General features: G+C 39.4%; 2 protein-coding genes, 1 non-coding gene and 3 pseudogenes across 8 annotated transcripts; 1 reads left to right on the forward strand and 5 right to left on the reverse strand.

Annotated features, from left to right (window-relative positions):
* Window positions 1–57592: 57592 nt before the first annotated feature.
* Window positions 57593–59864, reverse strand: LOC129058300 (putative uncharacterized protein FLJ46235; annotated as a pseudogene).
* Window positions 59865–60908: 1044 nt separating this feature from the next.
* LOC134761103 (putative uncharacterized protein FLJ46235) lies at window positions 60909–64466 on the reverse strand (annotated as a pseudogene).
* On the reverse strand, window positions 63468–69658 carry LOC100935770 (putative uncharacterized protein FLJ44672; annotated as a pseudogene).
* Window positions 69659–77938: 8280 nt separating this feature from the next.
* LOC129058298 (uncharacterized) lies at window positions 77939–121765 on the reverse strand. 6 transcript variants are annotated; one of them, XR_010139384.1, is made up of 12 exons: window positions 112476–112626; window positions 112038–112191; window positions 111526–111591; window positions 107707–108218; window positions 101918–102152; window positions 99020–99084; window positions 89353–96787; window positions 87657–87754; window positions 87110–87317; window positions 86207–86271; window positions 80434–80554; window positions 77939–79687 (listed from the first exon to the last, which is right to left on the reverse strand). XR_010139384.1 is itself a non-coding variant. In XM_054551060.2 (7 exons), the coding sequence occupies exons 2-7, from the start codon at window positions 117209–117211 to the stop codon at window positions 97253–97255; spliced, it is 528 nt and encodes a 175-aa protein (XP_054407035.1). In that variant the 5' UTR covers window positions 117212–117302; window positions 121393–121765; the 3' UTR covers window positions 96794–97252. The 6 variants fall into 6 exon arrangements, 2 of the variants coding, with proteins under 2 accessions (XP_054407035.1, XP_054407036.1); XR_010139385.1 differs by lacking the exons at window positions 77939–79687; window positions 80434–80554 and adding an exon at window positions 83669–84013; XM_054551060.2 differs by lacking the exons at window positions 77939–79687; window positions 80434–80554; window positions 86207–86271; ... (4 more) ...; window positions 107707–108218; window positions 112038–112191 and adding exons at window positions 96794–97260; window positions 115986–116118; window positions 117193–117302; window positions 121393–121765 and having other exon boundaries at window positions 99020–99106; window positions 112476–112690.
* On the reverse strand, window positions 101187–101290 carry LOC112134455 (U6 spliceosomal RNA). The gene has a single exon (XR_002915881.2). It is a non-coding gene; the product is annotated as a U6 spliceosomal RNA (small nuclear RNA).
* Window positions 121506–217579, forward strand: LOC134761104 (uncharacterized). Its single transcript, XM_063722439.1, has 3 exons — window positions 121506–121708; window positions 121911–122300; window positions 215515–217579. The coding sequence occupies exons 1-3, from the start codon at window positions 121506–121508 to the stop codon at window positions 215660–215662; spliced, it is 741 nt and encodes a 246-aa protein (XP_063578509.1). The 3' UTR covers window positions 215663–217579.
* Window positions 217580–288358: the final 70779 nt, after the last annotated feature.

Raw genomic sequence — 288358 nt, forward strand, 5'->3', positions numbered from 1 at the left:
TCTGTCCTCTCGGCAGCCTCTCCAGGTGCAAAACTTCCTCAAGTCAAGGCCGGTCGTGGTGGCTCACGCCTGTAATCCCAGCACTTTGGGAGGTCGAGGCGGGCGTTTCATGAGGTCAGGAGATCGAGACCATCCCGGCTAAAATGGTGAAACCCCGTTTCTACTAAAAATACAAAAAATTAGCCGGGTGCGGTAGCGGGCGCCTGTAGTCCCAGCTACTAGGGAGGCTGAGGCAGGAGAATGGCGTGAACCCGGGAGGCGGAGCTTGCAGTGAGCCGAGATAGCGCCACTGCACTCCAGCCTGGGCAAAAGAGCGAGGCTCTTCCCCTAATTCATTTTATGAGGCCAGCATCATCCTGATACCAAAGCCTGGCAGAGACACAACAAAAAAAGAGAATTTTAGACCAATATCCTTGATGAACATTGATGCAAAAATCCTCAATAAAATACTGGCAAACAGAATCCAGCAGCACATCAAAAAGCTTATCCACCATGATCAAGTGGGCTTCATCCGTGGCATGCAAGGCTGGTTCAATATACGCAAATCAATAAATGTAATCCAGCATATAAACAGAACCGAAGTCAAAAACCACATGATTATCTCAATAGATGCAGAAAAGGCCTTTGACAAAATTCAACAACCCTTCATGCTAAAAACTCTCAATAAATTAGCTATTGATGGGTTGTATCTCAAAATAATAAGAGCTATTTATGACAAACCCACAGCCAATATCATACTGAATGGGCAAAAACTGGAAGCATTCCCTTTGAAAACTGGCACAAGACAGGGATGCCCTCTCTCACCACTTCTATTCAACATAGTTTTGGAAGTGCTGGCCAGGGCAATTAGGCAAGAGAAGGAAATCAAGGGTATTCAATTAGGAAAAGAGGAAGTCAAATTGTCCCTGTTTGCAGATGACATGATAATATATCTAGAAAACCCCATTGTCTCAGCCCAAAATCTCCTTAAGCTGATAAGCAACTTCAGCAAAGTCTCAGGATACAAAATCAATGTACAAAAATCACAAGCATTCTTATACATCAATAACAGACAAACAGAGAGCCAAATCATGAGTGAACTCCCATTCACAATTGCTTCAAAGAGAATAAAATACCTAGGAATCCAACTTACAAGGGACATGAAGGACCTCTTCAAGGAGAACTACAAACCACTGCTCAAGGAAATAAAAGAGGATACAAACAAATGGAAGAATATTCCATGCTTATGGGTAGGAAGAATCAATATCATGAAAATGGCCATCCTTCCCAAGGTAATTTACAGATTCAATGCCATCCCCATCAAGTTACCAATGACTTTCTTCACAGAATTGGAAACAACTACTTTATAGTTCATATGGAACCAAAAAAGAGCCCGCATCACCAAGTCAATCCTAAGCCAAAAGAACAAAGCTGGAGGCATCACGCTACCTGACTTCAAACTATACTACAAGGCTACAGTAACCAAAACAGCATGGTACTGGTACCAAAACAGAGATATAGATCAATGGAACAGAACAGAGCCGTCAGAAATAATGCCACATATCTACAACTATCTGATCTTTGACAAACCTGACAAAAACACGAAATGGGGAAAGGATTCCCTATTTAATAAATGGTGCTGGGAAAACTGGCTAGCCATATGTAGAAAGCTGAAACTGGATCCCTTCCTTACACCTTATACAAAAATCAATTCAAGATGGATTAAAGACTTAAATGTTAGACCTAAAACCATAAAAACCCTAGAAGAAAACCTAGGCAATACCATTCAGGACATAGGCATGGGCAAGGACTTCATGTCTAAAACACCAAAAGCAATGGCAACAAAAGCCAAAATTGACAAATGGGATCTAATTAAACTAAAGAGCTTCTGCACAGCAAAGGAAACTACCATCAGAGTGAACAGGCAACCTACAAAATGGGAGAAAATTTTCACAACCTACTCATCTGACAAAGGGCTAATATCCAGAATCTACCATGAACTCCAACAGATTTACCAGAAAAAAACAAACAACCCCATCAAAAAGTGGGCGAAGGACATGAACAGACACTTCTCAAAAGAAGACATTTATGCAGCCAAAAAACACATGAAAAAATGCTCACCATCACTGGCCATCAGAGAAATGCAAATCAAAACCACAATGAGATACCATCTCACACCAGTTAGAATGGCAATCATTAAAAAGTCAGGAAACAACAGGTGCTGGAGAGGATGTGGAGAAATGGGAACACTTTTACACTGTTGGTGGGACTGTAAACTAGTTCAACCCTTGTGGAAGTCAGTGTGGCGATTCCTCAGGGATCTAGAACTAGAAATTCCATTTGACCCAGCCATCCCATTACTGGGTATATACCCAAAGGACTATAAATCATGCTGCTATAAAGACACATGCACACGTATATTTATTGCGGCATTATTCACAATAGCAAAGACTTGGAAGCAACCCAAATGTCCAACAATGATAGACTGGATTAAGAAAATGCGGCACATATACACCATGGAATACTATGCAGCCATAAAAAATGATGAGTTCACGTCCTTTGTAGGGACATGGATGAAATTGGAAATCATCATTCTCAGTAAACTATCACAAGAACAAAAAACCAAACACCGCATATTCTCACTCATAGGTGGGAATTGAACAATGAGAACACATGGACACAGGAAGGGGAACATCACACTTTGGGGACTGTTGTGGAGTGGGGGGAGAGTGGATGGATAGCATTGGGAGATATACCTAAAGCTAGATGACGAGTTGGTGGGTGCAGCGCACCAGCATGGCACATGTATACATATGTAACTTACCTGCACGTTGCGCACATGTACCATAGAGCCTAAAGTATAATAATAAGAAGAAGAAGAAGAAAAAAAAAGAATGTATATTCTGCAGTTGTATGAAGCATGCTATAAATGTCAATTAGGTCAAAAAAAATGGAATAAACGGTGGTTTTCAAGGGCCAGGGAAAGGGGAAATGGAAAGTTGCTGATCAATGGTTATAAAATCTCAGTTATGCAAATTGAAAAATTTCTAGGCATCTGCTACCCAACATTGTTCGTATAGTGAACAACACTGTATTTTACATTTAAATTTTTGTTGAGGGTAGACCTCATGCTAATTTTCTTGCCACTATAAAATAAAAATTTTTTAAAAAGAAAAAAAAACTTCCTCAAGTCAGTCTCTCCAGGCCCAGCTCCTCCTGCCTCCCAGTGGCCTCTTTCGGCCCAGCCCAGCTCATGGCTCTCGGCGGACTTCCCAGGCCCTGGTTTTGACTTTCAGCGGCCTCTTCAGGCCCAGAACTTGACCTCCAGTCGGCCTTTGCAGGCCCGGCCTCCTGCCTCCCAAAGGCCTGCACGGGCCCGCTCTTGGCCTCACGGCAGACTCTCCATGCCCAGCTAGCTCTCGCCTCACTGCGGCCTCCCCATTCCCAAGCTCCTGCTTTTCGGCCGCTTCGGCAGGCCCAGCTCCCGCCTGCCAGTGGCCTCTTTAGGCCCAGCTCATTCCTCACAACGGCCTTTCCAGGCCCCGTTTTTCCCTTCCGGCAGCCTCTTGGCCTCTAATTTTTTTATCTTTTGTGTATAAATCCCAAAATATGAAATTTTGGAATATTTCCACCATTATATAAATATTTTGGTAGGTAACTTATTTGGAGTGAGTTTCTGCCCCAAGCCCGAATTTTTTATTTTATTTTCCTTATTATTTGGTGTTAAACAGGTTTAATGACGGTCATGGCAACTTTTTGGCACAATAAGAAATATCGCCCGTGATCAACGTGTTCTGTTCTGGGGAAGGGGGCAAAGGCAGGGTGAATCACTTTCTTAAAAAGTACAACTCAAGTTGAGAGTGCAGAGGGAATGGGGAGAAAACCCTCCCGCTGCCTGTGTCAAAGTGCAGGAGCCCCCACCCCCATACTCACCTGAGTCCAGCCCCTCTGGGGAAAGAAGGGATGCATGAACTCCCCCTGTTCCACAGGTGCCTCCCTGTGGCCCAAGGCCCTCTTCACACTCCATCTTGTAGCCCCAGCAGGAGCTATTTTCCGAAAAGTGAAAAGCTCTGAAGGTCCCACACTTCATGGTATGTACAGGGGCTCAGAGGAGGGAAACTGCCCAGCTTTCCCCTGGCACAGCTGCAGGGGTGGGGGGTGTATATAAGAGGAGCAGGCCTTGGCCAGGCATGGTGGCTCACGCCTGTAATCCCAGCACTTTGGGAGGTGGAGACAGGCGGATCACGATGTCAGGAGATCAAAATCAGCCTGGCCAAGATGGTGAAGCCCTGTCTGTACTAAAAATACAAAAATTAGCCGGATGTGGTAGCGTGCACCTGTAATCCCAGCTACCCGGAAGGCTGAGGCAGGAGAGTGGCATGAACCTGGCAGGAAGAGGTTGCCGTGAGCCAAGATTGCACCACTGCACTCCCGCCTGGGCGACAGAGCAAGACTGTGTCTCCAAAAAAAAAAAAAATTGAAGCAGGCCTTATTCCATCCCACCCAAACTGAAAGGATTAAATGGCTTTACCCGGCAGAAGATAACCATCCTGCCCTCCATTGCTACCCCCACATACTGTCCCTGTTCTCAGGGGGTACTGTGAGTCCTGGGATCTTCTTTGGGGTCACCCACCTGCCTGTGGTAGTTATGGAGGGACCCAGGTGTTGAGGCAGGGCTGGGGTGTCCCCTTCCAGCCAGGCTGTCCAGGCCCCAACTCTGGGGCAGAGGCAGTGGCAGGGCAGCCAGGGTTGCGCCAGAGCCTGAGCAGGGTGAGATGGGGTCAGGCAGGGCTGGGAGTCAGGGCAGGGGCAGCAGCAGTGGACCCGCTATGCACACATCTTCTTCTCCAAGGTTTGTGTGCAGAACATCCTGCCCATGCTGCCCCAGCAGCTTCAGTTGGCACCTGCCCTAGTCCAGCCTCTGGGACCCATGCAGTGGCTCCCAGCGGCCCTGCACCCACCACCAGCATCCATTTCATCTGCAGTTGAAGATCCGTGAGGTGCCCAGAAGATCATGTAGTCATCAATCCCACAGAGCAGCCCGCGAGGCTGAGGCTTCTCCCACTGGACCGTCCCCCAACTGGCACCACTGCTGCCCCTGCCCCTACTGTCAGCCTCACGTGACTCTCGGGCAGAGGCAGTGGTGGGGCAGCCAGGGCAGCGTCAGAGTCTGAGCCAGGTGAGGTGGGGTCAGGACCCCCGCAGGGCTGGGAGTCAGGGCAGGGGCAGAACAAACCTTGGAGGGGAAGATGTGTGCATAGTGGGCCTGGAGGGCGGCTGTGGCCTAGTGGACCGGAAGAAGCAGTGGGCCTGGAAGAGCTGCATGATCAGGGCCGGCACTGGTCCAGGGCGTGTGCAGTGAAGAGGACAGCGCCTTCTCGGTCTCCGGTTCCCTGAGCCTGCCCTCAGCTTCTCCACCTGTACAGACAAAGGGGAAGCTGTCCCCATCACACATGGCACACTTGGGGGTGTTGGGCTTTGGGCTGCAGCTGGAGCATCTTCTCATTTTGCATTTGGGCGTGGTGGGGTCCTCCAGTGTGGGATCCATGTCCGTGGTGTTCCCTCTGCCCTGACCCCCAAAGCCCAGTCAGTTTCTCCTCTTCAGGCTCTGCCCCCTGGGTGGCTCAGCCCAGCTCCTGCCTAGGAAAGCCTTAGTGTTGGGAGGGACCGCAATGACTGAGGGGCCTGGTAGCTCCAGGTCGCCCACACTTTCAGGTCTCTTGCACCAGAAGGTGGCAGGATCCATTGGGAGGAAACAGGTCGCCTTGGAAGGCGTCCCTGGGCCCCCATCCCCAGGGGTAGGGGCCGTAGGGGGCCCGCTCTGCTGCCCTGACCAGACTCCTGGGCTTGAGGGCTCCTGGGCCCAGTAAGAAGGAGGTGGGTGCCAGGGTTGAGGAGGAAGCATCCGAGTATGTGTAGGAGGAGGACGGGGTGGGACCATAGACTTTGCCAAAAACTGCAGGTGGATCGGGGGACCCTGGGGGCTCAGGATCCAGCAAGGGGCGGCAGGAGTAAAGGAGGAAAAAATGACAGGTGCAAATACCTTCCCACCAAAGCCCTTGTTGCCCTCTGGCTCCTCCCCAGAGCTGTCCCCACTCTCAGCCGGTCACCCACTCCTTGAACTTGAGATCAGTGTCAGTGGTGCTAAAGCCGTCATCAGCAATGACATCATCACCCCCTCCTCATGGATGACCATGTGTTCCTCGTCACTCGCTATGTCCTCACTGGCCATGTGCTGGGAATGAGCAGCTCAGGTGGGCAGCTGAGTTTCATGTCCTTACATTTTAGTTATACTCCTTATAAAAAGCAACTATATAGTTGAACTTTTTAAAAAATTGAATTCCACAAATCTCTGTCTTTATGAAGACATTTAGTCAATTTCCAATTATTAGGTTTATTATTTTTTTTCTCTGCTGAATTGGAAATTATAAACTCAATAGTTGTTGTATGGTTGGTTATCCCTGAATTAATTTTAAAAGTCTAGAATTAGTTAACATCTTTCTATCTATACTGAGAACCAGTGAGATGCCAGAACCCTTTAAATATAAATATCCTTCATCTGACCTACATGACATTATATCTAGTACTTAAGCACAGAAAAGAACATAAATTGGCATTGTTATTGTTTCATAAATATAACATTTGCTAAAATATATAACAGCCTCTTGGCTCATCATTTTTAGAAACTGCCTTAGCAAAATTTGATTTCGATAGATAAAACACTCTTATTTTTTACTCTAAACAAGCCTTGTAACTTACTCATTTAAAAAAAACTGCTCAGCACATAATTTAAGTATATTGTTTGAGGCTTTAAATATAATTAATACTTTAGTATGTTCTCTTTCTTTAATGAAGTACTTAATTAGCCTTAACCCATTCATCTCTCAGATAAAGTTATGATTTTTAACACTTAATCTTTCTTGAAACAAGCGTTTATACTAAATGAGTAGATAGTAAACATCAATAGCAGTGAAAATTTATGTGCATATGTGTTTGTGCGTATATCGAAGATGATGTTCCCATGTGAATGCATTTTATTTAATTTTGTAACCAAGTATTTTAACTTTGAAATTCATTTTAAACCTTTTTTTTCCCTTTTTTTCCTCTCAAGTCTTAAGATGTAACCTTGAAACAGATTGTAGAAATATTTTTTCTTAGCCTTGAGATAAAGCCTTGAAATGTACTTCGAAACTCTGCTTCCCTGTTTCCCAGCAGACAGTCCCTTGCACCATACACACTTATCTAACTGCATGCTTGTTAAGAAATTCCAGGGTCTAATTTTATAACAAGCCAGGCAAGGAGGCCCAGCTGCGGAATTCTCCCCAACAAGGAGATTGCCTCAGGACAGATAATCTACAACCCAGCCACAACCGAGATGGTCCAGCCAGCACTCCAGGTGGACGGTGACTCAAGATAGCCTTTGGAACAAGATATTCAGACCTGCACCCTGCGTTTCTCCTGCTGGTTTCCATACCAAGTCTCTCCCTTTTAAACCCCTTCTCCCAAGACTAACATTTGAAATGGTCTTTTGGAGGCAAGAACCTGACCATTTCCCAACTGCTAGCATTTGAATGAAGTTGCTTTCCTTTCACTACACTTTGCTTCTTGTATTCTGGCCCTCGAGCAGTGAGCAGCTGGACTTGCATTCAGTTACAATTCTAAAAGGTTAATTTTGACAGCTTCTTTAATAAACACGTATATACACAGTCCCTGGGATTTTAAAATAACTGTTATATTTGCCTTTTTTAACCTTTCTAATTGGATATAATTATTTATATAATTATATATACAAATCTTAGATTCAGTGTGAAAGAATACATTACTTCATTTGCAAATCCTTCTTGTATTACTTTTGTAATCTATATGTTATGTGATGGTATATAATTCCTAATTCTGAAGTGCATGGCTTTTTCACTCTGGAATACTCCATCTTTCTTACAGGTATACAGCTCATTATTATTATTATTATTATTATTATTATTAGAGATGGAGTCTCACTCTGTTGCCGAGGCTGGAGTGCAGTGGCACGATCTCGGCTCACTGCCAGCTCTCCCTCTCAGGTTCACGCCATTCTCCTGCCTCAGCCTCCCGAGTAGCTGGGACTACAGGCGCCCACCACCACGCCTGGGTAATTGTTTATATTTTTCATAGAGATGGGGTTTCACCATGTTAGCCAGGATGGTCTCGATCTCCTGACCTCGTGACTGGCCTGCCTCGGCCTCCCAAAGTGCTGGGATTACAGGTGAGAGCCAGCTCATTATTTATTTCCAAACATACTGGCTTCTGAATGGTACTTTATAATAAATGTTTGTGAAGTGAAGGATAAATAAATACATAAATTAATATTTCAAAGTCATTAAAGTCTCCAAAATTAAGAATACAGTAACTACATGTGGTTTCTATTTGAGTGCTTATTTCTGTGGTTAATAACAATTACTTTTTTATGAAAAATTGACCATATATGGATTGATTGATTGTATATATATAAATTGATATAATGCCCTAAGATCCAAGGATCAGTGATTCAGTATATTGCAAACTGCACTACATAAACATTTAAAGAATTTAGGATTATTCTGTTTAACTTGATTGAATAACTGAGTTTTTAGTATTAAATGCCTTACCTGATTCTTACCATTTGCATGCCATTCTTTCTAAAAGTTAAATTTGCTTGCCTCCCATATGCAAGTGTAGGATAGTTCTAGCCTCCAGGAAAAAAATCTAACATTTTAGCAGAAGAAATTTAAGGAGCACCTCACCAATATTAGGCAATACCCTGACTACTAATGACTCCAACTTGTGCTCATCCTGGTTACCCATTTTGCTGCTGACATTTTGTTCCTACCTTGTATTCTCTTTTAATAACCATAACCTTATCTAAGAATTGGGTTTTGAATTATTCATTGCTTTTGATAAACTCAACTCCTCTACTAAGTCTGTAGAAGACTGTCCCTGTCCGTGAACTAGGCCTATGACTGTGACACTCTCCTTAAGATGTTTAACAGAATCCGTTCCTCCTGAAACACAGTGGGGTTTGGAGTCAGACACACCTGAGACAGAATTCTAATTTAGTTTCTTTCAAAGTAATTTCTAATTTACTTTCTTTCATTAATGCAGATCCATTTATTAAATTACTTGAACTCCAGTTTTGTATAAAAGAAAGCAGTGTAAAATATTGTTTCTACAATTGCTATTAATTATAACTATAGTAGTACTGCTTATAACATGCTAGGACCTATTTTAAGCATTTTACATGTTGATAATTGCATTCTCATGACAACATTTTGAAGCAGATATTCTTAGGAATTTTTCAATCACCAAATGAGATAACCTGTGTAACTTTGCTGGAATATAGTAAACATTCAACAGTTTAATAAATGTTATTCCCTCTTACTTAAACAAATGAACTATATTTGGCAAGCATGTAAGTGTGTACATTATCAGACTTTGAACAATCAAAAATAAATAAAACATCCACTTAAAAAGCCAAGTATTTTCCCTCCTATTTTTTTCCATTTTAATCTCTAAATTTCCACCAGCATTTTTCTGACACACATGCTAATATTTCCTCATTAACAACAAAACACAAAAACTACATAAAGTAACTTTTCTTATGTTTGTTATCTTCTGTAACTCCCATCCTCACTGAATTCCCTTCTCTTTGACAGTAAAACTTCTAAAATAATTTGTATTTTATTCCAGCTGCTATCCTCTTCCATCAATTAGCTCAAGCCTTGAGTCATGACATTTCCCAGAGAGTCCACAAGAATTTCTCTCTGAAGTCATGGAAGAAACTTTAAAAGCAGTGGGTTTTTCGTTTCATTTTTCTTAATGCAAGTGTAGGATAGTTGAAGTCTCCAAATAGCGACCCTGCTTTCTTTCACTGCATGGGCTTCTATGACGCTACTCACTTTCCACCTTGTCTTGCTTCTCTGGCCGCACCTTTCCTTGGTCTTATTACTGCTTTCTCAGTGAAGCTATTCTCAAGGATTATCTTCACATTTTCTCTCTTTTCCTCCTACACTCTATCTTTCTCAGAGTTGTAACCATAATCTCTGTAATTTCTGAAACACTGTCTTCGTTTGTATGTCTCATGAGACTTTTTTCTGTTTTTAAATAAATGTTTCCCCACTCCTTTGGTTGACTGTATTTATTTATTTATCTATTTATGTATTTTGAGATAGATTCTTGTTCTGTCGCCAGGCTAGAGTGCAGTGGCGCGATCTCGGTTCACTGCAGCCTCTGCCTCCCGGGTTCCAGCAATCCTCCTGCCTCAGCCTCCTGAGTAGCTGGGATTACAGGCACCTGACACCACACCCGGCTAATTTTTGTAGTTTTAGTAGAGATGGAGTTTCACCATGTTGGCCAGGATGGACTTGATCTCCTGACCTCGTGATCTGGCCACCTTGGTCTCCCAGCATGCTGGGATTACGGGCATGAGCCACCTCGCCCGGCCTGGCTGACCCCTAAGAACCACTGCTTTCTGATTCTGACTAGATTATTCATCAGTCTCCAAAATCTCTGAACCTTTGGTTGCTTGTAATTTCTTTCTCCCATCTCTGGCCATGCAAGTAAGCCCACCTTTGGGGCACATAATTTGTGATTCACTCGGTATACATTCGCATCATTTTACCAGTCTCATCAGATTCACTGTCATGAACCTTAAGAGGTAAAACTTCTTTCCAGAGTCTCTTATAGGAAGGGATGATCATATGACACATTTCTGAAAAATGACAGAAAACTGGAAATGTGCCGGGCATAGGAGGGCAAATTTGCTCTACTAATACAGGTGTCAAACTTCCCATTTTCTTTTTCTCCCCTGCTGTCTAAATAATGTTGTAATGGCTGGAGCTTCAACATCCATCTGACAGTATGAAGAATAGAGAAAGGAAATTTAGCCCCAGCATCCTCAAGCTGGTGAACCAAAGCCAGGCACTATCTGGCTGTGAGCACTTTTCATAAGAGGAAAAATTTCAGCGAATCCCCCTATGTTTAGCTGAAATGTGTCACATGCAGATCAATGTGATCTCTAACGAGCATAGTACCCTTTAGTATCCAGCTTAAATTCTGATCATTTCCCTCCAGCCCAAAGTCATTGCTCCCTCTTAAGTTTCCTTCTTTTCGTGTAGGAAAAGATACACTGGCTTTGTCAACAGGGATCAGAATTAGGATTCTGCCACTTAGGTGCTAACCAGATTATGCAATTTATTCTCTGTTCTTCTGTACATGCTTTTAGAATGGAAAAGAAACATCTGGAAGGTTTAATGTTAAGGGATGAAGGAGAAAATGGAAAACTGCATGACATTTAAAGGAATCTTCCTAAGAAAGGCATGGAGTGAGCCATATAGACATGCTTTTCTTAGGTAACTCTGCCAGATACAAGCTGCTTAAGGGTAGGCAGCATTTCACATGTAAAGTGGGGGTAACAATAAAATTTTCTAATAATTTATATTAAGTTACTATTATTAATTGACAGTTGATTGTAAGTCTAGCACTCTCCAAGTTAAAGATATAGGGCCGGGCGTAGTGGTTCATGCCTGTAATCGGCACTTTTAGAGGCTGAGGTGGGCGGATCTCTTGAGGTCTGGGGTTTGAGACCAGACTGGTCAACAAGGTGAAATCCCATCTCTGCTAAAAATACAAAATTAGCCGGGCATGGTGGTGGGCACCTGTAATCCCAGCTACTCAGAAGGCTGAGGAAGGAGAATCACTTGAACCTGGGAGGTGAAGGTTACAGTGACCCATGATCATGCCAGTGCACTCCAGCCTGGGTAACAAGAGTGAAAATCCATCTAAAAAATTAATTTAAAAAATTTAAAAAAAAGATATAGCTTAATTCTGACAGCAATTTCATGCATTAGGAACTACTATCTTATTGTGAAGAAAAAATAAATGAGGACTCAAGATATATAATTTGTCCAAGGACACAAAGTCAGAGTGCACAGTGATAAAATTATGATCCCCGCCACTCATTTCATATGATAAAACTTATTAGGTAAATGCAAAGTATTGGGAAAGCATCATGTTTCTTGTGGCATTTTCTGCCTCCTAACTCTGAATCGCCATCCTTGTCAATCAGGCACCATGTACCGTATCTTCTTTGTTTAACAATTTATCTCTTTGAAGGCCAATGACTTCAAATTACCCTATTTTTGCATCCCCCAGGGCCTTGCACAAAAACATTCAGTAAATTTTCCTGACTAAATAAAATGCTACATTAAAAAGCCAGAAAATTGTGGTATCCTAAAAATTATAAATTTTGAAATGTTGACCATGATTTATTTCTCATATTTTTTCATTAGCATATATATGTGTGTGTATATACATATATAATTCATTAATAGATTTAAAATTTTCTTAGAAATTTAAAATTTCTTAAAAATTTCTTAGAAATTTAAAATTTTCTTAGAGACTCTTGTCACCAGTATATCCGTATTTAAAAGATATTTGTTCATGTCAAATCAATTGAACTATTTTCTATATTTTCTCAATGTTTCCTCTTGCTATAAAATATTTTTCTGGTGGTGCTATACTATATAACTGTATCATTTGACCCTTCAGAGTACAATAGCAACATTCTAATAAAAAATAAATGTAATAGAATTAAATGAATTTATTATACAGATAAGTCACAGTGATGTGGGGATGACATAAATTGATTTTTTAAGAATTTTTTTGGTTAATATTTAAAATTCTTATGTGTTTTGTTAAAGCTACTAAGTTTAATATATGCAACACAATATGGAGTAAAATGATTTTAGCCTTAAAGAGTGTGTTTTTGGCCGGGTGCGGTGGCTCACGCCTGTAATCCCAGCACTTTGGGAGGTCAAGGTGGGTGAATCACCTGAGATCGGGAGTTCAAGACCAGCCTGACCAACATGGAGAAACCCCATCTCTACTAAAAATACAAAATAAGCCAGGTGTGGTGGTGCATGCCTGTAATCCCAGCTACTTGGGAGGCTGAGGCAGGAGAATCACTTGAACCCGGGAGGTGGAGGTTGTGGTGAGCCGAGATTGCACCATTGCACTCCAGCCTGGGTAACAAGAGCGAAACTCCACCTTAAAAAAAAAAAAAAAGAGAGAAAGCGTTTTTATGTATGACTATATGCTTTTATTTAAAGATGATGTAAAATCTTTTGTATGATGGCAACATCTTCAAATTTGAAGAGTGGCTTTCTTGGAATTTAGCCTGAATCTATAAATATTTGGTATATATAAAATAATTTAAGTAAACATGTGTTTACTCAAACAGACCTAACCTTATTTCTACACTTAGAATTTGATAATCTGCTTTATTTTAATATACCTGTAATATTTCTTAATTTTGGTCACACTTTTGAACTTTGACTTCTGGTCCCTTGGCCCTCCAGTTTCTCTCTGTTTAGAGTCCTACAGAAATTCAGAATTTAAAAACATCCTTCATAATTGAGAACTAGTTGAATCCTATCAGCTTGCACTGTGGACATTTTTCAAATCTCAATTATATAAACAAAAAAAGAGGGAGTTCTTCTACTCCATCTTAGAGAAGCCTTATATAAAATCTGTCTCTTTTTCCTCTTTGTAATATATTCTGCTGCAGTACATTTTGTTTTTAAATTTCTTAGCAACCAAGATAAATATTTTTGTATCTGAATGGTTCAGTAAGTACTTCACCTGATTATCGTTCTGCTCAAAAAGGACTCAGAGATTTATAGTATAAGATAATTCAGCTCCAATAGGTGCCTACATTGTTTCCTCAGGCACAGGAAGGGAATTCAGTTCAATGCTTAAATGCCTTCTTAAAGGATTAGATGATATTAAACAAACAAACAAAAAACAAGAAAGCAAACAGAAGATACATTTGCCATGTAGACAGCGTATACATGAAATACATGTGATAGGATATTAAAAGATATGTCCCCTGTCATTTCAATTTGAACTGAGGCACAGAAATGGGAACAATTGGTGATAAATATCTTGATAATTTATTCAGGACTTGCTGAGGGATTGACCCAAGGTTGGTTCTTCAGATTTTATCCCATCATCTACCTAAAGCTTATCTACAAATACAGAAACATGTATAGACAGTATTTATTGGAAATAATTGTCGGAATGTTAAATATTTCTCCCTTACACCTCAAACTTCTTCAAATCAATTCGATCAACCACCTAGAGGTCTGCATGTAGTGAATTTGGTATGTGACTCTGACATCGACACTTTTAAAAGTAAAGCTGAGGAGAAAGATGAAAATGGCAGAGAATTAGAGACAGGAAGCAAGAAGCACTAATAAGAAGGGTAAGGAACAAGTGTGTTAGCTCTTTTCAGGGTCCAAGAGGACCCTGGTAAACAAAGAGACATGAATTATCTTGAAGGTTACACTGATGAGAGGAGTGTATAGACTCCATCAGGAGTCTTTTTGTGGTGTAAGACCAGAAGCAGGAAGTGAGAAGAGAATACAGAAGGTACATTGACCTTTTCACAAAATATTGCAGTGAGAGCTTCCCACGTGGGGGAGTTTCAGAACAACCCACAGAATAGTCCATTGGGAGACAGACATATTTGGGCATCTATCCCAGCTAAGACACCAATGCCAGATGTCAGATACACTAGTCACTTTTGAGTTGGCTTTTATTTTTAGGGAAACTCCTCTCTGAATTTGAGTACAGGAGAAATATTAAAGGACAATTATTATTAAAGAGTTGGAAAGAAAAGACAAAAGAAAGTGACCATGTGCCCCTTCTTTATGTAGGTTTCTGAAACTGAATCATGATAAAGTTGGGGTAGGGAGAGAAGCATTGAACTGAATGAAAAACTCACATTTTCCTTTAAATAACAATGAATATTTTAATGCCCCCAAATTAGACCTCAATATCTAAAATAAGCACACTTGCCACAAGGTCTGCCACAAATATTGTCCAAGCAGAAAAGGGAGATCTACTATTTTATGTTTCAAAGACAGTGGCATGAGGAAAAACTAAGTTTCATGATTTTACTTGTAGCAACTCCACTCATTCAATAAACACATATATGAAAACATGGCACAAAATAAAATTAAAATACCCTAAATAATAGTTGTTTCTTTGTCTTATCAATTAAATGTCTGCTGGAGCCATCTGGATGGTCCAGATTTGCTAGTAATCTTGAGTTAGTTTATTTACACTCTGAGGGATAAGGCTATGTTCAGTCAGATGGTGTGAAATTTCTACAGCTGGTGCAACTTTCTATGCACAGTCATGCCTGTAAAGATGTTTCATCTGAGAACATCTCAGGCAATGGCTGTCAGCCACTGTGTAGATTCCCTACCCAAAAAACCCTGTGACTAGTACACAAGGAGATCCCTTACACTGCACTTTCAGCTGTGCCCAACAGATTCCATTCCTATTTTCTTCTATTTTCTCTCATGAGTAATCTCTATTAAATATTCTCCAAGGAAACTATTCTAAGCCAATTAAAGATGGTCAAAGAATTAAATTGCATATTCCTGGATATCATGAATAATCTTCTAAGATTTTTGATGCAACATTGTTATGGTCTCATGTGAAATTTATCAATAACTTAATCACAACAGTTGTCTGTAATAGCCCTAAGAATATTTGTGTCCAATAATCACAGTGCATAACAACCACTTGGCATAGTATTACATTCATGAAGTTGAATAAATGTCCTAAGAAAAATACAAATTGGGTTGAGGAAGCACTTATAAATAATATCCAGTTCATTTTTGTTTTGACCCATGATATAGTTTGGCTGTGCTCCCACCCAAATATCATCTTGAATTGTAGTTCCCATAATCCCCATGTATGGTGGGAGGGACAAAATAGGAGGTAATTCAGTCATGGGGGTGGTTTCCCCCATGCTATTCTTGTGATAGTGAGTAAGTACTCAGGAGATCTGATGGTTTTATAAGGGGCGTCCCCCTTCACTTGGCTCTCAATTCTCACCTTCCTGGCACAATGTGAAGAACATGTTCATCCCCAGGTCTGCCATGATTGTAAGTTTCCTAAGGCTTTCCCAGACATGCAGAACTGTAAGTCAATTAAACCTCTTTCCTTTATAAATTACCCAGCCTTGGGGATGTCTTTATTAGTAGTGTGAGAACAGACTAATACAATGCACATAAATCAATTGTTTTTTACTTCAGTGAGATTCATATTCAACATTTTCCAAAGAAAACAAAAAGGAATTTTCTCAAGGGCTTAGAAAATTTACTATTTTTAAATCACTGAAATATATCACACCTATCATCTACTTCTGTGTTTTCAAATATTTGACATATTTCAGAAAAAGAAAATGGTGGTAATAAAATTCTGGTGCTATAAGCAAAATTCAACAGTGGCAAGGAAATTAGTCTCTAAGAATAAATTCAGGACACCCTTTTTCATGGTGTCCTTTGACTCAAAGTCTGTACCCTTGTGGAAACCTGTTGTTTCATCTATTTCTGGGCTACATATCCCTCTTATAGATGATGTGCAGGAATATATAAGAAGTGTGGCACTGTTTTAAGGACCACCTGGAAACAGGGGTCAAGTCTTTACCAAAAACGTGGGATGTCAACGTCTTGGTTAAAAAAAATTTCTTCTATCCACAAACTGGGGAAAAAACTTGAAAAATGAAAACTATGAGACCTTGTCATTTGAGCATTTTTACTTCTATGCTAGACAATGATTTAGCTAAAGCAAAAGTGCATAAACATCTGAAATTTATTGTTTCATCTTACAGACAGAGCTTTGAATGTACTTAAAAGGACACAGAATCACAGGGCAGTTTGTTTCTGAAGATGTGTCTAAATTGGTTTTAATTACAATATAAGAAAATAGCTAAAATTTATCAAATGCTCACTGTGGTGGTTAATACTGAGTGTCAACTTGATTAGATTGAGGGACACAAAGTATTAATCCTGGGTGTGGCTGTGTGGGTGTTGAGCAAAAGAGATTAACATTTGAGTCAGTGGCCTGGGGAAGGCAGATCCACCCTTAATCTGATGGGCACAATCTAATCAGCTTCCAGTGAATATAAAGCAATCAGAAAGACATGAAAAGATGAGATGGGTCTAGCCTCCCAGCCTACATCATCCTCCTGTGCTGGATGCTTCCTAATACTATGTGCCACGGATACTTCTCAACATTTATAAAGCAGGTTTAAGTGGTCATGTAATTGCCTGACTTTAGGTTTTCCTCTGCCTTCCTTTCTGAAATATTTACTTGATATATGGTATAATTTCCAAGACAATACTGCCACAGTTCTTAATTATATTAGGAGAAAGATATCCATAAAAATACCTAGATCTTAAGGCATATTCTAGTAAACATCTATTAAGCTATAGTAAATGTAAAGCAGAGAAGAAAAAAGTCCTGTCTAAATGCATTAAGGGAGCTACATACAGACACTTGTATCTGGGTCTGAAAAGCTGAATAGGATGTGGATTTAGACCCATGTGTACAAAATGTTTTTAGACAGAAAGATCTGATGTAAAACTGACAAGAGACAAGAAAATGCCATGCACATATAAGCAAAGGTGAATTTCCATGTGAGATATAATTGTGCACAAGGAAATCACTATGTGTTTCTGAGAAATATTGAGAGTTAAGGTGAGAAAAGTACTCTAGAGTCAGGGCTTGGTGGGCCTTAATGTCACAGTGTGCAAGTAGGACTTTAGGTTGCTTTATTTAGGGCTACTGGAGGTAACTGAGATGTTCTTAGGAAAGGTGAGTATAGCAGTGACATACCAAATGCACTGTGCTAAAGATTGTCTCATAATGGATTTTATTATACCACACATAGGACAAAAGCTACCTGGCTCTGGAAATGTTAAGAAAGGATCAAATGCTCTGTTAATTAGTGCTTACACATTTGTTAATTTTTTTAATATGCCTTGCATGATTAGGAATAAAATTATTACTTCTGTTCTAAAATCTAGATTCTCTTCACCATTTTTAAATAAATAAAACCAATAGTATAAAATCCCATATATACTTGGAAAATATATCATCTTAAATTCATTCTTCTCTTCCATCTCTATGCAATATACAGTTAGTATTTTCATCAAGCATGTATTTATATTCTCATAAACCAGAAAAGCTGTGTAGTACACTTGAATGTATTGAAATATTTTAAAGGTGACATATTTTAAGACATGTGAATAACTTTCTTGAACAATTTTAGTAACAATCTGTGTAGTTGTAGTATCCTATTAAATGACCAGTCTGTTAAAGTCTTTCTTTAAATGACACCTTGTATATGACATTTTTGTCCTATGATTTCTTAAAGATTATAGAATCTGAATGAATAATGAAAGACTATTTTTATAGATCTTTGAGAGTGAAAAACTATTTTTAAGTCTACTGACTTGCACATGTATAGGAGGCAAGAAAATATAGACAGGATTTCCCATTACCAAAGCATATAATGTGGGAAGATTTCCTATTTGTCAGATGTAAGATTCCTGTTGCTTCACTTATATCTAGAGTCCATCCAATAGCATTTACAAATGTTTAATAGCAGGAAGTACATAATTAAGGAGAATTGGCACAATGGAAATATAATTTTTTCTGGGAAGATAATATATCATGCTGAGTAAAAGTGAATGTTAATTTATCAATTAGATTGCAATCTGACAAACCAGTTGAGAGATGATTATTTGCTCTTAGGAGAAAGCCCAGAAGGTATTTGAACTTATCAGAAGGACCCAGAAGTAGGATGGATTCTTTGTGTAGGAAAACTGAAGATTGGAAAAAAAAAAAAATCAGCTATCTCAACTTTTGACTGAAGTCATCTGTTAAAAAAAAAAAAATGAACAAAAAAACAAAACAGTCTACAGCCTTGCCAAAGTAGCGAAACCCCATCTCTACTAAAAATACAAAAATTAGCCAGGCATGGTGGCGGGCACCTGTCATGCCAGCTACTTGGGAGGCTGAGGAAGGAGAATTGCTTGAACTTGGGGGGTGGAGGTTGCAGTAAGCCAAGACCACACTACTGCACTGTAGCCTGGGTGAGAAAAGTGAAACTCCATCTCAAAAACAAAACAAAACAAGTCTAAAATATCTAAAACCTTAAACCTTAAACAAAGATAAACTTTACAATGAACAATATGTTCCTTTTGAAAAAAAAATGCTGCTATGGGAGATACAATGTCACAAACACTATTATTTTTTCTATAAAATTGGATAGTTTTATAAATTATTAAAAATTCTTAATTTTATAAAAATATATCTACAAAAAATTAAAATTACAAGTATAAGGTTATTATACATTACCAAAGTGTAACTGAAGCTTCTCAAAGTTCCTGAAAGTAAGCTTGAACTTACCTTTTTTTCACTTTAAGTCTATTCTATACAAGTGTTAAGTATAATCATCTATTACATAATCATCTATTACAATAGTTAAATTAAATGTCAAATGCACTGATAACCAAACAGCTGAAAACTTTTCTAATGTTTTGAACGTCTATTGGCCTTGTACACAACTGCCTTTTGACAATTTTGGAGTTATCCACAGTGAAGGTTTAATAAAGAGTGTTGTGTACTATGAAAAAGTTGATTTTGTGCAGAAGAAGAAATATTCCCACATTATAGAATGCATTAGGTAGCCATGTAACCAAAAACCATCTATACCTCCCAAAATGATTGAAATTTTACAAAAAAGAATGCATCGGGGACAGAAGCATTTTGGTCTTGTCTAGTCATTTTTTATAGTTATTTCTCTTAATACTGTATCACGTTCAAACATTACTTCTTCAGAAGTTATAGTCATTGTAAGTTTTTACTATGGCTGTATCATGTATATATCCCCATCACACATATGTTTTCTGCTCTTCTAGGTAACTTTAATCCTTGTATAAACTTTGGGCATATAGAACATGTCTAATTGGGATTTTGGCTCCACAATTTCCTAGAATGGTTCCTCTATGGTTACTAAAATAAAGCTCCAGTGCTGACTTCCGTGAAGTCTTTCATATTAAAGTTGAAGCGATAATACAAAGTGGGGAGTAATATTGAATCTTTCATCTTCCTAGTAGATTAGATTGAAATTAGAATAGACATCCAAAAACATTGAATTTTTAGCTCTATAGATTTTGTTTTAACATAGTTTGCTCTGCGTAACATAAACCTTTTCTTGAATGCACGCTCACCTCTCTTGGATGGCTTTATTATGTTTTATCTTTCTTCCAGACTTTGTCAATATATTTAGTTTTTGACAAAGCAAAACATCTCAAAGAGGCCTTTGCTAAAATCTGGAAAGCTGCCAGAATATGTAAGGGATGAAGTAACAAAAAACTATATTATCATTCTCACAAAGTGGCTTTAAAAACACTAGTGTCATATATAAACTGACCTGGAATCCTAGTGTTCAAATATAACATATGTTTTCAGCTTTTGATATTAGGGTTGTGAACTTCATATTTGTTTTTCTCATAATGGTACTTATAAATTATGTTCATATGATATTGAAATGCTTATATTAAAAATAAATTATGCTCTATGGATTATTTTATTTTTAGGTTTCTTACCCCTTGAATAAAGTAATGTGTGTTGAACTAGCAATCTTCTAATTTAACTACACTGTAACTCAGTTAACTGCATGACCCCGCCACCACAACCAAATTAAGATAAACTAAATTATACTGCTTTAGGCTTACATGATTTAGAAATCTGGGGCAACAGATGCTCTCGGGGTGTCTTTGCAAATGTCCATCCCGTTACTCTTCACTTGATTGCATATTATTAGGCCTCCACTAATGCCAATAAAGTTTTAGAAATTCTATTTATCCCCTTTATATTGTTTGGAGGCCAATGAAGATAGATTAGCTTAAAAATCACAAATTGAGCCATCTCTGAGACTTTCAGAACTAACATAGGCATGTGGCTTTCTCCATTCATCTAATTATGGGAGAGTGAACTCAAATAATCATTATATGCACTTATATGTGTTATATTTGAACCAGAATGAAATAACTTGAATAGATCCTTAACCTTTTACAATATATGTATTTAGCATGTACAAATGATTTTTTTAAATTAAAAGACTGTTTAAGTTCTTACTGTTAGAATCACCTGTGTTCTAATATATGAAAATTCATAATTTTAAGTTACTAAAAGTGTTCATGATTAGTAGTAATCCTATGCTGGAGCACAACTAGAGCATTTTACTGTTGTTGGTGGTGTTGATACTGCTTATAGCCCCAGATGTAATTTGCCTAGTTTAAAATTGTATATTTAACTGCCTTTCAAATGTATGCTATAATTAGTCTACTTCTATGCAAATAGGGTTTCCTCCTCTGTGGATCCCAAACAAGTTCCAGAAAGGAGTGTAGAGGAAATCTGGAGTTATACTCACCTATAAAAATGAACCCGTAAAATTACATGTCAGGGGCTAGGGAGTGGCACTTCATCAATGCCTTCAGCGCTTCCCAGGAGTTCTGAGTAATGACAAATGTGCTGCTTCGAGCGTCTGGGAGTGTGTGATCTGACTTCTTCAGTCATTGCTTGCAGACAAATCAATCTGCTAGTCGGATTCTTAATAGTTGAGTTTAACCGATTATATTTATTGTGAATTGCAAATACTTTTATAAACTGATTTTAGGTTTTCTTTTTACACTTTTCCTCCCCTTCTTTGTTTGTTCTCTCCTGTTTCTTGGTTCCTACATCACTCTGCAGTGTTTAGGCTCACCTCTTGACAAAGGCTTTGCAAAGTTTACCCTGCTACTAAATTGAAGACCCAGATTACAATTTTATCTTGAGTTTTAGATTCATCTTTTTATCACAAAAATTAGTTAATACTTTGTCAAAGTGTAATTATATTTACCAATACCTTTTTATTAATTATTATTATTATTATTTTTTTTGAGATGGAGTCTCACTCTGTCACCCAGGCTGGAGTGCAGTGGTGAGATCTCAGCTCACCGCAACCTCCACCTCCCAGCTTCCAGCGATTCTCCTGCCTCTTCCTCCCAAGTAGCTGGGACTACAGGTGCCCGCCACCACACCCGGCTCATTTTTGTATTTTTAGTAGAGACGGGATTTCACTGTGTTGGCCAGGTTGGTCTCGATTTCCTGACCTCGTGATCCACCCGCCTCAGCCTCCCAAAGTGCTGGGATGACAGGTGTGAGCCGCCACCGTGCCCGACCTTTTTCCATCCATTTTTATAGATACCTCTGTTTCTTGGTTACCATGCCATTCATGGCTTCAATATCCTCTTCGTTAAGTCAAAATATTGAACAGGTCTTTCAGAAAAGGTCTTTATTGGTTTAGTCCCCTAAAGCTGCTCTGAAAATATCTTTATTTTTGGTATAATTCTGAAATATGTTAGTAGAGAACACATTTTATGTGAGTATTTTCCTTCCGTTCTATGTATATACTATATACTCTGAGATCATTTTACTGCTGAGAAATCCATTGCAATCTATTTTCATCTGTTTATGGGTAATCTTTGTTTCCTCAGAGCCTTGAAAAGCTCTTAATTTTTGATTATCTGCATTTCACACCACTGTGCCCAAGCGGACACTAAATTTCATTTAACATTCAATGTGAGGACTTAGTTATTTCCTCAAATGTTAGAAAACAAAACAAAACAAAACTCTCAGCTACTATTCCTTCAAATATTCTTTCTCTACTATTGGTTTTATTTTTGTATTCAGATAATTTTATTATTTTACTTACTATGGAATATTTCAATATATACTTTTTCTAATTGAATTTCTTCTATCTACCTATTCTTGTTTTCTGTCATTTGCTTATATTCTATAAATTCCTTTCATAAAAGATGTTTATTCTTCATTTATCACTTTGGGACTATAAACATTTTAAAATACTTTTCAGGTTGTTAAGATATTTTATTTAATTTTCTGATTATGGATGCATTTGGCTTTCATCATATTAGCTATCTTCTTGTTATGAAATGATACTTTACAGAAACATTTTAAATAATCCCCCCCTTTGTCACTCTTTTTCTAATTTATGACCACTTGTCTCCATGGTCCCTTAGTGTAGTAGTTACACAATGAATTCTTCCTAGCTACCCAAGTTCAGAATGCAAAACCAGGTCTCATATTAGCAGTTTGGTGTCCCTGCATTAGCTAACACTGGGAAATATTGGGTAATATTAGGGAAATATTGAAAAATCCAAATACCCATCCATTTACCATAGCACTTAACTACAAGCTTGGGCCAGTATTTTCCCATCTTCTATTAGCTGCATCCCCAATTAATAGCTTTCTTATTTATGTCTCCAGTCACATGTGAAAGATCGCTATACCAATCCCTCGGTTCAGATCATAAACCTTACTTCATTCCTCCAACTAACGAAGAACAATTTAGAAATTTATGTGAGCCAAATTCCCAGTCACATAATGTTGACTGCTTCAAAACCCCAGGACCCAGTAGGCCGAGGGCTTTGGCAAGGCTCATCTTACTTTTTCTGTTTGTCTTCTGTGACATATCTTGCTTATCACTTTTTATAACTTATCTATCCATGCCATGGTTTTGGAATTTGGATAGGGGAGGTTGCTCAAGGTATGACCAAAAGTAGTATGATCTTTAAAAACAGACCCAGAATTAACTCTTTTTCATATTTAAGAAATGTTGATTCATAAGGTATTCATATTTTTCCAATTTATATAACATTGTAAGCATCTAATAGCATATTTTAGTTTCTTATATGCTTCATTATGTTGCAATAGAACATAATCCTTGATTATGTTGTATGGAAATTTCAACTGATTACACTTCTTTGCAACCTTTTCAGTATAGGTCACACACATTTATTTTTGCAATTGCTAATTGCAAGGTCACTATCTGTGGTTCCCCAAAATCCCAGGAAATATCTTAGATTCTTTATTTACATATACAAACATACACATACATATGCAAACACCCTTTAGTGTTGACATCTTTTAAAATACATAATTTTCTCATCTGAAATGTTGTCATGCTTTTAACTTATTCAGATTATCTTATATTTATTTATTTTTTACATGGAGAACATCAAAATCACATAGATGGATGAATGGATGTATAGAGAAATTTGTTTCTTGAGTTACTTCAAAGTGATTAATGTAAATTATTTAGCTTTAAGCTTTTTAAATATTATGTCATTTAAGAAAAGAATGACATAATTAAATATTATGTCATTTAATAAAATATGTAATTTTATATATATTTTGTATCAGCACTAATAATATGTATTATTAACTTCCTTAATTTTTTGATTTTGAGTTTCTAAGTCACTAACGATATTAGCTGCCAAAATGATGATTTAATCTCCTTTCTAATTGCTTCAAATTTTAGTGCAGTTTTCTTGCTCTATTTTATTTGCTCCTTTCAGAAAGAAATACAATAAAAGTTGTGAGAGCAAAGGTTGTTTCTGTCAGGCCTCTGAGCCCAAGCGAAGCCATCGCATCCCCTGTGACGTGCACATATACGCCCAGATGGCCTGAGGTAACTGAAGAATCACAAAAGAAGTGAATATGCCCTGCCCCACTTTAACTGATGACATTCCACCACAAAAGAAGTGTAAATGGCCGGTCCTTGCCTTAAGTGATGACATTACCTTGTGAAAGTCCGTTTCCTGGCTCATCCTGGCTCAAAAAGCACCCCCACTGAGCACCTTGCGGCCCCCACTCCTGCCCGCCAGAGAACAAACCCCCTTTGAATGTTTTAAAAGCATTTTGGAAAGAGATCCCGTATAATGATAACTCTGCAATTGAAATACATCCTTCCATTAAAGTATTAATGTTTTACAAATTAAAAAAAAAAATTTAACCCAGGGCCTGTACAGGTCTTCTTGAATTTGTATCTACACTTTTTATGTTTTTAGCTGCAGTTTTTAATTATTAGATATCCTTATATTTTCAAAAATTTTGGCATCATAAATACTATCAATAATTTGTTTTGTAAACATCTAATGTGCTGAATGCTAATTGTTTCTGAACATATTTTGGTCACTTCAGGTTTTTAAAAATAAATAATAATATTGTATTCTTATTTCCAATTTTTATACCTCTGAATTCTTTTTATTTTCTAATTCGTTTGCCTAATAATTCAATAAAAATAAAGTTTTTATTAAAAATAGACATTAAAGTTAACTAAATGCCTTTTTTTTTAAGATGGATTCTCACTCTGTTGCCAACCTAGAGTGCAGTGGCACGATCTCGGCTCACTACACTCTCCACCTCCCGGGTTCAAGTGATTCTCCTGCCTCAGCCTCCCAAGTAGCTAGGACTACAGGCACTTGCCACTACCCCCGGCTAATTTTTGTATTTTTAATAGAGATGGGGTGTCACTATGTTGACCAGGCTGGTCTTGAACTCCTGACCTCGTGAACCTCCCACCTGGGCCTCCCAAAGTGCTGGAATTACAGGCGTGAGTCACCATGCTGGCCACTGAACGCCTTTTTCAATAATCATATAGATTTTTCCAATTTTAGTGTCATTGATCATATTGACTTATAAAATTAATTAGGATAATTTTCTTCTCTTTTTCTAACCTCCAGCACTTAAAATGGCGTAGGCTTCTTGAGTATAGAAGAAATTCAAGAATAAAATTTTCTAGCCATAGTACTTTTTATTTTTAGGATAGCTCAAAAGCTATCTTCCTACTGGAAAACTTACAGATTTAACCACTTACTGAGACAATTCTTCTAATTTATAGCCCCCTGAAATATTATTAATTGGATGCATATTTTCTTGCTGTCCTTTCTATTTGTTTTCATAATTTTTGATCAAGCAAGCATTCTGTGTTTTATTTATTGACTTCAAGGAACAGGTTTCTGAATTTATTTTCAAATTCTGCTTTCCCTCCTAGTTCATTAATTTATGTTTTTATATGTACTAAATCATTCATTCTAATTGCATAAATTTTGTTGTGTTGATATTTTTCAGATGTTTAAGTAATTCATTTATTTTATTTTTATTTAGTTCCTTTATATTATGGTTTTGTATACAATCATAGATTCCATATGTAGCATATTTTTACTGCTATTTTCTAACTAATCTGGAATTATAGTTTTAGTTTCTTCTTTTTGCTTATGTTATTTCTCAATTTGTTACATTATTTTTATACCAGAGACTAGTCTATCATTAGAAATTTGTCATAATTTACTAAGTTTCTGTGTTGAGTGTGTGTTTCTGTGTTTCACTAAGCATATGATAACATAAACAGTATATATGATATATTGTCAAGTTTGCTTGTCAATACACTTTGCTTCTTTGCTTGTATAGTACAGAGCTTGCTCACCTCTTGAATGATATTTATTAGTTATATCAGTACAATCATTCTTGCCACAATTTAATTCTTGTGTATTAGTTTTTCATAAATTAAATAAATTAGCTAAACTCAACTATTCTTCGTGTTTCTCTCACTTTTTTGCTGTATATTTATCAATTTTGTTACATATTTTAATTGTATATAATAAATTAAGATGACATTAGATAGAGACTGATATTTTTTGTTGAGGTTTTATAGGGAGAATTTCAGAGTATCGTCAAAAACTCTTCTCCCCCATTTCCACTTACTTTCCAAGAAATATATAAAATTTTGTGTTTGCATCCAAATAAAATCTACACCTATGAAAATAGTTAAAATAAAGTCATTAAAAATTCAGCAAAAGAGCAACGAATATTTTAAACCATAAATCACATATCGGGAAGTGTGAGATGTGTCTTGAATTAATGTGCACTTTTTATCATAACGGTATCCTTGAAATCTGCATCATGGAGTGATAATCAAGTCAGAGTATATCAAATTGAGTTTCTCATACTTTAGTATTTAAACTGTAAAAATGGGAGTCTAAGAAATAATTTATATTCAATTTTCTTTTTTACAGTGCTATGATTTCAAAGTTTACATGACTAATGTTAGTTTCCAACATTGTTCTGCAAAGAATAAAAGCTTTGTGCTAACTAAAGAATATTTAAAATTCACTAAACTCAAGATATACATACCAGTTTCTGGTCCCCACCCACCCACCCAATTTAAATAACTGCATCTATTGAGAAAGAATGAGACAAGAATGAAAATAAAGAGAGCACCATTTTCATATGCCAGAAACTGTGCCAGAGTTGCCCTGTTCTATATAAGAGCCAATAAGAGGTTATTTAAATTTAAGTTAATTAAAATTAAATACATTCCAAGTGGAAACTATGTGGCTAGTGGCTACTCTTTTGAATAGCATAGGTGGAGGACAATCCCAGAATCACAGAAAGTTCTTTTGGACAGCACTGAGGGCAGTTATTTTTCTTCCCAAGAATAATGAAAAATAATTTCTTTTTATTCATCATTTCAGATGGGACAACTGAAGTTCAGAAGAAAAAATAAACAGCATATTCAAGTTTAGAATATTAGTAACTGGTGAACCAACGACTTTATGTCAGTTCAGTTTGGTTTCTGAGCCTCTGCTTTTTCCACTTAATATGTAGAACTGACTGACGGAAAGAAATCCTTAACATTAGGAATAGCTCATGGAAGGCCCCTCCCTGAGCTGAACACAGCCTCAAAAATCTCACCAGAGGTAGCACTGGCACAACTTGTCCCTGGAATATTTATCCTTGTCCTTTCTATATTCCTTGTCTTACACTAGATTCTCTGAATTGTGCTGAGTTCTTACTAGTGTGTACATTTTTGAATTAAATTAACATTGCAACTCAGGTTTCTCCATTACCTCTTACCTCTAGCAAAAATTTAGCAACTGTGCCAAATAGTATATTTATATTTTATACTACCTACTGAGACAACTTCTCCAGGTGACAGAGTCTAAACATCATGTCCAAACTTAACCCTTTAAGTTCTACCAACATTGTCCTTTTCCACATTTGTGGACTGAATAACATCTCCCAAAAAGATATGCCTAAACCCTACCCTCCAGTACTTACGAATGTGAATTTATTGTTAAGAAATAATTTTTGCAGATAATTAAGGATTCTGGGATGAGATCATCTTGGATTGAAGGTGAGCAGTAAATCCAATGAGCTATGTCCTGACAAGTATAAGGAGAGGGAGGTTTGAAGCACACAGGCAACGATCAGAAAATACAGAAGTGAAGGTCAAATGGAGATGGAGGCAGAGGTTGGAGTGATGTGAGTACAGCCCAGGAACAGGAAGGATTCAGGACCACTACGAGAAGCTAGGAGGGAGGGACGGAACAGAATGTCTCTCAGAGCTTCCGGGAAGAACCAAACTGCCAGCACCTTGATTTTGGACTTCTGGCTTCCAGAACCGTGAGACGATACATTTCTGGTTTTGTAAGCCACCCAGTTAGTGTAATTTGTTTCGGCAGCTGGAGGGAACTCACAAAGCCACCATCCCTCTCAGTACAACTTCTTTTCAGTGCTTTGATCTCTTCAAAGCAGTTACTGTTTCTTCCACATCTCCCACAGATATTATCAAGAATTTCTTGTGATTAAATTCCCAATTAACACAAACAACTAAATGCAATCTGGGTGAACACCTGAAGAAAAATGTCAAAAATACGTAAATGTTAGGTTATGGGAAAATGATTTTGCCTGTTAAAATTCGGCTGATTGGCTGGGTCTAGACTCACACTACTTCCTTTTTTAAAGTTCTGAACAGGCGCTGAGGCACTAGAAGCCTAAGGAGACTGAATGACATAAGATGTATGAAAGTGTACTGTTGATCAATGCTACAGGAGGAAAATAGCTTCATCTAACTGACAAACAAAGGAGGGTTCCATTTAATGCGACATATAGGTAATGGTATGTGAATTAATTATTACCGTGCATGGTGATAAGAAAAAAAGAATATAAAAATTTACATTTAATTATTTTATATGGCCAAACCAAATTATTTTAGATGATCTTACCTTATATTTCTCTGGCATCTGCAAAACCAAAGTTTACCAATTTTCCATATCCTAAATCTTTTAATGGTTCTTGCATACAGAAACTATTTAGAAAGACTCTCACAAAGTCAAACATTGTGTTTTAAATTGCCCCAAATTCCCTAATTCTATAAAAGGTAGCTGTTTTCCTCCTAAGGTCTAGTGCTGGTAAATAGAGTTATTTACACAGGTCATATTCACCTAGGTGCTCACTAAAAATAAAAATGTGGATTGATCACCTTAAGGTCAGAATGCTGTAGGTGCAAGGCCAGGATGGAAGTGAAATCTCGACCAGGGGAAGTAAGAGGAGCAACCTCAGTAATTAATGGTAAGGGTGATCAAAGGAAGAGAAAGGGAGGACTTGACCTTTCTTCTGGTAGAGTACAGACGGTATGGGCCAGCCAGGTGTTGGCTTCAGAGCCAAGGGAGCTCCTGACCCAGACACAAGACATCTCCCTAGTAAAAGACTTTAAGACTTAAATAAAGAAAAGAACATATTGCCCAAAACTCATCTGCAAATAATTGTAATAAATAGTAGCACATCATTTCCTCGTGGGGATTGGGATAAGGGATCAAAACATATTCAGTCCCAGAAAATGAAGCAGGGGGTTTAAAAAACATAATTGTAATTTGAAAGAGCAAGCTTCTTCAGGTTTGCTAGGAAGAAAACAGTATCTTCACCCATAGAGAGGAAAATGATCAGAAGGCCTGACAGGCCTTGACCATTTAATTTACAAACTAACCTGTTATCATTTTTTTGTTTATTTTTCTTGAGATGTGGTCATCAATAACAGGTAGTAGATGCAAAGGGAACCACTTAAAATCACTTTAGCCTAATTAAAATTTATGCTAGCCCCCAGTCTCTAGGTTTCTCCAGTTAAGAAAGGTCATGTTTTCAGGGGGAAAAAAAAATACTGGAAAAAAAGAAAAAGAGAGAAAGAACAGAAAAAAGGACTAAAGTTTAACATCAAATGACATATGTGCCTAAGACTCTCCATAGTATACCGATCCATTCTTACTGAGACTTCTATTATATACATTAGAGACTTTTCACTGTTTGCTGACAAGAGAATACAGACGATCAGAATTATCACACCTTGACTGATAGGAAATTTGCTGCCGAAGGTTTGCAGCTAATTTTCTAGTCTACATTGAAAGTTTTTATTCTACCAATTTAAGCCCACAATTTAAAAACATTATTTTAAAAGCAAAAACTTCTAGAAAGAGCATTTTTTAAAGACCTGGAGAGAGTGTGGCACTGAAAGAGGAACGGTTATCTTTGATAATCTAGCCCGGGATAACCAGATTCAGGTAGGGGCCAAAATAACTGGATTTAAAACAACAAACAAGGAAAAATCTAATTCATAAGGTAATTCAATAGGGATGTGTTAAGTACCTGTAAACTTTATTTAGAGAAACAACCAAACTGGCCAGGAATGGTGGTTCACGCCTGGTAATCCCAGCACTTTGGGAGGCCGAGGCGGGTGGATCACCTGAGGTCAGGAGTTTGAGACCAGCCTGGCCAACATGGTGAAACCCCGTCTCTACTAAAATTACAAAAATTAGCTGGGTATGGTGGCAAACACCTGTAATCCCAGCTACTCGGGAGGCTGAGGCAGAAGAATAGCTTGAACCCAGGAGGCGGAGGTTGCGGTGAGCTGAAACTGCACCACTGCACTCCAGCCTGGGTGACAGAGTGAGACTTGTCTCAAAAACAAAACAAAACAAAAAAAAGCAACCAAACAAAAAGAAAATTTTCTTTTGTTTGTTTGTTTCCTGGAAACTAAAGTGATTGGAAAGAAATATTTTTAAAACTAAGTGAGAAAACAGTGACACACATTTGAATATATTTAAACATACCTAAGATATGTATTGAAGTATTGGCCTATAGTATACATTAATAAAATTTGTGTAAGTTTGTGCAAGAATTAATATACATGAATGTACATACACATGCATGTATCTATTATTTCTGCAGTGGAAATAATAGAGAAATAACTGCAGATATGTGTGACACTATTTTTTGCCTATATTTTAAAATATTATGCAGAGAGCAATGAAGTTCTTTAACTGAAGAAAGCTAAAACTTGGTTAGAATTTGAACATCAGTCCAAATAACTGGTGTTTTATTACGTCTATCTGCAAGAAAATTGATCTAAGAAAATCTTGCAACTTTACAATTAATTGGCAGCAAGTGAGTTAATGCTGATAAATCACGAAAATCTACAAACATGTTTTTATTCCTATACACTACTTTATTTTCTTCTAAAATCAGAAGTAGAGTTATAATGATAAAACATCAGCGTTGGTAATATTCTCTAAGTATTATTACAAATTCGTTGGTTTGTAAGTGAGGAAATTGGAGCTAAGAGATATGCAATAACCCACCCAAGATCACACAGCTTTTAATGAAAGCCAAATCTCAGATTAGGCAGCATTCAGTGTTATATCTATAATACTAGAATATCAGAAATAATTTTTTCAAGCAATGATTCCCCAAGAGTGAACCACAACAGTATGGAGGGTCCAATTATTCAAGAAAATGCTTACGAAAGCTGTTATCTCAATCATATTAAAAATAAAAAATATCCAAGCATACACTAATGTAATTTAACTTTTTAAAATTTTTCCTAAATAAATATTTTGGGATGTCAACAAAGATACAAACAATAGTAAAATTGTTCATTTAGCTTTCTTTCTAATGTGCACAATTTAAACAACTGAAATATCCAACCATAACAAATTGTTAAATTTAACTTTTGCTAGATCCATAGAATGAAATAACATGTGACTATGAAAATGATGTTGTAGTGAAAGGTTTAATGGCTTCAGAATTTTAATTTTAAAAAATGTTATGCAAAATGTTATGATAAATATAGCATAATCGACATACATAAAAAATATATATAATATACCACAATATCACTCACATTTATCTTATAGAATTGTTTTGTATTGTATTTTGCATTTGTAGTTTGTATTTTAATGCATTATTACACTTAAGAACTATTTCAGAAGTCAGAAAAGAAATGCTGAAATTGTGATTTCATCATAATCATATAATGGAATACTGAACAATGGTTATAATGAATGAACTAGTTCTAAATGTATGAACAAAGAAAAAATTTTAAAATCATGAAGAGCAGAAAAGCAAACTGTAAAACGATACACAGAGTGAATGTATAATGAATGGTAAAATGTGACTTCTCTTCTAAATTGATCTTTAAAATTTCATTTAATAAATATTGTAAAGACTATAGTTTTAATATTGAATATTGGTTCTGTGGGGGCAAATAATTAAAAGCCCTAATAAATACTACAATACAAATATTTTTGAGCATCTTTCTTCTGACCATGTTACTTATCCCAAATTTTTATTCCTTTTTTGTTCCCTCAACTAATTTTCTTTTTAATTTTCATGTTATTTTAATAAAAAGTATTAAACCAAAAGAGTAAGTATTCCTGTACTCCATGTTTTGTCTTTGTAGTCTTCAAAATAAACGTTCTCAGTAGTGACATGAAGGCTTCTCTCAGAGGTCGCTGATGAACAGGTTTCAGGTTTGGCACTATTTTGGTGACCTTGGTCTTACAGGTTTGGTTTACAGTATGTGTCAGTGTTGCAGATCTAATTAAATTTGAGGATGATGACTCGCACTAACATTCACAAGGAAATGAAATGTATAACCTATTATGCCGATTTACTAATTTGTAATCAAAATCAAATAGGAGCCTGGAGCTCTTGCCTGCTGCCTGCAGAAGCACCCTGAACACCTTACTTCACTAAAGAAAATGGGCAAGAGGAAACAGATTATCTGAAGGTGGCTTGGTGGCATGAATTAGAATACATTATTCTATTTATATGATACACTCCTAATGCCATCAGACCATGCAGGCCTGCAGCATCAAGTATTCAGAAAGCTAGCAACTACTTTCTTTCCCGGCGGGCACCCATGTGAGTATTACCAAACATTGCCCTTCAGATTCTGGTTCCGTTTGCATGTTTTCCATACACAATTAGAAACATTTATCTCATAGACATTGTTAAGACTGTCAGTATGATTGGAGCTGCTGCCTTGGGAATATATTCTATCCTTTTTGATAGAGATTCTTTTTCTCACAGATCTATAGATTTGGTCTCATAGTACGCATGGGGGTCTTCTTATCCATTATTTCTTGACCAGTTTTTGAAATTTGAAGAGATTTCTGAGGTGACTTGCTTATTCTTTTGCCTAGAGGCGTATGTTTTTCTTAATTGTATATAAAAACATTATTTACTAAAATGTTTTGCATATTATTCACATTTTAAACTCTTCTGCATTACAAAATGGAAAACATTTTACAAAAAAATCTGTCAATATATACTTATTTAGAACATCAGAAATAATTTTTGAATTGATATGTCAGTTGTAATTTTATAAATGATATTACATAATGAGCGAAACCACTGTCCCTTATTGTTATGGTTGTTGGTCTTCTCAAACAATTTAAAAATTAATTTTCTATAATTTCTTTGGGGTTATGAAAAGCTGATCCACACAAATAGGAACTGTTGCAAATCCTTTTCAATTTAATTCTAATCACACACTGATTCGAAATAGTAACTCACTAAAATAAAATGACCAAGCTCCAGAAACAGGAAAATGCAAAGAATCTTACCATACAATAATATTTTTAATCGAGATTTTTCCCAAATCACATTATCTGATATTTAAAAATTAAAGAGAACATTAAGCAGATAATTTTATTCATGTGCAATTCATGCTAAAGCAGATTCGAGTGTGAATTCTGTTTCAAAGGTACTTGTAACTTCAAATTTCTCTCTGTTTTTGTTATCTCAAAAGCAGCATCATTATGATAATTGTTTCATTTGTACTGTTGGTACGTGCACTCTTTTATTTAAATATATCAACAACAAAATTTTTAAGTGCTATAAGGTTTACATTTTAAAATAGACTAAACTGGAACTACCAATATTGTATAAAACAATAGTGGCTGAAATAAGACTTTCTTAAAAAATAAATTTATAAATCATTCTATGTAAATATTACTAGCATAACAATTTGGACATAAACTTTCCCAAACTCCGTAATAAGGACCTGAACACTTAAGACGACTGTTAACATTTCTTATACTTTACTATTTCGAGGTTAGTTTTCCCTCAAAATCTCTGAAAACAAATACTGAGATTTCTATGTTTTATAATTTGTTATTATCACAAAGTTTTCATTTCTTGAAATTTAATTTAATATATGTATGATAACCATTAAATTTTTGCTTTCTTTGTTCAAATTCATCACTGTGAATGTTTCAAAAGCAAAATTTTAGAAAGCATAAGGTTCACAAGTAATAAACACCATTTTGTTGAAAATGTTATTAGATTTCTTGAAGTAAACAAATTGTAAGCATTAAAAAAATCACTGACCTTTAATTATATGAAAATTAACCTTTTTTATTTTGATCCCGCAGTTACAAGTAAAATTTTGAAGAAATCACTAACAAATTTGACTCACACAAATAATTTTAGAAAAATATTTATTATGAGTGTTAATACTTTATGTGAGTTTAACACATTTTAAGTCAAAATAAAATAAAGTTGGCAATAACTGCAATATTGTCAACTCTGCTCTGAATATAAAAAGCAAAATAATTAAGTTGTATGGAAAAGTATTAATGTGAAAAGTAGGAATAAAAAACTTCACAATGATAACACAAGAGGACCTGTATTTGGGAAAAAACCTACAATAAAAATAATGACACATGCAAAATATAAATTTAATACTTTTGAAATTCAAATCTATAGGCAACACACTTAAGAACTGAAGACACTTTAGTGTATTTAATTTTATCAAAAAAACATTTATTTTGCATAAGGAATTGTTATATGCTATATGAAATTAAAATAAATCTGTAAGAAAATGAGAAAAAGAAATTATGAACATCCCATCACAAAACAAATATTTTCTGGTTGTTAACCTCTTAGACTATCTTGCACCTATTTGTTATTAAAAGAAAGATATCAGTGTACTGATTTTTATTTGATAATAAGAAGAGATCAAAGATAGATGGATCCTAATATTTATTGAGCACTTAATTTGACATTTATGTTTTAAAAATTTTTATCAATATTATAGATGCTGTTTAAATTTAGGTAAATATACTTTAAGAAAAAGGCTTAGAGATGGAAAGTAAATTGGCATGCTTATTTTTCAATAATAACTGCTTCACCTTTAAATCTATGTTCAACAAGATACTATTATCTTCTCAGAATATTATATTCTACTGATAGTACATACTAATTGATACAGAAAATTAAAACACACACACACACATATACACAAGAAAGCCAATTTATCATTTCTAGTTGACATTTTGGCTGAAATATGGGATTATTTATTCTTGCTGCTGTTAATTTTATATACAATCAAAACTTAAACCTATAAATATTTATCTTCTAAATAACAAAATTAAATCCTAAAAAGTGCATCAGCAACTTATTCTTACTTTTTATTTTATTATTTTTATATTATTTTTATTTTATTTTTATTATTTTTATTTTATTTTTAATAGACAACTATTAAAAATCAGTCTATGTAACTGCTGAAGTATTTTTAAAAAGGTAATGTGAATAAATCTTTCTGCTTAATGAATGATAGATTGAGCTATAAGATGAAAAAATATAAAGTACTGATGCAATCCATTAATACACTGATATTTGTGACTGTGATTGGTTCTCATTGAAAGTGTCCGGGTTTAAAAAATGTTAAAATAAAGTTTATTTAGAAAACTGGTGGTATAAACTGGAGGGAAGACATTCATGGAAAGGTGTCTCCTCACTTTTCTCCCTCTGTCATATAGTTGAAGCTGACATATGGACACTTTTTGTTCTCACATGCCCATGGGCACTAATTTAGTAAATTCTATAGACCCAGAGTAGAGATTGTTTTATTGTCTGTTTTGCATAATAACGTTCTAAATCTAATGTTACCAGTAAAGTTCTCTGTCACACAATAATTATCAATATTTATTACTAAAGCAAGTTCTTGAACATACTGTAATTTAAGCATGGAAAGTTGAATAAGAATCTAATATAATTTATATTCATAATAAAAGTACTAGCAAAGTGGTAATAATACTGATTTGGGGGTATATAGGAAGTAACATCAATTTAAACTTTTTGCAACACCAGTATTCAGCCTCTCAGTTTGCCAACAGTATTCTATCTGCTAGCTGCCTTTAGTTTAGGCACAAAGTTCTGATAATCATAATCAATCATATATTTCAAAACCTTTAAGATATTCATATTGGAAAACACAGTATAATTCTATTTGTTAAGGGTGCTGTGAAATAATCAAAATCATGAAACATATTCCTATCAGAATGAAAATGCTAGTTAGACAACTGTTTTATTCTAATAATATCAGGTACGTTTAGTTATGCCTCTCCAATCTCCTACCTTTGGAAAATAATAATTAGAAAGGTATGCTTATTATAATACTTAGTAAGTGTGATTCTGGTAAATAATTTTTCACGCACTTGATATCCACTTTTGATCCATCCAGCTTTTTCCATAATAAGTTCTAAATATAAGTCCTTTAAAGCATGAAAGATAGTTTTTGACCACTATAAAGAATGACTATGTTTGTCTTGTCCCATGGTTTTAATCCCTTGGTAACAATATAAACAGTTTATATAACATATTGTATTTAGAGGTTATCACAAGTTTCATGGTAATTACGTGAATAGTAGGGCAGCTTACCCAATTATATTTCTATGACTAAATATCTCTAAAGCTACATGGCAGAACTGTCCTATACAGTAACATATAGAAAATTATCTGAGGACTCTGGGGCTTCAAAAAAAATTTGGGATAATCAGTGATAAAATCTATCCCTGAATATTGTATGAGCAAAACTGTACTCATGTTAAAAATATGTTTTATGAGATATATATCATATAACATATGCCAGAAAACAATCATATTATACATATATAATTAAGCTATATTCTTGGTAGACTTTTATACAAAGAAGTGGTAATTAAAGAGAGTTAAAGGTAAAGGTGTTTGTACCCAATACAGCATTAATATATAAAAATTAAATTACAGTAATACTCAAAGTTGGAAATATGATTTGGGATAAATCTTGCATCCTCATCATTTCTGCTAAAATTTATATCCCAAGATACATTTTTCACTGCTGTACTCATCTAGAATAATTTTTTTATATTATGATTTTTTCCTTATATATAGTGCTAAAAACTTTTTCTTCTTATTAAAAACTAATGGTGCCTCCCAATAAAACACCCAAGTTTCAAACATATATGCCTCTTCTATAAATTATAAGTGAAAGTCATGCTCAGTCATACTTGACACTAAGAGAAACCAAACAGGCAGGTGACAAGACAGAAACTAAAGAATAAAAGGTTTCATCTTTTGCTTGATCGTCACTGACTGATAAACCCATGTTAACTCCCAGAAGATAACTTAATGGAGAAAAAACCGAAATCTCTGTTTCTTCATAATCTCTCAATCCCTCTATATGAGTTTCAAAAACTTAATTCAGTTGAAATATTAGGTTGGTGCAAATGTAATTGCGGTTTTATATTTAAGTCTAAACTCAGTGGCTACATTTTATGGTGCTGGAAGAAAACTACCTAATAGAGCTATATTATAGCTCTATTAGAACAATGTCCTAAGGAGATGGAATGAAAATACAAATAATGCAGAAAGTGCATTAAAATTACTGTAATAACAAGTGCAAACACTTGGTGAATGCCAAGCTTCAACTATTACCATGAGGCTTAGGTTAAATACAGATCCTCTACTTAACAGATATCTATTTTTGATCACGTTTTTAAAATGAGAATTTAAAGTTGATGATTAGACTATTTTCCAAAATTCTTCAATAGGCACATTGCCACTCCCATTACCAAGATTCCCAGTGAAAACTGATGACCCATGTGTGTATGTATATATGTATGTATGTATGTATGTATGTATGTATCCAATATTTCCCTCCACAAACTTGAACTCAACTTCAGTAGCATATTACAGGATTGTATCAGTCCAATAAACTTAACTGAAAACGCTCAGTACTGTACAAAGAGTATTTAGTGATTATATTTTTAAAGTCTCAAAATATGTAGAAATATATATGTCAAAGTTATATCAAAATTATGTCAATCTTATCAGCATTTCATTTATATTGAGTTTACAGAAAAACTTACAAGGCACCCGGTTTTCTCTGAAGATATATATCACATGAGCAATGACCATAATATACTTACGTTTAACCTATTTTACTACATTAACATTGCTTTGACCAGCTGATTTGTAAACTATCAATAAGAGTTGTATTGGAGGAATTTAACACATTTAATAGAGATGATACATTAGTAAATGTCTGGTACTCATATTTTTAAACATTTAAATATGGCATAAAACTTTCAGCATCTTACACTGAAACCCGTTTGTTCTTGCCTGTGTAAAGGGGCATAAATTTAGGATGGAATAAATTTAGAAAAATCTATAATCATTTAATCTGTGTGGCAACAGGCGGGATAAAAGTGGTTCTTTCAGAAAGGTAGTTATACTATTTTATAACACTGGGAGTTCCAAGCCTTCTTGGATATTATGCGAATGTGAAAGAAATATACTTTCAGAATGCATAAGTAAATACTTTGCTACAGATGTTATCTGAAGATTTAGAAAACAGTCACATATATTTTATAAACATGTGCCCTCAGTGTAAAGCATGTTTAATTCAAATGATTGCCAGTGCTACATTTTTCAATGGCATCGTGTCTGTCTCTAAATTCATTAAAATGTTTGCTGTATGGCTGTAACTTTTAAATTGCTAAATAATGACATTAAAGTAAGACCTAATAGGATTTTTTTCAGAGTAGTTAAGCTCAGTTCTCTGCCACGGTAAAATCTATGACAAAACACAATGAAAGGAGCAAGAGATGGGAGATGAGCAGATTAGAGTGAACAACCAGTTCTTTCCTGAAACGGTGCAACAAAGCAGGTGCCTAAGTCTTTGCCGTTCTGCCTGTGAAATGGGCAGCCCATTTGTCTCTGTTCACTTTAAAGCGATTTTTTCAGATGCATGACTGATTGCAAAGTTTTAAAATTTTTGTAGGAAGGCAGATTCTCTCCTGATGTTATTGTTAGCATAATATATCAATGTAAGGATTTTTTTAAGTGGCTTTTGAAGAATTTCATCTTTGTCTCTGAAGGTAAAATGAATGTGACCAGATCACACCAGATCTAAATTTCATGAAATTTTGGGGAAGAAGGAACATCAATTCACAAGAATGACTAAAATGTTTTATTAACTTTTTCCTTCAATTTAAGCTGCAGTAAATTATTTGAAGAAATAAGTGTATTTAGCTATCTTAACTTTGCAAAACACAAATTCAGTTGCATTTAGAATGCTAAAAAGTATTCAAAATGATGTTTGCTTACTTTCAAATGCAAGTTTTTATACTTTTAAGCTATAACGCAATAATTAGACTTTTATTATGGCAGAAGGCATTGTTTTTCACGGTGTTGTGAGTCACCACAATATATAACCAAAGGACCAGTTGACATTTCTGACATGAATGAATCATCCTCTACTCTAATATGCACAAAAACTATTTTCAAATGCTTTATGAATGAAAAAGAAGCCTAAAGAATTGAAGTTTCTACAGATATATTCCAATCATATTTCAGTAGACACAAAATTTTTTCCAAATATGACAGTAAAACCAGTGTCTCCCCTAAAGTGAGCTCCATACACATTTATTTGGCCTCTTTGTGATTACATTGGGATAAATGAGTGTTATGCAGGTTCCACTGCTGGATATGTCTACATCTCCTGCACCAAAGTGGTAACCTCTGAAAAGTAACATGAACTAATTCAGCAGGTGGCTTCAAAAGGCTCAAGCACGTTGCTTGGAAACTTACTATGACTTCTAAATTTTCGTTTCACTAAAAACTTCCTACTTCACCGTAAGACAAAAAAAAATAATAATGAACCTATAACTATTACTAAAATAGTATGGCACGGAAGATACGTTTCCCAGTAGGTGATACGTTACAAACAAGAAGGCACTGGGCAATTCATTGCAGGTTTGCACACCGCTCAGATCTTACTGATTTTGGCATTTATCTAAGAGGTTTCAGAGTCGTTCACCTAATCTAGAAATGGACATCGTATGCATAAAAGTTTTAAAGAGATTTTTAAGCGTGTCTGTTATTAAGCACATAAATATCACAAAAGGAAATCATGCCTCTCCAAACACGATTTACCAAGGATCTGGGAGCCCTTAGCATTTTCCCCCACAGCGTCTTTGCAGGCAGCTCCCGAGTTGCGCTCTCCGACGAGGCAGCCCCACTTTTTCTCCTTCTCCCAGTCACAGAGGGGACAACGTGCAGCTGCCGCCACCGGCCAGGCCGCTGTCACCGCTGCCGTCGCCGCCGCTGCTTCAAAACCATAGCTACTACTGCAAAGAAAGGGTTACTCCTCTCTTGGAGTCAAGTGGCTGCAAACTTCACCTGCTTTTCATGTACCTTCTCCTGCAAACTTGTACGTCCTTCCGTGCAGAAGGAGCAAGGAAAACCATTACCAGCATCACAGGGAACATCATAATGAAGGACACCCCCGGAAGGTAAGACCTGCGAGTTATTCCGAAATACGATCTTAATCCAGATGGGAACCACCGCTGCCAGCAGATCCTCCCCCCCACCCTCCTCTCGGTTCCCATCAGCGACCGGAGCCCACGCTGCCAGGGAGGGCGGCTGCAGCAGCCGCCGGCATGTGCGAGGTGGAGGTAAAGTTTGACAAATGATGACCACTCTGGGAAGGGGAAGAATCTAGGCAGCCAAAAATCCGCGCGGGGTGTGCTAGGGAAGAAGGCGCGCCGGAAAGCGCCACGTACCTTGCTGGGGTGCCAGGCGTGGAGGCTGAGGAGAGAGTCGGTGGAGGTGGCGGGGCGAGAGTCCAGCCCTGGCCGCGGGCTCCCTCCCGGGGCGAGCGGAGCCGCCGCCGCAGTGCCCGGGCGCAGGGCCGAGCGGCCGCCGCCTCGCCAAAGGCGCTGGCAACGCCACTCACTTGGCCGGGGGAAGTTGGGCAGCCTCCGCCGCGGCCTCGGCACCCGGCGAGAGCAACACGTTTAGTTTGGACTTTCCAGCTCCCGTCCAGGCAAATCCACACTCACGCACACGCGCGCGCGCGGACAGCCTCTCAGAGGCGCGCGAGCCGGCCCCGGTGGCTCTCTGGTCGCGTCTTGCTCTCTCCCTCGCTCTTATTGGCGCGGAGGTTATTGTTATATTTATTTATTTCCTCCTCCCGGCTCCATCCCCCCTCCCCGCGCCTCCTTCTCCGGCTTCCCCTCCTCCTCCTCCCCCCCCCGTCTGCGGGACCGGCCGCGGCGGTAGCTCCAGCTGCAGCGTGGCGGGGCTGAGCGGCGGGGCCCGGCGGGGGCGCACCGGGTGGGGGCGCGGGGCCGGGCGGGCGGGGACGGGGGCGGGGCGGGGTCGCGGGGCCGGGCGGGCGGGGACGGGGGCGGGGGCGGGGCGGGGGCGCGGGGCCGGGCGGGCGGGGACGGGGGCGGGGCCGGGCGGGCGGGGGCGGGGGCGGGGCCGGGCGGGCGGGGGCGGGGGCGGGCGGGGACGGGGTCGCGGGGCCGGGCGGGGGCGGGCGGGGGCGGGGCGGGGTCGCGGGGCCGGGCGGGCGGGGGCGGGGGCGGGGCGGGGGCGCGGGGCCGGGCGGGCGGGGGCGGGGGCGGGGTCGCGGGGCCGGGCGGGCGGGGGCGCCGGGGCTGCCTCCTTGGCTGAGGTGAGGGAATGTGGGGGAGGCGAGGGGAGGACGCTGCCGCCTGCCGCACTGTGCTGTGTCGGGGGCACCCAGCCGGGTGCTGCCGGGGAGAAGCGGGGCGAACCCCGCGCCGCAGCCGAGGAACTGCGCGAGGGGCGGCTGGCTCGGCGCGCCCGGACCCGGCTCCCTCTTCCGCCGGCCAGGCGAGAAGGCTCAGTCGCCTCCTAGCCACCGCCACCCCTCTTCCTTTCCCGCTGTCCCCGGGGCTCCCCACAGCCCCTCGGGGACGCTCGGACGCGCGCCGCCACCGTTTATCCACGGAAGACAGGGGTTTGCATTTGTGAATGGTGGTTTCAGCGCTACGCGGTTAGGCTGCCTCCACTTTCCAGCAGCCGCTGCCCCGACTCTGGGGAAAGGCGCAGCCACCGCCGGGTGGGGCGGGCTCAGGCCTCCGGGGCAATGAAGTGGGAGTCTGCGGACCACGGCCCCCGGCGCGAGTTGGGGTGCCTACGTGACCCTCCAGACCCACCTACAAGAGCCAGGGCGGCAGTGGCTCTGCTGCTACCATTCGCCCCCAAAATGAGCTCTAAAAGGGCAATTGACCGCTGTTGCCACGGTCTTTCAGTCACGGCCTACCGGGCTCCCAAACCTGCGGGAGACGCGACCTGAAAGCCGGCCGCCGTCCCCCACCCCAGTTACCCAAAGGCCGGGCTGGGAAGAGCCCGGGGCAGAGACCCGGAGACCGGTGGGCGGCTCTCTGCTGCCTGCCCCGCTTCCCAGCGGCTTCTCCAACGCCAGCCCTTCCAGGCTTCCCGTTAGGTAAACCTGTTTTGGCTTTTTTTTTTTTTTTTTTGTCCTTTGGTTTGCTATTTATTTATTTTTAGGAATTCATGATTTCAGTCACGAAAAGGGGAAAACTTAAAAGGAAGTAAGTCTACAATATCTGCATAAATACAGCCGGTTAACTAAGCAGCATCACAAAGGCTGCAATGTAAATCTCACGCCTTGGATTTGGAGGCAGGTTGGTTTCCTCAGCGTTTTGCCCGCCGAAGTCCTCACAGCCTTGGACTGCATTGTACAAGGTGTATAGATACAGGAGGATGGTGACACTGGAGTGCTTGCCCTGATCCGTCACAGTATGCTTATGTATGTAAACGGTGCTTTCCTTTCTATCCAAACCTTCCAATTTCCCTGAAATTTATTCATTAGATATGCATTTCTTAGTCTTCTGGATCTTTTCTCAGAAATCCACCGTTAGGGGTACAAATCCTACTTAAGGAGCCGGTTTTACATACTTGACATTTTCCTTGACATCCCGAGTAAGCCCCCCAGAGGTCAGACGGGGAACAGGTGAGGCCAGAAAATGGGAGAAGGTGGGAAAAAAAATGTTTATCTTTTAGGTGGAAAAACAATGTTTATCTTTTCAGCATGTTGTAGTTCTCTTGCCCCAGCATAATAATGTGTACTAGCCATTTTCAAAGAAGGGAAACAGGAAATGCCCATTGCTGGACCTGTAACTACTCCCGTACTCATGAAACACCGGCTTATTACTGAGAAAAATGGCCACTCATAATTCAAGACCTTTATTGAATGGAGGAATCTAGAGATAATATCCAAAAGGCAGTAAAGTGCCTTACTGGTCAGCTGAGTGGCGGACATGAAGATGTGCCCGTCTCTGATGACATCTGTGCCAGTGAGATAGTAAGAGTTTCACTCAAAATCTGAAAGAACCACGTGCACTTTTAAAGCCAAAGCTTTGGAAGCACATGTATTTCTCCAGAATTATTGTCCCCTGCTTCAGAGGTAGGCAGCCTCTAACATAGGGAAGTACCTATCTGATAATGATAGCTTCGATTGTGTTTTACATAGAACGTTTTCTGTATACACACACACATATACACGCACACACACACATATATGTGAATCTAACACGCATGCACACATATGCATGCACACATATATACATATGTATCTAACACACATACATACATACACACATATACAGGCACACACACATATATACATATGTGTCTAACATATATACGTACATGTATATATACACACACACACACACACACACACACACACACACACGTATTCCCCACCCCACCACCATAGTTTGAACAACTCTTAAAACAGCATACTTTTTCTAATTTTCTCTTAGGGAATGCAACTGTTCTCCTTGTCCCTCCTCCCCATTTCCCCACAGACTTGCACCCAATATGCTTCTCTTCTCCAGTGTCCAGAGGTAGCAGTGTTCACTGAGTTTTGCAATCCACATTATGATGGCTGTATTCACTCTTACTAGAGAAACACACATTTGATGCTGGGAATGATATTGACTCTAGATGCAGCAAACATCATTGTCACAGTTATTAGATGGAGAAAAGATGAAACCAGGAATTGATTTCATCATCATAGTAAAGAACTGACTATTGTATAATGTCTATTTTCTGGAAACATCATCTGTTTCAATGATTGTGTTTATGTTTGTACCTGATTCATAGAAATTTAAAAATCTGTGTAGGGTGAATTAAAATTCGAATACATAAACAGGGTGGATAGCCTGTGTCTTTGTTACGGTCACTGGATCAGAAGGAAAATGACATTAAACACAGGTAGTAAGGGATAACTGAATGTTTTCAGAGGTTATAGTCAGAAATACCAAAAATATACTATCTTTATGTAGAATATACAAATGTATAACTGCATTGAATTGATTAAATTTATTTAAAAATATGATTTCATTTCTTGGTAAAGGGATGGAAAATAAAAGGACATAGAAAGGTTCTGAAGGGGACAGAGGGATGAAAGTTGTGACTGTAAGGGAAGGAAGCTGCAATGGTGGTAGAGGAGAGGCACGATAAGAAGATAAGAAACATGGAGAGAAAGAAAAGTATGAGAATCCCTTGATTTCTGGCCGAGAACATCAGCAGTCATCAGAAAATCCCTCTTAAACCCTGCTTAATATCCTGAATTTGTGAAAATTTGCCTAAACAGTTAAGTTGCTTGTGTTACCACTGATAGAGCTACGTCATACAGGAGAGTGAAACCAAACCAGTAATTCTCACTTCCACAGTCAAGAACTTCACTTTTCCCACTTTTTCATAAAAGGCACACTGAGTCATGAATGTATATGGTACAATAATTTTAGTTCAATTTTTTAAAATTTATGAATGCACGTTGGCAAGTCACATAACTCCATCTTGTACAGAGTCCCTACTTGTAATTTGCAACCGGTGATCTATTTATTTGTGTTTGTGTGTACATATGTATGTGTATGCAGACATATTATCAACATCTAACCGAAGGCACTGCAGTGTGTACATCTAGGTTACACATATGGAAACTGAAGTTCAAAAATAAAAATAAAAAATCTGTATTATTTGTCCCTGCTGGTAAAAAATATGTAAGCATTGCAATTTTGAATACCTAAGGTTAATACTAAACCATTTGCATGTTAGAAAATGACTACCAAAAAAAAAATCATTTAAAAAGGTGTTCTTGGCTGGGCATGGTGGCTCAAGCCTGTAATCCCAGCACTTTGGGAGGCTGAGGAGGGCGAATCACGAGATCAGGAGATTGAGATCATTCTGGCTAACACAGTGAAACCCTGTCTCTACTAAAAATACAAAAAAAATTAGCTGGTCCTGGTGGCCGGCGCCTGTAGTCCCAGTTACTTGGGTTGCAGTGAGCCGAGATCACGCCACTGCAGTCCAGCCTGGGGGACAGAGTGAGACTCCATCTCAAAAACAAACAAACAAAAAACAAAAAAAAGATGTTCTTGATCTATAATGTGTTTCGTCTCTTGCTTCTCCAAATTCTTCAGCATTTATCATTATGGTGAATCTAAAAAAAAATCACTAACATAATATACTCATTTTTGATACATATTTGCACTTTATAAAACATAGATTTTCTAACTCTCCTATGTTCACTTTGCTTGTTAGAGTATACCCTCCACCACCATCCCCATCTCAGCTTTTTTTTTTTTCCGGGTGTGGTGTCAGGTGCCTGTAATCCCAGCTACTCAGGAGGCTGAGGCAGGAGGATTGCTTGAACCCGGGAGGCAGAGGCTGCAGTGAACCGAGATCACGCCACTGCACTCTAGCCTGGCGACAGAACAAGAATCTATCTCAAAATACATAAATAGATAAATAAATAAATACAGTCAACCAAAGGAGTGGGGAAACATTTATTTAAAAACAGAAAAAAGTCTCATGAGACATACAAACGAAGACAGTGTTTCAGAAATTACAGAGATTATGGTTACAACTCTGAGAAAGATAGAGTGTAGGAGGAAAAGAGAGAAAATGTGAAGATAATCCTTGAGAATAGCTTCACTGAGAAAGCAGTAATAAGACCAAGGAAAGGTGCGGCCAGAGAAGCAAGACAAGGTGGAAAGTGAGTAGCGTCATAGAAGCCCATGCAGTGAAAGAAAGCAGGGTCGCTATTTGGAGACTTCAACTATCCTACACTTGCATTAAGAAAAATGAAACGAAAAACCCACTGCTTTTAAAGTTTCTTCCATGACTTCAGAGAGAAATTCTTGTGGACTCTCTGGGAAATGTCATGACTCAAGGCTTGAGCTAATTGATGGAAGAGGATAGCAGCTGGAATAAAATACAAATTATTTTAGAAGTTTTACTGTCAAAGAGAAGGGAATTCAGTGAGGATGGGAGTTACAGAAGATAACAAACATAAGAAAAGTTACTTTATGTAGTTTTTGTGTTTTGTTGTTAATGAGGAAATATTAGCATGTGTGTCAGAAAAATGCTGGTGGAAATTTAGAGATTAAAATGGAAAAAAATAGGAGGGAAAATACTTGGCTTTTTAAGTGGATGTTTTATTTATTTTTGATTGTTCAAAGTCTGATAATGTACACACTTACATGCTTGCCAAATATAGTTCATTTGTTTAAGTAAGAGGGAATAACATTTATTAAACTGTTGAATGTTTACTATATTCCAGCAAAGTTACACAGGTTATCTCATTTGGTGATTGAAAAATTCCTAAGAATATCTGCTTCAAAATGTTGTCATGAGAATGCAATTATCAACATGTAAAATGCTTAAAATAGGTCCTAGCATGTTATAAGCAGTACTACTATAGTTATAATTAATAGCAATTGTAGAAACAATATTTTACACTGCTTTCTTTTATACAAAACTGGAGTTCAAGTAATTTAATAAATGGATCTGCATTAATGAAAGAAAGTAAATTAGAAATTACTTTGAAAGAAACTAAATTAGAATTCTGTCTCAGGTGTGTCTGACTCCAAACCCCACTGTGTTTCAGGAGGAACGGATTCTGTTAAACATCTTAAGGAGAGTGTCACAGTCATAGGCCTAGTTCACGGACAGGGACAGTCTTCTACAGACTTAGTAGAGGAGTTGAGTTTATCAAAAGCAATGAATAATTCAAAACCCAATTCTTAGATAAGGTTATGGTTATTAAAAGAGAATACAAGGTAGGAACAAAATGTCAGCAGCAAAATGGGTAACCAGGATGAGCACAAGTTGGAGTCATTAGTAGTCAGGGTATTGCCTAATATTGGTGAGGTGCTCCTTAAATTTCTTCTGCTAAAATGTTAGATTTTTTTCCTGGAGGCTAGAACTATCCTACACTTGCATATGGGAGGCAAGCAAATTTAACTTTTAGAAAGAATGGCATGCAAATGGTAAGAATCAGGTAAGGCATTTAATACTAAAAACTCAGTTATTCAATCAAGTTAAACAGAATAATCCTAAATTCTTTAAATGTTTATGTAGTGCAGTTTGCAATATACTGAATCACTGATCCTTGGATCTTAGGGCATTATATCAATTTATATATATACAATCAATCAATCCATATATGGTCAATTTTTCATAAAAAAGTAATTGTTATTAACCACAGAAATAAGCACTCAAATAGAAACCACATGTAGTTACTGTATTCTTAATTTTGGAGACTTTAATGACTTTGAAATATTAATTTATGTATTTATTTATCCTTCACTTCACAAACATTTATTATAAAGTACCATTCAGAAGCCAGTATGTTTGGAAATAAATAATGAGCTGGCTCTCACCTGTAATCCCAGCACTTTGGGAGGCCGAGGCAGGCCAGTCACGAGGTCAGGAGATCGAGACCATCCTGGCTAACATGGTGAAACCCCATCTCTATGAAAAATATAAACAATTACCCAGGCGTGGTGGTGGGCGCCTGTAGTCCCAGCTACTCGGGAGGCTGAGGCAGGAGAATGGCGTGAACCTGAGAGGGAGAGCTGGCAGTGAGCCGAGATCGTGCCACTGCACTCCAGCCTCGGCAACAGAGTGAGACTCCATCTCTAATAATAATAATAATAATAATAATAATAATGAGCTGTATACCTGTAAGAAAGATGGAGTATTCCAGAGTGAAAAAGCCATGCACTTCAGAATTAGGAATTATATACCATCACATAACATATAGATTACAAAAGTAATACAAGAAGGATTTGCAAATGAAGTAATGTATTCTTTCACACTGAATCTAAGATTTGTATATATAATTATATAAATAATTATATCCAATTAGAAAGGTTAAAAAAGGCAAATATAACAGTTATTTTAAAATCCCAGGGACTGTGTATATACGTGTTTATTAAAGAAGCTGTCAAAATTAACCTTTTAGAATTGTAACTGAATGCAAGTCCAGCTGCTCACTGCTCGAGGGCCAGAATACAAGAAGCAAAGTGTAGTGAAAGGAAAGCAACTTCATTCAAATGCTAGCAGTTGGGAAATGGTCAGGTTCTTGCCTCCAAAAGACCATTTCAAATGTTAGTCTTGGGAGAAGGGGTTTAAAAGGGAGAGACTTGGTATGGAAACCAGCAGGAGAAACGCAGGGTGCAGGTCTGAATATCTTGTTCCAAAGGCTATCTTGAGTCACCGTCCACCTGGAGTGCTGGCTGGACCATCTCGGTTGTGGCTGGGTTGTAGATTATCTGTCCTGAGGCAATCTCCTTGTTGGGGAGAATTCCGCAGCTGGGCCTCCTTGCCTGGCTTGTTATAAAATTAGACCCTGGAATTTCTTAACAAGCATGCAGTTAGATAAGTGTGTATGGTGCAAGGGACTGTCTGCTGGGAAACAGGGAAGCAGAGTTTCGAAGTACATTTCAAGGCTTTATCTCAAGGCTAAGAAAAAATATTTCTACAATCTGTTTCAAGGTTACATCTTAAGACTTGAGAGGAAAAAAAGGGAAAAAAAAGGTTTAAAATGAATTTCAAAGTTAAAATACTTGGTTACAAAATTAAATAAAATGCATTCACATGGGAACATCATCTTCGATATACGCACAAACACATATGCACATAAATTTTCACTGCTATTGATGTTTACTATCTACTCATTTAGTATAAACGCTTGTTTCAAGAAAGATTAAGTGTTAAAAATCATAACTTTATCTGAGAGATGAATGGGTTAAGGCTAATTAAGTACTTCATTAAAGAAAGAGAACATACTAAAGTATTAATTATATTTAAAGCCTCAAACAATATACTTAAATTATGTGCTGAGCAGTTTTTTTTAAATGAGTAAGTTACAAGGCTTGTTTAGAGTAAAAAATAAGAGTGTTTTATCTATCGAAATCAAATTTTGCTAAGGCAGTTTCTAAAAATGATGAGCCAAGAGGCTGTTATATATTTTAGCAAATGTTATATTTATGAAACAATAACAATGCCAATTTATGTTCTTTTCTGTGCTTAAGTACTAGATATAATGTCATGTAGGTCAGATGAAGGATATTTATATTTAAAGGGTTCTGGCATCTCACTGGTTCTCAGTATAGATAGAAAGATGTTAACTAATTCTAGACTTTTAAAATTAATTCAGGGATAACCAACCATACAACAACTATTGAGTTTATAATTTCCAATTCAGCAGAGAAAAAAAATAATAAACCTAATAATTGGAAATTGACTAAATGTCTTCATAAAGACAGAGATTTGTGGAATTCAATTTTTTAAAAAGTTCAACTATATAGTTGCTTTTTATAAGGAGTATAACTAAAATGTAAGGACATGAAACTCAGCTGCCCACCTGAGCTGCTCATTCCCAGCACATGGCCAGTGAGGACATAGCGAGTGACGAGGAACACATGGTCATCCATGAGGAGGGGGTGATGATGTCATTGCTGATGACGGCTTTAGCACCACTGACACTGATCTCAAGTTCAAGGAGTGGGTGACCGGCTGAGAGTGGGGACAGCTCTGGGGAGGAGCCAGAGGGCAACAAGGGCTTTGGTGGGAAGGTATTTGCACCTGTCATTTTTTCCTCCTTTACTCCTGCCGCCCCTTGCTGGATCCTGAGCCCCCAGGGTCCCCCGATCCACCTGCAGTTTTTGGCAAAGTCTATGGTCCCACCCCGTCCTCCTCCTACACATACTCGGATGCTTCCTCCTCAACCCTGGCACCCACCTCCTTCTTACTGGGCCCAGGAGCCCTCAAGCCCAGGAGTCTGGTCAGGGCAGCAGAGCGGGCCCCCTACGGCCCCTACCCCTGGGGATGGGGGCCCAGGGACGCCTTCCAAGGCGACCTGTTTCCTCCCAATGGATCCTGCCACCTTCTGGTGCAAGAGACCTGAAAGTGTGGGCGACCTGGAGCTACCAGGCCCCTCAGTCATTGCGGTCCCTCCCAACACTAAGGCTTTCCTAGGCAGGAGCTGGGCTGAGCCACCCAGGGGGCAGAGCCTGAAGAGGAGAAACTGACTGGGCTTTGGGGGTCAGGGCAGAGGGAACACCACGGACATGGATCCCACACTGGAGGACCCCACCACGCCCAAATGCAAAATGAGAAGATGCTCCAGCTGCAGCCCAAAGCCCAACACCCCCAAGTGTGCCATGTGTGATGGGGACAGCTTCCCCTTTGTCTGTACAGGTGGAGAAGCTGAGGGCAGGCTCAGGGAACCGGAGACCGAGAAGGCGCTGTCCTCTTCACTGCACACGCCCTGGACCAGTGCCGGCCCTGATCATGCAGCTCTTCCAGGCCCACTGCTTCTTCCGGTCCACTAGGCCACAGCCGCCCTCCAGGCCCACTATGCACACATCTTCCCCTCCAAGGTTTGTTCTGCCCCTGCCCTGACTCCCAGCCCTGCGGGGGTCCTGACCCCACCTCACCTGGCTCAGACTCTGACGCTGCCCTGGCTGCCCCACCACTGCCTCTGCCCGAGAGTCACGTGAGGCTGACAGTAGGGGCAGGGGCAGCAGTGGTGCCAGTTGGGGGACGGTCCAGTGGGAGAAGCCTCAGCCTCGCGGGCTGCTCTGTGGGATTGATGACTACATGATCTTCTGGGCACCTCACGGATCTTCAACTGCAGATGAAATGGATGCTGGTGGTGGGTGCAGGGCCGCTGGGAGCCACTGCATGGGTCCCAGAGGCTGGACTAGGGCAGGTGCCAACTGAAGCTGCTGGGGCAGCATGGGCAGGATGTTCTGCACACAAACCTTGGAGAAGAAGATGTGTGCATAGCGGGTCCACTGCTGCTGCCCCTGCCCTGACTCCCAGCCCTGCCTGACCCCATCTCACCCTGCTCAGGCTCTGGCGCAACCCTGGCTGCCCTGCCACTGCCTCTGCCCCAGAGTTGGGGCCTGGACAGCCTGGCTGGAAGGGGACACCCCAGCCCTGCCTCAACACCTGGGTCCCTCCATAACTACCACAGGCAGGTGGGTGACCCCAAAGAAGATCCCAGGACTCACAGTACCCCCTGAGAACAGGGACAGTATGTGGGGGTAGCAATGGAGGGCAGGATGGTTATCTTCTGCCGGGTAAAGCCATTTAATCCTTTCAGTTTGGGTGGGATGGAATAAGGCCTGCTTCAATTTTTTTTTTTTTTGGAGACACAGTCTTGCTCTGTCGCCCAGGCGGGAGTGCAGTGGTGCAATCTTGGCTCACGGCAACCTCTTCCTGCCAGGTTCATGCCACTCTCCTGCCTCAGCCTTCCGGGTAGCTGGGATTACAGGTGCACGCTACCACATCCGGCTAATTTTTGTATTTTTAGTACAGACAGGGCTTCACCATCTTGGCCAGGCTGATTTTGATCTCCTGACATCGTGATCCGCCTGTCTCCACCTCCCAAAGTGCTGGGATTACAGGCGTGAGCCACCATGCCTGGCCAAGGCCTGCTCCTCTTATATACACCCCCCACCCCTGCAGCTGTGCCAGGGGAAAGCTGGGCAGTTTCCCTCCTCTGAGCCCCTGTACATACCATGAAGTGTGGGACCTTCAGAGCTTTTCACTTTTCGGAAAATAGCTCCTGCTGGGGCTACAAGATGGAGTGTGAAGAGGGCCTTGGGCCACAGGGAGGCACCTGTGGAACAGGGGGAGTTCATGCATCCCTTCTTTCCCCAGAGGGGCTGGACTCAGGTGAGTATGGGGGTGGGGGCTCCTGCACTTTGACACAGGCAGCGGGAGGGTTTTCTCCCCATTCCCTCTGCACTCTCAACTTGAGTTGTACTTTTTAAGAAAGTGATTCACCCTGCCTTTGCCCCCTTCCCCAGAACAGAACACGTTGATCACGGGCGATATTTCTTATTGTGCCAAAAAGTTGCCATGACCGTCATTAAACCTGTTTAACACCAAATAATAAGGAAAATAAAATAAAAAATTCGGGCTTGGGGCAGAAACTCACTCCAAATAAGTTACCTACCAAAATATTTATATAATGGTGGAAATATTCCAAAATTTCATATTTTGGGATTTATACACAAAAGATAAAAAAATTAGAGGCCAAGAGGCTGCCGGAAGGGAAAAACGGGGCCTGGAAAGGCCGTTGTGAGGAATGAGCTGGGCCTAAAGAGGCCACTGGCAGGCGGGAGCTGGGCCTGCCGAAGCGGCCGAAAAGCAGGAGCTTGGGAATGGGGAGGCCGCAGTGAGGCGAGAGCTAGCTGGGCATGGAGAGTCTGCCGTGAGGCCAAGAGCGGGCCCGTGCAGGCCTTTGGGAGGCAGGAGGCCGGGCCTGCAAAGGCCGACTGGAGGTCAAGTTCTGGGCCTGAAGAGGCCGCTGAAAGTCAAAACCAGGGCCTGGGAAGTCCGCCGAGAGCCATGAGCTGGGCTGGGCCGAAAGAGGCCACTGGGAGGCAGGAGGAGCTGGGCCTGGAGAGACTGACTTGAGGAAGTTTTTTTTTCTTTTTAAAAAATTTTTATTTTATAGTGGCAAGAAAATTAGCATGAGGTCTACCCTCAACAAAAATTTAAATGTAAAATACAGTGTTGTTCACTATACGAACAATGTTGGGTAGCAGATGCCTAGAAATTTTTCAATTTGCATAACTGAGATTTTATAACCATTGATCAGCAACTTTCCATTTCCCCTTTCCCTGGCCCTTGAAAACCACCGTTTATTCCATTTTTTTTGACCTAATTGACATTTATAGCATGCTTCATACAACTGCAGAATATACATTCTTTTTTTTTCTTCTTCTTCTTCTTATTATTATACTTTAGGCTCTATGGTACATGTGCGCAACGTGCAGGTAAGTTACATATGTATACATGTGCCATGCTGGTGCGCTGCACCCACCAACTCGTCATCTAGCTTTAGGTATATCTCCCAATGCTATCCATCCACTCTCCCCCCACTCCACAACAGTCCCCAAAGTGTGATGTTCCCCTTCCTGTGTCCATGTGTTCTCATTGTTCAATTCCCACCTATGAGTGAGAATATGCGGTGTTTGGTTTTTTGTTCTTGTGATAGTTTACTGAGAATGATGATTTCCAATTTCATCCATGTCCCTACAAAGGACGTGAACTCATCATTTTTTATGGCTGCATAGTATTCCATGGTGTATATGTGCCGCATTTTCTTAATCCAGTCTATCATTGTTGGACATTTGGGTTGCTTCCAAGTCTTTGCTATTGTGAATAATGCCGCAATAAATATACGTGTGCATGTGTCTTTATAGCAGCATGATTTATAGTCCTTTGGGTATATACCCAGTAATGGGATGGCTGGGTCAAATGGAATTTCTAGTTCTAGATCCCTGAGGAATCGCCACACTGACTTCCACAAGGGTTGAACTAGTTTACAGTCCCACCAACAGTGTAAAAGTGTTCCCATTTCTCCACATCCTCTCCAGCACCTGTTGTTTCCTGACTTTTTAATGATTGCCATTCTAACTGGTGTGAGATGGTATCTCATTGTGGTTTTGATTTGCATTTCTCTGATGGCCAGTGATGGTGAGCATTTTTTCATGTGTTTTTTGGCTGCATAAATGTCTTCTTTTGAGAAGTGTCTGTTCATGTCCTTCGCCCACTTTTTGATGGGGTTGTTTGTTTTTTTCTGGTAAATCTGTTGGAGTTCATGGTAGATTCTGGATATTAGCCCTTTGTCAGATGAGTAGGTTGTGAAAATTTTCTCCCATTTTGTAGGTTGCCTGTTCACTCTGATGGTAGTTTCCTTTGCTGTGCAGAAGCTCTTTAGTTTAATTAGATCCCATTTGTCAATTTTGGCTTTTGTTGCCATTGCTTTTGGTGTTTTAGACATGAAGTCCTTGCCCATGCCTATGTCCTGAATGGTATTGCCTAGGTTTTCTTCTAGGGTTTTTATGGTTTTAGGTCTAACATTTAAGTCTTTAATCCATCTTGAATTGATTTTTGTATAAGGTGTAAGGAAGGGATCCAGTTTCAGCTTTCTACATATGGCTAGCCAGTTTTCCCAGCACCATTTATTAAATAGGGAATCCTTTCCCCATTTCGTGTTTTTGTCAGGTTTGTCAAAGATCAGATAGTTGTAGATATGTGGCATTATTTCTGACGGCTCTGTTCTGTTCCATTGATCTATATCTCTGTTTTGGTACCAGTACCATGCTGTTTTGGTTACTGTAGCCTTGTAGTATAGTTTGAAGTCAGGTAGCGTGATGCCTCCAGCTTTGTTCTTTTGGCTTAGGATTGACTTGGTGATGCGGGCTCTTTTTTGGTTCCATATGAACTATAAAGTAGTTGTTTCCAATTCTGTGAAGAAAGTCATTGGTAACTTGATGGGGATGGCATTGAATCTGTAAATTACCTTGGGAAGGATGGCCATTTTCATGATATTGATTCTTCCTACCCATAAGCATGGAATATTCTTCCATTTGTTTGTATCCTCTTTTATTTCCTTGAGCAGTGGTTTGTAGTTCTCCTTGAAGAGGTCCTTCATGTCCCTTGTAAGTTGGATTCCTAGGTATTTTATTCTCTTTGAAGCAATTGTGAATGGGAGTTCACTCATGATTTGGCTCTCTGTTTGTCTGTTATTGATGTATAAGAATGCTTGTGATTTTTGTACATTGATTTTGTATCCTGAGACTTTGCTGAAGTTGCTTATCAGCTTAAGGAGATTTTGGGCTGAGACAATGGGGTTTTCTAGATATATTATCATGTCATCTGCAAACAGGGACAATTTGACTTCCTCTTTTCCTAATTGAATACCCTTGATTTCCTTCTCTTGCCTAATTGCCCTGGCCAGCACTTCCAAAACTATGTTGAATAGAAGTGGTGAGAGAGGGCATCCCTGTCTTGTGCCAGTTTTCAAAGGGAATGCTTCCAGTTTTTGCCCATTCAGTATGATATTGGCTGTGGGTTTGTCATAAATAGCTCTTATTATTTTGAGATACGACCCATCAATAGCTAATTTATTGAGAGTTTTTAGCATGAAGGGTTGTTGAATTTTGTCAAAGGCCTTTTCTGCATCTATTGAGATAATCATGTGGTTTTTGACTTCGGTTCTGTTTATATGCTGGATTACATTTATTGATTTGCGTATATTGAACCAGCCTTGCATGCCACGGATGAAGCCCACTTGATCATGGTGGATAAGCTTTTTGATGTGCTGCTGGATTCTGTTTGCCAGTATTTTATTGAGGATTTTTGCATCAATGTTCATCAAGGATATTGGTCTAAAATTCTCTTTTTTTGTTGTGTCTCTGCCAGGCTTTGGTATCAGGATGATGCTGGCCTCATAAAATGAATTAGGGGAAGAGCCTCGCTCTTTTGCCCAGGCTGGAGTGCAGTGGCGCTATCTCGGCTCACTGCAAGCTCCGCCTCCCGGGTTCACGCCATTCTCCTGCCTCAGCCTCCCTAGTAGCTGGGACTACAGGCGCCCGCTACCGCACCCGGCTAATTTTTTGTATTTTTAGTAGAAACGGGGTTTCACCATTTTAGCCGGGATGGTCCCGATCTCCTGACCTCATGAAACGCCCGCCTCGACCTCCCAAAGTGCTGGGATTACAGGCGTGAGCCACCACGACCGGCCTTGACTTGAGGAAGTTTTGCACCTGGAGAGGCTGCCGAGAGGACAGAGCTGGGCCCGGGCAGGCTGACTTGCAGCTCTTCCAGGCCCACTTCCAGGCCAACTTGAGGATGACTTGGGCCTGCAGAGGCTGCCGGGAGGCCGGAGCTGGCCCTGGAGAGACCGACTCAAGGGCAGTCTGGGCCTGCAGAGGCCGCCAGGAGGAAGAGCTGGGCCTGGAGAGGCCGACTGGAGGAAGTCCAGTGCCTGGAGCGGATGCAAAGGAGCAAACGCTAGGCCGCGAAATGCCACCGTGACGTCCCAGCTTGGCGTCCGGGAGGCAGGAGCTGGGCCTGCTGAGGCCGCCCCAAGGTGGGAGCCTGGCCCGAGGAGGCCACGGCGCCAGGCAACAGGTGGGCCTGGAGGGCCCACTGTGAGGTAGAGGCCGGGCCTGTAGAGGCCAACGGCAGGCAGGAGCTGGCACCAGAGGGGCCCTCATTGAGGACGCGTTGCGCCTGGAGAGGCCGCCGGGAGGCCAGAGCTGGGCCTGGAGAGGCCGACTTCAGGACGATTTGGGCCTGCAGAGGCCGCTGGGAGGCCCAAGCTGGGCCTAGAGGAGCCCACCAACAGGACGCCGTTTGGGGCCTGGAGACGGTTTCGGAGGGCAGGAGCTGAGCCTGGCGAGGCCACCGTGAGGCCTGAGCTGGGCCTGGGGAGCTTGGCTTCAGGAAGTTGTGGGCCTACCAGGGCCGCCGGGAGCTGGGCGGGAGCTGAGTCCAAAGAGGTTGTTGGGAGGCCGGAATCGGGCCTGGAGACGCAGCCGGGAGGAAGAACTGGGCCCAGAGAGGATGCCGGGAGGCTGCAAGTGGGTCTGGAGAGGCCGACTTGAGGAGGCCCAGCCTCTGCCTCCCTCATGGTGGCCTCTGCAGGCCCAGCTGTTCCTCCTGGCTGCGTCTCCCAGCCCAGCTCCTGACTCCCAGCAAGCAAGCTCTTTTGGCTCAGCTCCTGCTGGCGTTTGTAGGCCCCGAAGTTTCTGCAGCCAAGCTCTTCAGGCCCACGTCCTGCCTCCCGGTGGCCTGTACAGGCCCAGCTCTGGCTGGAGAAGAGCCTCTGCAGGCCCCGCTGTTGCCTCCCAGGCGCCTCTCCAGACCCAGCTGTCGTCCCACGGTGGCCTCCCGGGACCAAGTCCCTGCCTGCCTCCCGGCAGCCCGTGTGCAGCCCAGCTCCTCCCTCACGGTGGCCTGTTCAGGCCCAACTCATGCCTCTGGCACCCTGCCCAGTGGTGTCAGCCCCTGCCTCACACTGGCCTCTCTCACGCTGAGAGAGGTCCTCCATCACGCTGGCCTGTTGAGGCCCAGCTCATGACTCCGGTGGCCTCTCCAGGCCCAGCCCCTGCCTCGCGGAGGCCCTCCAGAGGCCAAGCTCATGCGTCACGGCGGCCTCTCCCGGCCTGGCGTTTGCTCCCTTGCATGCGCTCCAGACCCTGCACTTCCTCCAGTCAGCCTCTCCAGGCCCAGGTCTTCCTCCCAGCGGCCTCTACAGGCCCAAGTCGTCCTCAAGTTGGCCACCCCAGGCCTGGAGAGGCCGCCGGGAGGCAGGACAGGACGACTTGACGACAGTCTGGGCCTGCAGAGGCCACGGGGAGGAAGAGCTGGGCCTGGAGAGGCCGACTGGAGGAAGTGCAGGGCCTGGAGCGCATGCAAAGGAGCAAACACCAGGCCGGGAGAGGCCGCCATGACGCATGAGCTTGGCCTCCGGAGGGCCTCGGCGAGGCAGGGGCTGGGCCTGCGGAGGCCGTCCCGAGGCGGGAGCCTGGCCCAAGGAGGCCACGGCGAGGCAAGAGATGGGCCTGGAGGGCCCACTGTTGAGGTAGAGGCTGGGCCTCTAGAAGCCGCCAGCCAACAGGCAGGGGCTGGGCCTGGAGAGGCCACCAGAGTCATGAGCTGGGCCTCAACAAGCTAGCGTGAGGGAGGACCTCTGTCAGCGTGAGAGAGGTCCTCTGAGAGGGGTCCTCTCTCACGCTGAGAGAGGTCCTTTCTCACGCTGAAAGAGGTCCTCTCTCACGCTGAGAGAGGTCCTCTGACAGGTCCTCTCTCACGCTGAGGTCCTCTTTCACACTGAGAAGTCCTACCGTGAGAGAGGACCTCTCTCAGCGTGAAAGAGGCCAGTGTGAGGCAGGGGCTCATGCCTCTGGGCAGGGTGCCAGAGGCATGAGTTGGGCCTGAACAGGCCAGCGTGAGAGAGGCCCTCTGAGAGGGGTCCTCTCTCACACTGAGAGGTCCTCTTAGAGGGGTCCTCTCTCACGCTGACAGAGGTCCTCTGAGAGGGGTCCTCTCTCACGCTGAGAGAGGTCCTCTGAGAGGGGTCCTCTCTCACGCTGAGAGAGGTCCTCTGAGAGGGGTCCTCTCTCACGCTGAGAGAGGTCCCTTCTCACGCTGAAAGAGGTCCTCTCTCACACTGAGAGGTCCTCTAACATATCCTCTCTCACACTGAGAGAGGCCAGTGTGAGGCAGGGGCCCACGCCTCTGGGCAGGGTGCCAGAGACATGAATTGGGCCTCAACAGGCCAGCGTGAGGGAGGACCTCTCTCAGCGTGAGAGACATCCTCTGAGAGGGGTCCTCTCTCAGCGTGAGAGGTCCTCTGAGAGGGCACTCTCTCACGCTGAGAGAGGTCCTCTCACAGGTCCTCTCTCACGCTGAGAGAGGTCCTCTCACAGGTCCTCTCTCACGCTGAGATCCTCTCTCACACTGAGAGAAGTCCTAGCGTGAGAGAGGCCAGTGTGAGGCAGGGGCTCACGCCTCTGGGCAGGGTGCCAAAAGCATGAGTTGGGCCTCAACAGGCCACCATGAGGGAGGAGCTGGGCCGCTCGCAGGCTGCCGGGAGGCAGGCAGGGAGTTGGCCCCGGGAGGCCGCCGTGGGTCGAGAGCCAGGCCTGGAGAGGCCCCTGGGAGGCAAGAGCGGGGCCTGCAGAGGCTGTTCTCCAGCCAGGATTGGGCCAGTTCAGGCACCAGGAGGCAGGAGGTGGGCCTGAAGAGCTTGGCTGGAGAAAGTTCGGGGCCTACAAAGGCCAGCGGAAGCTGGGCAGGAGCTGAGCCAAAAGAGCTTGCTTGCTGGGAGGCCGGAGCTGGGCCTGGAGAGGCCGACTTCAGGATGACTTGGGCCTGCAGAGGTTGCCGGGAGGCCCAAGCTGGGCCAGGAGGAGCCCACCGACCCGACGCCGTTTGGAGCCTGGAGACGCCGTCGGAGGGCAGGAGCTGAGCCTGGAGAGGCCACCGTGAGGCCTGAGCTGGGCCTGGGGAGCTTGGCTTCAGGAAGTTGTGGGCCTACCAGGGCCGCCGGGAGCTCGGCGGGAGCTGAGTCCAAAGAGGTTGTTGGGAGGCCGGAATTGGGCCTGGAGACGCAGCCGGGAGGAAGAACTGGGCCCAGAGAGGATGCCGGGAGGCTGCAAGTGGGTCTGGAGAGGCCGACTTGAGGAGGCCCAGCCTCTGCCTCCCTCATGGTGGCCTCTGCAGGCCCAGCTGTTCCTCCTGGCTGCGTCTCCCAGCCCAGCTCCTGACTCCCAGCAAGCAAGCTCTTTTGGCTCAGCTCCTGCTGGCGTTTGTAGGCCCCGAAGTTTCTGCAGCCAAGCTCTTCAGGCCCACGTCCTGCCTCCCGGTGGCCTGTACAGGCCCAGCTCTGGCTGGAGAAGAGCCTCTGCAGGCCCCGCTGTTGCCTCCCAGGGGCCTCTTCAGACCCAGCTGTCGCCCCACGGTGGCCTCCCGGGACCAAGTCCCTGCCTGCCTCCTGGCGGCCCGCGTGCAGCCCAGCTCCTCCCTCACGGTGGCCTGTTCAGGCCCAACTCATGCCTCTGGCACCCTGCCTAGAGGCGTGAGCCCCTGCCTCACACTGCCCTCTCTCACGCTGAGAGAGGTCCTCCATCACGCTGGCCTGTTGAGGCCCAGCTCATGACTCTGGTGGCCTCTCCAGGCCCAGCCCCTGCCTCGCCGAGGCCCTCCAGAGGCCAAGCTCATGCGTCACGGCGGCCTCTCCCGGCCTGGTGTTTGCTCCCTTGCATGCGCTCCAGACCCTGCACTTCCTCCAGTCGGCCTCTCCAGGCCCAGCTCTTCCTCCCAGCCGCCTCTACAGGCCCAAGTCGTCCTCAAGTTGGCCACCCCGGGCCTGCAGAGGCCGCCGGGAGGCAGCACAGGCCGACTTGATGACAGTCTGGGCCTGCAGAGGCTGCCAGGAGGCAGGACAGGCCGACTTGATGACAGTCTGGGCCTGTAGAGGCTGCCGGGAGGAAGAGCTGGGCCTGGAGAGGCCGACTGGAGGAAGTGCAGGGCCTGGAGCACTTGCAAAGGAGCAAACGCCAGGCTGGGAGAGGCCGCCGTGACGTATGAGCTTGGCCTCCGGAGGGCCTCCGCGAGGCAGGAGCTGGGCCTGCGGAGGCCGTCCCGAGGCGGGAGCCTGGCCCAAGGAGGCCACGGCGAGGCAAGAGATGGGCCTGGAGGGCCCACTGTTGAGGTAGAGGCTGGGCCTCTAGAAGCCGCCAGCCAACAGGCAGGGGCTGGGCCTGGAGAGGCCACCAGAGTCATGAGCTGGGCCTCAACAAGCTAGCGTGAGGGAGGACCTCTGTCAGCGTGAGAGAGGTCCTCTGAGAGGGGTCCTCTCTCACGCTGAGAGAGGTCCTTTCTCACGCTGAAAGAGGTCCTCTCTCACGCTGAGAGAGGTCCTCTGACAGGTCCTCTCTCACGCTGAGGTCCTCTTTCACACTGAGAAGTCCTACCGTGAGAGAGGACCTCTCTCAGCATGAAAGAGGCCAGTGTGAGGCAGGGGCTCACGCCTCTGGGCAGGGTGCCAGAGGCATGAGTTGGGCCTGAACAGGCCAGCGTGAGAGAGGCCCTCTGAGAGGGGTCCTCTCTCACACTGAGAGGTCCTCTTAGAGGGGTCCTCTCTCACGCTGAGAGAGGTCCTCTGAGAGGGGTCCTCTCTCACGCTGAGAGAGGTCCTCTGAGAGGGGTCCTCTCTCACGCTGAGAGAGGTCCTCTGAGAGGGGTCCTCTCTCACGCTGAGAGAGGTCCTCTGAGAGGGGTCCTCTCTCACGCTGAGAGAGGTCCTCTGAGAGGGGTCCTCTCTCACGCTGAGAGAGGTCCCTTCTCACGCTGAAAGAGGTCCTCTCTCACACTGAGAGGTCCTCTAACATATCCTCTCTCACACTGAGAGAGGCCAGTGTGAGGCAGGGGCTCATGCCTCTGGGCAGGGTGCCAGAGACATGAATTGGGCCTCAACAGGCCAGCGTGAGGGAGGACCTCTCTCAGCGTGAGAGAGATCCTCTGAGAGGGGTCCTCTCTCAGCGTGAGAGGTCCTCTGAGAGGGCACTCTCTCATGCTGAGAGAGGTCCTCTCACAGGTCCTCTCTCACGCTGAGATCCTCTTTCACACTGAGAGAAGTCCTAGCGTGAGAGAGGCCAGTGTGAGGCAGGGGCTCACGCCTCTGGGCAGGGTGCCAGAGGCATGAGTTGGGCCTCAACAGGCCAGCGTGAGAGAGGCCCTCTGAGAGGGGTCCTCTCTCAGACTGAGAGGTCCTCTTAGAGGGGTCCTCTCTCACGCTGAGAGAGGTCCTCTGAGAGGGGTCCTCTCTCACGCTGAGAGAGGTCCTCTGAGAGGGGTCCTCTCTCACGCTGAGAGAGGTCCCTTCTCACGCTGAAAGAGGTCCTCTCTCACACTGAGAGGTCCTCTAACATATCCTCTCTCACACTGAGAGAGGCCAGTGTGAGGCAGGGGCCCACGCCTCTGGGCAGGGTGCCAGAGACATGAATTGGGCCTCAACAGGCCAGCGTGAGGGAGGACCTCTCTCAGCGTGAGAGACATCCTCTGAGAGGGGTCCTCTCTCAGCGTGAGAGGTCCTCTGAGAGGGCACTCTCTCACGCTGAGAGAGGTCCTCTCACAGGTCCTCTCTCACGCTGAGAGAGGTCCTCTCACAGGTCCTCTCTCACGCTGAGATCCTCTCTCACACTGAGAGAAGTCCTAGCGTGAGAGAGGCCAGTGTGAGGCAGGGGCTCACGCCTCTGGGCAGGGTGCCAAAAGCATGAGTTGGGCCTCAACAGGCCACCATGAGGGAGGAGCTGGGCCGCTCGCAGGCTGCCGGGAGGCAGGCAGGGAGTTGGCCCCGGGAGGCCGCCGTGGGTCGAGAGCCAGGCCTGGAGAGGCCCCTGGGAGGCAAGAGCGGGGCCTGCAGAGGCTGTTCTCCAGCCAGGATTGGGCCAGTTCAGGCACCAGGAGGCAGGAGGTGGGCCTGAAGAGCTTGGCTGGAGAAAGTTCGGGGCCTACAAAGGCCAGCGGAAGCTGGGCAGGAGCTGAGCCAAAAGAGCTTGCTTGCTGGGAGGCCGGAGCTGGGCCTGGAGAGGCCGACTTCAGGATGACTTGGGCCTGCAGAGGTTGCCGGGAGGCCCAAGCTGGGCCAGGAGGAGCCCACCGACCCGACGCCGTTTGGAGCCTGGAGACGCCGTCGGAGGGCAGGAGCTGAGCCTGGAGAGGCCACCGTGAGGCCTGAGCTGGGCCTGGGGAGCTTGGCTTCAGGAAGTTGTGGGCCTACCAGGGCCGCCGGGAGCTCGGCGGGAGCTGAGTCCAAAGAGGTTGTTGGGAGGCCGGAATTGGGCCTGGAGACGCAGCCGGGAGGAAGAACTGGGCCCAGAGAGGATGCCGGGAGGCTGCAAGTGGGTCTGGAGAGGCCGACTTGAGGAGGCCCAGCCTCTGCCTCCCTCATGGTGGCCTCTGCAGGCCCAGCTGTTCCTCCTGGCTGCGTCTCCCAGCCCAGCTCCTGACTCCCAGCAAGCAAGCTCTTTTGGCTCAGCTCCTGCTGGCGTTTGTAGGCCCCGAAGTTTCTGCAGCCAAGCTCTTCAGGCCCACGTCCTGCCTCCCGGTGGCCTGTACAGGCCCAGCTCTGGCTGGAGAAGAGCCTCTGCAGGCCCCGCTGTTGCCTCCCAGGGGCCTCTTCAGACCCAGCTGTCGCCCCACGGCGGCCTCCCGGGACCAAGTCCCTGCCTGCCTCCTGGCAGCCCGCGTGCAACCCAGCTCCTCCCTCACGGTGGCCTGTTCAGGCCCAACTCATGCCTCTGGCACCCTGCCTAGAGGCGTGAGCCCCTGCCTCACACTGCCCTCTCTCACGCTGAGAGAGGTCCTCCATCACGCTGGCCTGTTGAGGCCCAGCTCATGACTCTGGTGGCCTCTCCAGGCCCAGCCCCTGCCTCGCCGAGGCCCTCCAGAGGCCAAGCTCATGCGTCACGGCGGCCTCTCCCGGCCTGGTGTTTGCTCCCTTGCATGCGCTCCAGACCCTGCACTTCCTCCAGTCGGCCTCTCCAGGCCCAGCTCTTCCTCCCAGCCGCCTCTACAGGCCCAAGTCGTCCTCAAGTTGGCCACCCCGGGCCTGCAGAGGCCGCCGGGAGGCAGCACAGGCCGACTTGATGACAGTCTGGGCCTGCAGAGGCTGCCAGGAGGCAGGACAGGCCGACTTGATGACAGTCTGGGCCTGTAGAGGCTGCCGGGAGGAAGAGCTGGGCCTGGAGAGGCCGACTGGAGGAAGTGCAGGGCCTGGAGCACTTGCAAAGGAGCAAACGCCAGGCTGGGAGAGGCCGCCGTGGCGTATGAGCTTGGCCTCCGGAGGGCCTCCGCGAGGCAGGAGCTGGGCCTGCGGAGGCCGTCCCGAGGCGGGAGCCTGGCCCAAGGAGGCCACGGCGAGGCAAGAGATGGGCCTGGAGGGCCCACTGTTGAGGTAGAGGCTGGGCCTCTAGAAGCCGCCAGCCAACAGGCAGGGACTGGGCCTGGAGAGGCCACCAGAGTCATGAGCTGGGCCTCAACAAGCTAGCGTGAGGGAGGACCTCTCTCAGCGTGAGAGACGCCAGTGTGAGGCAGGGGCTCACGCCTCTGGGCAGGGTGCCAGAGGCATGAGTTGCGCCTCAACAGGCCAGCGTGAGAGAGGCCCTCTGAGAGGGGTCCTCTCTCACGCTGAGAGGTCCTCTGAGAGGGGTCCTCTCTCACGCTGAGAGGTCCTCTGAGAGGGGTCCTCTCTCATGCTGAGAGAGGTCCTCTGAGAGGGGTCCTCTCTCACACTGAGAGAGGTCCCTTCTCACGCTGAAAGAGGTCCTCTCTCACGCTGAGAGGTCCTCTAACATGTCCTCTCTCACGCTGAGAGAGGTAGTCTCTCACGCTGAGAGAAGTCCTAGCGTGAGAGAGGACCTCAGCGTGAGCGAGGCCAGTGTGTGGCAGGGGCTCTCGCCTCTGGGCAGGGTGCCAGAGGCATGAATTGGGCCTCAACAGGCCAGCGTGAGGGAGGTCCTCTGAGAGGGGTCCTCTCTCACACTGAGAGAGGTCCTCTCACAGGTCCTCTCTCACGCTGAGGTCCTCTCTCACGCTGAGGTCCTCTCTCACGCTGAGAGAAGTCCTTGCGTGAGAGAGGACCTCTCTCACTGTAAGAGAGGCCAGTGTGAGGCAGGGGCTCACGCCTCTGGGCAGGGTGCCAGAGGCATGAATTGGGCCTCAACAGGCCAGTGTGAGGGAGGACCTCTCTCAGTGTGAGAGAGGTCCTCTGAGAAGAGTCCTCTCTCAGCGTGAGAGAGGTCCTCTGAGAGGGTCCTTTCTCATGCTGAGAGGGGTCCTCTCTCACCCTGAGAGAGGTCCATTCTCACGCTGAAAGAGGTCCTCTCTCACGCTGAGAGGTCCTATAACATGTCCTCTCTCACGCTGAGAGAAGTCCTAGCATGAGAGAGAACCTCAGCGTCAGAGAGGCCAGTGTGAGGCAGGGGCTCACGCCTCTAGGCAGGGTGCCAGAGGCATGAATTGGGCCTCAACAGGCCAGCGTGAGATAGGACCTCTCTCAGTGTGAGAGAGGTCCTCTGAGAGGGGTCCTCTCTCAGCGTGAGACAGGTCCTCTCTCAGCGTGAGAGAGGTCCTCTGAGAGGGTCCTCTCTCACGCTGAGAGGGGTCCTCTCACCCTGAGAGAGGTCCTCTCACAGGTCCTCTCTCACGCTGAGAGAAGTCCTAGCGTGAGAGAGGACCTCTCTCAGCGTGAGAGAGGCCAGTGTGAGGCAGGGGCTCACGCCTATGGGCAGGGTGCCAAAGGCATGAGTTGGGCCTCAACAGGCCACCATGAGGGAGGAGCTGGGCCGCTCGCAGGCTGCCGGGAGGCAGGCAGGGAGTTGGCCCCGGGAGGCTGCCGTGGGTCGAGAGCCGGGCCTGGAGAGGCCCCTGGGAGGCAAGAGCGGGGCCTGCAGAAGCTGTTCTTCAGCCAGAACTGGGCCAGTTCAGGCACCGGGAGGCAGGAGGTGGGCCTGAAGAGCTTGGCTGGAGAAAGTTCGGGGCCTACAAAGGCCAGCGGGAGCTGGGCAGGAGCTGAGCCAAAAGAGCTTGCTTGCTGGGAGGCCGGAGCTGGGCCTGAAGAGGCCGACTTCAGGACGACCTGGGCCTGCAGAGGTTGCCGGGAGGCCCAAGCTGGGCCAGGAGGAGCCCACCGACCGGACGCCGTTTGGAGCCTGGAGACGCCGTCGGAGGGCAGGAGCTGAGCCTGGAGAGGCCACCGTGAGGCCTGAGCTGGGCCTGGGGAGCTTGGCTTCAGGAAGTTGTGGGCCTACCAGGGCCACCGGGAGCTGGGCGGGAGCTGAGTCCAAAGAGTTGTTGGGAGGCCGGAGTCGGGCCTGGAGACGCAGCCGGGAGGAAGAACTGGGCCTAGAGAGGACGCCAGGAGGCCGCAAGTGGGTCTGGAGAGGCCAACTTGAGGAGGTTCTGGGCCCGCAGAGGCCGCCGGAAGGGAAAAACTGGGCCTGGAAAGGCCATTGTGAGGAATGAGCCCCATGGGCCTGAAGAGGCCACTGGCAGGCGGGAGCTGGGCCTGCCGAAGCGGCTGAGAGGCAGGAGCTTTGGACTGGGGAGGCCGCAGTGAGGCGAGGGCTAGATGGGCGTGGATAGTCTGCTGTGAGGCAGAGGCTGGGCCTGTGTAGGCCTTCGAGAGGCAGGAGGCCGGGCCTGGAGAGGCTGACTGGAGGTCAAATTCGGGCCTGCAGAGGCCGCCAAAAGTCAAAAGTGGGGCCTGGGAAGGCCACCAGGAGGCATGAGCTGGGCTGGGCTGAAAGAGGCCACTGGGAGGCAGGAGGAGCTGGGTCTGGAGAGGCTGACTCGAGGAACTTTTGCACCCGGAGAGGCCGCCAAGAGGCTGGAGCTGGGCCTGGGGAGGCCGACTTGAGGACGACCTGGGCCTGCAGAGGCCGCCGGGAAGCAGGAGCTGACCCTGGATAGGCCGACTTGACAACAGTCTGGGCCTGCAGAGGCCACTGGGAGGAAAAGCGGGGCCTGGAGAGGCCCACTTGAGGAAGTTCTGGTTCTGGAGATGCTGCCAAAAGGCAAAAGCTGGGCCAGAATGGCCACTGTGAGGCATAAGTTTGCCCTAGAGAGGCCATTGAGGTAGGAGTGGGGCCTGTAGAGGCTGCTGAAAGGCAGGAGCTTGGCCTAGGGGGTTGCGGTGAGGCACATGCTGGGCTGGGAAAATGTGCTGTGAGGCAGAGGTTGAGCCTGTAGATGCTGACGGAAGGCACGAGTTGGGTCTGGGATGGCAGACTTGAGAAAGTTCTCGGTCTAGAGAAGGTGCTGGGATGCAGGAGCTGGGCCTGGAGAGGCCACCAAGGCACGAGCTGTGCCTAAAGAGGCCAATGTTAGGCAGGAGCTGTGCCTCGAGAGGCCGACTTGAGGAAGTTTCGGGCATGGACAGCCTGTCGAGGGGCAGGAGCTGGGCCTGGACAGGTCACGGTGAGGTATGAGCTGGGCCTAATGAGATGAGTGTGAAGCAGGATCTGGGCCTGTTGAGGCTGCTGGGAGGCAGGTAGGACCTTGTTTGGGGAAGGCTTCTGTGAGGCAAAAGCTGGGCCTGGAGAGGCCATTGTCACGCAGGAGCTGGGCCTGTCCAGGCCATTGGGAGGCAAAAGGTGGGCCTGGAAAGCTTGACTTGAGGCAGTTTTGGGCCTACAAAGGCCACTAGGAGCTGGGCAGGAGCTGAGCCAAAAGAGGTTGTTCTGAGGCAGGAGTTGGACCTCCAGACACAGTCAGAAGAAAGAGCACGGCCTGTAGAGGCCACCTGGGGGCAGCAGCTGGGCCTGGAGATGCCAACGAAAGGCAGGAGCTGGGCCTTGAGAGGCCGACTTGTGGACATTTTGGCCCTGGATTTTGTGGCCTGGACTTGAGGATATTTGGGCCTCCTGCAAAGAGGCAGGAGCTGGGACTAAAGAGGCCATTGTAAGGCAGGAGCTGGGCCTGTACAGGCTGCCCGGAGTCAGAAGATGGGCCTCAAGAGGCCACTGTACAACAGGAGCTGGGTCTTGGAAGGTGGCCGTGAGGCAAAAGCTGGCCCTTGGGAGGCCAACGAGTGGCAGGAGCTGGGCCTGGTGAGGTCGACTTGAGAAAGTTCAGGGCCTGGAGAGAAGCCTGGGAGGCAGGAACTGGGTCTAAAGAGGCCATTGTAACGATGGAGCTGTGCCTGTGGAGGCTGTTGTGAGGCAGTAGCCTCATCTGCGGAGACTGCTGTGAGGTAGGGTATGGGCCTAAATAGGCCATTGTGAGTCATGAGCTTGGTCTGTAGAGGCTGACTGGAGAAAGTTCTGGGCCTGGAGAGGCTGCCGGGAGGTAGGAGCTGGGCCAAGAGATTTAAGCACATTACATGTATTAGGCACTTTATTTCCATTATTACACTGTAATATATAATAAAATAATTATAGAACTCACCATAATGTAGAATCAGTGGGCGTGTTAAGCTTGTTTTCCTGCAACTAGATGGTCCCACCTGAGCGTGATGGGAGAAAGTGACAGATCAATAGGTATTAGATTCTCATAAGGACAGCGCAACCTAGATCCCTCACATGCACGGCTCACAACAGGGTGCGTTCTCCTATGAGAATCTAATGCTGCTGCTGATCTGAGAAGGTGGAGCTCAGGCAGGAATGTGAGCAAAGGGGAGTGGCTGTAAATACAGACCAAGCTTCCCTCACTCCCTCACTTGGCACCACTCACCTCCTGCTGTGTGGCTCCTTACGGCTCCACGGCTCAGGGGTTGGGGACCCCTGCTCAAGTGCATCCAAAACGACCCTTCCCACACCAGTCTTCATAGTGGTCAAGTGCAGCAACCACTTAGCTCCCAAGGCATGTGCCTCAGCTGCCATTTTGTCACAATCAACAGTAAGTGGTAGCTTGAGTCATTGTGAGGTCACTTCCTGGAAATCACCAGCATCCCATTTCCCACTGGCAAAGAGCTCAGCACTGCCCCCTGGGAAACCAAACCTATGTCCAAATCCCATCTGTGTGGGTTTATCTCCTGGGACCCTTCCTAGCATATTAGTCAGAGTCCAATCAGGAAGCACAAACCACTCAAAAGTTTAAAGTGGTAAAATTTAATACAGAGAATTATTCATTATAACAGGTGAACAGCATAATGAGAGATTGGCTAGCACAAAGTAAAGAGAACTCTAGAGAATATAGGACTAGCCCAGGCCAGGCATGGTGGCTCATGCCTGAAATTCCAGCAATTTCAGAAGCTAATGCAGGAGGATTGCTTAAGGCCAGGAGCTAGAGACTGGTCTGGACAACACAGTGAGACCCTGTCTCTATCCAAAAAAAGAAAAAAATTAGCTGGGAGTGGTGGTACACACTTGTAGTCCCAGCTACTCAGAATGCTGAAGTTTGAGCCTGGCAGGTCAAGGCTGCAGTGAGGCATGATTATGCCACTACAGTCCAGCCTGGTGACAGAGCAAGACCCTGTCTCAAAGAACAAAACAACAACCACCATTTACAGACAGAAAAGAAATAGAGCTAATAAGCTAAGGAAAGATGTTGAAATGTGACAAGTAAAGTAATATGAGATCTTTTATCTATTTAAAATAATCAAACAAAAAATGACTTACTAAATTATAATACCCTGTGCTGGCAAAGGTGCAGTGAAATGGGCACTTTCTTATACTATAAGGGGTGTTTAAATTGTGTATAAGCCTTCCAGGGTAAAGCTTGTCAATTTTTTAAAATAATAGAGACAGGGTCTCACCATACTGCCATACTGCCTCCTCCAACTCTTGGCCTCAAGCAATCCTCCTGTCTTAGCCTCCCAAAGTGCTAAGATTATAGCTGGGAGGCACCCAAAACCTTGTCAATTTACATCAAGGGTAATGAGAACGTCCATTCACCGTGACTCACAGTAATCTTACTTCTGGGGAGACAATTCAATCTAAACAAAAGGTCATCTGTACAAACACAGTAAAAATCTGGGAGTAACTGAAGACAGAGTTGGTAAGTGAAATAAGAAACAGTTATAAGAAATTAAACTATGGTATTAATAGGTACCCGGTAAAAGGTCAGTTGATGTTAGCTGCTACTTTTTTGTCGTTTTGAGACAGGGTCTCACTCTGTCACCCAGGCTGGAGTGCAGAGGCCTGATCATGACTCACTGCAGTCTCAGCCTCCCTGGGCTCAAGTGATCCTCCCACCTCAGCCTACCAAGGAGCTGGGACTACAGGAACATGCCACCACACTAGGCTAATTCATGTATTTTTCTGTAGGGATGGTGACTCCCTTTGTTTCCAAGGCCTATCGCAAACTCTTGGCCTCAAGCCATCCTCCTGCCTCAGCCTCCCAAAGTGTTGCGATTACCAGTGGGAGCCACCACACCTGGCCAGCTGCTACTTTTATCAATATTATTATTATTCCACTCGATTAAAAATTATTATTTTCAAGGCTATGCAACAGTATGTATCCTACAGCATAATTGTAAAAACATATACAGTCGTCCCTCAGTATACAGAATTAGTTCCAGCCCCCCATCTCTGCATATACCAAAATCCATGCTTACTCACGTTTCACTGTCACCCCTCTGGAATCCACGTATAGGAAAATTCCGAATATTAGTTGGGCATAGTGGCAAGCACCTATAGTCTCAGCCACGTGGGAGGTTGAGATGGGAGGATCGCTTCAGCCTGGAAGGTTGAGGCTGCAGTCAGCTGGGATAGCACTACTACACTCCAGCCTTGGACAACAGAGGGAGACTCTGTCTCAGAAAAAAAACAAAATAAAACAGGTTAGAAATTGTAATGAGGTCTGTTGGGCAAAATTCCACATAAGCAAAGTACAAATTAATAAAGCAAATGGTGATAAATTAGTACGATTGACTTTCTGGAGTTTCTGACAATAAGAGTAAGAAAAATGCAAAACACAAAGACAGAGGGTAAAAAGAGAAATTAGGAAAGCATTCTACATGTTTAACAGGAAGACACTGGCCATGTTCGTGCAGCAGCAGTATGTCATGATATGACATACCTTGGAGAGAAGTTAACAGATGAGGAAGTTGATAAAAATCATCAGAGAAGCAAAATACTGGTAGCGACACTCAAGTAAACAACGAAATTTCCATAACTTATGTCAGCAAAATGGGAATATTGTACGGTGTGTGTTGAAGTTCGTATACAACATTGTTTATCTGCCTTTTGTTTGTTTGTAAGGAATGTATATACTAAAAGTTCTTCTTGCTGTCAAAAGAATATGTGTGAATAAGTCATTTTAACTTATTCTTCTGTTTTTCTTTGATCTTCCTGCCATCATCCCACAGCCTTACTTTAGAAATTTGTTTTTTAGAACATTGAACAAGTGCTCCTTGTGGTGGCACACACCTCTAGGATGGGAGGCAGGGGTGGAAGGGTCACTTGAGGCCATGAGTTTGACACCAGCCTGGCCAACAAAGTGAGACCCCACATCTACAAAACAATTTAAAAATTAGCCAAGTATCGTCATGTATACCTACAGTCCCAGCTACTCAGGAGGCTCAGGTAGGAGGATCCTTAGCCCAGGAGTTCAAGGCTGCAGCGAGCTGATAGCACTACTGTACTCAAGCCTGGGTGACAGGGTGAGACCCCATCTCCTAAAATAAAAATCAAAGAAAAAAAATAGTTCAAGTAGCAAGTAGTATGTGGCTTACTCTGAATATTTCTAAACTAGAAATTCTCAATCTTTTGGGATCTAACATCCCTTTACATTTTTTAACTTTATTGAAGATCTCTAAGACTATTTCTTTCTGTAGATAATTATATTAAAACTAGAAAATAAGACACAAGTTCTTAAATATTATTCATCACATATTAAAGCCATTACACGTTAATATAATACAAGATTTTAAAAATATTTAATATTCATTACATATTAATAATAAAACCATTACATGTTGATATAATACTTTCTTTTTTTCTTTCAGACAAAGTCTTGTTCTTTTGCCCAGGCTGGAGTGAAGTGGTGCAGTCTCAGCTCATTGCAACCTCCGCCCCACAGGTTCAAGCGATTCTCCTACCTCAGCCTCCCAAGTAGCTGGGATTACAGGGGCCCACTACCATGTCCAGCTAATTATTGTATTTTCTTAGTAGAGAAGGAGTTTCGCCATGTTGGCAAGGCTGGTCTTGAACTCTTGACCTCAGGTGATCCACCCGCCTGGGTCTCCCTAAGTGCTGGGATTACAGGTGTGAGCCACCGCGCCCACCCCGATTAATATATGTTTTAAAACACTGATTAGTCAGGCAACAACACCGGGCAGGGGTCTCCTCATTCCCAGTGACGCAAACCCCACTGCACGGCTGAGGGGTTGCAAGGGCTGCAGAGCCAAAAGGCTCTGACTTGAGATTTCATTATTTTACTTGTATTTTTATTTGTATTGTGAGACAGGTCCTGCTCTGTCACCCAGACTGGAGTGCAGCTGTGCACTTACAGCTCACTGCAGCCTCGACCTCCTGGGCTCAAGCCATCTTCCTGCCTCAGCTCCCCAGTAGCTGGTAGTACAGTTGAGTGCCACCATGCCTGGTTAGTTTTTTAATTTTTTTGTAGAGTGAGGGGTCTTGCTATGTTGCCCAAGCTGGCCTCAAACTCCTGACCTCAAGAGATCTGCCCACTTCAGCCTCCTGAGTAGCTGAAACTACAAGTACACATCACCACGCCTAGCTACATTTATTTAATTTTGAAAAATATTTTTGTAAAGAGCAGATCTTGCTGTGTTGTCCAGGCTGGTCTTGAACACCTGCCCTTAAAAGATACTCCCACCTCTGCTTACCAAACAGCTGGGACTACAGGCATGAGCCACTGCAATGAGCCTGAAGAGATGTCTTTAATCTAGCATCCCATACTTGGTAGGATTGGGAAAGGCAGTAGTGTTTTTTAAAATTACTTCATAATTTCAGTAACAATCAAACTCAACCTTGACCCCTGCCTTCTCTCACACCCCATATCCAGTCTGTCAGGAAATCCTGTTGACTGTCTTCGGCATGTACTAAAGATCCCCACCCAGCAACTCCCTGGCCTCCTCCCCTACCTCTCCCCTCTGACCATCTCTCAACACCACATGACCCTGGTCAGGACCACCATCATCTCCCGCCTGGATGTTGCCAAAGCTTGGCCCCCATGCTTCTACCCACATCTTCCCATAGTCTTTCTCAACTCAGCAGCCAGAGAATGCTTTTAAATCAGGAGACAGACCACGTCGTCGCTCTGCTCAGAACCCTCCCGCAGTTCCCATCTGAGTCAGAGTAAAAGCCAAAGCCCCAGCAATAACCTCCCGGGGCTTAAGTGATTTGTACTGATCCCCACCCAGCAACTCCCTGGCCCCCTCCCCTAATTCTCTCCCTCTCTCCGTCTGCTCCATGGGCCTCCTTCCAGAGCCTCAGACACACCTCAGACACTTTATTCTATTGTTTCTGCCTACAGTTCTCTTCCCTCAGCACCTTGGCCAGCTCCTTCCCCTCCTTCAAGTCTTTACTCAATTTTCACTTAGGAGGCCACCCCTGACCATTCTATTTAACATTGCCATCTGTCCCCATGCCCACCGTGCTCATTTCTTCTTTCTTTACTTTCTTCTTTTTTTCAAGATCTCACTGTCACCAAGGCTGGAGTGCAGTGGCACAATCACAGCTCACTGCAACCTCAAATTTCCAGGCTCAAGCGATCCTCCCACCTCAGCCTCCCCAGTAGCTGGGACTCCAGGTTCATGCCATCATGCCTGGCTAAATTTTTTAGTATTTTATTTTATTTTATTTTGAGACAGAGCTTCACTCTTCTTGCCCAGGCTGTAGTGTAATGGTCTGATACCGGCTCACTACAACCTCCACCTCCCAGATTCAAGTGATTCTCCTGCCTCAGCCTTCCAAGTAGCTGGGATTACAGGTGCGTGCCACCACACCCAGCTAATTTTTGTATTTTTAGTAGAGCCGGGGTTTCGCAATGTTGGCCAGGCTGGTCGCGAACTCCTGACCTCAGGTAATCTGCCCGCTTCGGCCTCCCAAAGTGCTGGAGTTACAGGCGTGAGCCACCACGCCTGGCCAATTTTTTCATTTTTTGTAGAGACAAGGTCTTACTATGTTGCCCAGACTGGTCTTGAACTCCTGGCCTCAAGTGATCCTCCTGCCTAAATTCCTAAAGTGCTGGGATTACCGGCATGAGCCATCATGCCTGGCTTCATGTTCATTTCTTCTTGCCGCTGCAACATAGTTTGCAGTTTCCTACATTTAGTGGCTTAAAACACCACAAAACTACCATCTTACGGTTCTAGGGGCCAGAAACCCAAACTAGGTCTATTAAGGCTAAAGTCAAGGTGTCAGCAGGGCTGCATTCCTTCTGGAGACCCTAAAGTGTTCCCTTGGCTTTTCCAGCTTCTAGAAGCCACCCCCATTCCTTGGATCATGGCCCCTGACTCCATCTTCAAAGCCAGAAGTGAAGCATCTTCAAATCTCCCTCTCTCACCTCTGCTTTCGTCACCACATCTCCTGCTCCAATTCTGAATCTCCTACTCTCTTTCTTTTATAAAGACCCCTGTGATTGCTGGGCATGATGGCTCCCACCCAGAATCCCAACATTTTGGGAGGTCAAGGCAGGAGGAACACTTGAGGCCCGAAGTTTGAAACTAGCATGAACAACATAGTGAGACCCCCACCTCTAGAAAAAAAATAAAAACAAATATTAGCCCGACATGGTGGTATGCGCCTGTAGTCCTAGCTACTTGAGAGGCTGAAGTGAGACAATCGATTTAGCCCAGGAGTTTGAGATCAGCCTGGACGACATAACTAAATCGCATCTCTACAAGGAAGAGGTGGGAGGATCACTTGAGCCCAGGAATTTGCGGCCAGCCTGGGCAACAAAAGAAGACCCCATCTGGCCAACACGGCCAACCTGGCCACCATGGTGAAACTCCGACTCTACAAAAATGAGCTGGGCATGGGTGACATGCATGTGTAGTCCTACCTACTTGGGAGGTTGAGATGGGAGGATCGCTTGATCTCAGAAGGCCAAAGCTATAGTGAGCTATGATCACATCACTGCACTCCAGTCTGGATGACACAGGGAGATTCTGTCTCAAAAAAAAAAAAGAAAAGAAATATATATTTCATCTCTGTCCCTGGTTCCTGGCACAGAGCTTCTAAAGCTCTTAGAAAGACCTCAGTGATAGATGTGACAAGAACATCTTTTGTTTTAATATTTGGTCTTGGTCCCAGGTTTCTAACACAAGAGCCTCTAAGAACTTTGGGATCTCCAGCATGGTAAGAATGCATTTGGGGATGTTGTTGAGATGACTGGGTGACTGCAAGCTCCTACATTTCTTCAAGAGGAGGGCTGATTACCATGCAACCACATGGTAAGAGGCTTGGAACTTTCAGCCTCATGCACTGAACTCCAGGAGGAAGAGGGGCTGGAGACTGACTTAATCACCAACAGCCAAAGATTTTATCAATCATGCTTGCATAATAAAGCCTCCATAAACACCCTGAATGGGGTTTGCAGAGCTTTCAGGGTTGCTGGACACAGGAGATGCTGGGAGGGTCGCATGTTCAACAGAGGGCATGGGAGCTCTGTGCTCCTCCGAACTTAACTTGCCCTGGGTATCTTTCTTTTTTTTTGAGACAGGATCAGGCTCTTTTGTCCAAGCTAGAGTGCAGTGGCACAATCTCAGCTTACTGTAACCTAAGCCTCCCCAGTCCCCAGCTCAAGGCATCCTCTCATCTCAGCTTCCCTAGAAGTTGGAACTCTAGGTGCACAACACCACACCGGTTATTTTTTTTTTTTTTTTTTAATTTTTTATAGAGACAGGTTTTCACCATGTTGCCCAGGCTGGTCTCAAACTCCTGAGTTTAAGCGATCCTCCCACCTTGTCCTCCCAAAGTGCTGAGATTACAGGCATGAACCACTGCATCCAGCATGCACGTCTCTTTCATTGACTGTTTCTGAGATGTATCCTTCACAATGAACCAGTAATAGGAAATGAACTGGCCAGATGTGGCGGCTCACATCTGTAATCCCAGCACTTTCAGAGGCTGAGGTGGGAGGATCACTTGAGACCAGGAATTTGTGGCCAGCCTGGCCAACACAACAAGACCCCATCTATACAAAAAATAAAAGAAACTAGCCAGATGTGGTGTTGCAGGCATGTAGTCTCAGCTACTAGGGAGGCTGAGATGGGAGAACCACTGGGGCCCAGACAATCAAGGCTGCAATGAGCTATGACTGCACCATTGCACACCAGCCTGGGCAACAAAATAAGACCCTCTCTCTCAGAAAAAAAGAAAATAAACTGTTTTTCTGAGTTCCATGAACTGTTCTAGCAAATTATTAAACCCAAGAAAACAGTTATGGGAACCCCCGATTTGTAACAGGTTGGTCAAAAGTACAGGTGACAACTTAGGACTTGCCATTGGCATCTGAAGTCAGGATGGTCTCGTGGGACTGAGGCCCTAACTTGTAGGGTCTGTGCTAACTCCAGGTAGTGTCAGAATAAAGTCATGGGACACCCAGTTAATATCCAGAGCACTGAAGAATTTGGTGTAGAAACTCCATACATACATTCAGTCACAAGTGTGTGAGTAGAGACAAACATGGGCTTTTCTGTCACCTGTCTACCGCTTAACTGCATAGGAGAGGCAATACGTGGTGCTCATGAACAAAGCAAACATTAAAGTCACACCAGACCCAACACTTGACTCAGTCTTAATATCCACGTGAGCTTGGGCAAATCATTCATTATTCCCAAGGCTTCATCACTCCATTCATCAAATAGGGATAACTGTGGCACCTACCTGTGATTCTGTGAGAATTAAAGAAATATTATGCTTGGGGTTATTGTCATCATTATACCCATTCCAAACTATTTGACAAGGACAGTGATGGATGATGACATCAAAAAATCAGAAACTGCAATGAGGTCTCTCAGGCAAAATTCCATACAAGCAAATTACTGTCTCTACAAAGCATTCCTGCCACACTTAATTCACCATTCCCTGAACAAAATATGCCATCCTCGTTGTTCAGGTCTGTACAGTGCTGGTTTCCCTTCCTGGGCAGTTTGCTCCATCCCATCCCAGCCCATTCCCCATCCTGCCACCTCCCCCTTTCCTCCCCACTCTCATACAACTCTTCCTCATCTTTCAGGACTTGGCTTCAATGTCACCTTAACTGGAAGCTTTTCTCACTCTCCAGAAGAGCTTCCCATTGCACTTGATGCATGCACTATCATTTGATCATTTTTGAGTTACAGTCCAAATCTTTTTGTACCTGAATAACATGTTGCCCAGTCAGTCTCTCTTCCTGGATTCAGAAGTCGTTCATGGTAGATCCAGCTGGAAGTGACAAAAAGACATCTTTTGACATAAAGGGATGACACAGACAGACATAAGTTCTTAAATGTCTTAAATGTTATGTGAAAATTAAACAGAATTCAAAGATTTGTGGGGAACACTTAGGAGGGAAAGTTACTGGGAACGTCATAAAGGGTTAATTTGTATTTTATTTTATTTTTTGAGACAGTCTCACTCCGTCACCTAGGCTGGAGTGCAGTGGTGCAATCAGGCTCACTGCAGCCTTGACCACCTGGGCTCAAGTAATCTCACTTAATTTTTATTTGGTTTAAGAAAGTCTTGGTTGAGGGTGGTGGCTTATGCCTGTAATCTCAGCACTTTGGGAGGCTGAGAGAGGTCTATTACTTGAGGCCAGGAGTTTGAGATCAGCCTGGGCAATATATTAAGACCCTGCCTCTACCATAAAACAGAGTGAATGTGTGGAAGACAATTTTTCCACAGACTGGGAGTGAGGGAATAATTTCAGGATGATTCAAGTGCATTACATATATTGTGCACTTTATTTCTATTATTACTACATAGTAATATATAATGAAATGATTCTACAACTCACTATAACGTAGACTCAGTGGGATCTCTGAGCTTGTTTTCCTGCAACTAGACTGTCCATCTGGGGTGATGGGAGACAGTAACAGAATATCAGGCATTAGAGTCTCTTAAGGCGTACACAACCTAGATCCCTCGCATGCACACTTCACAACAGAGTTTGTGTTCCTATGAGAATCTAATGCTGCTGCTGATCTGACAGGACATGGAGCTCAGGTGGTCATGCAAGCGATGGGAGGGGCTAGAAATACAGATGAAGTTTCCCTTCACTCACCTGCTGCTCACCTCCAGCTCTGTGGCCCTGTGGTTGGAGACCGCTGCTCAAGTGCATTCGAAAGGATCCATCCCATGCCATTCTTCAGAGTCATCTTTACTGCTGCAGTGGTCAACCTGTAGCAGCCCTAAGCTCACAGGACATATGCTTCAACTGGCATTTCACAATCAACAGTATATGGTAGCTTGAGTCATTGTGAAGTCACTTCCTGGAAATCACCAGCATCCCATATCCCATTAGCAAGGAGCTCAGCACTGCTCCTTGGATAACCAAACCTACTCCCAAATCCCATCTGTGTGTGTCTATCTCCTGGTACCCTTCCTAGCATCGACTCTGTACTTGTAGGAGTCCAATCGGGAGACACAAACCATTCAAAAGTTTAAACTAGAATGAGCAAGGTGGCTCACACCTGTAATCCCAGCACTTTAGGAGGCCAAGATGGGTGGACTGCTTTGAGCTCAGGAGTTTGAGAACAGTCTGGGAAACATGGCGAAACCTCGTCTCTACAAAAAACACAAACATCAGCTGGGTGTGGTGGCACTTACCTGTAATCCCAGCTACTCGGGAGGCTGAGGCAGGAGAATTGCTTCAGCCTGGCAGGTGGAGGCTGCAGTGAGCAGAGGTTGTGCCACTGTACTCCAGCCTGGGTGACAGTGCGAGACCCGGTATCAAAAAGAAAAAATGTATATATATGTAAATTTAATATAAAAAGTATTAATTTTGGCCAGGCACAATGGCTCATGCCTGTAATCCCAGCACTTTGGGAGGCCAAGGCACACAGATCACCTGAGGTCAGGAGTTCGAGACCAGCCTGACCAGCATGGAGCAACCCCATCTCTACTAAAAATAGAAAACTAGCCCAGGCCAGGCATGGTGGCTCATGCCTGAAATTCCAGCAATTTCAGAAGCTAATGCAGGAGGATTGCTTAAGGCCAGGAGCTAGAGACTGGTTTGGACAACACAGTGAGACCCTGTCTCTATCCAAAAAAAGAAAAAAATTAGCTGGGAGTGGTGGTGCACACTTGTAGTCCCAGCTACTCAGAATGCTGAAGTTTCAGCCTGGCAGGTCAAGGCTGCAGTGAGGCATGATTATGCCACTACAGTCCAGCCTGGTGACAGAGCAAGACCCTGTCTCAAAGAACAAAACAACAACAACCATTTACAGACAGAAAAGAAACAGAGCTAATAAGCTAAGGAAAGATGTTGAAATGTGACAAGTAAAGTAATATGAGATCTTTTATCTATTTAAAATAATCAAACAAAAAATGACTTACTAAATTATAATACCCTGTGCTGGCAAAGGTGCAGTGAAATGGGCACTTTCTTATACTATAAGGGGTGTTTAAATTGTGTATAAGCCTTCCAGGGTAAAGCTTGTCAATTTTTTAAAATAATAGAGACAGGGTCTCACCATACTGCCATACTGCCTCCTCCAACTCTTGGCCTCAAGCAATCCTCCTGTCTTAGCCTCCCAAAGTGCTAAGATTATAGCTGGGAGGCACCCAAAACCTTGTCAATTTACATCAAGGGTAATGAGAACGTCCATTCACCGTGACTCACAGTAATCTTACTTCTGGGGAGACAATTCAATCTAAACAAAAGGTCATCTGTACAAACACAGTAAAAATCTGGGAGTAACTGAAGACAGAGTTGGTAAGTGAAATAAGAAACAGTTATAAGAAATTAAACTATGGTATTAATAGGTACCTGGTAAAAGGTCAGTTGATGTTAGCTGCTACTTTTTTGTCGTTTTGAGACAGGGTCTCACTCTGTCACCCAGGCTGGAGTGCAGAGGCCTGATCATGACTCACTGCAGTCTCAGCCTCCCTGGGCTCAAGTGATCCTCCCACCTCAGCCTACCAAGGAGCTGGGACTACAGGAACATGCCACCACACTAGGCTAATTCATGTATTTTTCTGTAGGGATGGTGACTCCCTTTGTTTCCAAGGCCTATCGCAAACTCTTGGCCTCAAGCCATCCTCCTGCCTCAGCCTCCCAAAGTGTTGCGATTACCAGTGGGAGCCACCACACCTGGCCAGCTGCTACTTTTATCAATATTATTATTATTCCACTCGATTAAAAATTATTATTTTCAAGGCTATGCAACAGTATGTATCCTACAGCATAATTGTAAAAACATATACAGTCGTCCCTCAGTATACAGAATTAGTTCCAGCCCCCCATCTCTGCATATACCAAAATCCATGCTTACTCACGTTTCACTGTCACCCCTCTGGAATCCACGTATAGGAAAATTCCGAATATTAGTTGGGCATAGTGGCAAGCACCTATAGTCTCAGCCACGTGGGAGGTTGAGATGGGAGGATCGCTTCAGCCTGGAAGGTTGAGGCTGCAGTCAGCTGGGATAGCACTACTACACTCCAGCCTTGGACAACAGAGGGAGACTCTGTCTCAGAAGAAAAACAAAATAAAACAGGTTAGAAATTGTAATGAGGTCTGTTGGGCAAAATTCCATATAAGCAAAGTATAAATTAATAAAGCAAATGGTGATAAATTAGTACGACTGACTTTCTGGAGTTTCTGACAATAAGAGTAAGAAAAATGCAAAACACAAAGACAGAGGGTAAAAAGAGAAATTAGGAAAGCATTCTACATGTTTAACAGGAAGACACTGGCCATGTTCGTGCAGCAGCAGTATGTCATGATATGACATACCTTGGAGAGAAGTTAACAGATGAGGAAGTTGATAAAAATCATCAGAGAAGCAAAATACTGGTAGCGACACTCAAGTAAACAACGAAATTTCCATAACTTATGTCAGCAAAATGGGAATATTGTACGGTGTGTGTTGAAGTTCGTATACAACATTGTTTATCTGCCTTTTGTTTGTTTGTAAGGAATGTATATACTAAAAGTTCTTCTTGCTGTCAAAAGAATATGTGTGAATAAGTCATTTTAACTTATTCTTCTGTTTTTCTTTGATCTTCCTGCCATCATCCCACAGCCTTACTTTAGAAATTTGTTTTTTAGAACATTGAACAAGTGCTCCTTGTGGTGGCACACACCTCTAGGATGGGAGGCAGGGGTGGAAGGGTCACTTGAGGCCATGAGTTTGACACCAGCCTGGCCAACAAAGTGAGACCCCACGTCTACAAAACAATTTAAAAATTAGCCAAGTATCGTCATGTATACCTACAGTCCCAGCTACTCAGGAGGCTCAGGTAGGAGGATCCTTAGCCCAGGAGTTCAAGGCTGCAGCGAGCTGATAGCACTACTGTACTCAAGCCTGGGTGACAGGGTGAGACCCCATCTCCTAAAATAAAAATCAAAGAAAAAAAATAGTTCAAGTAGCAAGTAGTATGTGGCTTACTCTGAATATTTCTAAACTAGAAATTCTCAATCTTTTGGGATCTAACATCCCTTTACATTTTTTAACTTTATTGAAGATCTCTAAGACTATTTCTTTCTGTAGATAATTATATTAAAACTAGAAAATAAGACACAAGTTCTTAAATATTATTCATCACATATTAAAGCCATTACACGTTAATATAATACAAGATTTTAAAAATATTTAATATTCATTACATATTAATAATAAAACCATTACATGTTGATATAATACTTTCTTTTTTTCTTTCAGACAAAGTCTTGTTCTTTTGCCCAGGCTGGAGTGAAGTGGTGCAGTCTCAGCTCATTGCAACCTCCGCCCCACAGGTTCAAGCGATTCTCCTACCTCAGCCTCCCAAGTAGCTGGGATTACAGGGGCCCACTACCATGTCCAGCTAATTATTGTATTTTCTTAGTAGAGAAGGAGTTTCGCCATGTTGGCAAGGCTGGTCTTGAACTCTTGACCTCAGGTGATCCACCCGCCTGGGTCTCCCTAAGTGCTGGGATTACAGGTGTGAGCCACCGCGCCCACCCCGATTAATATATGTTTTAAAACACTGATTAGTCAGGCAACAACACCGGGCAGGGGTCTCCTCATTCCCAGTGACGCAAACCCCACTGCACGGCTGAGGGGTTGCAAGGGCTGCAGAGCCAAAAGGCTCTGACTTGAGATTTCATTATTTTACTTGTATTTTTATTTGTATTGTGAGACAGGTCCTGCTCTGTCACCCAGACTGGAGTGCAGCTGTGCACTTACAGCTCACTGCAGCCTCGACCTCCTGGGCTCAAGCCATCTTCCTGCCTCAGCTCCCCAGTAGCTGGTAGTACAGTTGAGTGCCACCATGCCTGGTTAGTTTTTTAATTTTTTTGTAGAGTGAGGGGTCTTGCTATGTTGCCCAAGCTGGCCTCAAACTCCTGACCTCAAGAGATCTGCCCACTTCAGCCTCCTGAGTAGCTGAAACTACAAGTACACATCACCACGCCTAGCTACATTTATTTAATTTTGAAAAATATTTTTGTAAAGAGCAGATCTTGCTGTGTTGTCCAGGCTGGTCTTGAACACCTGCCCTTAAAAGATACTCCCACCTCTGCTTACCAAACAGCTGGGACTACAGGCATGAGCCACCGCAATGAGCCTGAAGAGATGTCTTTAATCTAGCATCCCATACTTGGTAGGATTGGGAAAGGCAGTAGTGTTTTTTAAAATTACTTCATAATTTCAGTAACAATCAAACTCAACCTTGACCCCTGCCTTCTCTCACACCCCATATCCAGTCTGTCAGGAAATCCTGTTGACTGTCTTCGACATGTACTAAAGATCCCCACCCAGCAACTCCCTGGCCTCCTCCCCTACCTCTCCCCTCTGACCATCTCTCAACACCACATGACCCTGGTCAGGACCACCATCATCTCCCGCCTGGATGTTGCCAAAGCTTGGCCCCCATGCTTCTACCCACATCTTCCCATAGTCTTTCTCAACTCAGCAGCCAGAGAATGCTTTTAAATCAGGAGACAGACCACGTCGTCGCTCTGCTCAGAACCCTCCCGCAGTTCCCATCTGAGTCAGAGTAAAAGCCAAAGCCCCAGCAATAACCTCCCGGGGCTTAAGTGATTTGTACTGATCCCCACCCAGCAACTCCCTGGCCCCCTCCCCTAATTCTCTCCCTCTCTCCGTCTGCTCCATGGGCCTCCTTCCAGAGCCTCAGACACACCTCAGACACTTTATTCTATTGTTTCTGCCTACAGTTCTCTTCCCTCAGCACCTTGGCCAGCTCCTTCCCCTCCTTCAAGTCTTTACTCAATTTTCACTTAGGAGGCCACCCCTGACCATTCTATTTAACATTGCCATCTGTCCCCATGCCCACCGTGCTCATTTCTTCTATCTTTACTTTCTTCTTTTTTTCAAGATCTCACTGTCACCAAGGCTGGAGTGCAGTGGCACAATCACAGCTCACTGCAACCTCAAATTTCCAGGCTCAAGCGATCCTCCCACCTCAGCCTCCCCAGTAGCTGGGACTCCAGGTTCATGCCATCATGCCTGGCTAAATTTTTTAGTATTTTATTTTATTTTATTTTGAGACAGAGCTTCACTCTTCTTGCCCAGGCTGTAGTGTAATGGTCTGATACCGGCTCACTACAACCTCCACCTCCCAGATTCAAGTGATTCTCCTGCCTCAGCCTTCCAAGTAGCTGGGATTACAGGTGCGTGCCACCACACCCAGCTAATTTTTGTATTTTTAGTAGAGCCGGGGTTTCGCAATGTTGGCCAGGCTGGTCGCGAACTCCTGACCTCAGGTAATCTGCCCGCTTCGGCCTCCCAAAGTGCTGGAGTTACAGGCGTGAGCCACCACGCCTGGCCAATTTTTTCATTTTTTGTAGAGACAAGGTCTTACTATGTTGCCCAGACTGGTCTTGAACTCCTGGCCTCCAGTGATCCTCCTGCCTAAATTCTTAAAGTGCTGGGATTACCGGCATGAGCCATCATGCCTGGCTTCATGTTCATTTCTTCTTGCCGCTGCAACATAGTTTGCAGTTTCCTACATTTAGTGGCTTAAAACACCACAAAACTACCATCTTACGGTTCTAGGGGCCAGAAACCCAAACTAGGTCTATTAAGGCTAAAGTCAAGGTGTCAGCAGGGCTGCATTTCTTCTGGAGACTCTAAAGTGTTCCCTTGGCTTTTCCAGCTTCTAGAAGCCACCCCCATTCCTTGGATCATGGCCCCTGACTCCATCTTCAAAGCCAGAAGTGAAGCATCTTCAAATCTCCCTCTCTCACCTCTGCTTTCGTCACCACATCTCCTGCTCCAATTCTGAATCTCCTACTCTCTTTCTTTTATAAAGACCCTTGTGATTGCTGGGCATGATGGCTCCCACCCAGAATCCCAACATTTTGGGAGGTCAAGGCAGGAGGAACACTTGAGGCCCGAAGTTTGAAACTAGCATGAACAACATAGTGAGACCCCCACCTCTAGAAAAAAAATAAAAACAAATATTAGCCCGACATGGTGGTATGTGCCTGTAGTCCTAGCTACTTGAGAGGCTGAAGTGAGACAATCGATTTAGCCCAGGAGTTTGAGATCAGCCTGGACGACATAACTAAATCGCATCTCTACAAGGAAGAGGTGGGAGGATCACTTGAGCCCAGGAATTTGCGGCCAGCCTGGGCAACAAAAGAAGACCCCATCTGGCCAACACGGCCAACCTGGCCACCATGGTGAAACTCCGACTCTACAAAAATGAGCTGGGCATGGGTGACATGCATGTGTAGTCCTACCTACTTGGGAGGTTGAGATGGGAGGATCGCTTGATCTCAGAAGGCCAAAGCTATAGTGAGCTATGATCACATCACTGCACTCCAGCCTGGATGACACAGGGAGATTCTGTCTCAAAAAAAAAAAAGAAAAGAAATATATATTTCATCTCTGTCCCTGGTTCCTGGCACAGAGCTTCTAAAGCTCTTAGAAAGACCTCAGTGATAGATGTGACAAGAACATCTTTTGTTTTAATATTTGGTCTTGGTCCCAGGTTTCTAACACAAGAGCCTCTAAGAACTTTGGGATCTCCAGCATGGTAAGAATGCATTTGGGGATGTTGTTGAGATGACTGGGTGACTGCAAGCTCCTACATTTCTTCAAGAGGAGGGCTGATTACCATGCAACCACATGGTAAGAGGCTTGGAACTTTCAGCCTCATGCACTGAACTCCAGGAGGAAGAGGGGCTGGAGACTGACTTAATCACCAACAGCCAAAGATTTTATCAATCATGCTTGCATAATAAAGCCTCCATAAACACCCTGAATGGGGTTTGCAGAGCTTTCAGGGTTGCTGGACACAGGAGATGCTGGGAGGGTCGCATGTTCAACAGAGGGCATGGGAGCTCTGTGCTCCTCCGAACTTAACTTGCCCTGGGTATCTTTCTTTTTTTTTGAGACAGGATCAGGCTCTTTTGTCCAAGCTAGAGTGCAGTGGCACAATCTCAGCTTACTGTAACCTAAGCCTCCCCAGTCCCCAGCTCAAGGCATCCTCTCATCTCAGCTTCCCTAGAAGTTGGAACTCTAGGTGCACAACACCACACCGGTTATTTTTTTTTTTTTTTTAATTTTTTATAGAGACAGGTTTTCACCATGTTGCCCAGGCTGGTCTCAAACTCCTGAGTTTAAGCGATCCTCCCACCTTGTCCTCCCAAAGTGCTGAGATTACAGGCATGAACCACTGCATCCAGCATGCACGTCTCTTTCATTGACTGTTTCTGAGATGTATCCTTCACAATGAACCAGTAATAGGAAATGAACTGGCCAGATGTGGCGGCTCACATCTGTAATCCCAGCACTTTCAGAGGCTGAGGTGGGAGGATCACTTGAGACCAGGAATTTGTGGCCAGCCTGGCCAACACAACAAGACCCCATCTATACAAAAAATAAAAGAAACTAGCCAGATGTGGTGTTGCAGGCATGTAGTCTCAGCTACTAGGGAGGCTGAGATGGGAGAACCACTGGGGCCCAGACAATCAAGGCTGCAATGAGCTATGACTGCACCATTGCACACCAGCCTGGGCAACAAAATAAGACCCTCTCTCTCAGAAAAAAAGAAAATAAACTGTTTTTCTGAGTTCCATAAACTGTTCTAGCAAATTATTAAACCCAAGAAAACAGTTATGGGAACCCCCGATTTGTAACAGGTTGGTCAAAAGTACAGGTGACAACTTAGGACTTGCCATTGGCATCTGAAGTCAGGATGGTCTCGTGGGACTGAGGCCCTAACTTGTAGGGTCTGTGCTAACTCCAGGTAGTGTCAGAATAAAGTCATGGGACACCCAGTTAATATCCAGAGCACTGAAGAATTTGGTGTAGAAACTCCATACATACATTCAGTCACAAGTGTGTGAGTAGAGACAAACATGGGCTTTTCTGTCACCTGTCTACCGCTTAACTGCATAGGAGAGGCAATACGTGGTGCTCATGAACAAAGCAAACATTAAAGTCACACCAGACCCAACATTTGACTCAGTCTTAATATCCAGGTGAGCTTGGGCAAATCATTCATTATTCCCAAGGCTTCATCACTCCATTCATCAAATAGGGATAACTGTGGCACCTACCTGTGATTCTGTGAGAATTAAAGAAATATTACGCTTGGGGTTATTGTCATCATTATACCCATTCCAAACTATTTGACAAGGACAGTGATGGATGACGACATCAAAAAATCAGAAACTGCAATGAGGTCTCTCAGGCAAAATTCCATACAAGCAAATTACTGTCTCTACAAAGCATTCCTGCCACACTTAATTCACCATTCCCTGAACAAAATATGCCATCTTCGTTGTTCAGGTCTGTACAGTGCTGGTTTCCCTTCCTGGGCAGTTTGCTCCATCCCATCCCAGCCCATTCCCCATCCTGCCACCTCCCCCTTCCCTCCCCACTCTCATACAACTCTTCCTCATCTTTCAGGACTTGGCTTCAATGTCACCTTAACTGGAAGCTTTTCTCACTCTCCAGAAGAGCTTCCCATTGCACTTGATGCATGCACTATCATTTGATCATTTTTGAGTTACAGTCCAAATCTTTTTGTACCTGAATAACATGTTGCCCAGTCAGTCTCTCTTCCTGGATTCAGAAGTCGTTCATGGTAGATCCAGCTGGAAGTGACAAAAAGACATCTTTTGACATAAAGGGATGACACAGACAGACATAAGTTCTTAAATGTCTTAAATGTTATGTGAAAATTAAACAGAATTCAAAGATTTGTGGGGAACACTTAGGAGGGAAAGTTACTGGGAACGTCATAAAGGGTTAATTTGTATTTTATTTTATTTTTTGAGACAGTCTCACTCCGTCACCTAGGCTGGAGTGCAGTGGTGCAATCAGGCTCACTGCAGCCTTGACCACCTGGGCTCAAGTAATCTCACTTAATTTTTATTTGGTTTAAGAAAGTCTTGGTTGAGGGTGGTGGCTTATGCCTGTAATCTCAGCACTTTGGGAGGCTGAGAGAGGTCTATTACTTGAGGCCAGGAGTTTGAGATCAGCCTGGGCAATATATTAAGACCCTGCCTCTACCATAAAACAGAGTGAATGTGTGGAAGACAATTTTTCCACAGACTGGGAGTGAGGGAATAATTTCAGGATGATTCAAGTGCATTACATATATTGTGCACTTTATTTCTATTATTACTACATAGTAATATATAATGAAATGATTCTACAACTCACTATAACGTAGACTCAGTGGGATCTCTGAGCTTGTTTTCCTGCAACTAGACTGTCCATCTGGGGTGATGGGAGACAGTAACAGAATATCAGGCATTAGAGTCTCTTAAGGCGTACACAACCTAGATCCCTCGCATGCACACTTCACAACAGAGTTTGTGTTCCTATGAGAATCTAATGCTGCTGCTGATCTGACAGGACATGGAGCTCAGGTGGTCATGCAAGCGATGGGAGGGGCTAGAAATACAGATGAAGTTTCCCTTCACTCACCTGCTGCTCACCTCCAGCTCTGTGGCCCTGTGGTTGGAGACCGCTGCTCAAGTGCATTCGAAAGGATCCATCCCATGCCATTCTTCAGAGTCATCTTTACTGCTGCAGTGGTCAACCTGTAGCAGCCCTAAGCTCACAGGACATATGCTTCAACTGGCATTTCACAATCAACAGTATATGGTAGCTTGAGTCATTGTGAAGTCACTTCCTGGAAATCACCAGCATCCCATATCCCATTAAGCAAGGAGCTCAGCACTGCTCCTTGGATAACCAAACCTACTCCCAAATCCCATCTGTGTGTGTCTATCTCCTGGTACCCTTCCTAGCATCGACTCTGTACTTGTAGGGAGTCCAATCGGGAGACACAAACCATTCAAAAGTTTAAACTAGAATGAGCAAGGTGGCTCACACCTGTAATCCCAGCACTTTAGGAGGCCAAGATGGGTGGACTGCTTTGAGCTCAGGAGTTTGAGAACAGTCTGGGAAACATGGCGAAACCTCGTCTCTACAAAAAACACAAACATCAGCTGGGTGTGGTGGCACTTACCTGTAATCCCAGCTACTCGGGAGGCTGAGGCAGGAGAATTGCTTGAGCCTGGCAGGTGGAGGCTGCAGTGAGCAGAGGTTGTGCCACTGTACTCCAGCCTGGGTGACAGTGCGAGACCCGGTATCAAAAAGAAAAAATGTATATATATGTAAATTTAATATAAAAAGTATTAATTTTGGCCAGGCACAATGGTTCATGCCTGTAATCCCAGCACTGTGGGAGGCCAAGGCAGACAGATCACCTGAGGTCAGGAGTTCGAGACCAGCCTGACCAGCATGGAGCAACCCCATCTCTACTAAAAATACAAAATTAGCTGGGCATGGTGGCACATGCCTGTAATCCCAACTACTCGGGAGGCCGAGGCAGGAGAATCGCTTGAACCAGGCAGGTGGAGGTTGCGCTGAGCCAAGATAGCACCATTGCACTCCAGCCTGGGCAACAAGAGTGAAACTCCATCTTGAAAAAAAGAAAAGGTATTAATTTTTACAGAGGATTAGCACAATGAGGGACACACTAGCACAAAGTAAAGACAACTCTAGAGAATACAGAACTATCAGAGGCCAGGCATTGTGGCTCATGCCTGTAATCCCAGCAATTTGGGAAGCCTAGGCAGGAGGATCACTTGAGGCCAGGAGTTGGAGACCAATCAGCACAAAATAGTGAGACTCTGTGTCTACCAAAAAAAGAAACATTAGCCAGGTGTGGTGGTGGTGCACACCCATAGTTCCAGCTACTTGGGAGTCTGGGGTGGGAGAACCCCTTAAGCCTGGGAAGTCTGCACTACAATGAGCCAAGATTGTGCCACTGCACTCCAGCCTGGGTGACAGAGTGAGACTCTGTCTCAGAAAGAAAAAAGAAAAGAAAGTGTTAATCCCCCTGTGAGAATCTCCTCTTCTCCTGCCCTCTCTGGAACCTCACTTGTCAGTTCTTCCTCCCACTTTCCTGTATCTTTAACCTATCCCCCACTTTTAGCTCCTTCCCATCATCATTTAAATTACTCAAACTTCTTCTGTTTAAAAAACCTCTCCCTAAACTCAGTGAGAGGTCTCCTGCACACCCATTGAGCCATCCGCTCTCCCTGGTGCCTTCTCTACAGCAGCCTGAGCCATGTCTCTAATCCATGAATCTCATCATGTTACTCCCCCATTTACATCACTTCTCCTTGCCTCAGGGATTAAGTCCAAACTCCTTAACAGCCCCTGCTCTGCCCTGCCTTGCAAGGCAGCCTCACTGCTTGCCCCTCTCCATTTCATCTGCTGTGGAGTCCAACTGAGCCTCATCTGCCCCTTCAATGCAAACTCTTTCTCCTCTGGGAGTCTCTGAAGTGGGTGATATCCTCTGCTTATAATATGTTTCCCCTTAAACCTCTACTCTCTTCCTAGCTAGCTTTGACTCCTCTGTCACTTGTCCGCTTTGGCATCACCTCCTCATGGAAGACTTCTTTGACTCCCCAGATTCTCAGGAGCATGGCAGGTGAGGTGCTCCTCCCAAGAATGGATGGAGATTAGGGAGTGTGTGTTATTCATGCTTAATTCACCAGTGCTTAGCTGAGTACCTGGCATAAAATAGTTACTGTGGTGGCCAAAGTAATAACCCCCACCCCCACCAATTGCTCATGTCCTATGTTACACAGCACAATTACATAGAAAGGTGGAATTAAGAGTGCAGATAAAATTAATGTTGCTCGTCAGCTGACCTTAAAACAAGATTATCCTGGAGTATCTAGGAGAGCCCATGTAATTACACACATTCTTTAAAACTGGACGAGGGAGGCAGAAGGTTAAGAACCAGAGACGGTGGGCACAATGGCTCATGCCTGTAATACCAATACTTTGGGAGGCCAGGTCAGGAAAATCCCTTGAGTGTAGGAGTTCAAGGTCAGCCGTGGCAACATACTGAGGCCCCATCTCTACAAAAAAATAAAAACGAAATTCACTGAGTGTCACGATGCTTGCCTGTAGTCCCAGCTACTGGGAAGGCTGACATGGTAGGACTGCTTGAGCCTGGGAGTTTGAGGCTAAAATGAGCCATGATTGGACCACTGAACTCCATCCTGAGTGACAGGGCAAGGTCCTGTTTCGAAAGAAAAAAAGGACATTGGAATCAGGGTCCTCTCCATCCTGAGGTGCCTACAAGGCATCTCTCTCTGCAAACGAGTAAACATCACCCTCCAACTCCTTACAGAGTGGAGCAGCAGGAAAACTCCTTCACCTCATTTCTGTGCTGCTTGGGAGGCCTGGACAGCCCAATAACAAGCTCCTTGCTGATGAAGCAATCAGGAAATGGCTCGAGTTGAGCTAAGGAGAATTTGGATCCTTCTTTTGGTTCTCAATAGGCAGGGTAGGGGCCAGGCATGGTGGCTCATACCTGTAATCTTTGCCCTGTGGGGGGCCAAGGTGAGAGGATTGCTTGAGGCCAGGAGCTCAAGACCAGTCTGGGCAACATAGCAAGACCTGGGTGGCATACACCTGTGGTCCCTACTACTTGGTAGGATGAGGAGGGAGGATCAATCACTTGATCCCAGGAGTTTCAGGCTGCAGTGAGCCATGATCACACTACTGCACTTCAGCCTGGGTGACAGAGCCAGACCATGTCACAAAAAGTTAGAAAGAAAAAAAAAAGAGAGAGGGAGAGAGACTATACACAGGCACCACCACATTTGGCTAATTTTTAAATATTCTGTAGAGACAAGGTCTTGCTAGGTTGCCCAGGCTAGTCTAAAACTCCTGGCGTCAGGTTGGGCATGGTGGCTCATGCTTGTAATCCCAGCACTTTGGGAGGCTGAGGCAGGCAAATCACCTGAAGTCTGGAGTTCAAGACCAGCCTGGCCAACATGGTGAAACTCTGACTCTATCAAAAATACAAAAATTAGCTGGGCAGTAGTGGCGTGTACCTGTAGTCTCAGCTACTCGGGAGGCTGAGGCAGGAGAATCACTTGAACCTGGGAGGCGGAGGTTGCAGTGGACCCCATCACTGCACTCCACCCTGGGTGACAGAGCGAGACTCTGTCAAAAACAACAACAACAACAAAAACTCCTGGCATCAAGACATCTTCCTGTCAGCCTCCCAATGCCCTGGGATTATACTGTTTCCTATAATTGAAGACACTTGTTCTCATACTGCTTTAAGGTATAAAGGAAAAAAAAAAAAACACAGATAATGGCAAATGTTGGTGAAGGCCGGGCATGGTGGCAGCCTGTAATTCCAGAACTTAGGGAGGCTGAGGTGGGCAGATCACTTGAGACCAGGAGTATGAGATCAGCCTGGGCAACATGGTAAAATCCCATCACTACAGAAAAAAATATAAAAATTAGCCAGGCATGGTGGCGTACACCTGCAATTTTCAGCTACTCAGGAGGCTGAGATGAGAGAATCACTTGTGCCTGGGAGGTCAAGGCTGCAGTGAACTGTGATGGCATCATTGCACTGCAGCCTGAGAGACAGAGCAAGCCCCTATCTAGAAAAAAAAAAAAAAAAATGTCAGTGAAGATGTGGAGGAATTGGAACCCACATATATTACTGGTGGGAACATAAAATCGTGTAACCATTTTGTTTGGGTATTTCTTTTCTTGTCATTTTAATTGGATTTTTTAAAAATCAAGACCGGGTTTCACTATCTTGCCCAGGCTGGTCTTGAATTCATGGGCTCAAGCCATCCTCCTAGCTGAGCCTCCTGAGTAGCTGGGATTACAGGTGTGAGCCATTGCACCCAACTGGTGTAGCCACTTTAGAAAACAGTCTGGCAGTTTCTCAAAAGGCTAAATGTACAGTCATCCTATAATGCAACAATTTCACTCTTAGGCATATATCCCAGAAAAATAAAAATATACGTCCACACAAAAACTTGTACAACAATCTTCATAGCAGCATTATTCATAATGACCAATACATGGAATACATGGAAACAAGCCAAATATCCACCAACTGATGAACAGATAAACAAAATGCAGTGTGTCTCTACCATGGAATACTGCCATAGAAGGAATGAAATATTGATACACACTATGACATAAAGGAACTTTGAAAACACTGTGCTAAGAGGGAAAAAAAGCCACAAAAGATCACACATTGTACAATTCTATTTGTCCAGATTAGGCAAATCTATAGCGACAAAAAAATTAATCAATGGTTGCCTAAGGCTGGGGGCGAAGGTAGGTGGGGAGAGTAGGAGGTAGTGGCTAAGGGGTATGGATTTCTCTACAGGGTAATGAAAGCTTCTAAAAGTGACTGTGGTGATCGATGCACAGCTCTGTGAATATTCTAAAACCTATTGAATTGCAGATTTCAATAAATAAAGTGAATGGTATGTGAATCATATTTTAATAAAGCTATTATTTAAAATAATGATAATAGGGGGCTTGGCACAGGTGGTCATGCCTGCCTGTAATCCCAGCACTTTGGGAGGCTGAGGCAGGAGGATCACTTGAGGTCAGGAGTTTTGAGCCCAGTCTGAGCAACCTGGCAAGATCCCGTCTCTATGATAAAAAATGAAAACATTAGCTGGACATGGTGGCACATGTCTGTAGTCCCAGCTACTTGGGAGACTGAAGTGAGAAAACTGCTTGAGCCCAGGAGTTTGAGGCTACAGTGAACCATGATCATGTCACTGTACTGTAGCCTGAGCAACAGAGCAAGACCCTGTCTCTGAAAAGGAAAGAAAACAAATGCAGGTTTTTATCACTTTGTGAATGTAGCCAAGTTGGAGGAGAAATAGACAATAGTAAAAGAGCACTGAATAACGAGGGTGAGTGGCTGGTTAGGCTCAGTTGCTAGCTAAATGGCTTCTAAAAAATTCATTAATAAAGTTACGGCTCTGGGGACAGTCATGTAGTCAAAGAATAAATGCTAAATTCATTACAAATGCCCATGGTCCTTCTTTACATGCCTTCTAGTGAAAAATTCCTAAGTGCCTAAATAGCAAGTCTGCAATGATAGCAGCTGTTTAGTAAAGACTACAAAAAAGAAATGGAGGCCAGGCGTGGTTGCTCACATCTGTACACCTTGCATTTTGGGAGGCTGAGGCAGGCAGATTGCCTGAGGTCAGGAGCTCCAGACGAGCCTGGCCAACATGGTGAAACCCCATCTCTACTAAAAATACAAAAATTAGCTGGGTGTGGTGGCGGGCGCCTGTAATCCCAGCTACTCGGGAGGCTGAGGCAGGAGAATTGCTTGAACCCAGAAGGTGAAGGTTGCAGTGAGCCAAAATCGTACCATTGCACTCCAGCCTGGGTGACAAGAGAAAGACTCTATCTTAAAAAAAAAAAAAAAAAAAAGAAATGGCATCTTCTTCAAGAATTACATTGTGTTTCATGATAAGCTCTAATTTTGCATTTGTTCAAGTATTGATGAGATGTAGCCAATATGACAGCCAACTTGGATAAAATGCAAACAACACAATTTCATTTTCTCATTAACGAAACTGATTAGGTAGTCTAATATCAACTCTGATCTTATTAAAAACTGATCAGATTTTAAAAATTACGGAATTATGGAGCCAATAAGATGTTACAACCTGTTCCAAGGGGAACTCCAAAATCCACACATATCTGAGACCATCAAGTATGATGAAATATATTTGATTACTATATTGAAAAATAAACTGATTACAAAGCCGACAATTGGACAGGGGTCTCCTCATCCACAGCCACACAAACCTGATCATACAGCTATGTGGTTACAAGGCCTACATAGCCTAGAAGGGACTGGTCTGACTTGAGATTTCATGTGTATTTGTATTTTGAGACAGGGTCCCACTCTGTCACCCAGGATGGAGTGCAGTTGTATAATCATAGCTCACTGCAACCTTGACCAACTGGGCTCAAGAGATGCTCCTGCCTCAGCTGCCCCCATACCTGGGAATACAGGAAAGTACCACCATGTCAGGCATTTTTTTTCATTTTTGTAGAGAGAGAAGTCTTGCTATGTTGCCCAAGCTGGCCTCAAACTCCTAGAATCAAGAGATCTGCCCATCTCAGCCACATGAGTAACTGGGGCCATAGGTACATACCATCATGTCTGGCTATATTTATTTTTTTAAATTTATTTTTTTGTTGTTTTTTTAGAGAGGAGGTCTTGCTATGTTGCCCAGGCTGCTCTCAAACTCATGGCCTTCAAACATACTCCCATCTCTGCCTCTCAAACTGTTGGAACTATAGGTGTGAGCCACTGCACCTGGCCTGACTTGAGATTTCTTTTATCTAGCATCCTTTACTTGGTAGGATTGGGAAAGGCAGTAGTGTTTTTTAAAATTACTTAATAATTCAATTAGAATCAAACTCAACCTTGGCCACTGCCTTCTCTCACAGCTCACATCCAGTCTGTCAGGAAATCCTACTGACTGACTTCAACATGTATCCATGCTCTGACCATCTCTCACCACCACCGTGAACCCGGTCAGGATCACTATCATCTCCCACCGGGATGCTGCCACAGCTTGGCCCCCACGCTTCTACCCAAATCTTCCCATAGTCTTTCTCAACTTGGCAGCCAGGTCGTGCTTTTAAATCAGGAGACAGACCATGTCGCCTCTCTGCTCAGAAGCCCTCGGTGGTTCCCATTTTAGTCAGAGTAAAAGCCAAAGCCCCAGCAATAGCATCCCAGGGCTTACACGATCTGAACCAATCCCAGCCCAGTAACTCCCTGGCCTCCTTGCTGACTTTGCTCCCTCTATCTCTTTGCTCCACTGGCCTCCTTCCAGAGCCTCAGACACACCAGAGAGTTTCCTCCTTTATCCAACAGGATAAAGATCCTGTTGACTCAGCCTACAATGCTCTTCCCTCAGCACCTTGGCCAGCTCCATCACCTGCTTCAAACTTTTGCTCAATATTCACTTATGAGGCCGACCCTGACCACTCTACTTAACATTGTCATCTGTCCCCATTCCCACCATGCTCATTGCTTTCTTTCTTTTTGAAACAAGGTCTTGCTTTATTGCCCAGGCTGGAGTACACTGGTGCAATCACAGCTCACAGCAACTTCAACCTCCCAGGCTTAAACAATCCTCCCGCCTCAGCCTCCCTAGGAACTGAGACTACAGCTGCATGCCACAACACCTGGCTTTTTTTTTTTTTTTTTTTGAGATGGAGTTTTGGTCGCCCAGGCTGAAGTGTAAGGGTGCGATGTCAGCTCACTGCAATGTCTGCCTTTTGGGTTCAAGTGATTCTCTGCCTCAGCTTCCTGAGTAGCTGGGATTACAGGCACCCACCACCACACCTGGCTAATGTTTGTATTTTTAGTAGAGATGGGGTTTCACCATCTTGGCTAGGCTGGTCTTGAACTTCTGACCTTGTGATCCACCCTCCTCGGCCTCCCAAAGTGCTGGGATTACAAATGTGAGCCACTGAGCCTGGCCTTTTAAAAAAATTTTTTTTAGACATGAGGTCTCATTATGTTGCCCAGGCTGGTCTTAAGCTCCTGGGCTTAAGCGATCCTCCTACCTCAGCCTCCTAAAATTCTGGGATTACAGGCGTCAGCAACTGTAACATGAGGTCCCAGCTTCACGTTCATTTTTGGTTGTTGCTACAACAAAGTACCCTACATTTAGTGGCTTCAAACACCACAAATCTACCATCTTACAGTTCTGGGGGCCAGAAGTCCAACTAGGTCTATTAAGGCTAAAGTCAAGGTGTCAGAGGGGCTGCATTCCTTCTGGGGGAGGCTCTAGACAGAATGTGCTCCTTTGCCTTTTCCAGCTTCTAGAAGCCACCCCCATTCCTTGACTTACCTCGTGACTCCATATTCAAGGCCAGAAGTACAGCATCTTCAAATCTCCCTCTCTGACCTCTTCTTCCATTACCACATCACTTTCTCTAATTCTGACTCTCCTACCTCCTTCTCTTATAAAGATCCTTGTGATTGGTAGGTATGGGGGCTCCCATCTGTAATCCCAACATTTTGGGAGGCCAAAGAGGAAGGATTGCTTGAGGCCAAGAGTTAGAGATCAGCCTGGGGAAAATAGGAAGACCCTGTCTTTACAAAATTAAAATTAAAATCAGCTGGACATGGTGATGCACGCCTGTAGTTCCAGTTACTGGAGAGGCTAACGTGGGAGGATTGCTTTAGCCTAGGAGGTCAAGGCTGCAGTGAGCTATGATCACATCACTGCACTCCAGCCTCAGTGGCAGAGTGAGACTCTGTCTCAAATATAAGAAAAGAAATATACATTTGGTCTCTGCCCCTGGTTCCTGGCACAGAGCTTCCAAAGCTCTTAAAAAGCCCTTTGTGACAGAGGTAATAGCAGCATTTTCTGTTTTGATATTTAGTCTTAGTCCCAGGTTCCTGACACAAGGGCCTCTAAGGTCTTTCAGATCTGCAGCATGGTAAGAATGCATGTGGGATGCTGTTGAGCTAACACGGTGGCTGCAAGCTCCTAGACTGCTTCAGGAGGAGGGCTAGCTGCCAGAGAAAGCAACCGCATTTTTTTTTAAATGGAGTTTGGCTCTTGTAGCCCAAGCTGGAGTGCAATGGCACAATCTCAGCTCACTGCAACCTCCACCTCCCGGGTTCAAGCAATTCTCCTGCCTCGGCCTCCCGAGTAGCTGGAATTATAGGGATGTGCCACAACTTCTAGCTAATTGTTGTTATTTTTAGTAGAAACGGGGTTTCACCATGTTGGTCAGGCTGGTCTCAAACTCCTGACCTCAAGTGGTCCATGTGCCTCAGCCTTCCAAACTGCTAGCATTACAGGAGTGAGCCACCGCACCTGACCCCAACCACATTTTTTGAGGCTTGGAACTTTCAGCCTCACCTGCTGAACTCCAGGAGGCAAAAGGAACTGGAAATTGACTTAACTACCAATGGCCAACGATTTTATCAAACATGCCTCCATAAAAACCCAAACAGCAGGGTTTGGAGAGCTTCTGTGTTGCTAAACACAAGGAGGTCCTGGGAGGGTAGTGTGCCCAACAGAGAGCATGGAAGCTCTGTGCCCCTCCCCACTTACCTTGTCCTGTGCATCTCTTTCATTGGCTGTTCCTGAGATGGAGCCATTACATTGGGCCAGTAATAGAAAATAAGGTGGCCAGATGCGCTGGCTCATGCCTGTAATCCCAGCACTTTGGGAGGCAGAGGTGGGTGGAATCACCTGAGCCTAGGAATTTGAGACCAGCCTGGGCAACATAAGAAGACCCCATCTATACAAAAAATAAAAGAAATTAGCCAGATGTGGTGGTGGGAACCCTATAATTCCAGCTATGTGAGAGGCTGAAGCAGGAGAATCACTTGAGCCCTGGAGGTTGAGGCTTCAATGAGCTATGATTGCACCACTGCACACCAGCCTGGACAACAGAGCGAGGCCCTGTCTCTTAAAAAGAAAAGAAAAAAACCTGTTTTTCTAAGTTCTGTGAGTTGTCCTAGTAAATAATTAAACTCAAGAAGAAGGTCATGGGAAACCCTGATTTCTAACTGGTTGGTCAAAATACAGGTGACAACCTAGGACTTGCAACTGGCATCTGAAGTGAGGGTGGTCTTGTGGGACTGAGCCCCTAACCTGTGGGTTCTGCGCTAACTCTAGGTAGTGTCAGAATGCAATTGCGGGATATGCGGTTGGTATCCAGAGAGTTGGAGAATCGGTGTAGAAACTCTGCACATACATTTGGTCAGAAGTCTGTGAGTAGAGAGAAACGTGTTGTGGGAAGTCAGGGACCCCGAATGGAGGGACCTGCTGAAGCCACGGATGAAGAACATAAATTGTGAAGATTTCATGGACATTTATTAGTTCCCCAAATTAATAATTCTATAATTTCTTACGCCTGTCTTTACTGCAATCTCTGAAGATAAATTGTGAAGATTTCATGGACACTTATCACTTCCCCAATCAATACCCTTGTGATTTCCTATGCCTGTCTTTACTTTAATCTCTTAATCCGGTCATCTTCGTAAGCTGAGGATGAATGTCCCCGCAGGACCCTGTGATAATTGCATAAACTGCACAAGTTGTTTAAACAATATGAAACCTGGGCACCTTGAAAAAAGAACAGGATAACAGCAATTTCAGGGAACAAGGGAGATAACCTTAAACTCTGGCTGCCTGTGGGCCGGGTGGAACAGAGCCATATTTCTCTTCTTTCAAAAGCAAATAGGAGAAATATTGCTGAATTCTTTTTCTCAGGAAAGAACATCCCTGAGAAAGAGAATGCATCCCTAAGGGGAGGCCTCCGAAATGGCCGCTTTGGGGACGGCTGTCTTTTACAGTCATAGATAAGGGATGAAATAAGCCCCGGGCTCGTGTGGCGCTCCCAGACTTATCAAGACGAGGAAATTCCCACCTAATAAATTTTGGTCAGATGGGTTGTCTGCTCTCAAACCCTTTCTCCTGATAAGATGTTATCAATGACAATGCGTGCCCGAAACTTGATTAGCAATTTTAATTTTGCCCCGGTCCTGTGGTCCTGTGATCTTGCCCTGCCTCCATTTGCCTTGTGATATTTTATTACCTTGTGAAGCATGTGATCTCTGTGACCCAAACCCTATTCGTACACTCCCTCCCCTTTTGAAAATCACTAATAAAAACTTGTTGGTTTTGCGGCTTGGGGGGCATGACGGAACCTGCCGACATGTGATGTCTCCCCTGGACACCCAGCTTTAAAATTTCTCTCTTTTGTACTCTTTCCCTTTATTTCTCAGACCGGCTGACACTCAGGGAAAATAGAAAAGAACCTACATGAAATATCAGGGGTGAATTTCCCCCGATATCACACAGGCTCTTCTCTCACCTGTCTACCTGCTTAACTGCATAGGAGAGGCAATGGATGGTGCTCATGAACAAGGCAAGCATTAAAGTCAGACCAGACTAACATTTGACTCAGTCTTAATATTCAGGTGAGCTTGGGCAAATCGCTCATTAACCCCAAGTCTTCATCATTTTGTGCACATAATGGGGATAACTGTGGCACCCACCTGTTTTTGTGAGAATCAATGAAATATTATGCTTGATGTTATTGTGATCATGATACTATCTGACAAGGGCAGTGATGCATGATAACATCAAAAAATTAGAAACTGTAATGAGGTCTCTTGGGCAAAATTCCATACAAGCAAATGACCGTCTCTCCAAAGCATTCCTGCCACACTTAATTCACCATTCCCTGAACAAAATGTGCCATCTTCATTGTTCAGGTCTGTATAGTGCTGGTTTCCCTGCCTGGGCAGCTCACTCCATCCCATCCCAGCCCAATCCCCATCCCTCCACCTCCCCCTTCCCTCCCCTCCCTACTCTCATACAACTCTTCCTCATCTTACAGGACTTGGCTTCAATGTCACCTTAACTGGAAGCTTCTCTCCCTCTCCAGAAGAGCTTCCCATTGCACTTGATGCATGCACTATTATTTGATCATTTTTGAGTTACAGTCCAAGTCTTTTTGTACCTGAATAACATGTTGCCCAGTCAGTCTCTCTTCCTGGATTCAGAAGTCTTTCATGGTAGGTCCAGCTAGAAGTGACAAAAAGACATTCTAAAAAAAAAAAAAAAAAAAAGAGGGATGACACAGACAGACATCAGCACTTAAAAGTTTTAAATGGTATGTGGAAAACAAAATTTAAGGGCTTCTAGGAGAAACGTAGGAGGGAAGGTGTTACTGGGAAATATGATAGAAGATTAATTTTTATTTTATTTTATTTTTAGAGAAAGGGTCTTGCTCTATCACCTAGGCTGGACTGCAGTGGTGAAATCACAGTTAACTGCAGCCTCAACCTCCAGGGCTTGAGCAATATTCCCATCTAATTTTTATTTTGTTTAAGAAATGCAGTCTTGCTCTTAGCAAAGCTAAAGTGCAATGGTGTGATCATAGCTTACTGCAGCCTCAACCTTCTAGACTCAAGTGATCCTCCAGTCTTAGCCTCCCCAGTAGCTGGGACTACAGGTGTGCACTGCAACGTGTAGCTCATTTTTTTTTTTTTTAATTTTTAGTAGAGACAAAGTGTCGCTATGTTGACCAGGTTGGTGGTGATCTCCCACACTCAGGCAGTTCTCTCACCTCAGCCTTCCAAAGTGCTTGGATTACAGGTATGAGCTGCCACACCCGGCTGAGGGGGTTAATTTTTAATTATATAAAGAGCTCAAAGCAAATATTAGAAGGAGCCTAAATGCCTCCAGCAGTTGACTGGTACTGGTAAATTGTGATACACCCATATAATAAAATATTATGCAACCATGAAAAGGATTAAGATAGATCAATAGCTATTGGCACAACTGTCCACGAAATATGAAAATGTGAAGTGATGTTCAATCACCATGTACGTATCTTGAAGGATATGGCCCATTTTCTCAATAGCAATTATTTCCTGAGATAAGATTATGGGTCTAAAGAGTGAAGGAAATTTTTCACTTATTTAAAAGTATTTACTATTTTTCTAATTTAATAAAAGATTAAACAGATCATTGAATTAGTAAAAGACAAAGTAACTCTATAAAGAAATGGAAAAGACACAGATACCCCAGGCATGGTGGCTCATGCTTATAATACCAGTACTTTGGGAGGGGGTGGTGGGGGGATTGCTTGAGGCCAGGAGTTCCAGACCAGCCTAAGAAACAAAGCAAGACCTCGTCTCTAGTAAAAATAAAAAAATAAAAATAATTGGCCAGGCATAGTGGCATGTACCTATAGTCCCAACTACTGAGGTGGAAGGATCACCTGAGCCTAGGAGGTCAAGGCTGCAGTGAGTTGAGACTGTGCCACTACACTCAGGCCTAGGAGACAGAGCGAGACTTCATCTCAAAAAAAAAAGGACAATAAAGAAATAAAGCTAATAAGCTAACATAAGGAAAGATAAAATATGTGACAAATAGGCTGGGCGCATGGCTCACAGCTGTAATCAAGCACTTTGGGAGGCCGAGGCAGGTAGATCACGAGGTCAGGAGTTCGAGACCAGCCTGATCAACATGGTGAAACCCCGTTTCTACTAAAAATACAAAAATTAGCTGGGCATGGTGGCATGTGCCTGTAATCCCAGCTACTCAGGAGGCTGAGGCAGGAGAATCACTTGAACCTGGGAGGCAGAGGTTGCAGTGAGCCGAGATCACACCACTGCACTCCAGCCTGGTTGACAGAGCGAGACTGCGTCTCAAAAAAAAAAAAAAAATGGGTGACAAAGTAAAACTAATAATATGAGGTCTTTCATTTATCACACAGAAAATAACTTGTTAAATTATAATACCTGTGTGGGCGAAGGTGCAGTGAAATGGCCATTTTCTTGCAGTATTAGTGGTGTTTAAAATGTATATAAGCCTTCCAGGATAAAGCTTGGAAATTTTTTTTAAATCATACAGACAGTGACTCATTATACTGCCTCCTCCAACTCCTGGCCTCAAGCAATCCTCCCACCTCAGCCTCCCAAAGTGCTGGAATTACAGGCTGACAGCCACCATGCCTGAAAGCTTTGCAATTTACATCAAGGGTAATAAGAATGCTCATGCCCTGTGACTCACACTAATCTCACTTCTGGAAATTTCATCTTTGGATATAATTCAACTTAAACAGAAGGTCGTATGCACAAACACAGTGAAAATCTGGGAGTAATTTTTTTCTTTTTTTAAAAAATATGGAATGCTTCACAAATTTGCATGTCATTCTTTCACAGAGGCCATGCCAATCTCTCTATTGTTCCAACTTAAGTATGTGTGCTACTGAGGCAAGCATGAGTAATTTAAGATAGAGTGGTTAAGTGAAATAAGGAAGAATTATGGAGAATTTAAAAATCTATGCTATTTATAGGCACCTAGTAACAGCTCAGTAAATATTAGCTGCTATTATTATTTTTATGGTAATTTCACTCAATTAAAAATTGTCATTAAAAATTACCATTGTCATGGAACATAATGTCTCCTACAGTATAATTGTAAAAACAGATACAATTAGTCCCTTGGTATATGGGGGGATTAGTTCCAGCTCTCCCATTTCTGTGTATACCAAAATCCACGCATACTCAAGTTTTCGAAGTCAGTCCTGTGGAATCCACATATAACACAAATGGGAAAATTAGTGAGGTGTGGTGACAAGCACCTGTAGTCCCAGCTACTTGTGAGGCTGAGGCAGGAGGATTGCTTGAGCCCAGGAGGTTGAGGCTGCAGTGAGCCGTAATTGCACCGCCGCACTCCAGTCTGGGCAACAGAGTGAGACAGAAGGTTGACTTTTTAATAGAATTTTTCTGTTCACTTGAAGATATGGTCAGGATTGTGGCATATGAAAATTCTTCATAAAATAACTATCTAATTCAATTAATGCTGGAATTGGGAACAGCAGAAGTGTCATCTCAGAGCTACTCACAATGAAAGGTGATGTCTGGGGCTCAGGTGTGTTGAGGTCCCCATGCCTGGACTATGGGTGCTGAGTGGGATTTACTTGTCCATCATTTTCTATATTCCAGCACTGGGAAACTAGGGTTTATCCATCTTGATAAGATGTCATTTAAATTCCACTTCACAAGAACCACAAATGGAAGAAAGGTCATGAAACCACAGGACAGTACTTGTTCTCAAGGGAATCTTCAGCTTAGGTGGTTCTGTAAAAGAGAAATTACATTGTTGAAAAATCGTTGCAGGTCAGGTGAGGTGGCTCATACCTATAATCCCAGCCCACTGGGAGACTAAGGCAGGAGGATCCCGTGAGGCCAGGAGTTCAAGACCAGCCTGAGCAACACGGTGAAACCTCATCTCTACAAAAAATTAGAAAATGAACTGGGTGCGGTAAAACATTCGTATAGTCCCAGCTACTCTGGAGGCTGAAATAGGAGGATCGCTTGAGCCCAGGAAGTGGAAGCTGCAGTGAGCTCTGATCTCACCACTGCACTCCAGCCTGGGTGACAGAGTGAGACCCTGTCTCAAGACAGACACACAAACACACACACACACACACCCCCCCCCCTAATCTCAGTCTGCCCAGCCTTGACTAATCAAAAGGGCCTTCTGGGTTACAGAAGACGTATGCTCTTTTGTAGGACAGGGAGAAACCAGCAAGCTTGTTCACAGACTTTTCCTCATCCTCTGCTTAGTTTTCCAAGAACCCTCACAGTGGAAATGGAGTCTCTGGGAAAACGACCTAAATCTTTGGGTTACCAGGGGAGAAATATGCCTCCTTTGTCAATTAATAAATGGAACACCTGCCTTAAAATCCAGGGAGTTCTGCTAGAATGAATCACTCCCTAAGACCCTGCCCTATGCATGGAACATGAAAAACTGAAGTTTAACTGGGCACGGTGGATCACACCTGTAATCCCAACACTTTGGGAGGCTGAGGCAGGCGGATCACCTGAGGTCAAAAGTTCTAGACCAGCCTGGCCGACATGGTGAAACCCCATCTCTACTAAAAATACAAAAATTAGTTGAGCATAGTGGTGGACGCCTGTAATCCCAGCTACTCGGGAGGCTGAGGCAGGAAAATCGCTTGACCCTGGAAGGCGGAGGTTGCAGTTACTTCTAGAAGAATTTCCATTAGCCCTTTGAAATCCTTCAACATTCATGAAGGCCAAAGAGTTTTCACCTGATTTAATCTGATGGGTATGTGACCAAAGTCTTTCAAGGGAATACAGACTCCCAAACCGTTCAGCTGGGAAGTGAGGAGAGAATTTATTACTCAAAATCAAAGGGAAATGAAAAGAGGCCAACATAGAATTGTCATTATTCTTTCTTGGCGGGGAATGGATTCCAGAGTCATTCTGTGACCTTTACATGACCTCCTTATTAGCATCTAAAAGCTTCCAGTGTAGGACGCAGCCAGCTAGGTTCTCTTCTAATGTAATAAAATTTGCTTCAGCAAACCTTATGCAGAGCCATCTCCAGGCTCCAGAAATAATAGGCTATAAATTACTGGATCTCCCATTTGATACAATGAAGTATAAGCACGGTCCTGAATGACTCCTCTACATACTACTCTGGGTGGCTTGAAGTGAATTTGATACAAGAACTGGAGCGAGCGCAAAGCAGAGCTAGATCTAGGATTAATGTGCTTGGGCCCAGCTCTTCACTACTCACCTATGAGTCCAGTTCCAGAACCCAAGCAGAGGGTGGGGAAACAAGGCTCCTGACTTTTTTCCTTAATGTCTGCATCTCTTTCACATTTCTTATCTCCTTGCAAAGAAACTAAACAGGCTCAACTGAAATAACTAAATGATTAAACCCTATACAGAGAATCTCCAAAGACTGACAAAACATCATTCAAGACTGTTACACACACAACCTTGAGGATGACTTGATGTACCAATACCATATTTGGGATCATTCCAAATTCCCATCAAGGATCTGCCTATATCAACACAGGAGCCAAGGACCAACCATTCAAATGGGCCCTGCTGCCAAGCCTTTTTTTTTTTTTTTTTTTTTTTTTTACAATGCCATCACTTCATGTTGTTCCATTTAACAAAACTGCAGCCCTTCATCTATCCTTAACTCCCTTGGCCAATGGTACAGAGCCAGAGTATGCTACTCCCTAGCAGGAAATCAACAGGATGACCTACTAAATACCATTCAGAAGATGCTAAGACCCATGAATTGCAACAAGAAAGAAAAGACGGAGAATTAGTCAGATAGGTACATGCTGTGCCAAAAATGCACTACAGCCCCCACCCAATTCTGCCTAATCCTAGCTGGGCTGACACCAACCTGATGAGACAGGCCTATAAGATCTCAAACTAAAACAGAAACTCCTGAACTGGGTTCTTTCGAACCCAGGAAGCAGCAGTAAATCATTAAAGAACAGATAAGTTCTTAAGGTGAGGGAGAGTTTCAGATAAATGGAATGCTGGTAGAACACAGGGCCCAAAGGAGCAAAAGTTAACCTAAGCCCAGGTAGAACCTTGTTTACTAGAGTATTAGGCATGGGTTGGGGCAACGATTCTAACCAGAGAAACTGGCTTCAGTGAGGGCAAGTTGGCAATCCAAGGTATAGCATGCATAGGGCTGGCAAAATTCAGGGTGACTGAAGCAAAAGCTTCAGAACCAGAAAGACCACATCTGGGGGTAGAGCATAAAACTCTCAAGAGATGAATCTTTGTAAGAGTGAGGCAGAACTATATAGCAGTTTTAGGAGACCTGTTGGTGCCCAGCAAGAGCTCCAAACGGGCTATATGCAGGGATGCAGGCTGTAGTCTCAGGAGAGGAGGTTCACAAAAGTCATTCAGTCCAAGACCTCAAACTGTGTTCTCTACTAAAAGGAATCAAGGTTCCCTAGAGAAATGGCTGACTCCATGTATGGTGCAGTATATTGATCCTGGAACATCTTTTTTGCCAGAAAGCAAGGAAGCCATCAAAGTCCAACAGGATCACATCAAAAAGACATGAAAGTCAACTTGAAGAGATAATTATTAACCTAGATGAGACAATGTAAGCATCCAAAACAATAAAGACTGCAATGGCCTGAAATACATCAAATGCAAACAATAATCTATGAGTTTATAATGGTATTCAGAAAAAAAACTACTGGTCATTAGAGGGAAGGTTACTAGGTCACTAACTCACTACTCTGAAAAGTGACTTAAGATGAGAGGTAGGGTGGAGAATTAGCCATTTATTCAGTTTTTCCTGTACAAACATAAATTTTTAGGGAGATTGAAGCAGATGAAACAAATCTGGAAAAATGGAGGTAACTGCTTAATCTGCGGGTTGGGTGCATGGAGGTTCAACATATTTCTTTTGTGTGTATTTGAACCCCCTACAAAAAAAGCACATGATAGAATGTGAGCCAAGCAGCTTAGGGTTTAGGCAAGGCTTCTGCCTACAAGAGACACTAGGATATGAGGGGTAGTTTTAGCCCTGATGGGCTGAGCCAACTGGAGGTATATACAGAGGTGCTAAATTGCAGCCGTATCATGTTGCCCAGCACTTGATCAAATCCTAGATCCTAGGTCTCCTTGGTAGCATGCTTCCTAGGTAGTGGATCTGAGGCTATCTATAGAACTTCCTTTGCAGTCATAATTCGCTCAGAAACTACAAAAGTGCTTGCTCTTGAAAATGGAGTCTGTCTTTGTCCATTTCATGCTTCTATAAAAGAATACCACAGACTGCATAATTTATAAAAAGGAAAAAAGGAAGGAAGGAGGGAAGGAGGGAAGGAAAGGAAGGAAGAGAAGGAAGGAAAGGAAGGAAGGGAAAGAGGGAAAGAGGGAAGGAGGAAGGGAGGGAAGGAGGGAGGGAGAGAGAGAGGGAGGGAGGGGAAGGGAAAAAAAGGGAGGAGAAGGGAAAGGAGGAAGAAAAGGAAAGGAAAGGAAAGGAATAAATTTTATTTCTTAACAGTTCTGGATGTTAGGAAGTCCAAGGTTGAGAGGCCTGCATCTGGTAAGGGTCTTCTTGCTGCACCATCCCACTACAGAAGGCAGAAGGAAAAGAGAGTGCAAGAAAGCAAGAGGGTAAAAGGGGCTGAATTCTGTTTTATAATGCACCCACTCTGTGATTACTAATCTATTACCACATTAACAACATTAACTCATTCATAAAGGCTATTTTATTAGGCCCCACACCCCAACTGCTGCATTGAGGATTGAGTTTCCAGCACATAAACTTTGGGGGACACATTTAAACCATAGCAGAGCACTTAATTCAACCAAGAGGAGCTGGGAAAATCAAAGGCATGAGAAAGACAGAGAAAGCTAGCAGACAGAAATGCACAGGTTAAGGGAAAAAGTCACAATGAATCCTGTAGTGCAGGCTACTTTATCAAAAGCACCTAAAAAAGATCTCATTAACTCCCCCAGCTCACCTCCAACCACATCTAAAGAGCCACACACAGCACCACCAAAGACAGCACAATGAGAACAGCATTTTCCTCAACAGACAAGCTGGGAGTATCTAGACACCTGACCTCTATAGCTCCGGAACAGCCCTAAAACAGCTCCTCCCTAACCACCACTCAAGTCACCAGCTTGGAAAGTATTCAGAAAACCCAAATCCTGACACAACACTATGAAACAACTTAAAACAGCAAAGAACAACCCATTTAAACAGCAATGCCAGCTGCTGGGAAAAAAAGGAACAATAAGTAGAGGAGAAACAGACCTCTTGTGGTCCACCAAGACCCAGTCTCTCAGCTCCAGCACTTTCAAATGCAGAATCCATACCCCTCTGGGGCCTGTGGAGCTCCACAAGGCATGTCGTCCTCAAAGATAAATGAGCAGGCAAGCTGGCTAGAAAACCACTAAGGGTATTATTCTTTAAAGAATCTTTATAGGGCCAAAGAGGAATGGGTCTTAACTGGCTATGTGAACTCCCCACAGATTCTGAGGATGATGTCAGTATCCCTTTCCAGATGTGTTTAACACTTTGCAGTCACTTGTATTCCTGCCACCGAGTGCCAGTGCTTTGCTAATTTGAACTGATTCCAGCTCACGCTGACCCCAGCTCCCTGGATGTTACCATTAGCCAAGACTGTCACCCATACTGTACCCTTTCAAAGAGTCCTAAAAACAGCTCTTCACCTACTCTTCCAAGACAAGTAAAAATGTCTGCCAAAGAAATGGGGAAAAAAGATTCAGAGAGTGAAAACAATTAACATACTAACAAGAGAGCAAAAAGCAAAGGGGGAGGAGAAACTAGGAAAATCATATATGGGCTCACATCTATTTCCAAAGCTGGGCTAATGTCCTTTTGCTTGTGTCTGAATAAGGCACCAATTTTAAGCTGCTAATGAAAAAAAAGAAAAAGAGAAAGAAGCAGGCCCAGGCCGGGCGTGGTGGCTCATGCCTGTAATCCCAGCACTTTGGGAGGCCGAGGCGGGTGGATCACCCAAGGTCAGGAGTTCTAGACCAGCCTGGTCAACATGGTGAAACACCATCTCTACTACAAATACAAAAACTTAGCCAGGCATGGTGGCGCATGCCTGTAAATCCAGCTACTCAGGAGGCTGAGGCAGGAGAATTGCTTGAACCGGGAAGGCAGAGAATGTGGTGACCTGAGATCACGCCATTGCCCTCAAGCCAGGGCAATGAGAACAAAATTCGGTAAAAACAAAACAAACAAAACCACCATAAAATAACTCAGACTTAATTAAATACAACCCTAGTGGTGAATGACTAAAGATGGATTACTCATAACAGAGATAATAGTCCAATAAGAATCTAAGAATCTGACCTTTAAATAACAGAAAAATCCTTTCCTTCGAAAGTAATATCCTCTCAAGGCCAGGAATTCCATTAGTAGAAAGCCTTTCTAAAAAACAAAATTCCTGGCCAGGCATGGGTTCACATCTGTCATCTCAGCACTCTGGGAGGCCGAGGCGGGAAGATCACTTGATGTCAGGAGTTTGAGACTGGCCTGGCCAACATGGTGAAACTCCATCTCCACTAAAAATACAAAAATTAGCCTGGTGTGGTGGTGGGCACCTGTAATCCCAGCGACTTGGGAGGCTAAGGCAGGAGAATTTCTTGAACCCAGGAGGCAGAGGTTGCAGTGACCAGCAAGGTTGCGCCATTGCACCCCAGCCTGGGCGTTAAGAGTGAAAACTCCATCTCAAACAAAAAAAAAAAAAAAAAAAAAAAAAAAAAAAATTCCTTTGGGAAGGCCTTCTACATAAAAATCTTCAACGTGAGACTGGAAAAAAGGGTATGGGATCATCACCGGATCTTTGGCTTTTACAGCTCGAGCTATAAGAACAAAAAGAAAAAGGGATATCATTTAAACACAGTATGTAGAAAAGAATAATTATTGAATCTGTACTGCTCTTTAACTTTTACGCTTTGATCTTTAATTCTGTTATTGTGATTGAGTCCAAAGAAAAATAGTATGAGTAAAATAAAAAGAACACCAAAAATGCTAATATTCTGTTTACCAAAGTCTGTAGTGAAATATCCCATTAAATCCAAGTGCAGTGACTCACACCCATAATCCCAGCACTTTGGGAGGCTGAGGCTGGTCAATCTCCTGAAGTCAGGAGTTCGAGGCCAGCCTGGCCAACATGGTGAAACCCCAACTCTACTACAAATACAAAAATTAGGCAGGCGTGGTGGCAGAGGCCTGTAATCCCAGCTACTTAGGAGGCCGAGGCAGGGAGAATTGCTTGAACCCAGGAGGTGAGCTTGCCATGAGCTGAGATCATACCACTGCACTCCAGCGTGAGCGACAGAACAAAACTTCAACTTACCAAAAAAAAAAAACCAACAAAAAAAAAAAACAGCTAGCAGGTGACATTTGCTATGGGGAGACTACAGATATGATCTTGCTGCAATCCTTCCATTTTAGTAAATCTAAACAGTGTGAATCCATTCTGTTTCATCCCCACTCCACTCCAGAGCCAAAACAAGAAAATCAATTATATTTCTATTTCTTTAAAAACATATCTAACTAAATCATCTAATTAAAAGATAATATGCATGGTTCCATACTCTAAAAGAAAACTTATGTCCTGCATATCATGGACATTTGATGAATGCTTATTCAGTTGACTGGTGTAGACTTCAATAATAACCTGTTCAATGCATTATGCCAGATGAATCTTGCATCTCAAAGGTAGAACAAATAGTGTTCTTTCAGTTTTGTCTACCCATAAATGCAATATCTACTAATAAAAAGAAAATGAGTTCATTGTTCTAGAGAGTATGAGAATTTTGACAACATGAATTCTCCTGTCCTAGGACATAATTAATACTTAGAGGCATACTATTTCATGTGGAAGCTACCATTAAATCAATGTTAAGTGTTAATTACTTCACATAATCTTCTAATCTGACTTAAGACTGAAGATGTACCTCACAAAGCTGATTTATCAAGTTGTAAATCTTCACCTGTTGAATTCATAAGTTCATGTCTGAAAGGTGAGAATACTTAATATTCACTAGGCAATATTCAGCAAAGTAATATCCACTAGTACATATTTAATATTTCATCATGAACTGTGGGTGTGAAGAGAAAAGACAGGCTGGGCACAGTGGCTCACATCTGTAATCCCAGCAGTTTGGGAGGCCGAGGCAGGCAGATCATGAGGTTGGGAGTTCGAGACCAGCCTGGCCAACATGGTAAAACCCCATCTGTACTAAAAATACAATAATTAGCTGGGCATGGTGGCAGGCACCTGTAATCCCAGCTACTCGCGAGGCTGAGGCAGGAGAATTGCCTGAACCCAGGAGGTGGAGGTTGCAGAAACCACGATCACGCCACTGCATTCCAGCCTGGGCAAAAGAGCAAGATTCTGTCTCAATCAATTAATCAATAAAAATATAAGGAGGAAGCATTTACTGTGTATTTGTATGTCTGGTATTATGCGAAGCACTTTACTATCTTATGAAATCTTCGGGACAGATCTTCAGTTCTCATGACCGCAAAAGAGGATACTAAAGCTCAGACAGGAGAGGAGACATGGCCAGCCTGTGTCCCCAGGGCCTATGGTCTTACCACTAGGTTACAGTGTTTCCAGGTGTCACATGTTGTGAGATTGTTGTTTTAAAATCAACCAAAAAAAAACCAAAGGCGAAAAAGGCATAAGCTATTAAAAAGTGGGAGAAACACTAAGAGAACCTTAAGCATGTAACTAAAAATATTATGGAAATGTTATTGAATTCATTAGCAAATTTAATGCTAGGTTTTCATTGAGGAGTAGGTTATATTACTCATGATGAAGAAAAATGTTCATTTTAAGTATATTAACGTAAATACCATCAATATGGTTTATCATGTTTAAATGTCCACTTAAAGCAATTCAGTTAAAATTCTGCATATCATACAATTTTATAGTTTGCTAGTAGGTTACAAGTAGTCATCCAAATAAAAACATCATGTGTTTTCCACTGGTTGTTGCTCTTTTTAGGTGAGCATTTGATGTATACCAACAGAGAGGATAATAACAAATCGCTAATTTCTTTCATCATTATATAAAGGTGGCTTCAGCATAGAATAGTATAAGGGCAATGATGAATTTGAAATCTAACATCAATTCAGTGATGCATCAAGATAAAAGTAGAGACAACAGGGGCATCTTGGTGAGTACTGAACATTTTATTTATTTATTTATTTTGAGATGGAGTTTTGCTCTTTTTGCCCAGGCTAGAGTGCAATGGTGCAACCTCGGCTCACCGCAACCTCTGCCTCCTGGGTTCAAGTGATTCTCCTGCCTTGGCCTTCCGAATAGCTGGGATTACAGACATGCACCACCACGCTCGTCTAATTTTGTATTTTCAGTAGAGACGGGGTTTCTCCATGTTGGTCAGGCTAGCCTCGAACTCCCGACCTAGATATCTGCCTGCCTTGGCCTCCCAAAGTGCTGGGATTACAGGTGTGAGCCACTGCGCCCAGATGAATTCCAAATTTAACAAAGCAGACTAAGAGAAACAATTCATTTAAAAACAAAACATTTGGCCAGGCATGGCGGCTCACACCTGTAATCCCAGCACTTTGGGAGGCTGAGGTGAGTGGATCAGGAGGTCAGCAGTTCAAGACCAGCCTAGCCAAGATCATGAAACCCTGTCTCTACCAAAAATACAAAAATCAGCCAGGCGCGGTGGCTGGCGCCTGTAATCCCAGCTGCTCGGGAGGCTGAGGCAGAGAACTGCTTGAACCCGGGAGGTGGAGGTTGCAGTGAGCCGAGATCGTGCCACTGCACTCCAGCCTGGGCGACAGAGTGAGGCTCCGTCTCAAAAAAAATAAATAAATAATTCAATGAAATCCCTAAGATCCAGGGCTTTGCAATAAATATGTAAATAAATTTCCAATCTCCATACTGAAAGTTTAAAAGAAATGCTAACTAATAATTAAAGAAATACAACATTTCCTCAGCTTTGCAGCAATCTAGAAACAAAGTGTGTAGACACTACAAACCACCTTACAAGGAGAAACGTGTAAGGATGGCATGACTCGCCGGCAGCCCTGGGCTTGTCCATGGTACCCCCATGATGAACAGTAACTCCATTGTGCAAATGCCCATGAACATAAGATTACAGGACTTTTCCAGTTTAGACATACCATATTTTCTTTCAGACAATTCTTGAATTTGTTTACGTAGATCAGCAACACGATTATTCCATTTCTCTGAAAATCAAGCAAAAGTTGATTCTCAATAATGCGTCCCTATGTCAGAGCAGCACTAACATATAATGACTTATTTCATATACTTTACATTCTAACAGTCCATGTCATTTTACTGCTTTCAAAAAAAAAATTTTCCTTTTTTGGTGGTTCTTAGAATTGATTTAATGGGAGACTATTAGAGAAGCTGAAAAGCAGGAGGGCAGAAAAGTTCAATCAAATTAAACACAACAACAGGGAGGTCACAATGAGGAGGTCTCCAGGGGGCTTTTAGCAAACTTCCTAAAACATGTGTCAGCTGTGTGAAATAAGACTTTACAGCAGCCAGGTGCAGTGGTGCAGGCCTGGAATCCCAACACTTTGGCAGCAGAGGCAGGCGGATCGCTTTGAGCTCAGGGCAACATAGCCAAAACCCCCCCTCCCTAGCCCGACCCCCACCCCGTCCCTACCAAAAATACAAAACAGCAGGGCATGGTGGCGGGCGCCTGTAGTCCCAGCTACTCAGGAGGCTGAGGCAGGAGAATCACTTGAACCCAGGAGGCAGACATTGCAGTGAGCCAAGACCACGCCACTGCCAGCCTGGATGATAGAGCAAGACTCCACCTCAAAAAAACAAAAACAAAAACACAAGGTTAAGTGGGACCCCAGACCTTACAGATACAAGTTTAAGAGGGACCCCTAAGCAAAAAATGCCAACCCTTTTTCTCCCAATCACTGAAACACCAGGAGGGTGTAACCGTTTTGCAGCCTAGCTGTAGCGGGCTGATGCCCCCAAGATGCCCATATCCTAATCCCGGGAACTGGTGAACATGACCTTATATGGCAAAATGGGCTTTGCAGATATAATGAAGTTAAGGGTCTTTGGCTTTTGGGGTTGATGTACTCACCTGGATCCTTATAAGAGCAGAGCAGGTGATGGAGAGGGTGGGAGGTGTAGTGACAGAGCAGGAATCTCCAGTCCTTTGAGACGGGCAGCACAAGCTGAGGAGAGCAGGCCACCTCCACGGCCAGGAAACGGATTCTCCCGCAGAGCCTCGGAAGCCACCAACCCTGCTCCCACCTTGACTCAGCAGGACTTACTGGAGAATTCTGGCCTTCAGACCTGTAAGGGAATACATTTTGGTTGTTTTAAGTCACTAAGTTTGTGGTAATTTGTTGCAGCAGCCACAGGAAACTGGTATTGTAGTGAAGCCTCAAAACCCCCCTGAAGGGGCTGGGCTCAGTGGCTCATGCCTGTCATCCCAGCACTTTGGGAGGCTGAGGTGGGTGGATCACTCGAGGTCAGGAGTTCGAGACCAGCCTGGCCAACATGGCGAAATGCCATCTATACAAAAAATACAAAAATTAGCCGGGCATGGTGGCACATGCCTGTAATCTCAGCTACTCAGGAGGCTGAGACAGGAGAACTGTTTGAACCCACAGGTGCGGAGGTTGCAGTGAACTGAGATTCCACCACTGCACTCCAGCCTGGGTGACAGAGCGACACTCCATCTCGAAAACAAAACAAAACAAAAAAACCCCACCTGAAGGTTTCCAGTTCTGCCAGCAGTCTCCCACCCAACCCCCAGAAGCAGACATTCCATTGCTGTGGGCCACGGACAGGCAGAAGGAAGCGCCTCCTCATGGCAGAGGCCTACCCAGGAGAAACCCAAGGAAAGGCACTGCCGGGCTGGCCCCTCTCTGCCAAGGCCATATTCTTTTCTTTTTTTGAGGCCCAGTTTCACTCTGTCTCCCAGACTGGAGTGCAGGGGCACAATCTTGGCTCACTTCGACCTCTGCCTCCCCAGTTCAAGTGATTCTCCTGCCTCAGCCTCCTGAGTAGCTGGGATTACAGGAGTGTAGCATGCCTAGCTAATTTTTGTATTTCTAGTAGAGATGGGGTTTTGCCATGTTGCCTAGGCTTGACTCGAACTCCTTGCCTCAAGTAGTCCACCTGTCTCAGCCCCGCAAAGTGCTGGGATTACAGGAGTGAGCCACCGCACCCAGCATTTGCCAAGATCTTTGATGGCAGGCTTTTTCCAGGTGATCAGTCTTTGTCTGGTCTGGCTCTGCCCCACTCTCCTACTTACCTAGTTGGAATCCCTAGCTACTTTTCAGTAGAGGAGAGTGTGTACCTCAATCCCAGCTTGGTTCAGATCTGCATTTAACTCATGGAACCTGGCTGCTCCCCAGGTCCTGAAGAAAAAAAGGGTCTCTCTGTGGGTATGATAAAGGATGGGCCTGTCCCCAGGACCCTGTAAGAGGGAAGCCCAATGTCCCACCAGGTTGGCAGGGCTGGGGAAGGGAAAGTGTTATGGTAGCCCCAAGGAAAAAAAGAGGCAGCAGAGGGAGCAGGACAGTGCTCACATGGAACTCATGCCACTGCCTGAGTGAGGGGAGGGAGGAGTGCACGCCAGTGACATCGGGGGCAGAGAGGCACAGTTCCAGGGCGGCTTTCCCCCTCACTTCCTGCCATGTTACTCTGATCACCTCCAGGTGAGCCTGCCTACTTTGTGCCCAGGGGCCTGTAGAAAACCACAGCTCCCCATGGTTATAGCCCCAGGAGTGGGGCACAGCAGGGAGGAGTCCTGGACAGAGGAGAGGCAGGGGCAGGAGGGAGTGGGCCTCAAACTCCAGGAGGGGGCCCTTCTCATGGGTCCTGCTTTCTGGCTTCTCCTTCCTTACCCCTGGGCTGATCACTCGGGGAAAACTGAGACAAAGTTTCTCACCCTCAGGCCCAGGGGGTTTAATTACTGGGCCCTTAGGGAGGTGTGAGCCCTCTGAAAGGATGCAAGGTTTTGTTTTGTTTTGTTTTTTTGAGACAGAGTTTCGCTCCTGTCGCCCAGGCTGGAGTGCAGTGGCGTGATCTCACCACACTATAACCTGCGCCTCCCGGGTTCAAGTGATTCTCCTGTCTCAGCTGCCGGAGTAGCTGGGATTACAGGTGGCTGCCACCACGCCTGGCTAATTTTTTGTATTTTTAGTAGAGATAGGGTTTTGCCATGTTGGGCAGGCTGGTCTTGAACTCCTGACCTCAGGTGATCCGACTGGCTCCACCTCCCAAAGTTCTGGGATTACATGAGCCACTGTGCTTGGCCACGATGAAAGGTTTTGTGTGGAGAGCATGAACATGCCTTTCTGGGAAAACAGTCCACAGCTCTTATTCTCAGCAGGCTTCAGGGTCAAAAAAGGTTAGAACTCTTGCTACACAGCTGTGGAAGCAGCTAGGTGAGAGGCCTGCCAAGGGCACTCTGGGCACTACCTGGGCACTCTCGAGCCCATCATCCCCTAGGCAGGCTGCACTACTTGGTATTTGCAGAGCTGAGGGGGTGGGGCATGTGGGGACTGTGAAATCGTCCTGAGATGACCCACAGTCCTCAGCTGGGAAGTGAGCGGTGCATCTCCTGCAGCATCCTCCATCCCTAGAGCCATGGGGCCAGGAGAACTGGCCCTTGCAGCAAGTGAAAAGCCTATTATTGACTCCCTCCCTAGCCATGTAGACAGTGAACCAAGACACTCATATCAGGTAAATGCCTTGGTCTCTGTCACCGAGGTCACCAGTAGGCATTCCCAGATACAGTGAAGGGCCTCACACCAAGATATGCACCTGGCCACCTGAGGAAAGAGAAAGGACTCTCTGAGGGGATGGGGCTGAGCTGGGTGTGGAGTGGTCCTTGTGGGTCTTGGTGAGAGGGAGGGGGTGCAGCATGAGCCAGGCCTCGAGGCAGAAGGACAACCAGGAGACAGCCTGGAAAAAGTGCTGGGCCCACAAGGGCTCAAGGCTGGACAGAGGGGAGGTGGGATAGGCTGCAAAGTCCTGAGGTCTGAAGATTGGCCCTGGCAGGAAGAAACCAGGTAAGGTGGGGAGTTACCTACACCCTCGGGGCCAGATGCAGGCCAGAGCCAGCCAATTACCAGGCCCTTAGGGAGGTGTGAGCCCCTTGAAATGATGCAAGGGTTTTTGTTTTTGTTTTGGAGACGGAGTTTCACTCTTGTCGCACAGGCTGGCACCTTTGCCCAGAGCAGGCACCAAGATTTCTGGCTCTGGGTGTGACCTCAGTCTGGCGAAAAGCCCCAGCCCCCACCAGGACCACCTACCCCCTAGACTACTTCAGGTGCTGAGCCCAAGCCAGGGGCAGGAAGCTAGACTGATGCCTAGGGTAATCCCAACAAAGTCCCTGGTTCCCTGCAGCTATGCGGCTGACGGGGAATTACAGCCCAAGCCCCAGATGCTGGCTCTCAAACTAACACTGAGCCCTCAGTGCCCACAGGGAGATACAATCAGCACACTTTCCAGATGGGGAAATGGGCTCAGAGAAGTGCAACAGCCTTGCCCAATGCCCCAGACCAGGGCTCCAGGCCCAGAGTGTTCTTTTGTCACTATGTCCAGAGGGCAGCAGCTGCTGTGATGTACCCACCTGAGCCTGGCAGCTTTCTCCAACTTTCGAAGCCCAGGAGCATGGCCCCTGTCCACAGATGCAACCTGGCATGAGGCGTGCCCGGAGGGACAGAGGCAGATGATTTTCGTCTCCTCCACTGGATTGTGAGGGCCTAGAAGGAGACAAGGGTCTGCTTGAGAAGGCAGTGAATAGTGAGCAACCTGAGGCAGTGCCCCTCTGGATGGATCCGCAGTGCCTGGATGGAACCTGGCTCAGACAGAGCTCAGTTCTGCAGGTCCCTGAGGCATGGAGAGTTCACAGCTACCAAGTGTAGGAGTCTGGATTCAAAACCAACAGCGTGACTCCAAAGTCCCTGCCCTAGCCCCTGAACCACCCTTGCAGGCCCATCAGATGCTCAGGCCAGCAGCACAGCCGGCCAAGACCAGGGAAACTTGGGGAGCCTCAGAGCACCCCCAGGTATTCCAACCTAATCCTGGTACCCCTGCCTCTCACCATCCTTCTTCCTGCTTTAACCTCAACCCCTACACAAAGCCTGGGCCACTCAATGTGGCATCAAACAAATGCCTCAATAAATCAGAGTCTAATCTTGAAAAAAAAAAAAAAAAGACTTAACAGATATACAATTGCACATTAGAATGCTAAAGACCATAAACATATAACAACTTAAAGTACATATAAATTCAATATATATCCAATCATTGTGACTATGACACAGTAGAATATTAAAATACTATTTTCAAAATGTATACAAGCTTAATGTTCTGTGTATTCAAACTATTTATTCAAAATACAAATCATCAACATAATTTGCCACTAATACTGAGTGCCTTCACGGGACACATGATTCACTGGGAGTCAATAAATTAGCAGCCGGCAGGCAGTGACACACAGCAAAAATGAAAACCAAGAGGTGAAATAGTTCTGAAATAAAGGTCTTAACGCTAACAGAAATCACTGAATTACTAACTCATTAGCACTAATTTTGAGCCAACTAACTAATTAATATGAGATGATACAATGTCCTATACTTTGGTAAGTACGGACTATGTTTAAACAATGTCTGTAACGTGACTTTCAAAATGCTCCTGGCTTTACAAAGATGTGATTAAAATGTAGTAATACATGCTAAACCATTTCCCCCTGCAGAGCATGTGGTAACTTTCATCAGTCACATTGAGAGTCCAGAAGATAAAGGAAAAGGTCGTGGATTTTGCTGAGAACTTACCAGAGTTGAACTCCCTCATTTTCCGTTCCCCAGCATTGGCAGGTTCTGGGACTGGTAGCTGTGGTGGCTCGTTGATCTCTGTCTCTTAGAAGGTGGGGAATAATCATCATCTTGAAAAAGAAAAAATGGTCATTACTGAAGGAATCATCTTTGGTTACAGCCACCTCTGGGTCAATTCCCAACATTCAAAAGCTGAGCAGGGCTTTAAAGCTATCTTATTAATAATTATTTCTGTATTGCGAACTTCAGCATACTTTTTTCTAGTTACATTTGAAATGTTATTCTTTTGGGATGTGCTCAAGTGAATACTGCTTTTTCCTCTCTCTTGCTTCATTACTTTTTAGTTTGCTTCATTTGAATCATCACTGTAAGTCTCCCCTTCTCCTCAAATAACTTTCAAATTGCTGCCAAGAACTATGTTCTATTTTAAGGCTTTTGAGAAAAAACTTTCAATGAAGATAGCCACCTGAAGTTATACAAATATAGAAGAAACAGGATAAAATAAAGCTTAGATTGGAAAAAATATTTAAGATTATACAAAATTCAAGCTAAACAAGGGAAGCTGAGTAATTGTATGTTCAAATACTTTTAACAAGTGCAAAACATGTAGGCTTAAAGAAATAGAGCTGGCCAGGCACGGTGGTTCACGCCTGTAATTCCAACACTTTGGGAGGCCGAGGCAGGCAGATAACTTGAGGTCAGGAATTCGAGACCAGCCTGGCCAACATAGTGAAACCCCCTCTCTACTAAAAATACAAAAATTAGGCCAGGAGCGATGGCTCATGCCTGTGATCCCAGCACTTTGAGAGGCTGAGGCGTGTAGATCACCTGAGGTCAGGAGTTTGAGACCAGCCTAACCAACATAGAGAAACCCCGTCTCTACTAAAAAGACAACATTAGCCGGGTGTGGTGGCACATGCCTGTAATCCCAGCTACTCGGGAGGCTGAGGCAGGAGAATCCCTTGAACCCGAAAGGCAAAGATTGTGGTGAGCCGAGATTGTGCCATTGCACTCCAGCCTGGGCAACAACAGCGAAACTCCATCTCAAAAAAAAAAAAAAGAAAAAATTAGCCAGGCGTGGTGGCGCATGCCTGTAATCCCAGCTACTTGGGAGGCTGAGGCAGGAGAATCGCTTGAACCCAGGAGGCTGAAGTTGCAGTGAGCCAAGACTGCACCATTGCACTCCAGCCTGGGTAACAGAGCAAGACCCTGTCTCAAAAAAAAAAAAAAAAAAAAAAAAGAGAGAGAGAGAAAGAAAGAAAGAAAGAAAGAGGGCTACATTATTTATGAAACAGATACTGTTAACTCAGTCACCAGAAAGCCTGTGTATAAATGAGCAGTGAGATATTCAAGCACAGCACACACACACTTCTCAGGACAGCTGTCGTGAGAGTTCCATGCTTGTTTCCTTCTGGATACATCAGCAACTCACTCTGCTATGATCCTGCAATACATCTCATGTTAGAATTAGAGACATCTGGGCCAGGCACAGTGGCTGACGCCTGTAATCCTAACACTTTGGGAAGCCGAGGCAGGCAGATCACCTAAGGTCAGGAGTTCGAGACCAGCCTGGCCAACATGGTGAAACGCTGTCTCTACCAAAAATACAAAAAATTAGCTGGGCATGGTGGCAGACGCCTGTAATCCCAGCTACTCGGGAGCCTGAGGCAGGAGAATCTCTTGAACCCGGGAGGTGGAGGTTGCAGTGAGCCAAGATCGTGCCACTGAACTCCGGCATGGGTAACAGAGCAAGGCTGTCAAAAAAAAAAAAAAAAAAAAAAAAAGAACAGAAAAAGAAAAAGAAAAAAGAATTAGAGACATCTGGATCAAATCAGCTGCCAGTCTCGCAAAGTGTTGGGTAACATCCTATTAAGATTGCTGCTTACACATCATCTATAAAATACTGAAAATATCATTTTAAGAAATCTTTTTTTTATTTTGAGACAGAGTTTTGTTCTTGTTGCCCAGGCTGGAGTGCAATGGTGCGATCTCAGCTCACTGCAACCTCTGCCCCCTGGGTTCAAGCAATTCTCTTTCCTCAGCCTCCTGAGTAGCTGGGATTACAGGCATGCACCACCACACCTGGCTAATTTTGTATTTTCAGTAGAGACAGGGTTTCTCCATATTGGTCAGGCTGGTCTCGAACTCCTGACCTCAGGTGATCCACTGACCTTGGCCTCCCAAAGTGCTGGGATTACAGGCGTGAGCCACCATGCCTAGCCAAGAAACCCTTATTTGAAAACAAGCCAGGCGCGGTGGCTCATGCCTATAATCCCAGCACTTGGGAAGCCAAGGCGGGTGGATCACTTGACGTCAGTAGTTTGAGACCAGCCTGGGCAACATGTTATAACCCCATCTCTACTAAAAATATATTTAAAAAATTAGCTGGGTGTGGGGGCGGGCACCTGTAATCCCAGCTTCTCAGGAAGCTGAGGCAGGAGAATCACTTGAACCTGGGAGGTGGAGGTTGCAGTGAGCAGAGATCATGCCACTGCACTCCAGCCTGGGTGACAATAGAAAGACTCCATCTCAAAAACAAAACAAAACAAAACAAAACGAAAAACCACTAAAAAAAAGACTCCATTTCAAAAACAAAACTAAAACCAAAAACACAACACAAATGAAGTATACAAATGAAAATAATTACTGTGTTAAACACAGTTTCATAGAAAATAAAAGACCAATCAAATACAATAAGCTGCCTTCTTAGATGGGTATGTTATTCTTTTACAGCTAAAGAAACGGGCTCAGAGAATGTTCTTTGATTGGACTGTGTTGCATCTCTGGACAGTGCAGCTGAGATCAGACTTTGTGTGTAACTCCACTAGCCTATCAGGGTGCCTCTCATAAAGGTAAGCAATGTAAATTTGGCCTAATATACAAAGTTGCCAGGGCAGCACTGGGTCAATTCTACATACAGTACTTCTATGTTCATCAAGGGAAACCTTAAAGGAAAGTGAAAATGCTTCTAGAAGGCGACTGGACACCAGCGCCTTTGCTTGTTGCCTTTGGGCTCTTCTTCTAAGGCCAACAGTGACCTGAAATTATTGACTAACTTTTCCAATCAAGTGGACAAAATGGTACCAAGGTTGCCAACATCAGACAAATTCACTTGAGGGCCTTATCTATGTACTTTGAAAGACAAAACTGCTTTTGTAAAGGATACTGTATTTCAGAAAAAAATCATATTAACAACTAATAACACTGTAAAATGCTGATGTGTTGAATGCTACTTTAGAAAAACATGTTCAAATCTAGGGAAAAAATTTGATTCAAAACTACATATCAATTATCTAGCTAGCTAGCTATCTAGAGACATGCTTTCATTCTATTGCTCAGGATGGGAAGCAGTGGGATTACCATAGCTCACTGCAGCCTTGAGCTCCTGGCCTCAAGTGATCCTCCTGCCTCAGCCTCCTAACTAGCTAGGGCCACAGGTGGACACAGTTACGCCTGGGTTTTTGTTTGTTTTGTAGAGACAGGGTTTCACTATATTGCCCAGGCTGGTGTCAAACTGGAGTCTCGCTGTGTCGCCCAGGCTGGGGTGCAGTGGTGTGATCTCGGCCCAATGCAACCTCCGCCTCCCGGGTTCAAGTAATTCTCCTTTTATCAGCCTCCCAAGCAGCTGGGACTACAGGCATGCGCCACCACGCCTGGCTAATTTTTGTATTTTTTGTAGAGACTGGATTTCACCATGGCCAGGCTGGTCTCCAACTCCCGACCTCAGGTGATCCACCCGCCTCGGCCTCCCAAAGTGTTGGGATTACAAGCGTCAGCCACTGAGCCTGGCGAAGCACTTTCTTCTGTTATTAAGTAGCCTAACCCAGGTGGGGCGCGGTCCCTCACGCCTGTAATCCCGACAACTCTGACGGCCAAGGTGAGAAGATCGCTTCAACTCAGGAGTTCGAAACTGGCCCGGGCAACATAGCGAGCCCCCCCCACCCCCATCTCTAGAAAAATACAAAAATTAGGCCAGGTGCGCACCACGCCCGGCTAATTTTTGTATCTTTTGTAGAGACAGGGTTTCGTCATGTTGCCCAGGCTGGTCTCGAACTCCTGAGCCCAAGCCATCCATCCTCCCGCCTCGGCCTCCCAAAGTGCTGGGATTACAGTAGGGCCCAGCCAGCCTCATGTTTTATTTAGCAGTCCCTCCCTGTTGCACACTTGGATAGTTTCTTAATTTTTTTAGACAGGGTTTACCTCAATCTCGCAGGCTGGAATGCTATGGTTGGATCATAGCTCACTGGAGCCTTGAACCTTTGGGCTCAAGTAGCTGGGGGGCTGAGGTAGGACTACAGAGATGGGGTTGCACCATGTTGCTAGGCTGCTCTTGCCCTGAAGGGTCCTCTCGCCTCAGCGGCGTCAGACATAGTTTTCTATTTTTGACGAACATAAACACTGTGCTGGGTCTGAATTTTTCAGCTACCCTTCTTCAGCCCGCAACACACAGACCTGGCGGGGAGGTCGCTGTTACCAGCCCCCACTCTGACGAGAAGACTGCCCAGCCCCAAGCGCTGTAGCGCCCCGGTGATGTCGCCGAACACCCGGCGCCTGTGACGTCGCCGAACGCCCACCTCTACGGTGTCGGCGAAGACGCGCCCTTGTGACGTCACGGAAGGCGCGCCCTTGTGACGTCACGGAAGGCGCGCCCTTGTGACGTCACGGAAGGCGCGCCCTTGTGACGTCACGGAAGGCGCGCCCTTGTGACGTCACGGAAGGCGCGCCCTTGTGACGTCTCAGGGGACCGCCACTCACGCGGAGCCAATCGGAACTCGCGGCGGGGCTGCTGGGTCTTCCAGGAGCGCGCATGAGCGGACGCTGGCTACGGGTGGCCGGTCGGGATGTAACCGGCTGCTGAGCTGGCAGTTCTGTGTCCCGAGGCTTCCGCCCGGCCGCAGCCGCACATACGCTGCGAGGAGGAGCTTTACGACTTCCCGGTCTTCGGGGCCAGGCGCAGCAAGGGCCAGACTCTGCCCTAGCAGGCGCTGCGCGCCAACCGGCTGGCACCTGTCGCAGAAGGTGCAACCGATCGCACTGTCGCGCGGAAGCTCCTCAATGGCCAGCTCCAGCTGCAGCCCCAGCCGCCCACTCGCCTCTCCTGAGCCTGGGTAAGTGCGTCCCACAACACCTCCCCCAGCCAGGGCCCGGGGACCCCCGGGAGCGTCCCCGGCTACCTGGCGCCGCTCATCCTGGGCAGGGTCGGCCCCCTGTGAGGCTGCCGGGCATGAGGGAGCTGCACCGCTGAGCTTGACCTCTGACGGCCTTTTGTAATAGCATTAAGTCTTTGAAACTTTGTGGCGAGGTAGAAGGGGCTAGGAAACGAAGAAAACATCTTTTTAAAAATATAAGCGATCGGCTGGGCGAGGTAGCCCACGCCTGTAATCCCAGCACTTTGGGAGGTCGAGGCGGGTGGATCACGAGGTCAGGAGTTCAAGACCAGCCTGGCCAGCATGGTTTCACTGAAACCCCATCTGTACTAAAAACACAAAAATTAGTCGGGCGTGGTGGCGGGTGCCTGTAATCCCAGCTACTCGGGAGGCTGAGGCAGAGAATTGTTTGAACCCGGGATGCGGAGGTTGCAGTGAGCGGAGATCGGGCCACTGCACTCCAGCCTGGGCAACAGACCAAGACTCTGCCTAAACAAACAAATATATGTGTGTATATATGCGATCGAGCCCGGGAGGTTGAGATTACAGTGAGCTGAGATTATATAAGCGATCAAGCACGGGAGGTTGAGGTTACAGTGAGCTGAGATTGCGCCGTTGCACTCCAGCCCGTGTAACAGAGGGAGACTCTGTCTCTAAAAAATTATATGCAAGTGAGAGCTTTTCTTCCAGCCTTCACGCTCAGACTGAAGAAAGTAATTAGGCCAGCCCCCGTGGCTCACGCCTGTAATCCCAGCATTTTGGGAGGTGGAGGCGGAAGCGGAAGCGAGTGGATCGCTTGAGATCAGGAGTTCCAGACTAGTTTGGGCAACATGGTGAAACCCTGTCTCTACAAAAATATAAAAAATTAGCTGGGCATGGTGGCACGCACTTGTAGTCTCTGCTACTTGCCGGGCTGAGGCGGGAGGATCGCTCAGCTGCAGCCTCGACCTCCTGGGGCAATCCATTTCAGCCTCCCAAAGTGCTGAGATTACAGGAATGAGCCATCGTGCCTGGCTTTACACTATATTTTAATACTTTTTTTGAAAATGGAAACTTTTACAGGCAATTCACTTCCTTCAAACTAATGATAAGGAAGTGATGCTGTTCTGTTCTGTTTTGTTTTTTGTTTTTGTGGGGTTTTTTTTCTTTTTTGAGATGGGGTCTTGCCCAAGTTGGAGTGAGGTGGTGCAAACAAGGCTCACTGCAGCCTTGACCTTCGGGCTCAAGGAATCCTTCCCCGTCAGCCTCCCCGGTAGCTAGGACTACAGGTGCATGCTACCACGCTTGGCTAATTCTTTTTTTGAAATGGAGTCTCACTCTGTCTCCCAGGCTGGAGTGCAGTGGTGCAATCTCGGCTCACTGCAGGCTGGTCTCAACCTCTGACTCGGATGGTCCACCCACTTCTGCATCCCAAAGTGCTGGGATTACAAGTGTGACCCACTGTGCCTGGCGATATTGCTCATTTTAGATACTAGAACTTTTTAATTTAATTTTTTTTTTTTTTTTTTTCTGAGATGGAGTCTTACTTTGTCTCCAGGCTGGAGTGCAGTGGTGTAATCTCGGCTCACTGCAACCTCCGCCTCCTGAGTTCAAGCGATTCTCCTGCCTCAGCCTGCCAGAGTTGCTGGGACTACAGGTGCGCACCACCACACCCAGGAGTTCAAGGCTGCAGTGAGCCATGGTCGTGCCACTGCACTCCAGCCTGGGCAACACAGCGAGACCCTGACTCCACAAATAAATCAATCAACATCGTATGATCTGTACCAGGGTATAGGCAGGTGCTATGATCCCCACTTTTCATCCTCAACTCTAAGTTGAGTCATACATCAACCTCTAGTAACAAGTGGCATGTTCTCAGTCAAAGGGGTAAGCCCAAACCACGTGGAGAGAATCTTATCTCTTTTGAGAGCTAATATAAAAAGAATTCCTCCTAGGCGTAAAAATATTGTGACATCAGTTACTTAGGCTAAACATGCCTATTATGCTAAGTGAGTTATTAACAATAAATACTTTAACTCTGTGCCATGTTAATTATCATAATCTGATTTATAATTTGTTTTAACCTTAGGTTAAACAATAACCTAAGTAATAAAGTAAACAATATCTTCAAACTTGAAATATATGCTTATTTGTTAAAATAAAAAACAGTTTAATTTGTTTGGGACATTTAATTTGTTTGGCATGATTATTTCTTTTCTCATAAAATATATATTAGTGCTTAAGAATTTTAAGAGGTATAGTCTTTCCTTTTATAATGGTGGTTGTTTTTAAAATGAATCTGTTATTTCTGTTACATGAATACAGATACTCCTTGACTTACGATGGAGTTACATCGCAATAAACCCATCGTAAGTTGAAAATACTGTAAGTCAAAAATGCACTTAATACACCTAACTTACAAACATCACACCTTTGCATAGCCTATCGTAAACATCCTCACAACACTTACATTAATATTTGGGCAAAATTATCTATCACAAAGCCTATTTAATAATAAAGTGCTGAATATCTCATGCAATTTATTGAATAGTGAACTGAAAGTAAACAACAGAATGATTGTATGGGTACTCTTAAGTATGTTTTTAAATGTGGATCACTGCATGCAGATGGCATTCATACTATTGTACAGTCAAAAAAAAGTAAATTGTACCATCATAACTGAGGAAGTCTGCAGTTTATGATAATGTAAGGATTTTGGAAAACTGTTGCAAATATGTTAAAATTAATTTGTACTAATCTCTTGCACATTTGTATATTAATTGATTAAATGCTTCACCTATAGTTTTTTTCACAGAATTCATTTCATTTAAAATTTTAAGCTCAACTTTGAAAATTATAAACTGTGGGTTGAAATATTATAAATAATACTTTTTGCTTATTTTCTTTAAAAATATAAACCTATATCAAAATATATACATGATATATGTGTGTTTTTATGTATAGACACTCTGAATGCAACACATATTTTTATTTTACACTACATCTTTTCTTTTATTCCACAAATCTTGTATTAATACTAAATATCAGTCGAATTCCCAAGATACTTTTTTATGTGCCTGCAAATAAGAATTATCCTACCTGATCTTTTCAAAGTAACTTTACCAATGAAATAAATTTGACTTTGTTTAAACATTTCCAATCTTGAGAGCTTCAGAAATCTCATGACAGAAGGTGTCCATCCATTTAGTATTTGGCAAGTTACAATTTCCGAGTTTCTTGTTTCCCTTCTGAGACACATCAGGCAAATGAGCTTTTTACTTGGAATTAAACAGATTGTTTTGTACGTTGTGCTTCTATTGTGTTAATAAAAAGTTTCATTAGTCTGTCCCTAGTGACTAAATGTGGTAATTAATAGCAACAGTATTGGGTGGGTGACTGTGTGAGTGTGCATGTAGTATATATTTGTGGTCTTTAAAGCTATTTGTTTCAATAAAGATGACAGCATCCAAGATCCCCAAAGTTTCCACTCTGAAAGTATTTTAACAATACAGTTTCTAAAACAACCTGCTAACTTTTCTGTTAATGCACCTGTTGTTCTCTGACATGAGAAATGCTGCACTCACATAAATTGAACTGAAAATGTTTAAGTTCTTCCTTAAAGTGAGAAATTAGCTTCCCCTCAAAATCATCAGCATAATAAAAATATTATATCATGAGATGAAAGTAATTCAGCAACTAATATTCTCTAAAGAGCTAGGCCAAGATGTATTTGACACATAATGTGCTAGACATTTTGAAGAAAGTAATACAGTTCTTGACTTAACCAGAGTATAGCTAGGCACCTTCAGTGCTCAACTTCACTGAAATATCACCCATCTATTAAGAAACTTGACGCATAGTGGGCAAAGTTTAATATGTTTCAGATATGGAAGGGAATCTAAAGTAGTGAGGGGACAAGTGCAAGTTATAAGACACAGAATGAATATTGTTTTGTGTCACTAAGTGAAAAGCCAAATGTACACTATGAGATTTATGACATAAGCCAAAAACAAGAAAACATTTGCAGTCCTGAACATCAATATTTTCTTCAACTATGTGAGCCAATGAAAGAGAAACTCTGAAGAAAGATTTATACAAAATTCACAGCTTAAAAGGGGCCAATGGAAAGATTTATACAAAATTCACAGCTTGAAAGGGGCCAATGGTAATAGTAATCTTTTAAATAACTCTATAAAACATAACAATTCAGGTGAAAGACGGGCCGTGGACATAGACCACATATTCTATCTCTGTCACCAAATGAGTTAGTTTTCTACCCCAATATAGGTATCTTAGATTATATATACACAATAATTTAGCAAAGAAGGGAGTGGCCATTAAGGGAACAAATCTATAACTAGGAAGAAATTTTCCCGGATAAAAGGTCCTGACAGTAGCTTTAAAAATACAAAACTGATGACTGCTATCACTCTGCTAACTTTCCATTATTACAGCTGTTTTGATAGACATGTAACTATCTTCAGCTATGAAGCATAAATTTTATGTCAAGCAAGGTAATGTCTGTTAGTGACAACCTAGCCATATTTCAAAAACTGTTGCTGCAGCGCAGGCAATGAAATGTTTAACTCTAGTAACTCTTTTAAGTGATATGGTCAAGGCAACTCAGTGGAGTATGTCCAAGGGGCTTGCAACTTTCATAGCAACCATCACTTGATGGCCTGTTACCTCCTCATTCATGAGAAGCTGTGGACAGAGACAGAAAAATCAAGGAAACTGGAGCAAAGTAAACCTGTGTTCTCCAGACTGCTTAATAGGGGTGGTAGCATAGCGTTTTAGTTTAGTTTTGTTTTGTTTTCAGCTTTGGCATTAATTACAGAGATAAAGAGAGGAAAACGATTACAGATACACTAGGATTCTTCATTTTAGCAGTTGTGTTTTCTGAATACAATAGGCAACGAGCCATATGTTTAAATACCGTAACCTAATGACCCCTTTGCACACTCAAACCCCTTACAGGACGGGGAGGACGGGGAGCGTGCAGACTGGCAGGTACATGAGCTTAGACGAGTGCTTTGGGGCTCCAGCCCCGTGGTAGCATTTAGAGGTGAGTGCCTGTGACTCCCAAAGCCCACATGGGTGTGGCCTGTCTTACCGTGTGCTCTTTTAGCTTTGCCATCCACATACGGCTTAAGTGTTCACCAGCTCAGTGCCCTCTTGGCACCCAGGTCTTTGTCCAATATCCAGGAAGAATCAGGTCACACATCAACGTGAAGATTGTGAATGCAGGGGTTTTACTGAGTGGTGGAGGTGGCGCTCAGCAGGATGGATGGGGAGCTGGAAGGGGATGGAGTAGGGAAGATGATCTTCCCTAGGAATTTGGCTGTCCGGTGGCCAATCTCCTCTCTGACCACCGACAGCCAAACTCCTCTCAGCATTCAGACGCTCTTTCTCTTCTTTCTGCTGCGCCGCTCTGCTGTTCTCCGGCTCTTCTGTTTGTCTCCTTCTCATCTGCTTCTAGAGCCTGGGGTCTGGGGTTTATATGAGTATAGGATGGGGGTCATGACAGGCCAAAAGGTAACTTTTGGGAACAAAAATAGGAATGTCTGTTCTCATTTAGGGCCACAGGTTTCCAGGATTGAAGGCGGGGCCTTTGCCAGGGAACTACCCTCTTCAACCCAATATTTCCCTGTCTCCTGTCCATATCAATTGCTGGGAGAATTAATTTGAATTTAATAGCTTTTCTGAAGCCTGTGAGTCCTTCTAGTGAGTCAGTGAGCCTTCATGTTGTATTGAGAATCCCTGACACCCTATGCAATTTTAATTGTTTTCTTCTACACAATTGAAAATTTTAATTACTTTTAAAGGAATGGGGTTTTACATTGATTCATTCATTAATAAATTATTATTGAGTGCCTTCTATGTATCAGTCTTATTTTAGGTTGTAGAAATACCACAAAGTATGAAATAAAATTTCTATCTTTAATATCCATTTAAAACACAGAATAAAAAAGGAAACAAATTAAAATAATATTCTAATATAATTTGCATTTTACCAAATAAATAGACTTTGTGTGAAGAATTTATATTAAAGCTATTGGAGAGAACTGATCCCCCTTAAGGAATTTCTTTTTTGTATAGCAGATTATCTGAAGGTGTAATATCAGGGCTTTCTTCCCTGCTAGGAGTTTGATTTCAATTAATGCAAGTATCAGATGTAAAGAAGGGCAATAGCAAGTGATAAAGACTTACACTCAAGTGCTACTCTGTTATACTTGGGGATGAATATTTCATGGTCAATTCTGGAAGGGGTTAAGTATAGAAATTGAACAGTGGTAAGTGGCTGCCTCAGGAGAAAAGGTAGCAGTAATTACCTCTGAAGGGAAGAAGATTCAATAAACAAGGATGTTGGAGAGCTTTGGAAATAAGCTTTACATATCACAAACTATCTATTAGTGGAATGTGCCTAGTAAAAAAGAATAAAAAATGTAATTTCCACAGGATTCTCTATGCAGAAACAAAACACAAAAAGGGGAAAAAAATGGCCTTTTCTTCCCACCCACTCAGGGTAATTTCTTAAGTGGTTTATGATCTGATAAGAAATGGAAGAGAAATTCAATTTGTAGTTAGAAAAGAAACTAAAAATTAATCACCTAAAGAAAAAAGTTTACAAATTTTTCATAGGTATAATTTTTTAAAGGTTCCGTTGTGCTTCATTTAGAAAACTTAAATATGATTTAACAATTTGTCATTTTGGTGAAAGAACTATTTTATTTCTTTTATAGACCCATTGATTTTGTCCTCTAAATTACTGCAACTAAATGGTTTTCTTCTCAACAAATCATGATTTTTTCTTCCTTTTGTTCAAAGTTGTGAGGGTTTTTCTTTGCTATTTACATCTGTGAATTCCATTCATTTGAACAAAGTGTAAAAATGTAAATGAAAATAAAGGAGTAGGTGTGGAGAATTATAAGTTTGTAGTAGAGTGGGATTTCTCAGCCTCAAATCTGTTCATACTTATTGAAATTTATTTAAAGTTTAACACTTTGGAAAAAATCAAAATTAACAAAAACATTCTTAACACCTACAAATTTCTATTTACCACTTAATTTTACTTTCAAAAACATTTTAATCCATATATTTTATTAGAATGTATTCAATAAAGAAGAGAAATATTTTTCTGTGGTACATATTCCCAGGTCTTCTTATTTCCTATAACGAAATAAAATGAGAATGGAAAATAGTCAGTGAAGATTGAACTTCTCTTCCACTAAAAGAAGATATCAAAATATTTTATTAGAAATCACAAAGAAACTGGTGAGTTCACTGTTCCTATTTTAAGTATGAAAACTAAAAACAGGTACACAAAATAATTTATAATCTTTAATTTTCTAAGTTAACTATATTCATTTATTTCTTTGTATATTTTATGTTATTACTCACATGCATATAAATATGTTTAAGCAAAAATTTATGTAAAATATCATTGTTACCGGCTGAATTGTTCCTGTCTTGTCCCCCTCCTCAAAAACATTTCTATGTTGAACCTCCCGGTATCTCAGAATGTGACTGTATGTGGAGACAGGTGTGGGGTTGAGATAGGTAAGTAAGCAGGAAGGAGGAAGGGGCCCCGGGTTGGGACAAACAATTGTTCTGAGAGACAGCTAATCACAATCCATTGGCACAACATTCTGTTCCCAAATACCTGGTTCCCCACATAGTCTCTTCAGCACCACCTTATAAAACTTCCCTCCAGCCCCTGCCACTTTCCAGGCAGTCCCTTCTCTGCCATACTGCCCATTGCTTTTTTGCAATGTACTTTTCCTCTAATAAATCTGCCTCTCTTCCCCAACAACTGTGTTGCTAGATTCCTTTACCAACAGCAATGCTGGCCGTGGCCATTGCACCCATGACAATAGGGTAGTTGCAGAAGTGGTTAAGTTAAAATAAGGCCCTTAGGGTGGGACCTAATCCAATATAACTGGTGTCCTTGTAAGAAAAGGAAACTTGGACACACAAAGAGACACCAGAAATGTGCACACACTGAATACCATGTGAATATATAGCAAGAAGGTAGCCATCTGCTAACCAAAGACAGTGGCCTCAGGAGAAACCAGACAAATCAATCCTTTGGTCTTGGACTTTCAGTCTCCAGAACTTTGAGAAATAAATTTCTAGTGTTTTTTGTTGTTTTAGCCAAGCAATCTGTGGCATTTTCTTATGACCATCCTGGCAAACTAATACAATTATTAAACAATTAAACTTTCTATAAAAATTACGCTTAATGTTCTATTATGATGATTAAAGAATACTCTATCAAAGAGTGTTATATTTAATGTAAAAAAGTAAGACATATACAAATATAAAGAACAAAAGTAAAATAAGGTACTCTCTTACTCCAAAGATCCAAGAATCTATTGTAAATTTCAGTATGACAGTGGAAGCCCCAGTGTATTTGGTTCCTAAAGAAAGAGAGATTTGGGGCACTTTGGAACATTTCATAACTGTGGGCCAAATAGGAATGTGACTAGACCATGTGAAAAATAACAATAAAGAAATCATCATATTTTAGAATCTTGGAACAGAGCTAAAGTAGTATACAAATGAAAACAGAGCATAAAATACATGTTCTACAAGAATATAAGCCTTGTATAAGAAAAATAGATTAATGGAATGTCTGACTCCAGTAAACACTCAAAAAAGAAACAGTGACATAAACTCTAGGAAAGAAAATGAAAGAGGTAGTAGAACATACGGATGAATAAGATTATAGTAAAATAGCAAAACTATAAAAAGTTTTATTTTTAGAGGAAATGATTAACATGTGTAAACTGACAATTAATATGCATTGGAGGGGAAAAATTAAGAAGGTATAACTTGCTCCAGAAGAGAAAGATCACCTAAAAAGGATTGAGTGAAATTTAAAAAAAAAAGAAAAACAAATTGCTGAAGAGGCTCATGAAACATGTTCACCGTGCATCAATTACCAACTTGTCTGAGCCCAGTGACACTGGACACCCCCCAACTCACAGAAGGAAATAGAACCAGTTTACTGGAACACAGGTCAGTAGTGCACATACAAACTAAAGCGCCAAGAAAAAAATATGAGAACAATTCAGAAACATTGCAAGAGGCATGAGGAGCATGCTGAATAAATCTGACTCATGTGTATTTGCGATTTAAGAGGAGAGGACAGGGACTACGGAGCAGAAGCAATGTTTGAAAAGATAATGAATAAGAATGTTCTAAAACTCATTAAAGTCAGCAACTCACATACTGAAGAATTCTGCAAACTTCAAGCAGGGTAAATAAACAGAAAAACACATTTAGGCCCAATGTGGTAAGAATGCGTAAAATAAGTACAAAGAAAAACATCTAAAAGCCTGAGATAAAAGGCAGATTACAATGAAAAGATAAACAATCAAATGAACCATGACTTTATTACAAGAAATTACGATTTCAATGCCACTCAGTCATATATCACCAGGAACACACCTGTAGTTGAACAAATTGGGTTTATTCTTTTCAGTGAGCAAGGACACACATCATGGGAAGTCAGCTGGCTTTTCAGTAGTGAGTATTAGGGAGGACTTTGATGGGATGATTTTGGAGACCATCCAAGGAAGCAGGCACTCACTATGCATTGGGTGCTCTTAGGAAGTAAGGACCATTCTATGACTGGTTATTTCAGTAAATCTTACCTAGGAAGAGGAGCCCCTAGAATGAAAATAGAGCTTCAATTTGCAAAGAAGAGCAGTCATATTAGCCAGGAGAGGATTGTGTTTGCTATTTTCTGGGTTGCACAGTGACTTTGGTTTTGCCCACTCTCAGACACAAAATTATAAAGTGAGCTCTTGTGTCTCACCTTCCCATGGCTGCAGAGTGGGCTTTGCTGGTGGTGGTGTGGGGTGAGAGTGTGTGCATCTAACAGGAAGACAGCATATCCTAGTTGTTTCCTTGCCAGGCCAGCCTTAAATGACACTGAGTCTAACAGTAAGTGCAGACCAGTTCCAGATGCCACCACTACTTTTGAAAATTGTAAAATAATTGAGTGTCACCTTCAAAGTGTGAAGAAACAAAAACTGGAAATCCAGTATTCCAAACTAATGAAAATATCTTTCAAAATTAAAGAAGGCTGAAGACATTCTCAGACAGACAAAAAACTTTGGTAGCACTGTCTTCATTGGGTCTGCCCTGAAATTACTAAACAGAACATCCATCAGGCAGAAGAAAAATGATTCAAAATTATGAATCAAGGATAAAGAAAGAATTAAATGTAATATAAAAGATAAAGCTACAGATACATCTAAATAAATACTGACTATATTAAAATAAGAATACTAATGTCTGGTGGAGTGTTTGTGTGTGTACATATATACTTATGTATGTGTGTGTGTATATATATACTTATGTGTATATGTATACATGTGTATATACATGTGTTTATATATACATGTATATATGTGTATATATACATATACTTAACATAATATCTAGTGTGGCAAAAGTGAAAGTAATACAATTAAAATATTCCAAGAGTCTTTTATTTTTTGGAAGGAAGAAAAAGTCCTAATTTGTTTTAGACTAAGGTAAGTTAGGATAAACTTTATGATGTCTACTAAAATAATAAAGAAATAGCAATAGTCTAATTATCACATTAATAAAATTGCAAAAGAAATGATAAATAGCTGATAAGGAGGAATAAATTCAAGAGATATATTATTCAACATGGGGACTATAGTTAATAACAATATAAAAATGAAAGTAATAGATTAATCAAAAAGAGACAAGAAAGTAGAAAAAAAGTAACATAGAAAAGTGGCCTCAGTAGAAAAAGAATAGTAAGTTGGTATTAATCATGATATTAAAAACAAATGTATCACATGCTGAAATTAAAAGGCAAAGATTTACGTATATACACCTATACATAAATCATTTCTGTTCGACTTTCAAAATAAGGATGTTGTAAGTAAAAAGTATATAAAAAGGTATTTATGATTAGTAACCTAAGGAAATGGGTGCCTTTATACTAAAGCAAACTAACGTCTTCTTGAAACCAAGAAGCACAGCTAGAGTTAAGGTAGGACATTTCACAATAATGAATCAATTCATTGTGGAAATATTACAATTTTATACTGCTATGTACATAACATAGCTTCGTAGCCTTAAAATCTTAAAGAAATTCAAAGTAGCTAACACAAAATAGTAAGAAAAGCAGACTAAAGAAGTCAGTAAGGAAATAGAAAATTGGAATGTCATTAAGAAATGTAAGACAATAATGTCAAAAGTGAACATATGACTCCAGCATTCACGCTTGTCAACTGCACAAGGAGCACTTAGCAAACTTTTATGCTGAACAGCAGGCTATAAAGCAAAAACTTCAGTAATGTTGAGGAACTGAAATCATAATGGGTAGGTTGTCTTACCATTGTAGAATTAATCCAGAAATTAAGTACAAAACAATAACTTTTAAAATTCGAAAATGTTTAGTAATTAGCAATGCATTTAAACATAAAACATGTATCATAAAGGAATGATTAAGTTAAGACATATATTCCACTGAGTACACGCACACACAAAATAGATACTTAAGGATGTGAAAGTCACCAAACACATCCAAAAGAGAAATATTTATAGACATTCATGCATCTATGATCAAAGAAAAGCTGCAAATCAGTGATTCAAGCATTTTGTTCAAAGAAGAGAGATGTAATCTTAAAGAGAATAGCAGATAGATAATGAAATATAAAATATAATATGGATAATTAAATCAAAGGTGGGTCTTTTGAAAAGACTAATACATACTCTTCAAAATGCTGACAGTGTGGGCTAATAAAATGAAAAACAAATGCACAACACTCCCTCCCCTAAAGTAGTCTAGAGGCATAATTTGTCAGTACCAATAATAGAAACAGAGATATCCTTTAAAATTTATGGTCATCAAAAGAACAATGAGAGAATGGGATAAACACATGTATGCTAAAAATAAGTGAAATGAGGCCAGGTACATGGTTCACACCTATAATCTCAACATTTTGGGAGGCCCAGGTGGGTGGAGCACTTGAGGCCAGGAGTTCGAGACCAGTCTGGCCAACATGGTGAAACCCTGACTCTACTAAAAATACAAAAATTAGCAATGCACGGTGGTGCACAACTGTAGTCTCAGCTACTAGGGAGGCTGAGGCAGGAGAATCGCTTGAACCCGGGAGGCAGAGGTTGCAGTGAGCCAAGATTGCCCCACTGCATTCCAGCCTGGGTGACAGAGTGAGACTCTATCACAAATAATAATAATAATAATAATAATAATGATAATAAAATGAAATTAATCCTCATATAAAAATGAATGCAGTGACAGAAATGACAAAATGCTGCATCTTGATCAAGCTGGGATTATTCTCGAAATGCAAGAAGGATTTAGCATTCATATATCAACCAATATAATATGCCATATTCACAAAAGATAAGTAAACAATAGAATAGAAGCTAAGACAAATAGAAAACTTCTGTCGTATTTTCAATAAAGGCAGAAACAATCCATTTCATAAAATTCATAATATTATCATAACATTTCTTATCCACCTAAAGATTGAAGAAACTTCCTATTTAAGAGCTTCAGTTTTGTTTTTTTGTTTTTTTGACGGAGTCTCGCTTTGTCGCCCAGGCTGGAGTGCAGTGGCATGATCTCGGCTCACTTCAACCTCTGCTTCCCGGGTTCACATCATTCTCCTGCCTCGGCCTCCTGTGTAGCTGGGACTATAGGCACCCGCCACTACACCCGGCTAATTTTTTGTATTTTTTAGTAGAGACGGGGTTTCACCCTGTTAGCCAGGATGGTCTGGATCTCCTGACTTCGTGATCCGCCCGCCTCGGCCTCCCAAAGTGCTGGGATTACAGGCATGAGCCACCGCACCTGCCAGAGCTTCAGTTTTTGTTAGAGCCGAGGTGGGGTAGGGGGAAGAGGCAAAAAAAAAAAAAAAAAAAAAAAAATCCTACGGTAAATATCAGATTAAATTAAAACAAATTAAAAACTTTCCTTGCAAGATCAGAAATAACACATTGCTGTCCACTGTTACTACTTTTATTCTCCTATGTAATATTGTAGTGAAGCCTCAGCTAGTTTAATCAAGCAAATAAATAAATGATAAATAAATATCAAATAGAAATATATAAATAGTATTACTTGAAAGTTACATAAATATAAAATAGGATATTAAAAATCTACAAATAGGCTATTAGAATTTCTAAAGAAATTTAGCAAACTTACTGGATGCAAGTAAATATTTTTAAAAACTGTGTTTCTAAACACCGTACCAACAACAGTTTAAGAAAAAAATATGGCTATTACTTCCAGTAACATCAAAAACATCCCATTCCTAGGAATAAGTTGAATGAAAGAGCTACAAAATCTCTATGCCAAAAATAACAAAAATAAGGGAGTAAAATTAAAGAACCAAATCAATGTAAAGACTATGTTCATTATTGAAAGACTCCGTATTCCAAAGGACAGAATTTTACCCACGTTGTTCTTCAGATTCCATGAAATCCCAATCAACATTTCAACACGTTGTGTGTGTGTGTGTGTGTGTGTGTGTGTGTGTAAATTAAGAAGATGATTTGTATGGAAATACAGTGCTCAGAATAGCTAAGAAAATCTAAAAGAAAGAATAGAATAAAGAACTTTCACTTCCAGAGCTTAATACTTATTAGAAAGATCAGTAAAGTGACTGTGTGATACTAGTGTAAGCATAAACATTTAAGCCACCAAAATTGAATGACAAGCCCCCAAACAGAACCACACATGGACAGAGTCTTGATTTGTAATTAAGGTAGCACAACAGGACACTTAGGAAAGATTAGACTTTCCAATAAACCTTGCTGAGTAAACTGGTTAGCCATATCAGGAAAACAAAGCAAAAGAGAACAAGACATAAAGTTTGCCTAACTGTACACCCCCAAACACTTTAATTACAGATATCATTGTAGAAGATAAAAATATATAAATATTTTGGAATATAATATAGAAAAATATGTTTATGCCTTTGCCAAGACTAAACACCAGGAGCAATAAAAATAAAGAAGAATAAAACACAAAGAGCAATAAAAATAAATAAAAATTAAAAAAAATAAAGAGAGCAATAAAAATAAAGAAAAAGATTGGTAAATTTAGCCTTTAAAATTTAAAACAACTTTTCATAAAAAAACTATCTACAAAAAGAACAGAATATATTTATAGTACCATACCTAGCAAAGGACTTGTTTCTAGAATATAAAAAACCCTTTAAATAATCAAGAAATAGAAATGTGGTAGAGCAAATGGAGAGACATTGGAAAAAGGACTTCAGCTAAAACGCTTTGTAGATTAACAAAGACATACGAAAAGCTCCACCACCTGGTCATCAGGAAAATGCAAAATAAAACAACAGTGAAGTACGAACACATACATCAGTGCAGGTAATACATTCTTTTTTCAAAGACCGAAAACACCAATTTTAAGTGAGGACCTGAAGTAAGCAGAGCTCTTATACACTGCTGAGGGGAGTATCCATTTGGAGGATTTTTGATGTTATTGAGTGAATTGAACATGCATATCCCCAGCCATCCCTTACCAGCTTTATTGGACCCATTGATTTCCCTGGGATGACTCACCTGTGCTTGCACACAGTGGCTGTGCCCCAGGAACCACACATGGTCCTTCCTCTTGTTTCTCTACTCTTAATAAGTAACTCTTGCTTGCTTTCAAATACTCTTCTAATATTCTTACATAAAATGTTTTAAGACAGGTTGGAAACGTTTGTCATAAATTCTCAATACTGGCAGGGGGTGGTGGCTCAAGCTTATAATTCAAACACTTTGGGAGGCTCAACCAAAAGGATCATTTGAGACCAGCCTGTGCAACATAGCCAGACCCTGTCTCCACAAAAATAAATAAACAAATACACAATCAACGTCTTATGTTAAATACAACAAATCAGAAAACAGACCTTATTTTCATGTTGGAGATTTATCAGAAAAACTGTTCTAGCTAAGATAGTGAGGCAGCATGCCTATTACTTAAGAGAAGAAGCATCATAGTGAAGTTCCTTGGAGATCAAATCCTCATTCTGCTATGTTCTGAGTCAGTGAACCTGGGCAAATTCTTTAATCTACCAGTGGGAACTCATGGCTACATTCTACACAGCCTGCAGCAAACTGAGAACTGTGTGTGATCCTGTGGCATGAACACATAGGTGTGTTCATATTGTGGAATACATAGAGCTGCATTTTTATAATTTCTGTATTTTTCTGAAATAAAGGTTTATTTTAATATTCAAAATTATGTTTTCAACTTAAGGATTTCATAGATTTTCATAAAGTTTACTGCACTAAACTCCAGTGCTGAGCATCGCTCAGTGCTTCAGTTCAGGTGTGAAAATCTAGCAAGGAGAACCTGACCTGATTGGTTGCTCAGAATTTGGGGCAATTACATTTGCAGTTCCAATTTCCCACTGGGTGGGGGAGGGCTAATATAATTGGCGGTACTAACAGAATCTTCTAACGGGTGCATGGTAGATCAGCCCCCTAAGTTATCTGTGATGGTAATAATGTTGCCAAGAATCAATACTAGGCATGGAAAATGAATGAAAATCAAGAGGTGTCTACAACCCTAAATGTTCATCAACAGGCAGTGTTTAAATTAATTATTTTATGTCTACTCTATGTTGTATTAAAAAAAAGATATATACGGCAAATAGTGACAAAGAATCACACCAGATTCAGGGGAAGATGAAATGTAAATTTTATGGAAGTATTCATAGGCAGAAACATCAGTGTAGTCCACAGCTCTCTGATGTCTCAGCTTTCCTTGAAAGTGACATACCAGATACCACTGTGGAAATTGCTCCAAGGGAAGGATCCAACCTTCCTACCACTATATAAATCTATAGGCAAGTTGAGAAGAGCCCATGGTACATCCCTTGAGTAGTTCATTGTATAACAAAGGAACATCTCTCAACAGAGATATGGGCTTGTTAATCTAGAGTTCAGGTACCAGCTAGAGGTCTCTGGTTCTTCTGCTCTGATAATTCTGCAGATCTATCAAATTAGACAAGAGGAGAAAAAATTAGCCTCTGGGGACATCCAGGTTTGTCTCTCCTCTGACTGTCCTCTGTCCCTTGAGGACTTATTGGATACACGATCCTACATTCCAGTAAATGTCAGGTTGTAACAATTTCTACAACATGGTCTGTAAGTGGATAAATCAATATGTTTTCTTGCAGCTGGGTCCAGTACGCTAAGTAACTTTCGTACCAACATTGCTACAAGTTCCCTTTATGTGCAACGGTCTAATGGCACTCAACTACCTGTAATCTCTCTTTTTCAACTTTTTTCCTCACCCATGGATATATATTTTATACATCTTTATGTAATCATAAATTCTCCTTTATCTTTCCCATATTTAACTTCATTTTAATATTGAAGTAATGCTATATTTATGAATGTTTTATATGTTGTATAATATCACGATCTCATGCTATCCTAAAACGTGAAACGTTTTTGCCTTTTCTCAAATAGTTTGAGCTTTGGCTCAAAAATATTGTCATTATTTTTAAACTGTTTTCTAGTTTTTTGGTAGTTTAAAAATATTTTTATGATCAATTACATAGCTTTTAATTGAAATATTGATGGAATTGAAATATAAATCCTTTATTTTTCAAAATGTTGTATGGTGTAAAACATCATATTATTATTATTATTATTGTACTTTAGGCTCTATGGTACATGTGTGCAACGTGCAGGTAAGTTACATATGTATACATGTGCCATGCTGGTGTGCTGCACCCACCAACTCGTCATCTAGCATTAGGTATATCTCCCAATGCTATCCTTCCCCCCTCCCCCCACCCCACAACAGTCCCCAAAGTGTGATGTTCCCCTTCCTGTGTCCATGTGTTCTCATTGTTCAATTCCCACCTATGAGTGAGAATATGCGGTGTTTGGTTTTTTGTTCTTGCGATAGTTTACTGAGAATGATGATTTCCAATTTCATCCATGTCCCTACAAAGGACGTGAACTCATCATTTTTTATGGCTGCATAGTATTCCATGGTGTATATGTGCCACATTTTCTTAATCCAGTCTATAATTGTTAGACATTTGGGTTGGTTCCAAGTCTTTGCTATTGTGAATAATGCTGCAATAAACATACGTGTGCATGTGTCTTTATAGCAGCATGATTTATAGTCCTTTGGGTATATACCCAGTAATGGGATGGCTGGGTCAAATGGAATTTCTAGTTCTAGATCCCTGAGGAATCACCACACTGACTTCCACAAGGGTTGAACTAGTTTACAGTCCCACCAACAGTGTAAAAGTGTTCCTATTTCTCCACATCCTCTCCAGCACCTGTTGTTTCCTGACTTTTTAATGATTGCCATTCTAACTGGTGTGAGATGGTATCTCATTGTGGTTTTGATTTGCATTTCTCTGATGGCCAGTGATGGTGAGCCTTTTTTCATGTGTTTTTTGCTGCATAAATGTCTTCTTTTGAGAAGTGTCTGTTCATGTCCTTCACCCACTTTTTGATGGGGTTGTTTGTTTTTTTCTTGTAAATTTGTTGGAGTTCATTGTAGATTCTGCATATTAGCCCTTTGTCAGATGAGTAGGTTGTAAAAATTTTCTCCCATTTTGTAGGTTGCCTGTTCACTCTGATGGTAGTTTCCTTTGCTGTGCAGAAGCTCTTTAGTTTAATTAGATCCCATTTGTCAATTTTGGCTTCTGTTGCCATTGCTTTTGGTGTTTTAGACATGAAGTCCATGCCCATGCCTATGTCCTGAATGGTATTGCCTAGGTTTTCTTCTAGGGTTTTTATGGTTTTAGGTCTAACATTTAAGTCTTTAATCCATCTTGAATTGATTTTTGTATAAGGTGTAAGGAAGGGATCCAGTTTCAGCTTTCTACATATGGCTAGCCAGTTTTCCCAGCACCATTTATTAAATAGGGAATCCCTTCCCCATTTCTTGTTTTTGTCAGGTTTGTCAAAGATCAGATAGTTGTAGATATGTGGCATTATTTCTGACGGCTCTGTTCTGTTCCATTGATCTATATCTCTGTTTTGGTACCAGTACCATGCTGTTTTGGTTACTGTAGCCTTGTAGTATAGTTTGAAGTCAGGTAGCGTGATGCCTCCAGCTTTGTTCTTTTTGCTTAGGATTGACTTGGCGATGCGGGCTCTTTTTTGGTTCCATATGAGCTTTAAAGTAGTTGTTTCCAATTCTGTGAAGAAAGTCATTGGTAACTTGATGGGGATGGCATTGAATCTGTAAATTACCTTGGGAAGGATGGCCATTTTCATGATATTGATTCTTCCTACCCATGAGCATGGAATGTTCTTCCATTTGTTTGTATCCTCTTTTATTTCCTTGAGCAGTGGTTTGTAGTTCTCCTTGAAGAGGTCCTTCACATCCCTTGTAAGTTGGATTCCTAGGTATTTTATTCTCTTTGAAGCAATTGTGAATGGGAGTTCACTCATGATTTGGCTCTCTGTTTGTCTGTTATTGATGTATAAGAATGCTTGTGATTTTTGTACATTGATTTTGTATCCTGAGACTTTGCTGAAGTTGCTTATCAGCTTAAGGAGATTTTGGGCTGAGACAATGGGGTTTTCTAGATATACTATCATGTCATCTGCAAACAGGGACAATTTGACTTCCTCTTTTCCTAATTGAATACCCTTGATTTCCTTCTCCTGCCTGATTGCCCTCTTCTCAGGGATTTTCTTAATGGCATCTGAGAATTCTGCTGCCTCTTGGTTGGCAGAAACTTTTCTTGAAATGTTTTCTTGAAAAATAAATTTAAGCCAAACCTCTTTCCAAAATTATCAAACTATCCTTTGCTGACATTAAATTCTCCAGCTTCAGATCTGTCACTGAAAATTCTAACCAGTGCAGTCAGGTAATAAAAATAAATTAAGATGGCTGCCCCATCTGGGAAGTGAGGAGCGCTTCTGCCCAGCCGCCACACCATCTGGGAAGTGAGGAGCGCCTCTGCCTGGCCACTCCATCTGGGAGGTGAGGAGTGCCTCTGCCTGGCCGCCCAGTGTGGGAAGTGAGGAGCACCTCTGCCCGGCCGCCCTGTCTGGGAGGTGACGAGCGCCTCTGCCCAGCGGCCCATCATCTGGGAGGTGAGGAGCGCCTCTGCCCAGCGGCCCATCGTCTGGGAAGTGAGGAGCGCCTCTGCCAGGCCGCCCATTGTCTGGGAAGTGAGGAGCGCCTCTGCCCGGCCGCCCTGTCTGGGAGGTGAGGAGCGCCTCTGCCCGGCCGCCCCGTCTGGGAGGTTTACCCAACATCTCTGAAGAGACAGCGACCATCGGGAGCGGGCCATGAGGTCGATGGCGGTTTTGTTGAAAAGAAGGGGGGGAAGTGTGGGGAAAGGAAGGAGAGATCAGATTGTTGCTGTGTCTGTGTAGAAAGAAGTGGGCATAGGAGACTCCATTTTATTCTGACTAGGAGAAGTTCTTCTGCCTTGGGATGCTGTTGATCTATGGCCTTTCCCCCAGCCCCGTGCTTTCTGAAATGTGCTGCGTCAACTCAGGGTTAAATGGACTAAGGGTGGTGCAAGATGTGCTTTGTTAAACAGATGCTTGAAGGCAGCATGCTCTTTAAGAGTCATCACCACTCCCTAATCTCAAGTACCCAGGGGCACAAACACTGCAGAAGGCCACAGGGTCCTCTGCCTAGGAAACCCAGAGACCTTTGTTCATGTGTTTATCTCCTCACCTTCTCTCCACTATTATCCTATGACCCTGCCATATCCCCCTCTCCAAGAAACACCCAAGAATGATCAATAAATACTAAAAAAAAAAAAAAAAAAAAAGAAATTTCTTATAAATGGCTGTCAGGGGTCCAGGGAAATGGTGCTCAGGCTACAGTTATTTTGGCACTGACAACAGGAACTGGTTTGGTTTGGTTGTGGATGGGAGGTCTTATGATACTTTTATAACATCTTTCTGAGAACACAGAGTACATGAAGGCTCTGTCACCCAGCTACGGCTGCCTGGTTCCATTTTAACTTTGAGCACCTCAGTTAGTCTCCTGGGAGTCATTTTGTCTTTCTACAGGGGGCTTACTTTAACAGGTCTTTCGTCAATTTTGTAATTGGATTTTGAAGAAAAATACCATTGCATTTTGAATTTTTTTTTACACATTCCTGTAGAATATATGGTTTGTAAATATATTCTTCTGATCTATAATTTGTTTTCCTCCTCTTAAAAGGACCTTTCAGCTGGGTGTGGTGGCTCACGCCTGTAATCCCAGCACTTTGGGAGGCTGAGGCAGGCAGATCACGAGGTCAGGAGTTCAAAACCAGCCTGACCAATATGGTGAAACCCCGTCCATTCCAAAAATACAAAAATTAGCTGGGAGTGGTGGTGCACACCTGTAGTCCCAGCTACTTGGAGGCTGAGGCAGGAGAATCGCTTGAGCCCGGGAGGAGGAGGTTGCACTGAGCTGAGATTGCATCACTGCACTCCAGCCTGGGTGACAGAGCCAGACTCCATCTCGGGGGGGGGGTGGGGAAAGAGAACTTTTCACAGAGCCTAGGGTTTTAATTTTGATGACTTCCAATTTATCCATCTCTCTTTATGAATCATGCTTTTGATGTCAAGTATAAAATCTCCTTTTTTAGCCTAGATCCCAATTTTCTCTAAGAATTTTTTTCCTAAAATTTTATAGTTTTACATTTTACATTGAAATATGTGATCCATTTGGAGTTAAGGTTTGCATGAGGTGTGAGGGTAGAACCCCCACAATTTATCCATTTAGAAACATGAGGAGACTTTATTTCTCATAAGGATTACAGGCTTCAAGGTGGCCAGCTCAGCCAAGGGACCAGAAACAGGCACTTTGAAGGAGGAGGGGTTAGGGTAGGAGCTTTATGCTGGGCAGGTTGGCTAAACATACATATTCAACACGTTATAGGAGGAGCTATGAGTATTCATGAAGGTGGTCCTGACACATGCATATTGAACAGACATGCATGTAGCATATGACCCATGTTCACTTTGGGGTGGAGACTTAACATTTAAATGTATTACAGTTAAGTCCTATATTTCAACAGGTCTTTTCAGGGCACGAAGGCACACAAGCGTGCAGCCTCTGTAAACCAGCCAAAGACAATCCACGGTTGGTGGTCTTATCAGGAAGTTATGGCTGGTAGAGCAGGGGTTCAGTAAGTCAGTGGGTGGTGGAGCTGGAAATTGTTTTAATCTTGTCTATCTCGAGGCCAGTGGTTGTTTAGCTGCTAGAGAAAAAGAAAAGCCTTGTGGTCCTTAGAACACAGTTTATTCTTTAGGCGTAGGGTTAGTGACTTAACCCTTGCCTGGCATGGCCTTAGGTCCTGTTTATAATTTGGTATTTTATTGCCACAGAGTCTACTCTGTCAGTCTTCTGATCTCTATGTTAACATTAATGCTGGTCTAAACCCCAAAAGGCAGGGGGTATAATGAGGCATGTTTGACCTCCCACCCCGTCATGACTAGAACTAAACTTTTAAGATTTTCCTGAGGTCCCCTTGGCCAAGAGGGGGTCCATTCATTTGGTGGGGGCTTAGGATTCTAAAGTTGACAGTGTTTAGGTCAAGGGTTTTGGTTTGCCTGCTTGTTTGCTGTGCCTGTGATGTGCAATTGCCCTACTCCCATTTGATGGAAAGGCTACCTTTCCTCCCACGAGGTGCTTTCGCATGCTTGTCAAAAACCAGCTGGGTGCATTTGTTTTGGTCTCTTTTCTGTTCTATAGATCATCTCCCTCTGTCCATACCACACGGTCTTTACTAGCTATTTAATGTGTTGAAATAGGGGTAACTTAATACTTGTTTTAAATTCTTCATTTAACATTTCATCATCAACATTTATCTCATCTAAAACAAACAAAACAAATTCACACAGTGTACGGTGTGGATGTACTGGAGTTTATTTAACCCGACCCCTCGTAATCAATGGCTATTATCCCCCACCCCAGTTTTTTTGTTATTATAGTAAATAATGCTGAAATATTTTTAAAAGATTTTTTAAAGTTTATTTTTAATTGACAAATCATAATTGTATATATTCATGGGATACAATGTGATGTTTTGATATATGTACATATTGGTGGAACAATTACTTTAAGCTAATTAAGATATCCATCACCAACACATCTATTTTTTTGTGGTGAGAATATTTAAAATCTACTATTTAAGGAATTTTGACATATAAAATGCATTAACTACAAAAAAAAATAAATAAATTAAGAATTCAGATTGCAAAACAAAAAATAAGACAGACTCTATTATATACATTGTGGTTGTATATGTAGAAAACCCAAAAGAATCTACAGAATACCTCCAGAACTAATAAGTGAGTTTTGCAAGATTGGAAGATACACAGTCAACACACAGGCAAAACAATCCATTAGAATCATTCCAAGTACAGTAATAATTCAAGAATAAATGATTTCAGATGATCTTATTTATTTATTTATTTTTAGAGACAGGGTCTTGCTGTGTCACCCAGGGTGGAGTGCAGTAGCACAATCGAAGCCCACTACAGCTTCAACCTCCTGGGCTCAAGTGATCCTCAGCACCCCCAGGTAGCTGGAACTACAAGCGTGTGGCACTATGCCAGGCTAATTTTTTAATTTTTATTTTGTAGAGATGGGGGTCTTAATATTTTGCCCATGCTGGTCTCAAAGTCTTGGGCTCCAGGGATCCACCCACCTTGGTGTTCCAAAGTGCTGAGATTATATGTGTGAGCCACCACACCTGGCCTATAATCTCATTTAGTATGTCTTGAGACATTTGAAAATTTTCTAAAATTAAACTATAAAGAGACATTAAAAAACATATCCAAATCTCCAAATAAATTTATATAGTTTATTTATCAATTATGAAAGTATTTCCTCAGTTTTCTTGGTGATAATCCTACAATATAGACAAGATTTAGCACCAGCTCACTTTTTAGATACATATAATTTCTTTTGCTAGAAATTAGGAAACAATTTTCTTTTATTTACCTCCTGTTTTATTCCTGTACTGAAATCTTTGTCCTTCCTTTATTCTAAAACTATTGGTTATTTTAATGCATACACTGAGAGGAGAGATTGATTGTTTTCCCATATTTTCACAAATGGGACTATCAAGAATAGCCTGAAAAATTCCACATTTGAGAAATGTTTCTATGGCTAATATGAAAATTCTCTAAAGACTTAGGAAAACTCATATCTTTACCCATTTAACATTTTAAAGAGATAAATCAAAACAGCAGAAAGTTATGACAGGCAATCTGATCAAAATTCAAAAATTTTTACTTTTACCTTTTTTTGTTTGGGTAGATGAGTATGCTATGCAGATTTTTCCTCTATTTTTAAGATATCAAAATTAATAATATATTTTACTCTCTTGTTTTTTCTAGCCATTTTTTTTTTGGTCAAAAATATGTTTCCATTAAGAATTGCTATTGAAATTTTAAACTTTTATTTACTAATACTTGAAATGGAGTCTGGATCCAATAGATATTTGGGAAAAAATGCTATTTTTTCCAACATTTTCATAAAGTGTTACTCCATTTCATGACATTTGCTTTTTATATATGTACTAATTCTCACTCTTCTTAAAAGTAAAACATCTATACTTACTTCCTAGCTACATGTGAACATTGATTTAGTGTCTTGTAAATAATGTATAACCAGTGGTAGATAAGGTTGTATGATGACTAATGATATAGCTATAACATTATCTTGTTTTCACTGCTAAAAAATTTTTACTTCACACACTCAGGGACAGATATCCAATGCTTCCTTGTTGTTTCTTATGTAATCTTGACAGTTAAAAATATTGATAGTTAGTTAAAAATATTGATAGTTAGTTAAAAATATTGATAGCATTGTTGCATTTAGTCATCTTCACTGCTTTTCAGAAGTAAGTTTCATGTAAACTGATCAGTAGGTTGAGACCCTAGTGATATGTTTCAAAGCAGCATATAAAACATGATGCTACACTGTTGTTTTTTAAAATACCTTTTCCAGAGACTTGTCATAGTTGCACCGCTTTTTTCTAAAGAGGATGTTAAAATTTCAGTGTGCATGTCTATGAAATAAATGTTTTTAAATATAAACATTAATTATTGTAGTTATGCAGTATTTCTAAGGCAATTCCAAAACTAAAACATACTGTCATTATAACATTTGTCAATCAGCATTTTTACCTTTAGGAAGTAATTCTTTTTTAGAACACTGTAAATATATTTGGACTTAAGACATTCATAAGAAAAGAAGAAAGTGTTTGGTAGATCATAACATAGTTTGTTTTCTTACTGTAAAGCCTTTTTCTGTTTATGGAGGTTCAAACAGCAATTGAGAAAATAACTGACTCTGCTGTCTATTAGATTAATTTCAAGTAGTCAATATTGCTTTTCATTTGTAGTCTTCATTTTTACTCCAGTTTAGTTTATGTGGGGTTTAGTTTATTTTTGTTTTTTATTCTTCCTAGCTTTATTATGGTATAATTGACAAGTAAAAATTATATCTATTTAGTATGTAAAATGTGATGTTTGGATATGTGTACACATTGTGAAATAATTAAATCAAGATAATTAACATATACATCCCCTCTCATATTTACAAATTTTTGGAGGTGAGAACATTGAACATCTACTCTGTTAACAATTTTCATGTATACAATACATTATTAGCTATTGTCTTTATGCTGTACAATAGATACCCAGAGTTTATTCATCTTGTCTCGCTTGTCTCACTTGTTCGTCTTTGACTAACATTTCACCATTTTCCCCCATCCAGTCTTAGTATTTAGAATTCCACGGGACTGAGATATTTCTGAACTCAGTTTCCCGAGTTGATTTTGTGGCAGAAACCTGGTTAGAGAAAAACATCAACACTTTGAGAGTCACTAAAGTTGCATAAAACATAATAAGAAAAAATATTTTGTATAGTAATGCTAAAACAAAACAAAACAAAAGCTAACTTACTAATAACTTTTGCTTATGTTTTTATTTCTCCTAAAAAATGCTGACTAGAGCACTCTTGTTCCCTACAAATCTTAATTCTAACTTTTAAGAAGCATAATTACACCCACATACATACACACACAGATACACACACACACACACACACACGAAGCAAATTTAAATATGAACTTTATTTAAATATGAACTTTCTAAACCTCTTTTACCTCATCTGTAAAGGAATTCATTTCTATCTCCCTGTGTCCCAGAGTTGTTTGAGAATCAGATGAGATAACTAATACGCAAACTATAAATCCAAGTACTAAATTCTGACCTTTTATCTCTCTTGCCCAAATTCCCATCTAAGGGGCCTGGGGAGTCATGCCCTAAAAGTCAGAAAATCTCATCAGATGGTTCTATCTAACCCCATATAAAGTGGCTTACTTTCCAGGCTGACTCTGGCATCACATCATGTGACAGATAAAGAAGGAAATCAAAATATTTAGCCCCAAAATATGTTTCTTTGCCATATTTTGAAGTGGCCCTGAAAAGCCATTTTTATTTTTATTGGGAGAAGATTTGCATTTGTAAAGAATCTCTTAACATAACTAGGTCTTTTCTCTTCCAGATCCTCCCAGTCCTGAAGAGACTGACTGATTGATAGTCTAACACCTGAAAAGGTGAGAATAGAAAACATTTGCCATCTGTTATCTCTAAGGGTGGCCACCTATGATACTTCATCTACATAATAAGAACTTTGATCTTCAAGACCCCTTATCTTAACCCAGAAATTCCTTTCTATTGATTGAAGTTTTAAATAATAACTTGTTCAACCAATTGCCAGTAAGAAAATCTTTGAATCCACTGATGACCTCTAAGCCTCCTCAACCCACCCTGACTTCGAGTTGTCCCGCCTTCCCAGACCAAACCAATGTCTACCTCACATGTATTGATTGATGTCTTAGGTCTCCCCAAAACATATACAACCGAGCTGCAACCCAACCACCTTGTGCCCATGTTCTCAGAGACTCTGCCTCACGCCATGGTCACTTATGTTTGGCTCAGAATATATCTCTTTAAATATTTTACAGATTTTGCTCTTTTCATCAACAAAACCCAAGTCAAATGCAAAATAGACTATAATCATTTAGAAAGAAGTATAGACATTGTCTCTCAAATGGTGGGAGGGCTTATTATTAATTTTCATATGTTAAATTGTTTTATAATTTTGTTGATAGCTATCTTACAGTCTTCCAAATAGAAGCACAAATTTCAGTACTATTAAGTGATAAGTATATTTGATACATTCAGGTGTAATTAATAGTCATCAAGAGTCTATTCTGGACCAATAAATTTGCTTATTTATATTGGGTAGGCACCCACAAATACAGTACATGATGTTTTCTGTAAGAAGAGGCTATAGAATACAACACAAAATGATGCCATTTAGAAATGCACCAATGAAATTTGTGAGATGGTTTGCACTGGACCATTTTATAATAAATCAGTGATTCATGAAATATAAACTCAATAAAGATAGATGCCAACTTTCGTAACTATTTAAGAAACAGCCTGAAGATTACGTTAAAATGCCTTCCAAAATCACACTCTACAACTCAGATAAAACATAAATAAGCAGTTTTTGCAGTATTGAGATGAAAAAACAAATCCATTCCATGAAATAGTTTTTTAAATACAAGTTACGAAAAATGGTAGTGTAACCATGATTTAAATTATAATAATATTTAAAATTATTTCCCTTTGAAGATTTTAAAGATTATATCTGAAGCATATTTCCTTTCTTTCAGTACTACTCTTCTATAAGTATAAAGAGAAAGCTTTAGCTTGCTACATTTGTATAATCTATGTACCTTTAAAAAATCAAAGTTATTATGAAAAGATAGTGTCTCAACTTAAGCAGCATCTGTCAAATGGGATTTTATAAAGGATTGAGAATTTAAGAAATAGATATTTCTAGACTGGTCATCAGAAATGATTTCATGCTTCTACTGCCACCTTCAATACTAATCACAAAAATGTCAGTGATAAAGTCATAATCCCTGCTCAATAAGTCAAGCCATGGAACCTCAGGCTAAGTGAAATTTAAATCCTTTAAAACTTTGATTTTACCACCCTTGCTCATAACTGCTTGGAGGGTTTCTGCTATTTCTCTTATTAGTAAATATTTTTATCTGTAAGTTATTTTCTATGTGATGCATGGCCTATTGCATACTCTATTCCTAAGTATATGATATGAATTTTGTTATTCCTTAATTCTTAAGACGGCATTGAGGAGTGGGGCTGTATTTAACATGCACACACAAACACACACACACACACAAGAAATGGAAGGATAATAATATATAACAAAAATGTGTGAGTTATTCTGCTTAAGAATATCAACTTCTGCTACTACAGCAATGTTGCAGAATTTCATTTAATTAACAGAGAGGTCAAAAGGCATATTGAAGGCAGACTATTTAAAACCAGATAGATCTGTATTTAAACTCTAGCTTTGTAAGTAGCTAAAACCAAAAAGAAATTCAGGAAATTTAATTAATTTATCTCAACTTCAGATTTCTCATCTGTAGTATCAAAATATGTATACTTTCCTACCAGATATCTATGATTTTGGAATGTGATATATGACACAAGCTGATAATATTAGTGACAATATGTCTACTTGTTCTTCCATTCCATTAGACACATTAGAAATAAAACATTGGTGTTAATGGGAATGAAATCCTCAAACATTTACTTTTGACCTATTTTGTCTGAGTTTCACTGCTTTCATTTCAATATGCAATCCTGCTAAGGTGGACCATGACCTCCATGTCATTTAATGCAATGAGTCATCACGCTGTTGGATCTACCATAGCATCCAATATTGTGGCCTCTTTCAAAATCTTTTTTTTTTTTTTTTTGAGATGGAGTTTTGCTCTTGTCGCCCAAGCTGGAATCCAGTGGTATGATCTCGGCTCACTGCAACCCTCCTGGGTTCAAACGATTCTCGTGCCTCAGCCTCCCGAGTAGCTAGGACTATAGGCACACTACACCACACTTGGCTAATTTTATATTTTTTGTAGAGACAGGGTTTCACCATGTTGGTCAGGCTGGTCTCAAACTCCTGACCTCCAGTGATCCATCTGCCTCGGCCTCCCAAAGTGCGGGGATTACAGGCAAGAGCCACCGTGCCCAGCCTGCCTCTTTCAAAATATTATTTCTGTGTTTCTATGGTTTTCATGGTACAATATCTTTACTTTCTATGTTGTTTACAAATTCTTTTTATATCATTTTATACCCACTCTTAAATATCCCATAGATGCCTTAGAGTAAATAAAAAATCAAACTCATTAGCTTTTTAATCAAATGTGATTCTCTTGCAGATTACTCTACTTTTTGTGAATTCACAACTATCCCTAGGCCTGATTCTTAAATCCTCCATTCTCGTCACTCTATTTTTCTACTCAATCACCAATTTTGTCTTTCGTATCTCCTGAATATTTATTAAAATCTTCCACTTCATTTCTATCACTTCCACTTAGTCCAAGTTCTTTTTTTTCTGTTGTTAACTGGTGCAGTAATACTTTAGCTGAATTGCCTCCATTCTCTCTGATTTTCTTCTACCCTTCACACACAGCCAGAATAATCGATTCATTAAAAATCATAAAGATTCTTCCTGCCTCTTTTGAAAAACACTTAATAGCTTCCTATTTTTCTTAACATAGTCATACAATTTTTTATCAAGGCCTATAAGGCAATAGGCACCCTTCACTCCACTATTTTGGGTTTTGTTCTTATATCACATTATGCTACCTGCACTTTGTAAGTTCATTTTACACTCACCGTCTCACTTCTGTACAAGTTATGTTTCTACCATTATAGAGTTCTACTAGAGGTTAATCCTTTCTCCTTCTCATTTCCCTTGTCCTTCTTCTCCTTCTGTCCTTCCCTGAATCTCCATGATTTGGCAAAATTTGCTAATTGCATTATCTGATAGCACCATATACTTATCTTTTGTGGAATTTATTGCAGTTGAAATTTCCACTTTTATTTACTTATATCTAGAATTTATCTAGAATATTTATTATTTTGTAAGTTTCCCAAAGGCTGGTATATCTGTCTTCACTTGTCAGTTTTTTAAAAGTGCCTAAGAACATGCCTGAGACATTTAGATATTCAATTAATTTGTAACAAATAAGTGAATAAATTAATCAATGAAATATTATGACATGAAAGAAGGTGCAAAATCCTGGATGCTATGATGGGAAATTTGATATAGAATAATGGTGTATAACCAACAGTAGAATTCTACTTTACAATTTATTTACATCAGTCCAGGAAATTCTGCAAACCCACCCAGCACAACCACAAAGAGCATACGTGGGCTTGTTACACATGTCATACATCTGTAGACCTTAACAGAGTCTAGGCAATTTGTAAAAAATATGAGCTTCCTATGCTGGAGCAAAGATGACACAGAACTAGCCCAGTGAAAGAAGGAAGGCATTGTTCATAAAACCTATGAGAAGATCCTGTTAGGTTCCTAGAGAGAAGCAATTACCAAAAGGCATTTGTAAGAAACGACAGTTATTATTTATTTTATTTTGTGAAGAGATGCTTAATGAAACTCTGGAAAAGCTGTAAATAGATTCAAAGCGATGTTACAAATACGATATACATATACGCCATGTATGTGTTACCTTTCCAAAAGCAGCCATTATTTCCTATCACCATACAACACAGAACTGATTGACTGTGGCGCAAACCATATATATGTAATGGCTATAACTCATTGGCTAGAGATCTACATGACCATAAATTCCCCATTTTTGTTCATTTTTATTATTTATCATTTATCAAATTCTATTATATCCCATTAATGTCATAGAAACTCATTTATACAACAGGATTTTGACATAGTCAACACTAGTATCCAATACATTAACCAATATTTTTACCATAAAGGAACTGATAACAAAATTAATTCAATTTATTTTTTCTTTAAATTTAGCTAGTAATAACTTATTCATATTCATAATAACTTCTTCAGAGTTTATAAACCTAAAATTTCTATCCTTAACATCTTTTCAGAGCAGAAATCAAGTAGATGTTGAAGAATAAAATGCAATTATATTTGCAGTTTCTTATGTAATTCAGGTTAATATTATCCTAAATTATACTCTTTTATGAGACAAGTAATTGTACCTTGAACTATAAAAATGAAGAATATGTAGTGATAAAAGTGATAATCCGTGTTGAACACTTTATAATATCCAAGTCCTGTTTATCTTTCAGCTCACTTGAGCATATTCTAGCATATTTCCAATAAATGTCCATACAAAATTCTTGTTCTACTTTTGTCTCTCTTTCAGTCAACATTTTGTATAACTGACTAATTTCTCCCATATATGTAAAGAGGAGATTTTATTTACATATAGTTTTGGTTAAGTATTCTTTTTTATTTATTTATTTTTTTGAGACAGTCTTGCTCTGTTGCCCAGGCTGGAGTGCAATGGCATGATCTCAGCTCACTGCAACCTCTGCCTCCTGGGTTCAAGTGATTCTCCTGACTCAGCCTCCCGAGTAGCTGAGATTACAGGCATCTGCCACCACGCCTGGCTAATTTTTGTATTTTTAGTAGAGATGAGGTTTCACCATGTTGGTCAGGCTGGTCTCGAACTCCTGACCTCATGATCTGCCCACCTTGGCCTCCCAAAGTGCTGGGATTACAGGCGTCAGCCACTGCACCCGGCCTGGTTAAGCGTTTTTACATAGGTCATCCTGTTATCATTATCACCATCAAAAAGAAGAAAACAAAGGTGTTCAATCTGTGATTTTATGAACTATTGCTCCTACTACATTTTAAAAATGTCATTGAATTCTCAGTCTCTTAACCTGTATATATCCTCAGAATTTCTCAGTGTTCTTCTGGCTTTTCTTTCCTTCCCTACTCAAGCTTCATCCAGCTCTATTTTTGTCAGTAAGTCAACTACTGTAGCTCATTATTGGACCTTCTCGTGTGTTTTGTCAAATCTCATCCTGAATCAATCCAATCATTTGATTCTATGCTTGTTTAACAACATTAACCAAAGTTATTTACGATACAAAAAAAATCACAGGGCCTAGTGTGGTGGCTTATGCCTGTAATCCCAGCACTTTGGGAGGCCAAGGAGGGCACATCACCTGAGGTCGGGAGTTCGAGACCAGCCTGACCAACGTGGAGAAACCCTGACTCTACTAAAAATACAAAATTAGCCAGGCGTGGTGGCGGATGCCTATAATTCCAGCTACTCAGGAGTCTGAGACAGGAGAATCGCTTGAACCCAGGAGGCGGAGGTCGCGGTGAGCCAAGATTGTGCCATTGCACTCTAGCCTGGGCGACAAAGTGAGACTCCATTTCAAAAAAAAAAAAAAAAAATCACAGCAGCAGCACACGTTTTATGCCATGGCACACACTGTTCTTCAAAATCAACTGTACTCTAAAAGCAAATTGCAAACCAATTCTTTGCATCACCTCCTTTTTCCAAGAGTGACTTATAGGGTTCCACTCATCGTCACTACCACGCCCCTCTCAAAAGATATTGATAGTTTCAGCTTTTCTGAGCTATTCACAGCCAGTCCCTCCACATCTTATCTCCTCCATTCTTACAATTAAAAATAGATTTAGAAATTCATTAATTCTATCCACGTTTTCTTTTACTATTTTTGAAAAATATGTATTTATCCTATTTTATATTAACAATTCATTAAAGAAATGTCTATATTTGATCTATCCATTCTACAGTTTTTGTTTTCTCATTTTGGAATGGACCTGCCCCGTAGATGACCCATTCAATCCGCAGTGGGTGCTGTAGTGTGCTGCCCCCATTTCCCTTCTGAACCAAAGAGCCCATTATTCCTGCTTCCAGGATTATTGCCTGCTGCCTCCTCGCAGCTAACCACCTTTTTGGGAAATAGCTTTCTGACTATTCAAAGGAACTGCCTCTCCCAATATTAAGCCCCTTTGCTGGAAGCAGCCTATGTCTACTTGACTAGTTGATGCATCTCTTTGTCCTTCTGACCTCCTCGCCTCATTTTGAGACAAGAGTGAAGATCCATGCCAGCTCTAGCACTCCTGATGGTTTTAACCGAGACCTTTGTTGTTACGTTAAGTGACTCTGAGCATGTACTGGGAGTGAATATGAGGTTGTTGTGTAAACTATTTCACAAATTGCCACCCAGATCTCCTCTCTCCACACTCCACTGACAATGAAAGAGGTGATCATTTCCCAGCTTCTAGAAGTGTTGCTTGCTGATGGCAGGAAACTGAGTCCCTCTCCAGGAATGGCCTCCAGCTGAACATTATGCCTTCTCTCTGGCATCATCAGTCCACCTCCAACTGGATAGGTACAAAGGCCAAATCCTCCCATTCAGAAAATGCTGAAAGGTCATCTTATCTCTAAGCTTTAATAGGCTCTAAAATTTTATTCTCCTTGATTTGCTTCCCTCACGACTTCACATAATCCACAACTTTCTAAGACATCTCTCCATCTCAGAGCCTATTTTTTGGAAAAACCAGCTAATAAAAACCCATATTCAGTCAGCCGCTACTCACCTGCTAAAGTCTTTCTTGCTCAGTGGCTCTGCATTGATACTGTAGTTGACAATCACACTCTTTAACACGGCTTACAAGGCTGTAAACTATATGAACTCCAAGTAAATCTCCATAGTGCCCATATTGCGCTCCATTCTCTAGCCATACTAAAATGCCTACATTTCTTTGAGAATAACACTAAAAGACCTGATCTGCTGGGAGTGGTGGCTCTTGCCTGTAATCCCAGCACTTTGGAAGGCCGAGTTGAGGGGATCATGAGGCCAAGAGATCAAGACCATGCTGGTGATCAAGGATGATCAAGGATGATCACCAGGATCAAGACCACCAAGATCAAGACCAACATGGAGAAACCTCGTCTCTACTAAAATACAAAAATTAGCTGGGCATGGTGGCGCATGCCTGTAGTCCCAGCTACTCGGGAGGCTAAGGCTGGAAAATCGCTTGAACCTGGAAGGAGGTGGTTGCAGTGAGCTGAGATCGCACCACTGCACTCCAACCTGGTGACAGAGTGAGACTCTGTCTCAAAGAAACCCAAAAAAGACCTGATTAGTTACTCTTCTGATACTCTCCCTTAGCACTCTCTGTAGTTCATATCATAGACCTCCTCACACTCTATTCAAGTTATGAATTTTTGTTTAATCTCTCTCACTGGGTGCATGGTGTGCATCAAATGTCATTCACTGTTGTCAATACTATGTTATTAGCACACTGCTTTAAATATCAAAGAAGATCAACAAATATTAATTGAATGAATTTTATAGGGATAAATAATTAAGGTATGCATATGTATATTTATAATTGGTAGATTTTCTTCTGTGTTAATTTATGTCAGAAGCACATACAAAGCAGGTATCATGTCTTGTCATTGTGCTAAGACTTGGGATTACAAAGATAAATAAATTTTTTTTTATGCCTCAAGTAGGTTTTAATTTAAGGTGTAATAGTGTATTAACGCTTTGGATTATGTTCAATGCGTTAAGTAATAAAAAGATGCAGGCATGCACATGGTAAATAGTAGTAATTGAGAGACAAGTGGCATGAAAATTACTTAGAAGAGTGATTCTATGTCAGCATGGACATTATAGTACTAGGAAGGAAAAAAGCCTAGTTTAAAGGTTCATTGCTGTAATCCAAACCAGAAAAGACAATAGTTGCAATAAAGCAATAATGATGGAGATGAAGAGAATTGGGTGGATAAGACAGAAAAAAAAAATCCACATAGATCAGAGAGGTAATACTTGGAGAGTGAATGGGCATATGTTGTAAAGAAAGATGGGGAGCAAAGTTGAGTTACAGTCCTCAGCTTTAGAAAAGTAACTGTAATTTGTGCTATTACTTCCCACAAGAAAGATTTTTTAGAAGAAATAAGTCTTTGAGTGAAGTATGAATTCCGTTTTAAGTTAATTTTGAGGTGCCTACATGTTATTCAATTGATGATAAATTATAGCTAGATTTCATATTGCCCTCCATTCATGAAGCACTTATTGATCTGTTGTATGGTAGTCACTATTCTAGAAAATGGGAAAAAGCGATAAATCTGCACACTTCCTGCTTTCAAAATATATTCAGTGGAGACAGAAACATAAAAACACTAGCGTTACATATTGGGTTAAATGAACTGTTAGAGGTATATTTTACAATAAAAGGTCTCTGTGCCAAGTCGGCCTGCACATGGGGAAGAAGAAAGTAAAAGTCCAGGTAGATGGTAAAGAGGAATTAGCATCCAAACAGAAACTTGAGGGATGAATGATAGGCAAAATAATAATGTCTAAAGCAACTTGAATCGATGTTAAAGAAATTATTTCTCAATAAATATTATTTGATCATTTCTAAGATTAGGCATTTCCAAGATAGAGAAAAATATATATATATATATTTATTATTTGAAAATATAACTTTTGAGGTAAAAATAATATTTTTAATACAGAGTTTACATAAAATACTTTTTGAATTCACTGAATTATTACATCTAATTATTTGAACTATAAATAATTCAAGAAATAATATGGAGCATTCATATTGTATCTAGATAAGAATAGATTTTTTCATTATATAACTAATTCACCAAACCACAGAAAAAGGACAATGAACATATTTGACTATTTAAAAAATAAAAAGAAACTTCTGCACATAAAATAATAAGTAAATAAAGGTAATAATATTATAGTCTATATTTTAAGCTTTATAATGTGAAAATACTCATGACAAAATATCAAGTGTCCTATCATATTTTACATGTGTGCTCCAAGAAAAGACAATCTAAAAATTAATAAATAACAGATGAATCATAGGCATACAAAATATTCAGCCTCGCTAACATTTATTAGAATAAAAATACATTTATGAAGAAACTTATAAAGAGTCTGCTACATTTTACTTATTTGGGTAAATATTCAAATGTCAATAACAAACAAGATCAACATTCTCTGTTTAGACATTATTCCAATCTATTGGGAAACCAACAAAAAAGTAAATAAACATAAAGAACTTATATAGCACAGATCTATATATTGATACAATTATACTTAGCCCCACTGTGATATCATTATACTTAGACTCAATGTTTGTTCATGCTAGAAGATATTTTCTACCAACACTGTGATATTTTTCTAAAGATATTATGTGGAATAACTAAAGAATCATAGAAATGGCAAATCTTGAAATTTACGTTGCATAAGATAGTGAACCAGGATGAGAAGAGAAAGGAAATTGAACCAGCAGGAATGGGTTTACTATACTGGTTTGGATGTTTTGGTGACTAGTGCTTAGGTTGAAATTAAGAAATAGAATTGGAGGTGTGAAAACAGAAGGTTTTATTCAGAGTGTAAAAATATTAGAATTGAAAATATTTCTTATGTAGTAGTTCTGTGCGATGTGATAGTACCTTGTTTGGCCACAGGTCTGAAAGAAACAATAAGTCAGATGGAAATGAAGGTGGTGAAAAATAATTTATTTTATTTTAATTGTGAACAAAAACAACAAATATTCCTGGTTAAATATATCTTAGCTTAGCTGATTTAAAATATTTCTACTCAAGCTGTTTCTAAATTTAATTTTATCAAGAGTTAAATCGGAAGATCCGATTCTTGTTTTTTTCTCTTCTTTTGTAAGTTTAATAGATACGTTACTTCGAAAAGTAAGTTGTAAAACAAATTACAAACTGTAGATTTGAAAACTAAAAATAATTTAAGTGAAAATAGAATCCATTTGCTAGTTGAGCAGTCATGCCTCATTAACTAAATCTAAATTGTATTCTTGCATTTATCTACTATGAAGTGATCTTATCTCTACAAAAGATAATACTTCTATTTAATTGATTGCAGGAAAAGAAGGAAAAGTGATAGCATTTTTAAAAAGACATTACCTTGTCTAAAACTATTGCTTTGCTACTTTAATTATAATTAAAGAATGACTTATTAAAGAGTCTTAAAGTCTTTTTTAAAGTAGGAAATATATAATTTTTTAAAATGAAAATTCTTCCTTTACAGTGGTTTAAAAGTTGTTCTCACAAAATAACCTCATTAAGTAAGCATTTTAAAATTTGAATTGCACCAGAAGTTATTTTTACCAAAATGTTTGAATATATAAACACATTTTTTTTCAAGGGCATGGTTATCAGATGAAGGAAACTGTAAGCAGGGGTACCCAACCCCCTGGCCACGGACTGGTACCAGTTGGTGGCCTGTGAGGAACCTGGCCACACAGCAGGAGGTGAGCTTCAGGCAAGCTAGCATTACTTCCTGGGCTCTGTCTCCTGTCAGATCAGCCTGGGCATTAGATTCTCCCAGGAGTGCAAACCCTACTGTGAACTGCATGTGCCAGGGTCCTAGGTTGCACATTCCTTATAAGAATCGAATGCCTGATAATCTGAGGTGAAACAGTTTCATCCCAAAATGATCAACCCTTCCTCCATCTATAGAAAAATTGTCTTCCACAAAACCGGTCCCTGATGCCAAAAAGATTGCGGACTGCTGCTGTGAAGGACCTCTAGTTGTTTTCATATAATTGAAAGTAATATAATTAAAATGCTATTAATTTTTTAAAATAAATTTGCTTACTGTTTATAACAAAAATGTCCTTGAATGGCAGTACTTCTAAATTCAGCATGCATCAAATTCAATTTGAAATTTCATTGTATAATATTTTAAAAATAGAAACATATATGTGAGAAAGGATGGATAGGAAAGCAACACAATGCAACAAGTACCCCTAATCCAACTGTCCAATTTAGAATTATGCAAAAACCATTTATTTCCAAAAAATGAGTTTAAGAAAAATATACAAGACATATTTTTGTGTTATTCCCTGATTTTTATCCTCATTTTCCTTCACCTAAAGTACACACACTGTTGGATTTGTTGACATATATTTGTTTTATTTTACATTATTAACAAAGTTCTTACCCCTATATGTATTACTTAATTTATTTGTTTGGGACCATTACAAATGTGGTTGCATGTTCAATGCATTTTTCTTTGACTTTCTTTTGTTAAAATTGACATTACTTTTTGTTGTCATATTTTATTTTATTGAGACTATGAGTTTTGAAATCTATTCTGGTCATCTAAATTGTTTCAGAAAGATATTTTACAGAATAATACTGCAAAAAAAACACTTTTTTTTAAAATAAATGTTCCCTGGAGATAATATGACAGAGTTTCACCAGGATATTTACAGTAATTATTGTATGTTTCATGTAGTATTTTACAAATATAGGACCTTTATGAAATAATGCAAATTGTTTTCCAAAGTGGTTATACCAAATCCCCATTTCCTTCAGCATTAACTAAGAGTTATAATGGCTTCTCATCATCGATAGAACTTGTTTTTTCCAGATTATTAATTTCTGCTAGTCTGGTATACAGTAAAAGGAGTAATTCAGTGTTAGTTTTATATTTGCCTAATTATTAACTGTATTGAGCACGTGTTATATGTTTCTTGCCATTTGGATTTCCCATCAATTTTGTATTTATATATTATATACAATGAGATATATTACCTATTGTAGTTATTTTATATTACATATTATATATTACATCAATTATGTGTATAAATATATACACATTATAATATACTATGTTAACCTTGATAATCTTGCTGAGGCAGTACTTATAAAGTTTCTCCACCATAAATTTAATCTTTTCCCTCCTTTCCATACTGGACTCTTTGGAAAGAGAGCACGGTATGCAGCCCATGCATAAGAAAGGGGAAGTTATTGTCTAATCTCCTTGAGGATGAAGGATATACATATATACATATATATATTTTATATATACATACACACACACAATAATGGATGTATTTACATCCATTATTTGCAGTTTTTCTGCATGGGACATTAGTTACCCATCCATAGTTAATTATTTTTCATCCTTTTGAATCAGTACAGACTCATAAATATTTCCTTATTATTAGAATATTATCCACTACTACTTTATTTCTTTGCTTGCTTAATCTGTTCCAGCTCAGGTCATTGGGAGGCCTTTGATTGATTCCTGTGTGCTTTTGACATACCTCTTTATTGTACATGGTGTGTGTTTCTTAATGTGTTACTTATCATATAAAATATCTTATTCAAAACACCTTCTTCAGCTTTTCCACTTAAACTTTCTAAAAAAAAAATGAAAAATTACATTGTAATTTCAAAGATTGTCTTTTCACGTGCTGCAAATATTGAGATTGGAATTGCATTGAAATCTGAAGATCAATTTGGGGAGATTTGACATGTATATTATAATGTACCAATTATCTATAAATATATGTGTTTATTTAGGACTTTGTGTTGTCTTACAATAAAATTTTATATCTTCACAAATGGCACATTCATTTTTTTGCTAGTTGCATTCCTAGGTGGATAATATTTTTATAGAAATTACAAGCACTTTATATTTTAAATGTTATTTTATGTCTGTTGCTGATGTATGTCAAGGAACACTGGAAAAGGAGATTAAGTGCAGGTACAATGGTGTTAGGAGCTCTGTTGACTGCTCCCTAATGAAACTGGCAAAAATTATAAATAAATAAATATAAACAGCCATTTAAAGTCTCTGGAAATCATGCTAAGAGAAAACAGCAAATGAGGAAACATACGTAAGACAAAGAAAATGACTGAGGCAAGTCTCAATCAATTTAGAGGTTTATTCTGCCAAAGTTGAGGACACGCCCAGGCAAAAGGAACAACAAATCACCGGAACATTTGTGATTAATCCTTTCTCCAAAGAGGATTTTAGGACTTCAACACTGAAAGGGAAAAGAGTGGGCAATAGGGAAAGAGGAAAGTAAAAAAAAAAACAAAAAACAAAAAACAAACAAAAAAGAAAGGACAAAAAAGGCAAAGGGTTCCATTTGTTCGGGACTTTGATGAGTGCTTAGTGAATCCACAGCTTCCATGTGAAAGGAGGGCAGTACAACAGTCAATTATGCATTTGTCTCACACTCAGTGAATCTAAATTTTTATATAAGATGAAGTATACACAGAGTAGAGGAAGCAGTCAAATAGGCATCTGTCTTAGGTGAGTGGAGGATTGACATCTAGTCCTGTCTTTGTCCCGTACCTGGAAAAATAAGCTGTTAATTTACAGTCAGGGTGAAAGTCAACAGAACTCTGTTTTGAGGTAAAAATCTTAGGTCCTGCAAGGAATTTCCTTTTTAGCAATTTGTGAGGGAGGCTATCTGGGGAGATACGTGGCCTTCTTATTTTTGTAGCTATCTATTTAGGAACAAAATAGAAACCAGTTTTTTAATATTTCGGTTCCCAAGCTTAACTTTTCCCATTGGCCTAGTGAGTTTGGGGTCCTGAGATTTTTTATATTCCTTTTACACATCTAATCAAGGAAATCTATAAAGATTCAGTAAAAAGTAGAGTCTGTGGTATTTGACCCAAGTCTTCTCCCTGTCTCCTGTCTCCTAGCTCCCTGATTTGCATACTCTACTTAATAGAGCTGCAGTCAGGAATACAGGGCTTCCTTTCCCACCAGAAATCAGTTAGAGGGATTTCTTCTCTGAAGACCAAAACATCAGAATTTCTCATCCTGCCACACCTACTTTTTGCTGGGGCTAAGTTCTGGGCAAGTGTAGTTGACAGGTAGGGGAGGTCTCTTATGCCACCTCGTTCTACTAGTGGATCAGAGGTTTTACCTTGAGTACAGTCAGCTAAGAAAACTGGGCCCTCATCACCCTTTCCCTGGCTCAAAGGCAGTGATTCCACATCAAGAGAGGCAAACTGAGAGGTCCTAAGGATGCTGCCTCACTCTCCACCGAGTGCTTAGCTTCTAGAGCAGGAGTTTCTCTCTGTCACTCAAAGAAAACCTGATGTGCACAGCCACACGTCCAGAGTGCTTGTTCAGAGATTTTTGTCTGGGGAGAGAAGCAGATCATAAAGCACATACCTCCTAATCTCTTTCCAAAAGTCTGAATTCATTTGAAGCAGAGGGTATAGAAACTCAAGCCTAAGGGTGTTCTGAAGAACAGTGGAAGTTGTAGTGAGGGAGAGTTGAGAGAAGATTCAAGATACAAGCTAATCTGTAGGCAATATACGCTGCAGGACAGAACTGGGGAATAAGGCTGCTCGGATAACCACTAGTGGGGTCAAAACAAGTATCTAACACTGACCTTGGAAACCATTTTCAAAAGAATTATAATTTGACTGGATTGGTTTATAGAAGAATTTATGCTCTGAGGTGTTGTTGAAAACGCTTGTTCAATTAATGGGCAATTAGTAGAGTGTGACAGCTTTGTATAGTCAAGGAAAGAGATGAAGAGAATTAACCCAAACAGTTGCCATCCCAGGGTGATTGTAGGCAGATGCAAAGCTGCACCTCCCTTAGATTTAATATCACCAGTTTTAACCTGTGGAAGAAAAGGTCCAGTTTATGCAAATAATCTAGCCCATCACAGAACAAATAAATAAGTAAAAACATTCGAAGATCCTGGGAGGTGGGGGGAAAATAAATAATACCCAGACATTCTACAATATACTGTTTAAAATGTCCAGTTTTCAACAAAAAATTCTGATAAAAAAAGAAAGCATAACCCCAAAACTAAGAAAAAAGGCAACAGAAATTGTCTGAGGATGACCACATATCAGATTTACCAGAAAAATTCAAGAGAATCATTACAAACATGTTCACAGAACTAAAGGAAACCATTATTAAGGAAGTAAGGCAAGGTATAATGACACTCTTGTATCAAATACAGATTGTTAGTAAGTAGACAAATTACAAAAGAAGAACCTGATGAAAATCCTGGACTTAAAAAATGTAGTAGACCAGGTGCTCAGGCCTATAATTCCAGCACTTTGAGAGGCTGAGACATGTGTATTGCTTGAGCCCAGGAGTTCAAGACCAGCCTCAGCAACATAGCAAGACCCTATTTCTACAAAAACTGACAAAACTACCAGGTGAGGAGGCACATGCCTGTAGTCCCAGATACTTTGGAGACTGAGGTAGAAAGATCTCTTGAGCCCAAGAGGTCAAGGCTGCAGTGAGCTGTGATTGTATCACTGTACTCTAGCTTGTGTGACAGAGCAAGACTCTGACTCAAAAAAAAAAAGTTTAATAACTAAAATGTTTGAACTTCATTAGATGGCCTCAAGATGGCAGGAGAAAGTCTATGCAGACTTGAAGACTGACCAACAGAGATTTTGTAAGCCAAAAAGCAGAAAGAAAAAGGAATAAAGAAAAATAATGTGAGCCTTGGAGAAATGAGGGTCACTATTAAGCACACTAATGCATACATGCATAATGAAAACAACAAAATGAGAGAAGAAAGTCAAAGGAGTGGAAAAGATATTCAAATAAATAATGTGTGAAAACTTCCCTCATTTATCGACAAACAAATTGCATATCCAGTGTGGGCACCAAGGCCTTTGTCCCTGTAAAGCTTCACTGAGAAATCACTGACACAAGGCAGAGTAGCTAGCAGGAGAAAAAGCACATCGATCTGTTTAACGTGTTTACACAGGAGCCTTACGAATGAAGAAGCAACTTCTCAATGAATTATATAAACTTAACATACAATCTTGAGGTTATAGAAAGATTGAAGGCTTGGATCCTGGTAAGACAAGTCATGGAAGCTGGAGAAAAGGAATTCTACTGCAGAACAATAAATGATCACTAGGAACAATGATTAGACTGGGAAACAGAAGTTGTAAATTGCTCTCTGGAATTTAAATGAACCTTGGAAACCATCAATATCTTGAAGAAGGACTTGAACAGTTGTGGTTACATTCTTGGTCTTCTTTCCTATAACAGATAATAAGATTACAGGGAATGGAAGAAGGATAATTGTTCTCTTTGGTGGGTTAGTACTATTTTTATATACACAAAGGAAAATTTTCTGCCGGTGCTTGTTGTTGTCCAAGGATTTTTAATTCAAAATATTTACTATATAAACAAGCCATATTTTGGGGTGTAATGTTTTGATTTCCTTCGCCAGGAAGCTGAACAAACCCCAGGCAGGAGAAACACAAAGAGATTTACAAATAAACACATCATAGTAATAGTGCTGAATATCAAAGACATGGACAATTATGAAAGGAGCAAGACAAAAATGATGCATTGCTTAGAGAAGAAGCTCACTAAGGCTAACAGTTGTATCCTGAGTGTGAACATTGAAGGACAGAAGGCAGAGGGGTAATATATTCTAAGTGCTCTAAGGAAAAAACAGCCAACAATTCTAAGTCCAGCGAATCTTTAAAAAAGTGGAGGTAAAAAAGACTTTCCTACATAAACGTAAATGGAGATAATTTTCTGTAAGTATATTTGCCAAAGAATACTAAAAGTTTTTCCGGCTGAAAGCAAGTGATTCCACTGGTAATAAAAATTCACAGGAAAAAAACAAAGTGCAACAATTCATCTAGCTATGTTATTATACAAGAGAGTTTACAGGCATACTTTTCCTCTTTTCCTCTCTTTACAGATTTATAAAAAGAAATTGTATTAAATAATATGTATATAATGTATTGTTGATACTATAACATATAGAAAATTTTCATGTGTAATATATTTAGCAATAATAACACAGAGAAGATAGATGAGGAAATGCTATATTAGGCAAAGGAAATGGCTACATATGGTAAAATAATATAACAACTTTTACTGGAATTGTAACATTAATAGATGTAATATATATAAAATGATGCAACACAATAGGGGGAAATGAATAAAGCTCTATAGGAGTAACATCTCTATATATCACTGGAGCTAGGTTAGTATACATCTGAAGTTGATTCTGGTCAGTTACAATGTATGTTGTAAATTCTACAGGAACCACCAAAACAAAACAAAAAAATTAACACAAAAATGTATAATGACAAAATCACTGAAGAAATTAAAATGCCATATGAAAAATTATTCACTGCAAAAAAAGCAGAAGAGGAATATAGAAAAAAAATACCTGAGACATATAGAAACAAAATTAATTTTTTTTTAGTTGATATAGTTGAAAATGTTGTCAACTATGTCAATAGTAACATAAAATGTGAATGGGTTAAGCAATCTTATCATGAGGCAGAGATTGTCAGGCTAGATTTAAAAATATGATATAATTATATATTCTCTAGATGGAATACAATTTGGATTCAAAAATACAAATAGATTGAAAATCAAAGGATGGAAACATATATATCATACAAATAGTAAACACAAGAAATCTAGAGTGACTATAGTAATATTAGACAAAATACACCTTAAAAAATGTTACCAGAGACAATGATAGATGATAGATATTTTATAATAATGAAAAGGTCAATTCATCAAGAATGTATACTTATAATCATCTATACATCTAATAACCTAGCACTAAAATACATTACACAAAACTTACAGAAAATAAAGGAGAAATAGAAAAATTCAATAATAATACTAGTAACCTACAATACTAAATATTTAATAATGGATACAACCACTAGACAGAAGATTAAAAAATAGAAGACTTCAAAAATTACATAGTACTAACAAATATCTAAAGTACTCTCAATCCAACAACAATAGAATATACATTCATTTCAGGTGCACATGGAACATTCTCTAGGATATCTTCTAGGCCATAAGACAAACTTCAACACATTTAGAAGGACAGAGATAACACAATGTATACTTTCTGAGTGAAATTAGAATCAGTAGCAGGAAAAATTTAGGGAACTCACAACTATTTAAAATTAAATAACATACTACTTAATAACCAATTGGTCAAATAAAAAAATCAAAGGGAAACTAGAAAATACTTTGAGATGAATGAAAATGTAGATATAACATATTAAAATTTTTGAATGAAGCTACAACAGTAGTTAGAGAAAAATTTATAGCTCCAAAATGTCTATATTAAGAAAAAGAAATATCTCAAATGAATAACGTAAACTTCCACCTTACAATTCTGGAAAAAGAAGAGCAAACTTAAAGTGAGCTGAAAAAATAATAAATATTAGAACAGAAACTAATGAAAAAAATAGAAAAACAATAAAGAAAATTAATAAAACTGAAAGCTAATTCATTGGAGAGGCTAACAAAATTGAAAAACCTTTACATAGTCTGATCAAAGCAGAAAAATAAATGAACACTCAATTTTTGGAAACTTAAATGAAAGAGAGGACATTTACTACTGATCTTATTGAAATAAGATAAAGGAATGTTATAAACCACTGTACACAGACAACTTAGATAACTTAGATGAAATTGGCAAACTCTTAGAAAGATACAAACTAGCGAAACCAACTAAGAAGAACTAGAAAATCTGAGTAAATCTATAAGTGAAAAGATTAACGAGGTAACAAAAAACCTACCCATAAAATAAGCCCGGGTACAAATGGCTTTACTATTTAATTCTATCAAATATTTAAAGAATTAATACCTTTATTCACAAACTATTCCAAAAACTAGAAAAGGAAGAGACAGTTTCCAACTTAAGAGGCCAGTATTACTCTGATACTCAAACTTATAAGGCCAGTATTACCGTGATACCCAAACTTATGAGGCCAGTATTACTGTGATACCCAAACTTATGAGGCCAGTATTACCCTGCTGTGAAAACTAGACAAAGACATCATAAAGAAGTAAAACCTCAGAACAGTATCTGTTATGAGTGTGGATGCAAAACTCTTCAACAAAATACTAACAAACAAATCAAACTCAGCAACCTATAGAGAGATTCATATGCCATGGTCAATAAGATATGAAAAGAATTCTAGGCTGGCTTATTCAAACATCAATCAATGTAGTACATCATATCAACAGAATAAAAAACAAAAATTTCATAATAATCTCAACAGTTTCAGAAAAAGCATTTGACAAAACAATGCATTTTTATTATAAAAAGCACACAGCAACCTATGAATAGAGGAGAACATTTTCAACCTAACAAAGATCATTTATGAAAAACCTATGGCTAACATTATACTTAATGATGAACACCTGGATGCTTACTCACTAAGACTGGGAACACAGAAAGGATGTCACTAACACTGATCCCATTTAACATTACGCTAGAGGGTCTATCCAGAGGAATTAGACAAGAGAAAGAATAATAAAAGTCACCTATAATAGAGAGAAAGCAGTAATTCTATCTCTATTCACAGTTTATACAATCTTCTTGATCCTAAGGATTCCACTAAAAAACTATTAGAACAAATATGTGAGTTCAGCAAAGTTGTAGAATAAAAAATTAATATAAAACATCAATTGTATTTCTATATATTTTCAACTCAATTGACAAAAGTCTTAAAGAAAACAAAATTATTAGGAATAAATTTAATTAAAAATGCAAAATTTGTTCTCTGAAAACTACAAAACATTGCTGAAAAAAACCTAAGTAATTAGGAAAAATTTCCATGTTAATGTATCAGAGACTTAATGCTGTTAACAAGGCAATATTCCTCAAACTGTTCTATAGATTCAACAAAATCCCCCTCAAATCCCAGATGACTTTTGTACAGAAAACTACAAGCTGATTTTAAAATTTATATACAACTGCAAGGGAACTAAAATAGCCAAAATTATCTTAAAAAGAAGAGCAAAATAGAAGACTCACTCTTCCTGATTTCAAAACAACTTACTACAATGCTGTGGTGCTCATGACATTTTGGTACTGGCAAAAAGATAGACATATAAATCAATAAAACAGAATTGACGGTGCAGAAATAAACCCACACATTTATCATCAACATACTTAGCAAGAGCGGCAAGACCATTCAACATGGGGAAAAAAAAGAATGGTCTCTTCAAGAAATGGTGCTGGGACCATTAGAAATCCACAGGCAAAAGAATGCGTTTGGATCCTTACTCCGAACTATACCACACTGCATTCTGCCTGTTACTTACGGTTTTCATTTTTTTATTCTTTTTTAAAAATGTTATGACTGCTTTTATTATTGACATATTTTTTAAAAAGTATGATATGTATGTTAAAAATGTGTTTCCTGTAATTGCTGAATGTAGGAATCCTTATATTAATATTTCCATTAAACACATCTTGTCAATTATGCTCTTTGAATCTAAGTGGTATTTGTCACTGTTTTTGTGTATGTGCTCATATGTATGACCAATGGATTAATTATGTGTGAAAGTCATTTTCAAATATCTCACTATATTGATGTATTTCTTAATGTCTCCACGTATTTCTGTCAATTTATATATGCTGAACATATACTATTAAGTGCATAAAAGAACAGCTACCCAAACTTTCATTTGATTGGCATTTGCTTGATATATTTTGTTCATACTTTAACCTATTTATGCCCGAGGTTGCAATTTTTTGAATTTTTGCAATCAGACCTTGGCGATGACCTTAAGCAGTAGGATATAAATAACTCCTACATGCTTAGCGTTCCATTAATGGAACACTAGGCTCACCCCTTTTTATCTATTTTGAGTTATTTTTCTGTGAAGAGCATATAGCTGATAGTCTTTAAACTGTCAGTGTTAACCTAGTAGATTCAGAAGTCTGTATATTCCTTTATTTTAGTAGTATTGTATTTAAACTTTTTTGCATACTCTAATTGTTTACTTTTCTTTTGTCCTGTATTTCTCATAGTTCTTTTCTCTTTGCACACTTTCTTTTAAATTGAGTCGGTTTTCTCTTTTTATTCTTTTATATTCACTGCCTTAAAATTATGTATTCTGTTTTCATTCTATAGTTCTTACATTTTTTATGTCACTGTGCATCCTTCCAGTCAGGGATTCAGTGCATGAAACAGAAACCATCCAAAGTGTACTAAGGAGAGAAGACATTTAGTAGAAGAACTTGGTGCTTATAAAATTATTGAAAGCATTGGAAGAAGATTCTTTGGAGTCTGCCGCTTGAACTATTGTTAAAATTGTTCATGCCATTGTACGGTTTCTCTCCAAGTATCAGGAAGCCATTGCAGAACACTGTCACCGCCAGAGCCACCACCACCATCACTGCCACAACTGCCACCACGACCACCGCCACCAGGACAACCACCATCCCCATCACCACCATCACTGCCACCACCACCACCACCATCACCACCATCACCATCAACACCACCACCTCCACCACCACTGCCACCAACTCCACCACCACCCCACCACCAACACCATCACCACCACCACCACCACCAGCACAACCACCATAATCACCACTGCCACAACCATCACCACCACCACCATCACTGCCGCTGCCACCACCACCACCATCACCACCACCACCATCACCATCATCACCACCACCACCACCACCATCACCACCATCACCACAACCACCACCACCACCATCACCACCACCACCATCACCATCACCACCATCACCACCACCACCACCATCACCACCACCACCATCACCACCACCACCGCCACCGCCAACACCACCATCACCACCACCACAACCACCATACCACCACCATCACCATCTCCACCATCACTGCCACTGTCACTGCCACCGCCACCATCACAACCACCACCACCATTGCCACCACCACCACCTCCAGCATCACTACAATTGTCTCTGCATATATATATATATATATATATATATATATATATATATATATATATATGGAATAGTAAATCTAACCACTTGCCAGCAAATATAGAAAAAAAGCAGCAGGAATTTGGCATTTCTGTCATCCCATGCTCTAGTTTGGTCAAGTTAGTGATAAAACCCAATTTGTATCAAGATCTCTATTTGCAAAGAATACATCCATTTTTAGATTTTTAGCCTTTATCCAATGGGCTATTCACTAGAAACAAATTGGAAAGGAGGTAGAGTGCAAAATAATCATGTCTATCATAGCCGTCAGTATCCATATCATCCTGTAACTCAATCTAAAAACAAGTACAGCAACATTATCCTTAATAGGATGTAAATCTTGCTCACACAAAAGAAAACATGCTCACTCTTTTTCCAAAAAGCGAGACTAAAGCCTCATCAGTCACTCTGCTTGTCCTATTCTACCTCTGTCACATTACATTCTAAACTTAAAATACTGATGGGCTGTCTGTCTCATGGGGACTCAGTATTCCATGATCAGGGTTAACTTTCTGCCCGTAACCAATAACATGCCAAAAGTAGATTCTCAATTTTCTTCCTTTGCCAAAGACATCAGAGCTTTATTTGCACATTACTTGTTTCATTAAGATTCTCCTGAAGAAGAAACTGCCATTTTTCCATCAGTGTGATAATTGCTTTTGGTTTACTAATTCTAGGGGATTGGCTGTTCTCGGGATTTAACTTAGCTCTTTCTACAGTATTATCTCTCACTCCATAGGTCACATAACTAAAAGAAGAATGTTTCCTGTGTCTGTATGTGTTGATGCCAACAGTTAATTCAAAATGGAAGAAATAATCACAGTATGCATTTAGGGACACTCTGAGCTCATGAGAATGGATTCAAGTCAAAATTCCTGTTTATCATCTGAGTCCCCCATTATGATAGTAAACCAGAAAGTCATTTTAATTCTGTAGTAATTATTACTATTTTAGAGCCAGTATTCAGTAATCCCCCAAAGTCTCGGTATTTCCCTTTCCTCAGTGCATGGGTACATGGTTAAATTGTTTTCAGTCCCTTTGGGAAAGATTAGCAGCTGTATATAAAGCACATAAATGTGGCAGTGCACAGATTCACAGCTTCCCCCTTATTGAGGAAGGAGTGGGGGTGTGAACTAGTTCCACTAAGGGAATGGGGTATAGGCTAAAACTCTCCAGTCTAAAATTTAAATATTATGTTTAAAAAATTAAATTTAAATCTTAAATTTCCTTAAATCAAATATCCTTTTATATCAGACAATTTAAAATTTGTGGTTTAATAGCAAGGATAAATTTATGTTGGCTTCTACAGATTCAAACTTTGAAACTCTATATTAAAATTACCACCATATAATTTTGGCCTTCCTGCCTATTACTATTAAACAAGTCTGTTCAATTATCTATCATTTAATTACTGCCACTTGTGACTCCAATATCCAGTCATCCTTGTTAATATTAGGAAACCCATTTATATAGCTGTTTCTTCGCTTTTATTCGTGGCTTCAGAGAAAAGCCACTAATTACTTCACCTTTCAAGAATGTGGATATTACCTCAACCAATCAGTCCCCAATGGCTTGTTGAATGTTGTGTACTCTGAACCATGACTGACAATACAAATACAAATATAGGTCACGTGTGTTAAACATATTTTAATGTTTTTATATGTCTAAGCTCTGAATTTTTTTTCTCTACATTATATATAGGTAGCCTAGTATCTCAAGTTCATTTAGAGATAACCACCATTATATCCACATTTTATTCAACCAGTTTCTTAGATAAAATACTTCTTTCCTTTTGGATGAGAATTCAGAATTTCTGGCAATTGATATTGATTATTTGATCCTGATATAAAAGTATTGCCTCTTCTTTATACCAGCACACTTACAACTTATTTTCACATGTATTTCCAATAGTTTGCTCTATAAATGAAAAAACTTTTGCCTCTTTGTTTTGTAACCTTCCTCTTTCCAATTCAGAAATTGTAATTCCCTCCCTGGATCATGCTGTGGTCTGATTATGAATATAGAAGGTTTAAAGGGTGATATGGTTTAGCTGTGCCCCCACCTGAATCTCATCTTGAATTGTAGTTCCCATAACCCCCACATGTCATGGAAGGGATCTTCTGGAAGGTGATTAGATTATGGGGGCATTTCTCCCAGGCTGTTCTTGTGAAAATGAATTCTCATGAGATCTGATGGTTTCACAAGGGGCTTTTCCTGACTTTGCTCTGCACTTCTTCATCCTGCCGCCATGTGAAGAAGTATGTGTTTGCTTCCCCTTCTGCCATGATTGCAAGTTTCCTGAGGTCTCCCCAGTCCTGTGCAACTGTAAGTTAATTAAACCTCTTTCTTTTATAAATTACCCAGTCTCGGGTATGTACTAAGAGCAGTGCGAGAACAGACTAATGCAAAGGGCAATGAGAATTATTGTGTGTATGGAGGCAAAAAGCAAAATTAATGTGGAGGAAGGACAATTGCTTTTTTAATACTACAATACCAAAGATTGGGGAAGAAGTCAAAGAAATTATACCATTTTTTATTTTTGAATATTAAGATAATAATTTACATACAGCAGAATTCACTCTTTGCTTTTTGTTTGTTTGTTTGTTTAGATGAAGTTTTACTCTTCTTGCCCAGGATGGAGTGCAGTGGCATGATCTCGGCTCAATATGACCTCTGCCTCCTAGATTCAAGCAGTTTTCCTGCCTCAGCCTCCCAAGTAGCTGGGATTACAGGCACCCACCGCCATGCCCAGCTAATTTTTCATATTTTTAGTAGATAGGATTTCACCATGTTGGCCAGGCTGGTCTCGAACTCCTGACCTCAGGTGATCCACCCACCTCGGCCTCCCAAAGTGCTGGGATTGCAGGCGTGAGCCACTGCACCCAGCCAGAATTCACTTTTTTTAACATAGAATTCTGTGACTCTTGACAAACATATACATTATGTAAACACCACCAAAATAAAGATATTTAGGCTGGGTGTGGTGGCTCATTCCTATAATCCCAGCACTTTGGGAGGCCGAGTTGCGTGGATCACCTAAGGTCAGGAGTTCAAGACTAGCCTGGCCAACATGGTGAAACCTTGTCTCTACTAAAAATACAAAAATTAGACAGGCGTGTTGGTGGGTGCCTGTAATCCCAGCTACTTGGGAGACTGAGGCAGGGGAATCGCTTGAACTCAGGAGAAGGAGGTTGCAGTGAGCTGAGATGGTGCCATTGCATTCCAGCCTGGGCAACAAGAGCAAAACTCCATCTCAAAACAACAACAACAAAAGATATTTAATATTTCCATTATATATTTCCCTCATGCCTGTTTAGAAACTTCTTGTTCCCCACAACCAGCCCCTGATAACAACTGATATAATTTTTGTTTCTATTGTTTTTCCTTTTCCAAAATATTATATGAATGAAATTATATGATATGTAGTCTTTGAGTCTGGCTTTCATTTAGCATGATGCATTTGTGATGCATTGCCATAATTCATATTATTGTATGTGTCTTTAGTTTGTTCTTTATTGCCAAGGACTTGTCTAGTGCATAGTTATTCCACAGTTTGTTTATACAGTCCACAGATGAAGGACATTGAAACTATTTTCAGGTTTTTTTTTTTATTGAGACTTAGTTTCACACTGTCACTCAGGCTGGAGTGCAGTGGCACAATCTCCGATCACTGCAACCTCCGCCTCCCGGGTTCAAGTGATTCTCCTGCCTCAGCCTCCTGAGTAGCTGGGATTACAGGCACCCATCACCGCGCTTGGCTAATTTTTGTATTTTTAGTAGAGACAGGGTTTCACCATCTTGGCCAGGCTCGTCTCAAACTCCTGACCTCATGATCCACCTGCCTCGGCCTCGCAAAGTGCTGGGATTACAGGCGTGAGCCACTGCGCCAAGCCTGTTTTCAATTTTGGGTAATCAGAAATAAAGTCTTTGCAAACAGTCATGTACAAATTTTGTGTGAACCCAGGTTTTCATTTTTCTCAGATCAATACACAGGAGTGAGATTTTTGTGTAGTGTGGTAACTGTATATATGTCATATTTTATGAGAATGTGACAACTGATCAGTACAATAGCTACATCAATATAGCCACCACACCCAGCTAATTTTTTGTATTTTTAGTAGAGATGGGGTTTCACCATTTTGTCCAGGCTGGCCTCGAACTCCTGGCCACAGGTGATCCACCCTCCTCAGCCTCCCAAAGTGCTGGGATTACAGGCATGAGTCACCACACCAGGCCAGAATTCATTCTTTTCGATGTGTGTATTTCTAAAAGAAATGTATGAGAGCACCAGTTGCTCTACATATTTGCCAGCAATTGATATTAATATTTTCTGGCCAATTCTAATAAGAATACAACAGTATCTCCTGTGGTTTTCATTTGGATTTTCTTATTGTCTTATGATGTTCAGCATCTTCCATTCATTTAAATTATTTACCATTTGCAATCTTCTTTGATAAAGTACTCAAAATATTTTGCCCATTTTTATTTGATTTGATTTCCTATTGTTGAGCTTTTAGTGTTCTTTATATTTTCTGTATATAAGTCCCTTGTTACACACATGGTTTGCCAATATTTATCTCAGACTGTGTGTTGTCTTTTTATTCTGAATAATCCAAAAATGCTTAATCTACCGAGTAGCAACTGTAAGAATCTATAACTACCCTACATACAAAAAGCTAGAACTAGGCATTGGTATGAATACAAGCTGATGAGAGAATTGAAAAGCAAAAGTGAAAGAGAATTGAGGTACGAAGAATAATATGGAAAGAAACAAAAGAGGCACTTTTTTTTTCACTTAAATGACCATCTGATATCAATTCTGTACGTACCCAAAGCAAATAAATGAGAAAAATGGAGACATTTGAACCATCTTCTAGAATCCATGTCTGTTTATGAGTGACTTACCATAATAATTGTCATTTTGTTGACAAACTGCCAGTACATCTCTTTTAGATGCTATGATCACCATTGAGGCATTATAATTTAGACAGCTATTCTAATGGTTGTACAGTACTGTGGCATTGGCTGACTCAAAGCAAATATTAGAGAGAAAGTGATCAAGACACATAAAAATGTACAGAATAATCAAAAGTAGCAGGTATAAACTAACAAAAATATAAGAAATAATCTCAGCAAAAACAGAGTCACATAGAGACAGATCTGATTGCAACATTTGATATGCAAGATATATGTGTAAGGCCTGGGAATATTTCGACCAGAAAGCTAGCACAAAGTTCTACTCTTTAAAATAAAATTACCAGATTTTTGTTTTTGTTTTTGTTTTTGAGACAGAGTCTCGCTCTGTCACCCAGACTGGAGTGCAGTAGCACGATCAAGTGAGTCTCCTGCCTCAGCCTCCTGAATAGCTTGGATCACAGGTGCCTGTCACCACGCCCAGCTAATTTTTGTATTTTCAGTAAAGACAGGGTTTCACCATGTCGGCCAGGCTGGTCTCGAACTCCTGACCTCAGGTGATCCACCCACCTCGGCCTCTCAAAGTGCTGAGATTACAGGCATGAGCCACAGTGCCCGGCCCAGATATTTCTTTTCTTTTTTTTTTTTTTTGAGTAGAAGTCTCACACTGTTGCCCGGGCTGCAGTGTAATGGCATAATCTTGGCTCACTGCAACCTCTGCCTCCCGGGCTCAAGTGATTCTCCTGCCTCAGCCCCCTGGCTAATTTTTTTTATTTTTTAGTAGAGACAGGGTTTCACTATATTGGCCAGGCTGGTCTCAAAGTTCTGATCTCATGAGCCGCCTGCCTTGGCTTCCCAAAACGCTGGGATTACAGGCATGAGCCACTGTACCCAGCCCAGATATTTCTTATAGAAATTGTCTATGCAAGATATTGGTTCTAGAAATAATGGTGACTTCTCTCTATTATTCACACTTAAGCACTAGTGATATTTGGATATTAGTTGAAAAGTCATTTTCTTTAATTACAGCTCCTTTTTGTTGTTTTATGTTCCACTGCGTTTTGCACAGAAATAAATTTTGTGTTCGATATTTAAAAAAAGAGGTAGTGAAATCAACTTGCATTAAATACTGAGCTCCACTGTGATGATTATGGCCACTTGCCACTTCAGAATTCACAAGTGCAGTGGCTGTGTGACTCACGTCTGGCCATTGACACATGCATAAATTTTTTTTTTAGTGAGAGTTTTGTTTTGTAGAAAGTGTTTTCTTTTGTTGTTGTTGTTGTTGTTATTTTATAAATGGGGCAAGAGTAGACAGCACTGCGCTCTTTGTCATCTTGTCTTTCAAATAAATGTATTTTTTTAGAGCAGAAGCAGTTGTCTGTGAACAAAAAGTAACAAGCATGGGGAATAAAGTCATTACACTTTGAGAGAATACTGTGAGAGATAAAGGCTGGCATCTTTGATCTGTTGAATTGATGCAGGTTACATTTACTTCTAGACTTTGTGTTATGTGAGAAAAATAATACATATATTTTAAGCTACTGCAAGTTGGACTTTTTTGTTACTTGAATGAGAACACAATTATAGCTGAACCAAAGTTGGCTTAGCAGACCTGCATATGTAAATGTTTACATATGTTTAAATGTTTAAAATAAAAGCCAAGTGTGAATTTATCTGTTTGAATCAATATTCACTTTCTCTCAATAAGCAATAAACTTGTATATGTTTGGCTGGGCATGGTGGCTCACACCTGTAATCCCAGTGCTTTGGGAGGCCGAGGTGGGCAGATCACAAGGTCAGGAGATGGAGAACATCCTGGTCAAGATGGTGAAACCCCATCTCTACTAAAAATACAAAAAAAGACAAAAAAATTAGCTGGGGGTGGTGGCATGCTCCTGCAGTCCTAGCTACTTGGGAGGCTGAGGCAGGGGAATTGCTTGAACCTGGGAGGTGGAGATTGCAGTGAGCCGAGATCACACCACTGCACTCTAGCCTGGCTGCAGAGCAAGACCCTGTCTCAAAAAAAAAAAAAATGTACGTGTTCAGTATTCCTATCTTTTATTATGGATATCCAGATACTAATATAGGATGCAACTATATATAAGTTTCAAGAACTCCTCTGCAACATCTTTGCTATTGTTTGGAGTTGCATTACTGCTTTGTAGGTCAGTTATATATTTGTTACAGATTTATCTATTTTCCTGTTTAATTTAGAAAAAACATACAATAGAATAAAATTTTAAAAAATAACCAAACTATATTTTTCATAAGATAAGAAGCTGTATAGATTTTTGATACATGAATAAAAGATACACTGTGGAAAAATGTTTACATATGTCATTGACAGAGCATCATTTTAATAGAATGAGGCATTTGGGGATTGATATGGGTTGAATGTGTCCCCTAAAAGGATATGCTGAGGTCCTAAACCCCAGAACTGTATAATGTGATCTTATTTGGAAAAGGGTGATTGCAGATATAATTAGTTAAGATGACGTCACATTGGAGTATGGTGTACCCTCAATCCAATGTGATTGGTATCCTTATAAGAAGAGCAGAGGAGATATAGAGGCGAAATGCCATGCGAAGACACAGAGACACATAAAGGGAAGAAAGCCATGTGAAGATAGCAGCACAGATTAAAGTTAAGCTGTTATAAGCCCAGAGATATCTGGGGCTATCAGAAGATGAACAAGGATCTTCCTCTAGAAGCACTGGAGGAAACATGGCACTGCCACACCTGAATTTCAGACTCATAGACTCATAGACTCCAGAAGAACTTTCTATTGTTTTAAATTATCCCTTTGTACTATTTTGTTATAGCAGCTCTGGGAAACTAATCACAGAGACCTTGGGAGGAAGGGAGAATATTTTGCCTGTGAAAGGGATGCTAATCATTGGGAGTCCAGGGAGCTGACTTTGGTAAGCAGACTTTGAGATGACCCAATTATCCTAACCTCCTAATAGTCACACCCTTATATCATTCTCACCACTTGAATGGGACCTGAATATAGTGACTTGCCTCTAACAAAGAAAATACTATGGGATGTCACTTCTGAGGTTAGATTATAGAAGACTCCAGCTTCCATCTTGGGTTTTTATCTCTCTTATTCTTTTGCTCTCTCTTGGATTTCTTAGCCCAGAAGAAACCAGCTGACATACTGAGAGACAACCCTGTGGAAAGACATGACATGGGACTAAGGCTGCCAATTATCATTTACATGAATTTGGTATAGAATCTGCCCCTGACTCAAGCCCTCAGATGAGTCCACAGCCCTGAGAAACACTTGACTGCAAACTTTTGAAAAACCTTAACCCAGAGGTGCACAGGTAATCCACATCTAAGTTCTGGACTCACATTAATGGAGAGTTAACAAATGGCTGTTGTTTTACACTACTAAATTTGGGGCTAATTTGTTACCTAGCGATAGATAACTAACACAGTCAATAACTAGAAAGTAAGCTAAAAGATGATTTCTTTAATATAACAAAGGTACTGTTGTTGTATTTGGCTTCTCTTCCCGTGTTGGTGAGAGAGGGATACCTGCCCTAAGATCATGGGGATGGCTGAACCTGTGCTCCTCAACACAGGAGAAATGTGATCAGCAGTAGTTTCTTAGGATATACACTCACAGCCAAGGAGAGGAAGACATTCTATGCCATGCAGGGTCACACAGAGATTGTTTTGGAAACAGAGTGGACAAGAAGCGGCAGGAGAAGGCAGATTTTGTAGTGCTAAGAAGATGGGGTGCCCCATGGCTCCTGCAGGAGGATGTGCTTGGCTTGTTTGAATAATTCCACAGTCTGAAAGAGACTTTGCTGAAGTTGCTGTTGTGGGGTGGGGGGAGGAGGGAGGGATAGCTTTAGGAGATATACCTAATGCTAAATGACGAGTTAATGGGTGCAGCGCACCATCATGGCACATGTATACATACATAACTAACCTGCACATTGTGCACATGTACCCTAAAACTTAAAGTATAATAATAATAAATAAAAAATAATAAAGTGAAAGAGAACTACATCCTGCCACTCAGGGATAGGAGGAGCGTTACCTGGTCCCCCTTGATAAAGAGGGTTGTTTGGCTAGGGAGACCTTATCCACAGGGCTAGAACGGTGAGGAGAATTTGTCAAGCCATTCATTTGAGTCTACTTGGTTTTACCGAACGTCAAGGCAACACACCATTCAGGGCTTACACCATAAGGTCCAGCTACATAATTTTCAGAGCCTACAGCAGAAGGAAAGTCTGGAGTTCCTTGTATAAAAAAAAACAGGAAAACAATGCCGTTAAAGGCACAGATCAACCTTTTCTCTGCAGCCTCTGTCTTGATTTATGGTAAGTTTTCTTGTTTGCTATTTAATGTTGTTTTAAGTAAAGAAAAATTTATACTTTAAATTATTAGAACACATTTTGCTGTTCATCTTTATATCATACAATGACAGTTTTAAGTGGAAATATGAGAGCATTTAACTTGTGTGCAGAGTAAGCAATGTTAAGCAATTTGTTTCTTGGGGCTCATCCAGGAAGATGCCTCTAGCAGGCCAGAAAGAGAAAAATCACAGACCAGACTCAAAAAGGGTTGAAGAAGGAAGGTAGGCTACCTCCAGGCAAGAAGCTGGCTGAAAGAGCACTCCAGGCATGGAGGTAATCTCGGAGTGTGGACCCTCACAGGTACATGGGGCTACCACCTTGTCGTGTGGAATGTTCATTCCTGCCAGCCGCCAAACTCACATTCCACACCCCAGCCTGGAAGGGGTCTGGGGAATTTGAGACAGAAACTTTCTCACAAGCTCACTGCCCCAACCCATAGCAGATAGATGACTCTCAAGATCTTTAAATCTTTGTGCTGGGTCATACTAGTTATCCGCATGGGGGTGGGAGAGAGGCTCATGCTCATAGTGATGCCACCTGTGAATGGATGCTCACCAGACACACAATGATATTTGGGCGATGGGCCACCATTCCTTGCACTTAGATGCTGTGAGCTGCAGGTACCCAACCCCACTGGAAAGCAAGCAAGAAAAAGGTCTAGCAGGACCACTGCACCAGGCAGCAAGAGATGGGCTGCCGAGATCCCATGCTACAGTGACAACAGGAAAAGTGACTTTGGGTAAACAGTGGCTGCACATCCCCAGCTCATCCACGATTACCCTACCAGAATTCACTGACAAAACACAAACTTAAGTGTCAAGATGGCCAGGGCAGAACATTAAACCCTAAGCAGAGGGCCTGGTAAAACTGCCCTGGCAGCTTACCATAAAGTTGGCCCTGACTAAATGTCAATGATGAAGGGTCCAATTAATAGCATTGCACAGCACACTGGAAGGCCCGTGAAAAAATCTGTTAGCCAATTAAGCAAGGTGAGAGCTTTAGGAAAATCAAATAAGAAAGAAGGTACAGGTAGGTAATAGGCAAAATATTAGGTTTGTAATATTTTTTGACCTTGGGAATTCTGGACTTTACCTATTGAACCAGCAAGGGTCACCAAAGTCCATTTCCACTAGTAGGGAAAATGCTGTCTACTTACCATGAAAATCTAAATTGGTTGTTTGGTATGAGTCACAACCAGCTGGCTAGAGATCATTGCAACTGTATATGTGTCAGAAGGTCTTTTTGACTGATGTGAGAGTAGGATTCTGATTGTATAACACTATCTCATGGTAAATTTTTATAATTTTTTAAAATAATTTTCTTTCTTTTTATTTATCTGTTTATTTCATTTATTTATTTTTTTGCATGATTGCAAATCACGGCAGCCTCAACCTCTGGGGCTCAAGCGATCCTCCCACCTCAGCTTCCCAAGTAGCTTGGACTATATAGCTGCACCCCAACACACCTAGCTCATTTTTTAATTTTTTGTAAAGACAGGGTCTGACTATGTTGCTTGGGTTGGTCTTGAACTCCCAGGTTCATGCAATCCTCCCACCTGGGCCTCCCAATGTGCTGGGATTACAGACATGAGCCACCATGGGCCTGACTTGCAGTAAATTTTAGTAATTTAGCCCTTGTAAATCTAAGTGACAGTGTGAGTGCAGGCCACCAGAACACCTCAGTGTGTGTAAGGGGGCAAATTATATGGTGACATACGGTAGCAAAATTCTAATTCCAACAGCACCAGTTTCCAGATCTTAGTTTTTATAGCACCCTCTATCTCCAATATGACAATAAGACCCACTCTTCCCAAAACACCAGCAAAGCCTTGTCATGAAACATGATAGAAGCACAATCTGTGCTGTTACACTTAACTTGATTCAGATGTCCATTCCCAGAGATGGCATGTTTCGGTAACCACTTTGTCTCTTGTGAGCTGAAGTAAATAACTATGGGCACTACACGGTTTTATTTTTAATTTGTTTATTTGGGACAGGGTCTTGCTCTGTTGCCCAGACTAGAGTGCAGTGGCACGATCTTGACTCACTGCAGCCTCAACCTCCTTGGCTCAAGCGATCTTCCCGAGAAGCTGAGTCTACAGGTGCTCACCACCATGCCTGGCTAATTTTTGTATTTTTTTAGAGACGGGTTTTTGGTATGTTGCCAGGCTGGTCTCAAACTCTTGGGCTCAAGTGATCCACCTGCCCCAGTCTCTCAAAGTGCTGGGATTACAGGTGTGAGCCACGGTACCCGGCCCACTAGATGGTTTTACATTGGTCTGGGTACTTTGGTTATTTTAGCATTGTTAATTTTCAGGAACCAATTTATTTGATATAGAGTATTGAGAGTTGTAATCCATTTAAGAACTGGCTCGTTGCCATGGACTGAATATTAGCATCCCCCCAACACTTACATGTCAAAGCCCTAATCTCCATTGTGATGGTATTTGGAGGTGAGGCCTTTGGAAAGTTATTAGCTTATGAGGTTGGAGGCTTCATGTAGTGCCCTTATAAGAAGAGAAATGAGAGACACAATCTCTCTTTCTGCCCTATGAGGATACATCAAGACGGCAGCCATCTGCAAACCAGGAAAAGACTTTCCTAAACAACAGTATCAGCTAGCAATAATCTCAGATTTCCCAGCCTACAGACAGTGAGAAATAAATTTATATTGTTTAAGTCACCAAGTATTTTTGTTATATCAGTCCAAACTGACTAAGGCACTTGTACATTCCACAAGTAGTTATTGAGTGTCTGCTACGCTTAAGGTACTGGTCTAAGGAAATGGAGGTACAACAGTGAACAAAACGAAGCCCCTGCTGGAATCAGTAAGATTGTTTTCTACAGGTAAACGGATAACAAATTTAAATAGATAGATAAATAAATGTCATGTTAGATGATGGAAGTGTTCTGAAAAGAAATAAAGCAAAATTAATGAGGAATGGGCTGGTAAGGAACTGCTTATTCTTACTTTTCTGATGGTATTCAGGGAATGCCTCACTAATTGGGTGGTTCTTGAGTGACTATCAAGAAGTAGCCAGAGACTAGTTTGCAGGTGGTGGGGAATGAGCTCTCCAATAGAAAACATTCAAGGGGAAGAATCTTGAGAGAGGAACAGGCTTGAATGTGTGAATAATGGCAAGGAAGCCATATAATAGGTGTAATGTGAGGAAGAAAGGGGAGAGAGTGGAAGGAGATGAAATCAGAGAGGCATGAAGGGTCAGATCATGAAGGGTTTTGTTATAAGGACTTTGATTAGGAGTAACATAGGAAGACATTGTACAGTTGGGAGCAAAGGAGTGACAATATATGATTCATACTTTTTACAGGATGATTCAGGCTTTTCTGTTTAGAATAGACTATAGAATAGTAAATGCAAAAATAAATAAATAAATAAATAAAACGAGAAAAATGCACATTCACCTCTTGCCTGAATGAATGCCTTAGTCTCTGAACTGAAAGTCTACACTAGGAGGCTAGTAGTGGAGGTGTTGAGAATTGATCAAATGCTGGACATATATTAAAAGGAGTATAAACAATCTTTATAAAGAAATCAATGCCAGGTGTGAGTTAGAAGGAGGAGAAAAGGGTGATTACAAGGTGTTTGAGTTGAAATATTAGAGAATGGAGTTGTCATTTAAGAAGAGAGAAGAACAAGTTTGTGGTGGGCAAAATTGAGAGTTCAGCTCTGGTTATGAAGTTTGAAATACATCTTTGTCTTGTAGGATGAGATCCAGAACACAACTGGACATGAGTCAGCTTCCTTAGAGGGGAAGTTTGGGCTGGAATCATTGATCTAGAAATAAAACTAGAAGAGATTAACTAAGGACTTGATGTGAATAGAAAAGAGAAGCTGCCTAAGGATTTTGCTCCAGAACGCTGCAACATACTAGGGTCAGGGCGATGAGGGGAGATCATCAGAGAGGTCTGAACAGAAGCAGCCTTAGTAGAAGTATATGCTAGAAATAAACAACAAAAATGTTTCCAGAAATGCAGAATATTCAACTCGTTCAACTACTGATCCTATAATGAAGAATAAGAACTGAGCACTGGTCTTGGTATCGACATAGGTAACAAAGGCTATTTGCATACAATGTTGGACAGAAAAGCCTGAATGAAGTTGTTTTTATGGGAAAAGGGAATTTGTATGGGATCTGGAGATCTGGAGTCTAACATTTTTTGATATGTTTTGCTGTACTGCTGAGAAGAGAAATGGGTAAGCAGCTAAAAGCAAATTTTGAGGTTTAGTAGACTGAGAGAGCCCCTCAAATATGTACACATAATAATCTCCAGAATCTAGAATTGTGTTACTTTACGTGGCAACAAGACTCTGCAGATATGATCAAGCTGAGGTACTCAAGATGGGAAGAGAATCCAACATTATGTGGGCGGACCCAATGTAATCACAGGGTCCTTATAAGAGGAAAGCAGGAGGGTGAGACTCAGAGAGGATGTGATGATGAAAACAGAGATGAGACAGTAAAAGAGAAAAAGATGGAGGAAAAGAGAGAAAGAGAGATAAACAAAGACAAAGAGAGGCAGAGACAGAGAGATATGAAGATGCTATATCGCTGGCTTTGAAGGTGGAGAACAGGGTCATAAGATAGTGATTGCAGGGAGCTCTGGGAGCCAGAAAAGGTAAGAAAATAGACTCTTTCCTAGACTCCAGAAGAAAAGCAACACTGCCAATACTTGAATTTAGTCCAGTGAGATTAATTTTAGGCTTCTGATGTTCAGGAATGTAGATAATATATTGAAAATGCATTTGTATTGTTTTAAATCAATAAATTTGTGACAATTTGTTACTGCAGCAATATGAAACTAATGCAGAGTTCAAAGAAATTTCAAAGTTTTATATGAAATATAAATCTTTCATATTTTTAAAGAAGCTGCATATTTAGTAACATATATACCACTGAATACCAAATATTTTAAAGGAAATATTTGTGTAATTTCAAACCGTATAGAAGGCTCCCAGTAATTTAAAGCTCCTCATATACTCCTTACCAATCAAAATCCCATTAATCTCTTAGAGGTAGCCACAAGTGAAATTTACAATACGGTTGACCCATGAACAATGTTAGGGTTAGGGGCACCACTCCCCATACAGCCAAAAATCAAAGTGTAACTTTTTTTTTTTTTTTTTTTAGAGTCTTGCTCTGTAGCCTAGGCTGGAGTGCAGGGGCACAATCTCGGCTCACTGCAACCTCCACCTCCCACGCTCAAGTGATTCTCCTGTCTCAGCCTCTTGAGTAGCAGGGATTACAGGCGCTTGCCAACATGCCTGGCTAATTTTTATATGTTTAGTAGAGATGGAGTTTCACCATATTGGCCAGACTGGTCTCAAACTCCTGTGATCCACCTGTCTCGGCTTCCCAAAATTCTGGGGTAACAGGTGTGAGTCACCGCATCTGGCCCCCAAGTGTAACTTTTGACTCCCCCAAAAGGTAACTACTAATAGCCTACTGCTGACCAGAAGCTTTGCAGATAACATAAACAGTGGATTAACACATGCTTTGTATGTTATATGTATTACTTACTGTATTCTTATAACAAAGTCAGCTAGATAAAATAAAACATTACTAAGAAAATCCAAAACAAAGATGATCTATTTGCTATTCATTTAGTGGCAGTGGATCATCATTAAGGTCTTCATCTTCATCATCTTCACATGGGGTAGGCTGAGGGGAAGGAGGAAATGGCGTTGTTGGTGTTGCTGTTTCAGGGGTGGCAGAGGTAGAAGAAAATCTGTTTTTAAGTGGACTCATGAAGTTCAAACCCATGCTCCAGTGTCAACTGAAATTGTTTCAATGTTTTCTATTACAGTTTTGCCATCTAAAAATGCATCTTCTAAAATATGGTTTCGATTGGTTTGTTTGAATGTTACATAAATGGGGACATCAGGATACATATTTTGTGTCTGGTTTATTGCACTAACATAAATTGTAAAATCTACTTATGTTCTTGCATATAAAAATCAAATTTTCATTGATATATGAAACTCCATTGTCTAAATATGCCAGAATTAAATGCTGATAAATGTTTAGTTATTTCCTTGGTTTTGCATTTATAGACAATGTTGTTATACATCTATTGATTAAATACCAAGAAACACAATCTAGAAGCCATTGACTTCATGGATGTTTAACTTTATTAGAAAATAAAGTATACAAATGCCTTCACAATACGGTATCATCAGCAGGGTACTAAAACTTCCTTTGGTCTACATTTTTGCCATCACTTGGAATTATCAAACACATTGATTTGTGTCTATCTGGTTGGTACATAGTCTTTGTTGCTTTTTGTAACTTTATTGCTAATAAAGTAAGAACCGATGTTTATATTTTTTCTTGACCATTTCAAATTTTTTTTCTATTGATTTGCCTTTTTCTTATTGACATGAAGGAGATCTTTAGGTTTCCTAGTTAGAAACAAGGTATTTTTTTTCCTCTTTTTCAATGGCATCTCTTAACCACTGGAGATTTTGAACTTTAAAGACATAACTAGTGTAATAGAATAAAAATCCAGAGTTAATATACTCCAGGTATATTGGGACATTTTGTGAGGACATAAGGATTTTGTTCTGAAAAAGTTGGTAGTATCTGGTAACATGGGCTTGAAATTTGGAGTGTTTTAGGGGAAAGAGAGCAATGATCTGTAAGTTACCATGAGGAGCAAAGAATGCAACCTCATCTTCATACCAACTGATTTGAGAGACTTGGAGAGAAATTGCCACAACCTGTGGTACCAGCAGTTCAGAAGCAACATCTTTTGAGAAGAACCAGGTTACAGTTAGGGCAAAAAAATAAAAGCAATAATAAAAAAAGAGATGAGATATGAGTTCCAGAAAGGGGAGTGGAAAGGTTTTCATGTTTGGAGGGAGGTGGAAGTTTGTGCAGTGTTGTGTGAAAATAGGATTCCGTTAAGGCGTGAGACATTGCAATTTGAGAGAAAGCCTGGTTGCTTAGGACATTTTGTGGTGATTGACATAAATATGCAAAAAAAGCATGGAGAGATTAATCCTGGTCTCCTGAAATTATTCGTTGAGACTTTGAGTATTCCAGGGGCAAATGCTTGCTGTGTCTTCCCTCTTTTCCTGCTAAGAGCAGGCTGCAAGCCAGGATGGAATTTGTTACCAGGAGAACAAGATTTCAAGCCCTCCTTCTTCATTCCTATTGGGCTTGAATAAGGGGGTTACAAAGCTACATTTTAAGAGGAACACATTTATGTAAAAATTGTTCATGGGAAAAAATCCTAGTTTTATAGAGTAGTATTTTCTATAAATGGCCAATCTAAGGTGGAAAAGAAATTGAAAGCACTCTGAGACAAAATTTTGTTTACAAGATAGAGACAGTCTGGGCACCAGTCCAAAGAAATACTGCCTCAGGTTTAAATCATTTTGGTGGTGCAACAGTCCAGATATCTTTCAACCAATAACCCCGTGTCATTGTAAATCAAGCTAGTCTAGATGATTACTCTTCTGTTGATTTTTGGCAAGTGAAATAATGAACCACGGGCATGAATCAAGGAATGCTTTCTTTTCTCAGTGTTAATAAAATGTGTAGTAGTGTGTTTTGCTTTATTTCATTGCATATTTGGGGTCTGATATAGAAAAAAATAAGACAATTATATTTATAATATTTTAAAAATAATTTTAAAAGGCTTTCTTGTGTATAAATAGAAATGCTGATAGAAATATTTTTTAAAATAGGGTCCAGTGGCTCACGCCTATAATCCCAGCACTTTGGGAGGCCAAGGCAGGCAGATCACTTGAAGTCAGGAGTTTGAGACCAGCCTGGCCAACATGATGAAACCCCGACTCCACTAAAAATACAAAAATTAGCTGGGTGTGGTGGGGCACACCTGTAATCTCAGCTACTCTAGAGGCTGAGGTGGGAGAATCGCTTGAACCCTGGAGGTGGAGGTCGCAGTGAGCTGAGATCGCACCACAGCACTCCAGCCTGGGTGACAGAGTGAGACTCCGTCTCAAGAAAATAAAATAAAATGAAATAAAACCACTAAGAACATGCATTTAGCAAATCTCATGGAGACACTACCACCAAGGTTCTCTGACTTTCAGCAAAGGAGAAAAATTCCAATATTATATTGATGCTCCATATCATTTAGGGCAAAGACAAAGGCAGTACAGTCAGGTGACTTTCTTTCACCAGTTAGAAAATACAGGTTGCAGAGGAATGGTCCATGGTCTTGGAGAACCACATGGAGAAAAATTATTTCCGACACAGCTGCTTAAGTGAAAAGTGCAAAATCTCACCTTATTCTGACAATTTTCTTTCTCTTTTTCCTTTTGTATGTATGTTCATATGTTTGTCTTTCTTGATTACACACACACACACACACACACACACACACGTACTCACCACCATTTCTGTCATCATTTGGATAATGGATGCTTTATATGTTTGGATACTAAGTTATGTGAACTTAGAGAGGTATGAATGTTTAAGGACTTTTAATGAAGTAAACCTGTAAAATTTTAAGCATAAGTATTCTTGTTTTTCAAAAAATTTACTTTCATTTATCACTATTTTTAAAGTTTGCATACAGTTCAAGAGTTTTCTGGTAGGTTGCAGTCTGTTAGTGAATGTGAATTCTTAATAAGAACCTATGGTATGCAAAATCAATGGTGAGTTACTGAGACAGCTAACAGAGAAAAATTGGCCACAATATCTGAACTCTTAGAATCTACTCCAATTCATGCTTTCTCTTAGGAATCAAAGAGAATATTGGCTATAAACCTTGATTTTATGAAAATAGAAAATACAACTGTAAAATGACCCTCCTATAATTAAGATTATGATCAAGTATAAGTCCAAAGGACGTTGAATTCTAACTATTCCCCCACGATGGCCATAGAACTATGTCTTTTAAGAAACCAGAAGCATCAACATTACCTACTCAAAATGTGTTTCAAAGAAACAACAGTATAAACATTTGAGAGTTTGCTGGAAATGAAGTCATGGGTTCGAACTCAGACCTACTGAGTCAGATTTGAATTTTAATAAGATCCCCATGTGATTTGTTTTCACATTAAAGTTTGAGAAAAGCTGTCATTGAGGATACAGAAGAATGCCCTAGTAACATTGGAGGAAATGAATGAGATATCTGAATGATATTTTCAAAAAGTATTCAGAGTTCCTTGAATTTTTAACGGAAATAGGCAGTTGCTTTTATTCTGTCAAGATCACATCCCTGAGAGGCTACAATCCTATTGACCTCATAGTACAAAATAATTTACAAAACTGTCTAGGAAAATGTGTCTCAATTTGTTCTTGAAATCATTCAGCCATATGCATGTTAATCAAATTGCCTTCCTCCTTATGGACAGAAAATGACAATCAGGATTAATTGTCACCTCCTCAGAATAAACAGTAAAACAATTTCACCTCCGCAGAATAAACAGTAAAACAATTTCTTGCAAGTCTGACACTTGGAAGAAGACTATATTTTCCAGGTCCTCAAAATCCTTTTTTTGTATTTACAACTCACCATACTGTATTAAAATGAACAGCAAGATTTAAAACAATTCTTTAAATACTTAATGTACAACTCAAGAAGACTCAAGATCCAGATAAAATGTACAGAGCTGCTATGGAGTTGAAGATTTGAAAATAATTATTTTCATGGTCATATTTTAAAAAAATCCCTATATGACAGATAATATTTATTTTATTTAGATTATGATCTGTTAGGTAGAAAGAGCACTGAATTATACGTTCCCCTGATGTGGGGAATAGTGAGTATCTATTTTTAACTATCCATTTTACTAAATAGATAATGGATATGCAACATAAATATGAATACAGTAAACATGGCCCTCTTTATGATTTCAATGGTCTATCTCTAATTATTATTTCATAGCTTCCTTATTTATCAATGCAAATCTGTAATTTGTAAGAATTCCTGTGATGCCAATGTAACAACTACCTAACATTTTATTATGCCTTCCTTAATATTTTGTAATGCTTAACTCAATATCTTGGCCTAATTTTAAAAGAAATATACCTAGAAGTTGTCACTTATATAAAGATGACATGATGTTTTACAGTTTTGAAAAAATTTCAGCCTAATAGAGCTTTATCATGTAGAGAAAAAAATAGTTATTGTCAAACTTAGGTGGCAGTATAAACCAAGGTTGATCCTGGTAAGCTCATGGCAAGGAAGACTATTGTCTCAATAGTTAGTAAAGACAGAGAAAATATTTGCTCGTTTTATTTAAAATGGCAACAGAAACAATAATAGCAACAACAACAACAAAATTAGCAGTATGTGCAACAATTGCATGGATATCTAATATGTAACCTTTTCTGACACCTTTGCTTCACATTCCCTTAAGTAAGGGCCTATGTCATCAGTCAACCCAACATTCTTAACATTATATCCTAGGACTTATATCTGATTATAATTGCCAATTATATCTGACAATTGGTAAGATCTACAAATTGACATCTCATTTATATCCAAACTATTTTAAATGCAATTATTTGAAGAAATTGTATAGGTAAGGAAAGAACTTGGAGTTTTAACACACATTGTTTGACCAAATGCTCAAAAATCCAATCAGAATTGACACATTGGCTTAGAATCAATAAAACAATGAATTAGAGTTATGTAATAGACATGATTATATTTTTTCTAAAATCTAAGTTTAGTAAGTTTATTATGGACATTTCTTTACTGATGTTTAAGCTTACCTTGTTGAAAAATGAAAAACATAGTTGTTTTTTTCTTTAAATATATAGAATGCAATGTCCTTACAGATGAACTAAGCTTCAGTTTATAAACTCATTTTCATTCCATTGAGCCCCTTTAAAAAGTTAAAATACCATGAAAAGTTAATTTTAAAGATGTTTGTAGGCAGCAGTAGTTTTAAAAACATCACTTCTTAACAGTTTTCTCCAAAAGAATTTTTCTAAACAGTGTTTTCATTTTGGAAGAAAAGATCAATTATGGAATATGTGCTTATATTTAGAAAAGGTAAAGCTTACAGATGGAAAGAAAGTTAATATCCATTAAATAATTTATTTTTATTAACTTATGTGAACTAATCCATTTTTTTTGTGTATCTACTTAGTTAATTTTGCAATCTAGCTAAAGACTAGCTTGTTTTCTAAAACTGTTGTCTAAATAAAGAGCAAATAATCACAGACACTTGTCTGATAGATGTGATTTTTCTTCACACCCAGCATGCACCTACATGGCCTGGAAGCAAGGGTTTTGACAGAGTAAATGGAGTAGTGTCTTTCTGAAAAGAAGAAAAATCAATGAATCCATATTCAGCAGAAGCACCCTGTTGGTCTCAATTGTCCAATGCTGAGCTATCAGTTTCCCTCATGGAACACAGTGCCTAGTACATTTACTTTTTTAAAGTGCTCTCTCTAGATAACAAAAAAAGAAAGATAACAAACATCAATATTATAGGAAGTCCCCTGTACAAGCTTTCTGATAAACAAAAGTTAAGAAAAAAATAGATCAAGCTTTTCCTTACTGTAGTGTTTAGAATGAGTTCAGAATAATATTCTCAATACCATAACTCTCTCTGCAATATCTGTGCAAATTTCCTGAACATATCTTTAAATATATTGTTTCCTTTACTTTCTTTATTTCTGGCACTTACAGTTATCATAAAATCTGGATATAGTCTTCAACAGTTTTCATCTTTATTCATATACAGGGTGTTGTAATACATGATATAAGCAAGGCTGTATAATATTAAAATAATTTGTACCTCAGTTAAGAGAGAAAATATATATCAAACAGGAAATTCTTTGGAGAAATTTCTAAAGCTAAATAGCAATATATATATATATCAATTTTGATACAGGTTTGCTACAATATCCCTATTCAAAAAATAAATATTTATGTGCCCACTATTACAAGATAAGGCATAAAGAAGATATCTCTAACTACCTCTGTACCTCCACTTAAAATCCCCAGCTATTCTATCTTGTCACTATTCTGTTGGGACCATGCACGATAAACTTGCTCTACCCAGCTGTATTTGCAATGCCTCTTATCTCTCGCCAAGCATGGCTCTGATTTCTGTACACCTTTTTATTTGGACAAGACATTAAAGGTTTTTATCGTTTCCATTTCAAAGTGATCTTAGAACAGTAGAAACACTGAATTCAGCTCTTAACAGGACAATGCCCTTTCTAATGTTGTCCTGGAAATAACATCTGTAGCTTGACTTCAGTATTTTCTTCTCCCAGTTCTGCTATGGCGTTTTCACCTGCTAGAGCGCATAAAACATAACTAACATTTTTAAACGGAACCCGTAAAACCAATGAAAGAATTGTTTTCACATTGCCCACAGGTTTACATAAATGTTATGCAAAACATACCACTGCAATTTACTAATGTTACTGAAGGAAAACAAGATCAGCAAAGTTGCTGTGCAGTCATACATCTTGCTTCATCTGATGTTTTTTATTATTTCAGTAAGATATAGGTCACAATTTTGCATTATTTTACTTTTTAATATAAAATCCACAGATGTGAATGCATAGAGACTCTATTAGAATATATGTATTAGTAGATGATTATTATATTCAATTGTTTTCAATATTAGATAACATCACATGCTAAAAGATCATGGCTTTTTACTTGATAGAAAGTAAGGTTTGGGTAATGAGCATAAGATAACATTATTAAATTTTAAAATTATTAAATTTTAGCAATTTTGTTACGACCCAGCTAATCTTACATTTTTGAATAAATAAATTAAGTCTGGATTCTTCCTTTGATTTTTCACTGGGTTAATAATACATCATGAAGTTTGGGAACCCATTCTTCATTCAAGATATGAATCTTTCAAGCAGAATTATTAAGAAACATCTACGTACATTATTGTTTACTAGGTGATAAAAAATAAGTTAACAAATAAAAGACAGCATTATTTATGTTAGAGAAAGCAGCTGCAGCAAAGCTTCTTGTTATCGAATGCCTGTGCTCCTTTTCTTACTTAGATGACATTGGCTGTGACATCTCACCATGTGTGTAAAAATAGTTCCCAGCCTTCCCTGCAGTGGACATAAAAAGATTTGAAGGGAGGTGTTATCATTAGCACATAATGGAAGCGTCACTGTTTGAAGATAATTTTGTCATCAGCTTGGGAGATGAGCAAAAAAAAATAGACAAAAACCCTAGAAATTTAACAAAATCAAAAATCAACCTACAAAATAATTCCTTTTAAACAGCAACAGGCGATTAGTAAAAGTAACTAAAATTAAGATATTCTTAGCAATAACAGCAACTTAAACGAGGAACTAGACAACTGGAAGACTGGACAAAGTGGCTGCAGTAAAAATTCTTGTCATTCATGCTTTATGTGGTTGATGTAATATTATAGAAACCAACACTCCACAAATTAATCTAAAAAAGAAATTGATTATCAATAAAGAGCCAGAAACTTTCTTGAATGATTTGCTAAACATTATAACATTATATGGACTAATAAAAATCTTTGCTATAGGTTAACTTTAAAAAAAAAAAGAGAGAACATCTTTCCTTAGAAGTTAAAGAGACATTTTAATGTCATAGTAATAAAAATAATGTGGCATTTTCACAATAATAGATAAATATACCAATGTAGCAAAATGGTAATCTCAGAGACAGACTCAATATGCATTAAATTAGGCACCTTGAATAAGGGGGGAAAAGATGAGATCGTTTAGTAGAAGATAGAAAAAACAGGCAAACCATATGAAAAAATAAAAATGCTTCCATAACTAACAAAATTTACAGAGAGCAAATTTTAAAAATATAATGAACACATGAAGAGATACCCTATATCATTTGTAATCACAAACACTAAAAGTAAAACAATAATTTCTTATTAGTGTTTCAAAAATTCGTGGTGTCAAGTGTTGGCCTCAACATAAGGATTGCTGCTTAGTGTGTAGATCGGTCATTCTAAAAAGCAACCTCTGCCAGGCACAGTGGCTCACGTCTGTAATCCCAGAACTTTGGGAGGCCAAAGCGGGCAGATCACTTGAGGCCAGGAGTTCAAGACCAGCCTGTGCAACATGGTGAAACCCTGTCTCTACTAAAAGTACAAAAATTAGCCAGGCGTGGTAGTGCATGCCTGTAATCCCAGCTACTAGGGAGGCTGAGGCAGGAGAATCACTTGAACCTGGGAGGCGGAGGTTGCAGTGAGCTGAGATTGCATCACTGCACTCCAGCCTGGATGACAGAGTGAGACGCCATCTGAAAAACAAATAAATAAGCCAATCTCTCATAGTTATAAAAATTAATTACAAACATTTTGTGATAATAATTTTCCACTATGCTTTGCTATGGTAACAAACTTCCCCAAATTTCTCGTGGCTCACAATAAGAAAAGGTTATATCTTGCTCCTACTACATGCCAGTTGCTGGTTGGCTGCAGCTGTGCTCAACTCTGTATCCCATGTCTTCACGTGTCTTCATTCTGGGCCATGGGCTGAAGTGGGATGCCAGATCTGGAATATGTCTTTTCATGGCAGAAAGAAGAAAGCAAGAGAGCTATCGGGCACACTCAATGGCTCTTAGGGCTTCAACTTTGAATGAAAATAGTCAATTTGCTCACCTTTTATATATCAGAAAATTAGGTAGATACACTTCCCACTGGAAAGTCCCGCTAGTCATACAGCAGGGCGCAGGGAAAGATGGGAGTAAATTATAATAAACAATATTATAATCTGTCACACATACACTATGAGTCAACCATTCTTTTCCTGGGTATACCCAAAAATGTCAAGTACTATACTAAAGTGACATGTACAGTATGAGATGTTCACGCAGCCTTCTTCATGGGTATCAGAGAGCTGGAGGCAAACCTCATGTTTGTTCCTAGGGGACTCAAAAACAGTGGTGAATTTTCATGATGGAGTATTATAACAGCAATTAGAAGCAATGAATTAATGTGCAAATAATTATCTGAGCTGATTCTAAAAACACAATTATCTGAATTTATTTTTAAAAAGCAGTGTGAGATATACAATGAGTTAAAATTTCTTTTTGCACACAAAACAGAACATTTTATCAAATAAAGTGATTAAGTAAAGAAAGGATTGCCTGTATTAACAGTGATAGTTCCATAAATTGATGAATATGGTGAACTCAACTATATATCACAAAGGTATCAGTAATTGAAATTATCTCAAAAATTATTCCATATCTGACCCAATGAGATTAAATTAAAAGACAGTAGCCAAAATAACCAGGAAATTCATATATTTAGAGATTTAAAATATAATCTACATCTTAACATGGATATAATAGATATGGTAAAACTACAAAGAATATCCAGGAAATATTGGGCACCAAATTCTAGATAACACTATTTGGGAGGAGAAGGGAAAAAGAGAAGGAGTGAAAATTCCTTGTTTCTTATGCAGCTGTTTGTGCATACTGTTTATTTCATTAATTATTGAATACAAATAATTTACATGGGAAGAATATAAAAATAAAATATGTCATGTAAAAAGTTTAAAAGTATACATTTTTGTTTGTTTTTTGTTTGTTTGTTTTTATGTTTTTTGAGACTGAATTTCGCTCTTGTTGCCCAGGCTGGAGTCCAATGGCATGATCTTGTCTCACTACAACCTCTGCCTCCCAGGTTTAAGCAATTCTCCTCCCTCAGCCTCCTGAGTAGCTGGGATTACAGGTGCTCACAACCGTGCTTGGCTGATTTTTGTATTTTTAGTAGAGACGGAGTTTCACCAAATTGGTAATGAGGATCTGCTTTAAGATAATGAGGACTGAATGATAAGTATAGTTAAAGACTTAAATAGAAAGAGGAAAAAAGCAGGAAAAAGAATGTTTCAGGAATTGGCAACACAAATTAACCTATTAGTCTCTGGCCACTGAAACTTTCAGGGCAAACACATTACAGCTTTCTGAGCCCAAAAGGGAGGGAAAATCTTTCATTCACATCAGAGTTTCTAGGAGAGGCCAGTAACTGCTATCAAACTCCCACACCAAGAAACCCTACAAGGCTACATTTCTGCTCTAAGATTACTGGGGATATTTCTAAGGCTTGAGATGTAGAAATATTTAGGCACAAAATAGCTGTAAAACTCCCAAACATTCAGTACCCAAACCAAGTTGGGATTGGTTTCTCTTTTTCCAGATATCTTCAGGGCTATATTGTGTCTGCTCATGTATCGAGTTAGGGTCTCGCACGTGGCTTCTGACATTAACCTTGTTCAAATTACCCTTGCAGCTTAGACTACATTTGACTCTGCTGCAGCTCAATTATGTTTCCTGCTTCCATTTGTGTGTGTGTGTGTGTGTGTGTGTGTGTGTGTCTGTGTGTGTGTGTGTGTGTCTGTGTGTGTGATAGTACAGCTTGTGGATCATCTATGTAAAATATACATATACACTGGGGAGGATATATGGATATATATTAGGAAGGAACAGAACTAAGCTACACTTACTAATTATTTATTGTGCAAAGAAATTTAGGCCTGAAATGGATACCAACCATCACCTAATGTAACCTTCAATTTACAAGTGAAGGAGTTAGGACAAGCAAAATAACCTGTGTTAGTTATGATCATACACTTAATTAACAGCAAATCCAGAATCCCTCCAATGTTTTGACAATCCCGTGATCTTTCCTCCATAGTAGACGGTTTCAGTCAAAATTCTCCATGGCACTAAATGCTTCAGGACTTGCCTAAAGGGACAAACAAAGCAGCCCTCTAGCCCCACCTACCAGGATTGATTTGGGAAGATTTACTTACATTTGTTCTGTCTATTAGGTTGTAAGAAATCATAAAATTTTTTTGTGAAATGGGAAAAAACATTGTTGTACTTAATATTTGTCTACTTGTACTTGCACAAAATTAAGGCATTAACTTTGCATTTAATTTACATACTGATACTTAAAAATATATCTATTTTTATTATTTCAAAAATATATTTAACCCTTAGTATGTGATTAGCACTGTAAAATTCTGGAGCTACAATGATTATCTAGACATGGTTTGGGATCTCTATTTCCTTCCAGAAGAGATAGTGAGAAATAAACAATTAAGAATGATTTTTAAGTTGATATGATATGTACATAGGAAGGCCACTTCACCTGGCTGATGTATTTAAGGACTGATATAATACGGAAATAAAATGGATGAAAAAAGGACAGAAACAAAGTAATTAGAAACAATGTTCCAAGTAGAAGAAAAAAAATTGTAATATCATGTTTCATGTCAGAACGGAGCATATTATAGAACCTAAAATTAAATCTGAAAGGATTTGGGAGACTGTAGGATCAGATCATGGAGCAAACAGTGTGGCATAGACAGCTGGAATATGGGCTTTGTCATGAGACTGATGGGGTTTGAGTCCTGGCTCCACAAAGAGTGTAACCTTGAAAGTGGACTTCAAACCATCGATGTGTCCACTTGTTCTTCTGTAAAATCATGTTAGCAGTAGTGCCTGCCTCATAAAGAGTGACAGTGCTAAAGCACGCACCACGCTGAGCATGAGCTAATTCAATGAAATAAAGAACTGGTTTAAGGAAGCTGGCTGTGTATCCAGATGAGTTTACATTTGTGTCATGGCTTTGTCAATTAATAACAGCATGACCTCAGCTAAGACACTTAACTGCATGCCTTCTCAATGGCTTTACCTGTAAAATGGACGATAGAATAGCACATTCTTTACTATCACCTTATGTGAATTAATGACTTTGAATGCTAAAAATATTCATAACATTGTCTCCACATAATAACTGGGCCAGGGTAGGCAAAAAGGCAGGATCAAGAGGTAGGATTAAAAATAACGTGGTCAGGGAAGACCATGCTGAGACCGCAACGTTTGAAGAGACCTGAGGGAAAACAAACCATGTGGCTATTTAGAAGATGAAATAAAAAATTGCATGCCTATATACTTCTGCTTACATAGACAGGTATTTCATGATTTTAAAAAAAATTTATTTCTTTGACTTGAAACATTTTTTCTAATTTGTTTTCTGCCTTTTATTCATCCATCTTATTTCTGTATTATATCATTTCTTAAATACTTCAAATATATAGGCATGTGAGGGGGTGGAGGGGGGTTACCTGGCATATTTGAGAAAGGGCAAGGAAGGCAAGAGCAGAGTGAGATGAATTACAGTAGGTGATATATTCTGAGATATGACAGAGTGCATGGAGAGGTGGTACAGATCACGTTTGAAATTAAAGTCACTGTAAAGACTTTAAGTTATTGTTCTGAGTGAAGGTATCAGGGTATTGGAGAGTTTTATGCTGAAAGAGTAGTGACCATAATCACTAGCTGCTTGGTTGGGAACAGATTAATAAATGGGAGGTGCCAAGGGGATCCGTGAGGAATCATTGCAATAATCCCAGGAACAGGAGATGGGCACTGAGAACAAGAAGGTGGCAGAGGAATAGAAGGAAGTGGTCAGATGTAGGATATGTTTTGAAGACAACACTTTTAATAAGTGGGATCTTGTCTAATGAGAAACAAGACATTATAATATTAAGTAACAGGTGTGAAGGATTGTAAAAATGGCCACAGTGGAATATGGCAGAACTGATATTGTACAAGCCCCAAGCCTATGCTTGAAAATGTCTTTTAGATTCCTCTCTTGCTGCTGCTGCGATACCTGAAGCACTGCCTTGGGGAGAAGCTGGGTCAGCCTGCTCCGTGAAGAGAATCACATGGCACGGTAGCTCTCAAGCACCTGACAGACAGCCAGTCTCCCAATGCAAAGTGTTTCGCTGACCAGCAGCTGTCCAGAGACTGGCAAGAGAGTTGCTCAATGTAGCTCAGCCTCATTTACCAACCCATAGAATTTGGAACTAAATGAATGGATGTTTTATTAAACCACAAAGTTTCGAGGTGGTTTTTGACATGCTGCAATATATAATTGTTACAATGGATGATCTATACACTTTTTGCTGAATTTGGACCGGAATATTACTGTCTCCCAAAGATTGTGATATATAGTAAAATTGCCTATTATTTGTAAATTTAAAAATGTTTACCCTGAATCCCTAAAGACCAGGGAAATGTGGGGTGGCATCTCAGGAACACTAAAGCATGCCCTTGGCGGTTAAACGTTTATGTGTTGTTTATTGTAGGATCTAATTATAAGTAATTCTCAATATAAGTTTCTAAAACTACATATTCTGAGTCAGTTCCTTTCTCACTTGCCTAGAAGGCTTTCCCATCCTTATCTTCTTTCTTCATAAATTTCCAACATCTCCCAATTTTCAGACTCAGTTGGCGACTTCCTTTTAATTTCACTAAGGGACAAGAGGGGAAGATTCCAAAGGGAGCTTCCTCTGTAACCAACCAACCTGTCTACCCAACAGCCTGGATCTTTCCTCATAAACCATAGTTTGCCTTCCTTCCTGTTACTTTAAATGAACTAACCTAATTTGTAAAATATAAGTCAGATCAGCCAACCTATTTCTACACAGGATCTTACCTAACGCTCACCTTTTCAAGCACAACCTTCCATTGTGCCTTTCCATTTCGTCTGCATTGATTTTCCTCTCTTCAATGAATCTTTCTCCCTCTTTCATCCCCAATTTTTTAAATCTACATTCTCAAATTAAAATAGTAAGCCAATCTACTTTAGAATGAGTATTCATAAGTATATTTTCTAAAAGGAAGATTAACTTCTATAAGTATGTAAACAGATGTCAAATTATTTTACCATTTATATATAATTTATATATAATAATTTATATATAATTTACAGTTATTCTCTTATATTGACTTACTATTACAATACATACAATTTAGAGAAACTATTTGCATTTTCACTACAAAATGTTTAATTATTCAGTGTAATTACTTATAACATTTTAAAAATAAAATTATTGGTGACATTTTTGTCCTTCATATTTTGTTTAGATTTTACTTATTAGATTATTTTTTTCTCTCTTGTCCTTCAAAAACACTTTACATTATTTGCAAATGCATCTAATTAGAACACAGGGAATTATATTATGCATTTGGCAGCAGAGGTATAATGGATGCCAGCCGCAAGATCTTGAACTTCCAAATCTGGAATTTAAAATTTCTGAAATAACAACTCCCAATGTATTGCTGGCAATGCAGAAATACTGTTTATTTTCCATCTTGTCTGTAATAAACACAGTACTACTACAGATACTTCACTCAAAATTTTAGGGAAATATTTTTACAGAATGCACTGGAAATTTTTATAGCTTATATTCTCATAAAAATATTTTTATTAAACATTTCCTTTGGTTCTTGCATCATCTCTTTATTAAGTTGTTTAATGTTTGGAGCACATTTGGAAAATATTTTCAAGATGTGAAAGAAAGATGACCTTCCTTGCCCTAATTCCCTGGTGGGATTTTCTCGTGCACTGGAGAATGATGATGTGGTTGCTTGAAGCGGTGTTCCAGCTGTGCTCATGAGGCAGGAAAATATCAGTCTGGACACACGTAGCAAGTAGTGTGCACGTAGAGCATCGCAGAGATTGGATGTGTCCTGGAGAAGTCTATGAATGATCAGTGGTTTAGGGATGTGATTATTGTTGGCTTTGCTGGGACAATTCTGAATTAAAATAGGATTTTTTTTCCATTTCCATTGGAGTGAAATTCATCTGGGTAGACCATATACTCTGACAATTGGTTATAAAAAAGAAAAATATATATTTCTTGTATACAAGAGGCTCAAGAACATTATTCCTTAGGTAGTAACATCATGCCTGCATTGCAAAAATTAGTAAGGCTGACTGGTAGTGAAGAGATGCTCCAGGTAAAACTGGAAATTTACATATACTTTTCATGTCTATTTTCTGAGAGGTCTTGTGGAAGTGTGGATTTTTTGAAGACCATGGAAAATAATTAAAACAGCTACTGTAGGTAGCTGGATACAAGAGAACAAAATACGGAATTCAAACTAATAACAAAATCCTAGTGAAAATTTAATGGCAGGGATTTAAAAGAGAATCACTCAGCATTTTTCATGACCTTATATGAAATGCTCAGCCCTAGAGGAGAAGTAGAATAATCAAAGAATTGTGGAATTGAATTTGACAAAAGTTTACAAGAGAAGAGGATCAAGGAGCCAAATGCACATAGTATAAGTATATGAATATAGGATCCAAACATGAGGAAGAAATGGCCGAGGAAGTTAAGTGAAATTTTAACTGTAGTAACGGGTGAGAAATACGATGTATTTCAAAGAACTGGAGTTTATAATGGAGATAAGTAGAATACAGCAGAAAGAGAAAATGGGAGACATTTTTAAAAAACAAGCATTCGTGGTCAAAAGAAGAATTGCAGATTTTGAAATATTCAATGTAGACCAATGTTTAATAGTGGTGAAACACAGAAGGGGGTTCTATTTGTAGATAATTAAACTGGAACAGATTAGATGGAGTGGATAAACCTCATGAATTTAAGAAGCTATAAAACAGGGAAGAGGAGACTACAGAATAAATAGATGTCAATAGTTTTCAAAAAGGGAGGATACCATTGAAGATGGGGCATCAGCTATCCCTAATAACAATGGCAATCAAAGGATACTACTTGTGTCACACTACTTGTTTCTTTGAAGTTTCTGACAGAGCAACAGTATAATGTCCCTTTCCTATAGTAGTGAAGGATATAGTAGTTTCGGGGAAAAACAGTTTTCCATAATATTTACTCAAGGAAGAAGACCATGTATTCAAGCACACATTGAAAGTTTGAGTGGAGGATTTTATAACTGCTAGGGGGTTCCAATAAAAGAGTACAGTGGGTTAAGCCAGTGACTACTAAGTTTAAGAGCTTACAGTCCTGTACCTACTGCAGCTTCTATGTGGGATGGAAAACATCAATCATTGTTGATTGTTATGTAAAACTCTCTTTTATTTTAATATCGATGTCAGTATTTCAACTGCTGTAAAATTATAAACTTTTATACTTGGATAAGTCCCCCAGGAGCAAGTACTTCGCTGTCAGATACAGGCATGCTTCTCACTGTGCAGAGCTGCATTTCACCTGGGCTGGCTGCATGGAAACCCGCCCTCCGTCCCACCCCTCCTCTCTAGAGCCTGGGCTGTGTTGCTTTATATATATATATATATTTTTTTTTTAATTATACTTTACGTTCTAGGGTACATGTGCACAATGTGCAGTTTTGTTACACTTGTATACTTGTGCCATGTTGCTGTGCTGCACCCATTAACTCGTCATTTACATTAGGTATATCTCCTAATGCTATCCCTCCCCCCTCCTCCCACCCGACAACATGCCCTGGTGTGTGATGTTCTCCCTCCTCTGTCCAGGTTTTCTCATTGTTCATTTCCACCTATGAGTGAGAACATGTGGTGTTTGGTTTTTTGTCCTTGCGATAGTTTGCTGAGAATGATGGTTTCCAGCTTCATCCATGTCCCTACAAAGGACATGGACTCATCATTTTTTATGGCTGCATAGTACTCCATGGTGTATACATGCCACGTTTTCTTAATCCAGTCTATCATTGATGGACATTTGGGTTGGTTCCAAGTCTTTGCTATTGTGAGTAGTGCCACAATAAACATACGTGTGCATGTGTCTTTATAGCAGCATGATTTATATTCCTTTGGGTATATACCCAGTAATGGGATGGCTGGGTCAAATGGTATTTCTAGTTCTAGATCCCTGAGGAATCACCACAGTGTCTTCCACAGTAGTTGAACTAGTTTACAGTCCCACCAACAGTGTAAAAGTGTTCCTATTTCTCCACATCCTCTCCAGCACCTGTTGTTTCCTGACTTTTTAATGATCACCATTCTAACTGGTGTGAGATGATATCACATTGTGGTTTCGATTTGCATTTCTCTGATGACCAGTGATGATGAGCATTTTTTCATGTGTCTGTTGGCTGCATAAATGTCTTCTTTTGAGAAGTATCTGTTCATATCCTTCGCCCACTTTTTGATGGGGTTGTTTGTTTTTTTCCTGTAAATTTGTTTGAGTTCTTTGTAGATTCTGGATATTAGCCCTTTGTCAGATGAGTAGATTGCAAAACTTTTCTCCCATTCTGTAGGTTGCCTGTTCACTCTGATGGTAGTTTCTTTTGCTTTGCGGAAGCTCTTTGGTTTAATTAGATCCCATTTGTCAATTTTGGCTTTTGTTGCCATTGCTTTTGGTGTTTTAGACATGAAGTCCTTGCCCATGCCTATGTCCTGAATGGTAATGCCTAGGTTTTCTTCTAGGGTTTTTATGGTTTTAGGTCTAACATTTAAGTCTTTAATCCATCTTGAATTAATTTTTGTATAAGGTGTAAGGAAGGGATCCAGTTTCAGCTTTCTACATAGGGCTAGCCAGTTTTCCCAGGACCATTTGTTAAATAGGGAATCCTTTCCCCATTTCTTCTTTTTGTCAGGTTTGTCAAAGATCAGATGGTTGTAGATGTGTGGTATTATTTCTGAGGGCTCTGTTCATTGGTCTATATCTCTCTTTTGGTACCAGTACCATGCTGTTTTGTAGAAGTCAGGTAGTGTGATGCCTCCAGCTTTGTTCTTTTGGCTTAGGATTGACTTAGTAATGCGGGCTCTTTTTTGGTTCCATATGAACTTTAAAATAGTTTTTTCCAATTCTGTGAAGAAAGTCATTGGTAGCTTGATGGGGATGGCATTGAATCTATAAATGACCTTGGGCAGTATGGCCATTTTCACGGTATTGATTCTTCCTATCCACGAGCATGGAATGTTCTTCCATTTGTTTGTGTCCTCTTTTATTTCGTTGAGCAGTGGTTTGTAGTTCTCCTTGGAGAGAAACTTCACATCCCTTGTAAGTTGGATTCCTAGGTATTTGATTCTCTTTGAAGCAATTGTGAATGGGAGACCACTCATGATTTAGCTCTCGGTTTGTCTGTTATTGGTGTATAGGAATGCTTGTGATTTTTGCACATTGATTTTGTATCCTGAGACTTTGCTGAAGTTGCTTATCAGCTTAAGGAGATTTTGGGCTGAGACGATGGGGTTTTCTAGATATACAATCATGTCATCTGCAAACAGGGACAATTTGACTTCCTTTTTTCCTAATTGAATACCCTTTATTTCCTTCTCCTGCCTGATTGCCCTGGCCAGAACTTCCAACACTATGTGGAATAGGAGTGGTGAGAGAGGGCATCCCTGTCTTGTGCCAGTTTTCAAAGGGAATGCTTCCAGTTTTTGCCCATTCAGTTTGATATTGGCTGTGGGTTTGTCATAAATAGCTTTTATTATTTTGAGTTACGTCCCATCAATACCTAATTTATTGAGAGTTTTTAGCATGAAGGGTTGTTGAATTTTGTCAAAGGCCTTCTCTGCATCTATTGAGATAATCATGTGGTTTTTGTCTTTGGTTCAGTTTATATGCTGGATTACATTTATTGATTTGCGTATATTGAACCAGCTTTGCATCTCAGGGATGAAGCCCACTTGATCATGGTGGATAAGCTTTTTGATGTGCTGCTGGATTCGGTTTGCCAGTATTTTATTGAGGATTTTTGCATCGATGTTCATCAGGGATATTGGTCTAAAATTTTGTTGTTGTTGTTGTGTCTCTGCCTGGCTTTGGTATCTGGATGATGCTGGCCTCATAAAATGAGTTAGGGAGGATTCCCTCTTTTTCTATTGATTGGAATAGTTTCAGAAGGAATGGTACCAGTTCCTCCTTGTACCTCTGGTAGAATTCGGCTGTGATTCCATCTGGTCCTGGACTTTTTTTGGTTGGTAAGCTATTCATTACTGCCTCAATTTCAGAGCCTGTGATTGGTCTATTCAGAGATTCTACTGCTTCCTGGTTTAGTCTTGGGAGGGTGTATGTGTCGAGGAATTTATCCATTTCTTCGAGATTTTCTAGTTTATTTGCGTAGAGGTGTTTATAGTATTCTCTGATGGTAGTTTGTATTTCTGTGGGATTGGTGGTGATATCCCCTTTATCATTTTTTATTGCATCTATTTGATTCTTCTCTCTTTTCTTCTTTATTAGTCTTGCTAGCGGTCTATCAATTTTGTTGTTCTTTTCAAAAAACCAACTCCTGGATTCATTAATTTTTTGAAGGGTTTTTTGTGTCTCTATTTCCTTCAGTTCTGCTCTGATCTTAGTTATTTCTAGCCTTCTGCTAGCTTTTGAATGTGTTTGCTCTCGCTTTTCTAGTTCTTTTAATTGTGATGTTAGGGTGTCAATGTTAGATATTTCCTGCTTTCTCTCGTGGGCATTTAGTGCTATAAATTTCCCTCTACACACTGCTTTGAATGTGTCCCAGATATTCTGGTATGTTGTGTCTTTGTTCTCATTGGTTTCAAAGAACATCTTTATTTCTGCCTTCATTTCATTATGTACCCAGTAGTCACTCAGGAGCAGGTTGTTCAGTTTCCATGTAGTTGAGAAGTTTTGAGTGAGTTTCTTAATCCTGAGTTCTAGTTTGATTGCACTGTGGTCTGAGAGACAGTTTGTTAGAATTTCTGTTCTTTTACATTTGCTGAGGAGTGCTTTACTTCCAAATATGTGGTCAATTTTGGAACAGGTGTGGTGTGGTGCTGAGAAGAATGTGTATTCTGTTGATTTGGGGTGGAGAGTTCTGTAGATGTCTATTAGATCCGCTTGGTGCAGAGCTGAGTTCAATTACTGGGTATCCTTGTTAACTTTCTGTCTCATTGATCTGTCTAATGTTGATAGTGGGGTGTTATAGTCTCCCATTATTATTGTGTGGGAGTCTGAGTCTCTTTGCAAGTCTAAGAACTTGCTTTATGAATCTGGGTGCTCCTGTATTGGGTGCATATATATTTAGGATAGTTAGCTCTTCTTGTTGAATTGATCCCTTTACCATTATGTAATGGCCTTCTTTGTCCCTTTTGGATCTTCATTGCTTTAAAGTCTGTTTTATCAGAGACTAGGATTGCAACCCCTGCCTTTTTTTGTTTTCCGTTTGCTTGGTAGGTCTTCCTCCCTCCCTTTATTTTGAGCCTATGTGTGAAAAAGAATAAAAAGAAATGAACAAAGCCTCCAAGAAATATGGGACTATGTGAAAAGACCAAATCTATGTCTGATTGGTGTACCTGAAAGTGACGGGGAGAATGGAACCAGTTGGAAAACACTCTGCAGGGTATTATCCAGGAGAACTTCCCCAACCTAGCAAGGCAGGCCAACATTCAAATTCAGGAAATACAGAGAACGCCACAAAGATACTCCTCGAGAAGAGCAACTCCAAGACACATAATTGTCAGATTCACCAAAGTTGAAATGAAGGAAAAAAGTTAAGGGCAGCCAGAGAGAAAGGTCAGGTTACCCACAAAGGGAAGTCCACCAGACTAACAGCAGATCTCTCGGCAGAAACTCTACAAGCCAGAAGAGAGTGGGTGCCAATATTCAACATTCTTAGAGACAAGAATTTTCAACCCAGAAGTTCATATCCAGCCAAACTAAGCTTCATAAGTGAAGGAGAAATAAAATCCTTTACAGACAAGCAAATGCTGAGAGATTTTGTCACCACCAGGCCTGTCCTACAAGAGCTCCTGAAGGAAGCACTAAACATGGAAAGGAACAACCGGTACCAGCCACTGCAAAAACATGCCAAATTGTAAAGACCATCGATGCTAGGAAGAAAATGCATCAACTAAAGAGCAAAATAACCAGCTAACATCATAACGACAGGATCAAATTCACACATAACAATATTAACCTTAAATGTAAATGGGCTAAATGCTCCAATTAAAAGACACAGACTGGCAAATTGGATAAAGAGTCAAGACCCATCAGTATGCTGTATTCTGTTTGCTTTTGAGTCTCAGATCCCAGGTCAGCCCGCATCTCGGCTCTGTGTCATTTCCTTTGTGTTTATATGGCGTTTTGTCTGTGTTGCTGTGTAGAGTAAATAAACTGTTTATATAAAGAAAAAAAGAAAGAATTGTCACACGAACAAGGTCACAGCCTGAATTTAACTGCAATAAGTGCCAGAAAAATCTGTGTGAGACCACTCCAGTGAAAGAAGAAGTGACCGAAGAAAGGACAATCTAGATAGAGCCCAACTAGAAATTGTAGCAGCGAATTAAAGGGAAGTGCCATATCTTTGAAACGAATGAAAAGCTATATCTCTGAGGAAGATGATCTAGGCTTGAATGAGCCAAGAGAAGAACTCACAAGTCCATGAGAAACACTTCAGTAGATATCAGCATATAGGATCCCATTACAAAAATGATCCAGCCAACTCCAAAACAGCATAAGAACCTTTGTAAATTCAGAGAAACCTTTCTCCAAGCATCATGATGTCACTAAGTCTCCTATTTCACCCACATGTCTATAAGCCCTCTTTGGTTGGAAAATGGAGAGGAGGAAGAATTCCAAAGGATTGAATATTTATAAAACTAAGCTGCTAAAACTGAACTAGAATGAATTACTATTAAATGGTTGATATAAATACCTTGGCCACATGCAACAACTTGGCTGGTGACAACTGCACATCTTATTATTTGTTCAAAACTATTCTCTTCCTGCCCTGACAGTATTTTATGGTAAGAGGAGTATTGCAATCCACCACATTGACTTTGCCTTGGCCATGGGTCTTGTTTTGTTCAGTGGATATTGAACAGAACTGACATATATCATGTCTAAGCAGAAGGTTTAAATATGCTCATATGGTTTCCTGGGACCTCTTCCTTTCTCTCCACCATGAGAACAAAATGTTTCAAATAAAAGCCAGTCCTTCATCTTGCATTCTGAAATGACAAGATATACGAAGCAAAGTCTAGCTGAGTCAGACAATCCAGATGGAGAAAAAAGTCATAACTGAATTTCAGCCTTCCTGTGACATGAGAAAGAAATAAATGCTTATTGCTAAATGCACAGAGAGACTGTTTTTGTTTATTTTCATAGCAGCATAAAAGCTGACTTATTAATTGGTTTATAAAAAGATTATATGAATTATGGTTATGATTATGCAAATGACCTTTTTCAATAGAGGATCAACTCTGACAGCTAGTATCATTGGATTCTGTTATTCAAAGTGTCTCTCTCTTCTTGACAGTCATTACTCTTTGAGACACATACACTTGGATGGAGGATAGTTCTACATCTTTTCTTTTCCATTAGTCTTTTTCAGTACTTTTTGTTGCAGAAATTATCTACATTGTCATCAACTTTCAGATATATTTGTTATACTGTTTTCATATAGCTCTATATTTTCTGTCTTTACCAGTTTGCCCAAATATAAGTGTGTCTAGCATATTCTTTTTACATAAAATAAGTCATCAGAAACTTTGAGTCTTTAGGGTATTAACATTGCCATTTGGTGGTGGTAAAATTTTTTATGGAAAATAATTTATAACATTTAAATTTTATTAACTCCAATTAACGGCAGAAAATGAGAAAAGTAAACAAAATAACTGAGTGCCTACAGGTGAAGTGGTTCTCTGCTGATAGCCATTGAAATATTGGCATTAAATTTTCACCCTAAAATGGAATAATAGTCAATGTGATCTATTTAAAAACTATATAGGATCATGATTTCATAATTAAATTAAATATAATTCTATTGCATTCAAATTTGTAAATTGACTTATTCAGTCAATTCCTCATTATTTGCAGCTGCAGTCATTTGAGTTAATTAGGTAAAAAGTCAACGAGATGCTACCATTGATTTAATGAAATCTTTGAAGACACTTTTTATTGCTAGTATGCTATGGCAGAATACTTACCTCAGAGAAATTCCTTCATGGGACTCTGTGAACTAGGTCTATCACATCTATCTCTTACTGTTTATAATACTGGGAGAGAATATAAATAATTGAATTATTTCTTCACTACTAGACATCAACCACTGGATTTGGATCCCCTGTGCTCTAAAGGAGGCCATTTTGCCATCAGACCTTAACATTCTCTTAGGTACCTAACACACCAACATTGACAGAGATATTAGCAATATTTTACAGGACTTGTATAGCAAGCTTAACACTGTTTAAAAAATAATATCATGTTTATAAATTGAGCTTAAGCTCTTGCTAAACAATCTCAGGCATCCTTAAATTCATCAGAGTGGTTAAAAATAACATCAGGATAACAACAATATTCTATTGCGAACTTATTGCCCAACTTCTAATTTTCATGGGAAGTTTTGTTCTTCAGATAATGCTACTTGGGCTTCTAAATACCGAAACACAGAAAACTCTGCATAATGAAGGGATAAATATCAAAGCAGTGAAACAAATGAGGTCTTGATTTCTCCTTTTATTGCAATGCCCTGAATTTTGTTTATATATAAAAAATAAAAATGGCTCTCTAATTTTTCCCCTTTAAAAAACGTTATGTGGAAACACTTAAGTACAAACTGAGTTTTTTTCATGACTACATTTTAATGTGACATCAGCCTACCTCTTCCACACAACAGAGTGTTCATTAAAATCTGCAAGCTGCTGCAGCAAAGGTCTTCTGTCAAGGTTTCTGTGCATTTCCCCTTTGGTTTCACATTTTTAATTGGTTTAACCAAAAAGAACATAATCTCTACCTGGCAACAGGAAGATATCCAAGTTTCATATTAGCTTTCTTATCTCTAGTGGCTATCTCCAGCAATACAGAACACTAACAAACAAAAATCTAAGGACCTCAGTGACTAGAAAAAAGAGAAAGAAAATCATTTTTGGAAAGTTTTACCACCAGACCACATGGTTCCACGCAATTTTCTCTGGTGTGGTCTCAAACATATTGTAAGAAGATTTCCAATAAGTTGAGGATTTTTTTTGTTAAGGCGCTATATTGTCAAGCTGTTAGAGTAATGCAGCTGGGTCTAAAATTTTTGGCTTTTTAGTCAAAGCTGAACAGTGTCCATAGATTTTTCTGAGCCACTTCCAACATACAGTAGCAGCTGCTGTGTTTATGTACAATACCACTGTGCAAGCAGCAATTAAACTACAAAATTCCAGATACGTAGTTGGGAAGCAGCAGGCAGTCAGCATACAACTGGCATTGAGCTAAAACAGAAAAGATTCCTACTTTTGAAATGTAAGTCAAGCTAAGAAACCCACGTTGCTGTGTACAGAAAATGGTGAGTAACAACAAACACTACTTGATAAAAGAGGACAAGAATCTTCCACATAAAATATAAATTTTGTTTTCATATTTTCCACATGTGGCTTCAAAAAATAATTACAAGCAACATGACTTCTTTTGATATGTTATAAAATAATTAATATTTAAGATATGCTTCTTATACTAAGGTACTATTTGAGTGTATATCCTCCATGTGCAAATCCTAATAGTAATCTTATTAGGGAAAATGATTTTTAAATAGTTACAGATTTTCCTTTTGACATTGGGGGAATATGAATAATGATGCCAAAATATCTCAGATGAGAAAAAGGCAATTATTGTCACAAGAATTTCACTTTCTGGGTACTTCCTATCCTGCAAGTTTTAGATACAGTGTAAAAACTGCCTGAAAAACTAAATTTAGTAGACATAACATTTCAGCATCTGTCATTAACCCCAAATGGGATATTTTCTCCGTGATTGACTGTTTTCTGGGATATTAACTGGAACAACATCAGGCGAGCCTGGTTACCCTTCATTAATGTAGTGTCCAATGTTATAATCTTCCATATATTGTTAAATAAATCTTTTCGTGCTTTAAGGAGAGTATGCTATCTTGCCATATTTGGGAAAAATAATTTACTTTTATAATTTATTGGTTTATTAAAGGATATAAAATAAACTTGATTTAATTCATACTTATTCCATCGTCTAATGAAAGAAACCTTAAATATAAATATCAGAGATGTTGTGTTTGTGTATTAATGTAACACAAACAAAAACCACTTGGTCTCTTTCCGATATTTCAAACACTCCTGGAATTTCAGTTATTATTTCTATCTGTATCTCTTTTCACTTCGGACACTGCATAATATCATTGAATTGCCCTGTTTCTAGCATCAACACTAACGGGGAGGTAAAATATAGGATATCTACCTGAAAAGATTCCAAAAGAGCTGAAATTTGATCCTATGTAAATAACTCATTAATTGTAAAACCTTGAGTGGTCATTTAAGCCTGGTTAAATTTGGCACTTTTTAAATAATTAAACCTATGACTCTCTAAAGAGTGTGTAAGACAATTTCTCAAAGCGGGGTACAATTACCCTATGGGGCATTGTGGATGTGGCTGGAGCAATACCAGATCAATTGCAAGGCACTCCTCATGGTTAGAGGCCATGCCTTCCTGTTTACTGCTGTCTTCCATTCCCCCACTTCATTGTCTGCCGTGGAGTAGGTACTCAATACATGTTTGATAAATAGAGATTGAAGCATTTCAAATTTGGGGAGTGCCAATTTAACAAAATGTTATTTAGTTGCAAAAGAGTTTTTTTAAATATTAAAATGGCATTGACGTATTATTTAGTAAATTGCAATATATGAATTTTTTTTTTTTTTTGAGATGGAGTCTCACCCTGTTGCCGAGGCTAGAGTGCAATGGCTATCTCAGCTCACTGCAACCTCTGCCTCCCGGGTTCAAATGATTCTCCTGCCTCAGCTTCCCGAGTAGCTGGGATTACAGGCACCCACCACCACACTCAGCTAATTTTTGTATTTTTGGTAGAGATGGGGTTTCACCATGTTGACCAAGCTGGTGTCGAACTCCTGACCTTGTGATCCGCCCAAATCGGCCTCCCAGAGTGCTGGGATTACAGGTGCGAGCCACTGCACCCGGCCAGATTATTTTATTTTATTTTATTTATTTTTCATTTATAGTGATTCCAATTGTCATATCTCGTAAGACATTTAAGAAATGGAAGTTTACACTTGGGATATGGATTGCTATTTGGCCCTGAAAATATATTTATCTGTTCTTTTGTATTAATCCTTTTAAGTGGGCTGCCCATTTAGCAACCAAGTGTTTCAGTCTTCATGTTATGGAAGCCTGTTTGTGTTGACCAATATGCAGAGCTCCTCTTTTTCCTGGGACACATGTAAACTACATTCACTGAGCCCCCTTACATCCCAGTGCCACCATGTAATGTGTCTGGGACATTGGAATTGACATATGCCAATTTCCAGCCTAATCTTGGAAATGGCCCATGAAAATGTCCTCCCACTCCTGCTCATTGCTCAATTAGATACCAGGAGTTCATGTAAGACCCCAAGACTCTAAGTGGAAGTGGAAACACTATATAGAGCATCTGTGTCTCTGAATGATTACATGGAAGAGAACCTTTCAGAAGACCTATATAAATGAGAACACATGCCTTTGTTTGAGCAGGGAATAAAACTTCACTCTATTAAACTAATTGGGATATTGAGATTCTTTATTCCTGCAAAGAAGCTTAGCCTACCCTAAATAAAGCAAATTTGTATCCAGAAATGGGGAGCTGGGATATCAAATTATTATGTGTCATTGGCTTAATGTTAAAGTGTGGAAGATAAGGACTTTTATATTGAAACTTGTAAAGATATAGGTTATGTGTCAGGAAAACTTTTGATAAAATCATCAACTTTGACAGCATAAAAGGGCTTAGTATATGCCATTGTGCTGGAAGCCATAAGGTAAGAAGTTGGAAAATAATGTCACAGTTGTAGGTGTTGGCTAGAATTCACTAGTTTTGGGAAAAATATGATGAGAAAGATGAGTTTGGGAAATAATTGAATGATTTATAAGTAAGAAAATACATAGATTATAAAGCTTTCATAAATTCTTGAACTTTCAGAGTTAGAAAATCATATTGTACTTACACTTCAAATAGTTGAAATGAAAAATTTAAGTCTTTGAGGCTGGGCCCAGCGGCTCATGCCTGTAATCCCAGCACTTCAGGAAGCTGAGGTGGGAGGATCGCTTGAGGCCAGGAATTTGAGACTTGCTTGGGCAACATAGTGAGACACCGTCACTACAAAAAATACAAAAATCAGCTGGGCATGGTGATGTGTGCCTGTAGTTGAAACTACCTGGAAGGGATACCTTGAGCCCAGGAGGTCGAGGCTGCAGCAAGCTATGATAGCACCACTACACACTCTAGCCTGCGTAAAGGAGTGAGAACCAGACTCCAAAAATAGTCTTGGATAGCACAGGACTAGTGACATTTCTCATTGAACAATGTAATCAAGACATACGGTGGTATGACCTGGAGAAAGTGGCACTGGAACAAGAAAGAAATGAGATAAAACATATTTGAAAGTTATATCTAAGAAAGAAATGTTGGATTGGTTAGTAGCATTGAAAGGATTAGAAGAGACTGTTTTGAGAGGACTGTATTGCCTAAGAAATGAGGAGCCCAAGCTAAAATAAAAATGTCTCTTAGGTCAGGCGCGGTGGCTCATGCCTGTAATCCTAGCACTTTGGGAAGCTGAGGTGGGTGGACTGCTTGAGGCCAGGAGTTTAAGACCAGCCTAGCCAACGTGGCGAAACCGTGTTTCTACTAAAAATACAAAAATTAGCCAGGCATGGTGGTACGTGCCTGTAGTCCCAGCTACTTGGGAGGCTGAGACAGGAGAGTCCCTTGAACGCAGGAGAAGGAGGCTGCAGTGAGCAGTGATCATGCCACTGCACTCCAGCCTGGGGGACAAGAGTGAGACCCCGTCTCAAAGAAAAAAATGTCTTTCGATTATGACACTCAGAGTCATCAGGCTCCAGCCTTACAAAGGCAGGAGTGGGCTGTGAAAATGAAGAGGCTGCTGACACCCAAGGTGTGAAGCAGCCCCTCACTACTGCTGAGGAGGGATGGATATGCTGGTTTTCTCCTAGGCTTCTGCTGATACCACCCTACTGGGTACCTTATTGCCGATACTATGGAGTCAGCAGTTGCCTTGTTATCTCTAGCTAGAGATGAAAGCCCTGACCCTCCTTTCCACATGCCTCCTCTGATACGACCCACTTATAATAATAAGCTTCACTATATTCTTGATACCTAGGAAACAGTTCAATTGGAATATTTTCTACTATAATATAAATTTGTCAATTTCTTCCTGTCATTCTGTGAAATAATATGCAATGAGGTGTATTTCAATTTAACATATTATTTTTTCTGGTATTTTTTTTTTAAATCACAATGAAGGTAGTGACCTTCATGAGATACTACCCACTTGGAGTAGGTGGCACCTTGTTCCTGCCAGGTGGAGTGTTGATGTCCAGGTCCTCCATGTAGTCTCCGACACTGTGGAAAATGATTTCTAGTTGCCCTGGCAGGGCTGAATGTCCCAATTCTCTATTCAGCCTACTCTGAGACCACCTTGGTGGTGGATGGTGGTATTTGGGTCACCTCATTACAACTTGGGAAGTGTGGAAGTCCAGGATCCCCAGGCAGCCTTTGTGGGTGTGGAAGAGGGGTAAGGGTTGAGGTCACATTTTGTTTTCTGTGTTTTCTGTGGCTAGAGTTGGGCAGTATTGACTGTACATTTTCTGCATGTTTATGCTTCCCCTTCTGGTCAGCTGGCTAGAGACAGCAAGCTTTATCGGAGCCTTTATTGGCATTTCTGGGTTGTCAGCTTCTTCTGCACACAGTCTGGGGTACAGGAGGCAAAATGAAAGCTCAGAGCACTCACCAGCACATCATCTTTGGCTGCCGAGGTCCCTGGCTGGTCTGCCATCTTCCCTCCACTTTTAGAGTCTTCTTAAACACTATAACATATTAAGTATTTTTAGTTGAACTTAAGTAAAGATATAGGGAAAAGTACATCTATCCCATCTTTCTAGAAATAGAAGTTGTATAATTTTAAAAGTATTATCATATATAGTGTTATTAATATCAAAATGTTTGAGGTCAGAAAAATTGTAATATGAGTAAGTTATTTTACAGTTGAGACATGTCAACATAACAATCTAGAATTGTCAAGTCGATTGTTAGACGGTTCTCAAGGCTGGGGATTTATTGCATCCTACATTGCTTCAAGCTTAACATAGAATTCTCTAACCCATGAAGATTCACTATATTCTTGATACCTAGGAAACAGTTCAATTGGAATATTTTCTACTATAATATAAATTGTCAATTTCTTCTTGTCATTCTGTCAAATAATATGCAATGAAGTGTATTTCAATTTAACATTATATTCATTTTCCTGGTAGTTTTTTGTTTTATCATAATGAGGTAATGACCTTCATTAGCCTTATTTTTTTTATTTAACATTCTTCAATCTTCTATGTTAATACAGCAGCATTAACTCTATTTCTTAACTTTTAAATTTCAATCTTTTTGTGTTCTTGTAAGTGGTGTATAGCTGGATTTGGGAAAAAAAAAGTAAAGGTATTATCTTCTTTGTAACTAGTGAGTTGCTATCATTTTTGATATTTTTTTATTTGTTACTTCCATCCATTTTTCATGCTTTCCTTAACCCTGCTTTTTCTCTTTTTTTTGCATCTTACCTTCCTTGTAATTGATTGGGGTTAGCATCCTCCTTTTTACTGCCTTTATTTTGAGCAACTGATACCGTATTTCTGTTTCATAGTGATTCACTTTAAATTGTTATTAAATTTAACTTTTATTATTATTATTATTATTCGAGATGGAATCTCCCTCTTGTTGCCGAGGCTGGAGTGCCATGGCATGATCTTGGCTCACTGCAACCTCCACCTCCCGGGTTCAAGCAATTCTCCTGCCTCAGCCTCCTAAGTAGCTGGGATTACAGGTGCCCACCACCACGCCCAGCTAATTTGTTTGTGTGTGTGTGTGTATGTGTGTGTGTGTGTAATTTTAGTTAAGAAGGGGTTTCACCATGTTGGCCAGGCTGGTCTCAAAACTCCTGACCTCAGGTGATCCGTCTGCCTCAGTCTTCCAAAGTGCTGGGATTACAGGAGTGAGCCACTGCACCCAGTCTAAATTTAACTTTTAAAAGCAAATATCACCATTATGCTTGTTGAAAATAATTGGGGATCTTAGACTCCTTTAATTCTGACTACCAGCTTCTGTGGTACATGCTGTATATTTCAGCATTATAATTCTACCCATTGCATATTCATCAAATTAGTCATTTTCTTATTGTTACTTCTGCCTCCCCATGTCAGTTTTTCCTCTTGAATCTTTCATTTAGGATCCACGTTTTTTCCCAAATACTTCATCACCATTTTCCAGTTTTATTGTATGAGAAATAAATTCCCATAGTCTTTTTTGAAAGTGACTTTATTTCATGAACTGTTGTAGAGTCATGGTTTCATTGCACAAAATTATACTATTTTTTTCTACTGTCAGCAATTTGAAAATGTTAGAATAATTTGCACCATACATAAATTCAGGCATACTCAATATTATGTGGCATATTACACTACCTCACTGTATTTCCGTGTGTTTTTCAGAATGTTCTAATTTAAATGAAGTTCACTCCACAGCCACCTAATTCCTCTGACTTGAGTTATATCCAAGTGTCTCAAAATGTGACACAGACTTTATTTTGCTACTTGCCATGCCCTTACCGTTGACATTGAAGAACGGTACAAATGGGGTCACTCATTCATCTCCTTGCTCTAATTCATCCTAGGTCAACTGAAAAAGTGTTTGATGACAACTTGCAGCATAGAGACAGAGAAGACACACGGGCATATGCTTTGGACTGCAAAATCCCTAAGGTGTCCTTCCAAATGTTAACTGGGGATTCTATAAAAGAAGCAACAATGTTGATTATTTAATTATAGTATTGAAAGAAGTGCTATAGTGAGTCAACTTGGCTCACAATACAAGACACTTGAAGACTAGAGCATGCTCTTGGGTTCTTAATAAACTGTGATCAGTTTGTACCTCCAGGTGAACATGCTTATTTTGACCTTATTGAAGTTTATGCCTTTACCTGTTAGTGTCCTTTATCTTCTCACATCTATTGTTGCCTTTGAAAAATCCGTTGGGAATTTTCTAAGTCTGATCATTTGTAAGATAACTTTTCTTTTTTAGGTTATGGGTTGTTTTTCTTATCCCTTATCTTTTTCTTTCTTCTCCATCTTTTACTGGTATATAACTAGAAATAGATTTTAAAATACTTTTCCAGACTTCATAAGTTTTTATAATATGAGATTACATGTTTCATCAACTCTGAAATATCCTCAGTCATTCTTTTCTTTGAATATTGTCTTCCCTAATTCTCTTTATTCTATCCTTCCGGAATTCTTTTCCAAAGATTCTCTGGACATTCTCATTTCTTCTCCATGTCTCTCCAATTTTCTTATATTTTCTTTATTTCTCGGTCTTTCCTTCTAAGCAAAGCTTGTGAAAATTAATGCTATTCTCTTTCATGGGCTCTTACCCTGGGATGTCAGTTATACAGAAAAAAAAAGTCGTATTCAAGAATGAGAATCTATTCTTGGTCTTTGGAGATCAAGTCAGTGTTAATTTAAATATGAGTTTATTGGCCCTATTTTCCTTCAGATTTAGAAGGATCTGTGATTCTTTTCAATACTGCGGCACTGTGTAACTTTCTTAGCCGGAAAACAGTGCACTTTTCCCTGAAAATGATAACTCAACTCTCCATAATGTCTCTTTCTAGTATCAAAATTTTATGGTGCATAAGTTCCACAGAAGGGTAAATATGTAAATAATGGCATACAATCTTAATGATTTTAATCTTATTGAAACACTTATGCAAGTTAAAATTTTAGTTTTGCTCTTGCTTGTAATTTTGTGGCAAATTTTCTCCATTTCTTCTAGATTTGAATGGAATTTAAAAATATCCCTAAACCTTTACTTTATGATTAAGAATATGATCATTGAGGGCAAACAAGAAGAGATGATTTTACACTGTTATCATGAGACAACTTTTTAAAAGACAATTTTTAATGAATCAGCAATTGCTGTTTTGATACTATAAAAGATGCAACGTATAAGATATAACTCGCTCTTCAGGAAGTTCAGGAGGACTTTCAATTAAACAGTAAGAGCAAACTAATAAGACATGAGATGTTTAGGAAAAGAAATATGCCTCTTGAGTTCTCATCAGATATATTTTTAACAGAGTTACAAGAAAAGAAAACCTTAAATTCCTTCATGTGCATAATGAAACACTGATGATGTTATCCTTGGGAAGATTTTTTTTTTCTGTGGAATGTATCCATATGGCCTTCAAATTCTTGAACACCCTAGAATGACATTCTAATTGAAGAACAACAGAAGAGAGGTCAAAGAAAATAAAGCTTTAAACATTCCAAGAAATTTCCCTCATTTTAACCTTCACCTATAGCCTCCGTTTTTTTTACCCCTTCCCTCAGTTTCCCCATACAAGGTTATTTGAAGGTTTTTCCCCCCTGCTTCTCTCCTTTTTCCTCTTCGACTTTATCCTGTTTAAGCTACAATGTCTAATGTCTGCAGTTGTTCTGAGTACATATTGTGAGACATATATATGTTGATTTTTCTTTCACAGTGCAAAGTATCTAAATAGAAGAAGCTATTTTTGCAGGAATGATATGGCCTTTTGCTTTCTGTTCTCTGGTCAACTCAATTAAGGCATACACAAGACATTACAATGGTATTTAAAGTGAAATATTTATGAAGTGATTTAAATACTAATGACACAGCATTCCTAAAGGAGTCACAAAATTAAAGGATAAGAACATTCTGCACCAGCGTTTTAGTCCCTCAGTCTGTTGCATGTTGCATATATTGTTTCTCATTACTCAAGTTTGTAGAAATGTAACCGGGAGACAGAAGAGAAAAAGAGCTTGTGGGGAATGAAGAATTATATGTGAAGGACATGCCCTCTATTTTTACCCTTGAATATTAATACCAAGTCCAACTTTACATGGTTTACATAAGAAGCTCCTTGTGCAGTAATTCCAACTATCCCAGACACAATCTTCACCTTTATATTGGAGAGAATGTTTCCTGCTCCAGATGACTGTAAACAAACCAGCTTAATCCTGCCATTCTTCAAATCCAACTTATTTGCAGCTCTCTATCCTGCCATTCTTAGGACGCTGGTAATCCAGTTCCTCATTATTGAGTTCTAGTCGTCACATGCAGAAACTCCAATGTCCAGAAAAGACAAACACATTCCTTTCTGTATGTACCTATTTTATCAATGAGAAAATCTTTCCCAGATGCCCTCCAGCAGACTTCACCTGATTCCCATTGGCTAGGTTTAGGTCACATGTGCATGTGATCTTATCCAGTAATGATCCAGCTCCTAGTGGGATGGTTTTTCTGTGCACATGGTTCAGCAGATGGCAATTAATCACACAAACCCAGGACTATTGCCAATAAAAAGAAGAGGGCTGGGGAGGCTTCTAATCAGAAACCTGACTATACCTGCCATAACTCCCGAGCATTTTTCTAAAATTAAGTAAAATAATCCAACAGAGAAAATAGAAATTCATAAAACTTAATTAATACTATTTCCACCTTTGGTCACTTTATAGTCTCCTAAGGCATTACTCTTCTTTTATTAAGTCTTTATTCACTCACAGCTCTAACATGTGGTAAATTGATGTCTTAAAACTTTTAACATTTGAAACAGCAATATGAAGATGAGATGAAACAGACTAAAGCAAACATTTTACGGTACCAAATAAAATTGGATCAAATTTACAACCTAGATTAAAATATTAACAAAGAAATAATATAACAAATGGTCATTTTGCACAGGACAGGGATGAATGTTGCTTTGTACTGCAATAGCTCTTTAGCTATCACTGCATAAAAACCAAATGTAATGTTCGATGCTCTAGATAATACTTCTAAAATATGTATAGATATATATTTCAGTTTCCTCAATGTTTTGAATATTGTGATAAAGAAGGGAGAGCAAATTTCAAGACTAAATATTACAAGAAGATATAATTTAATGTTTAAATTTGAAGGAAAAAACTACATTTTATTGGATAACTCCTCACTGCTTGTTTGATGATCTCATTTAAAATATGTGTATTGTGACTAAAATATAAAGCAGACAAAATCTACCACTGGGACTACTTTAGGAGTATGTGAGTAGACATACTTCATTAATGAATGCTATTACACTTAGTAATTAAAAAATGAAAACAAAAAATATAATATTTTGATGTGATTCTCTTTAAATATTTTCATGTATGCTATTATACTTACTAAATCAAAGAGAAAATGAAAAGAAAAAATGTAATATTTTGATGTGATTCTTTTTAAATTGGTTGTTTTAGCTTTCATTCAAATGAAATGTTTTCGATACCGAAAAACAAAGATTTTCTCTAAGCAATATAATTAAATTCATAAGACAAATAATTTCAATAATTATCTCTTAAAATATCAACATCTCATTTCAGAGTTCTTGCATTTTAGAGATTGAATATTGTAAATGTAACTATGCAAATCGACTTCAGTATTAAAAATGGTATTAAAAATAGTAAGATCTTCAAGGTATGATAGGTTACGTTCTCTGGATAACAAAATTATTGTTTTAAATGACTGACTAGAAAATGGTTTAATACTTGCATTACATAAACAGAAGATGCCATTAAATCATTTTCATAATATTATTTGAATGAAGTCAGAGTATATATAAATTGAAACTCCCTGAAACAAGGCTGTGTTGGGACACTGAGAATGTGGCCCAACCAAAACTTACGTGAAGAAAGTGATTGAATGCTCCTGTAGAACTATTCAAGTAGTTAACATCCTATATCAGTACATCTCAAGAATATTTTTGTCTATCTAACTTCACTGATCATTGGCAGAACTTAAAACAGTTACTTAGTTAATGTTAAAAAGATAAAAGATCTGAAGTCAATTTTGAGCTAAATAATTCATTGGTGTGGCTGAGTTACTCATGATTTTTGATTCTTTAGTTTTGTTTTTGTTTTTTCTTTTTTCTCTTGACAGCAAAAGTTGTGGGTTGAGCTAACTGGTCTCTCTTCTGCTTTGTCTTACACTGTATTTGAATGTTTTAGTTATTTTGTTAGAGTTCAAACATTCAAAGACAGTGTAAGAAAAACAGAAGGTCTTAACATTAGTCATGTTATACGGATATTTATGCAATATCTACATGTATTTAGAACTGAATAAGGCTTGTAAGTTTTTATTCCATATCACTTATTTATTGGGATTCAGTATAAATATCTGATAAATTAGTTAATAATTAGTTAAGAAAAGAATAAAAGAATTTTAAAATCTAGTCTATCAACTGTGAAGAAGAAAAAGAAAAATATATAGCTGATCTATATCCCTTTTGAAGTTAGTATGCAGGAAAAAACTTTAAACTCCAAAATATCCTTACCAGGAGAAATCTATTAAGTCACAATATATTGTATGTATGTCAATCTCTCTATACATTATCGGTCTAAGCAATGCCTTGTAACTTGTTGGAATTATGCGTATATGTTTTCAAATATACCATTTCTTCTGCCACTCAAAATAAGACTTTAATGTAGTTAGTAATTCTTCTCCCCATACAGAGAAATACTATTAGGCTGAAATCATGTAAATGCCTTATCCAATGTTAAGTTGCTCCCTCCTTCTGTAGTATTTCGAATTAGGAAGCGATAGTATTTGTGCAATTTATGATTAAATCCAATCACTGAATACAAGCCATATACCTGGAGGCAAAGAACAGAGAAAAAATAAGTTATAAATTGTTTTCCATTTGACCTGCAGAATTATAAGGTAATGAAAGAGCAAACTCATTAAGAGATCACTTTATATAAGAGACAGGACTGAGCATTTTACATTAATAATCTAATTCTTATAACAGAACCTAGGAAATAGGCATCATCATTTTCCGCATTTTACAGATGAGATATCTAAGATCCAGAGAGGCCGTGATATTAACTTCCTTAGGGTTATATAGTAAGTCAGATAGATTTTACCTTTTCAAGAAAATTCATTGTTTACTCTAACTTTAGATTTAGAAAATTGCAATTTATAATCGGATAGGCCACACAAGTGCATTTTTAAGGGTCTAGAACGCTTACCATATTTCTGAAGGAAATGCATGATGTATATGTAGATATAAATATAGATATGGATATAGATATACTGAGAGTGAGGGAGAAAGGTGGGAGAGAAAGAAGAAGGGAGGAAGAAGGAGCAGGGAGAGAAAGGAGAGAGAGAAATGAGAAAGGCAGAGAAGTAACAGGAAGAAAAGAGAAAGGAAGGCAAGGGGAGGAGAGGAACGGAGAGAAAGAAAATGGTAGAGGAGAGAAATGGGAAAAGACAGAGAAAAAAGGAGGGGAGGAAAGCAGATGACTAATATGGAATATTCACGAGCAAAAAGGAAGAAAAAGTCACATGGTGAAGAAAACATAGGGTAGATTTGGAACTGGAAAATCGTAACTCAGTGTCAGGGAAGCCCAGAGAGTACAGCTATTTCTGAAATGAAGACATCTGGACCTTTACATGGTTGCACTTGTTTCTTAATTTGTTTCAGTCTAGAGCATTTCTTTTCGGTTTCTTTAATTCTTTTGCATATTTTCAGCATTAAATATTTCCTAACACTTTTCAGCATTAAATATTTCCTAACATTTTGCCTCTATTTTCCCCTGCTACTCCTCTGTTTTAAAAACTTTCAAAGCGCCCTTATAGACAGACAAAATAAACTCCAAATGACTTAGCTTGCATTTGAAGACCTTCAAAATCTGCCTCAAACTATTTTTTAGCCTTAGATCCCAGGACTGTTTATCACTAGGACTGAATAAATATAACATTTTTATATATTTCCAAAAACATAGCAAGTTTTGAAAATTTCAAAAATTATTTATATTTTAAAAATATTCTTAGTTTCATAAATTTTTATTTTAAAAAATACACTTATCACAATGAGAAAATGTTATCTCCGGAAGTAATGTGTCATATTTTCAGTAAATAGATTTAATTAATCCAGATAAAGGAGAGATAAGGCTACATCTCCTTTGTAATTTTAGATTCACAGCAGAATAGCTCAAAGGTTTATGCTCAATGAATGATGAACTTTGTATTTTGCCTCTTTTGAGATTTCCATACTGGTAGGAAACTATATTCTATGGTTCCATTTCTTATGTTTTAAATTCGTATGCACATGATCTTATTTTATCATGGGTTGTTGGCAAAATAAAAGAAATCTATGGCTCTTCATACTCTCTTTGCAAAAATGCTCTTGAAACAGCTGCAGAATACCAATAATTATCTTGGTCAGTTCCAGTGTAGCAAAGTCAGGCAGCTAGCATTTAACTCCTTGGCTAAAAAATAGCCTGCATAATGAAATGTAAAATAGAGATGCTCTCTCTTACACCCAAGAGTGGCTCATCCTCTTTGCCTGGATAAAAAGGAACTTGCAAGTACAAACAGCTGAGGGTTTATCACAGCTGTAGAACAACAACTCTGGTGGATACTAAACCACCCTCCAACCACAGATTTTCATTTAAATATAGCTGCATAAATTGCCATCTGAGTATATGGACAAACGATTTCAAATAATCTCTATTAAACCCTATTGAAATCCATCTGTTACCAGGTATTATACTGAAAATATTTCCGTAAAATTTCTTAGATAATGTGATAATATAATACTTTTTAAAAAATACATCTTTTCTATAAACATGTTGATGTCAAATAAAATATTCTGAAGTTTTGCTCTTCAGAAGAACTCTTGTCCATGCTAAAACAAGCTGGTAAAATATCAGCACAAATTATATTTCTGTGAGGCAGTATAAGCAATTGAAGGGAATCAGGTATTGACTGGCTGCAGAAAGCACAGACACAATTATCTTAGGGAAACCGTACATTGATACAGAGTCCCGAAAAGAATGCAGGCATGGAATGGAGTGAGGGGGATAAAAATATAATAGCTCCTTTTCAGTGGCTTTGGGTAAAAGTTACATAGCATCGTTTAAGAAACCCTTGGCTTTTCTACATTCTGTGGAATACAGTACCCTGCACTTGGGGACAAAGGAAGGAAAAAAAAGCATAGATTTTGTCCTTATGGGATTTACAACTGTATTAAAGAAGCCAAATTTTTCATTTAAGAATATATTTATCTATATTAAAGAATAAAATAGATAGTAAATGAAAATCAGCTACCATATAACAGGAATTATATATTTTAATTTTATACATATATAATTAGTGAGGAATAACAGATTGTCAAACTGATTCCTCAAAGGAGGCAAACCTTGAACCTAATTATGAACATGAGTAGGCCCTCTTCCTCTGATTGTATCTGCTACGCCTTTCCCCCTTGCTCTCCAGGTTCCAGCCTCATTTGGTTCTTGACTGTGCGTGCTGTGGGTAACCCAGGAGCTGAGACAAAGGCCCTTGAAGTAATCAGACTTCTTAGGAGAGAGCACTGCTCAGCTGTGGCTGGTATCTCTAAAAGGATTTTTAAAAGCTGGCTCTAGGAGTGCAGAAGAAAGCTGGAGTGTTGAAACTTACCTATTGTTGCTCACATCACCCCTCCAACTATCTCTATTGAGAATCAGAGAATCAAAACTCAGATAGGTTAAGCAGCTTGCCCAGGGCCCTAGGCTAAGTTCCAAACACCAGCCGTCAAGTTCCCTGGTTTACGTTCAATCATGCTAGGCCAGATGTGTGGTTTCTCTAAACACACGCCATATAAGCTTTCTTGTATTGTCACATCTCAGACAGTTATTGATATCTGTGATATTAGATGTTATCTTGGGAATAGAGAGAGGATGAGTGCTATGATTGTCCCTAATACATTTCACCACTACATTTTAGCATTTATCACAAGATAGTTGTTAGTAATCACTGGACTTTGGAATAAAGTACTACCTGAATCAAGAGTTAGTGCAATGCTGGAAGGCTTTAACTTAAGACCGTCAGGTCACAAAGGTATTATTTGTCAAATTATTATAATAGTGCTCCAAACTTAAAAAGAAGCTAATTTACTTCCAATGAGAAGCTGAAGCCATATTTGTAAAACCGTTAATTGCTTTTTTAACCCTTTAGTAAATCATTAGTATGGATTTAGGCTATTCACAAATCAGGAACTAAATTGCAATTCAGGAAGTTACTGCCAGAAATGTGTCTCAGTTATAAAAATAAATACAATTTTTATTACAGGAAAAAACATGTTTATAATTCTACATTTAAAAAATAAGAGAAGTGAATAAGGTGACCTTAATTTAAATGCTATAAATAATACCAACGTGGACTGACATGACACCCCATAATACCTTTATGCAATTTTTTTCTTATATTTTTAATGTTTTTTGTGTGTATATGTATGGTGTAGATAAGGATAATTTTAGTCTCAACTTTGAAAAGCATTGAAAATGAGATTTATTGACCATACTTTATATCTACATTCACAAAAGGTGAAAATTACTTCATAAAATCTAATCTCTACTTATTGTCTCTTGATCCCTATTTATCTCTGTTATGGTAGGATGCTTTCACATTGGATGATTATAAATACTTAATAGCAGCTTTTAAGCAAGTTATTTTGAATTTGTAGCATACATTTTGTAAAATACCTGAGCATTAAGCCAATAAAGCATGCTTCACTTTAATAAATAATTAACAGATGCTATAGGTAAAATTAGTAATGGATTATTAATAAATAGTAGATTAATGGATTTACACATTAATACAATCATCCCACCCTATTACTTACTCCTTCCAATGTTATATGTATTTGTCTCAGCCCATTGAATGCTTGTAAATGAAGAATACATATATATAATTCCATGTTTTGTACATCAAATTACTTATTAAATATATGTGTAATATATTTAAATTATTGTTTAAGAAACTTTCAACCTATATTTTATAAATGTTTTCTTCTTCTTTTCAATACTTTGCCCATTAAGGATTCAATAACATGTGGGTTAGGGAAACCCTATAATAATAAAGAGAATACAATGAATTTATATAGCTTTTTTTAAATAAGATGCTCACAGTACTTTCAGTATATTATTTCATTTCTCGTCACTGACTTTTATTTAAAAATTGTTGGGGTGACATCTCATTTATTCTCACAACATTTTTATTGAAAAGCTTTTGTATTTCTCCTGTAAACTAGTAAGTTTTGTTACCCTTGAAAACCAATTTTTGTCAATATTGTTGGACAGATTGACCAGTTTTCAATCAATATTTTTACGTAAATATACATACCATGTCAGAAACAGGAAGCAATTAAAAAGTAACTGTTTTGACGCTGTCTTTCTGTTCTTAAAATTTTTCTTCTCTTTCATTTAGCATCTTCACTCTTTCTCTAAATAGTTGCCAACATAATCTGAAATACAGTGTACTTCTCTATCAGCCCGAATATATTCTTTAACCTGCCCCATTTTCCTCTTTTCGTCTTTCAAAGCCCTTCCTCCAGAAGATAAATATCTTTTGGTACGGAGTCTATTCCTGTACAGTATTCTCCTCAGCCCTCTACAAAAGCTTACATCATCTGTTCTTGTTTTGCTGTACATCTTTCTATTTTGATCACTTTCCTTGATAATGAACTTGAACATTTCTATTAATTTCAGATGCAGAAAAGAAGTCTAAAAATCAGTTATTTCTTTGCCAGTTTTTTAAAAAACAATTTTTAAAAGCATTACATTTATCCCCCATGGAACTTTTACCTCTACTCATATCCAGGTTTTTGTATCTATTTATCTCTCTCCTGACTTTATTAGTAATTATTTCCAATAGTTGAAATTATTTATTATTTACTTTGGATAAATAAATGTGTCCTGAACTAGTAAATTCTTTGAGGAGATAAATTCTCTTCAAAAATGTTTAATTCTTATTCTTGCAAATATTCTCAATATACAGGGTTTTTGTTTTGTTTTGTTTTGGTTTGGTTTTTTTTGACGAAGTTTCTCTCTGTCAGCCAGGCTGGAGTGCAATGGCACCATCTCGGCTCACTGCAACCTTCACCTCCCAGGTTCAAGCGATTCTCTGGCCTCAGCCTTCTGAGTAGCTGGTATTACAAGCACCCACCACCACACCCACCTAATTGTTTGTATTTTTAGCAGGGGTTTCACCATGTTGACCTAGACCAGTCTTGAACTCCTGACCTCAAGTGATCCACCCACTTTGGCCCCCCACAGTGCTGGGATTACAGGTGTGAGCCACCTCGCCCAGCTTCAATATATAGTTTTTGATATAAGACTCAGTGTGCCCATTTTAAGCTGCCAGAGTTTCACTGAGGGTGTTCTGACTTAAAGCATTTTGCCAACAGTTTTATTCTTGTTATATCACTGTCCTAGATTCTAGAGCTCAGTTATTACATATTTTCTGTTATAGTCTTTTTTATCTTACATTCTCACATCATATTTCCAAAGGTAGAGTATATGCAGTCAGCTCGAACCACAGCTTCTGCCCCTTTCATTCACCTATTTACCTCTTGCTCTCCATTTAAGTCTCAGTTTAGCTTTCATTTCTTCTACAAAACCCACTCTGGCACTTTCAATGGACTCTGTATTTTCTGGGTCACAACCTTTCTCATGCTGAACTCAAATAAGTAGTGACAGATTTAATCCTAGCATCTAGAATTGTGCCTGGCTCACTGTAAGTGCCAGGATATATTCACTAAATTAATAAATGAACGTGCTAAATTCCTTTCACATGACATATTAAGAAAAGCACTTTGCTTAAGGAGGTTGCAAATTTCTGCTAATTTTACTACATGTTCAGCATGAAAATGTTAATTTCTGAAAATACAGAGCTGTTTTACTTCTCTGTGTATTCCCTGCAGCTTCTATTGTGGTATTTTACACACAGTTGATTTTAAAATATTCAATATGTATAAATATATAAACATGTTTAATTTACCTATAAATATATTTAATAATGTTTAATTTACATATAAATATATAAGCATATACTTGATTTTAAAATGTTAAATGGAGAAGTGCCAATATCATATGGAAACTTATTACATTAGCTAAGAGTACAAACTCTTGTTTCTGTATGTGTGTGAGAAGCATGTTTTTGTTTTTCCCAGATCTAGTTTTGATATGTTATTTTATTTTTGTTTATGATCCAAACTTTAGACTGATTCTCATGTATTCCTCATGAAGTTTTGAGAAAACCAGTTTATCAATTTGCAGTGAAAAATGCAATCTAGCACAGAATAATTAAATTAGCACAATCTCTTCAGCTTATTTCTGTAAAGAGATCTCAATAAAAGCTACACTATAATCAAAACATACCTTGATAGTATGAATACAAATAGGAATAAGAAGTCAAAAGAAAAAAACTGCTTATTTTCAGTACCAACATGCAGTGTTGTATGCATATTTCCAGCAAGGATGCTGGCACTGGACCTGAAGTTACCGTGGCAGAATTCAGAGCTCTTTGAAATTAGCTTGAAGAGCACCATTCTGCTATATCTAACATATTCAACTCATCCAAGTAATCTACAAGCAGATTTTAAGTATTCAGACTCAAAATACAAAAGAAGAAGGCAACTGTTTGTGTTCCTGACTTGCCTACATGATAGTATAGAGTTTGTAGATTTAAGAATGTTAGAGTATAAAAGAATATTCAAATTGCTTCAAACAAAGGGTTTCCTCAAGGGGAGTCACATAAATAATTTAATGGAGAAAAACTTTTAAGTTGAAATAAAATTAGCAGCAATTATTTTTATCAAAGAGAATGCAGGCTGACATCAGCATCAATTTCTTTACACGGGAAGACCTCTGCACACACAGACATTTGGGTGAATGAAACAGGAAGAGAGAAAAATAATGCAAATCAGAGTGAAAGAACAGAGATAAGTAAATCATCTCACCAACAAAGTGAAACGCCATTACTCTATAAAACTTAACTAGTGACAAACACCCATCTTTGGCAATCAAGTAGAGTTTGAATTTCAAATATGACCTTTGAGAATTTGCAGATAAAATCGGTAGTGTGAAAGGAAAACAAATCTCGGGACCCCAAACTCAGTAAGTCAAAGGGAAAAGTTAAGCTGGGAACTGGGTCACACAAACCTACCTCCCCTTTTGGTTCCTCAATAAGAGGGCTGCAAGATGAAAAGCTACATGCTTCCCCTGTATTTTGTCCCCAAGGAAATTCCTAGTGAGCTCCAAAATCTTCACCCTAAGCTGTTTCTGTTAAAAGTTCACCATGGCAGTGTAGATTGATCACTTATCTTTACAGGTGCAGTCACTCCCCTACCCACCAGATACAAATGCACATCTGATTGTTCCCCTGCCCAATTTTGTCTATGTTGTCTTATGTAAAAATGCAGATTCCCTGAATATTTCCTCTGCCCCATATGTCTATGTCAGCTTATGTAAAAAATACAGATTCGCTCATAAACAAAAGGTATCTAGAGCCATGGAGGAAAAGGCAGGAGCCCCCATACAGAATTTCTCCATGATTTTTTTTTCAGGAAGAAAAGCCTTAAAATTCTGGGGAAGGGCAAGAATCACTGTCTTCCTGGAAACACTCTCAAAACCAAAGAGAAAGAAAATATTGAGGACAGCCAGAAAAAAAAAAAAAGACAAACTATATAAATATAAAACTATTCCTTTTTTGTCAGAAGTCATGTTAGCCAGAAAATAATGTAAAATGAACTCACAGCTTTAAAGTGAAGAAAGAAAGAATGAAAATGAAGAAAGAAAGAATGAAAAGGAGGAAAGAAAGAAAGAAAGAGGGAGAGAGGGAGTGAGGGAGGGAAAGAAGACAGAAAGAAAGAAAGAAAAGAAGGAAAGAAAGAAAGAAAAAGAAAGAAAGAAAGAAAGAAAGAGAAAGGAAGGAAAGGAAAGGAAGAAAAAGAAGAGGAAGAAGGGAAGGAAGGAGGGAAGGAAGGCAGAAAGGAAGGAAGGAAGGTGGGGAGGGAGGGAGGAAGGAAGGTGGGGAGGGAGGGAGGAAGGAAGGGAGGGAGGATGGAAAGAACATAAACCAAGAACTCTATGCCACAGGGAAATAATTTTCAAAAATGAAAAAGAACCAAAGATTATCCAGACAAAATGGCATAACTGTCATCAGACATGATACTTCAAGAAATGTTAAAACTTCTCTGGCCAAGGAAACATAATCCAAACAGAAACATAAACATACACAAAGAAATAAAGAGACCCAGAAGTAAATAAATGAAGATAGAGTAAACTTACTCTTTTGTCATTGTTGCAGTAAAGTGTAATTGTCTATAAAAAATAATTGCAATACATTGTATTGTGTTTCAATAGCACATATAAAGTACAATGTATGACAAGAACAGCCTAAGAATAGGAGAGAGAATCTGAGACTCTCTTATTCTAAAGTCTTTACATGTTGAAACAGTGTAATGTTCCTTAAAAGTAGTCACTAATTAACTAATAGTAAATGATGTAAAATCTAGAGTAACTATAGTAAACATTTTAAAGAGGTATAAATAATATGCCAATAGATGAAAAAAATGAATTATAAAAAATCCTTAAACCAAAAGAAGGCAAGTAGAAGCCAAAAAACAAAGGAATTAGGAGAGCAAAACAATTCTGAAAAAGAAGAACAAGAATTCAAACAATCTAACTTTCATATTTACTATAAAGCTACAATAATCAAGAAAATGCAGTATTAGCAAAAATAAATGGATATATATAGATTAATGAAACAAAATAGTCCTAAAATAGAGTCATGAAGATCTGGTCACCTGATGTTTTTTTATTTGTATTTCAAATGGACTTTGAAATAATTTTAAATTTACAAAAGACTTGCAAAAAGAGTACAGAGTTCTTGCATACCTCTTACCCAGGTTCCCCTAGAGTTAAAAATGTACATTGCCATGGTACATTTATCAAAATAAAGACATTTATACTGGTATGATAATGTAAACTAAACTCAACAGTTGGTTTACTGTTATCTTTTTTCTTATTTTTAAATAATAGACAATTTTTTAGAGCAGTTTTAGGTTCAAACAAAATTGAGCAGAAGGTACAGAAATCTCCTACAAGTCCCTCACCACATGCAAAGCCTCCCCCATTGACAGCACCCCACCAGGGTGGTGCATTTGCTGTAATTGATGAACTCTGTAGACACATCATTACACGGATCCGCTATCATTTAATATCCCAGAATCCAAACCAGGATGCCATATTGCATTTAGCCACGTCTCTGCAGTCTCCTACAATGTATGAGTTTCTTAGTCTTCTTTTATTTTTCATGAACTTAAGAATTTAAAAGGGTATCCCAGGTATTGTTTAGACTTCTTGGGGGTTTTTCTGATATTTCTCATAACTTGAGTTATGAATTTGGGGGGAAAATCACAAAGCAAAGTACCCTTCTCATTGCATTATATTATGAGGTACATGATGTCAACATGTCATTATTGATGTTGTTAAACTCCATCTCTTAGTGTCTGCCAGTTTTCAAGCCTGTGAAGTTCCTTTCTCTATTCTATTTATTAGAATTGAGTGTTTTATGATTTTAAGAGTATTTTGATGGTAGGACACAATATAATAACACTCATAGATGAAAAGGCAGAACCTTTTGTTACAGCTAAAAAGGAAAGAATCTGGCTGGGCATGGTGGCTCACACCTGTAATCCCAGCACTTTGGGAGGCCAAGCCGGGCTGATCACCTGAGGTCAGAAGTTTGAGACCATTGTGGCCAACACGGTGAAACCCTGTCTCTACTAAAAATACAAAAAATAATTGCCAGGTGGTGCATGCCTGTGATCCTAGCTACTTGGGAGGCTGAGGCAGGAGAATCACTTGAACTTGGGGAGTGGAGGTTGCAGTGAGCTGAGAGTGTGCCATTGCACTCCAGTCTGGATGACAGAGTGAAACTCAGTCTAAAAAAAAAAAAAGGAAGAAAGAAAGAAAGAAGAAGAAGAAAGGAAAGAATCTTTCCAGACAGCTCATTCAGGGGGTTACACCCTCAGGGACAAGGTATTAGCAAGCTGTCACTGTAGGGGCAGCTTATGTATGGCAAGCAGGATGAGGTTAGCCAGAATTTGCATGCTTCTTGTGGATTGGCCAATTTGAATAATTTTCCAGGTGTCAAGGCTGAAGATAGGGACTGCCTGTGGTTGTCTGGGACCTGGTACCAGGATGACTGGGGAGGGTGCAGAGTGCCCTGAAGAATGAGAACTGGATAAGGGAAGTGGTTGGAATGTGGACTCAAAAAGAATGAGCCAGCCTCTAGACAAGGCCTTGAAGATGGATCGGACAGCATTGAAAAACAAACCAAAAAAACCCAACCAACCAACTAACCAACCAAATTATCTTGGAAGGATTGGTTCTTTCTGGAAGCTTTGAGGGAGTAACTATAGCATACCTCATTCTTTCTGGGGGTTGTCAGCAAACCTTGGTCTTCCTTGACATCACTCCAGCCTCTGCCTGCATCTTCACATGGCCTTGTGTATTTTGTGTGTGTCTCTGAAACCTCTCCTCTTCTTATAAGGACACCAGTCATTGGATTGAGAACCTACTCTAAAAACAGAAGGATTTGGTTTCAAGGCCTTAACTAATTGTAATAACATCTGCAGAAACCCTTTTTCCAAAAAAAGGTAATATTCTGAAGTTCAGAGTAGACACGAATTCTGGGGGGACACTATTAATCCTTTTCCTGTTTAGAAAAATCAAGTACACCTCACTGCCAGTGCTCAGTTAATTTTACATCAACATGCTCTTTGAGTCTGAAGCAAATCTGACTAATTTTCAATGTGAAAAAGAATATAAACACTGTTCTTGGACTTCATCTAAACAGAACTAACATCAGAATCATCTGAATCATCAGAATTGTCTATTTTGGAAAAATTAGATTCATCAAATGAATCTTTGGCCAACAACTGTTCAAGAATGATGCTAACATCACATGTAGGTGTAGGACTGCTGTGTTTTCTAGGATGTGACATTTTCAGCCATCGAGAAGTACTGTATTTTGTAAAAGGAAAATCACTACTAAAAACAGCATGCTCTAAGTAGAATGATGTCATTTGTTTCCAAAGTTGACATATTAGAATGATGCAAAAATAATAATAAAAGTGAAATAGTTCGTGGCAACATTGTCTCAGGGTAACTGCTGCAGCTGCAAGCACCACTGGCGAGTATCCTCGGGGCAAATGGGAAAAGGGTTAAACACACTACACTTGTTCGATGAATTACTAAGAGGAGAGTATTAAATCTCTAACAATAATTGTGGGTTTTCCTACTTCTTTCAAATCTGCTAGTTTTTGCCTCCTGTATTTTGGGTTTCTAAGTTCACATTTGGTATGTCTTTTTGGAGAATTGACTCTTTTTTGTTACGTTATGGCCCCACTTTATCCCTGATAATAATCTTCGTTCTGCCATCTGGTTTGTCTAAAATGATTACGTCTGTCTCAGATTTGTTTTCTTTGTGTTTCCATGGTATAAATTACTTTATCTTTTTACTTTTAACCTAGCTATATATTTAAAGTATGTTTCTTGTAGACAAATAAGTATATTTGTTTAAAAACCTGTATGTGAACATTTGTATTAGCTTGATTCATAATAGCCTCAAACTAGTAATTACCCAACTGTCTTTCAACTGGTTAACAGAGAAACAAACTGTTATCACCATACAAGGAAGTAACGCTCAGCAATAAAAACAGAAACAACCAATACTCTCAATAATGCAGACATATCTTAGACGGTTTTTTTTTGCTAGCTGAAAAATGACAGATCAAAAAGGCTATATACGCAAGATTCCATTTACGTAACATATTTTAAAAGGCCCTAAGTAGGGACAGAGAACAGATCAGTGGATTCCAGGTGCTCGGCTGGGGCTTAGACAACAAGGCTGGAAGGAATTTGAGGAAATGATTCTGATAGAGACAGGAGGCCGGGAAACACTGGGTCGAAGAGGGCGGTCCCCGGCAAGGGCCTCAAGCCTAGACCTCAAGCCTAGACCTGCCGCACAAAGTGAGAATATTCACCAAAGCCACCCCTGGCCTGCCCCACCCACCATCCTGTACCCATAAAAACCCGAGGCTCCACTGGCAGAGGAGTGGCAGAGAAGGAGAGAAGAGAAGCAGCAGCCAGACGTCGGTGAGAAGCAGCTTGACTTCAGAGGGACGGCTTGACTATGGGACCTCAAATTAGAGTCCAGCCGGGGATGGCTGAATTCCAGGAGAAAACTACCCTCCCATTCCACCCCTTTTCCAGCTCCCATCCCGCTGAGAGCCACTTTCATTGGCAATAGAATCCCCCGTGGTGTTCACTGTCTTGAATTCATTCACGTGACCTGATTCTTCCTGGACTCTGAACAAGAGCTCAGGATGCAGAGGGCTGTCACATTGAGCTGTTAAACACTTAAGCTGTCTGTGGACAGCAAAGCTAAAAGAGCACACTGTAACACATGCCCTCTGGGGCTCCAGGGGTCCCGGGTACCCCTCAGACCTTGCCGCAGGGCTGCACAGAGCTCCGCTCCTCCTGGAGCTCAGAGGCACTCATCCTGGCCCCTGCATCCGCTCACTGGAGTGCTCCCCTTCCCGCAAGCGGTGGAGAGCTGCAGGCTGAGTAAATGAACCACCGCCATCAGACAACAGGGAAAATTTCCTGTTTCAATTCCGTACCAAGACTGTGATGGTGGACATATGACTTTATGTGTTTGCAACTGCATCGAACCATAGACCACATGGGATGAATTTTGTTGCAAGTAAATTAAAAAATACATTTAAAAAATATTTAAGAGGGAAGAATAGCTCAGCCTTAATCACACAGGGGCAGTTAGAGAACTGGATATGTGCAACGCGAAATTGTTTGATTCACTTTCCTAAGAATTTTAACTTCAGAACCTCACTGGAAATCATCTATCGTGCTTGGTATGCTATTTATGCTCAAGGAAACTCATATTATATTTTATCTAGGTTTCATAAACTTTTCATTTCAATTTGTTCTATATTTTAAAATGGTAGAATCTAGCACATAGCAGATTCTTGTTACATATTTACTAAGGAAATAAAAGTTACCTATAGATTGATGTTTTGGACTGACTCAGTATATGCCACCTGAGTATCACATTAAAGATGGTCTTCCCGGCCGGGCATGGTGGCTCACCCCTGTAATCCCAGCACTTTGGGAGGCCGAGGTGGGAGGATCATGAGGTCAAGAGATTGAGACCATCCTGGCCAACATGGTGAAACCCCAACTCTACTAAAAATACAAAAATTAGCTGGGCGTAGTGGTGGGCACCTATAATCCCAGCTACTCGGGAGGCTGAGGTAGGAGAACCACTTGAACCCGGGAGGCAGAGGTTTCAGTGAGCTGAGATTGCGCCATTGCACTCCAGCCTGGGAGGCAATAGCGAAACTCCATCTCAAAAAAAAAAAAAAGATGGTCTTCCTATAAGGGTCAGAATGCAATAACAGCTTTTACAGGTTTTCTTTACCAGGTTAGTACCTGTTTAGGTGAGTTACATAGTTATACTCACCAGAAAGACAAGTTGAAATATATTTTGATCAATCTTTTCAATAAAACAATCATTGTGTAGTTTAAAGTCAATAACTTTAGAAAGTGGCTTATTTTTACAAAGGCTTTTTTTTTTTTTAAGGTAGTGGTTCATATAGCATGGACTTCATTTCTCCTCTCTCTTTGTATTATATTAATATGCGTACTCTTATGTACAACTGTTAAATCCAGTTTAGTGTAAAGCTGACTCCTTACATATTTTAAAGTCAGCCTAAAATTTTCTCAGTACATGGAGAACTATAACCTAAATGGGATTGTAAGCAGACTATAACCTACTCTTGGGCCAGTCATCAAGTTTTAGCCAATCAAAGGGAACCAATTTTTCAAACCATGTTAAAATAAGGCAAACGCTGAGCTCTAATCAATCCTTCTGCTTGTCTACCTCACTTCCATTTTCTGTACATCATTTTCCTTTTTCTGTCCATGAATCTTCTTCCACTACATGGCTGCTCTGGAGTCTCTGAGCCTATTCTGGCTCAGGAGGCTGCCCAATTCATGAATTGTTCTTTGCTCAATTAAGCTCTGTTAAATTTAATTTGGCTAAGGCTTCTATTTTAACACAACTATTTCTCTGTATTAATTTATCTGTAATCATACATGTCATGAATGAACACATAATTTTATGAAACACTTTTTGTGCTCTATTATGCCATCTAGATTCTGATAGTTTATTTTCATCTGCACAAATAAGCACATACTCTTTTACACATAGCTTCAACTCATATCCTTGCCCGTCGTGTTTCTTTATCTTGAATGAATTTCAATTGGAGAAACGAAAGCTCTGAAATCTTTACTCTTTCATTTAATTTGACTTTTTAATATTTCGAACTTAAGGGTCTTTTCACTTTCTTTTGATTCACCTTTCACAATGAGTTGGCATTAGTTTTAAGATTTGAACAAACCAGTTGCCTTTTGAAATTTTTTGGTTAAACATTATTTGTAATGTCAATTGTTTTGATTAGCTTCCTCTACTATGCGTGGACGGCACCATTAGAATATTACCTACATTTCTTATCAACAAGAAGAAAATGACCTGCATGTCAACCAGTAACTATTTTGATTACCCCTCCCTGCCTTGAGGAATTGATGTTTATGGAACTTTCTGCCATTCTTTTATAGCTACCAAAGTTTTGTCTTTCATGGCGCAGTGCCTCTAAACCTAATTATGCAATCAAATATCTGTTTTAAAATGTCTTATGTATGTTAATAATGGCTGAGATTTTTTTCCTTTCCAACATTTTCTTTCCTTCTTGTTTTAATATTTATTAATCTTAAAATATTGAGGCTTTTTCTTATATATGTTTTGGCCCTAATCAATGTCCATTTAATTGACATTGAGTTTCATTTATATTTTCTTTTTCTGCTTGCTTATTGGATTCTTTCCTTTTTTCCTCTAATTACCTTTCTCCAAGCTTCCTGCTTCTTTTAGGCTTTGCTTTTTCCTCTTCCTCTAGGCTTCTTTTTGAGATGCTAGTCCGCCTATGACTGTCTGCCTTCTTTTCATCCATGAAACCTGACTTTACAATCTGCCAATCAGCCATAGCCAGAGTGCTTGCTCTGAACCAGGTTTGGACACTATTGCTTATTTCAGTGAAGAATGATCTTGCTGATTTTCATTAGACTTTTTCATACATTTCTTCCTACCCTTTGTTTTCTCATTTTCTCATTTTTCACCAACTTGAACTATCTCTTCCTTTGTCCCACTTCCATTTTTTTGTATACTCTTCTTATTTACACTAAATTGCCTGTTTCTTTTGTGTCCAGATGCCTGTAGTTCATCTTCTCCAAGAAAGATTCAAAGCAAGTTTTCCTTTCTATTTCCTGTTACGTCTTCCTTCTCTTGTCCTTTTGTTCTGTCATGCTTAGACTAGGCAGTGAGCTGGAGGGAAGGAACCGACTAGTTTGCATAACTAGAAGTATTCTGGATATTCTATAAAAAAATAAGCAAATGAAAAATTGTAGATTTTGACTAAAGGCGTGAATTGGAGAAGAAGAATGGAAGATATTCAAGGAAAAGAAGAGATAGATGTCGAAAATGTAGGTAAGTTTTATCAACTGGAGTGAAGTCCAGAGTAGAAGAGTGATGAGGAAAGTTAGTCAAAGTCTGAAATAATTGCAATTCATGATCTGGAGTGTTAATTTGACACGAGTAGCAGCTGTGAATGAGTAACAGGAACACTTGCCCATATGAAATAGGTTCTGCTTTTCTGTACTTACAGTGATTGTCATGAAGCCTAATCTGAAAAATAAAAAAAAATGGAAAGAAAAAGCAAAGTACATTGAAAATATCCTGTGGATGACTCATTAACACTATTGATTTACTTCTACTAGCCACACCCTAATTAATTTCTCCACACAGTGTCAGCACTTATTTTCATGGTTGAATTGTCTCATACATAATAGAGGACAAAATTTGACCGTTTTAAAATTAAAATTGTATAATAAAATCCCTAATGCACTATTTCACCAATGTCATTCCTGATAACTTTTGTATTCCATTCACTGGGCTATTTGGGAGAGTAATCCATCTTCTCATAATGGTTTCCATTCTGCATTTTTAACTGTTATACATGACAAGCTCTTTAGTAAAATGCACCATTGTCCTTCATATTTAAAGATGTTATTTCAAAAGCTAATATTATATTTGTACATAAGACTGATAAAACTAACAGCTTTATGTTTTCAGAAATATTTTAAGGAAAGTTTAAAATTATAATAATATCTATCTATCTATTATTTTTCATTCTCTGTGTGATATAAGCAGACTTAATTTTAATGTGGCTAAGATGGCAACAAAACACTTGCCTTTAATAATTATTTTGTACTATCAATAGCTTTCTTATATACATTTCTTAAATTCTATGAAAATTGTTTTGGTTATGGACATTACTTACATCAAATGAAGTATCATATATCTAGACATGGAGGTATAAATAGTGAGATCAACTAATAAGGATGAAATCTCTTATTTAAACAAAAAAAGAGGCAGAATTTTAAAATAAAACTCCACTTAAAATACCAAAAATCTGTGTCACAGCTCTCATCTTTTGAAACGTATTACTTCCAAATCAAAGGTGTCCTAAGCTATGGTGCTTTCTTCTCTGCTGTCTTTTCAAAGGTCAAAGTAAACTTAATATTTCACTTTAACACATACAGCAGCCACACTCTTCAGTTGCACCTTTAGGCTTCCTCTATGTTCAACAAGAGGGATGGCATCATAGGCAGAAGCTTGGTTGTTCCTCAGCTTACACCAACAGGACTTCTAAAATTCCATACTCAGGAGCGAGAGCCGCTGATGTTTCAAAGTAAGAACTGAACAGCTGGGAAAGAATAATGCACCTTGCCTGAACTCTGTTTTAAATTCCAGTCTAATATTTGGGTATTTTTTGTCCTAGCAAATAATTTGCTTTCTTGCTAACATTCATATTGTGTTGCTGGAATTAAATTGTTAATCTACAATAGTTAATTAGTGTTACTGTTAAGGAATTTTAGCCTTTATTTTTATGGTATAGTTATTCCCACAAAACAAAAATTTCTCTTAAGTTTATTGTAATTTTATATATTCCATAATAAGTTGCATATATTTGTAGAGAATACAATAGATATGCTATATATAATATGTTTTACATATTGTATATACCATATGTAATGATGTATTATACATTATATATACAATAATTTTATGCTATAGACAAAGATGTGTGTACATTTACATATAAAGAGAATTACTAATTGTAAGCATAAAGTTATTACAAATTAATCAAGTTTTTCTAACCCAATGATAAAGTACTTTGAGAACCAACAAAAAATCATAAATGTATGCCTTCACAAACCTGCCACATTTCAAATAATTTTTATCTAGGATTATAGTTTAAGGGATTGATAAACTTGGAGTCAAAATACACTGCTTTGTCTTCCAGCTCAAATCTTGTCCAGTTGTATGACCTTGGGAATATGACGGAACTGCACATATCTGGTTATTGACTTATATAATAGGCCTTTCTAGGAAAATCTTGTGAAGGTCAAATGAAGCTCTGATACATGTATTTCAAAGGACATTTAACCATCGAGCAAGTGAAAGGTGTTTTAATTTTTCTGGTTTGCACATCTTATATTTTAGACTACTTTCCATTTTCTGTGTATACTCTAGACTCTCCCATAGTGGTTCTTTATTGAAATTAGCATAACCTAATACACAACCCTATATATGAGTTTATAACTAAAGTGGAAAAAACTCCTAAAAGCCCCTAGACTCCTTCTAAAGATGTGAGATGATGGAACACAGATGTAACTCTCACTCTGAAGGTGCGGCCTGTGGGCAGTGTCCTGTTAGGCTTCTCATCTTGGGTGGGCCTCGGGCTGGGCTTTGACTTTTTGTACCTTTCAAACAGAAAGATGTCAAAATCGGTGTAACTTTATTTTAATTAATGAATGCCTTTGGAGTTTTATTGCAATTTACCTTCCTCAGTTCTAACTTAGTTGCTTTACTCAAGCTCTCATTTCTTTTTCCCAACTTCTACCTTTGTTCTGCTCTTTCTCCTGTTTTTTCATAGTTTCATTCTTTCTTAATATATATTAAGTGCATGTATGAGTTAATTCTCATGTCTTAATTAAGACGGTAAATTTTACCACAACTTTCACTATGGCCAGTGTTTGGCATTTAAGTTATTTTATTTGTTTACATCCAGTTAACAACGCGGTTTTCTTAAGTCCTCTGTTGAATCTACATCATAAAATCATGCTTTTCACTTCTTCTCTTCTCCGTTTGATCTTACTGACACTTTCCTAATTCACACTGGCAATAATTCAAGAATGAAAAAGTTTTACCCACCTTTAGGCTTTCCCTACTTCAGCATACTCTCTGGTTTCGTGTTAAGTTTTTGTTTTTGTTTTTCTTTTCAAGAGAAAGCAGATCTGATTATTTGACTCAAATATAGATAAACCCATGATACATAGAGTAAAAAAGAAACAATAACAAAAAAGAAGTATCTCATCCTGTAATCAAAGCCATCTATCTCATACTGTGGTCATTTTCACATTTTTCTAACCCACCAGCCATAGGATCTGGGTTTGAATCTCACATGTATAATTCACTAGATGTATAAAGTTGTTAAAAATACTTGATCTCTCAATTCTGTCTCTGTAAAATGAGAATAATAACATAACCTACTTTACACAGTTGCATAAGAACTAAATTAATCAGTATTACTATATATGAGGTGTTAAGAATGTTTAGCACTGAGCAAGTATTCAATTGATTATTTACTACTAACAATAAAATCAACATTATCATTGTTATTCTATCTTTCTATATGCTCCAGCTTAAAAAAAATAGATTATTTCCAGAACATCACCTGAAACATCCTGTACTGTGACTCTGCCCATGGTATTGTTACTAGGTATCATCTTCATTAACGTCTGCTTAACCCTGTTCTGGCCATTACTAAATGAGTACTTCCTTTCAGAAAAATTTCTCAATTTCTTGGATCAGAAATCATCTCTATCCCCTATGTTCTCGTTTATAATGACAGTCATTCATTTGCTTTGTTTTGAAGTTGTTATGTGTTTGTTTCTCTGAGTAGCAGTTAAATTATTTCTTTGGAAAATATGTCAGATTGATCTTTTTAGTTCCCAGTCTTTAGTAAAGTGCTTTGAGTGAAGTAGGTGCTCCAAAAATGCTTGCCAACTTAAATTTAAAAATATAAATATAATATAACAATTATAATCTTCAAACAAGTTTCAGACTTTCTGATTTACTATGTATTAATAGTATAAAATGGTACTATGTGTGTCTGCAACCTAAATAATCCTCCTGAAAGTAATGAGACTTTTTTCCTATATAGTTACAGAATTTCAATTTGCTCTATCTTCCATTTTAGCTGATTATGAAACAAATTTGCATGTCAGATGCCAGTTTCATACTCCAATGACTCTCCCTTTAGATTGCCTTTTATATTTTATGCAACTTTCATTCATGTGAACACCACATTAATAGAATTTAGCACTAAAGTGTGGTAATAAGTTTTTGTTCAACATCCAAACTAGTGAGGAAATGATGAACTTATTTCATAACCAGCTAAAATGTAACCAAAAGTAGGTTTCCTAATTGAGCAACATCAGGGAAACTTATTGGAAAAAGAGACAGCATTTTCACAAAGAAGTGTTAGCATGACCAAATCTATGGGCAATTCCCTGTCCTTACATATTTAAGTGGGATCATACAATTAATTTTTGCCAATGAGTATTAATTAACATCTTTGCTATTTTTGATTATGGCAATAAGCTACAAATATGTATTTTTGAAATTATTTTGTCTAAACAGTTATGAAATAGTAAGTTGGATTATGCAAGCAGCCTGAATTAGAGAGCATCATGTCATACAGGAGAATAACTCAGCCTTCATCTATTATCATCTATCAATCAATCAATTTAATCATCTTTCATCTATTCATATCATTATATATAACTCAAATTATTAAACTATGAAATATGCACACACAGAGAAATAATTTTATTGTGTTAAACACTACAATTTCAGGGTTTATTCATCACTGCCTCAGCCCAGTCTATAACTAATAATACTTACTACATAAAGAACAAAATCATTTAGTTAATAGGCATTTATTTTCACAAACAAATAACATTGCAAATAAATTCTTCCCTTTGTTATAGTCATTTTTACTTGATTGGTTAATAAAATATATTTTTAAAATAATTTACCAATTTTATTTGTGTTTAAGTCCTTTTCTTTATGTTGGCTTTCATTTCATTTAGTGAAACCACCCTTCCCCAAGCGGGTCACACAGGGCTAGGTCTATAGTATAAAACTAAAGGAATTTCTAAGGGAGGAAATACCCTATAGAATTTGCTAAATTTGTTTTTGGAGCATCTCCTCGGGTTAGGGCTTTTATTTTCCAAAATAAAGTGCATTTTAAAAAATAGATCAGTAACTTCTAAAATAATAGATTCTTAGTTAACCTTGATGACAGCTCAAATCTTTTTCCACCAGCGTTTCACCTGACATTGCTTTGCATCTACCAGGAGGTAGAAATCAGCACCTTACCTCTTTGAGTTCAATTTACCTTAAAATTGTTCTGAAATAAAGAGCATGGTAAGCAATATATACTTTACTAAAAACTTGATAAGACTGAAGAAGAGAATGTTTATTTCAGATGTCACCTTGTAAAACTTTTCTTTCCTTATGAATCTTCTTCATCCATGCTACAATGGGTGTACTGAAATTAGTACATCCTCACTTTTTCTCACACAGCCTTTGGGTGTTTAAACTTTTCTTACTTTTTTGTTCGGTCCAAAATGAATAAACTCATCCCTTATCTTGTGCAGAGAAGCTCAACAAATTTCTCTGAAACCTGGATTCCAATGGTACATGCTGAGTCTGTACCAAATACTCAACGAATTGCTTCTCTTCCTAAATAGCTGTGGTTTCTTCTCTCAGGAATGTTGCTGAACAGGAGGTTCACAGTCTCCTTTCATTTAGATGGCCTGAACTTAGACTAGTTTATCATACCCTTTCACATCCCCGAAATGTCAGTGTAACTGTTGTCTCCTCTTTTAAGATTTCTTTGGACCCTTATATCGTCCTCAGTCATATTAAGTTTCAGTGTGCATCCCACTAGATAGTACTTATCCCACAGAGTAGCAAAAATTATTCCACTCCATTGGAAACCGTAGGACACTAAGTCATGTCATGGAGTTTTTCATCCTACCAGATCATAGAAAATGAAAGACAGAAAAACAAAAACCTAAAAAGCAGCTACAGTCAATTAAGACGAAAATCAAGCATTGAGTATTGAATTTAGCAACATGGAAGGCATTCGTGATCTGAAAATCAGTAGTTTGGGTGCTGATGGGGGTAAAATTCTCAATGAATTTGATTTTATAAAGAATGAGAGGGGAGAAGAGAAATGTCTATCATTATTAAAACCTTTTAGGAGTTTACTTGCAAATTGAAATTAAAAATGGGTCATTTTATGACAGGAAAAGTGGCATTCACTAAGGGCTATATTTTTTTCTTTTAAAAGACAGGATCTCACTCTGTTGCCCAGGCTGGAGTACAGTGGCATGATCATAGTGCACTGTAGACTCTACCTCCTTGGCTCAAATGATCCTCCCTCCTCAGTCTCCTGAGCAACTTGGACTACAGGCATGTGCTACCATACCTGAGTAATTTTTTAGAACATTTTTTGTAGTAATTGGGTTCTCCATATGTGGCCCAGGCTGGTCTCAAACTCCTGGCCTCAAGTGATCCTCGGCCTCCCAAAGTGATGAAATTCTAGGCATAAGCCACCATGTCTAGCCCTAAGGCTATTTTAATATTTCATATAGTAAAAACAAAATGGATGACAAAGAAGAAAGAGTGGAAATTTGCTGGAGGAATGTCCTTGAGTAGACAGTAGTGCAAGAGCAGAATTGGCTTGAGTTAAAAGCATGCACAGCTTATTCATTCAAGCCAACGGGACAGACGGCCATGTGGTTTTAGAGAATGGAAATCTGAACTAGACTAGACAGTTCTAGTTCTCTCTCTTTTTTTTTCTTATTGTGTTTAGTGAAACAAAAACAACCGAAAATGTGGGCGTAAGACATCTAGGGGAGTAAGACACTGTAATTTCTGGGTAACATCACAAATTCACTTGAGTATGTCAATCGAGTAGGTAGTGAAATTAGTCAGTGTGGTTGTTTTCCTCTTGCCACACTCAGATGTAAGAGTGCAGCCATGACATTGCTGAAGAGCTGATTTAACTAAAGCTGTGGCCCTCTCAAGCAAGTACAGCAAAGTGAGAGAAGACATCATTGGCCTGAAGAAAGTGAGAGGTGGTAGTAATAATGCACTGTAAGCCCAGTATATTTGAAAGATGTTTGAGTTGAGATACTTCAGTGATGTAAATACTTAGATGGATTTTGGTAAGTGAGTAGTGTGCACGTAAATTGGTGTTATAGAGAGATTTATGCAAATGCCATTCTTAGCTATTTGTAATCTCTTTATATAGGGCAAGCATTGTTAAACATTTTGATTTGGTGGTATTCATTCTGTTTCAGTAATTTTCTTCACAGAATTTCAATCCTCTTCTTCCCCAAAAAAGACAAAACAAATTCTAAAAATCCCTAAGGGTTCCCTTTAGTAAGTAGTTATGTCCCAATAAGAAATATTTATGCTCTAATAACTTAGTTGACTTTTGAAAAAATAAAACATACACATTAATAATACACATACATTGTTTCATTCTTGACTATTCACAGTTGGTGACTAATGCAGTGTGGGTGCCTGTAGGGCACTGCAGAGCTCCTCAGGTTTTGGAATCATATTTGACACTGATATCTCATTGCCTATCCCACATTAATTTCAAACAGCACTCAATTTATGTCACAGAAATCACTGAAGACCCAGCTTTGCAGAGATAAGACATGACCAACAGGAACGTAGTGTGAGCTAATGTTGAGATGGTAAACTATCTGGAGCGAGTAGTCAGCTCTGTGTCTGACAGATTGGAGTTTGCTGAGATTCTGCAGGGTGTGTGAGTGTAGGGATTATAAGTATAAGATATGACCATGTGAATAAATGGCTATAGTGAAATGGCGGTCAAGCTCACTGGAAAGAGAGAAGACAGCAAGAAACTGTGCAGCCAGGGTGTGCAGAAGATTACTTAAATGTATTTTAAAATCACTAAGATAAGGCAGAAATAGAGTCTAAGAGTATAACATTGCGCTAGAAAATAAAACCACAAGATATAAGGAAAGTAACTTAATTACAATGACAACTAAGTGTAGTGGGGGATATAGTATGATGACACAGGAATAGAAGTGGGGAAATTTTAGAGAAAAGCACAGGGAGAAAGGACAAATAGTGGAAATGGGGAACAAATAAAATTTATATTTCTCATTCCAAGCCCAAATGTATGAAGTTTATAGGAAAATAAACAAAAATGAGCCATCACTTGAGTGGGCTCCAGGAAAAGTGGTGTCTTCAGAGGAAGGCCAATTTCCCAATAGAGCAAAATGTTGAGAGGAGTATTCACAGAAGACACTGAGATTCGGAAGACTTTGCATTCTAAGAGAACGTTGAGAGGGCTTAAGCACTTTTGAAAGAGGAGAGGAAGGGGACAGATGGGAATGTGCAGAGCTGATAAGGATTAGAGTCTGGGAGGTATGGCTGACTTGATTCTAGAAATGTGTATTGTAACTGACATGAACAGGAATTAATTGTCTTGGTAGATTCAAGGCAGACAGTTATTGTACAGCTGTAGGTGAAAGGAGAGATAGAAGGGTGAGTATCTGTGTCTCTCTTGATTCTTGTGTATAAAAACAGGTAGGTTCTTATTTCAGTTATACTGATTGCCCTGATGATGAAGGCAAAAGGCCCAGTGGAGACAAACATTTACAACCAGAATGAGAGTTGGTTCATCTGCTCTGTTGAAAGACAGGTTAGCTTCCACTGAGTTCATGGGCTTCCTTCTTGATGACTGTTGATAGGATTCAGCACATCTGGGAAATCAGTATGTTATTCTAATATTGATATCTCTTTTTTTTTTTAACCTTAATAGAGACAAAGCAAAGATTAAGTTAAATGTGGTCTTATTCACCTGCCTAGATTCGCTTCTGGTCATCTCTGATTTGGGTAAACTCCTAAGAGATACGGTCTTAACTTGGGGATGGTTTACTCTTGTTTCCATTTGTGGAGTCATGAATTAACTGTTAGTGGGCTGACTCTCTCTGGTCTCCATGGATGGAGGATAAATGAATCGGATAATTAACAAATAATTATTACTATAATATTCAGAATTAAAATAAATAGAATTATTTATTTAGAATAATTATTTAGAATTAAAATAAATAGAAGATAAAATCTATTCATTTTTCCAAGATGGCTGAATAGGAACAGCTCCATTCTACAGCTCCCAGCATGAGCGACACAGAAGATGGGTGATTTCTGCATTTCCAACTGAGGTACCAGGTTCATCTCACTGGGGTTTGTCGGACAGTGGGTGCAGGACAGTGGGTGCAGTGCACCAAGTGTGAGCCGAAGCAGAGTGAGGCATTGCCTCACCCGGGAAGCGCAAAGGGTCAGGGAATTCCCTTTCCTAGCCAAGCAAAGCTGTGACAGACAGCACCTGGAAAATTGAGTCACTCCCACCCTAATACTGCACTTTTACAATGGTCTTAGCAAACAGCACACGAGGAGATTGTATCCCACGCCTGGCTCAGAGGGTCCCATGCCCACAGAGCCTCGCTCATTGCTAGCACAGCAGTCTGAGATAGAACTGCAAGGCAGCAGCGAGGCTGGAGGAGGGGCACCCGCCATTGCTGAGGCTTGAGTAGGTAAACAAAGTGGCCAGGAAGCTCGAACGGGGTATAGCCCACCACAGCTCAAGGAGGCCTGCCTGCCTCTGTAGACTCCACCTCTGGGGGCAGGGCATAGCTGAACAAAAGGCAGCTGAAGCCTCTGCAGACTTAAATGTCCCTGTCTAACAGCTTTGAAGAGAGTAGTGGTTCTCCCAGCATGGAGTTTGAGATCTGAGGATGGACAGACTGCCTCCTCAAGTGGGTCCCTGACCCCCGAGTAGCCTAACTGGGAGGCACCCACCAGTAGGGGCAGACTGACACCTCACACAGCTGGGTACCCTTCTGAGATGAAACTTACAGAGGAATGATCAGGCAGCAACATTGCTGTTCAGCAATATTCACTGTTCTGCAGCCTCTGCTGCTGATACCCAGGCAAACAGGGTCTGGAGTGGACCTCCAGCAAACTCCAACAGACCTGCAGCTGAGGGTCCTGACTATTAGAAGGAAATCTAACAAACAGAAAGGACATCCACATCAAAACCCCATCTGTACGTCACCATCATCAAAGACCAAAGGTAGATAAAACCACAAAGATGGGGAGAAACCAGAGAAGAAAAACTGAAAATTCTAAAAATCAGAGTACCTCTCCCAATCCAAAGGAATGCAGCTCCTCACAAGCAATAGAACAAAGCTGGATGGAGAATGACTTTGATGAGTTGAGAGAAGAAGGCTTCAGATGACCAAACTTCTCCGAGCTAAAGGAGGAAGTTCGAACCTATTGCAAGAAGTTAAAAACCTTGAAAAAAGATTAGACAAATGGCTAAATAGCATAACCAATGTAGAGAAGTCCTTAAATGACCCTGATGGAGCTGAAAACCATAGCACAAGAACTACATGATGAATGCACAAGCTTCAGTAGCCGATTTGATCAACTGGAAGAAAGGGTATCAGTGATTGAAGAGCAAATAAATGAAATGAAGAAAGAGAAGTTTAGAGAAAAATGAATAAAAAGAAATGAACAAAGCCTCCAAGAAATATGGGACTATGTGAAAAGACCAAATCTACATCTGATTGGCGTACCTGAAAGTGAGAGGGAGAATGGAACTAAGTTGGAAAACACTCTGCAGGATATTATCCAGGAGAACTTCCCCAACCTAGCAAGGCAGGCCAACATTCAAATTCAGGAAATACAGAGAACACCACAAACATACTCCTTGAGAAGAGCAACTCCAAGACACATAATTGTCAGAATCACCAAAGTTGAAATGGAGGAAAAAATGTTAAGGGCAGCCAGAGAGGAAGTTCGGGTTACCCAAAAAGGGAAGCCTGTCAGACTAACAGCAGATCTCTCCACAGAAATTCTACAAGCCAGAAGAGAGTGGGGGCCAATATTCAACATTCTTAAAGAAAAGAATTTTCAACCCAGAAGTTCATATCCAGCCAAACTAAGCTTCATAAGTGAAGGAGAAATAAAATACTTTACAGACAAGCAAATGCTGAGAGATTTTGTCACCACCAGATCTGCCCTACAAGAGCCCCTGAAGGAAGCACTAAACATGGAAAGGAACAACCAGTACCAGCCACTGCAAAATCATGCCAAATTGTAAAGACCATCAATGCTAGGAAGAAACTGCATCAACTAAAGAGCAAAATAGCCAGCTAACATCATAATGACAGGATCAAATTCACACATAACAATATTAACTTTAAATGTAAATGGACTAAATGCTCCAATTAAAAGACACAGACTGGCAAATTGGATAAAGAGTCAAGACCCATCAGTGTGCTGTATTCAGGAAACCCATCTCACATGCAGAGACACACATAGGCTCAAAATAAAAGGATGGAGGAAGACCTACCAAGCAAATGGAAAACAAAAAAAGGCAGGGGTTGCAATCCTAGTCTCTCATAAAACAGATGTTAAACCAACAAAGATCCAAAGAGACAAAGAAGGCCATTACATAATGGTAAAGGTATCAATTCAACAAGAAGAGCTAACTATCCTAAATATATATGCACCCAATAAAGGAGCACCCAGATTCATAAAGCAAGTCCTGAGTGACCTACAAAGAGACTTAGACTCCCACACATTAATAATGGGAGACTTAACACCCCACTGTCAACATTAGACAGATCAACGAGACAGAAAGTCAACAAGGATACCCAGGAATTGAACTCAGCTCTGCACCAAGCAGATCTAATAGACATCTACAGAACTCTCCACCCCAAATCAACAGAATATACATTCTTCTTAGCACCACACTGCACCTATTCCAAAATTGACCACATAGTTGGAAGTAAAGCTCTCCTCAGCAAATGTAGAAGAACAGAAATTATAACAAACTGTCTCTCAGACCACAGTGCAATCAAACTAGAACTCAGGATTAAGAAACTCACTCAAAACCACTCAACTACATGGAAACTGAACAACCTGCTCCTGCATGACTACTGGGTACATAACGAAATGAAGTCAGAAATAAAGATGTTCTTTGAAACCAATGAGAACAAAAACACAGTTTATCAGAATCTCTGGGACACATTCAAAGCAGTGTGTAGAGGGAAATTTATAGCACTAAATGCCCACAAGAGAAAGCAGGAAAGATCTAAAATTCACGGCCTAACATCGCAATTAAAAGAACTAGGGAAGCGAGAGCATAGACATTCAAAAGCTAGCAGAAGGCAAGAAATAACTAAGATCAGAGCAGAAATGAAGGAGATAGAGACACAAAAAACCCTTCAAAAAATCAATGAATCCAGGAGCTGGTTTTTTGAAGAGATCAACAAAGTTGATAGACCGCTAGCAAGACTAATAAAGAAGAAAAGAGAGAAGAATCAAATAGACGCAATAAGAAATGATAAAGGGGATGTCAGCACCGATCCCACAGAAATGCAAACTACCATCAGAGAATACTACAAACACCTCTACGCAAATAAACTAGAAAATCTCGAAGAAATGGATAAATTCTTGGACACATACACTCTCCCAAGACTAAACCAGGAAGAAGTTGAATCTCTGAATAGACCAATAACAGGCTCTGAAATTGAGTCAATAATCAATAGCTTACCAACCAAAAAAAGTGCAGGACCAGACAGATTCACAGCCGATTTCTACCAGAGGTACAAGGAAGAGCTGGTACCATTCCTTCTGAAACTATTCCAATCAATAGAAAAAGAGGGAATCCTCCCTGACTCATTTTGTGAGGCCAGCATCATCCTGATACCAAAGCCTGGCAGAAACACCACAAAAAAAGAGAATTTTAGACCAATATCCCTGATGAACATCGATGCAAAAATCCTCAGTAAAATACTGGCAAACCGAATCCAGCAGCACATCAAAAAGCTAATCCACCATGATCAAGTGGGCTTCATCCCTAGGATGCAAAGCTGGTTCAACATATGCAAATCAGTAAATGTAATCCAGCATATAAACAGAACCAAAGACAAAAACCACGTGATTATCTCAATACAAGCAGAAGAGGCCTTTGACAAAATTCAACAGCCCTTCATGCTAAAAACTCTCAATAAATTAGGTATTGATGAAACACATCTCAAAATAATATAAGCTGTTTATGACAAACCCACAGCTAATATCATACTGAATTGGCAAAAACTGGAAGCATTCCCTTTGAAAACTGGCACAAGACAGGGATGCCCTCTCTCACCACTCCTATTCAACATACTGTTGGAAGTTCTGGCCAGGGCAATCAGGCAGGAGAAAGAAATAAAGGGTATTCAATTAGGAAAAGAGGAAGTCAAATTGTCCCTGTTTGCAGATGACATGATTGTATATCTAGAAAACCCCATCGTCTCAGCCCAAAATCTCCTTAAGCTGATAAGCAACTTCAGCAAAGTCTCAGGATACAAAATCAATGTGCAAAAATCAAAAGCATTCTTATACACCAATAACAGACAAACAGAGAGCCAAATCATGAGTGAACTCCCATTCACAATTGCTTCAAAGAGAATCAAATACCTAGGAATCCAACTTGCAAGGGGTGTGAAGGACCTCTTCAAGGAGAATTACAAGCCACTGGTCAACAAAATAAAAGAGGATACAAACAAATGGAAGAACATTCCATGCTCATGGGTAGGAAGAATCAATATCGTGAAAATGGCCATACTGCCCAAGGTAATTTGTAGATTCAATGCCATCCCCATCAAGCTACCAATGACTTTCTTCACAGAATTGGAAAAAAACTACTTTAAAATTCATGTGGAACCAAAAAAAAGAGCCCACATTGCCAAGTCAATCCTAAGCCAAAAGAACAAAGCTGGAGTCATCATGCTACCTGACTTCAAACTCTACTACATGGCTACAGTAACCAAAACAGCATGGTACTGGTACCAAAACAGAGATATAGATGAATGGAACAGAACAGAGTCCTCTGAAATAATACCACACATCTACAACTATCTGATCTTTGACAAACCTGACAAAAACAAGAAGTGGGGAAAGGATTCCCTATTTAACAATCATGCTGGGAAAACTGGGTAGCCATATGTAGAAAGCTGAAACTGGATCCCTTCCTTACACCTTATACAAAAATTAACTCAATATGGACTAAAGACTTAAATATTAGACCTAAAACCATGAAAATCTTAGAAGAAAACCTAGGCTATACCATTCAGGACATAGGTATGGGCAAAGACTTCATGTCTAAAACACCAAAAGCAATGGCAACAAAAGCCAAAATTGACAAATGGATCTAATTAAACTAAATAGCTTCTGCACAACAAAAGATACTACCATCAGAGTGAACAGGCAACCTACAGAATGGGAGAAAATTTTTGCAATATGCTCATCTGACAAAGGGCTAATATCCAGAATCTACAATGAACTCAAACAAATTTACAAGAAAAAAAAGCAAACAACCCCATCAACAAGTGGGCAAAGGATAGGAACAGATACTTCTCAAAAGAAGACATTTATGCAGCCAACAGACACATGAAAAAATGCTCCTCATCACTGGCCATCAGAGAAATGCAAATCAAAACCACAATGAGATACCATCTCAGACCAGTTAGAATGGTGATCATTAAAAAGTCAGGAAACAACAGGTGCTGGAGAGGATGTGGAGAAATAGGAAGTTTTACACTGTTGGTGGGACTGTAAACTAGTTCAACCATTGTGGAAGACAGTGTGCCGATTCCTCAGGGATCTAGAACTAGAAATACCATTTGACCCAGCCATCCCATTACTGGGTATATACCCAAAGGAATATAAATCATGCTGCTATAAAGACACATGCACATGTATGTTTATTGTGGCAATATTCACAACAGCAAAAACTTGGAACCAACCCAAATGTCCATCAATGATAGACTGGATTAAGAAAATGTGGCACATATACTCCATGGAATACTATGCAGCCATAAAAAATAATGAGTTCATGTTCTTTGTAGGGACATGGATGAAGCTGGAAACCATCATTCTCAGCAAACTATCGCAAGGACAAAAAACCGAATGCTGCATGTTCTCACTCATAGGTGGGAATTGAACAATGAGAACACTTGGACACAGGAAGGGGAATATCACACACTGAGGCCTGTTGTGGGGTCGGGGGAGAGGGGAGGGACAGCATTAATAGATAAATCTAATGCTAAATGACGAGTTAATTGAAACCTGCACCTTGTGTACATGTACCCTAGAACTTAAAGTATAACAAAAAATATATATATAAAATCTATTCATTTTTCTGTTTTTCCAGTCGACAGAGCAAATACAATCTTTTTTTAAAAAAAGTCTTGAAATTCATACTCAGGATAAGAAAAAATTATATTCTCTGCACATTTTTCAAAAACTGACACTAAAAGAAATTTTATACCTATTGTTTTTATTCCAAAATGTGTAGTGCAGAAATGAAATATGTCAGGAGTATTACTGTTAATGCTAGGCAAATAAAATAAGAGCGGCAGTGATATTCATAACAGACATATAGAAGTGTTGTGAAAAATTTTACTGCCAGCTGAGATGAGCAAAACGTAAGCATAAGGTGTAACTCACTATACCTTATTGAGGAGATGAGAGATGTGGGTTTAAGGGATTCCAGCTCAGTTTAATTCAAAAGTTCAGGATCACTTTGCATTAAATTCAGGATCCTGCTATGAAAGGCAGTACTGGGGCTTCCTTAACTATCACTATTTTAACTTTATTTTTACCTTTTCCAAACTTTCGTTTTTCTCACTTTCTGTTGCTTTCTTGTTCTTCTAATTTCTATCAATATTCTTTGCATGTGCATCATTTTATTTGTATCTTATTCATTACTCATATAGAACTTTTTAAATCTCTCACTATCATTCTTTTTTGTTTTTGTTTTTGTTTTTTTTTGGTTGTTTTTTTTTTAGAGAGAGAGATTCTTCCTCTGTCTCCCAGGCTGGTTCACTGCAACCTCCTCCTCCTGGATTCAAGTGATTCTCCTGCCTCAGCCTCCTGAGTAGCTGGGATTATAGGCAGTCGCCACCACGCCCAACTAATTTTTGTATTTTTTAGTACAGACAGGGTTTCGCCATGTTGCCCAGGCTGGTTTCGAACTCCTGACCTCAGGTTATCCATCTGCCTTGGCCTCCCAAAGTGCTGGGATTACAGGTGTGAGCCACCACACCCGGCCTATCATTTTTATCAATTATATTTCCAATGTAAAGTTGGTAAATACATGATAATGGTGTGTATTTAACTTATGCTTGCCCTGCTCTGATCTTCTGGTTTGGTTAGGAACTAAATTGATCTTTAAAGATTATGACCTACAGACTTGTGAACTTTCATAAAACTGGGAATTAAGACAAATAGGTCTGTCTAATAATATAATTAAAATAAAAATACTTGAGAACTAGTATAAAAGTACTTCCACTTTTTTCTCATAATTCACTCATTATTTTCTCATCATATTTTTCATGCATTAAGAGAAACAATAAAGAATGATAGCCCAGAAATATGATATGTAACTAGAATATAATAAACAGAAACCTAAGAAAGCTAAATTTTAGGTAAACTTTCATTTTAAGTTTAATATATTTAGTAACCATAAAAAGCAAGTAACAGCAAATGTAATAATATATATATTTTTGCACATCTATCTGTATATACATACACACATATAATACACTAGATATAATGGCAATGTAAATATCTTCAACAAATATCATCTTTTCTGGTCAAATAATTTCAGAATTATTTATGAAGCCATTAATCACAACAATTTGTATGAAGCCATTAAACACAACAGTTATCTAAAATACTTATATTTTAGTTGGTTCTAATATTGATAAAGTTTTAACAGCTTTAAATAGAAGTTTTGTCAAAATGAACAATAATATTTTAAAGTGTTCCAAAATTAAGCACTAACAAATAGACTCAGGCAGGATACTGGACATCCACTGATAAAATAAGATGTAAGTGTTATACACTACCATATAATAAACTAGAATTGTACTCTACACTGCTTTCATGTGGAATCCCTGGGTTTATAATTCCATATCTGTATATTTGTTCAGAATTGTAATGTTTACTATAAACATTATGTGCCCTCGACAATGTCTTTGAAAAATGAATAAAAAAGGAAAGATTAACAGTAACACAGAATGAAACCAATCCAAGCAGCGACTACTGTTACTGCAGTAACAGAAACAGGTTCTGTGTTGCTTAGCATTGTGTCAGTTTTATAATCCATTGGGATGTGATTTATGAGAGTCTCACAGATGAGGCAAATATACAGATTATATTGCAGTATCATAATTAAGCAGTTTTTCAAAGAGCAAACACTTCATATGCATAACAATCTTACCTTATCCGCTCTTGCAGGTTTGTTGTTTTTTGTATTTATGATTATGCTTTCAAAAATACATGAAAATTTATTGTTGAAATTACAGTATTTGGCTATTCTTTCTAATACCTATCACAGCAATTATTGTATGTGACACCTGGAAGCAAAATGGCATTCTAACTATTCTATCTAATTGGAATATCATCCATTATTGATTTTGTATTCCATTTAGATGTAGCTATAGTTGACTTGAAATCTAGGAAATATAATGGAATTTATTACTATCAAAAGAGTACAACAACTTAGAAAAAAATCTTAGACAAGTAAAAGGAACAGAGTCTGCTGCCTCCCCAGTGATGATCGCTGTGATTGTGTTACAGCATGAACTGGATCATAAGAATTAATCCATGACAATGTTTGCTCCAAAAAACAGATGAAGACTCATCTACTTGTGATTCTCTTCCAATTTGGGTATTCAAACTAATACATGTTAAAATATCTAGAAAATATGATCATGAATTACTTGTGTAAGCTGACTACTATCTTTGCATAAATAACACAAAATATGTAATTGTTAGTGGTATATTTTTATGCTAAGTAACTTCAATATAATTCAAGCCCAAAGTGGATTGATTAGATAGACCTAAGTTAATAAAAATATGATAATTTGAAAGTAAATTTTACTGTGAAACTTACATTTTATACTCAGATTAAATGTTATCTTTAAAGTGGAAAATGTTCTAAAACTGATTTTCCTTAGTTAATCACTTAAGATTCTTTAGTTTTGCTTTTATTTTTGACCCACAAAATGATATTTAAGTGAGAAAGAAAACTACTCATTTAAAAAATTGTCTTCTGACTGTTACAACCATTGCAAAAGAAATAATATTTACAATTTCAAATATGTCTATACTTTTAAAATCTGTATTCATATTTATACATCTGGAAAAATAAGCTACCTTCACAGAAAACATTAATTATATGATATTTTTGGTATTTTCTACAGGATTGAGACTATATGAAGACTCTCCTACAGTTTTTGCCAACTCAGAGAATTCAAAGTGGTTCAGCCATCACACAGCACTTGGAGAAAATTTCCATTTCATCAAAAGGAAACTTCCACGATGAAATAAAAATTTTCAGTGGTGTTCATATTGAGAAATACTGCCACACTGATGTCAAATATGTTAATGTTTTCAAGTAGTCATAATGCAGTTATAATTAGCAAGAATGAATACATTCAGCTCTGGAGTCGGGCAAACCCAGAATGGCATTCAACCTCTGCCACACCCCTACTGTCATTTTGAGCAAATTTAACTCTGAGCTCAGCTTCATTTCATGTAAAATAGACACAGAATGGCTTTCAGTCACAATAATTGTTTGGAAAGATAAAGACAATAATGCCTATGAAGTACTTAGAATAATGTCTGATATAAAGTAAGTGGTCAATAGCTTTATGTGTATTGCAGTTGTCATAATCATCTTAATTGTAGTCATCATCATCTCCATTCTCATCATCACACTGCTGGGTAAGTCTCCAGCCGTTGGCTCACAACTTGCACTAATGCAATGAGATATTGCTAAAACTGTATAATGACATACTGAAAAACTCTACCAATACTCTCTAATTTACAGATTGCTTCAGTGAGTTGTGTACATGTAGTTATAAGAAATGGATAATGTAGCCACAATGGTCTGACAACATAAAGCCTCATTTTTATCATTCAGGTTGACTTCGAATGAATCCCAGGCTGTTGTCACTACTCTGGGTCCCTTTGTCTGCTTGTTTTCTCCTTTAGTGTGTGGTTGTTTTCCTCATGAGTGCAATGTGGCTGTAGCCCTTCCCAGCCTCAATCCGTGTCACAGATAGAAAGAATAGGGAAGACCAAAGGTACGGAGACACAAAGAGGAAAATCCTGTAAGCCAACCCAGTCTGTCTCTGTCATCAGCTTGGCTGAGAGCATCGCCAGGGATTTCTGCTTACAACTTAACAGACCAAGGTCATGTGACCAATCCAGCTATAATGAAGTCTTAGAAGCTGACAATAGAGCTTTCAGCCTCTGCGAAGGAATGCCTTTTGAGAGGTAATCTAATGTCTGTAGCCAGAGAAGAGAGCAAGAGAATAAGAGTAGTGCCATATAAAATAGAAATCTTTCAGTCCATGGGTCTTCTTAATATCTGTACAGAATTATTTCAGCTCCTAAAAGTATTTTTCTGCACTGAAAGTGAACCACCTACTTTGAATGGGCAGGTAGTAAGAACAGACTGAGGCAGGGATAGAGATTTTTGCCTTCAGAAGAAACTGTGAAACAACAAAATATTTAACATTAATCAGAGTTCTACATGCTGCAGCTTGAAAATGTAAGTAGTCAAGTAAGCTAGTTATCTGGAGACAGGGCTTTGCTATGGCCTAACTTTTGCTGAAATGGTTCATTTACCCCAGTGTAGAGATGAAACAAAGGCCTCTTTCCAACATCCCTAGTTAAACAGAACACCTAGAATTTTCTGAAGTTCTAGGAATTCTGGAGTCAGCCCTACCAAGCATACCATACTTTAGGGGGGAAAAAAGAGATAAAGATAATAGTATTTGAGACTGGTGATGGATCAGACATTTCTATGAACACAAATGAAATGGTCCGTGTGAAAATTCCCACAACTGGAATAGTAAGTAAAACTACATGCAGCTCCTAGATAGCATATTCAACCATTAGAGTGATGATATTGTAGGCTTGGTGAACAGGAAGCAGTTAAAAAGAATTACAAAAATACATCCTACTCCTCAGGGGAATCTGATCTCATTCCCCTCACAAGTTTGGGAGAGAGGATTTTGATTATTTAATTTCCATTACTAGTAGCTGTTTTAGGCTTAACACTTAAAAATTGATAATGAGGTATTAAAGGAAGGCAGGTAAGACTGGGGTAAAACAAGAGTAGGTGTGAGTGAATTTCTAGGAGAAGTTTGCTCAGGGTAAAGAAAGATCTACATGAATATATAATCTGTGATGTCTGTTTCCCCTGGACACATTTGTTTCTGGATATGATATATAATAAAGCTGCATACCTCTTGTTACCAAGAGGGAAACTAGGCTGACATAAAATCTTATCTACCAAATGTGGTTAAGAGAAAAGAAAGTAAATTTTTATGATGCCATTAAGCTCCAAATCTGGTCAATCATGAGAGTTCACTATCACTGAATTTCCCTTCATATAGGACACACTTCTTTACTATTTAAGCTACCTAAGGTTTTGTTTGTTTTTGTTATTTGCCTCCAAAGATACATAAACTAATACAACATGTTTGTGAAATATAAAGGAATATGATGAACAATAAAGACCAAACAGGTATTAAGTCCGAATTTAGGATTATTTTACAGGTTAAATTTTTAATAACCAAATTCCTTTTCTAAAATATTAATGGGGGAAGGTATAAACCACGGTTGTCTAGAACACTATTTATTTTATAGTTAATTTTTTTGAGATAATTATAGACTCACATGAAATCATAACATATAAAATGGAAATCCCATATGCCCTTAACCCAGCTTCTCCTAATGGTTAACATCCAGCAAAACTACAGTATTCTACTCACAACCGTGATATTCATATTGATACAATACATTATTATTAAGATTTCCTCAGTTTTACCCATACTCATTTGTGTTGTGTGTGTATGGATTTCAATTTTATCTCATGTGTAGGTTCATGTATCCACTACCACAGTCAAGATACAGAACAGTTTCATCACGACAAGACTCTCCTGTTGCCTTTTTAATATCCACCTGTCTCAGGCACCATCCCCTTCCCTCCACCACACCCTAATTGCTGGCAACTGTTAATTAATTTTGACTTTTCGAAACATCCTGTACATGAAATCAACCTGTATGTAACCTTTCGAGATTGTTTCTTTCTTTCAGATTTACCCAAGTTGTCGGATGTGTCATTGTGTTTTTGTTTGTTTTAATTGCTGTGTAGTTATTCTATAAGACGGATGTACCATCTATAAGATGGTTTGTTTACCACTTCTCCTCTACCTATTAAATGACATCTGGATTGTTTCCAGGGTAGACTGTTATGATTAAAGCTACAACATGTATTTTTGTTTAGGGTTTAGTATAATTTTTATTTCTATGAGACAAATGGCAATAGTACTCCTTTATTATTCTTTAAATGGCCACAAGATAAGAATGAAATCCCCCTTTTCATTCTTGATATTGATAATTTGTGTCTTCTCTATTTTTATTTTTGTCTGGACTCCTAGAGGTTTGTCATTTTATTGACTTTTTAAAAATAACAAGATATTTGTTTTATTTTCTTTATTGTTATTTTTAAAATTTCATTGATTCCTGCTGTAGTGTATACTTTTTTTCCTTCTGCATAGATTTGGTTTTTTGCATTTTTTTCTTTAGGATTTTAAGGGAGAGCATAAATTACTAATTTGAAACTTTTCCTCATTTCTATTGCAAGCATTTAATGCTATGAACCCAATACTGCCGTAAATACATTACACATATTTTAAAATGTGGTAGTTTTAATTTAATTAATATACATACACACATATAATTTGCTTTCATGCCTTTCTCTTAGACCCATGGGTTATTCACAAGCATATTATTTTGATTTCCTCATATTCAGATATTTTACTGTAGCCTTTCTGTTACTTCATGGTCAGAGAATATTATCTGTGTGATTCCAGTTTTTAAAAATTTTCTGAAGTTTCTTTTATGTCCCAGGCTGCAGTCTATACTGATGAATATTCCATGGATACTTGTAAAAACAAAACCTTCATTCTTCTGTTGAGAGGAATGCTCTACATAGGTCAATTAGATCCTGTTGGTTGATTGTGTTGTTCATATATTCTAAATATTTGGAGATTTTTCTGTCTAGTAGTTTTATCGGTTGCTGAGAGGAGACTGTTGAAGTTTCAAACTATAATTGTGAATTTTACTATTTCTCCTTTCAGGTCTATCAGTGTTTGTTTCATATATTGGGGTTTTGTTGTTACATATGTACATATCTCAATAGTTATGTCTTCCTGATGGGTTCATCCTTGAATCTTTATATAATGTTCCCCTTTTTCTCCAGTAATTTTTTCTTTTACTATCTTTAATGTTCCCCTTTTTCTCCAGTAATTTTTTCTTTTACTATCTTCTACTTAATTAAATAAAGATGTAACAACTCCTGCGTTTTTAACTAATATTTGCATTCACATTTTAAGTTTAAATCTTTCAACCTGTATTTCATTGAATTTGAATTTGATGTGTTTCTTATAAATGGCACATAGTTGGGTTAGGTTTTTTAATTTACTTTTTTTTTTTTTTTACATGGATTCTGGCTCTGTCGCCCAGGCTGGAGTGCAGTGGCACAATCTTGGCTCACTGCAACCTCCACCTCCTGGGTTCACGCCATTCTCCTGCCTCAGCCTCCCAAGTAGCTGGGACTACAGGAGCCCACCACCATGCCCGGCTAATTTTTGTATTTTTAGTAGAGATGAAGTTTCACCACGTTGACTAGGTTGATCTCGAATTCCTGACCTCTGGTGATCTTCCTGCTTCGGCCTCCCAAAGTACTGGGATTACAGGCATGAGCCACCGCGCCTGGCCCAGCCCCTGTCTTTTGATTGGTACATTTAGAGCTCTGATATTTAAGGTAATTATTGTGATGTTAGAGCTCTGCCACTTTAGTTACTGTTTTGTTTTCTCTGGTTATGCTTTGTTATTTGTATTTTCTTCCTGTGGGTATTATTTTGAGTTTCATATAGATTTACTTATCATGTTTTTGAATGTGTCTTTTTGTAATTTTTAAAATAAAAATCTGAAAGTTCCAAACCACCTTTCTGAGATCATGCTTACTAATATAGGAAAATATAATTCAGCAACCTCAAGAAATCAAGAATCCAATTTTCAAAATGTTACTCACTCTATCTTGAGGTCATAGGTTGTTCCTGAGCCTAACCCTCACTATTCAAAGATAATGTACACAGGCGACTGTGGGCACATATAGTTTCACAACTCCTGCAAATTCTTCTCTAGACTACTCACTAAACTTAGTAAAAGGGCAAGATATTACCCTTTTAGATATATAATGATAATAATTTGTCATTTTTCTTCCATTGGTCAATTTTAATTCGCATTAATGAAACAATTTGATGTACCTGTTGCTTTTGTCAATAGGGCATAATATTTATTAAAAATCAAGAGAGCTTCTGTAGCTACCTATATATGTAAAGATTGCTTATTTTTTCACACTACATTAATCTTATGACCGATATTAGATTGATGCCCACCTCATACCCTATGTGAAAATACATAATTGTCCCCAATATTAATTCTTCCCTTCTTCCTCAGCACATAGTAGAATTTCCAAATGCTTGCTGAGCAAAAAATAAAGCCTACATTTATAGGATCCGTTGAATCTAGTTCTGACAATGTGACTAAATTCTGGCCAATGGGATGCAAACAGAAGCAGCATACGTACCTTTCAGAAAGGTATTCTTAAAGAAAACACCATATTCTTCTACTGCACTTCTGTCTTTCCAGCTGGCTAGGTTGCTGGTTGGAGTCAGAGTTGGTGCAGCCATTTTGGATAAAGTCTAATTCACTTGATGAAAAGTGTAGACAGAAACATAAAAGGGTTCCTGGATCTGAGAACTGAGGTTCTGAAATTATGCTGCTTATATATATCTATGCTGCTTATGTAAGAGAGAAATAAATTATATTATTTCAACTTAAATTTTTTGTGCATTTTATATCACTAGTAGCTGAACATACTAATAATACAGTTTTCAATGCTAATTCCATCGTAAATGCCATTTTCACACTGGAACTTATTCAGATAAATCATCCACAGTAATTATTACTGCAGGAACAACTTAATCTTTTTTTCATTTGTTTGTTTTTTGAGACGGAGTCTCGCTGTGTCACCCAGGCTGGAGTGCAGTGGCACAATCTCTCAATCTCGGCTTACGGCAAGCTCTGCCTCCTGGCTTCAAGCGCTTTTCCTGCCTCAGCTTCCTGAGTAGCTCGGACTACAGGCACCCGCCACCACGCCTGGCTAATTTTGTTTTTTTATTTTTAGTAGAGACGGGGTTTCACCGTGTTAGGCAGGATGGTCTCGAACTCCTAACCTCATGATCCACCCACCTCGGCCTCCCAAAGTGCTGGGATTACAGGCATGAGCCACCAAGCTCGGCCAATTTAATCTTTGAAAACTAATATCATCATGTTACTTTCTTGTTTAACACACTTGACTAGCTTGCAAAATTCTATTACTGTTGAAGCCAAATCCTTCATATGACCAGCTTCCTCATCTCTACAAGTTTAGTACATTTTTTTCTTCCTCTTATGTTTCAAACAGGACAGCCTTATTTTTTATGAATTATGTTATATTACATTCTTACACATACCTTTTGGTCATAATTTTGTTCCTCCCAAATTTCAAAATCTTGTTTTAATATATATCTTATTAAGTTTTTATCCTTCGTTCTCAGAGAAAGTATTTCTTCCTTTGAGAAATCTCCTAGACTCCTTGATTTATGTCAGATCCTTTCACTTGACACCTTCATTAAAATATGTGTCTTTACCTCTGTACTATAAAATTTTTCAGTTCATGTTTGTAGCCCCTGTTAGACTATTAATTCCATGAGTGCATTAAGTTACATATTTGTTTTTGATTTTTCTGTAATGCTGGCATCTGGCAGTAAAGCACAGCACTTAGCACATAGCAAATGCTCAATAAAGGCTTTTAAATAAGTGGATTTTTAAAAATTATCAACATTTCTCTTTGGAAATGGTAACTTTAGCACTTGACTCACTGACTTTCTCTATACAACGTGTCAGGAAACTTAAGATCTCTGTGGCAACTTATTCTCTCTGCTCCTCAAATTATTATCCAAAATTTTTTCCCATTCTACTTCAGTCATATAATAACATCTTTATATCATGGACATTGATACCACCAAAATGTCAGCCACTAAACACTCTTTAAACATAACCTTCTGGCTGGGCCCGGTGGCTCATGCCTGGAATTCCAGCATTTTGGGAGGCTGAGGTGGGCAAATCACGAGGTCAGGAGATCGAGACCATCCTGGCCAACATGGTGAAACACCATCTCTACTAAAATACAAAAAATTAGCTGGGCATGGTGGTGCGCACATGTAATCCCAGCTACTTGGGAGGCTGAGGCAGGAGAATCACTTGAACCTGGGAGGCGGAGGTTGCAGTGAGCCAAGAACATGCCACTGCACTCCAGCCTGGGCGACAGAGCAAGACTCCATCAAAAAAAAAATCTGCTTATATTTCTTCTTCAATTATTTCTACTGCCCTGTACTTGACATCAATGGTACTACAATCTGATGACTATGTTTTGACTCTCCAACATTACACTAAAGATTATTTCTAAAATACTTCAGAATGTATCTCAGGAAAAAATTAATCTAACTGCCTGTGCCCTCTGTGAGTGCTGCCAGGCGTCTGATTGGAAATGGGGACACCACTCCTCACACGGGGCCTTGACATTGCCCAGACATTGCCCATTCCTAAGGAAATTATTTTTTGATTCTCTGCCTACTAAAGATTCACCCCAAATTCAGGTAAATGATTTAGAATGTTTTCCACTGAAATTCTAGAATTATATGTGAGTTAGAGATAATAAGCAAGTAGGAAATAGGAACAATTCAAGCTTGGTTAGTTTAGTTGCTCAGCAACATCTTCAAGGAACTGGGCCCTTTCTATGCTGGCATCCCCACCTCTTGGTATTAGCTTCTCTCATGGTCATGAGATGGCCATAGCAGTACTAACGCTGTGTGAACACAGGACGATATCCAGAGAAGAGAGGTGTTTTCCTCCAGCAACTGTCTGCATTATCAAAGAAAACCTTTCCCAGAAGCTGACCAAGAGGCTCTCTCTCGCGTTCCAGAGGGCATAATTAGGCACCATGTGCATCCTCTTACTAATCACTAGCCAGGAGATTGCGACCAAAGGAGTCTGTCACATCAGCACTCCCCAACATTTTTGGCACCAGGTACCAATTTTGTGGAAGACAATTTTTCCAGGGATGGTGGGTGGCGGGATGATTTGGGGTTGAAACTGTTCAGGCATTAGATTCTCATAAGGAACGTGCAGCCTAGAGCCCCTGAATGGGCAGTTAACGATAGGGTTTGTGCTCCTGTGAGAATCTGCTGCTGCTTATGATCTGACGGGAGGCCACACACAGGCAGTAATGCTTGCCCATCGCTCACCTCTTGCTGTGTGGCCGGGTTCCTCACACGCCACAGACTGGTACTAGCCTGTGACCCGGGAGTTGAGGACCTCTGTGTTAGATACAAGATTATTTATTCTGGCATAAAGTGGTTAAAACCTTTCTGTAAATAAATATAGTGGTGAATATCTCCACAAAATTAAATCTTTGTTAGCAACAAATGAAAAGACATGGCTTTTGATAGTCAACCAACAGCAGGAAAGTAGTGTCACAGAAGTCAAGGAAGCAACAGTTTGAAGAGAGAGAACTTAATTAATTAAATACAGTGATTCTGATTCAGTGAGATATAGAAATAAAAAACACACTAGTAATTTGAAGGTCATTTCTAACTCTTGCCAAATAATTTTTGTCGAGTGACAGGAGTACACAGACTTGGAAGGAAATACTTACAATATCTCAAAAACGACCCATCTTGTCAATGGTATTTCCTAAGGTTGACCCTCCTTAACTCTAAGATCCTCTGCTTTAAGTCTTAGAAGAAGGAAAATAAATAGAAAATGGAAATTGGGATGTACAAGGAGTTAAAATGACAGTGATTAAAATGATAGGTAGATTAAAGGTGGGCTGTTTCATTCACTATTCTAGTTGGAGTTCAGGAAAATAATATAAAATTAATCCTTTGAAGGTAAACCTTAGAAATAGTTGTCATTTCTGCTTTGGATGGGAATGCAACTTATATGGCATCCTGTGGAATTTATTGATGCCTCTCATTTATCCTAAAAGACAGATTCTTCTTTTACAAGACAACAGATGAATTCCCTTGAGGTTATTCCTCACTTTCTGCGTGGTGATATACAGAGAATAGGTGAAGAGCTGATGACTGGGTAGGAGTTATTTCTAGGAAAGGTCTAGTGTTGATCACTGTATTAGAAAAAGAGTAATTTAAGAAATGTTGTAAACATTCGTAATATCACATTAGCACATACAATAATTGTCAGCTCCATAACCAGGCATGCTGTTATCTCTCTTTCTAGGATATCTAATGCATCCTAAAATGCTCTGATACACTGCAGGGTTACTAACACTGTCTTTAATGCAGCATTTTTCTTTGAAGGACTGAAACCAAGTGGTCTCTCCAGGGCATCATAAATCTTAGTTTTCATTTAGAATATAGAAACCATAAAGAACATAAAACAATATTTAAGCCTCAGAGAAGGCCAATTCCAATATGAAATGGGATTGTTAAGAGAGTAAAGGAATGAGCAGATGAGAATAGGAACATTGCAATTTACACAAGGCTGCCAGAAACAAAATAAAGGAGGCACGGAAGCCCTGGGGACTCTACATGATAGAGCAGTGACCAGAAAACTGAAATGGTCCACATGGACTATTCATTTTCTCAGTCATCTGTACCAAAGACTGTAGAATATCAAGATTTCAATGATATTTCTAAAGACACATGCTCAAATGATTTTAAATTATACATATTGAAACTTTGTATGAATTAAGAAGTCATCATTTGAGGTAAATATGCAATAGAAATAATATGATTTGACAAAACTTTGAGGTAAAATAATTGCATGGAATTAAGTCACAATACATTATAATTTCCTAATTATATACAACATCTTTAAACTTTTGAAGCCATTAAAGCGTAGCAGGAATTTAATGAGATATCTAATTTTGTGTACATCTATTGCATGATTCATTTCTTAAAAGTTCTTGTGAGTCAAAATGTGGGCAGGGAACTTTCAGACTGTTTATCTCCCAATAATATGTTATTGTTCTATTTCTATATATTCCTTGGGATTTGCAAAAATAACAAAGGTAAATTTTCTTACAAAAATCAAAGAGCATCTTCATTAATTAAAAGGAGGAAACTTTTCTGTAAATCTTTATTAGAAGAGTTGACTAGCCCAAATATATAAACATATTTTATTGTATGTTATTTATAGTTAAAATAAAAATAATATTAAGTAATAATTGACTTAATCACCAAAATAACAGGTAATCAGAATTAACATTTAACAAGCACACGTGATAAATGAGACACACTCTTCTAAATGTTTTAGATGTTATCACCGATTTTATCTTCATGATAACTTTATGAAGTGCTGACAATGTTTTCAAGGAATTTTGTAAATCTGTTAACTAGAACACAGTTTATATCACTGAGTAGATTAAGGAGCTGGAGCTTGACACTAAGTAGTCTGACTTCAAAATCTGCTTGTAAATTTTTTTCAGTCACAGAACAGCAAGTTGTTAATATTTTTATCTAAAATAATTTTGCAGATAATGCTGTCATAGTGTATTGAAATGTTTTAAAAGTATTAATATGATACAATTTAAGGATTTTCCAGGAAAACATAATCTCTTTCATTCTTCTCATTGTGTTTGTTCTCAATCCATTAATAAATGACTAAATCCCTTTGCTTAAAATAATACAGTAAAATAAAAACGCTTATGGATAGGAAAATATTTCATGTTGTAATTAATCACCTGTTCTCTTGTATAGAGTTTCTAAAATGTGGGCAAAAAAGAGCCCTGGTATAAAAATTACCAAATGTACAAATTATTTAAACATTTCTAGACATATCCCATTTCTTCTAGTGGAGATCAAAACTGGGTACTAAAGAAGTTTTCAGGTAATTTATGTGTACAGTAAAGTGTTAAACTTTGACTCTCATAACAATTAATTGTATATTCCTAAAAGTAAGATGTGAGTGAGCTTGAATATATTGGATAGCTTAAACTGTTGAGCTGTAATACCACTAAAGATGGAAGACTGAAAAGACAAAGAAACAGTCATAGATTCTTGTAAACATTAAAATGCTACCGAGAGAGGCCACTGACTGAGGATGATTTCAAATCATTATTTTTTTGTCAGAAGCAAATGTTTATAAAATATCACAAAAGATTACCGACTATTTAACGTATTGAAAAACGTTGACTATTTGTTTTTAGATTATCCTTTACAAAAAAATAAACTGTATTAAAATATTTGGAAATTAATATTAATTGACTGTGACAAACCAAATGTCACTAAAACATATTGTAATATGACATTTTTGTTGCTTTTTCAGAATTATGGTATCTGTTGCTTTAAATATCTACATAAATGACTACCATTTTAAGGTCTTTGAAATATACAATTTCCTGTTATAAATTATTTTTGAAAAGAGAATTGCTTTGTATTTTGAGAATTTTCAAAAGCAAAACCAAGACCTATGCATATGTCAAGTGCCTAACATTAAAATATTAAAATAAAAAATTACAAAATACTTTTGTTTACAAAAGTATACAACTGTGTGGGAAGGAGGTAAAGAGAAGTTAAAGGAAAGACAACAGATTTTAAAATTCCTATCTTACTCAAATGCTCGAATTCGAGCTGGAATACAACTCATGCGATCTACAGGGTGTCAGTAAGAAACAGAGCAGCAGATGAGTAGGAATTGACATCTGTGGCTTGGGAAAAAAATTGGCAAGGAGAGCAAAAAACAAGTAGTTAAAGAGCTCTAAAAGGCCATAAAAATATAGTCTTCTGAAAAACACAGGACAGCTTAAATTCTTATTTTTATTATCTTCCCCTATAAAGTAATGCATGTTTAGGAGGATAGTCATAAATAAGAAACAAAATAGTCATTCTAAAAAGAAATAAGCATGTTGTGGAGGGTAGAAATACAAGGGAGTATTTTGCTATATGGAGTAGATTACTGATAATATTTAATGTACATCAGCAATATTTTGCAAAATACATTTCGGGTTCCATGATTGACATTGTTACAAAGCTTGTAGAATTGTATTGTTCAGAAACTTTCTAAGGTTTATATAATTTTTCCCTTCAGAAAACAAAAGCTGGGAAAAGAATGATGCATATCGTTTTCTATTTTCTATGAGTTACAGTAACAAATGAATTGTCAAGATGAACTAGAGAGTAAAGATATTAAGTCAATACAGGGCCCATGATTCTAATACAATTTTCTATCTTTAATTAAAGTAAAATAGACAATGCACAAATCCATTATCAAAAATCAAAAGTCATATTATTATATTAAATACATTTTCACCAAATGCTTGAGAACACATGCATTTGATGGTAAAGACATAAACAAAAAATACTAATTAATAAAACAAAACACTTTTCTGTTGTGATATTAAATTAGACTTTTCATTATTTATGATTTATAGGGACAATTTATAAACATAGCTAACCCCATGATAAAACCACCCATAATAACAGACATTTAGATATAATGTGTATTTTTAATTGGATCCCATTTTTATAAATAAGCTAATAAAGTGATTTTTTTCCTCTTGCATGTGGGGTGGGAGAAATGGAAGGAAATTATTAAAGGGTACTATTGTGTCCTCAATCCGGTATATGGTCAGTTGTGCACATAATAAATTTTATCAACTTTGATTTTGTGTTTTTTCTGATAGCAGAGACAGGCAGGCTAAAAAATTTGCTTTTTGTTATTCTTGCTATAACCTGACTACATGTCTTACTTGTTAATAATTTTGAGCTCATTTATGGTGTTTTGACTGAATATTATGATATTACATATAAAAAAAGCAAACTAAAACATCACAAAATCATACTCAATTCTTCAAATTTCCATAATTAGAACATCTTAATAAGACAAATTGCAACTATCAGAGTGCCACAGTTGAAATACCAATATTTCTAAAATATTGTGTTCACAAAACATTTTGCATGCGTAATAGATGTTAAATTTTAGATATATTTGAAATTTGGATCTAAACCATTTTAACATATTTGCTATTTTTTCATAATAAATGCAATCCATGGATACAAAGTAAAGTAAAACTTTGTAGAAGTCTTCTTTTCTAGTCCATTCTCTACTAAGTACCTTAGTAACAGTGTGTGCAATGGCCTATGCTGATTTATCTGTAAGCCCCGCTACAGAAAATGTTTATTAGTTCAGTTAATTTATCATTTGGCTACCTTCTGCATTTTCTAAGATGCAGCTAGAGATCATTTGTGGACCCAGAAAACCTTGGCTGCCCTAATTTGTACTGAGCCACCCAAATGGTTATTACAGCAGTAGGATAACACTTTCACCATCGCCTTTGGCTATATTTGTATGGCCATTTTAATTCTTCGCAGTTTGCTTCCCAGTGACCGATATTCTTCTCTTGGGTTGTTTCTTATTGACATCCAAGTAAAATACTCTTGAAACAATGGATTGGTTTTTGTAGATTAATGCAGAGTTGTTTCAAGAAACCTGAGTTACAGGCTGATTCTTGATATATATATATAAGGGTTTTGGATTCTACTAAACATCCTACCTAAATATGTTTTACAAATAATAAAGACGAGGCTAAATATATTTTAAAAATAAGGAGTCCTGGCCGGGCATGGTGGCTTACGCCTGTAATCCCAGCATTTTGGGAGGCTGAGGCAGGCAGATCACAAGGTGAAGAGATTGAGACCATCCTGGCCAACATGGTGAAACCTTGTCTCTACTAAAAATTAAAAAAAATTAACTGGGCATGGTGGCGCACACCTGTAGTCCCAGCTTCTCGGGAGGCTGAGGCAGAAGAATCACTTGAACCCGGGAGGCGGAAGTTGCACTGAGCCAAGATCATGCCACGGCACTCTAGCCTGGCGACAGAGCAAGACTCTGTCTCAAAAATAAATAAATAAATAAATAATAGTAATAGGGAGTGCTATGTGTGGTATATAGTTGACTATCAACAAATATTTCTTGATTGATTGCATGAACTAATGAATAAATTGACGTCTCTTATTTTAATGGTAATTATTACTGCTGATATCCAAGTTTGAATTGAACTTGCTTCATCCAGTTTTAATTCATATTTTTAATAATCTGATATAACTTGCCTCAAAGCATGTATTTTACCTATTGGGGCTATGGTTTCTGCTTGGTGAGGCTCTACACTATTTCAGGCATTTAACAAATATTTATTGAGTGCCTACTATGTGATAGTGTATAAAATCAAGTTATTTGATAGCAGACCTTGAAAAGCTATATGCTTACCTATAGTGCTGACTGGATCTAATACTGATTCTTGACAAAATAAGGATGAGTCAGCTAACTAATAACTTATACTGTGTTGTTTAAAGTTTTAGCCTTCTCTGATGACCTTGTTCGTTGCTGACTTTTACCTCTGTAATCTGTTAGACAGGCCTGACTCCCTGACTTGAGAGACATAAAAGACCCCATTGAAAACTTTTGTGGGAGTTCTACAAACAAGATTTCTCATATGTATTATATTATCCTACGCCAGACAAAGCATACACTTTAGGATGCCGTTTCTGTAAGTCTCTCAAAGCCCTAATACTTGCTTGTGTTTTCTTTCTCCTGCAGTAACATATTGTTTTCCTTTAATAAAGTCTTATATGGAAATTCTTGGTAGTGTTTTATCAGTGTTTTTAATTAACTAAACTGCATAAAATTTGTAGCCAATTATGGAATGAGTTGATGGAAATTCAATATTCTACAAAGGCAGATATTGCACTCTTTCGGAACATACAGTGTTCTCTTTCTACCTCATTCTACCGTCTCTGAAAATAATCTTGGTCTTCTCCCACACCTTTATGTACCAAGGATATGTTATTTTCAATGGAGGTAATAAAATAAACCTAGTTTTATTTTCTCTATGTTTTGTCACAAGCATTTCACTCTTGTATAATTTATGGTTTTATAAGAACTTTTAGAAAATTGAAATTTTTTCCAGCATAGCAAGATAACATATGAAAAAGAACTTAGAAAAGACCAGTAAAGATGGCTCTGACCTTATGTAAATCATATTATAGCATCTTTTGCCTAAAAAAAGGGGTATAATGGTTTCATGTAAGAAGGCACCAGTTTTATGAACAAAACTGGAAACAATTTAGTGCTAGAATATGGGTATTTAAAGTATTATTTGATGACTGTAATTGGAGATCACAACTGATAGCTGGGAAATTTGTATTTATCTAAAAAAAATAGGACTTTGAGGACCCCAAATCTTCTTTGACTTATTGCAAATTATACTTTCCATAATAAATAAACTGTACAAATTAAAGAACACAGTTCATAATTTTTAAAATATTATTTTAATTTATATTGAGTAACAGAGGTGTATATTTTAAAAAGCAGTAGTGCTGAAGGTTGAAAAAATGGAGAATTCCTTTGGTATAAATGTGTCATTCTAAATAAAAATGGTTATATATATATTTTTGGAATAACCAATTTTAAATATTATTAAATAATTCATTTTTTTTTGCTAGGAAAAGGTTTAAAATCTTCACTGGTTCCTCTCTGCTACCAATCCAATAAATGTATGGATTTTTAACATTAAATTAGCAGTCAGTAGTTATTCTCATTATGATAATATTCAGCGATGAGTCAAAATATATGATTATTATGATTTCTTTTATAAAACTAAACAGGCGGAGGCTGTTATAACATGAAGGCTTGCTCTCTCATGTACCCGTTGGTGGATACAGGCTGTAGGCTGAGACCTCAGCTAGGTCTGCTAGTTGGAACGGCCACATAGGACCTCTTCATGTAGGTACATGTCTCCCTCACAGCATGATGGCTGCATTCCAGAGAAAGCATCCCAAAAATAACAAAGGAGAAGTTCATAACGTTTTTATACTTGGATTTAGAAGACAAATAGTTTTACTCTTGGCATGTGCTACCGAGAGAAGCAGACACAATAATTTAGTGAAGTTCAAGAGGAATGGACTCTTCCAGTCAACAGTAAGAGTATCAACATCACATTACAAGCACAACATGTGAGAATGAATATACTCTAATGACCCTATTCAGAAAGAGCAATTAACTGTATATTGCTACGACTACCCTGTGTTAAACTCCTTGACTCTACATTTTTCTATTTATTGGTTATATATAAACATATAATTTCCAAGCAATTTCTATGGTTTGAATGTTTTTGTCCCCTGCAAAATTCATGTTGACACTTAATCGCCAATGCAACAGCATTGAGAGATGTGGCATTTTGAAGTGATTGAACCACGAGGGGACCTCCATCATGAATGGGATTAGGTCACCTAATCAAAGGACTTGACAGAGGGAGATTGTCCCTTTTTGCCATTTTACCTTCTGCCAGTGAGAACAGTGTTCCTCCACCTTCATTCTGGATGAAGGTGCCATCTTGGAAGTAGAGACCGGATCCTCATTAGAAAACAAACCTGCTGGCAAGTTGATCCTGAACTTCCCAGCCTCTAAAATGGTGAGAAATAAATTTCTTTTCTTTATGAATTACCCAGACTGTGGTATTGTGCTATAGCAACACAAACAAAGACAGCAATGAAGAAACAATCTTAACCACATGCCGAAGACAATAAATGTAAAAGATCCATATTAAAATATGTCACCAACGAATTTCAGGACTATTTAAACACCAGAAAAAGCTGATCATCAAAGTTCCTGTCGAAGGATGGAGGGGCAGCAGGAAGGTCACAATCAAACACAAAATAGGTGAATGGCCTAAAGTTTTTAATAGAATGGATCAAGGCTTCCAAAATTTTGATGTATAATGGCATCCAACAAACAATTTGGTGTCTAAAAAAATCATTCTCATGTGAGAACAGAAAAAAATGCTAATATTGAAGTGTGTTCTGGTTTTAAGTGCTCTATTTTTAAGAGAGATCTCACATTGTAAGTATGCACAGTCATTGCTAAAGATACTTAATTTCTTTAAAAAATGATAAATATCCATTTGGAATAGGGTTAGAGGAAGCATACGTACTCCAAAAGTAGGGTGGAATATATGTGATGATTCTCCAATAGTCAAATATATTGATTTTACTTTTATTTCATTTTCTTTTTGACCTCATCTTTCTGTTGCTCAAAGTTTTTCTTAAATTCTCAAGTTAGAGTCAAGTTATCCAGAATATAAACTTCTCATTAGATAATTTTTTTCTCTCTTTCTGTGCATTTGTGTGTGTGTGCATGTGTGTGTGTGTGTGTTTGTAGAATTTTTCATGGATCTCAGAATTATAAATACAGCTGTCCATTCAGCATCTCAATTTAGATTTCTGATAGTCATCTATGAGTTTGTAGTAGAAAAAAGTAAAGTTTTTCTCTTGCACATTTTCATGTCTCAGTTAATGATATTTCTTCTACTCATCAGTTGCAACACAGAACCTCAGAGTCATCTTTGTTCTCTTCCAATAGACCCCATATACAATACATTATCGAGTACTGTGGATTCGTTCTCATAAATAGATTCAGAATCTAACTATTAACCAATATGTGCACTGTTACCATCCATCAATGCTAGCTCTCAACTGAATACCTGCAATAGTCTTTTAAATGATATCCTATGATATGGTTTGGATGTGTCCCACCCAAATCTCAACTTGAATTGTATCTCCCAGAATTCCCACGTGTTGTGGGAGGGACGCAGTGGGAGGTAATTGAATCATGGGGGTCAGTCTTTCCCGGACAATTCTCATGATAGTGAATAAGCCTCATGAGATCTGATGGGTTTATCAGGGGTTTCTGCGTTTAGTTCCTCCTCATTTTTCTCTTGCCGCTGCCATGTAAAAAGTGCCTTTTGCCTCGCATCATGATTCTGAGGCCTCCCCAGCCATGTGGAACTGTAAGTCCAATTAAAGCTCTTTTTGTTCCCACTTTCACGTATGTCTTTATCAGCAGCGTGAAAACAAACTAACACATCCTATTTCCACAATTATCAGCACCACTGCCTTCGTCCCAGGAAATCTTTCCTTAATATAAAACTAGAGTGAATAGTTTAGAAGTAATGAAGATCATGCCTTTAATCTAAAATTTCTAATGGGTTTTTGTTTCAATAAAATAAAATGAATATTTCTGCCATGACTTATATACCTTTCAAAAGCCAAAAGCTGCTTTTCTTACGTTACTTTTCGGACTCCATTTTCTGTCATTCTTGCATTTTTACCTGATTCAATTACCTAACCCTTTTGCCCTTCTCCAATTAGGCTAAGTACAGTTTTACCTCAGAATCTTTAAACATAATTTTGTCTGAAAATTTTTTCCATTAAACGATCATTGCATACGTCCTGGCTAACTGTCCCAGTATTAGGAAAGCCTTCCTTAATTCTCCAGCACACTCTGTCCCCAATGCACTATTTCTTAAAATCTTTTCAGTGTTTTTAAAAGTTATCTGACATACTATATATTTATTTTATCATTCATTTATCATATATTTCCACTACTAGAATGTAAGTTACCGAAGTGTAAGACTTTACCTGGTTCAGCTATTGTTCCATTTCCAAAGCTTAGAGTAGTCCCCAGTAAAGAATAGCTGTTTAACAGCTATTTGAAAAATAAATAACTCACTAAAAATGTAACGTGATAAAAATATAAAATAAAATTTGTTAGGTTTTCAGTATCCTAACTCTTGATTATGTAATTCTGGCTAACAAAAAACTGAGAAAGTGTTTGAATTTTAGATATTTGTGAATGAGTTTGATGTGCCATATTCAATCAAAGTTTTAAAGGCATCAAAGTCAGGAATCTCTTGTTTCTTGGCTCTATAAGTGCGCTCATTCCAGGATCACTCTTTCTGGCTCAAATTACAAAATTTTAGTAAGTCTTTTGTGAGAAATATTGTAAGCCCCAGGAAAATTCGTTCTCCCTACTTCATATTTTCTCTTTATAACTTTTGAGTGATTTATTTGATGATTTGGTAATAAAGGTAAAATAAAATTTGCTTCAGTTTTGAATATTTGTAAAATGATGATTTTATTAAAATAATTTGTGAATAATTTTATTGATTCAATAGAACATTTTTTGATTGAATCAATAACATTGATTGATTCAACAGCCCCAAGGAAATCTTTTCTTTGAGGTTTTGATAGCATTCAACTGTAAGTCCTCAGGACTTGGTGCTTTCATTGGGGTAATAATTTTTTAACAATATCTTTTAATATTTTCTATTTTAATTAATAAATTTACTATGACAAATTTTATTCTCTCTGTGTGTCTCTGGTTAAGTTCCCTAATGTTTGTATTAATACATCTTTATTTTAAAGGACTAGATCTTTAAACTTGATATCAACATACCCAAATATAGGCTATAATAACTACAATTACTTTAATCCAAAATTTCATATTAAAATAGAAAAACTGCTACTATGCATCTGCATGCAGATTCCAGTGAAAATATTAACGTTGTAGGTGAATCTAGATAAGAAGTTGTAGATTGCACAACAGGCATAAACAGCCAGTTTCCTGATAGCATCTTATTTTCAGCACTAATTTTTTTAATGGATTGAGAATTTTCACTATATTTGTCCTGGAATAGTTAAGGGAAAATGACTTTAATGACAGTGAACATTCCTGTGAAAAAAATAAGTAAGACTAAGAGACCTAGAAAATTTCTTGTATTATAGAATATATGTAGATGATAAAATACATTGAAAAATGCAAAACTATAAAATATATAATCTATATAAATACATATTATATAGATTATATATAGATTATATATATTATATATGTTATATATAGATTATATATATAAAATATATAAAATCAGATAAACATGTATAATCTAATAATCCACATATCTTAAATAAATAGAAAGACAGTTGAGAACTCCTTCCTTCCTTGCATGGAGGAGTTGAGTGAGCACCCAACTTTGCTTTGAACCCCAGCACTAGGCCACCCCAGTGAAACTCAAGCAGACCAACCCCTACTGTCCCAAGTTCTGGCATCTATGGACTGAACCTCCAGGCCTACCCCAATATCAGGTCAGCCCCACAGCTTCAGGCTCCAGGACAGAATCTGATTATCCAGCTTTTAGGTCTATCCCAATGTGAAGCCAGCCCTCACAGTTCACCCTTCATGTCAGCCTCACAGTCTCAGGATTCAGGCCCATTCTGGCACCAGGTTGGTCCCCACAGCCCCAGACTCTAGGCTTTCCCTACTAAACTCAGACTCCAGAACTTTACCTGTACACCCTGGCTTTAGACTTTCCCCCATACCTCAAACTCCAGGTCCATCCTGATACCAGTCCAGCCCCTATCAACCCATGCTTCCGGCTGCTCCTATAGACATAGGCTCCAGGCCTGCCTCCATGGACCCAATACACAGGTATACCTCAGTAGTTAAGAGTGCCAGACTAGACACCTGAGGTTCCACGCCCACCTGAGAAGATCCTAGCTGCAGTATCACTATGGTGGACCCAAGCTTCAGACCTATAACTGTGGATCCAGGGCCCAGGATCTATGCTGGGCCCGTTGGACCCAGGCACCAGAATCACCCCACCTTCTCACCCAGGCACCAAGCCTGCCCAGTGATTTGGGCAGCAGGCCCATCTGAGGATCCCACTAGACAACCTGCCCAGAATCTCTGGACCAGCTGATTGGTGAAGGGCTTTCCCTACCATAGCCAGTCTGTAAAGACTGTAATAGGTGCCTAATTCTTCAAATGCATAGACACCAATGCATGGTGATGAGGACCATGAATAATCAGGTAATGTAACACTGCCAAGGGAATAAAATAAAGAATCAGAAGCTGAACTGAAAAGAAATGGATATTTATAATCTTTCTATCAATGAATTCAAAATAATCATCTTAAAGAAGCTCAGTGTGCTATAAGAGAACACAAATAGACCACTAAACAAAATCAGGAAAACAATATGTGAACAAAATTAGAAATTCAACAAGAAAAAAATCATAAAGAAGAATCAAACAGAAATATTTGAGCAAAATGGCACAATGACTGAACTGAAAAATTTCATAGAAATCTTCAACAGCAGGTTTAGTTAATCAGAAGAGAGAGAATCGGTGAGCTGAGAAACAGATCATTTGAGATTACCTAGTAAGAGGGACAAAAATAACAACAAAAAGAAATAAAAACAAATGAGGGAGGCCTATAGGAAGTATGGGACACCATCAAGTGACCAAACATATGCATTATGAGAGTCAAAAAATAATCAGAAAAATAAAATCACAGGAAGCTTATTTAAAGAAATAATGACAGGAAACGTCACAAATCCGGAGAGAAAAATGAATATCAGATCCAGAAAGTCAAAATAACCCTAACTAAGTTAATATAAATAGAATTTTATTGAGATTATAATCTGATATTATATATATATCATATATTATATATATCATATGTAATATATAATATCAGATATATACTGATATTATAATAAAATTCTGAAAAGCCAAGGAAAAAGAGATACTTTTGAAAGCAACAAGAAAAAACAACTCGTCACATACAAAGGAATCTTTATGACACTGTTAGCTGACTTTTCAGCAGAAACATTGAAGGCTAGGAGAGTATGGAATGATCTATTCAAAATGCTGAAGGAAAAAAAACTGCCTGCCAAGAACAGAATGTCAAGCAAGGATGTCCTTCAGAAATGAAAATAAGTTACTTTCCTCAACAAACAAAAGCTGAGGGTGGGAGTTAACTACCACTATATTTGCCTTAAAAGAAATGCTAAAGAAAGTTCTTTAAGTGGATATGAAAAAATACTAGTTGCTAACATGAAAACACGTAAATATATAAAACTCACTGTAAAGGTAAAAATACATTTAAACTCAGAATACTCTAATACTATAAGTACTCACAGTTCAAGAAAAATCACTGTTCTGCAGACACAGCTGCTGATACCCCGGCAAACAGGATCTGGAGTGGACCTCTAGCAAACTCCAACAGACCTGCAGCTGAGGGTCCTGTCTGTAAGAAGGAAAACTAACAAACAGAAAGGACATCCACACCAAAAACCCATCTGTACATCACCATCATCGAAGACCAAAAGTAGATAAAACCACAAAGATGGGGAAAAAAACAGAGCAGAAAAATTGGAAACTCTATAAAGCAGAGCGCCTCTCCTCCTCCAAAGGAATGGAGTTCCTCACTAGCAACAGAACAAAGCTGGACAGAGAATGACTTTAATGAGTTGAGAGAAGAAGGCTTCACACGATCAAACTTCTCCGAGCTACAAGAGGAAATTCAAACCAAAGGCAAAGAAGTTGAAAACTTTGAAAAAAATTTAGACGAAGGTATAACTAGAATAACCAATAGAGAGAAGTGCTTAAAGGAGCTGATGGAGCTGAAAGCCAAGGCTCAAGAACTACGTGAAGAATGCAGAAGTCTCAGGAGCTGACGCAATCAACTGGAAGAAAGGGTATCAGCGATGGAAGATGAAATGAATGAAACGAAGCGAGAAGGGAAGTTTAGAGAAAAAAGAATAAAAAGAAATGAACAAAACCTCTAAGAAATATGGGACTATGTGAAAAGACCAAATCTACGTCTGATTGGTGTACCTGAAAGTGACGGGGAGAATGGAAACAAGTTGGAAAACACTCTGCAGGATATTATCCGAACTTCCCCAGTCTAGCAAGGCAGGCCAACATTCAGATTCAGGAAATACAGAGAACACCACAAAGATACTCCTCAAGAAGAGCAACTCCAAGACACATAATTGTCAGATTCACCAAAGTTGAAATGAAGGAAAAAATGTTAAGGGCAGCCAGAGAGAAAGGTCGGGTTACCCACAAAGGGAAGCCCATCAGAATAACAGCGGATCTCTCGGCAGAAACTCTACAAGCCACAAGAGAGTGGGGGCCAATATTCAACATTCTTAAAGAAAAGAATTTTCAACCCAGAATTTCATATCCAGCCAAACTGAGCTTCATAAGTGAAGGAGAAATAAAATCCTTTACAGACAAGCAAATCCTGAGAGATTTTGTCACCACCAGATCTGCCCTACAAGAGCCCTTGAAGGAAGCACTAAACATGGAAAGGAACAATCAGTACCAGCCACTGCAAAATCATGCCAAAATGTAAAGACCATCGAGAATAGGAAGAAACTGCATCAACTAAAGAGCAAAATAACCAGCTAACATCATAATGACAGGATCAAATTCACACATAACAATATTAACTTTAAACGTAAATGGACTAAATGCTCCAATTAAAAGACACAGACTGGCAAATTGGATAAAGAGTCAAGACCCATCAGTGTGCTGTATTCAGGAAACCCATCTCACGTGCAGAGACACATATAGGCTCAAAATAAAAATATGGAGGAAGATCTACCAAGCAAATGGAAAACAAAAAAAGGCAAGGGTTGCAATCCTAGTCTCTGATAAAACATACTTTAAACCTACAAAGATCAAAAGAGACAAAGAAGGCCATTGCATAATGGTAAAGGGATCAATTTAACAAGAAGAGCTAACTATCCTAAATATATATGCACCCAATGCAGGAGCACCCAGCTTCATAAAGCAAGTCCTGAGTGACCTACAAAGAGACTTAGACTCCCACACATTAATAATGGGAGACTTTAACACCCCACTGTCAACATTAGACAGATCAACAAGACAGAAAGTTAACACGGATACCCAGGAATTGAACTCAGCTCTGCGCCAAGCAGACCTAATAGACATCTACAGAACTCTCCACCCCAAATCAACAGAATATACATTTTTTTCAGCACCACACTGCACCTATTCCAAAACTGACCACATAGTTGGAAGTAAAGCTCTCCTCAGCAAATGTAAAAGAACAGAAATTATAACAAACTGTCTCTCAGACCACAGTGCAATCAAACTAGAACTCAGGATTAAGAAACTCACTCAAAACCACTCAACTACATGGAAACTGAACAACCTGCTCCTGAGTGACTACTGGGTACATAACGAAATGAAGGCAGAAATAAAGATGTTCTTTGAAACCAATGAGAACAAAGACACAACATACCAGAATCTCTGGGGCACATTCAAAGCAGTGTGTAGAGGGAAATTTATAGCACTAAATGCCCACAAGAGAAAGCAGGAAAGATCCAAAATTGACACCCTAACATCACAATTAAAAGAACTAGAAAAGCAAGAGCAGACACATTCAAAAGCTAGCAGAAGGCAAGAAATAACTAAGATCAGAGCAGAACTGAAGGAAATAGAGACACAAAAACCCTGCAAAAAATTAATGAATCCAGGAGCTGGTTTTTTGAAAGGATCAACAAAATTGATAGACTGCTAGCAAGACTAATAAAGAAAAAAAGAGAGAAGAATCAAATAGATGCAATAAAAAATGATAAAGGGGATATCACCACCAATCCCACAGAAACAAAAACTACCATCAGAGAATACTACAAACATCTCTACACAAATAAACTAGAAAATCTAGAAAAAATGGATAAATTCCTCGACACATACACTCTCTCAAGATTAAACCAGGAAGAAGTTGAATCTCTGAATAGACCAATAACAGGAGCTGAAATTGTGGCAATAATCAATAGCTTACCAACCAAAGAGTCCAGGTCCAGATGGATTCACAGCCAAATTGTACCAGAGGTACAAAGAGGAACTGGTACCATTCCTTCTGAAACTATTCCAATCAATAGAAAAAGAGGGAATCCTCCCTAACTCATTTTATGAGGCCAGCATCATCCTGATACCAAAGCTGGGCAGAGACACAACCAAAAAAGAGAATTTTAGGCCAATATCCTTGATGAACATTGATGCAAAAATCCTCAATAAAATACAGGCAAACTGAATCCAGCAGCACATCAAAAAGCTTATCCACCATGATCAAGTGGGCTTCATCCCTGGGAGGCAAGGCTGGTTCAATATACATAAATCAATAAATGTAATCCAGCATATAAACAGAACCAAAGACAAAAACCACATGATTATCTCAATAGTTGCAGAAAAGGCCTTTGACAAAATTCAACAACACATCATGCTAAAAACTCTCAGTAAATTAGATATTGATGGGACGTATCTCAAAATAATAAGAGCTATCTATGACAAACCCACAGCCAATATCATACTGAATGGCCAAAAACTGGAAGCATTCCCTTTGAAACCTGGCACAAGACAGGGATGCCCTCTCTCACCACTCCTATTCAACATAGTGTTGGAAGTTCTGGCCAGTGCAATCAGGCAGGAGAAGGAAATAAAGTGCATTCAATTAGGAAAAGAGGAAGTCAAATTGTCCCTGTTTGCAGATGACATGATTGTATATCTAGAAAACCCCATCGTCTCAGCCCAAAATCTCCTTAAGCTGATAAGCAACTTCAGCAAAGTCTCAGGATACAAAATCAATGTGCAAAAATCACAAGCATTCTTATACACCAATAACAGACAGAGAGCCAAATCATGAGTGAACTCCCATTCACAATTGCTTCAAAGAGAATCAAATACCTAGGAATCCAACTTGCAGGGGGTGTGAAGGACCTCTTCAAGGAGAACTACAAACCACTGCTCAAGGAAATGAAAGAGGATACAAACAAATGGAAGAACATTCCATGCTCATGGGTAGGAAGAATCAATATCGTGAAAATGGCCATACTGCCCAAGGTAATTTATAGATTCAATGCCATCCCCATCAAGCTACCAATGACTTTCTTCACAGAATTGGAAAAAACCACTTTAAAGTTCATATGGGACCAAATAAGAGCCCGCATCGCCAAGTCAATCCTAAGACAAAAGAACAAAGCTGGAGGAATCACACTACCTGACTTCAAACTATACTACAAGGCTACAGTAACCAAAACAGCATGGTACTTGTAAGAAAACAGAGATATAGATGAATGGAACAGAACAGAGCCCTCAGAAATAACACCGCATATCTACAACTATCTGATCTTTGACAAACCTGAGAAAAACAAGCAGTGGGGAATGGATTCCCTATTTAATAAATGGTGCTGGGAAAACTGGCTAGACTTATGTAGAAAGCTGAAACTGGATCCCTTCCTTACACCTTATACAAAAATTAATTCAAGATGGATTAAAGACTTAAACGTTAGACCTAAAACCATAAAAACCCTAGAAGAAAACCTAGGCATTACCATTCAGGACATAGGCATGGGCGAGGACTTCATGTCTAAAACACCAAAAGCAATGGCAACAAAAGCCAAAATTGACAAATGGGATCTAATTAAACTAAACAGCTTCTGCACAGCAAAAGAAACTACCATCAGAGTGAACAGGCAACCTACAAAATGGGAGAAAATTTTCACAACCTACTCATCTGACAAAGGGCTAATATCCAGAATCTACAATGAACTCCAACAAATTTACAAGAAAAAAACAAACAACCCCATCAAAAAGTGGGCAAAGGACATGAACAGACACTTCTCAAAAGAAGACATTTATGCAGCCAAAAAACACATGAAAAAATGTTCACCATCACTGGCCATCAGAGAAATACAAATCAAAACCACAATGAGATACCATCTCACACCAGTTAGAATGGCAATCATTAAAAAGTCAGGAAACAACAGGTGCTGGAGAGGATGTGGAGAAATAGGAACACTTCTACACTGTTGGTGGGACTGTAAACTAGTTCAACCATTGTGGAAGTCAGTGTGGCAATTCCTCAGGGATCTCAAAATAGAAATACCATTTGACCCAGCCATCCCATTACTGGGTATATACCCAAAGGACTATAAATCATGCTGCTATAAAGACACATGCACACGTATGTTTATTGCAGCATTATTCACAATAGCAAAGACTTGGAACCAACCCAAATGTCCAACAATGACAGACTGGATTAAGAAAATGTGGCACATATACACCATGGAATACTATGCAGACACAAAAAATGATGAGTTCATGTTCTTTGTAGGGACATGGATGAAACTGGAAATCATCATTCTCAGTAAACTATCGCTAGAACAAAAAACCAAACACTGCATATTCTCACTCATAGGTGGGAATTGAACAATGAGAACACATGGACACAGGAAGGGGAACTTCACACTCTGGGGACTGTTGTGGGGTGGGTGGAGGGGGGAGGGATAGCATTGGGCGATATACCTAATGCTACATGACGAGTTAGTGGGTGCAGCACACCAGCATGGCACATGTATACATATGTAACTAACCTGCACATTGTGCACATGTACCCTAAAACTTAAAGTATAATAATAATAATAATAATAATAAAAGTTCTTAAATCACTTTTAACTCTAACATAGAACTTAAAAGATGAAAATACTAAGAATAACTATAGCTATAATAATTTAATAGATGCACAAGAAGAATTTATATTGAGATAACAATAACATTAAATGTTGGGAGAGAAGTTAAAATGTAAATCTTTTGTATATGGTCAAAATTAACTTATGCTCAGCTTAAAATAATGTATTATATCTATAATATGTTTTTTTAAGCCTCATGGTAACAACAACAACAAAAAACCTATAGTAGGTACACTAAAGACAAAGAGAAATAAATCAAATCTTACCACTACAAAAACTAATCAAATCAAAAAATAGAGAAGAAAGAAAGAAAGAAAAAAGAAAATACAAAATAATCAGAGACTAACAAAATGGCAATAGTAAGTCCTTACCGCTTCATCAGTTCTTCAAATATATTAGATTAAATCATTCAACCAAAAGACATACAGTGAATGAATTGATTTTTAATGATTCATTTATAATCTGCCTATAAGACACTCACTGTAGATTCAAGAACACACATAAGCAGAAAGTGAAGGGATTAAAAAATTTCATGAAAATGAGAGGAGGTGTGGCTATATTTATATCAGACAAAATACACTTCACGTCAAAATTATCAGAAGATACAAAGATGGTCATTATAAATAAAGGAGTCAGTCCTCAAGAAGATATAACAATTTTAAGTATATGTGCACACAATGTTAGAGCACTTAAACGTATAATGCAAATATTGACAGAACTGAGGGAAGAAACAACCAGTACAATAATAGAAAGAATAGAAAGAGACTTCAGCACCAAACTTCCAATAACACATAGGTAATCCAGACAGAATATTAATAATGAACAGTGGATATAAACAATACTATAGATGAAATGGACCTAACAGATACATACAAAACATTTTATCCAAGAATACTAGAATATGCCTTCTTTCTCAATGCACAAGGAACATCCTCTAGGATAGACGATATCTTAGGCAACAAAACAAATCTTAACAAATTCAAGAAGATTGCAATTATAACAAGTATTTTTTTTCTGACCATGATGGTATAAAACTAGGAATTAATAACAGGAGGAAAAGTGGAAAATTCACAAATATGTGGAAATTAAACAAACACTCCTGAATTATCAAAAGGTTAAAGAAGAAATCAAAAGCAAATGTAAAAGAAATTATAGTGATAAACTGAAACATTAAGAAGAAAGATCTTCAATAAACAACCTAACATTACACCAGAAGAAATTAGGAAAAGAATCACAAACTGAGACCAAATTCAGAAGCAGGAAGGGAATTATAAATGTCAGAGCAGAAATAAAATTAAGAAGAGTCTCAAAAATTAATAGAAATTATCCACAAAACAGTTTTTTTAAAATAAAATTGACAAACCTTTAGGTAGACCAACTAAGAAAAAAAGAGAAGACAAAAATCATAAATGAAAGAGGAGATATTACAGCTGACACCAAAGAAACAAAAAGGTTATAAAAGAACACTATGAATAATTATATTTCAACAAATAGAATAATTTAGAAGAAATGAACAAATTTCTGAAGACATACAACATATCAAGATTACCATGAAGAAATAGAAAATATGAACAAATTAAAGAGATGAGTACACTTCTAAATACATTTTATGAGGCCAGCACTACCCTTATGCCAAAGCCAGACAAAGACACTACAAGCAAATGAAATTACAGGCCAATATCTCTAATAAACTTACATGCAAAACATTAACAACAGAAATTAAACAAGACACAAACAGATAAAGGTATAGCCCATGTTCATGGATTGGAAGGCTACATAATGTTAAACTGCCTGTACTACCCAATTTTATATACAAATTTGATGCAATCTATATCAAAACACCAATGACATTTTTCACATAAATAGAAAAAAAATCGAAAATTAATTGGAACAACAAAAGATCCAAATAGCCGAAGAAATCTTGACAAAAGAACAAAGCTAGAGGCATCACATTACCCAATTTCAAAATAGACTGCAAAGCCATAGTAATCAAAACACCATAATACTGGCATAAAAACAGTTATATAGACCAATGGCAGGGAAACTAACAGAGATACCAAAAATAAATTCACATATTTACAGTAAATTAAATTTTGACAAAGGTGCTGGAAACATTATGGGAACAGGACAATCTATTTTATACATGGTGTTGGAGAAAACTGGGTATTCACATGCAAAAGAATATAATTGGGCCCTTATCACATGCCATATACAAAAATCAGTTTGAAATGAATTAAAGACCTATACATAAGACTGAGCTATAAAACTGCTAGAAAGAACCATGAAAGAAGTTTCTTGACATTGGTATGGGTAATAATTTTTTTATCATCACCCAAAAAGCACAACAACAAAAGTGACACCAAACACAAGATGGCATCAAACTAGGAAGCTTTGCATTGCAAAGGAAACAATAAACAAAGAGATAATTTACAGAATGGGAGACAGTATTTGTGAACCATACATTTGATAAAGAGTCAATATCTAAAATATATAATAAACTCAATTCAATAGCAAAATAATGATAATAATCCAATTAAAAAGGGGCAAAAGACCTAAACAGGCATTTCTTAAGAAAAGACTTCAAATGGCCAATGGATATGTGAAAATATATGCAACATCATTAATCATAAGGGAAATGCAAAATCAAACCGCAATGAACTATTAAAAATCAAACCTCATGACTATTAGAATGGCTGTTATCAAAAAAGTAAACAATAACTGCTGGTGAAGATGTGGCTATAAGGAAATCCTAGTATGTACTTGGTAGAAATTTAAATTGGAACCATCACTTTGGAAAACAATATAGTGGTTCCTCAAATTTTTAAAATATAGAAAGATAATTCGGCAATCCTATTTCTGGGTGTATAATCAAAGGAAAAAAATTAAATGAATGTAGTACCATTCAGACTTAAAAAAAAAAAAGAAAAATCCTGCCATCTGCAAAAACATGAATAAATATGAAATATGGCATGCTAAGTGAAATAAGCCAACCACAGAAAGACAAACAGCACGATCTCACTTACAGGTAGACTCTAAAATAGTCGCTTATAGAAGTAGAAAGTAGAATGGCGGTTGACAGGAGCTGTGGTGGTAAGGTCCAGGGGAATGAGGAGATGTTGCTCAAAGGGTGCAAAGTTTCAGTTAAACAAGATAAATAGTTCTGAAGATCTACTGTAGAGCTTGGTGACTACAGTTAATAATGTACTGTATTCTTGAAAAATGCCAACAAATATCTTAAACGTTCACAAACAAATGAAAAGTGTTTCAAGTAATAGATGTTACCAGCTTGATTTAATTATTCACATGTATACATATAAAAAAACACAATGCACACTGTAAATATATTTAATTTTGACATGTTAATTTAAAAATGCACATAAGTAAATATAAGAAAACAAAGTAAAAAATGTTAAATAATTGGAGAGGTAAAAACAAACTGCAAGTGTTTACAAAAGCGAGATGACGTATGAAAAACATCTGAAAAGTAGTCTCCAGATAAATATTACAATCATTCAGATTTTTTTGATATAGCTGCTATATATGAAAATTATGTAAAAATAGATATTTTATTTATGCAGATAATCTACTAATTGGAAAATGAAGTTTTAAAAGCTACCAGTTATAATTACATCAAAATATATGGCATCTTTAAAGTACATGCAACCAGATATGGGAAAGATAATCACGAAACATTTTAAAAGCTATTAGAAGTTATTAAAGAATGATGAAAATATAGTTTTTAATTAATTGTGCCATTATCCATGTGAAAAAATGTAAAATCAGGAAAGCTTTTGTACATAAAAGCAATTACAAGAAAGATACAGAGACATGGGAACCCTAATTCATTGCTAATTGAGATATCAATTGGTAAGTTCAGTTTAGAAAACCTTTGACATCATCTAATAACATTTAAAATAACACGCCCTATTATGCCACAATTTTTATTTCTGCTGTTTATAAAACTTCTCCTATGAACACCATAATGTACATACTAGAATGTTCATAAGCTGTAGATTATTATTGCCAAAACTAGAACTAACTTGAATATCCCTCACAAATATTATAGCTGATTAAATAAGTGCATATTCAATTAGACTTTATACTGCAGTAAAAGGCAAACGGTAGCAGTGTGCAGGAACATGGGTGCATTTTAAAATGTAATGCTGCAGGAAATAAGCTAGCCAAAATGAACTTGAAAAGTATGATTACATTAATATAAATTCAAAATATGCAAAACAAAATTATAGTTTAGAGATGAAAACTTAGGTGATAAAATCTGTGAAGAAAATCAGAACGAAAGAAAATCAGTCAGGAAAGTATTTATCTGAAGGCAGTGGGCAGGCTTTATAATTAAAAAAATAATAATTTAGAGATCTACTGGCTTCTAATTTCTGATCACAGGAATTAGAATATTGTTTACACAATTGCTCACTTTATTTCTACATTGCACTTAAATACTTTATATACATGTTATTCTGTATGTTACATTTAATTATTGAAAAAACATTAGTTCTGAGTACATAGAAATGTAAATGATAAAATAATGGAGATCTTTCAATGTGGGAAATGGGAAACTGCAGACAACTTTTGACAAACAAGATATTAAAACTAAGTACAGAATCTGGTCATAATTAACTGTGAGGACAATGACTAGTTGGTGCTAGGATACAGATTTAGTAAGAGAGATAAAGGTGGAATAATCTTGGATATGTATGAGGAAAACAAGGGGCTTTAAAGAAGGCAAGAACACAGATTTCAAAAAGGAAGAGATATTTAATAACAGTTAAAATATCGTATTTCAGTATTTTGAAATACAAGAGAAAGGTAGACTACTGAGGATTGGGAAGAAGAAAACACTCATATTGTTGATCAGTTGATGAATTCATTATGTTTTGTCCTTTGATATATGGTACGTTGTAACTGGTTCTTGCTCCAAGCTAGAGTCAAAGGGTTTAAGGAGTGTGTTGTACAAAACAGACACACAGAGGGCCGGGCACGGTGGCTCATGCCTGCAATGCCAGAACTTTGGGAGGCCGAGGCAGGTGGATTACCTGAGGTCGGGAGTTTGAGACCAGCCTGACCAACATGGATAAACCCTGTCTCTACCAAAAATACAAAATTAGCCGAGCGTGGTGGCATATGCCTGTAATTTCAGCTTCTTGGGAGGCTGAGGCTGGAGAATCGCTTGAACCCTGGAGGCAGAGGTTGCGGTGAGCCAAGTTCGTGCCATTGTACTCCAGCCTGGGGAAAAAGAGTGAAACTCCCGTCTCTAAATAAATAAATAAATAAATAAATAAATAAATAAATAAATAACAGACACACAAGGAAAGCCATTTTTCTCAGGAGAATGGAAGTTTGTCTGAAGTGTTGTGTTCTCCCATCTCTAGAAGCACTGACGATATTCATTCTCTTACTGCAAGACCTGCCCAGTCCAAGCCCCCAAACCAACTCTGGATTGAGATAGGAGACTCTTAGTCTACTCAATTTACCTTTCAGCAGAACTTGGCATTATGTCACTGTTGTCATTTTAGCCAGATCCAGGAAACACCAGGAATTGATATTGTCTGAATCCAAACAGTTTGAAGAGGCCCTCTCCAGAGCTAAGATCCAGAGCTCCAGGAGGATTTTCAAAGCCTGCTGCAGGTATCTCTGGAACTGGGAGGAAAGGTCTCTAACGAGAGAAAACTTCCAAGAAGTTACTGGTACCCTGCACCCCTGAAGAGGCATGATTGCGCAGTAGTAGAAGCATAAAAAGAAGGTGGCATTGGTGGAAGCAATATATAATAATTACAGGTATATTCTATTAAAGAAGAAAGAAAAATAGAAAAAGTTCAATGTAATTATTCACTTTTTTTTTTGGACCACGTGCCAGTTAAAGTCCAGGCACTTTTGGAAGGCATCTGCAAGCTTGTTTCCTGAATCCATATTGCTATTTCATAGAATTTAGATGAGAATACATTTCTATCATGTAAATTCAGAGATTTGGAGCTTTCTCTCTTAAAATACCTATTGCTACTCTAACATAGAATTCTGAAATCTATTGATATTTCAATATAGGAAACTGAATTATTTTTCCTATAAGGGCCAAATAGTAAATATTTTAGGTTTTGTGGGCAATATTGTCTCTGTGTCCACTACTCAACACTGCCATTGTAATACGAGTAAGTACAGACAATATATAAGTGAATAAGTGTGACTTGTTCCCAAAAATGTTAATTACAAAGTAGATGTTGGGCCATATTTGGCCCACAGGCTATATTTTTCTCACCCTTTCTCGAATACAATAGACAATCCTAGTGCCTTAGCTGTATTTCATCTCCCTCATTCAGAATAAGTGCTGTTAAGATTTAAAGAAAGAAAGGTAGATGTTTTCATATGGAATGAAGGTAAAGGAAGGTACCAATATTAAATCAATCAAGTTAAATGTGTAGATCCAGAAGAAAGGACAAAATGTGGATGGCACATATACAGAAAAGAGGAAGAGTAGGTTTAATTGATGAAGCAGGACCTGGAAGGGGTTACGAAGCCAACATATGTAAAAACTGTAACTTTGGAAAAGAATGAGACATTTCTTGCTGGAAACAGAGAAATGGTATGAAAGGTGGCTAAAGAAATGAAAGTCTTACATACGATGAAAAAAATATCATCAGTGAAGAGTGGAAGCACAAGGAGATCTCACTGGATACCCAAAGATAGTACTGTAGTTAGAAGGAAAGAATTTTAAGACATTTTACAAAATTTTATAATATTTAAATTTTAAATTGAGATAAAATTCATATAACATCAATTTAACCATTAACCTTTTTAAAGTGTACAATTCAGCTGTATTAAGTCCATTTACAATGTTGTGCAACCATCTCCCCTATTTAGTTCTAAGGTGTTTACATC

This window comes from Pongo abelii, chromosome 2 (assembly GCF_028885655.2).
Source record: "Pongo abelii isolate AG06213 chromosome 2, NHGRI_mPonAbe1-v2.0_pri, whole genome shotgun sequence".
In the NCBI taxonomy this organism is placed as follows: Eukaryota; Metazoa; Chordata; class Mammalia; order Primates; family Hominidae; genus Pongo; species Pongo abelii.

Coding starts and splice junctions, on each gene's coding strand:
- LOC129058298 (XM_054551060.2), bottom strand. Junction 112,691..115,985: donor GAGAAAGCTGCCAGGCTCAG/GTGGGTACATCA, acceptor ATTCCCTTACAG/GTCTGAAGGCCAGAATTCTC. Junction 111,592..112,475: donor CTGCTCTTATAAGGATCCAG/GTGAGTACATCA, acceptor CTTGATTTTCAG/AGAAATGGAATAATCGTGTT.
- LOC134761104 (XM_063722439.1), top strand. CDS start 121,506: ATGTTGCTAGGCTGCTCTTGCCCTGAAGGGTCCTCTCGCCTCAGCGGC. Junction 121,709..121,910: donor ACTGCCCAGCCCCAAGCGCT/GTAGCGCCCCGG, acceptor ACGTCACGGAAG/GCGCGCCCTTGTGACGTCTC. Junction 122,301..215,514: donor CTCGCCTCTCCTGAGCCTGG/GTAAGTGCGTCC, acceptor AATTCATCCTAG/GTCAACTGAAAAAGTGTTTG.